The 235,153-nt window shown below is 38.4% G+C and overlaps 5 protein-coding genes and 3 long non-coding RNA genes across 12 annotated transcripts; 7 read left to right on the top strand and 1 right to left on the bottom strand.

Annotated features, from left to right (window-relative positions):
* Window positions 1–19,905: 19,905 nt before the first annotated feature.
* LOC145549782 (uncharacterized) lies at window positions 19,906–31,066 on the top strand. Its single transcript, XR_014085629.1, has 3 exons — window positions 19,906–20,214; window positions 27,246–27,383; window positions 27,668–31,066. It is a non-coding gene; the product is annotated as an uncharacterized LOC145549782 (long non-coding RNA).
* Window positions 31,067–54,617: 23,551 nt separating this feature from the next.
* On the top strand, window positions 54,618–83,531 carry esr2a (estrogen receptor 2a). Of its 2 annotated transcripts, none has more exons than XM_017302316.2 (9): window positions 54,618–54,881; window positions 63,402–63,986; window positions 64,933–65,096; window positions 66,948–67,064; window positions 67,856–68,164; window positions 70,289–70,427; window positions 72,352–72,485; window positions 77,400–77,583; window positions 79,607–83,531. In XM_017302316.2, the coding sequence occupies exons 2-9, from the start codon at window positions 63,616–63,618 to the stop codon at window positions 79,839–79,841; spliced, it is 1,653 nt and encodes a 550-aa protein (XP_017157805.2). In that variant the 5' UTR covers window positions 54,618–54,881; window positions 63,402–63,615; the 3' UTR covers window positions 79,842–83,531. The 2 variants fall into 2 exon arrangements, with proteins under 2 accessions (XP_017157805.2, XP_081458569.1); XM_081602443.1 differs by having other exon boundaries at window positions 54,619–54,881; window positions 64,930–65,096.
* Window positions 83,532–83,583: 52 nt separating this feature from the next.
* On the bottom strand, window positions 83,584–194,232 carry syne2a (spectrin repeat containing, nuclear envelope 2a). The gene is made up of 110 exons (XM_081602442.1): window positions 193,976–194,232; window positions 190,764–190,825; window positions 189,590–189,685; window positions 189,422–189,499; window positions 188,180–188,272; window positions 187,888–188,084; window positions 187,445–187,644; window positions 186,264–186,364; window positions 185,830–185,919; window positions 185,563–185,676; window positions 185,357–185,494; window positions 183,956–184,120; window positions 183,769–183,881; window positions 183,513–183,681; window positions 183,295–183,391; window positions 182,441–182,625; window positions 182,192–182,344; window positions 181,970–182,107; window positions 181,232–181,333; window positions 180,054–180,212; window positions 179,801–179,959; window positions 178,322–178,861; window positions 177,515–177,649; window positions 176,187–176,339; window positions 175,963–176,108; window positions 174,096–174,420; window positions 172,807–172,922; window positions 171,709–171,859; window positions 170,854–171,629; window positions 169,918–170,076; window positions 168,969–169,119; window positions 167,706–167,864; window positions 166,825–166,992; window positions 166,626–166,727; window positions 166,163–166,366; window positions 164,729–164,934; window positions 163,822–163,929; window positions 162,577–162,859; window positions 161,464–161,636; window positions 160,273–160,588; window positions 159,392–159,556; window positions 159,024–159,302; window positions 158,791–158,918; window positions 158,023–158,149; window positions 156,731–156,877; window positions 154,044–155,420; window positions 150,429–150,599; window positions 148,660–148,815; window positions 147,853–148,091; window positions 145,178–147,194; window positions 144,116–144,450; window positions 143,901–144,045; window positions 142,505–142,705; window positions 142,171–142,409; window positions 141,919–142,087; window positions 141,221–141,364; window positions 141,003–141,137; window positions 140,616–140,798; window positions 140,366–140,503; window positions 139,439–139,624; window positions 139,227–139,337; window positions 138,917–139,096; window positions 138,475–138,579; window positions 137,205–137,303; window positions 136,784–136,831; window positions 136,319–136,693; window positions 136,152–136,228; window positions 135,865–136,063; window positions 135,526–135,621; window positions 134,544–134,696; window positions 133,515–133,715; window positions 132,521–132,613; window positions 132,209–132,361; window positions 131,871–132,041; window positions 131,607–131,741; window positions 130,724–130,923; window positions 128,002–128,116; window positions 126,649–126,810; window positions 125,983–126,132; window positions 124,785–124,961; window positions 123,826–123,981; window positions 123,576–123,746; window positions 122,816–122,986; window positions 122,328–122,464; window positions 121,609–121,798; window positions 119,620–119,802; window positions 119,424–119,537; window positions 119,176–119,330; window positions 117,938–118,085; window positions 117,549–117,643; window positions 113,936–114,164; window positions 113,644–113,841; window positions 111,687–111,797; window positions 110,202–110,357; window positions 106,511–106,669; window positions 104,942–105,108; window positions 100,243–100,405; window positions 99,311–99,501; window positions 98,553–98,703; window positions 97,024–97,206; window positions 95,852–95,989; window positions 95,442–95,633; window positions 94,016–94,307; window positions 91,749–91,879; window positions 91,537–91,666; window positions 90,528–90,730; window positions 90,273–90,449; window positions 88,483–88,611; window positions 85,498–85,748; window positions 83,584–85,429 (listed from the first exon to the last, which is right to left on the bottom strand). Exons 1-110 carry the CDS (start codon window positions 194,046–194,048, stop codon window positions 85,222–85,224), a joined length of 21,813 nt encoding a protein of 7,270 aa, XP_081458568.1. The 5' UTR covers window positions 194,049–194,232; the 3' UTR covers window positions 83,584–85,221.
* LOC145549732 (uncharacterized) lies at window positions 166,172–167,767 on the top strand. 2 transcript variants are annotated; one of them, XR_014085577.1, is made up of 4 exons: window positions 166,172–166,262; window positions 166,851–166,968; window positions 167,084–167,133; window positions 167,679–167,767. It is a non-coding gene; the product is annotated as an uncharacterized LOC145549732 (long non-coding RNA). The 2 variants fall into 2 exon arrangements; XR_014085578.1 differs by having other exon boundaries at window positions 166,831–166,968.
* Window positions 180,646–182,510, top strand: LOC145549731 (uncharacterized). The gene is made up of 5 exons (XR_014085576.1): window positions 180,646–180,929; window positions 181,026–181,080; window positions 181,277–181,394; window positions 181,997–182,091; window positions 182,413–182,510. It is a non-coding gene; the product is annotated as an uncharacterized LOC145549731 (long non-coding RNA).
* Window positions 194,233–196,423: 2,191 nt separating the features above from the next.
* On the top strand, window positions 196,424–199,251 carry atp5mj (ATP synthase membrane subunit j). Its single transcript, XM_081602354.1, has 4 exons — window positions 196,424–196,536; window positions 197,145–197,268; window positions 197,847–197,876; window positions 199,132–199,251. Exons 2-4 carry the CDS (start codon window positions 197,145–197,147, stop codon window positions 199,143–199,145), a joined length of 168 nt encoding a protein of 55 aa, XP_081458480.1. The 5' UTR covers window positions 196,424–196,536; the 3' UTR covers window positions 199,146–199,251.
* A 2,884-nt stretch (window positions 199,252–202,135) lies between these two features.
* gareml (GRB2 associated, regulator of MAPK1-like) lies at window positions 202,136–223,767 on the top strand. Of its 3 annotated transcripts, none has more exons than XM_008397322.3 (7): window positions 202,136–202,492; window positions 207,346–207,486; window positions 213,413–213,543; window positions 213,930–214,095; window positions 217,961–218,790; window positions 220,325–220,494; window positions 221,172–223,767. In XM_008397322.3, exons 1-7 carry the CDS (start codon window positions 202,381–202,383, stop codon window positions 221,761–221,763), a joined length of 2,142 nt encoding a protein of 713 aa, XP_008395544.2. In that variant the 5' UTR covers window positions 202,136–202,380; the 3' UTR covers window positions 221,764–223,767. The 3 variants fall into 3 exon arrangements, with proteins under 3 accessions (XP_008395544.2, XP_081458479.1, XP_008395545.1); XM_081602353.1 differs by lacking the exon at window positions 202,136–202,492 and adding an exon at window positions 203,798–204,782; XM_008397323.2 differs by lacking the exon at window positions 202,136–202,492 and adding an exon at window positions 204,792–206,622.
* A 3,498-nt stretch (window positions 223,768–227,265) lies between these two features.
* On the top strand, window positions 227,266–234,296 carry hadhb (hydroxyacyl-CoA dehydrogenase trifunctional multienzyme complex subunit beta). Its single transcript, XM_008397321.3, has 16 exons — window positions 227,266–227,419; window positions 228,579–228,656; window positions 228,843–228,884; window positions 229,201–229,306; window positions 229,405–229,449; window positions 230,031–230,130; window positions 230,233–230,320; window positions 230,980–231,167; window positions 231,248–231,428; window positions 232,100–232,221; window positions 232,394–232,473; window positions 232,556–232,603; window positions 232,699–232,786; window positions 232,862–232,936; window positions 233,647–233,811; window positions 233,892–234,296. Exons 2-16 carry the CDS (start codon window positions 228,590–228,592, stop codon window positions 233,925–233,927), a joined length of 1,431 nt encoding a protein of 476 aa, XP_008395543.1. The 5' UTR covers window positions 227,266–227,419; window positions 228,579–228,589; the 3' UTR covers window positions 233,928–234,296.
* The last annotated feature ends 857 nt before the right edge of the window (window positions 234,297–235,153 follow it).

Below are 235,153 nucleotides of genomic sequence, written 5' to 3'. Positions count from 1 at the left end.
TCCGGTGGCCCTCCATAACCCGAGTCTGTGAGCTGAGGAGGATCTGGATCGATCAATCGATCCCATAACCTCCCAGTCTGCCCACATCCTGCCATCGCTCTCGCTCCCACTGCACCAATGGAAGCAGCTCTCCTTCTCTGGGCTGATCCATCCTCCGCCAATGGGAGGCTGGCGTGATCCTCTCCGACGGGGTGATGGTGTGGTGGGACGCTTTGCCTCCTGGAGGCCCCTGGGGGCCGTGGGCCGGTGCTAATGGGACCTTCCCCTGTCGGAAAGGTCGGATCGAGTTACACAGCTTTGTGGAAGAGGTTGTGTCATCATTCATGGGGGGAAGGGAGCTGATGATGTTTACGGATATGAAGATCAGCACTATCAGATCCTGTAAATGGGGCCTGGTTCATATTTACCTGCCTTATTATTCATGCCTGTTTTTACAGACATCCCTTTCAGATTTGACCCACCATTTCATCTCTCAAAGTTAAATGCGAATAAACTCAGCTAAAGTTTGATAATTAGAGCTAAAGTTAATACTTTTTCATATTTTTTCTTTTTACTTGCATGAACTTAACAACCTAGATTTATAAGTTCAATGATAACAGCAAATAAATCCTCTAGACTGGTATTTAACCTCTGAAACTCTCAAGCCTAGCTAAGAAACGTTGGTGGCAACTAACTCACTCACTCTTTGGTTACCTAGCAACAACTTGCTGAGTAGCTTGTGGTTACCTAGCAACAACCTGCTGAGTAACTGGCGCAGCAGCAGTTTCAGATCAGTACTAGCAGTTCCTATATATGGGGTCTGGTTTATGTATCCCAGTCTGATTTTTCACCTCTTCCTTTTAAAAGGAGATAGCTTCATTAAGAAACAAGATGTCTGTAACCCAGTGTTAAAAACACAAGAAAAAAATTAATAGATGTTGATTTAATATCTTATTCTACGAGATTAAAAAGTAATAAAGTTTAAAAAAAGATGTTTGTAAATATGTTCATAAATATTGATAAAAAAAAGTGCTAAAAATTTTTAAAACCAGTGAAATATCCCTTTAGTGATTGCTTTTAGTGACATTTTAAACAACCAATAACTAGCACAGTCTGATTTCACATCAGCCAATCAGGTTGATTGTCCCGCCCCTTTAACTGCAGCGCTGAGATTTAGCTCATATTGCGTCTAACTCCCGTGAGAGCTGACGGTTGTTCCGTACATTGCCTGTAAGATTGTGTTAAATTCTTTGAAGAATCCTGGAAATTGGTAAGACAATGTTAAAATAGTATCGCAGAATTCATAATTCAAAATAGTGAATCTGGGTTTTTTAAATTAGATCTCAGAAAGCTTATTTTCTAACAACTGACGTCCGGGAAAAAAATCCCCTGTAGTTGTGTAGCATTGAAGCATCGGTGAGTAATCGCACGCGCTCAGCCGCTGGCCAAGTAAATTCGCTAAAAATTGGTTAAAATACCTAATAACTGTTCAAATTTGGTAAAAAATAAAATTGTAAACTTTATATCATTATTATTGGGTATGTTGTATTTTTTCTATGTAAATTTACTTCTTTTTCTATTAGTACATGTTTTAATATTTCGACATTGTTAACGTCGTGGTGCTGTAATGCGCTCTTATTACTTAGGAACTTTCTGTTCTCTGTAGGTCAGAGCTAATGCGGGTTTCTAATCCTCATTTTGAATGTAAAATTTTGTGATATTGATGTACTTTGGCACTTTTAGATTGAAATTTTAATTGTTGCTTAAGCTTTGTTGATATTGGCATCCTGAATTTTAAGATGCTTTTCTGTGACTTTCTTCCAGGTCAGGTGTTTTTTTTCTTATGGTGCACTTTTGAAGCATTGTGCCCAGAGGACATCAAGATCAACCTTACAAGAACTTGGATGGCGAGCCCCAGCCCAGAGGACCGAGTGAACCAGTACATGGTGACCCGACTGGTCACCAGCCGTGAAACATTGAAAAAATATTTCACAAACACATTGGAAAGACTAAACAAACTTTGAAAGAACATTTGACAGACATCAAAAAGACTGGGTTATTTCCTTTATTTAAATTTTTTTTTAAAGCACGCAATTTTTGTTTATTTGTTCAATGTGGATCCACAAATGTTGTTTATATTAAATTCTACTTTTTTTATATACATTGTGTGCTCTCCTCTGTTGTTCACACCTAGGCCCCCCCGAATTTAGAATCTCCTGATCAGGCCCAACTTCCTTTATACTTCTGTAGTGTTGGTATTAGTAAAGTAAATTAACTTAACTTGCCATCTACTATTAAAGGTACTTAAAGTAACCTTTCTTGTCTCTTTCAGATAAGACCCAACGTTTCATGCATTGTTTTCCCCAAAATTAAGTGCTTACAAGACACATACCGAACACACTGGAGTTTACAGTTACAGTTGACAGTAATTAAGTTATCTGAACTGATGTTTATTAACATTCAACATCTGCATCTCAGCTTCCCTTATTGTGTATACAAGGGCTGGACAATAAATCAGTAACAATTTATATCATGATATACACGATCAAATATCAATCGGTAATGCGTCTGATACGCAGTGAATAATTTCAGCATTATGGGGGATTGAGACAGAGGAAAGCCTTTAGCCGCTCAACCTCTGAAAGGCTAGATTAGAAGAATCGGTGGCATTAACTAACTCTCGGTCTTTGGTTACCTAGCAACACCTTGCTGAGTAGCTTGTCGTTACCTAGCAACAACCTGTTGAGTAACTTGCACCAGTTTGCGTTCAGCAGTTAGATCCTGTAAATGGGGCCTGGTTTATATATTCCAACCTTGCAGATTGCAAAATTTGATAATCTGAGCTAGAGTTAATAAGTAATCTCAGTGTAAAAAAATTTCTGAATAAAACAAAATCCACAAAAATTCTCATATTTCTACTATTTAGAAAAATTAAAAAAGGTCACCATACATTATATGAAAGAGGAAGAGTTTAGTCTGATTTAATGTTGTCTTTAAATGTAAATATCTACCAAAACATTTAGTAAAACATTTTAGTGCTTTAGAGCAAATTCATAATTATTATTATTATTCATAATTTTATTATTATTAATTCAGTTATCAGTTTAAATAATTTGATCCTGCTTTGAATTCAGTTAGCAGTAAAACCTATTTACAAAAAAATTATAAAACATTATTTTCCTAAAAAAAAAAAAAAAAGCTGTTTTTCAAGTCAAACAGTTTAAAAAGATAATTTACATTAAAAAAACAATACTATGATTAAGAAAAAGCTGTGCTAAGCTGCTGACCGCTGTTTGTTGACAATCCCGTTTTAATTCTAACCGAACTATAGATCCTGTCTGCAGCGCCATTGCTTGGTAAAAAGCGGTGGAGGTGTGTTGCCAAGCTGTCTTTGTGCCTGTCAACATCAATAACCCCCAGTGAGTCCAGACTGCATTGGTAAACTGACACCAGATTCCAAAAGTGGCTCCGCGTTGCAGCCAAGGACATTTCTGCTCAGTACACTTGTAAACACGTAGTACTACGTTACTACGCTCGTCTCGAAACGGATAAAAGCAGAAGGGAGGGAAAATTAATCTAAACTCCTGCTGGCCTGTTTATTTCTCCTACTGGAGGTGGTCTTTTATATTTACAGTTTTTAACACCTAAAAGAGACATGTTTTAATACCAAATGAACCTCTATTGTTTTTTTACATCCCCTATGCTCTAAAAAATATTTTTTAAATAGCAGCCTTCTGTGATTACACTAAAATCTAATCTCATAACATAAAAAAATAGACAAAGAAATTAAACTGATTGATGGACTGGATGAATTCATACTGAAAGTGAAGATTGTTATTGTTTTTCAAAATTCTGTGTTTTAATTTTGTTTGTTTTAATAACCTTTATTTCACCAGGAAGAGCCCACTGCATCAAAAACCTGCTGGTTTGTCCACCAAATATTGATTTCTGAACTCTTCCTGAGTTAAAACATCAGTATTGTTTCTAAATGAACAAGAACTTGTTTTCTTTGCATCTTTTTTTGTTATTTTGACCATTTCTCATTTTCTGCTAATAAAAACTACATTTTTGCTTGTAATCTCAGAGACATGTTGTCAGTAGTTCATAGAATAAAACAAAGTTCATTTTCAAACATAAACCTATAAAGAGTAAAATCAGAGAAACTGGTCATTTTAATTTTTTCCAGAGCTGTATGTAGTGAGTAAAGGTCTCTGTATTAACATTTTAATGTTAAATGTTAAAATTCCTGAGGCGGATGATTCTGTGTTTTGTTTGTGTTTGCTAAGGTGGATCATTGTGATGTTGGTAGTTTGGACTAATGGGGATCCTTAAATAAAACCTGAACACAGCATGTGGGGATATTTGGTGAGCTCTGCTCCCTGTACATCTGTTGATGTGGGTCTTTGGGACCATCTGACAGCGGAGGCAGCTGGGTGACAGGGTTTTAGGCTAAGCCCTTCACCCCTTTACACAAACACACACTTACTGGAAGTCTACATTTGCCCTAATGGGACATCAGATTGGCGTGTGCTGGTGGAAAGAGGGCTGCAGCTGGCACTACAACTGACTGAAGCCACGGTGCACAGACTGTGTGTGTTTGTATGGGGAGAGCGGCGTGTTTGCACTGCAGGTCTGTCTTGGCACTGCAGTAACCCAAACACACTTTCTGCAGGGATACGCAGAGGACACAGAAGGGGATGGCAGAGCTGGTTGAGCTTCTGGGTCTGTTTGGTGGAACGAGGCAGTTTGGGTTTGATCTCATGCTAACATCAGAACAACGGGAGCAGCAATAGAGAACAGAATCAGGTTCTCCTTTTCCTGAGAAACGTCTGAGTTTGAAAGGAAGGAAGGAAAGAAGGAATGAGTGACGTAAAGAAGTAAGGAATGAACGAAATAAACAGGAAGAAACGAATGAAGGAACTAAGAAATGAAGGAACGAAGGAATGAATGGAGAAAGGGAGGAGGGGAATGAACAAATGAAAGAAGGGAGGAACAAAACTCATGGAAGGAATGAACAGAAAGGAAGGAACGAGCAAACTAAGTAATAAACGAAGGAAGACAAGAAGAGAAAGGGATGAAGTAAGAAATGAACAAAGAGCAGGAGTCAAGAAGTTGAGTTCTGGTCAACGGTCCAGAGTGATTTGGGAATTTACTAATTACTTTCACTTGAATACGTTTTTCGAAAAAATTCACTTTTAGGAGTATTTTTTACTACTTTGTGTTTTTACTTTTATTTGAGTAACTTTACTGTGAAGTATTTACACCCTTCAGTAAAATTTCTGGATTATCTGTCAGTAACAACTATTCAGCAGACATCTACAGTTTTGTTTCATAAGTTTCATATCGAAATTTATTTGCAAAGTTGTGTCTTTCTTTTAATTTGTAATTATGTTTTTTATATGAATTATGTGGAATACCAACATTTCCCCATAACTTTATATTTTGGTCCATCTGATGATTAAATTTTTAAATATTAAATGGGTGATTTTTCAATCAGCTACTCAGTACTTGAGTCGCCTTTTTACAAAAAAAAACAAACATTTTCTACATTTACTTGAGTAATTTATTGAGTAAAAATATGTTGAATGTGGAAAAGAGGTGAGCAAGCCTGGATAGGATCAGGATCAGTACATCAGATGGACAGCTGATGTTAGATGATTTGGAGATAAAGACTGAGACGGTTTGGACATGTTCAGAGGAGAAACAATGATTACATCGGTAGAAGGATGCTGAGCTTGGAGCCACAGGCTGAAGGCAGAAAGGAAAACCATAAAGGAGATTCATGGTGACAGAGAACGTCTCTCTACATGAATAAAGGAAAACCCCTGGTTTCGAGTACACAACCCTGTGGAACTCCATGACTTTACTTCTGTGAGCTGCAACGTCCATTTTTTGTCAGCTAAACGTATTTCTAAAAGTCATAAACACAACTAAAAATCAAAGACAAATGTGCAGATTTCATTTTATGTTATTTATTTTAAAGTTGAGTATACAAAACAACTGATTAAGTCAATATAATTTAAAATAAACCTCAAAAATATGTCGTTCTTGAGAACTGCTTTAAACCCTTTACATGAATGACCTCACATTGAAAGGCCGGGACACCCACAGAAGCCATTCAGAGATTTGAAGGGTCAAAAGGTCAAAGGAGGATAAACAATCTGTGAATTTGCATCTACAGCCAGAAGCTGTTTGCAGACACACACTGGCAGACATCTTCATGTGATGGCGCAACGCGCAAGATATTTCGGTTGAGAATTTGTTCCTACACAACTGGTTGATGGGAGTGAAATCATGACTCGGAGGCAGGTCCAGCCTTGGAGGCCGGTTTTGAGTCGGAGGCCGGTCCAGCCTCGGAGGCAGGTCCAGCCTCGGAGGCCGGTCCCGAGTCGGAGGTTGGTCCCGAGTCGGAGGCCGGTTTTGAGTCAGAGGCAGGTCCAGCCTCAGAGGCTGGTCTTGACTGTGAGGCAGGTCCAGGCTCGGAGGCTGGTCCAGCCTTGGAGGCCGGTTCCCACTCAGAGTCCACTCCCGACTCAGAGTCCGGTTCCGAGTCGGCGTCCATTCCTGAGTCATAGTCCCGTTCTCACTCCGAGTCCTGTTCCAAGTCAGAGTCCGGTACCGACTCCGAGTCCTGTTCCGACTCCGAGTCCTGTTCCAAGTCATAGTCCTGTTCCGACTCCCGACTCCTGTTCCAAGTCATAGTCCGGTTCCGACTCCCGACTCCTGTTCCAAGTCATAGTCCGGTTCCGACTCCTGTTCCAAGTCATAGTCCGGTTCCGACTCCAAGTCATATTGATAGCGTCCTTGAATCTCACGGTCATCTGAACTGTCTCCACAGCAGACGGCATGTTGTATCCACCGCCGGGCCTTTTTAAGATGGTTTCTCTTTAAATGTACCTTTCTGGGACGTGAAAGGGTTCTCCTGAAACTTTCAAAGATCTTATGGATGACTATTTGGTTGTCACTTTTCATCATCTTAATAAGGAATTCTTTAACTGTATTGCCATTTCCACACAACAGTTGAAAGAGGTCCTGGCAGAGTTTCTTTTCCATGTCGTCGAAAAAGCCAAAATCTATGTCCTTTAGTTCTTCCAAAGGTTTAACAGCAAGCTTCTTGTTAACAAGCATGGCGTGCTTCATTTTGTTGGCAGCAAATCTAGATTGAAGACTGGACTTGTACATGAATCGCCAAAGAATCTTTTCTACAATTATGCCAGTTATTTAACAATATTTAAACGTGTCACTTTGAATTAATGTTGTGTTAATGTCAGAAATAAATTAATAAAGAAAAAAACAGAAATATCAAAATGTCCGGTTCCGACATGGCATCTATTTGGGAAGTTTAGTTCTTCCCAAACTAAACTTTGGGAAGAACTTTAGTTCTTTCCAAAGCAAGCTTCTTGTGAACAAGTACAGCGTGCTTCATTTTGTTGGCAGCAAATCTAGAATGAAGACTGGACTTGTAAATGAATCGCCAAAGAATCTTTTCTACAATAATGCCAGTTATTTAACAATATTTAAACGTGTCACTTTGAATTAATGTTGTGTTACTGTCAGAAGTAAATTAATAAAGAAAAAAACAGAAATATCAAAAATGATGAAGAACAGTACATTACTTCTACTCCTTCATAAAAATCACAATTGTTCTCATTTAAACAAATCAAACTGCTAGATGCCGAACAGAACATATCGCTAACGGCCGTTAGGAGCAGAGCTAAGTAGCTAGCCAAACACTCTTTGCTCATCACATTAAAGCAAGATAACTAATACCCGACGCAAAAACAAACTAAATACATACAAACTCGCATATACAGGGCTAGCATTCATCCATATCATTCTCCAAAGAATAATTTAATTTCTTACCTTATAAAAGGGACAATTACAAGAGAAGAAATAAGCAGAGACGAAACCAGCGCGCCTTGCATCGTTTGTAAAGAGCGCATGAGTCCCCCTAGTGGACTCTTTTGATTATGGCGCCTATCAAACTAATTTAGATTATCAAACTAAATTAAGATAATCAAACAATTGGGTCTAATATTAACAAGGTCAAATGAATATCATACTCTGTGGCAGATTTGAGAATTACAATATAAAATGTTCGTTGTGTTTCACAGTGAATGTTTTAGGTCCTTCTTATGAATGGCAATCAATCATCCAGTTTCAGGGCTGTCATGGAGGAAACAAGGCAGTGGCCATTTTGAAGTTGGGCAGTTTAACAGTTTTTATGCTGTTTAACACCTTGGAATACTTGGAGCTTTTGCTTTTTTCGTGCTGCATGTAGCATGTTTTTTGTAGTCTCCATGCTAAAGATGAAAGGTAAACAAATGAAAGGTAAGGTACCATAAACGGTACGGATAACGTACATAGTGCTCATCCTACACGGCTTTCTATAAACCTACCAGTGGAAAGAGTGCGCTTTGCTAAGGCCTCATCATGTACTTTTCCATCCTCCTGGAGATTTGCCTCCACATATTCCATGCATGTCTGCTTGTACATGCTCAAGTAAGAGCGTGCAGTGAAAGTCAATATGCAGAACGGGAATGTGCAAGGTCAATTTGCACCTTTCCCTGTCTTGTTTGGGAGTGTGAAGTGCCCACAGGAGCCTTTCTGAACCAAGCTACAGTAAGCACAGTGAAATCAAATGAAAAGCAAAGGAACAGTAATAACAGGGCAGTGGGGAAATTTTTAGATTAGGATCTGCTTCTGGCTGCACTGCAGGTTTTATTTGAGGTATGTGACTCTAATGGTGCCAAACAACCGAGAAATGATATTATCAGTTTGACGTAGCAGTCGACAAAAAGGGATTCAATTCTCAAAACCCGGATTCAGCTTGCATTATAGCTTCCCATCGTCATGTATAATTAATCAATAACAATATCATGATAGAAACGTGATCGATATCAATAGATAACACAATTGAAACTCACTGAATAATTTCTCCACTTTAGGGGGTTTAGGAAGAAGAAAGGCTGGTGGCATTAACTCACTCACTCATTCTTTGGTTACCTAGCAACTACTTGTTGAGTAACTCTTGGTTACCTAGCAAAAGCCTATGGATCTGCATTTTAACCCCTTCATGCCCAACGTCCGGTGGAAAGGATATGATGTGATTCTGGGTTTAAACCAATAGAAAAATAGGGATTTTGTCATGTGAACGATTTTTGGTACTGACTAGTTTATTACTTAACATTGACAGAAAAGACAAACATTGCTCTGAAACTAGAGAATGGGAGGAGTAAGAATTTATTTCCATCAACATTTCAGTTCAAAGTAGCCTATAAAATGGCTCCCAACATTTTAGATATTCCCAGTGATAGTATTCTAAATTATTTTTGACAATATTTTCCATCATTAAATTGTAGGATATATTTGGGATATATTAGGCAATGCTTAATTATTTAATGTTACCATGCAAAGAAAAAAAAACTATCTGTAAGTATTTAATAGCTTATTTTTGGTTTTATTTTTTACTTACATGGTTTTTTACGACTATACTCTCTCAGACTCTCTTGAACTGCTTGTAAAAAATATGTTTTTTTGTTTTATTTCAATGCTGAAGTGGAGTAAATATTAGTTAGATTTTTTTTTGCTCTGTAGATAAAAATCCAGTCTGAAGGAGTTAAAGTTTCCCCAGTGTGACTCATAACAATATACATGTATACCATTAATGAGAGAAATGCACAAAAACTGCTTTTTCATCATAAGTATTGACTTTAATTATGACGTATTTATTGCTCCAGACCTCTAGCACTTTCTGGAAAACAACAACCTAATTGATGTTATCTTTTAAAATGCATCATTATCTACTTACTTGAATTCCAAGATGTTATTTGACCATGTTTGCGCATACATTTGGTAATATGCTGCTTTTTCTCTTTTATTAATATTAGATTGTAGCTGAGGGCAGTATTTTCATAAATCCATCCATCACATGTGGAATAATCTCTGACAGATGGAGGTATTCTGCTCGTGGGACTTTCGGTGTGCTCTGACAGTTTAACTGAGTAACTTGACACATATTTTTTGTAATATAAGTTAATTATTTTAAAGTCAATCTCCCTAGCAATCATTGTCTTCACCTAAAGTTCAAATGAATTGCAATAAGAGCACTTTGGTGCAGCTGTTTGCATAATTACGTCTTGTCAAGAATGTCCTGGGTTTCAACCTCAACTTGGCTGTTTTTGCATTGAGTTTGCATGTTCTGCCTTTGCATGTTTGTTTTCTTCGGGGAATCTAGTTCCTCCACCACGATCCACAAACATGCATATTAGGTAGTTTGGAGAATATATGGTATGAATGTGTGTAAGTAGCTGTTTGTCTTGTGTACATCCAGGTTTCAGTATTTGTTCTTGAATTCGTGATTAAATATATAACTGGTTTTCCTTTTTTTCTTTAAAATTTAATTTACCGTGCTTCCTGTTTCAAGGTAACTACAGGTTTCTGTTTACCATCAACTCTCCTGTAGTTTATTTTCTATTGACTTCGGTGGATTTGAGGCCATTGTTCAGTTGACTTTGTCAGATTCTTGTTTTTTCTTTAAAGCAGGCTTTTGGTGGATGGTTTAACCTGGATTTTGAAAATCGTTCTTTAAATGTTATATTTTAATCAACTGAATTTGATTAAATCAATGTTTCTGATAAAACGTTATTCGATTTATGTAGACTGAGAACATAAAAGACGCTTTAAGTCAGCTGATTCACTGCACTATTTGTGCTTTTAGGATGTTTCCACACCTGATAGTTTGGTAGCTTCGGTCTGATTTGGGACCGAACTCAGAACATTTGTCACATTTTCATCTCCACTGTGTCAAACAATCCAAACCCTTTGAAAAGCCACTTCATCCTCTCACCTGTTGTGGTGCTGCACCAAGAACCACTAAAGGAAACAACGGCATGAAAACCTCAGAAGAAGACATGAGCATTTGTGAAAAAGACAACTTACTTTTTCATGAAAACCTCAGAAGAAGACATGAGCATTTGTGAAAAAGACAACTTACTTTTTCACAAAAACATGAGCAGAAATGGAGGAGCAGCGTCAGATTTTAACCGTTGTCATATTTCTGTTTTGTCTTTGGTAAAATACCACAAGCCATTTCCTCTTTATAGCATTAGACTCACATGTATGTTTTGGTTGTATTTACCCAATCATAGTGCTATATAGTCCACTTTCTGCTTTTGGAATAGTCTCCGCTCTCCTTGGCGTTCACATGTAAGTTCACTTCACCTGAACCTGGACCGAGGTTTTTAGGTGTACCACAGTTTGCATTTTTGGTCCACATCAGAGTTCGATTACGGATTCACATTCCCAAACGAACCGGACTTTCTAGGCAAACGAACTAGAGCCATAAGTAAAAGATAAAATCCCTGATTTGACTTCTAATGATGCACGCTGCTTAAGTTAGCCTCTGATTCAACAGACTCTAAGGCTCAGTTTTGTTGCCTAGGCAACCGCACGGCGGCGGTATCCCCATGTTAAGACTTTACATTTTTCCGCTTAATTCCAAAATCAACATTTAACCAGTTGAAACTTGGACACAATTTCCAGTTAGACAATAACACAGCTGCCCACACTTGCAATCTAAATTTGACTGTTTTTTTGGTAAGGTTATCTTTGGCTCTTATTAAAATTTGTTTGATTTAAAACATTTAGGCATGAAAAACTAAAAGCAACAAATGTGTAAGTGGTGGAGGAAGCACTTTTCCAAGGCACACATGAAATATTAGTGGGGTGTACATATATATTTCAACCCGTAGGAATGATTTTGACCCTGTTTTGATTACAAAATTTCCACAAAAAGCGAAATCTGTGAGCCAAGCTTTTATTTTTCAGTTATATCTAAAGCTATCAGTGCATTGTGCAAGAAGAAAACTCATTCTTGCCCCCCGATGACTTGAAGTAAACTTCTGACAGGAAGTGCAGTTGGTTAGGAAACGTTTAGGTTTTGCAATGGAAAAAAAATCCCTCATTGTTGAAAAGGTGAACAGTCTTATGCACACCTACGTCTATTAGCTTATCTTTTTATGTTGGCACTCCTGTATGACTCATCCTTGGCTCACTCGGTTTAGCGTGAATAAAGAAATAATGAATGCATGACTTTGAAATATCACACATTCCTGCCTGGCTCGGTTTGGGCACGTCTTAGAAATATGTTGCCTTGAGCTACAGTAAGTATTGATGAGCCGCAGAGAGCGCTGCAGATGTAATGTTCTGAAGAAAAGGAAAAAGCATGTAAAGCATCACCATAATTGCCCTGATCTGCCTCTTAGTTAGGGGGAGAAAAGGAGTTTTACAGCAGCACCCTTCTGCACTGAAGTCATAAAAAGTCCATAATTAATAGCGAAAACCCATCCCAGCTGAAGCATGTAGCAGCTTGGTGGATCCTCATGTATTTCCATATTATCTGACAAAGTTTTCCCTACTTCTTTTGCACCAATTTATGATATATACAGTACGAGGCATGTCAGATTACTATGGGATCATCAAAAACTGCTTAAGGGTAGTGTAAAAACTGTCAAGACAGGAAAGTAAAATTTTATGTTCAAAAAACAACCAGCTTCTCCTCAATAGACTTAATTAGGGACTTTGTGTCCAACCATCCCTTTTCCCTTTTATGCTCCAAAACAGGATCCAACAGAGACTGAAATCACCTGCGAAAAATACTTGCGTAATGTAGGAAAGAGAGATAAAAACACAATTGACCCTAAACTTGATGAATAGTTGTACTAACCCCTGCACCCATTGACTTCCATCAAGCTTTAATAACTGGTTATCTTTTCTAAATGCAGAATTGATGTAATGTATTGGTAAGATTGGTACAATTTTGATTAAAGTCATGTTAGAGGATCTTAATTGGATTCAAGTCAAGAAAAACAAACAAACCAAAAAACGCAAAAGAAAGTGAGATAAAACTTCCATCTTGTGAGATATTTGTCAAAATATCTTTTTCAGTAGTGTTCAAGTTTGTTTGTGATTTCTAATTCTTAAATTCTATTTTTACACTGTAAAAACACTAAATCTCACAAAGTATTTTTGGTCTTGACTTCTACACTTGAAATAGGACAAACATAACTTAAAAGTCACTTTTCAACAGGCTGTAGGTGGTTATTTATAGTTAATAATTTCTTACTAATGATGAAAAAGTTATTGTTCTACTGGCAGATTATTTCACTTATAGCATGGCAAAAATGTATTGTTAAGTGAGAGTATTGTTAAGTGAGATAATCTGAAAATCTAAATAGCACATTTTCATCAATATTAAGGAATTATTGACTTATAACAAACTCATATTTTTTTGAAAAGTTACTTGTAAGTGAGTTCTGTCTTATTTCAAGTGCACTAAAATATTTGCATTAGAAACTAAACCAGAAATACTTGTAAGATTTTCTGTTTTTGCAGCGTAATTTGCATTTTTGAGTTGAACATTGGACACAAACATTGATTTTTGCCTATCTAATTGTACTTTTTCTCATAAAACGGTGTGTAAATCTTAATCTTTAAACATTACACGTTTTTAAAAAATTGGCTGAGTGACTTGTGAAGCCGTTTTTATTTCTGTGTCCTTCCTGAGTTAATGGGAAGCGGTAAGCCAAATGCTCTCCAGAGGACAACAGAAAATCAATTAATCAGAAACCAGTCCAAGTCGTTAATCAATCCTGTCAATTCGACACTTGAGATTTTTGACTTTGAGTCACTGATTAGAGGTCAGCTTCATCTTGGCTCAATCAGTTACGCTCTCTCACGGAAAACATTATAAAAGTTACCACTCACCTCTAACATGTGGACCCCCTGCATGTTAATTGAAATTTCAATCATGCGCTCAACGTTGGAGAGCAAAACGATGATCCTTTTACATGCCATCCATTATAGCTGTTAGAAACATTCCTATAACTAACTGGAACCTGGAGATGTAGGTATTATTTAGTGCAGTGCACCACAGCAAAGGGAAAAATAACATAGAAAAACCTCTAAAGAATAACTCAAAACCATTTTTTCCTCACTGTCTGTGTTGGCTACAACACACAGACTCGTTGTCATAGCAACTGACATTTATGCTGTTATATGTTTCAGGATTCAACACTGAAAAAACACTCAAACATTTCCCACACAAAGAACAGAACATTCAGTCCATTACAGTTTTATGTTTTCAGGCTTGATGTTTATTTTGTGACTATTAATAAGCGATCGCTGTGGTAGATTAGCTACCGCTATGCTAACACAGCGGTAGTTGATCTGCTGAGGATTTGTCAGAGTTAGTGTGTCGGTTTTATTTTTTAAATGAACCAAAACATTAAAAGCAAATCTACTTGTTACATTGTCAAAGTCAAGCTAGCATAACTGAACTACTTCCCATCGCTATTATTTTTCTTAAAACTTTTTACTGACCTTGTTTTCAAGTTGTCATCGTGTAGTAAAGAATTGCGTCCCTTTTCTTTTATATATCAGATATGCATTTCAGATGTAGCGCATTATATTGATAACTTAACAGCTAAAATCAATGTTAGCCATCGTTAGCAAGCAGCTTTTCGCCCTCCAACATGGAGATGGGGATGACGTCACACTGCAAGGGGTTTATAGGCTTGATGCAACTGTACTTTCAAATCTTGATGTAGAAAAGCTGCAAAGTCATCCGTCAATCTGGTTTAACTTAAAGGTTCAGATGCACTATTGCAAAGGAAATCCATAATGAATAAAATGAAGAGGTGCACTGATAGTGGAAGTACAAGAAGGCCAGTAAGAAATCTGTTAATCGAGCTCTTTTTAGGTCATGCAAGGACTCAGAAGCTGGCAGGGAGCGAACGAGGCCACAGCTGGGAATAGCAAGTGGATGGATGTGCTGCCTGGACGGATGCCCAGCGTGGCAGATGACTTAACAAGGCAGATGCTTTATCTTGCAGACGAACATGTGGCTGCAGCTAAAACAGCCTCTGTCCTATTTTTCATTAATTGATGGTGAGGGTGGGAGAAGATAAATTATTTCAACAATAGATTAATATTTGTCCTTTCTCGTCTTAAATATCCATATTTTTACATGGCAAAATCACAAAATCTTGCCAAGTATTTTTGTGTTTTGCACTCGAAGCTTGACTAAAAATACTTTGTAACAATTTCTGTTTTTGCAGTGTAGTTTTTTCTCAAAACAGAAGACCTATACATACTTAGTGTCAAACTTTTTGTTAAAGTATTATCCCTTTAATTTAATAATAAGTCAGCAGATTTACATCTTATTATTATTATTTTATTTTTTTTAAATAATGCTAAACAAACTACAGAGCGATGGTTCCCAATTAGCAGTTGGCAGCAGTGTCATGATCCGTGTTTCTATGTGTTTATTTTTGAGTTTCTGTGTGATCCTGTTCCCTGTTAGTCCTGTCTCTGCGTCTTTCCCCGTTGATTGTCTCCCAGGTGTGTCTCGTTCCCGTGATTGCCCCGTGTGTATTTAGTCTCCCCTGTTGTCTGTGTTCTTCGTCGGGTCCTCGTCTATTGATGTCTCCAGTCTCCGTGCTGCCAGTTTTCCTCGTGCTGTTTCCCTGTTGTTCCTTGTTGTGAGGTCTATGTAATTAAATTCATCATTTTTTCATCATACCTGGGCCTAAGCGTCATCTCCTCACCGCAACCTACCACACCCTCCTGACAGAAGGACCCGACCACTGTATGGTGAGGACGCCAGCGTTATGGCCCATGAGGCGTGGTTCCAGCAGCAGTTGGAGTTGGCGCAAAGGGATCTCTATAAGGATGTGGAGATCCTGCCTTCTCCGCTGCTGCTGGAGGAATTGGGTCTCCCCTCGGACCTAGACTCGCCCAGGAGACGGAGGCCGCGGCGGAGGTCTAAGAGGGAGTCGAGTGGAGCAGTTCCTGCCAGCCCGAACCCGTGGCTGGGATCGCGGCTGGTACTTTGCCCTCCCGGATATGGACCTCGCCGTTACCACCGTCCTGAGCCGCTGGAGGTCCCGGCCCCTGGGCACCGAAGCCGCCACCGCCCTGAGCCGCCGGAGGTCCCGGCCCCTGGGCACCGAAGCCGCCACCGCCCTGAGCTGCCTCCGGTCCCCGCGCCGAGGCGCAGTCAGTCCCCGCTGCCTCCTGTCCCCGCGCCGAGGCGCCGTCAGTCCCCGCTGCCTCCTGTCCCCGCGCCGAGGCGCCGTCAGTCCCCGCTGCCTCCTGTCCCCGCGCCGAGGCGCCGTCAGTCCCCGCTGCCTCCTGTCCCCGCGCCGAGGCGCCGTCAGTCCCCGCTGCCTCCTGTCCCCGCGCCGAGGCGCCGTCAGTCCCCGCTGCCTCCTGTGCCCGCGCCGAGGCGCCGTCAGTCCCCGCTGCCTCCTGTCCCCGCGCCGAGGCGCCGTCAGTCCCCGCTGCCTCCTGTCCCCGCGCCGAGGCGCCGTCAGTCCCCGCTGCCTCCTGTCCCCGCGCCGAGGCGCCGTCAGTCCCCGCTGCCTCCGGTCCCCGCGCCGAGGCGCCGTCAATCGCAGCCACGTCAATCGCCTCCTGCGTCCGCTGCCGGCGAGCAGCTCCCCGAGCTTCCTGCGCCCGCTGCCGGCGTGCAGCTCCCCGAGCTTCCTGCGCCCGCTGCCGGCGTGCAGCTCCCCGAGCTTCCTGCGCCCGCTGCCGGCGTGCAGCTCCCCGAGCTTCCTGCGCCCGCTGCCGGCGTGCAGCTCCCCGAGCTTCCTGCGCCCGCTGCCGGCGTGCAGCTCCCCGAGCTTCCTGCGCCCGCTGCCGGCGTGCAGCTCCCCGAGCTTCCTGCGCCCGCTGCCGGCGTGCAGCTCCCCGAGCTTCCTGCGCCCGCTGCCGGCGTGCAGCTCCCCGAGCTTCCTGCGCCCGCTGCCGGCGTGCAGCTCCCCGAGCGTCCCTCCAGAGTCCCCTAGCGTCCCTCCAGAGTCCCCTAGCGTCCCTCCAGAGTCCCCTAGCGTCCCTCCAGAGTCCCCTAGCGTCCCTCCAGAGTCCCCTAGCGTCCCTCCAGAGTCCCCTAGCGTCCCTCCAGAGTCCCCTAGCGTCCCTCCAGAGTCCCCTAGCGTCCCTCCAGAGTCCCCTAGCGTCCCTCCAGAGTCCCCTAGCGTCCCTCCAGAGTCCCCTAGCGTCCCTCCAGAGTCCCCTAGCGTCCCTCCAGAGTCCCCTAGCGTCCCTCCAGAGTCCCCTAGCGTCCCTCCAGAGCTTCCTAGCGTCCCTCCAGAGTCCCCTAGCGTCCCTCCAGAGTCCCCTAGCGTCCCTCCAGAGTCCCCTAGCGTCCCTCCAGAGTCCCCTAGCGTCCCTCCAGAGCTCCCTAGCGTCCCTCCAGAGTCCCCTAGCGTCCCTCCAGAGTCCCCTAGCGTCCCTCCAGAGTCCCCTAGCGTCCCTCCAGAGTCCCCTAGCGTCCCTCCAGAGTCCCCTAGCGTCCCTCCAGAGTCCCCTAGCGTCCCTCCAGAGTCCCCTAGCGTCCCTCCAGAGTCCCCTAGCGTCCGCAGCAGCCGGCGCTCGTTCCGAGCTCCCAGCGCCCGCAGCAGCCGGCGCTCGTTCCGAGCTCCCAGCGCCCGCAGCAGCCGGCGCTCCGCCAGAGCTCCCCGAGTCCGCTGCCGGTGCGCAGCTCCCCGGTGCTCCTCCCGAGACTCCAGCCGGCCGTCCTGCCGGTTCCCCGGCCTCTGCTCCGCCCGAGCCCCAGTCTCCAGCACCTGCAGCAGCCGGCGCTCCGACCGGCCCGCCGCGGCTCGAGCTCCGCCTCCTGCGTCGCCGCCCACCGCGGCTCAAGCTCCGCCTCCTGCGTCGCCGCCCACCGCGGCTCAAGCTCCGCCTCCTGCGTCGCCGCCCACCGCGGCTCAAGCTCCGCCTCCTGCGTCGCCGCCCGCCGGACCTCCCGCGAGAGGTTCGCCTCCTGCGTCGCCGCCCGCCGGACCTCCCGCGAGAGGTTCGCCTCCTTCGTCGCCGTGGACGGCCCCCGGAAGGGTTTTGTGTTTGGATTCCTGTTTGGATCTGGTTTTTGTTTTCTGGACTCTGGCCCTCCTGCCGTCGCCCCTCCGCCCACCCTGTTGGGTTGTTTTTTGTTTTTTGGACTTTTTCTGTTGGGCGCCTGGTAGTCGCCCCTTGAGGAGGTGGTACTGTCATGATCCGTGTTTCTATGTGTTTATTTTTGAGTTTCTGTGTGATCCTGTTCCCTGTTAGTCCTGTCTCTGCGTCTTTCCCCGTTGATTGTCTCCCAGGTGTGTCTCGTTCCCGTGATTGCCCCGTGTGTATTTAGTCTCCCCTGTTGTCTGTGTTCTTCGTCGGGTCCTCGTCTATTGATGTCTCCAGTCTCCGTGCTGCCAGTTTTCCTCGTGCTGTTTCCCTGTTGTTCCTTGTTGTGAGGTCTATGTCATTAAATTCATTTTTTCATCATACCTGGGCCTAAGCGTCATCTCCTCACCGCAACCTACCACACCCTCCTGACAAGCAGTTAACATTTATAAAATTAAAAATGGCTAAAATGCACAACATTAATAATAATAGCAGTTAAAAATGCATACAAATGTGGCAAGATTATTTATGAAACACTGTATGAGATTAAATGAGTTGAAAAATATATGTTAAAATATAATATTTGTAAAGAAAACACAGAGCTGATCCTACCACAGTTACCAACGGCAACAGGGAAAAAGGGGCGGAGCTGACGGTCACTGGTTGCTATGGTAACCACCAACCGTCAAGAGCGTCGTAACAGAACACTTGGAGAAACAACTTTTTGACGAAACTAAATAAAGTCAAAGAATAAATAAACAAATTTGGACAAACTTCACATCTTATCACATTATTAAAATAAAACCCTGTTACACACATACTTTAAAACTTATTTGGGATTTATTGTCCTCTGTTTTTTTTTTCTTTAAACAACGTTAGTTTAAAAAAACACTTTGTCTTGTACCTACTTAAGATTTAATTTGTCTGTAAAAATTATGAATTAATCATAAATTCACCACAGTGTTGAATTGTGAACAGAGGGACCAAACAAAAGCATCCACACTTTGCAGATCCCCGTCTTACTGTGTGTTGCTCAGTGAGGATAAACAACAATCTTCAACTTAATATCTGGATGATAATGCATCTAGCTAAATGCCAGCTGTCATAGACAACATGAATCAATTACTGTAGTAACAGTTTCTGAGCTAACTAAACAGGACATTTTATCCCATAGTTAGTTCTGATATTGAAAGCAAAACAAACAGGAGTCAAGGGAGTTATCCACTCTCTCCCTGCCTTTCCTCAGTCTGTCTGACTGAGTTCCTGCTCCAATCTACCCAGAAAGCCCAGCCACTGGAGATGCACCGAGGAGAAAAACATACTTTATTTTCTTTTTACAACATTAGAGGCAGCCAGCCGTGTTACAGCGTCACTGTGTGGGCCATCTCATTTGATGGGAAATTGGATCTAGACTTGAGAGGGGTGTGGGTAATACGGTTAAAGGCATCATGAAAAGCCAGCTGTAACAGGATTTCGCCCTCTGTGCCGCTCCGACTGACTGCTGCCGTGAGGCGAGTCATTAGGGAGATTCACTGTGTGAGCGTGTTTGTCTCCACCCCGTTGCTGATTCTCTCTGCAGCACGACGGAGGTTTTACTTCCCTCTGGGTCTGAGAGGCTCAATCTGTCATAAAGATGGAGCATCTTGAAAACCGCTCAGGGTGGTAACAGTGTAAATGTTCGGTCACACAAGATCTATTTGCAATACTCTGAAAAAACACAAAATCTGGTTTTTGCTGCAAATATCTTTGTGCTCTTGAAATAAGACAAAACTAACTTGCAATTAACTTTTCAGCAAGATATAACAGCTTGGTTACCTTTAAGCAAGCTATATCTTGCTGAAAAGTTACTTCAAATATTAGTTTGTATTATTTACAGTGTACTAAGATATTTACACTAGAAACTAGACAAAAATTGCTGGTTTGTGTTTTTGCACAAACTCTTACCAACTCTCACCCTTTGCATGTGACGTGACGCTCTCCAGGACTCAGCCCGCTCCGCCATGACGGACGTCAAAACAACCAAAACGCTCATTTAAAGCTAGTCTAAAAACAGATATCTGGTTGCCTAATATTGCTTCTGTTTAGTTAATTTTGCTTTAAAAATGGTCACAGGGTGCTGCACGGTCTGCTGGTTAAACAGACAAGCATAGAAACCAAACTTGTCATTTTATTTTATAACTTTTAATGAGGAAAGATAACGGCGGCGATGGATAACAACCTTCAATCATAATGACTGTCAGCCCTCGGTGTAACCACGGATTTTCAGCGAACACTTTTTACAAGGTAAGAAGATTAATGGTCATTTACTTATAAGTAAGTATGATTAGAAAGATATCGAATATCACTTTATGGAGAATGTAGTCTAGCCATTGGTAACCATGGAGACAATGCCCCACTGTCATGTAGCCTAGCTTGTACGAAAAAAAAAGGTTAGCATCTCTTCTTTTGTGCGTTTCCCCCGGGTTAAGGGGAAACGCTGTTTATGACATAGTGACATAAATAATGTGGTGTGAATTCAAGCAAAGCCGGTAATTGGATCAATACGGCAGGAGGGAGGAGGTATGGGTCTGTTTCTAAGCTAGCTGTTTCCAACTTTTGTAAATCCCGCCGTCTATGAGCCCCATTCAGGTGTGTTACGTTCACAGACAAATTAGCTCGACGCTAACAAGTAGAAGCCATGAATAAACTGGCAAAAACAACTTTGGAAAACATTTTCAATCGCTCTGTTCAATACTCCAGTCCCTCACTTCCGATGTCCATCATGGCGCCTGGAAGTGACGTAGTTGCAAAGGGTCAATACCATCATGAATACATTTTGCTGGGAATCACTGAACAGTATGATGCAAATGATAATTATCTGCTAACTTCACTGCACAGTGGTATTTCTGTCCCAATTCCTAAGCTCTTTATGATGGTTATTCCTTTCATTGTTGACCTTCCTGTTGACTGACATTGTTAAATTACCAGCAGTAAAAAAGTAAAAGAGATCCTTGTTAATAACAGATAAACACACATTGTTTCCATTTGTTTTCTTCACTGCAGTTTTAACTAAACATGTTTTGCTGCGAACAAGCCCCTGTTCCCCTGTGCCAAGGTGACTGTACGCAAGCATGTTTCAATGGAGAGCAATTTTAATAGCCATTCGCCAAGGTCAGTGCCTTTGCTGTGCTATGTGTGGAATGAGCGAAGGCCTTCGCTCGCAGCGCCTTCGGCAGACTCCAGAGAGTCGCGCTCATTGTGTGGCGGCCGAGGGGGAACAAAGACATTTCCACCGGAGGAACTTTGGGTTCCTGTCGATAAGGAGCCTTGTGTTGTGAGCTCAGGCCGTGTTTATATGCCTGTGTACAGTGGGGATCTACGCAGCAGCACAAGGCTTACACGTCCAAGACAACAAGCGATGGCTGTATAAATAGTTCCCCCTTGACCACGCTTCAAAGGTGGGGAGAATTTTCCTCATGACTTCTGCTTCATGCATGCTGGGGGAAAATATTTGTGTTGTTTCTTGCTCAATCCTTTTTGAATTCGCTGAGCAACTTTCTCTCTGTTCTTAAAGGAAATGACCTGATGCTTATTCACAGATCCATACATGCAAGATTACATTCCATCCGTCTTTCCCAATGAAACATCCTGCATTCGTCTGTGAAAGACCTCTTTCAAAATCTCCTTCCTCAGAGCTTCCTCACTGTTTTTTTCTTTACTGTATGAAAAGAAAAGCAGGAAGGTACATGTTTAAATATGAGGCCATGCGGACTTTGTTGCCCTCCACAGGCAGCTTTTAATGAGAATTTAAACTCTTAATCTACGACAGCAATAACGGGACTGTATTTTGTTTCCATTGTGTTCACTGCAAAAACACAAAATCTTACAAGGTTTTTGTTTAGTTTCTAGTACAAATATCCAACTTACAAGTAATGTTTCAGCAAGATAAAGAAGCTTCTTTATAGTGAATAATTCCTTAATAATGATGAAAAAGTTCTTGTTCAATTAGCAGATTGTAATCTGCCAATGGAGCTAGTATTTTTAAGTTAGTTTTGTCTTATTTCAGATGATCTAGGATATTTGAACTAGAAACTAGATAAAAAGTACTTGGTAAGATTTTCTGTTTTTTCAGTGTAATTTGCATTTTTGAGTTAAACATTGCACGCAAACATGGATTTCTTTGCCTATCTAACTCCACTTTTTCTATAAAACAGTGTGCAAATCTCAATCTTCAACAGTTACACATTTTAAAACAAAATCTGAGTGACTATGAAGCTGATTGTATTTGTGTCCTTTACTGCTAAATCTACTAAATTAAAGAGTAAACATTCAGCTTCTATGCACCATCAATCTGGAACAAACTTTCAGAAAATTGTGAAACAGCCGAAACACTGAGTTCCTTTAAATCTAGACAACATCATAAATGAAACATAAATCTACATTGTGATGAGTAACGACGGCACTTGGCAAAACGTAAAGTTTCAGTTGTAGATTTTTGTGTAAAGCTCTTTGAACTGCCTGGTTGCTGCAGTGTTCTTTATAAATGAACTAAGTACTAAGATATTTGCACAGAAAAACTAGACTTTCAGTTTTTGCAGTGCTTTATTTGATTGATTTATTTCAAACAGGTTTTTAAAAACAAGAAAACAAGCACTCAGTAGGACAGAGAAAACACGTGCACAGATAACCAGGAACAAAAATAATTAACTTACCTCTACTTTTCTGCTTGAAACAGAGTAGGAAGGAGTGAATACTTATCTTTATTACTTGTAATTAAAACTAATTACTAATTAATATCCATGTACCTGTTCATTACTGATCTAAAGAGCCAACAAATAAATTATACTATGTAGACAAAATGGTTACAAACTAATGTTCATAAGCAAAGAGCAAAACAGAATTTTTTAAAGCTGAAATATAAACAAAATACTAATACATGTTGTTATTGTTTGTTATGAGAAAGATAATCTGTGAAAAGATCAGCCTTCTCCACTTCCTCCTTGAACTACTCTTGTCATCCGAAGAAATGCAATGCGCCAGACCATCCATCCATTTTCTTTACACCCTTGTCCCTCAGTGGGGTCAGGAGGGTTGCTGGTGCCCATCTCCAGCTAACGTTCCGGGCGAGAGGCGGGGTCACCCTGGACAGGTCGCCAGTTTGTCGCAGGGCAACACAGAGACACACAGGACAAACAACCATGCACACACACACTCACACCTAGGGGCAATTTAGACAGACCAATTAACCTGACAGTCATGTTTTTGGACTGTGGGAGGAAACCGGAGGACCTGGAGAAAACCCACCATGCACAGGGAGAACATGCAAACTCCATGCAGAAAGACCGGGGCCGGGAATCGAACCCAGAACCTTCTTGCTGCAAGGCAACAGCTCTACCAACTGCGCCACTGTGCAGCCTTGCACCAGACCAAAACCAACCAATCAGAGCCAGGAGGAGGGTCTTAGTGCTGTCAGTCACCTCGTGTACTCACTCTTCATTGTGCTAATAGTGGAGAAACAGCTTATCACAGGAAAACTATTTATCTACCACCATCAATGGGAATGCTAACTAGCTTAGCATTCACAAAAGGCTTAGCTAGCTTGATTGAGATCGCTAAGACCCGCCTCCTGCCTCTGATTGGTTGTTTCTTGTTAGCAGTTGGAGAAGCTCATTTTTTCACAGATTATGTAAAAAAAAAAAAAAGTTACAAGCTGCAGCTTTAGAGACATCCTTCACTTTGATAAAACGTTTATTCTGCGTCGTAATTGTTTTCTGATTCCTCACACGTTTTTAACATCTTTGTGATTCAGTTTAAATGGGATTTACCTGCCAAAGTGTTCAAGCCCACAATTATGTTTTACCAATGGAAGATTTAGGTTTAAAGTAATCTTTTAAGTTTACAAAAATGTTTTTGTCTGCCTGGAAGCAGCGTCAGTGCTTTTGGGTGGCCCAGCAGAGTCCGGACTTGAGCTTTTGCTGAATCTAAGCTAAAGATTAAGGTGATTGCAAAGAATCCTTCCGACCTTAAAGGCTTGAAGCTGAAAGTGAGTCATCAGGAAAACCAGTGGAAACACGCAAATAAAAGCAGCGTTTTGTGCTGTAATGCCAAAAATGCTTCTCAGTTGACTTATTAAGAAGGATGCAAACAGTTCCTGACATGCAAAGAAACACAGGAAAAACGTTTGTTTCCAAAGCATTATACAAATCTTTACGTTGTTTCCTCATGTTTTGGGAGGAGCGTGTCAGAATCTTCTTGGTTGAATGGAAATACCTTTAAATATAAACCTGCCAAGGTTATGATTCATTGTGGATTAACTGTATTTCATCTGGGATTTTGTGTGATAAACCAACACAAATGTTTTGAGTGGTGAATTAAAGCGATCTGGAAAACACACCTTGTTTTCTTTACTTTTTTTTAAAGATAAAAATGTAAAAAGGTGATATTTTCAAGCTCTGTCAGATTGAACAGAAAGCATCTCTGAAGACCGATTTTCAAATCTTCACACAGATTCACCATTTGGATTTAGGTCTAGACTTTGACTGGGACATTGTTGTACATCCTTTAATCCAGGGATGTCCACAGTGTGGCGCATGGGCCATTTGTGGCCCTCTGGATGATTTTGTTTGACCTTAAGAAATAAATGTGGCTCTAAATTTGACACTTTTGGCCCTAATGACAAAAAGTTTGGACACCCCTGCTTTAATTTAAATATTTTAGCTACAGTGCTAGTTTTCCGTCACATGTAGCTTTTAAACTTTTGTCATAAGTGCCAACAGTGTCCAATTTAGAACACTCAAGGGCCACATTTATTTCTTAAGACTTTTGTTGTTTTGTGTCTTCTATAATATACTAAATAGATAATATTATAATCAAGCTAATTTGTCACATTTTTGTAGAAAATGAACCTGTAAAACACTGTCTGGGTTTTGCACAGTTGTTGTTTTAAATGACAGTTGCATATTTTAAAATACTTTTTTGGGATTTATTGTCCTCAGTTTTTCTTTTTTAAAGAGCGTTAAATAAAAAAATACTTTGTCTTGTACCTAAATGAGTAAATATTTTAAGAAGATTTAATTTGTATGTAAAAATTACAAATTAGTTGTAAATTTGCTACATTTGTGAATCATTCATAGGGCCACAAGTGGCCCACGTGCCACACTTTGGACATCCCTGACCTAAATAAACACTTTCTTCCATGTCATGTTTGTTTAGCTTGTGGAAAACCAGAAACAGAATTTCAGAAATCTGAAAAATGTCCTTTTTTTTCAGAAATTATGTGTTAATGACATTTCAGATTTTAACCATCTAAATATAAAACATAACTTCAAAATTGTTTGTTTAGAAACCTGTATGTTTGTGTTAATTATTTGCTGCATTTGCAGGCCGTATTACTTATATTCCGACTTTCGATGCGTCCTGATGTGTGACCTCCGTGACCTTGCCCTGTTCAGCATGCAGTGTCGTATCTCTCTCCGTAAGCCCCGCGGTGACATTCGCACGCTGTCTGCCGCCTTTCCTGCCACTTATCAGCAGCTAATTGCCAATAATGTCAAAGAGACAACGTTACATCTGAACAGTTCATTCACTTATCCCGGTACTGAGCCAGCGGCTTTGATGTAGCGCGTTCCCACGCTTCGGCTGGGGGGCTTTCCGAGCTTCAAGAAGGAGACGGTTTGAGTGGAAACAGCAGAAATAGCTTCAGCGACATCATTTGGAATAAATTTACTTTAAACGGTAATCTCATGAAAACATTATGTGATGTAGGATTTTCAAGCTTAATTGAATTAAAGGCCTATAAACGTCAGTGTTTGTGTCCAGATGTTTTGGGTCAAATTCTGCAAAAGGTTCAATTTCAAATCGGAAACAAATGTGGTTGTGGGTCAGGAAAACATATATTTAAAAAAAATGCTCAACAATAAACTAAGCATTATGTACAAGACTTAAAGTTTAATGGTGATATTTTATAGTACTGGTGTGATAACGATAAAAGTGAGGATAAAAACTATTGCTTTTCCCCCCCCATCTAACCTTAGGAGACTGAACGGCACAACAATCACAGATCCATAGCCATTCTGCTGCATGGTGATGAAAGCATCATGCTGTGGGGTTTGCTTTCATTTAGATGGAATGTGAGTTTTGACCCCAAACCTTCAGATTTGAGTCAAGTATCTCATGTAACTATTTCAGCTTCCAAAGCTGAACTATCTACATTATATTTTTGGGTAAAAAAATTGCAAATACGTGAATTTTTCGTCTTTAATGTGGAGTTGTGTTCCACAGAAAAAAGTCTGTCACAAAACAATAAATTTTTTGAGAATTTAAATGATTTTTGATAATTTTCAGTCAGATGATTAATATTTTTTACAGAGTTGTAAAGTTGTAAATGTTTTTCATTTCCGTTTTTATTTGGTTGTAATGTTTTATTTTCGTTAAATTTAAAAACCACATTTTTTGGGCTATAAGTCGCTACTTTTTTCCCACACTTTGAACCATGGACCTGTAGCCTGGTGCGGCTTTTCTGTGGATCTTTCTTCAACCAACAGGGGGCGCTTTAGCAGGAAGTGAATCATTGGAAGTCAAAATTGGAAATCAAAGAAGAACGTGCTAAATTTCATTTAGAACAAGCACATGCTAGCAGCAGGCACGACGGAGAAATTTCTTCAAACTCAAATCCCCTCATCGTGGAAACAACAGGAAGAAGTTTATATGATGCAGCTTTTAAGTTGAAAGGCTATCGATCTGTTAGGACAGGAGGGAAATGGAGCCGCTGCACGTCAGCTCGGCGTGAACGAATCCATGGTTCGGCATTGGAGACGGAGGGCTGCGTCCTTAATAGCAGATTTACCAAGAGCAGCGGAGACACCAGCGGCTTTATATGCACATTTAAAGTTTTTTTTGTTTAACTTTGTGGGTGAAGCTTATAGTGAGGTGCGCTCTACAGTCCAGAAAATACTGTATATCTTCCAGTTTCAGTTTTAAGTGTTCTTTGCAGAATTAGTTTCCTGGTGTTTGAGAGGGCAAATTTGCATTATCAAAATCTTAGTTTTCAAAATTGTTCTAAAAAAACAACAATTATTGTTTATCACAATAATTACTGGATCAATTTATTTTCTAGCAAATTTGTTGTCATGTCGGGCCGATTCACAATGAAGGACAACAACTTGACATTTAATGTTTTTGAAAAATCCTCAATTCTAGTCTAAAGTCTTATCGACTCTTTTCCTTCTGTATATTTAATCAATTTCCTAATAAGTAGGTGAATAAAAAATGAGGGTACAATGGCTGCTGGATTTACTTTTACTGTTTTTGCTCTGTTGTTTCCGTGTTGTGCTGAGGATTGGAGGGGGAGACAGGACTTCAGAGACACCACAGCCGTATCTGACACCTGATAAGAAGACTGAGTTTAGCGTGAGCAGCGGCAGGCGAGGAGCCAAAGATACTCACATTCACGATGATTGCTGCTAGAGCTGGAGGTGAGAAGCTTCTGTGGAAAGAAGAGGACTGTTGTCTTCACATTACGCTTATCAGACATTTCCTGTCTGTGTGAGAGAGTGATTCTCAGTAAAATTCACGCTAAATCCCCCTCAGTGTTGCCAAAGAGAAGATATCCTCCTCTCAATGTGTAAATAGGTGATTAAAACACTATTTAGTGCTTAAAAAGACCATCGATGAACGCGCAGCAGATCCTGACGGTTTTATAGTGTTACTCCTTCGTTCGGTGGCTGTTTTGACCTGTGATTATCGATTTTCTCCACAGAGAGAGTCGGTGCAGAGATGAGCTGAGCTGCTGCAGCAGAGAGGGTCAGTAAGTTTACCACCAAGGGAGGGAGGAAGAGATTTCCTCTGCACACGCTCTGGAGGAAAGCAAGACAAAGATGGAAGATCTTCATCTCAAGAAGAAGAGATTTATTTAGAAACAAAGACCTGCAGGGTAAGTTTGAAATATTATAAATGTAATGGATTATCAGGTAAAACGTCTCATTTAGGAAGTGATGTCACATATTTTCTGGCTCTTTTTTCAGATTTTATTCAGAAATGTGACAGTAGTTTATTTTTTGGAATCTTGGGCAGGGCCAACCTTTCAGCCTTCAGGCTATTTTTGGTTCATATCACCCTAAATACCCCTCACCCACTCTGAAACATGGTGGTGGCAGTATCATGGAATGGGAACACTGGCTAACATTAAGCGAAAAATGGGGGAAGCTAAATTCAGGGAAGAAAATATGTTAAAAGCTGCTGAAGATGCGCAAATACAATTTAGTAGTTTAGATTAAAGCATTTTCATGTGTTAGGATGGCCTAGTCAAAGCCTTGCGTTTCACTTTACTTTAATTATGCACAACTTTGTGTTGGTTTATCACACAAAATGCATAAAAAGCATTAAAAGACATGGTTAAACGTTAAAAAAGGGGTTAGGGGGTGTGAATAGTTTTGAAATATTTTTTTCTCTGAAGGTTTTCTCTAATTTCCAATTAGAAAAAAAACCCAACAGATCCTTGTCTGTGTATGAAGTGACTTGGCAGTGAACCTGATTCTGGCTGTGATTTATGTAAGTATGTGGGCAGAACAACAATAATTTCACCCTTCGTGAGTGGAAGATTTATTTCTGTGCGGCTGCGTTTGATTGCACTTGTTATGCTCGGTGTGGACGGCAACAGAAAACCAACAGAACTTTTAAATATTTTTAAACAGCTGTTCAGGTTGAGAGCCTCATCTCATCTGTTGCTTTGATCTTTTTGTCCAAACTCTGAAGTATTAGAGGAAAATATCTCAATTGCTGCTCTTGTAGGTAAAATCTCCATCTGCAATGAGGACCAACAGTTAAAACAGGTTTTATTTATAGAATATATCAATGTTCTCTCAGGAAAAGAACATGGTTGTGATGACAGTTGGGAGCAACAAAATGTTGCACATATAACATCTTAACCTCAACTCTTTGTTTATGTTGCTCCTGATGTAAAAGGTGGCGCTGTTTTGTAAACGTGAGGCCATGATAAAACTACGACGACGCAGGACGTTTTGAGTTATTTACAGATTCTGGATTCTAAGCTTCCCAATGAGAGAAAACATGGAAATCAAACAAGTTCTTTACTGCAAGTGTTGTGTGCATTAGTTACACTTTAGGGCTATTTGTAATCTAGAAGCATAACACAAGAAAAATAGACTTGATTTGCTTTGGCAAAAACAAACATTTTCTTTCAGCCATAAATAATTTTACTTTAGGTGTTAAGATGCAGTTAGTCAGCGTGGGGCGCAGCGCTGCTCACCGCCTCATCACCACATAGCATGTGTCACACTCAGTCTGGCTCGCTGTAGCTTTTTATGTGGCCCTCTATATTCTAGGCTAAACACTAAATGAGCTTAAATATGATGCTATCAATCAAATCAATGTAGTTTTTATCTGTTTACTGCCAAATTATATCAGTCAGTCCCTTCAGTTTATTGAGAATTATCACAAATTTCCATCAACAAATCCCTGCACTTTTTTTTGCGCTAATACATAATTGGGATTTTATTGCAGATTTTTCTGAATTATTGTCAAAAACTGTCTTACTTGTACTAAACATCTGCCTCAACTTTAATTGATGTCAGATTAAAGTCCATGATCTATAGAGCGAGGAATAAAAAGTCACATTTACCGTCATTAATAGCGTAAATATTTCCAAATCAGAACCACAAACACTTTGATTTTTATTGCAAAAAATTGCAAAAAGAATCACAAAATCCTGGAGGGACTGAAAAGATGTTCAATAATATTATTTGATTTTAAAGATTCATTGATACTTTAACAGTTAGTGATCAGGTTTTATCAATACATTCTGGCACAACCGGCCCTTTAAGAGCATTCATGATCTTGGTTTGGCCCAAAACGAAAATGAGTTTGACACCCTGCCATGTTGTGTTATTATAAAGTTCAAAAACAAAAGTTTTGAAACTCATCATGAGAAACTTTTCTCCGGTATCCTCCACTTTTCTTTTGTCTGACCCGGTTCTAACTCGGTCCTTTGGTAAGCTAGCTTGTAAACGGTTGTTGCCTGCAGTACGTTACGGACCACTAGGGGGCCTCAGTTAGACAAAGACTGGTTAAGGAACGATCATTTTGATTCGACAATAGTGGATGATTTTCTGAGTTGTATTAATTTTGCAGAATTCTTTTCGCGTTTTGCAATCTGCTCGGGGAAATCCTGCTGGGACGACTACGGGCATGTTAGCAGCTGCTCTGCACGTCGCCCTCTCCTCGGCTACATGCTATTATATCTGATGAAAGTTTTCTTGGATCTCGTTCCAAACCTCTTAAAAGGCTGAGGAAACTGGTGATCTCATGTTCACTTTCACTTCAAATGTCAGAAGATTTAAACAAGGAAAACCTTCAAAATATTGAGTAATAATGTTCTCATTGTGCATTTTAAGGAGAATTTGTTGCTCTACATCAAAACCTTCGTTTGTGACACAAAACAAAGATAATTTTATATAAAGCAAATGCCCCAAAACATTCTGATAAATTGTTTATTCAGTTAAATATCTTGAAGCTAAAGGGATCTGGTTAATTTAAGTTATGTTTACACCTAAAAATAGAAAATTAATTACAAAACTGAGAGCGATAACAGAAGGAAGTATGATTTTAAAAGTAAAGCTGTGCGTACTACTTTAAAACAAATGTATATTTTGATGCTTGAATCCAAAACCATTGAAAAGTCCACTATTATAAATCAGTTCAAAACACTTTATAAGAAAAAATTATAACCAGGAGAATTATATATTACCAGCAACTTCCATCCATTTTCTTACACCCTTGTCCCTCAGTGGGGTCAGGAGGTGCTGGTGCCTCTCCAGCTAACGTACCGGGCGAGAGGCGGGGTCACCCTGGACAGGTCGCCAGTCTGTCGCAGGGCAACACAGAGACACACAACCAAACACACACACACTCACACCTTGGGACAATTTAGAGAGACCAATTAACCTGACAGTCATGTTTTTGGACTGTGGGAAGAAACCGGAGTACCTGGAGAAAACCTACCATGCACAGGGAGAACATGCAAACTCCATGCAGAAAGACCAGGGCCGGGAATTGAACCCAGAACCTTCTTGCTGCAAGGCAACAGCTCTACCAACTGCGCCACTGTGCAGCCCACCTGCAACTTATATTGTTAATTTAATTTAATATACAGTGATTAACATTTATTTTGTAATTATAAAGAGTTATAATTATAAAGATATTTTCTTTTTGATACATTTTTACTCATGTAAATTAAGTGTTGTAAGAAAATGTTTTTGTAAATTAATGATAAAATTTAATTGATTACATTTCTTAAATTCTAGTTGTTATTGTCGATCTTTTATTAAAGTTAAAGTTTTTGTGTTACAGCAATTATATTCCCCCAAAACAAATAAGATTCTTGGAGAAACATTCCCATTTGTAAGGCGCTTTTTAAGGACATGTAAAGAAGTTTGATTTGCATCACTAAACTGCTCCTGATAACTTTATTTTAAAAATTTTTGTATTTATTGAAGGGTTAATTTAAGAAAAATAGAAAAACTATCAAATCAGACAATAAGAAAAGTTCTGAGGGGTTTTAAACACCATTCATTGGAATTGTGAAAATAATAAATCAAAATAATCATTTAATTAAACTACTGGCATCCCTCTGGAAAACAAAACAAACACAAAGCAGGACAAAAACATTCGGGAGAAAAAAATCACATCTTGAAGAACGAAAAGAGGAAACAGAAGCATCTGAGCAGGAACAGATGGATTTATGTGACTGGGTAAAGTGGAAGAAATAATAATGAAACAGTGGAATCGGTAATCTGAACAGGTAGATAAACAACATATGAGAGCACTAAAATAAACATAAAAGCAAAACAAAGCTGACAGAACCTGAGGACCATGACAGCTGCAGCTCTCTGAGGAAGAGGAGCAGGAGGAGGAGGAGGAGCAGGAGGAGGAGCAGGAGGCGGCTGCTGTGTCTCCATAACAGAGACGTGACGACAGAGAAGTCTGTCAACATGCAGATACAGACTGCAGCACATGTAACATGCAAGAAGACTCTTCTGAGATGTATTAATTTACAACTTCAGGGCCACAATTAGTGCTGCCGTTCATCTAGATGAGCGCATCTTTACTGCCCCCTACTGTCCGGTAGAGGCCTGTACAACAAGTTTGGTTCCATTTAGCTTAAAAAGAAACAGTGGGATTTAAGTAAATCAATGAAAAGGTGCAATTAGATTTGTTTTTCCAAAAGTAAGTCATGTGAAATTTTATAAAAAGCTAGAAAGGAAAAATCCCACATGCATGGGGAGAAATTATAAACTCAATGAAAAGAAAAACAAACTTGTAGCTCTGAAGCTACCAACTGTCCCACCGTGCAACTTATTTAACTTCTTTTATGTAATCATGTAATCAAGACTTTTGATTTGATTATAAACGGTACAGATAAATTACAGAAGTTTCTCCTTGCTTCTGGGTAATGTGTAAATACATACAGCTCTGCAAAAACATCCAGAGAAAATGATCAGTTTCTCTGATTTTACTGTGTTTGAGTGAAATGAACGTTGCTCTTTTATGCTGTGAACTACTAACAACATGTCTCTCAAATTACAAGCAAAGATTTAGTATTTATTAGCAGAAAATGAGAAATGGCCACTATAAGAAAAAAGATGCAGAGCTTTCAGAGCTCAAATAAAGCAAAGAAAACAAGTTAATGTTCATTTAGAAACAATGTTTTAACCCAGGAGGAGATCAGGAATCAACATTTAGTGGAATAACCAGGAGGTTTTAATGGGGTTCAGTGCACTGATTAAAATATCTGTTTCTAAATAATAAAAAATAGTAATGAACCATTTTAAGCAGGTGTTAAGCCAACTTTTTATAATCTTTCATTTCTGTTATAACAGTGTTTTTATTAGCTTTATCAATACATCTACTTGTAGTTTTTTCTTGCAGACATGCAACAAATTATTTGTGCAATTTCTTTTACTTTGTCAAATTTTATTCTAATGATTGCAGCAATAAAGATGATTAATTCTAATAAAAATTACACTCTTACAATCAACAAGAAATTGAACTAATTTCTACTCCCAGGTAAAGTTGTGAATGCTGAGCTTTTTTCCCCCCCGGCTGTAAAATTGTAGGGAAAACCTCCTAGGAATAACAGCTAAAGAGAGACAAGCCATTAAACGACGGCACTGCTCTTTAGTCTCTGTTAACGTGACTACAGGGCAGCTTAATCATTACTGCTGCCCCCATGCAACAGCACAACAAAGTGGCTAATTAATGGAGCGTCCAGCATTCCTGGCTTTTATTCCCGGGACACAAAGGAAGCCTTTCTTTTGTTGCTCAGCAATAAATCAGCAGCTGCAGAGAATCAGTCAGGCTTCAGTGTAACAGAGATGTTCCTGCATCACTTCTGCCTGACCTCAGAGGCAGAAATGCTTCTCAGGAGTCGCCGTGAAATCAAGCATGAAAGACGGTTAACTGTTAACCAGAAGCAGGTTTAACGAGTTAGCAGGAGTTTTTCCCCCAAACCTGTTAGATTTATCTGCGGACTTTCCCTCTGGATGCAAATCGATTTCAACTGGAAGAAGCATCTGAATTGTTTTAACTTTAATCCTGTTAACTCAGCAGAAGCGTAATTTAATTAGCTTTGCATCAGATGGTGCACCTGCAGTTTAAGCCTGGCAGCTAATCTGTGATGCTGCAGGTTGATTTATTACGTGTTTTTACTTGAGCAAAATTTTAAAAAAAGTAACAGGAAATGACTCCAGTAAGAGTAAAGAAGTATTTGGTAAAAAGTAACTGATCAAATTATCAATCATTTAATATTTAAAAAAAAAATGCATCACTAGATGGAGTAAAATGTAAAGTTAAGTGGAAATTTTGGTATTTTCTAATCAGTTTCTTATGAAACTTTAACAAAAAACTGCAGGTGAACTTTTGGTTAAAACATGTTTGTTTTTCATTCAGTGGGTATAAAATCCAGAGATTTTACTTAAAAAAGAGCAGAAATTCTCCATACTAAAATTACTCAAGTAAAAATAAAACGTGCTGCGTAGTAAAATCTTTTTTCTTTTTTCAAAAAAGTTACTCAAATAAATACATTTGAGTAAATGTAGGTAGTTGCTACCCAGCTCTGCAGGCAGGAGAATATTGATCACAGAAAATGATTTTTATCCAAAGCAGGTAAATCAGAAACGTTTTTCATGACTGAATATGTTTATTTAAACATACAGAAATAAGAACAAAAACATTTATTTAATGAAAAACTGTCATTTTGCACGGTATATATCTTAAAATAATGTTTTTTAGGGCAAATCTGAAAATTGCTTGATGTGTCAGTTTTAGCGTTACTTTCTGGCTTTAACTGGATTCGTGTGTTTTAAATAAATGCTAATCAGCTTTTTGGCAAAATAAATAAATAAAATGAAAAAAGGATGTAGAAATGCTTCTTTGGTCAAATGTTAAACACGGTGGAGGACTTGTAATGCAGTGGAATTTATTTTACTCTTAGTGTGGTGGGAGAAAAATAATTTCAATATTTATCATGTTTTTTTTTCTTCAAGATCAAAAATGGATCCATGAATCTCAGTTTCAATTGGTGTGTAATAAATGTGGAATAATTGAGCTCTGATTAAATCAATTAGTTCAGATTTAAACCCCCAGATTATAAAGTCCAGATAATTAACAACATGGAAGCAGTTTTTATTTAAATCGAATCTGACGCCAGCTTTAGCGACAATAAGAATAAATAAAGCAATTTGGGCGTCTACCTGCCGCCCTCCTCGCTTGTGCCGCCCGGGGTGGAGAGCCATATAAACTCCTCCTATTGTTATTTAATTCCTCAGATGTAAATTAGATGGAACATTTTTGGGTTGAGCTGAAGAGAAGAGAGGCTAAGATATGGATCAATAATCATAAATACACTAAATCATCACTTGCAGCTGGAAGAAAACATCAGACAGAATTTATTTTGTTAAAAAAATTATTTAAAATTTCTCTCAGTGAACCAATAAAAGTTTTTAAGGCATCAAATTCTCAATTTTCTGCTCTAGTGTGACACCTAGTGGACACACAATGAAAAAAAACTGAGTAGTTTCTATTGTAAAATTAATAATTTACTTCTAATGTAACAAATTACATAAAAAAACACACTTTTAACAAATACTATGGTAATATGAACATTATTTTTTCTCTTTTTTGTTGTTTTCACCCAGATATTTATTCAGTGAAATAATGAATGTCCCGTTAACGTGTGAATAATAATCCAGACTTCTGGCGGTTACTGAATCAGACGAAAGCGAATGAGTCGCCACCACAGCTTCGTGGAGCGATTAATTTATTTGATGGATGAGTGTCGGGCAGAGAGAAGCAGCAGCAGCAGATGTGTGGGAGACAAAATGCATCAACCTCACTGTAAAATTATACTGTCAGGAATCCCATTAGTGTCTCTGCAGTTCGCTGAACTCCTCCATTTGTGGCGGAGTGAGGAGGAGGACGTCAGCTTAACGTAGATATACAGCCGCTTTCTCCCAAATGGCTCAATTATTGAGCTTCTTTAATGTGAAACTGAACTGAAAAAGCTGGATTTTTGCAGCAAGACAAAGAGAAACAAGCAAAAAAACAGCAGAACTTTCAAAACAATAAACACGTCTGCTTACCAGGGGTGTCAATAGGCTTCGAGGGCAAGGGGGGCCGAGCCCCGAGGAGATGCACAGGATGAGCAAACATGGTGGCTAAGAACAAAACGTATAAACACAACAAAAACAGAAAACTTGCTTTTCCACTTTTAAAATAGTGTTAACCTCTTCCTCTACAAAATGTGACTGTAAAGAGTTAATAATCACAAAAAATGACGTCCTACCAATCGTTGCTAAGATAATTATAATTTTAGGTACTTTTGGAAGAGAAATTATAAAAAATGTCCTGCTTGCGTCACCTTTTAGCCATATTTTACACCAATTCCCAGACTATCATGATACAAAGTAAAGGGAAATTCACAGATTTATGATCATATTTGAGTTAAAATCAATACTTTATGATTTAGCTAAACTCATATTCTGGGCTGCATTACATTGAATTTGTTGGAAGTTTTTTTTGTAAAAACGAGAAATGTAATAATAATAATAATAATAATAAAAGAAAAGACAGCTACAGTTATTTGCTGGGGCCTCGGCCTCCCCAAACTGGGCCTAGTGACGCCCCTGCTGCTACAATCCCTTATTTGCTGTTAGATATGCAGACGCACAATAACTTCACACGTATTTATTACTTCAAATAGCTACAAAGCAACAAACTGGTTTTCTTTATAAATGTTTTGAAACTTAGTAACTATGTAAGTATAACATAATTAAGTCAGCATAAACATTAAATAACATTTAGCTTATTTAGTTTTCAGGATTTTAGGTGACAAAATGAAATAATATTGTACAAAAGAGTTTAAGCCTATTAGGAGCATTTGGTAGCCTGGATTCCTCATTTCTGATCAGATCTGTGGTCATAAAAAAGGTTTTTCCATTCTGAGGTGTAAATTGGAAAACAGACACTAGGGGGCACTGTCGTCTAACTTAAAAAAACTGCAGCACATAAACGGATTCCGTCCAGATAATGTCGAGTTTTATAAAACAGAAATCTGATAGTTAATCAAAGTCAAGAAAAAATTACATAAGAAAGCAAAAATATAGACAAGTTAGGAAAGTTTTTTTTTAAAAAAGCTCACAGGTTTGACCTTTTTTTATTTTTTCATATTGGCAATTAAACATCAGCCAACAAAAAGCCGACAAACTGAAACAAGCTTTATTAACATATTTATAATGATTATGGTAAGTAAAATGTTGCTAAATACACAAAGTCAGTTGCACATTTTGAAACGGAAAATTTCAAAATGAGAAAAATTAAAGTATGAGCTGCTTGTCAGCTTCTTGTTTTCATAATAATTTTAAAAAATGCAGATAAGGTGCGTTGGCGTGTTTTTACTTGGGTTTTTATGATCATATTTATAAATTCGGAGTCCAAGCGGCGTTGCTGCTGAAGCAAGAGGCCTGGGTGGTTTTTTCAGGTCCATTTGGTCCACATGCGGCTAATATTCGGACTCTAAATGCTTCTTTGTGTTCACCAGCTGGGTGCCTCCCGGCCATTTCACAGAGCCCAGGCACTGCATTATGTTTTATTTATTTATTTATTTTTAATGGTGTCTTTGTTAAAAGCTTCACCGGTTGCTGCGAGAAACGTCAGTGATGCAATTAGTGAGAAAGTGAGGGACAAAGGGAGAGAGAAAATTTCTGAAAGCAGAAAGGAACATCAGATTTTTGACAATTTAGGAAGGTCTGCAAATTATATTTACTATTTCTGGAATCAAATCAGCAATTCTTACTGCAATAATAGGATTTTAATAAATACTCTGACCATATGCAGTATTGATGCAAACCTTTGATTTTGCTCAGCAACAAACTGCTGGCTTGAACTGATGGTTGGAAAAATAAAAAAAAGAGAGAAAATGAGCATGAAGATGAGAACATGAAATTTGATCCAAATGAAAAACTAAATTATATTAATTTAGCTTTGATGCCCTCAAGTGGACAAAATTATAACTACATAATGACTTTTGCAACTAATTTTAAGGCTGCTGCTACTATTGTTGCTTCTACTACTAATAATAATAATATAATGGAATTAATTAATAGTGATGTAATTTCTTAACAGGGAAAGTAATACAAACCAACCTGGTCCTATGAAAAATGTAATTTCTCTCCTTCTTACGTCATGGAAATAACTTTGTTTTTCACATTTTATGGGAAGTTTAGCACATTTTCACTAGTCTCAACCAGGCCCAACCTTTATGCAAAAACAATATGGTGGAGATTTGGTTAAAAAAATCCCCACTGGTGAGGAGAAAAAAAAAAGGCTTTGTTTAATATTTTACCCAAAAGTGGAACCTGTCTGAAAGCACCATTGGTCAGCTGTACAATGGCTGCTGGAAAAGAATGGTTGAATTCTTGTTGGTTGTACAGGAGGTTCCACTTCTGCTTGTCAAAGATGAACGGTTGCGTAATTGCACATCTGTTTTGCAGTCGTTTCCATGTGTGAACGTTGAGTTTGGCCTACAGCAGCTTATTTGGATTTAAGGTGACAAGAAAACCAGAAGCAGTTCAAAATAATCAGAACTGACCAGATTAAAATGCCATTTTGTTAAAAAATTGTACCGAAGGTTTTGTGTCGCCCACAGACCGATCCGATCCGATCCGATCCGTTCCAGGAAACGTAGTGGGTCACCTTCATGCAGGGGTGTCCAAACTTCTTGTAACATGGGCCATAAAAATCTAATTTGGGGGCCAGAAATGTTATTATTATTATTATTAGTATTGCACAAACTATTTTATTTCTATAAATAACAAACTCAACTCATAATATTTTTATGAAATACGTGGATTTCTGTAGATAATTATTGTAGATTTTAAGCGATAAAAGGATCTTGAAGGTTTGCCAACAAACCATATCCTACATCTTTCAATTGATCGTCTTTTTCCAGATTTGTGTTTGTGTCTTTTCAGCACCAATACCAGGATTTTGTTCAATTTTGTTTTCATATTTGCTAAGCCACTGGATGTTTTTAGTATAAATTATTAATAAATTACATTAAACTGAAAGCAAAAACCTGGAAGAACACTTTGTGTTGCACCTTAAGATTTTAATTGTATCTTTTTTAATAGCCAGTGAAAACTTAAATTTTAGATAACTCTGGAATAGCAATGAAGGGCCGCTCAAAATTGTCCTGAGGGCCACAAGTGGCTCCTGGGCCATACTTTGGACCCCCCTGCCATTAAGGAAGCTGGTCATGCTTGAAAAGATTTGGCACAACTAGTTAGTTTGTTTAAACGCTTGCTGGCTTGAGCAGCTTTCCACGGACGGATGAATGAACGTAAGTGTTACGATCTGCGTCGCGCGTCCATTTTACAGCCTGAACTCTGCTGTATTCCCCAAAGTTCACTTTAAGTTTTGTTGCTTTTTGCAGAGCAATATACTGTTGAACTCCCTCTTTTCTGCCTGCAAAACAACCTTGTTACCCACAAGTCCAACTTGAAGAAAAGCATCAAAGCTTTGGATCCGTTTTGTGCCGTGTAAATCTGCAGCTGTATGAAAATGCTGTGAACCGGTCACACTGCCCCATCTCATGCTTTCTAGGCCTAATTTTCAGTTATAGCTGCTGCTTTTTTGTTTTGGCACTGGAAAGTAATTAGGTAAGAACTGTAAAATTTTGGGTTTGCATTTAAATAATGTGATGAAAAACAAGCCTTTAAGACTTTACGGCCCTCAAATCCTGCCAAGAGTCTAAAACTGTCACTCAGTACAGTGCAAAGTACACCGTAGTAAACTTTGTGACATCTGAGCACGATCAGAATCAAATAAAACATTCAACATCCAGCATAATGTATTTTAATCTCCGCGTTTGAAGCCGCATCTGCCTCTCGCAGAGTCCAAAAACAGTGCGACTTCGGGCCAATAAGCTTTTAATCTGTCGAGAAGCAACAGGTCATGGAACAGAGAAACATCACGTTAAATTATCTCTCGCCTCTCTGTCATCTGGAGCGGCAGAGAAGGACGCCTGGTCCGCCTGCAGACTGAAACTAGAGTAAAGCCATTAAATAGCTTTTAAACGTTGCTCAGACTCAGCATGGCAATAACCGCTTTATTTCCATGTTGGATTCAGCTGAATTAAATCAGATAATCTGCTGCAGAGGCGCATGGCGGATGTGCACAACCTACAGAAAAAAGGAGACAGGAAACGCGATTCTACAAATAAAGGTGAAGGCTGTACGGCTGCTTCCTTTCTCTCTCTCTCTCTCTCTCTCTCTCTCTCTCTCTCTCTCTCTCTCTCTCTCTGTGTGTCTGTGTGCTTTTTTTTCTCTATTTTTAACCCTGGATGGTTTTAATTGCTTTTCGGAAGAACAGCATTACTCCCACATCACAAATTGTACCATAAGAGAATGCGAGGCACGGAGCTCTCCAGCAATAAATAAGCCTCTTCAGCCTGTTACAGGAAACCAGCAGCAGCAGCAAAAAAAAAAAAAAAAGTCTGACACACAGACAAAAACTTTCCTCTCTGCTGTGTTTTGTCAGTCTCACACTGACACACACACTCACACACACACTTCAACCTTTCCTGTCAGACTAAACGCTCTCAATCTTTCATCTGTTATTACCAATAACTTGTCATTTTCTTCTTTTGAACCAGGCCCTCTCTGGTCCATTTGCAGCCGTTTCTGTCAAATCTTGGTTTTAAAAATGCCGCATAAGAACCAGAGATAAAAACGGAGGTATTTGTTTTCAGCAAAATTGCAAACATTCAGAACATTAAAACTAAGCAGAGCATTTTTCGTGTGTCTAATGTATTTAGACGAATGAATAAAAATAAAACCCACTGGCCTTGCATGTATTTTTCTTCTTCTACTCTTATTGTTTCCAGATCTGATTGAGGTGGCTCAACGGACACATATAAGTTTACTGCTTCATACCTGCATTTTTTCCATCAAGGCCAATTTAATCTGGTTTTATGTCCTTATTAGGGGCCTAACAAACAAATAAAATTAAGCAGGTAGTAAACATCAAGAAGATATGACCGTCTAGGTCTAGTTTCACTAATGACCTTAAACGAGTTTTTGCAATCAAGGCCATCTGTTCCAGGTGAAAGATAAGTTTTTCTCACCAGATTATTTAAATGCAATGCTTAAATTTTACTGTTCTTGCCTAATTATTTTTAGTGCCAAAACATAAGAGCAGCAACTATAACCGAAAATAAAAAAAAAGTAAAACTTTAGAAAGCTTCATTTTACACGGGGCAGGGTGACCGGTTCAAAATATTTCCATACAGCTGCAAATTTATACGGCGTAAAACGGATCCAAAGCTTTGATGCTTTTCCACAAGTTGGTGGAAAAACATCACTGTTGTGTTGCTTTGTGGGAGAAAACAGGGAGGGCTGTACAGTAGACTAAAAACAACAAGAGCAAGGGATTTTTTTTAACTGAGATTTTACTTTTACACATTTTCCCCCAAAAAACAATGGCATCAATTAACAATAAAGCAAAATAGAAACAGATAAATTACCCAAAGAGCCAGTAAACCTCTTCTGCACTTTTACAGTCACATTCAGTGAATTAGAATATATTTTTCATTAAGGCTCATTAGTCAGATTAAAAACATTTTCTGAAAATAACAGTTTTTTGCTAACAGCAGGCGTAAAATGATCATAATTAACAGAAATAACGGCGTTCAGCCACGGATCTGTGTAATTAATCTGTGGACGCCTGGCATGTTATCGTCTTTCCACTGACGCCACTGATGTCTTCACATTATGACACATTAACTTTACTTTTTAACCTAAATATTTGGGGCAGTGTTGATTTTATTTAGTTGTATTTTATGGTTGAGGTGCTGAACTGGCTGTGAGGGTTATGAACCAGTTCCTTCACAATCTGTTATTTCTGAATCATGATGCCTGATCCTCCGACTTTTTACTGTACAGTTTTAAACCCAAACCCACAGCGAGCCGCTGATGGATGACCTTATGACCTCACCGCTGGGCTCGGCAGGTTTCCTGGAGGAATCCCTGGAAGTTCTGATCCAGTTCTCCATGTTGACTTGAAGTCTTGGTTGAGGAAGTATGTTTGAGACGAACAGTTCTTTCATGAAGAGGAGGAGGAGGAGGAGGAGGAGGCACCGCTCTCGGCACAGGACAAGAAGTGATGCTGAGCATCCCCAGATGTTTGCCGTCCTCCTGACCGGGTCGATCTGCTCTCCATCAGGAGGTCCGGTGGTCCAGCTCGACCACCTGAAACAGAATCATATGCAAACGCCTCAGCGTAATATTTATACATCTACGTTTGAGCTTAAGTCCGTCCTCTGGACTTGTCCCTGTGTGACCCAGAAGTCACTGGTAACAGTTTTTCAGCAACTTAGGGAAAAGAACATATTTCCATGGGTCAACACAAAATATTAATTTATTTTCCTATATTCAAAATACATAAACACAAAGTTTTAAAGTTTTACAGACAATTGAAAGCAACTGAAAGTGTGATTCAAACAGAGGTGCTTTTATTTTGAAACATACCTGTTGAGTCTCCCGTTTTGGCCAGGAAACTATTTTACCGTCGCGCTCTGATCGTAGTGCTTCCTGTATTAAAGTAATCATGTTGCAATCCAACCTTTCCAACAATCCTGCCTTTCTCTTGAAAGAAAAAATCTCAAGACATTTTAAAGGCTGTAGAGAATCCACAAATCATCAACGTGTGTCAAACTGAAGGTCCGTGGGCCAAATCCGGCCCGCCGCAGCTTTTTATGTGGCCTGTAGATTCTAGACTAGACACTAAGTGTGATTGAATATCATGTTATTGTTCAAATCAATGCAGTTTTTATCTGTTTACTGCCAAATTATATCAATCAGTCCCACCAGTTTCTTGAGAATTATTGTGGAAAATTGTTCTTTCTTGTACTAAACAGCTGCCTCGGCTTTAATTGATGTCAGATTATAGTCCATGATCTATACAGCGAGGAATAAAAAGTCACATTTACCGTCATAAAAAAGCGCAAAAATTTCCAAATTAGAACCACAAACACTTTGATTTTTATTGGAAAAATCACAAAAAGAATCACGAAAACCTGGAGGAACTGGAAAGATGTTCGATAATATTACTTAATTTTAAGGATTCATTGATATTTTAACAGTTTGTGATCAGGTTTTATCAATACATTCTGGCACAACCGGCCCTTTAAGAGCGTTCATAATCTGGATTAGGCCCAAAACGAGTTTGACACCCTGACCAACGTTGTTCTTTAAAGTTCACTGACTAATTATTTGAAATAGTAATAAAACACTCTCATCTGTGTGCTTTTCTTTCGATGACAACAACATCTCCCCATGACATCTGAGCAGCTAAAGAATTGGTTCTTTCAACATTTGTTTTAAACTTTTAGTGGCAGCAGACGAGGAGCGTCTGAGAAATATTTGGAGGAAATGTGGATTTTATTTATTCATTGTCATCAGGAGTCGCTCTCTGGGCCTGTGAAATAAATCCATTCAAATGAAGGACAAAGATAGGTTGCAGGCCAAGAGTTCTCACTCTGATGTTTTTGTCTGCTACTGTGCACCTGTCTGCTCGTGCCACATAAATATTCAGTGGCTCTGAAGTACCTTTATTCTCATGTGCATCTTGTATATTTTCCTCTCTATTTTTTCACTTTGCAGAATAAAGCAGCATCAGACTGAAGCAGTCTGATTGCTGCCATTCTGCTTCTCCTCTTCTGGTTTCAGATTTATTCTGACATTCTGCTGGTGCAGAAGCTTTACCTGAAATCAGTGCTTCACTTCTTACATCTTAAGCTTTGACATTAACATCATGAGTAAAATATGGAAGCCAAGAGTTGATGTTCTCAGAGTATACTTTTCCCAAGACTGAGCTAAATTTCTGTCTGAGAAAACAGGAAATTAGCGAGTTAATTTAGTTTAGATTTCTTGAGGTAACAAGTTAATTTCCTTTTTTCGCTGGAAAATGTGAAATTAGCTCATTATCTCAAGTAAACATCGTTTATTTCCCAATAGTTTTCTGGAGATTTATTTCCAATTTTACTTTTTTTTTTTCAAGATAACGAGTTAATTTACTGATAGTTTTCATGATAAATTAATGTCCACATGGTTCTCTTTAGAAAACACTTTGCTTCTTGAGATTAGAAGATGATTCTGACTTTATTCTGAGAATTCTGACTTTATTCTCAGAATTCTGACTTTAATTCTCAGAATTCTGACTTTATTCTCAGAATTCTGACTTTAATTCTCAGAATTCTGACTTTATTCTCAGAATTCTGACTTTAATTCTCAGAATTCTGACTTTATTCTCAGAATTCTGACTTTAATTCTCAGAATTCTGACTTTATTCTCAGAATTCTGACTTTAATTTTCAGAATTCTGACTTTATTCTCAGAATTCTGACTTTATTCTCAGAATTCTGACTTTATTCTCAGAATTCTGACTTTAATTCTCAGAATTCTGACTTTATTCTCAGAATTCTGACTTTATTCTGAGAATTCTGACTTTATTCTCAGAATTCTGACTTTATTCTCAGAATTCTGACTTTAATTCTCAGAATTCTGACTTTATTCTCAGAATTCTGACTTTAATTTTCAGAATTCTGACTTTATTCTCAGAATTCTGACTTTATTCTCAGAATTCTGACTTTATTCTCAGAATTCTGACTTTAATTCTCAGAATTCTGACTTTATTCTCAGAATTCTGACTTTATTCTCAGAATTCTGACTTTAATTCTCAGAATTCTGACTTTATTCTCAGAATTCTGACTTTATTCTCAGAATTCTGACTTTATTCTCAGAATTCTGACTTTATTCTCAGAATTCTGACTTTATTCTCAGAATTCTGACTTTATTCTCAGAATTCTGACTTTATTCTCAGAATTCTGACTTTATTCTCAGAATTCTGACTTTAATTCTCAGAATTCTGACTTTATTCTCAGAATTCTGACTTTATTCTCAGAATTCTGACTTTATTCTCAGAATTCTGACTTTATTCTCAGAATTCTGACTTTATTCTCAGAATTCTGACTTTATTCTCAGAATTCTGACTTTATTCTCAGAATTCTGACTTTATTCTCAGAATTCTGACTTTATTCTCAGAATTCTGACTTTATTCTCAGAATTCTGACTTTAATTCTCAGAATTCTGACTTTATTCTCAGAATTCTGACTTTATTCTCAGAATTCTGACCCTATTCTCAGAATTCTGACTTTAATCTCAGAATTCTGAAATTAAAGTAAGAATTTTTTCTTCAGTGTCTCTAATCCTCTTCCATGCAAAGGAAAGCCAAAAGAAGCTTGCAGAAGGGTTTCTAAATCCTGATAATTTCTGGTTTAAAGAAAATTAGACGTATTTATGTTGAAGCAAAAATCCATTTATCTGAGATCTTGAAGGTTGATGGATCAGGGAGGGAAACCAGGGAAACTCCAGTTACATTTTTTCCCAGATCGTTTGTCATGAAGTCCCACAGGTGAGTCAGTCCAGGATGAGGCATGACGACAGGTTAATTTGTAGAAAATTTAAAATAAACAAGCAATTTAATAATGGCAGGATCATGAGGATCCGTTTCTTATTTAGTTTTTTTTTTTAAAACATAAACTGAACCTTGCAGATTTTTTAGCTGTTGCTCATCTGGTGAAGTTGCTTTTCATCAATCACTAAATTTATACCCGGTTCTCGGGAAATGCCTGAATTCCCTCATCAGTCTTCAGTCATTCAACTCTGCAGACGTCTGCTAACTAGACACTCATTTGATTTGGCAGATTTACACATTTTCTTTTTCAGATTTACATTCAGCAAGAGAAAAATGTTTTTGTGGAATATTTCAATCCTTTCAATCATTTCCATATTTTACATCTTAACCCGATTTGAGACTCGAAGGCTTTCGTCGAAGTAAAAGAGCTGCGGCTCAATCAGGTACCATAAAGACCATCGGTGGAGGTTATTTTTCACAGATTCTTAATTAGATTTAGGTCTGGATTTTCACTGGATTTAAATCAAACTATTGTGGCTCAGCTGGAAAATGAACCTCTGGCTGAAATCTTGAGTTTCAGCCAGACTTTATCCATCTTCCAATTAACTCTGGTTTGATCAGCTGCAGTTCAAAATCTAAAATACTTGTAAAAACGTAAAACGTCCTGCACTTCTCAATTATTCTGGGTGACCTTTTGACCTCAGATCTGGTTGATGCAAACACGTTTTCATCTTCTAAACCATTTTTTAAATAACATCAAATCCTTGGTGACTGTGTGATGTGAAGCACTTTGAACTGCTGGAATCTGCTGTACAAATAAACATGAATTAAAAATATATCAGGTGCATTCCAATTGATTAAAGTTTTTGCATTTATCTTAATTTTATACCTGCAGAGTTCCTAAACGTAGCACTACTACAACATATTTTTACTTAAGTAAAAGTATTTGGTTTAAAGTTTACACAAGTAGTGAGTAACTGATCAGATTATAAATCATTTTATATTAAAAATTACATCATCAAATGGATGAAATTATAAAGTCAAGTGGAAATTTTGGTATTTTAAGGACAAAAATGACAATAATTTATAAGCAGCAAATAATTTATTTTCCAAATCAGTTTCTTTCGATAAAAAACGTATGAAACTTTAATAAAAACTGCAGGTGTGTGTTTGAATTTGTTTTTCATTCAGTGGGGAGGAAATCCAGACATTTTACTGGAGTAGAAATACTTTATAATAAAATTCCTCAAGTAAAAACAAAAAGTACAGCATCCTAAAAGTACATTAAAAGATGTAACTAGTTACAGCCCAGCTCTGTGGATGTGCCTGTTTACTCTCCATCAGTGCCAAGCGTTGGCTACCCAGAATGCAAAGCGGTGCCCTCAGTGTCACCTCCAGAGCCAGGTTGCCACAATAAGAGCAACAACTTCCCACTCTCACTTCTACAAAGCTGCCAGCATGTGATGCCTGGCCCGTCCCGCAGCCCACAGGTCAGCGTGAGCCTCTGACCCCAGCAGCCTGGAGGCCGAGCGCTTTTGATTTCCTGTTTTGGTTCTCGGCTCTCTTGAAGATTATTGACGCGCGGCGTTTCGACGGGGAGACTTCAACAGCTCAGCTCTCAAAATTCCTTTTTCTTTGGGAGAATTGATCCTGGATCGGAAGAAGTTTTGACGTCGGGCAGAAACTTTAGGTGTTTACATTACAATGTGAGCATAAAGGGAGGTCAGGGGTCAGCTGTGAACTGGAGGTCATCTCTTTGGGGTTACACGCTGTGAAGGCAGCGTAACCTTCTGTGTTCCTCTTACTGATAAATCCATCTCTCCCAGGGCACAAAGGACTTCTTCTTTCTGTGTGCCAGCTGTTTCCGCCCCAAAAAACACATTTTTTAAAAAATATGCCTGTCCATCACATTAATCCAAACATAAAACTGTATTTACGCAAGTCGTTGCTTGGACAGAAATTTAAATATCTCAGGAACTACGTCCATTAAATTTAATTTTTGGAAAAATAAATATGTATATATTTAGACTTTTATTGTTTATGTGGCTTTTATTTATCAGTTGACACAAAATAAAATAAAAATAAAAAGATGTACCAGTCAGATCTGCTGAGTTTTGCTCCTGAAACAGATAAGTTTATCCTTTAGCTTGTTGTTCTTTAAATTAATTCAGATTACCTGAAATAAAGAATATGTTTATTACCAAGACTTACAGCTTTTTTCTTTTCTTTATTATTCTTCATTATGCAGCTGCTTCAGAGACTTAGAAATGAAACAAAACGTTTTTCAGGAAACAGTAATAGTCTCGGAGGTAAAAACTTTTAGTCATAAATGTACTTAAAATATGTATAACTGGAAAGTGGAATAACAGTGAGATTGGATTTTTGTGACTTTTTCCCCCTTTTTTGTTTCTTTACAAATGAAGATCTGAAAAGTGTGGCATGCTTTTCTATTCAGATCCCTTTATAGAACCATCTTTCACCTATTTCTTACTATTCAGTGTCTTCTGGAGTTTGTTTCAGGCTATTTGTGTATTAGAAACATTTTTAACTGTGTATTTTAATACATCTGTTTACAGTTGTATATAATTAAATTTTCATGTCTGCAAATTTCCTGTTTTTGCGTTTTTGTTCAAACATTAATGCTTCATATTATCCAAAATATGAATATCGGACAAATATAACATGAGTAAATGCATGTTGTAATTGTATTAAGGGAAAAAGTTGTTGGTTAAATCACGATCAATTGTGCACAATTGCATTTTTCTTGACAATAATAAACATCAAATCGGTAATCAAACACGGTGATGGTGAGCGATGCAGCAGAAAAATGACCTGAAGTAAGTAAAAGTTTTAGCGAGGCCTTGGAGGAACTTAAATCTGACGGAGATGTTAAACAGTCTGTAAGGGCAACTGGAGCCGCCATACTGCTTGGCCGAATGTGTGGGGAAAAAAAACAGCTTTTCATGCTCGACTTCCTCCAAAGGGGCTGAAATTAGAACCACAAAATTCCTCCACAACGATGGAAAATATTTATTTCCTCTTATTGCAAAGCTTTGATGGCAGCAGCTGCAGCCAAGGCGAAACAAGCAGCTTTAGGTTTAGGTGACCCAAAGGGGTCAGGTCGGCCACAAGGCTTCAAATGGCAAAAATCTAATTTATTTCATGTTATATTTGACATATACAACAACTGAAGGTCACATACATGCTGGGATGTGCTGAAAATACACAATAATTGCATTAAATACGTTTAAAGCAACTTTTTTTTCCTATTTATTTTATTGTGAATATTCAGAAATTCACTAAGTGAAAGAATATTAGTGTTTTTGGAAACAGCTTCTGAGATATCTGAGAAATAAAACATGTAGCTAAACTGTTAAAACGTATTTGCATTAAAATGTTTATTTTTAAGTGTGAAAACTAGTTAAAATACATCAGAACCTGATTTAAAAAGTCTTTAAAACCAATAAAAATTCAAACAAAACATATGGAAGACAGGTCCAGATTCTTTTTTGCATTATTTTTTAAGTTTATTGTTGTTTTATGGGGTGGGGGTATTTTTTTATCTAGTGGATAAATCAACTTTTGAACTGCAGCCCAAAAAAACCAAACAACTTTCTGAATAATTCAGCAAAGTCTGATCGATTAAATGTATTTTTGAAGTGAATGCCTCTAAAGCACTAAAGTAAAAACTAAACTTTGTCATACTTGCATGTTTACAAGACGGTGTTTCTGTCTGGGACCAGGATTTGAAGATGCTCATTAGTTATGTTCTTCCTTGAAAGTTGGTGGATAAAAGCCCAATTTCAGGGGCCAAATTGCCTCTTTGGGCCCCGCGAACAGAATGAAAAACTCAAGAAGGCCCTGCAGCATCTCCTGGCACAATTTGCACCTTTGAACCTGCGGAGCGCTCATCTGGGCTCTGCCAGGCTGTAAAGACGGTAATCCATTACCAGGTAATGTCAAATGAGCTTCTGCAACTGACAGACTTCAAGACCGCCGCATGTAATCACCCAAATTGGATTTTGAGAGGTGGGAAACGTAATTCTTAATGATTATCTCTGCATGTGTGGTGGGACTTCATGACTAGGAAAAGCCTCTTTTTTATCTGAGGAGAAAATTGCAAGTGTTAGTGCTCTTTTACACACACACACACACACACGCACACACACCTACACACACACACACACACTGTCTCCGTCGGTGCTGGGAGAAAAGGTGCTGAGAGAGTCTTAAATCTGAAGAAAAGCTTTTCCAGGCTCAAGAGTGACCGCAGTAAATCAGCTCTGTTACGTCTGCCTGTCAGGCTGGAGGAAGATTTTGTTTTTCACATAAATTTTTTCTCACCACTTCTTTTGCTCATAAGCAGAGCTGATGAATTAGAACATTTGACTCATTTCCATCTGGAGGTATTTGGTAGTAACTTTCAAGATTAATGCTGAATCAGCAACAGCAGCTGAAACATTAATAGTCACCAGATAAAATTCAAACGCCTTCACTTCACTTTTTCCACATTTTATGCTGCAGACCTCATTTAAAGCGTAAGAATGGTATTGTTTGAAAAATTATTTATACAAAATAGAGTTGCTGGATTTCAATTAACCATAAAATTGGAAACGCACCAATTCAGAAAAAAAAAAAATCATGTTTTTTGATTAAAAAGGCAGAGATGGGGAGTAACTAGTTACATCGAGTAAGTTTTTTCTTTCTTTTTTCTTTAGTTTTTTTCTATGCTGAACTTTTTACTTTTACGTGAATAATTTTAAGAATTTATACTCTTACTTGAGTAACATTTCTGGATTTTCTACCCAGTGATTTAACCAAAAATTCACCAGACACAAAGTTTCATACGTTTCTTTTAAATTTTTTTTTATTGAAAGAAACTGATTTTAAAAAAAAGTCTTTTGCCCTGTGTTATTTTTTGTTACTTATATCAATTATTGTAATTTTGGTCCTTAAAATACCAAAACTTCCACTGAACTTTATACTTTGATCCGTCTGATGATGTAATTTTTAAATATTAAATGATAATTTGATCAGTTACTCACTTTTTACCAAATACTTTTTTTTACTCTTAATTATTTTAAACAAATACTTTTTACTTTTACTTGAGTAAAAATATGTTGAAGTATCACTACTCTCACTTCGGTACATGTTTTTGGTACTTTGCCCCCCTCTGATCCAAGGATGAGGTCGTATTTTTGGCCGTATTGAAATAAAAACTGCAATGGAAACACTTTTCTCATCACACGAGTCACGTGATCAAAACCCGGATGTTATTGGAGAAAAACGACGAAGAAGACGACGACAGGAAGTTTTAGGAGAATGATGGTTTTGTTTTGTTTTTTCGGACTCAGCTGGCTTCGCAGTTCTCTCACAGCATCACAGTTCATTTAAGTTCGCAGCTCTTCTGTAAAATGGCCGACGACGTTTCCACCTAAACGCCTCGCATGTGACGTAGCTACGTACGTCAAGTCGCGCCAACGCCTGAATAAGACCCAACGTCTCCTCTGATGGGTGATGATGATGATGAGCGCCATCACGGAATCAGAAATATAATCCCAGGTAAACATTTACATCCGTCACTGACATGTTTTTAATGACTTATCGCGAGAACAAGATTTTTCACGTGGGATTTTAGTTTCATTTCTTACTTAATGGAAACACCGGAGGTGCGAAATTGTGTTTTTTGTCGCATCTCTATAGCGGAATATAGAGGAAGATTTGTAATGGAAACGCAGCTAATGACACAGTGAAAACATATTTTCAGACATTTTTGTAAAAATTTATATATATATATATATATATATATATATATATATATATATATATATATATATATAGAAACATAGAAAGTGTAATATATATATATATATATATATATATATATATATATATATATATATATATATATATATATTACACTTTCTATGTTGCTAGTTTTACCAAATATGACTTTTTTTTTTTTTGCAGAACCTCTGGTGAAGATATGTCGTTGACTCCACTGAGAGATTTGATTTTAATGGGGAAACAATTTTATCAGACAAATAACATGTTCTGCTCTTAGACACTCAGAGTTGTTTTGCGACCTGTCCAGGGTGACCCCGCCTCTCGCCCGAAACGTTGGCTGGAGATGGGCACCAGCACCCCTCCCGACCCCACTGAGGGAAAAAGGGTGCAAGAAAATGGATGGATGGATGGATGGATTCTCGTAAACTGGTTAGTAGGCCTGTCACGATAACACATTTTGCTGGACGATAAACTAACCCAGAACTTATTCTGATAAACGATAACATTATTGTTTTGAGAAGTAAAATAAAAGCAATAATGGCATATAAATGTAAGATTGTTGTTGATAGCTTGGATTTAAAAAATGCTCTGAATTTCATTAAAAATATACAATATTTCCCAATAAAAGTCCATCAGCTGATGATCTCCCTCCGTTTTCTCATATTTTCCCTCTTTTTTGCTGCTCTTGTCACAGTAACAGTTTACAGTTGGCCTCCGTTAGCTCTTCACATCAGCCAAACAACATCTGTGCATCATTGCTCGTCTGATAATGAGACAATGCAGGAGGGTCATTGTTTGTTTTCCTCTTTTCAAACTTGGCTGCAGGTTAACAAGCAGTTTCCTCTCTAAACGTTGCGCTCAGGTTTCCGTCATCGTGAGTGCAGGCATTTAGCGCTAAACTGAAGCATACCTTCATTAGCCAAATGTTTTTCTGAATTTTTGCCAAATGTAAAAATTCCTTCTCTTCGTTAACAGGGTGGTTTTATCTGTATGCAGTTAAACTGCAGAGTTGCAGCTGCTCTGCAGGCTGAGTTTGATTAAAACACGTCCTGCTTTATCTGCCTGTCCTCAGCTGAGGTGAGGAAGGGACCAACCTTGTTTTCAGCTGCAACCACTTCAGGAAACGGTGGTTGCATATAAACTGGAGTTCCAGTTTATATGCTTCCAGTTTTCTATTGCTTTTTGTTACTTGAAGCTGGAAGGGGTGTATGTTGATTTGTGTGATATTAACCTTGCAGTGAAGGTTTTCCTGTCTGCAGTGAATGTGATAAAGCAGGGTGTCAAACTCATTTTGGTTCTGGGCCAAATCCAGACCATGAATGCTCTTAAAGGGCCGGTTGTGTCAGAATTTATTGATAAAACCTGTTCACAAACTGATAAAATATCAATCAATCCTTAAAGTTAATTAAATAATATTATTGAACATCTTTTCAGTCCCTCCAAGATTTCATGATTCTCTTTGTCATTTTTCCGATAAAAATTAAAGTGTTTGTGGTACAAATTTGGAAATATTTGCCATATTTGCACTTATTTATGATGGTAAACGCAACTTTTTATTCCTCGCTATATAGATCATAACCTGACATCAATTAAAACTGATGCAGCTGTTTAGTTCAAGTAAGAAAGTTTTAGACAATTTTTGAGAATACATTGTTGATTTTGCGTGAATTTCCATAATAATTCTCAAGAAACTGGAGGGACTAATTGATATAATTTGGCAGTAAACAGATAAAAACTGCACTGATTTGATTGATAACATCATATTTAATCACACTTAGTGTCTAGAATCTAGAGGGCCATATAAAAAGCTGCGGCGGGCCGTATTTGGCCCACGGGCCTCGAGTTTGACACGCATGATAAAGGTCACCTGATGAAATCTGAGGACAAGTTGTGCAGGGCGGTGATGAGTTGTGGTTTACTCCTATGATTTTTGGGACTTTCTCTGCAGCGTCAAGTTCACAAGAAGTTCTGAACTTTCCTTCATAATAAAAGCTGCACATTTTAAACCCCAGCAGAACCAAACAGAGCAGAACAAAGTTCTCACCGGTTCATGTGGAAGCCCCTTAATTTTATGTTCAGGAAATGTTCCCAGCCTCAACGTGAAAAGAAATGTACAGAAGAAGATTAGAACCACTAAAAAAAGAGAAAAACATCACAAAACAAGATAAATTTAATAAAATCTTATATGCCTGAAGTCCTTCAAATGCAAAATATACGAGCAAAATCATTTAAATGAAGCTCTGGGATGTTTTGCTGAAGTGGGAGAGAGAGCATTTTCCATTAGATTAAAGAGATTTGGCTTTTTTATTTGTTACAGCAGATAAGACAAAGGATTGTATTGGTTTTCGTTAGAAGAGGTGATGCTATAAAAAGCTTTTACGTCTTTTGGTGGATTTTTAAAAAAATCTCTTTTCACTCCTTTTCCTCCCACCATCTCTTCATGTAAAAAGTTTTTAATTCACCTCTGCTGTGAAATTCAGCTGAAACAGATAAAATAAAAATAGAAATGGGACAATAACACAGGCACTCAAGAGTGTACGGCCTTGAAGTAAAACTTTTTAAACCACTTTTCAGTCTTTAATGGGAGGAATCTGTCAGCGTTCTGCATCTTGACTGGGTGATTTGCGCCACTTTTCCTTTTTCTAAAAAACAATTTTATTGTAAGAAAATGACTTGTTCACTCTGTTACATTTCTGTCAGATTCAGTTTGTGGCAAAAGTTATTTCCTTCTCATGACGATTTGGAGGCAATCTTCAAATCATTGTGATGCTGAAATGTGAAATTCCTCATCGTCTAGCAGACATTTAATTGGATTAGGTAAAAAAAACATCTGAATTGTTCATAATTTCAGCCAACATCATAAAAGTAAAAAGAGTTCTATGTAAAATTTGGGATTTCCTGCATGAATTACTAATTTTCTCCTTAGTTTTCAGCAATTTTGTTTGAATGTTTTCCAGTAATTGTTTATTTTTAGAGTATTAGAGTATTAGAGTTGTCTACAACAACGTCATTGTAGATTTTTTCTACCAAAAAACCCACGTTTTCTAAAATAAAAAAGGAATTTCTGAGTTTGAAAAGTTTAACATTTTCTAGAAAAAACTGAGATTAATCTAAAAAATATTTCAGTAAAAACATGCAAAAGTTTCAAAAGTCAAAAGTTTTCAACTCTTCAAAATCAAAAAAATTTCCAGAAGTTGAACATTTTCAATTTTTGAAAATCAGACATTTTCTTTTTTTTTTCCCCAGAAAAACTTGGATATTAATCTCAAAATTTTTAAATTTTCTAGCAAATCTTTAACATTTCAAACTCTGGAAATTTTCTTTGTATATTTTCTAAAAGAAATTCTGAAAATAATATAAATATTTCAGATTTTTCTCTAGCAAATTTTCAACTGTTTAGACTTGGAAATTCCCTTGTTTGTTTTTTCAAGTAAATTTCAGAAATATCAAAATTTCTGAGTTCTTTTCTAGAAAATGCTCAACTTTTCAAACTTGGAAAAGTTTGACTTTTTTCTCTTTTTTTTAGCAATTTTTCAACTTCAAACTCAGAAACATCTTTCCTTTTTCTGATTTTTTTTTAAACTTTGAAATTTTCTTGTTCTTTTGTAGAATTTTTTTTAGATTAATCCCAATATTTGAGTTTTTTCTAGCAACTTTTCAAACTTTAAAATTTTGAAAAGTCTTGTTTTGTTTTTTTCTAGCAAATTTCTGAGATTAATCTCAAAATATGACAGAAAAGTACTTTCCCTTTTCTCTTATCTACAATATCCCTAATACTTAGCTATCTGTCACTTTGTCAATTCATTTGAATTATTTAGATTTTACAAATAGTGCGTATGTGACCTGCTATGCTTTATTTTGAAGGACCCAACCGGAAGCTGCGCGTCAAACCACGTCCAGCTTCTGGTTATTTATTTCCCTGAAGGCAGCTGCTGGTTAGCTTGTGAGCTGGAACTTGCGTGCTTAAATCAGACCAGTCTGGCAGCTTGGAGCGACTCCGCGCTCGGACTTTGTGCGGTTCGGATCGGAACCAAACGGAGCGGAACTCCCGCGTTACTTCCCACTTTGTTGACCCCGCAGCGGGACTTCTGGCGCCCGGGCTGACAAGTTTGTCAACAACAGGAGCTTCTGAGAAAGCAGGTAATTGTATTTTCCGGGTGGCTAAAGTAATAAAACAGCTTCGGCGGGGAGCTGGATTATTGATCAGGCGTCAAACTGGAGGCCTAAAACTGGGACTTATCTGATCAGCCTGGTTAACAGGTGGCGGGGTTAAGTCACGCAACAAGTCCGGCTGCTGGATTCGGTAATCATTACCAGAGCTCAGCTGGATAACCCGCCTTCAAAACCAACCCTTGAGCTGGTTCAGAAATAAACCCGTAAGCATTAAAATACATCAGCTGGTGTGTCTGCAAAGCTGCGATCTGACTCCACTGTGTTTTGACTTTTAATGAACATTTCAGAAACGTTATTATGCAGAAACGAGCTGCTGTCGCTCAGCTGTTTGGACGTGGAAAATCTCAGGATCACTTTCCCGTTTCCCAATACCTGCAGGCTGCCTGATAACATCCGCATCGACCCGTTACGACCCTTTGTTTTTCCTCCCTTAAATGTGTTTTCAGGCAGTTTTAATTGATGACCGACATATTAAAGCGTGAATCTTCTTAACATTTAGTGGTGTAAAACATTATTGGTGTTGGCCTGACCTGCCTTATGATTAAAACCCGTAAAGATACGACACGATAAACTAGAGCACATAAATTTTACGAGTTTATTTTACCACTTTCTTATCTGTCAGAAACAAAGTTTAACTAACAAGCAAAGCTAATAAATATAAATTTTAGATGTAATCATCATTTATTTTTGGCGGCAGTTACCTGTTTATACTCTTGGGATTTCTTTACTGCTGTATTAGTTTTGATAAAAGTCTATTAAAATATTTTTATGCATTTTTTTGAACACTCCAGTTATTTTCTTGGCTTTTTTTTCTGGTTCTTTTTTCTCTTTTTTTCATGCACATTGTTCTGTTATTTCATAATATCAGCAGATATTCTGAACTCTGCTGTCAGAAGTTGGAGTATTTCCTAACTTCTCTGACGCTGGAGACCAAAACTATCCTTCAGACTGTGCAGCGGCTGAAGTTCCTGTGGGAACTCGGCCCTGATCTCGCCTAAAACACATATTTTCACAGAGGATAAAATCCTGCAATATGTGTCTTAAATGTGCGTGGTTTAGTGTTTTCGGCGTGTGGGCTGCCAGACATCTGCTCCGAAACTAAAACACCTGGCCAAATGTAGCCTTTGAGATTTCTGTCTGGGTTTAGATCAATATTTGATGATGAAGAATATCGTAAAAGGTGATAAATTTTAAAAGTTAGAACATGAGTAAGGATACGCTTGTCTCACCTGATTTACCCTCTTACTCTTTTCTGCAGAAAAGCAGAAAAGATAAGTAACAAGCTATTGTCTTTCATGGGTTTAGTTCCAGGATCTGAGTGAAAACAATCACTTTTTTCCTCTGTATTCTTTCTTTTGTTTGTTTTCTTTCCATCTGATGAAATATTGTCTGCCTGTGGAAACTCGGCCAATTGCTTTTGCTCCAGGGAGGTTTTCCCCTCTTCCAACTTCCCTCATTCCTCTTCCAGTCCACTTAAGATGCAAACAAGCAATAGAAAACTCTCTGAGCTCAACTTACATGTGACTAATCTTTATCAAGTGCTTAAAGTTTTAAAATGAATCCCATCATTTCCAAAGGCAGCATACAGAAAAAAGCAAACGCAAACTTAACATTTTGGATAGAAGTATAACTTTTAAAGTTTAAATCCAGTCATTATTGCTGAAGGATGTTGGTAAAGAAAACTTCTCCTTTTGTTGGGCATTTCTACTGTTTGTGTTCAAAAAGAAAATTACAGTTAAAACTGAAAAATACAGTAATGGCTCCAACTTGTTGCAGGCCTTCACAATAAAAGCCTCAAGTTTAAATATTCTACAATTTCACCTTTAAAAATAAAGTTTTAAAGTGAATAAAATTATGATTAGATCATTTAAAAATATATATTTTTAAAGGTAATTTATTTAATTTTTAAAAATATTTAAATTGTAGACTGTAATTTTAGACTATAAGGATATTTGTCTAATTTTCTAATAACACTGCTGGTGGTCTGACTCCTAGTGATTATAATGAGGATTTTAATAATTAATTTTGGTTAACTTAAAACTTTTGCTTATATTTTGGCGAAATACACAGATAAGACACAGATGTTTGTAAGGTGAGATGTAATTAAAATTAAGTCTGACTTTGATCTAAAATATTATGTTGCACAGTTTTGGTTTGTGAACCAGTGAAACTTTTATTCAGATTTAATTTGGAACTTGATCTTTGGACTTTTTTAAAAAATGTTTAACTTAAAACCCAGTCAAGTTTTAGATTTAGTTAAGATGTTTAACGTGTTTTTCATGATTTAAAGTTGCAACTCTTCTCAGGACATCCGAACTGCTGAAGGTTAGATATTGGAAGATAAAGGCTTAAATCATTCATGAATCTAAAAAACAAATCCTGAAGCTTCATTTAATTTTGTTACATTTTCCTAAAAATGACAGAAATGAATAAATCCTGAAGGTTACGTTGAGATCTAGATGCTGGAAATCCATAAACGATGTGTTTTTTTTCCCTGTTGGCTCATTAAATGTGCCTGTTTTATTTTTTAAGCCTCTCTCAGCTCCATATCGGATCATTACTGTATATAGAAACGTTCTGAGCCGTTCCACATCCTCATCCGCCTGGACCGAAAGGAGGCAGGGAAACTTTTAGGATGGGAAAACGACACGACCTTGAGCTTTTGTGGAATCTGGCTAATGGCCGGGAGGACTTCAGATTTAGCTTTTTATGACTTGGATGTTCGCTTTAGTTTGGAGTTGGTGCTAGCCAAAACATGTGGAGCCAGAGCTTTGATTGCGCCACATTTAATGAAGTGGAAAGAAGAAAAAGAAGTGGATTTGAACAAGTGTTTTCCTCTCTGACCTTCAGCAAAGTGTAATATCGAAATGTTTCCTGTCACTTTTCAAATCGTTTCAGTCTGACAGACCCAAAAGTCGTTACGATTGACTTTTAAAGCACATTTGATCCCTTTTTTCCTCCCACTTAATGTCTCTTCTCCTGTGAAAGGTTAGCTGAGGATAAAAAAACTCAATTCTCCCGAGTAACATTTACCAGGTTTTCTAGTTTGAGACGGCTCCATGCGAGCCATTAGTGGCGGCAGGATGAGCCGCGGCGTGGAGGCGAGGGAGTTTTTCTCCCACAGTGAGCTGCCAGCTCCCGGAGACTGTGACAGCGAGGAAGTTCGGAGGCAAGGTCAGAGCTTCAAAAGAAACAAAAAACTCATCCACATCTGCTTTGAGCCTGAAACCGTTGTCAGAAAAAACAAAAAGCTGGCAGAGGATCTTTTCGACTCTTGAGTGACTCATCAGCTTTAGGAGGAAGACGATGGGCTGCAGGCGCGAGGTCATGAGGTCACAGCTGAGCTCCTAAAATGGACTCGGAAAAGTCTTGAGAACATCACCAGTAAATTTTTATTTATTATTATTAACTTTTCCATTTTTACGTTTCATGGTCCAGGCTGCGTTTCGTCATTCCACATTATTCAGTCGAAAGAGATAAGCCAACAAACCGTGTAATTAAACTGGAAGCTGAACATCGCAAACGCTTTGATTTCACGGCTTTAAATCATCGTGTGCTTGAAGAAACGAATGATTAAAATCCGTTGGGAACATCGGGAAGAACGATCGGTACGTCTGACGCAGGCAAAGAGCTGCGCGATTGTTTAGACTTTTTTCTGTGAGGATTTATGATTCAAGCAAATATGAAGCTGCAGCTTCTGATAAACTGTAAGTATGTTTGATATAACACGTTCAGCCGAGTACAAAATGCACGGCAATAGTAAAAGACAGGTTTTAGGGCATTGCAGATGAAAAAACGTTTTTTAAAAAGTTGCATTTTTCTTAAAAATTCAGAAAGAAATTCATCTCAGAAATGTGCTAAAAATAAATTTGGGAGATTTCTGAATTTGAAAAGTAAAAAATTTGCTGGAAAAACAAATAAAAAAAATTAGATTATCAGAAATTCTGTTAAATGTTTCTTTTTTAAAATTTCTACGCTTGAAAAATCTAAAATTTACTCAAAAATCTAAATTTTTGATATTTTCAGAAAATTTTCTACACATGTTGAAAATTTTCAATCTTTGGAAATGTTCTTGGTTTCAAAAGAAAATGATTTGAAACTCAGAAATTAAGTTTGTTTTTCTAGAAAATGTATTAGATTTAAAATACTTCTGATTTTTTTTTTTCTTGCAAATTTTTGAGTTTTGAAACTCAGAATGTCCAATAGTGTGTTTTTTTTATTTTATTTTTTTATTTCTGATCTCAAAATTTTTTCTTAATTGGAATGTTCAGGTTATTTTTTCTGACTATAACTTCTTATTTTTGGATTTGTACGATGTGAAGCACTTTGAACTACCGTGTTCCTGAAACTCACTTGACTGCTGGAGATTAATTACAATTTTTTTTTTCTAGCAAATTTTCCACTTTTGGATCTCAGAATTTTTTTTTCTTTTAAGAAAATTTGAGTTTTGCTGCCAGAAATGTATTCCTTTTTTCTATCTACCTATGTTTTTTATTCGTGTTGGGGATGAAGCTGTTTTGACTCAAAGCTTTTGGGTGTTTCCTTTATGAGCGAACAGTAAAGAAGTTAAAGTCATTTCTCACAAATCTTGTTTCTTTGTGTCGCCTATATGACAACTTGTCCCAACATGAACAACTTTAGGGCTGCAACGATTAAATTAGCAATCGATTAATTGATTATTGTGATGATTAATCAATTTTAAAAATGGCACGTTCTCATTTAACCACATGCCTTTTTTTTATGCAATATTAGAAATATATTAAATAAGCAAATAAATAATCAAATTCATTTTTAAGTAAGAAAATAAATATTGGAGTTTTCTGTAAACGTATCTTCTGTAAAAGATGTTTCTACCTCAAATACAAAATATATCAATTTTCTATAAAGATTTGACTTAATTGCAGCTCTGATTGCTATTTATTTAACCAAATTGCCTCATTTTGAGTCTGTTTGCTTCAGTTAACGATTAATCGGTTACTAAATTAGTTGACGGTTATTTTAATTGAATAATTCGATTAATCGTTTCAGCCTAGATAACTCTGAATTTTCTGACGCCGTGTTTTTTATTTTTATTTTGCTCTTATCCCACTTTTTTCTGTTTGGTTTGGTTTTGATTGGCTCCCTTTGTTAATGTTTAATGGAGGACTTGTTCTGGTTCAGGTGTCGTTTTGCAGAAACTGCAGCGAGACTCCCTTCAAACTGGAGCGGTTCTGATCTGTGGTGGGTCTGAATGAAAGTAATTTTAATGTTTCCTCATGCTGCTTACTTCCTGCTCCATTATGGTCGTCCTATCAGAAACTAATAGACTTCCAATTTGTGGCTCATTGATTGATTCCATCAAGACTGCAGATAAGTAAGACTGTTGGCTTCTGCTGTATTGTTTCTACTCGGTGTATTAATGTGTATTTTGGGTTTTTGATAGTTTCAACTATTTGCAGATTTTAGCTTTTCACTGGTTGCTGTTGTTGCTAAACGGTTTTGGTTTTACAGACATTTTGGAGGTTTTGCTTTGTGCAGAATTTCTGTAGATTTACTGATCCACCATTTGTTTCAGCTCCAACGTAGAAGAGAGCATCCTTCAGTCAAACTATGAAAAAATTTCTTTACAGAGCAAGATTTAATCTGTTATTAAGGAGATTAATCAGATAATCATAATCCCTCTAAATTTAAATCAGACCAAAAAAGCAACTTTGGCCTGGCTAAAAGCCTCGGTCTCGTTCGACTGAAGTGAACTCTGGTGCGGTTCTATTGCATATATGAACGCAAAGCGGACCAGAGCTCCAAAAGCAGGAAGTTGACCACAGTGCAGGGCATTCTGGGTAAATACAGCCAAAACAAACGTGCTAATCTAGTGATAGCAGGATTTTTTTTTTTTACTAAAGATTTAAAGAGGAGTCCCACAACCACTAAAATCTGACGCTACTCCATTTTTGTTTCCATTTTATGAAGAAGGTGTCTTCTAGGTGTCTTCTGAGGTTTTGTGTCGTTTCCTCCAGTAGTTCTTAGTGCAGCGCCCCCACAGGCGAGGAGGGGAACAGGTTCATTAAATAGTTCAGTGCAGTGAGAAAGCTGAAAATCTAGAAAATGTCCTAATTTTGTTCCCAAATCAGACAATTGGGTGTGAAATCACCCTAAAGCTCACTCTGGCCACAACTTGTTCTGAAAAAATTAATTATAATAAATAAAAACATTAATACATTAGACAAAGATCCTCAGAAAGTTGGTTGCAACTTTTGTCTCTGTGTTTTTAACATTGTAACTTATGGAATATAAGAATTTTTGAATCATTTTTTTTCTTAAAATCTCAAATTTGAATATTATTTAGTAAATATTATATATTTATGTAATAATTATTAAATAACTGAACCAAAAAGAAAACCAAACTGGTTGATTAACCAATTTGAAAATAAGTAATTTCAGTTTGATTCTATTCAATGCGAGTGTAAAAATATTTTACACAAAGGAAGTAAATTAAAAGTGAAACCTGATTCTGCTACATTTGCAAGCTTTAGCATAAATCTGCCTACTTTCATGTCAGAGCGTCCCGTTTTAAAATGTGTTCACAGTTTTTCCTGGTCACAAATGTTTTTATATGAAATAAAATAAATCAGCAGCACTTCTGATTTGACAAAAAACAAACTCCCTGAGGAAATGGTAATGAAGCGTGGCGTTTCTACTGTTTCACACAGCTTCCTTCGGACGATATCAATATTCAACGTCTTGGACGGGGAATGAGCTACAATAATATTTGTGTTTCTCACATGGAGCCAATTTTCAGCGAGTTTCTTCACAGCTGGAAGGAGAATGTTTCTAGGTTCGGTTTAATTCACGGCGTAAAACATTTAGAGGAGAAAGGAAAACAAAGGCTTTGACTCGAGACACGACTTCAGATCCATGATTACCTGCAATGTTCTGTTTCTAATTGGTTCCCACATTGTTCCCAAACTAATCCTGTGAAGCTTTGTTAGCTGGAAAGAAAGAAAGAGATTCTCTGGAATTTGATTAATTATTTTTTTTTCTGGATAAGAAATGAAATGTCTTGCAGTGGAGGGCGCAGAGCCAGGAAGTAGAGACACTGTGTACCAAGCCTGACTGAAGACAAACTCCTGCCTTGTAGGAATGATTCACTTTGCTGCGTTTGGTGGTAACGGCTCCTTACACTCCACTGGACTTGGATATTCATGTACCAGCTGTCTGTTGACATAAATCCTGTTCAGCGTTTTCTCAGTTTTTCGCTACCTCTCAGTGACCGAGAAACGGTTGGAGGAAACATGTTTTATACAAATAGTTTACTGTAAACCAGGACATGTTGCACAAGCTTTCACTTTCTTCTGTTAATATTGGTGTTAAATTGCAACAGTACGTGTGATTCACATTATTGAAGACATTTATCTGTAATCCACGCAGTGTAAACCTGTAAAAATAAAAGGGAACAAACAATACGCAGAATCTTACCAGGTATTTTTGGTTTAGTTTGTAGAGCAAATATCTTAGAACGCTTGAAATACGACAAAACAAGTAACTTTTCAGCTAGATATGAGCTTTTTTAAGTCAGTAATTCCTTAATATTAATCAGAACGTTCTAGTTCCACTGGCGCCGTTACCTAGCAATGGCAGGCAAGCCTAGCCCGTTGCCTAGCAACGGCAGCCCAGCCCGTCACCTAGAAACCGAGTTTTTAGTTCCACTGGCAGATTATTTCACTTATAAGGAGACATTTTTCTTGTGTTATAGGTAAAATAATCTGTCAGTCTTTAGCAGGATCTACGGTATATTGGCTCTAATGTTATCGGCTGATATTAGTCATTGTTAAACATATTAGAATCTGACCAAAAAATAAAACCGGTCTCATATTAACAGATTATACTTTTTTTCCATTTTGTTGGTCATGTGACATGACGATTATGAAAATACATTTGCTTAATTTAAACGCGTCAATTTGAAAGGGGGTTGGGAAAAAACTTCTTGCCTTGTATTTTTGGTCTAGTTCTGGTGCAAAAGTCTTGGTACATTTGACATTAAAAAAACTTACAAGTAAGTTTTCTGGAACATATGGGGCTCCTTTAGCATCAATAATTCATTAACACTGATGAAAAAGCACTTGTTCCACTGGCAGATTGTTTCATTTACAATATGGGAAAACATTTTTGTTACAAGTTAAATATCTGCCAGTTTTTTAATGAATATTAAGGAGTTATTAACTTAAAACAAGCTCTTATATGTTGCTTGTGAGTTTAGTCTTGTATCTAGGGTGCTAAAACATTTACACTAGAAACTAGAACAAAATATTTGGTACCATTTTTGTGTTTTTGCAGTGTTTAATGGGAAGATTGAAACAACAAATATTTTTCTTCATATGTTTTCATCCTGCAGTCGACGTATAAAAGTTTTACAAAAACTGATGTTCTCTACATTAAACTCAACCAAACTGTTTGTTCCCTTTTCTTATTCTTACCTCAGTTTGTTGTGTTTTTTTCTCTTTCATTCAGCATCATGTAGCGGCGCTCCACAAGGCAGGCCCTCCGGCTCCCTGGGATTTAACTCCACCTCTCCTCTGATTTAAACTGGAGTCAGTTTGGATGACATTTCCCGACGACGACATGCTGATCTGAGCGAGGCGTCACCCTCTGACTCGGCCGGGATAAATAAATTCTTGCAGACGATGGAATAGCTTGTCGTTTCCTGAGAGCTCCTGTTGTTGCGATGGCCGCTGCCACCTCTCCAGAAAAGCATCAGCCGCTGCTGCAGCTGCAGGAGGTAGACTCCAGCCGAGTCGGCGGTCGCATTTTGTCTCCTGGTCTGACCCACGAAGCCTGCCAGCCCATCTGCATCCCGGCGCCGTACACCGACCTGGGCCACGACTTCACAACCATCCCTTTCTACAGTCCAACAATTTTCAGCTACGCTAGTCAGAGCATTTCAGAGTGTCCGTCTGTCCATCAGTCTCTGAGCGCCTCTTTATTCTGGCCCCGGAGCGGCCATGTTGGAGCGGCTCTGCCGCTGCACCGCTCCGCGGGCCGAGCCCAGCACGGCCAGGCCGTCCAGCACCCCTGGGAGAGCGTCCTGACCAGCAGGTAGGACGGGAAACACCAACATGCGTTGATGCACTTTGAAGAGTTTTTTTGTTTACTGGAATTTTTTGCTTTCAATCAACCAACACAAAGGTTACATTCACACAGCAGGCAAATGGGGCCCAGAACCGGAACTTTCCAATAGTACAACTGAATATTAGGACCATTGTGTATAGAATAAAAAAAGAGTAAATTTCTGCCACAAAAACTCAGAAAATTTTAGTTTAATCTTAGAAATTTTATAGCCAAAAGCTGAAAATTCTCAACTTTTCAAAATCAGAAATGTCCTCGTTTCTTCTGAGATTTTTTTCTTTAAACTTTTCGACTTTTTTGAAATTTCTGAGTTTGAGAAGTTGAAGACTTTCTAGGTTTTTTTTCTAAAGCATTTCCAAGACCAAAATAAAAAATTTCAGTTTTTTTTTTTACTTGCAAAATCTTTGATTTTTGGAGCTCGGAAATTTCCATGTTTTTTCTAGAAAATTGTTGACATCTCTAAATTTCTGACTTTTGTTTTCTTCTAGGAAACTCAAATTTTTTTAGTTTTGGTTTTCTGAAATTTCCACATTGTTTAGAAAATTTTGAAGCTAACTCAAAATTCCTAAGTTTAAAAAAAAAAAAAACATTTTTGGCAGAAATTTACTCTTTTTTTCTACCTACAGTTGCCCTCATATGCCGTCTTAGAATCCATTAGAAAGAAACAAAATTTAATCTTGTATGTATAACCGTAGAGTAGCTACATTTTTAAGGAAAAGTCGAACCTTCACTGATATAGTTTTAGGTTCTAGTTGCAAATTTATTCATGAAGTGAGGTTTTTTTTTGGCAGAAATTAAAATATTTCGATGTATTTTATATATAAATCCTAGTTTGGGTTTCTGTAATTCCTATCAGTTGAAGGTTTTTGAGTGTATTTTTTGGTGAGAAATTATGACGTGAAGTGTCTGTTAGTAGGAGCACGAAGAAGCTGTCGCAGGAGAACGAGGACGCCGTGGTGTCTTCGGGCGGGAAGGGCGACCTTCACTACTGCGCCGTATGTCACGACTACGCTTCGGGGTATCACTACGGCGTGTGGTCATGCGAGGGCTGCAAGGCCTTCTTCAAGAGGAGCATCCAAGGTGAGGCTAAATCAAAAGAAAAACCCACTATCTGCTTTTCTTATGTTCTTGCTAATCTGTGATTTATGTTTGCCTTTTGAGTCTTTCTATGCTGAACTCCAAGAGTTTACAAACCCATAACTCACCGGGTTAAAAATGTCCGCCTGCCAAGTTTTATCTGTTCTTTTCTGGAACAGAACCTTAGTCCTGCTGTGACCTGTTTGGGTTTTCCCCGTTGGTTTCAACTGAATGTTTTCTCAGACTTTGTTCAGAGTATGGATAATATGCAGACTGAAAAAACACAAAATCTTACCAATTGTTTTTAGTGCAAATAAAAAGTAAACCAAGTTTTAATCAGCAAGTTGGTCAAGTTTTATCTAGACCAAAATGTCAGATTATTGGAAATAATCTGAAAATATTTTCTATTATTGCAGATGACTTTAGTTTAGACAAAACTTTACAAAGTCTAGTTGGTTTGACAAAAGTTAGTTTGACAAAACTAACTTAAAAGTAACTTGTCAGCAAGATATAGTAGCTTGTTTTAAGTCGGTAATTTCTTAATAGTTCCACTGGCAAATTATTTAACTTTTAACTTGTGAAAATTTATCGTTTATAGGTGAAATAATCTGCCAGAGTTGTGTGTTGTTTTAAAAAAAAATCAATATAAGATGATTATTTATGTTACACAAGCTCCTATGTTGTGTTGAAAAGTTACTTGTAAGTTAGTTTTGTCTTATTTGAAGCATAATAATATATTTGGATTAAAAACTAGATTAAAATTACAGAGTATCACTCCAACATGTTTTTATTCAAGTAAAAGTAAAAAGAAGTTGTTCGAGAAACTTTTTAGTAAAATGTTTAACCAAATACCAAGTAACTGATCAAATTATCAATTATTTAATATTTAAAAATTACATCATCATATGGACCAAAATGTAAAGTGGAAATTTTGACATTTTGAGCACAAAAATGACAATAATTCAGATAAGAAACAAAAAAAAAAAAACAAAATCAGAGAAAATAAATTTTTCGAAATCAGTTTTTTAAATAAAGATTTTTATGAAACTTTAACACAAACTGTAGGTGTGTCTGTATGGGACTAAATAAAACATGCTTGTTTTTCATTTAGTGGGTAGAAAATTTTGAAATTTTACTCAAGTAAGAGTAGAAATACTTCATAATAAAAATACTCAAAAGTAAAAAGTACAGAGTAGTAAAAGTATTCTTAAAAGTAATTTTTTTTTCAAAAAAGTTCATCAAGTAAACGTAACCCAACTCAATTTATAAGTAACTTTTCTGCAAGAGTGCGAAGATATTCACACTTGAAACTAAACCAAAACCATTCGTTGGTCAGGTTTAGTTTTTTGCAGTGTAGATGTGGCGTCCTGTAACGTTTCCGATGCGACTGATTCAGAACTTCTGGGTCTAATAATGAAGTCTTTAGCAGAACTCTGGAGAACCCGACTGCGTGTCCGGCGTTGAGCTGGTTTTCTGCTTCCTTACCGGTTCTTCCCGTTTCTAAAAAAGCAACAACGAAAACAAGTTGAGTTTCGGCACAAAGTCTTTGCCGGCAGCTGGAACTAGAGGCGGTTTCCAAACGTGAATTAAAGACATCGTCACTCCCGTGTTTTAAATTCATTTCACTTCCAGTCTGCATGATTCAACATAAACAAAAGCAAAGGGATGAAGTTCAGCCAAACAAAAATCACAGCTTCAGTGAATATAACCGATTCTGATCATCAGCATCAAAACTGAACTCCATTAGTCTGGAAAAACCAAAACCAGAGCAAAATATGGAAAATAAAACAATCAATTTCTCTTTATTTTTCATAATGTAACAAATTCACATCTTGTATGTTTTGTTTTTTTCAGGTCATAACGACTACATCTGTCCGGCAACCAATCAGTGCACTATAGACAAGAACCGACGCAAGAGCTGCCAAGCGTGCCGCCTTCGCAAATGCTACGAAGTCGGCATGACCAAATGTGGTTCGTTGTGCTTTTATTTTATTTCTGGAACTAATCATCTAACACATATCCCACAGAAAACAGTTTGTGGTATAATTTGTGTTGCTTGAAAAACATTTTTAATTAGCAAATTATGTAAATAAATGATGTCTGAGCTCGTTTTAAGTCAACAATTACTTAATATTAATTGATAATCTTCTAGTTCCATTGGCAGATTATTTCACTTGCAACAAAATATTTTTCCCTGTAAGTGAAATAGTCTGCATGTGGAAATAGATCTGGGTTGCTAGGTGACGGGCTGGGCGTGGCTGGCGTTGCTAGGTAACGGGCTGGGCTTGACTGGCGTTGCTAGGTAACGGCGCCAGTGGAACTAGAACTTTTGGTAACACTTTATTTGACAGGGTGTGCGTAAAATTAACATAAACATAAAGGAGTCTTTATGAATGTCGGTTGTCATGAAGTGTCATTTGGTAAATAATGAGTCCATTAAATGTTTGCATTAAAAGTGTCATTATTTACTGAAAGTCACTTCATGACAGTCAGACATTCATAAAAACTCCTTCCTGTTCGTGAGTCATGTCAGTCTTATAAACATCCCGTCAAAGTTTTACCAAACTTTTTCATCAATATTAAGGAATTTTTCACTTAAATCAAGCTTCTATATCTTGCTGAAAAGTTACTTGTAACTTAGTTTCGTCTTATTTCAAGTCTAAGATATTTGTACCAGAAATTAGACCAAAATTACTTGGTAAGATTTTGTGTTTTTACAGTGAAAAACCTGGAGTAATTAAGTGTAGGTTCTGGTTTTGAAGGGATTCGAAAGGAGCGTGGAAACTGCAGGAGCACGCTGGTGAGGCGAGTGACCCGTTTGTCCGCCCAGGGGCGAATAAGCAGACCCAAAGTGTTGACCAGGCCGGTGGAGATTCCGTCAAACGAGCCTCTGCAGCCCGGACTGACCCCGGAGCAGCTGATCGAGCGGATCGTCGAGGCGGAGCCGCCGGACATCTACCTCATGAAGGACATGAAGAGGCCGCTGACGGAGGCAGACGTCATGATGTCACTCACCAACCTGGCCGATAAGGAGCTGGTTCACATGATCGGCTGGGCCAAGAAGATTCCAGGTACGGGCCGGGGCCCATTGGGGTTGGCGGTTGGGGCCCGTCGGGGCCGGTGGGCGGGGCCCATCGGGGTTGGTGGTTGGGGCCCATATGGGTTGGTGATTGGGGCCTGTAGGGGCCGGGGCCCATCGGGGTTGGTGATTGGGGCCCGTCGGGGCCGGGGCCCATCGGGGTTGGTGATTGGGGCCCATATGGGTTGGTGATTGGGGCCTGTAGGGGCCGGGGCCCATCGGGGTTGGCGGTTGGGGCCCGTCGGGGCCGGTGGGCGGGGCCCATCGGGGTTGGTGGTTGGGGCCCATATGGGTTGGTGATTGGGGCCTGTAGGGGCCGGGGCCCATCGGGGTTGGCGGTTGGGGCCCATCAGGGTTGGCGGTTGGGGCCCATCGGGGCCAGTGGGCGGGGCCCATCGTTGGGGACACACAGATCCACTTTTCACTTCTGGTTCCGATATCAGAAAACCGTCACTGATTTTCCCTTTTCAGACATAAATGTACTGAATTATACATTTATTTGGTAATTTTGCACCAGTATAGCACATTTTATTAAAATTTGTATTAAATTTCTTAATCTGGGACCCGAGTCTGAATTTTATACCAAAAAAAAAGGTGGAGTGACAGTAAAAATCCTTGAAAATTAAAATCAACTTTAATTTGTTTATTTGGTGAAATTAGGAGTAAAAAATAAGAAACTGACAAAAATAGATTTAGTCATTTTTTGTCTTTTATATGTGATTATATTAAAAACATTTAATTACAAAAAATAGGTTAACTACTTTCATCAAACATGTAAAAAAAAACTACAAAAAAAATTTTTTTTTCCAGTTGGTTCAGAAAGTGCAATTAGTTGCTGTAACTCATATTAATTCAGATTCTTCAGTGCTGCTGCAGATTAGCGCTAATCCAGCAGGAACAAAAACAGACATTTACCAGATGTTCGCATCTCTGGTGTAAATGGAGCAAAATTAACCTGCTACAGCAGCAAAATCTAAATATTTTATCAAATTAAATCTTTTATTTTCATGACTTTTACAACAAGAAGAAAATCCCATGTTAGGAAGTGAATCCTGTAAATGAAATCATGTCTGTGTAAATGCAGAGCCTCTGGTTTGTAATTAGAGTAAATAGTTTTTACCTGATGTTTGTAATAAAACGTCTTCATGATCTCAGATCTGCTGTCGGCGATGAAACCGTCTGGTGATGGCGGGCGGCCGTTTCTGCTTCATGCAGCGTGGAAACGCGTCTGCTGAAGTTAAAACCTGAAGCTGAGCGAACAAACGGCGTTTTATCACGTCAGACTCTTTCAGGCTGAAAGTAAATGACTCGTCACCTTTTTACAGCTGATGTGAGTAAAAATCCAGCAAACGCTTTAAATCCAAAACAAACCAGTTTGTAAAATGAGTCTGGCTTTTTATCTTCTTTTTTTTAAAGCAGCTGTGAAGCAGCCGCAACATTTTCTTGTCAGATTCGGAGGCGTTCGACGTCCTCGGCACGTTTGGACAATCCTTCACAGAATCCGACTCTTCAGCATCGTCACAGGATTAAAAAAACTAATAAATCTGACTTTAATCTCAGGATTATGACTTTTCACCAAATTCTGACTTTGCTCAAAATCAAATAAAATTTTATTTTGCATAGCATCTTTGAGCAACAAGAGCTTTATGTCATAAAAATACAAAGTCATTGAACACAGTCGACAACTGCTCTCAACATTCTGACTTTTCCTCTCAGAATTATTTTCTCAGAATTTAGACTCTTCATTTCAAATTTTTAGAATTTTGACTTTTAATTTCAAATTTTCTCTGAATTTAGACATTTAATCTAAGAATTTTGACTTTTAATTTCAAATTTTCTCAGAATTTTGTCTTTTGATCTCAGATTTCTGAGAGTCTGATTTTTTTTTTCCCAAAATGCCTCAAAGCCAAACTAAAAAAAGATCAAGCAGAAAAAGCTTCGACTCCAACCGGCCACTAATGTCTTGGTTTTAACTGACTGACTTTGGTCTCATCTTATGAAACGGCTCTAATTCGACCTTTAGATTCTGCTCCCGTCTACATCTGCATGCTAAAGGTTCTCCAGGAGGTTCAGGATCGGTTCTGACTCGGACCGTCGTCGTCGTTCTCCTCCTCAGGCTTCGTGGAGCTCTGTCTGCTGGACCAGGTCCATCTGCTGGAGTGCTGCTGGCTGGAGGTGCTGATGATGGGACTGATGTGGAGATCCGTGGACCATCCGGGGAAACTCATCTTCTCCCCCGACCTCTGCCTGAGCCGGTACCGCTTTGATCTTGACGTTTATCGGCTGTTTTTATTGCGTTGATTTGAAGGTTTTCTCAAAGGTCTCCAAACCCATAACCTACATCCTGAAAAACAAAACCTCCTCTCGACAGGGAGTCAGTTAGTCTTTGTAAATGCCATTCCCGAAGCTTTTGTGTGGAGAATGAATGAAAGCAAAGATGGATGCCAGGACACGAAGCGTTCTGCATGAGGAACCAGAACATCTCATTCTGGACGGAACAACATCAGAGCCAGAATTACACAAGAAGCCACCAAAAAGAAAAACAGCTTATTGTTCAGACGCGACGTGTTGGCGGACATTTAACCAAATGTTTCAGGCGGTGCGTTTATATTTAACGATTATTTGAGTAATTGGTTCATCTACTGATTATTCGTACAAGTAACGGGGTAAAAGTTGGACTCAATCTGCAGATTTTTCATTTATACAATATTATAAATGCATTAAATATCCAAATAACTTGATTCATTTTTAAATAAGAAAATAAACATAAAAAAAAAAAATCTAAAATTCAAATTTTGTATATTTTTCATAGTTTTGGATTAATTACTACAAAATATCTTGATTTGAGTCGATTAATTACTAAATTAGTTGAAGATTATTCCAGAAATCAATTTATCACAATTAATCAGATCAGTATGTTTGATCGTGTATTGATTATAGAGAAAAACTGAATTTAAATTGTGCCCACACTACAAAAAAAAACCCAACTAAATCTTACAACGTATTTTTGTTCTGTTTTTTAGTGCAAATATCCTAGAAAAATGAAATAAAACAAAATTAACACACAACTTAAAAGCAAAAAAATAGGAGCTTTTTGAGTCAATTATTGATTTAACATTGGCAAAAAGGTACTAGTTCCACTTATTTTATGTAAGTGGAACATGCATAAAATGTTTATTTTAGGTAAAATAAACATTATTTTCTGTCTTATTTTTATCAATTTGTTTTAATTGTAGAATTTTAGATGGAAATATCTTTTCTTTAAATTTTGTTGTGGCTTGATTTGTTTGTTTTTTTTATTCCTGAGGGTGTGTGTGTGTATGTGTTTTAAATGTCAGTAAAAATACAAATACTGATATTTCTGCAGATTATAACATTGTTTTAATTTATAACGATGCTTTGCTGTAAGATTATTTCACTTAACATTTTTCTCAAATTGTAAGGTAAATAATCTGCGTGTAAAAGCAAAACTTAAGGAATTATTGACTTTTCTGTCTTGCTAAGAAGTTAAATATAAGTTAACTTTGTCTTATTTCAAGTTTCAAGATATTTGCAATAGATGAAAGTAGACGAAAAATAATTTGCTACAAAAACTCAGAAATTTTGGATAAATCTTAGAAAATTTCTTAAATAAATCATGGAAATTTCTGAGTTTGAAAAGTCAAAGTTGCTAGAAAAAAACTCAGATTTTGAAAGATCTAAAATGGACATTTCCATGCACTGCAAAAAGACAATCTTACAAAGCATTTCTTTCGTCTGGTTTTATGTCCTTTTCTCATTAATACTAAGTAATTATTGACTTAAGCTCCTATTTCTTGCTGGAAAGTTACTTCTAACTTAGTTTCATCTCATTTCAAGTGAACTAAGATATTTGCACTAAACCAAACCAAAAATACTTGGTAAGATTTTGTGTTTTTGCAGTGTTGAGTCGACGCAAACTGCACATTAATCTTATTGTCATATTTGTGCAGACATGCAGACACAACACTGCAAACACTTCACTTTCATTGTTGATTATTTAAATTGGCTCTGATCACGTTTTCTCCAGGCCGTCTGGATTTTGTATTCTGGTTCTGACAGATTGTCCTGAACTGTTGTGCATCAGGGTTTGCAGCAGGATGTGTGTGTGTGTGTGTGTGTGTGTGTGTGTGTGTGTGTGTGTGTGTGTGTGTGTGGCAGGGAGGAGGGCAGCTGCGTCCAGGGCTTCGCCGAGATCTTTGACATGCTGATCGCCGCCACGTCCAGAGTGAGAGAGCTCAAGCTGACGAGGGAGGAGTACGTCTGCCTCAAGGCCATGATCCTCCTCAACTCCAGTGAGTGAGCGCGTCTGTGTGGGCCGCTGCTGACGTCACAGATGAAACATGGCCGCCCGGTTTGCTGGAGGCTCGACAGGAACCCAAACAAACAAAAACAAAACCAAAAACAGCGTTTTCTGCTCTGGTGAATGCAATGTTTCATCACAGGTTGATTTAAAGTAATGAGTAAAACATTCAGCCTGGATGTTTTTGTTTAAAGAAATTTAGTTTTAAAACATTTTGGATTTCAGGAGTTTTTTGGTCATGTGAGAGAAATAATCAAAACTGCTCAGGTTTGTGGTTTAACCAGAGGTGGGGACTCGAGTCACATGACTTGGACTCGAGTCACATGACTTGGACTCGAGTCGTTAAAATCAGACTTGAGACTTGACTTGAGAAAATGTTCAAAGACTCGGACTTGACTTTGACTTTCATGCCATTGGCTTGGGACTTGACTCGACTTGAAGCTGTTTACTTGAAAAGACTTGATATTTTTTACTCAAAGTCTTAAAATTTAAAACACATTATTTATAAAGTGGCGTCATTAATTAATTTCACTCATTCCGTATCAACATGCGCAGACCGTCCCTCTGTTTTTCTTCTCATGTCTGTATGTGTGCGTAGCTGCAGCTCAACCAATCAAATTAACAGGATTTGGACATTTAAAAACGCTGCAGCGCTCAGGGAACGAAAGACGAAATAACGGCTCAATATCCTTCCGCGAGTAATTTCTTTTGACTACGTAGGTTATGAATTTTCGAATAAAAAACGAACTGCAGCTTGTAAAACATGCAAGAAGAGAATATCGGATGGATATGCCACGACTTTGTCCAACTTTGTCCGACATTTGAAGCTTCACAAAGATGGTAGGTGGCGCTTTTCTTTTGCTTTAAGATAGCTGACTTTAGCTAACTTCGTGTTAGCATGTGTAGTCCGGGTTAAAACGGTGATTATTTACCATAAATCCGGTCCTTCAAATGCCTCCATAAATAATGTGCACCGTGTTATTGGCTCAGGAAGCCGGTGGATAGTGAGCGGGGCTCCGGAACAGAAAGCAGATTCTGGACCTGAACTCAGGGAACAGAGTCTCTCTGACCCATCATGATGATGAGCCGGTCTGGTGTCATCTAAGGATGGTTGGTGTGTCTGAAGACATCTATGTTGGGAAATTATATTGTTCACTGCAGTCAGTGCATTAAGTCAACTGTTTTTGACTTAATGCACTGACTGACTGTCACATGTCGCACAGAACCCATTTCCAAGTAGTTAAGCTTTGCTGGAAAAACACATTTTAAAAATCGCGTTGTTTTTGTTTTGGGCCATTTTTCAAAAATTTCTGTAAAAATAAAAATTGTACAATCTCACTGACCCAGAATATAACACTAAGTGGGATAGTTAACTGAGTAAGACATGAAATAATGAGCTCATTATTTAGTGTTTAGTGATTCTGACCAGCTTGATTCACACAACATGTTTTTATCAATATTGATGTGAAATTGGCTGTAGATTTAACCCACTTGGCCTGACAGATATTTATTTTACCATCACATCCAAATTCAAAACCACTCCACTTTATTTGCAATGATTTTGATTTTTTCATGTGGTTTATTTGTTAAAACAGACCAAATACAGTGACTGTCCCAAATGAATGTTGTTTAGATTATCTAGTCTATATTTATGGAGGACTGAAACTAACATACTTAGAAATAAAAGCAGAAAAATAAATGCACCCGACCTTCCTGAGTTTATTGTGATAACTTCATATATACTTATTTCATTTTTGAAAACATTTTTTATTGAATATCAAGTTTAACAGAATAAAGAGGTCCAATTTAAAAATGTTTTTTATACTTAGAACATGTGCAGCTGAACACAATCATTTGAGATAAATACAGATTTTGAAAAGAACAAATGGTCCATTATTTGAATTTTATGTAAAATTGCAAATGTATATATATATATAAAAACGACTCAATGACTTGAAATTAAATGTTCCTGACTTGAGACTTGACCGTCTTTACTTGAGACCTGGTCACACCTCTGAGTTTAACTACAGATATCTGAACACAAAATGTTACAAAAGAGGATTAAAACTTCAGAAAAGAAAAGAACAGAAATGGGACTTTAAGAATTCTGACAATTTTAGAATTTTGTCTTTGTTTAATTTTTACTCTTATACTTTGACTTCAATCCCAGAATTTTAGCTTTAATCTAAGAATTTTTTTTTTTTCAGGATTTTGACTTTGATCTCAGAATTTTTAATCAAATTTTTTTTTTCAGAATTTTGACTTTTCTCAGAATTCTGATTTTTTTTTTCCCCCTTCAAATTTTGACTTTTAATCTAAGAAAACAAGTCGTATTTCTTCTTCTTCCAGTGGCCCTAATCCTCTTCCATGAAGTTTGACTTTGCCGTCTCAAATGTCTTCTGGGAGAAATCCTCTCAGGACGTTTCGTACACGTTTGCTCCGCAGCGTGTCGGCTTCGCCTCATTCGCGTGTCTCTTGCTGCGTCGGGTGAGAATGAGATGGAACGCACAAACATCCTCCAAATAGTTCTGAGAAGAGATCTTCGTCTTGTTAAAAAAAAAAAAAGAAAAGAAAAATGTGGCAGAGGCTCTGAATGTTCCTAGAAACGCAGCTTGAGGCGAAGTTGGCAGAATTACCAGTGAAGAAACGGCAGCTTCACCGTTTCACGGCGGCAGGAAGAGGAAACGATCATCAACCGCCAGGAGATTCCTGAGGAAGGCAGGTGGTCAAAATCCCTCCGACTGCAAAAATCCAGCAGCTTTCAGTTGTAATATTTTAACAAAAGAAACATGTTCTGATGGGAAATAAGAGGTTTTCTCAAAGAGTAATAAAACATAAGGGATATTCTGTTAATATTTAATAGGAAATCTTTGCTTGTTACAGCAGTTAAAGCTCTTATAATTGGTAATTTGCTGATAATCCAGGGTTTCCTCTATATGCAATTGATGGACAATACAGAATAAAAGCCACCACTTCTTCAGAAATGTTTTATATGCATCTTAAAACAACAAAAGGAAGTGATCGATGCGCCTGAAATGAAATTATGAAACATTAAAAATGACTTTATTTTGAGAAACCAACACAGCTGGCTGCTGTGCGCTGCGACGCTTTCAGGACTGAAGAACAAGTTGGAAGTAGAGGGAGAGAAAAGGCGACTGATCTGCACCAAAGGAAGGCTGAGTCTAATTTATTCTTAGTTCAATACTTGAAAATGTGAAACTAATGTTAACGTATTAATGTTGCTTTTCAACAATGATAATGTAGTTAATATAGTTTGGCCTTCATGTATAAAACTTTTTTAAAAATCCTAGAGGAAACCCTGTAACTATTATTGTACATAGAAAAAACTCAGAAATGTTCATATCCTCAACATTTTAAAGGGGGGGGAAGGAAATGTATTAGTTTTAAATAATTAAAAACTGATAAAAAAATGTATACATTTGGGAAATTTTATTTAAAAAAAAAGGAAATTTCTGAGTGAAAAGTAAAATTAGCTAGGAATTTTTTTTTCAAAAACCTCGAAATATAGGAACAAAACATGGAAATTTGAGTTTGAAAAATTTAAAATTTGATAGAAAAAAAACGGTCAAATATCTTCTGAGTTTTTTACTAGGAAAAAACTTTGAACTTTCTCAGTTTGGAGATTTTTAAAACTCAGAAGTTTGAAAACCTAAAATTTTAAATGAAATTTTTGGATGAAATTTTCTGCTGTTTTGCTGTCTACAGTGGTGTAGATGTGTGGCATAGATCACTAAGTTTGGGCCTTTGGCTGATGAAATCAGTAAAACTAAATTACTTTAAGCCTAAATCTACTGGTAATAATTTATTGTAATTAAACAGCAGCTCTAATTTGCTCTCATCTCGATGCGTGAGAAAAAGCCGGAGGTCAAACATCTGAAGTCTGAGTGACTTTTGGACATTCCTGGTTTTTTTCCAGAACATTTCCCATCCTAGCTGCCAGACTTGACCTCCATTGAAACCTGTAGTTTATAAAAGCTGCTTCTCTACTAAACATTGTGTTTTCCTCATGAAGCAGTTTGATGATCATCAGACCTGTTTGCATTAAAAGTGACATTTTGTGTCCAGTTTGAGTCGTGTTGAGCTCTTACAGCAGCTGTGTGTATATTTACAGTCGCCGCTCGTCGTGGCCTTAACTGCTTGTTTGATTGGACCAGAAAATGACGCAGCGGCGCGTCCAGTCTGGCAGGTCCAGCGTCGTGAGGCGACCCACGTGTGCAGAGTGGAACAAAAACCATTAAAACCAGCAAAAAGATGGATCCAGCGCTCTGTGGGCGTCTTTATGCCAAATCTGGAGCGAGAAGCGAAGCTTTTCCACTTGTTTTTATGCTCCATAAGTGGCGAACTTGACAGGGAACATTAAGCGGCGGATCAGCAGGACGCGCCGGCTGTAATTTTAGCAGCCCTGCAGCTCCTCTGCAGGATGTGGTCACAAATTAATGCGTATTCTGAGAAGGAAATGTGTTCAAGTGCTTTTAAAGACATTTACTACATAATGAATTTGTTCACATCGGATCCATATCGGATTCTTTGAGTGCTATGTTTTCCGCTCCGATCATTTGATGCCCGAATAGTTTCCATAAACACAAGCTGCGTCTTTCTCCGGCGTTGCACAATCGCGCACTTCTCATTCCTTCTCGCATGTGATTGGTCATGAGAAAAATCATTTATCTGCTTCATTTTCATTTGAATAGAGGCTAAAATTATCTTGGATGCTCATTGCATTTCACCACGAGAATCACATTAAGCTGACAGTTTAAATCGATTGAAGGTCAGTTTTCCACTCTCGTTTTGAGCTTCACACGGCCTCTTGCAGCTGTGGACTTTTCATCTGTCTCTTGGTTTGGTCAGCTTGCACGGCTAGCTGTGATCTTGTCTTTGTGACCAGACATGTGCCTGAGCTCCAACGAAGGCAGCGAGGAGCTGCAGAGTCGCTCCAAGCTGCTGCGCCTGCTGGACTCGGTCACCGACGCTCTGGTGTGGGCCATCGCCAAGAGCGGCCTGACCTTCCGCCAGCAGTACACGCGCCTCGCCCACCTGCTGATGCTGCTCTCACACATCCGCCATGTCAGGTAAGCGGCTCACCAACGCTCCGATGCTGCAGGCTCCTCGCCACAAAGGGTGCGTTCACACTGCAGCCTGAAGTGACCCAATTCCGATTTTTTTTGGCCGGGCCGTTCACACTGTATGTGTTCTGCAGTGTAAACGGGCAAACGACCTGAAAGTGTCCCGCATGCTCACTAGAGGGCGCCATAGCGTCAGCGTTCTCAGTGTTCTGCTAACCGCCATAAAAAGAAGAGCTCAGAGTAAACATGGAGGCTAACGGTGGAGCTTAGCTTATATATTTGAAGTTGTTTCCGGCCAGAGCAGCATATTAACAACTTTATCCTCATATAATCCGTCATGGTTGTTGTTTTTCTTCCCACTTGCGCGTATCAGAACACAGAATAGTGAGATTTGTTGAGAATCAGTGACGTTCGGATTAATGCGACCTGGACATTTGAATCGGATACGTATCGGATATGGGTCACATTCGTAAAAGAATCCGACCTATGCTGTTCACACTGCCATGAAAAGATCGGATACAGGTCGCATTACCTCAAAAAAATCGGAATTGGGTCACTTCAGGCTGCAGTGTGAACGCAGCCTGAAACTCCTCAATGTCTGTCTGACACAAAACTTGTGAAGTGGGAGGAAAGAGGATGCAGATGTACAGCGAATAAGAGTGGAAAATGTGAACGGCGGCATCATGCTGCGGGGCGATCAGAGTTTAGGAGAAGATGGATGGAACTAAATAAAGAGTAATTCTGGTAGAAAACTTCCTGGAGGCTAAAAAAATGATTACATTTAGAGGTAGAACTACAATAGAACAGATTAGAACATGGTGCATATTTAAAGGGGATCTATTATACAAAATTCACATTGTGGGCGTTTTATGCATTTCTACTGCTTCTAAAAACAGACCAAGTGTTGAAGGAAATTCACCCAGCTTCCTCTTTGGTGTTAATTCAAAAACCTTCAGATTGCTACCTAGCCACCCAAGCTGAACTCCAGCATGTTTGGTCAGCTGTACAATGGCTGCTGGAAAAGGCAAGTGATTAGTTGTAGACTTACAATCCAGAAACCACTTAGTGCATTCTTGTTGGTTGTGTACGAGGCGACACTAATGCTTTTCAACGCTGTACGGTTGCATGGTTGTGAATCTGTTTGCAGCCATTTTCACAGTGTAAATGTTGATTTGGGGCCGTGGCCTGCAGCGAATTATTTAGATTTAAATGATATCATCTAAGACTGTCGAGTCCCCAAAATGAAGTAGTGTCGAGCAGCACTACTTCATGTAAAAGTAAAAAAGTATTTGGGTAACTGATCAAAATATTAATATATTTTGGTCCATCTGATGATGTAATTTTAAAATAAGTGGAAATTTTGGTATTTTAAGAACCAAAATGACAATAATTCATATAAGTAACAAAAAAATGTTTCCAAATTAATTTCTTTCATTAAAAAACTTACGAAAATTTAACAAAAACTGCAGCTTTGTGTTTGAATTTTCAGTTAAAACATGTTTTTTCATTCAGTGGGTAGAAAATCCAGAAATTTTCCTCAAGTAAATGTAGCAATACTTCATAATGAAATTACTGAATAGAAGCTAAAATGATTGTTTCAGATGTTTATTACATTTCGCCACAGGAACAATATTAAGCTGACAGTTTTAATCAATTGAAGGTCAGTTTTCTGCTCTCATTTTAAGTTTCACAGCTTCATTGTAGCTGTTTAACTTTTCCTCTTTGCTAGCTGTGATTTGTTACATGTGGCTGAGCTCACATGTCTCTGGCACTTTCTACTTTTTAGGAGTAAAAATACTCCTAAAAGTATATTTTTGTCAAAGTTACTCAAACAAATGCAACTAGTTACTACCCAACTCTGCTGGTATCACTTTGTACTTGTAGTCCAGACGTGTGTTTTTCTCTTGACATATTTTTCGACGTGCACCTATAGTCCAGTAAATATGGTAATCCCAGTAGCAGGGATTACAGTCTGTAGTTTTTTTTTAAAAACCTGCAACTTCTTGGCCTTTCTTCTTCCAATGTGCAGTAACAAAGGCATGGACCACCTGCACTGCATGAAGATGAAGAACATCGTGCCTTTGTACGACCTGCTGCTGGAGATGCTGGACGCTCACATCATGCACAGCTCCCGCCTCCCTCGCCGGCCCGCTCAGCAGGAGTCCACGGATCAGCCGGTGGCGGCGGCGGCGGCCGGCGGCCCCTCCAACACCTGGACTCCCAGCAGCGCTGAAGGCGGGGTCGAAGCCCAGGGTTCAGATTAAAGCTCGGATCCGACGACCCCTCACTGGACCGGCGCTTTTCAGGAGCAAAGACCGAGAGCTGGAGTCTCTGACCACTGGTGAATCTTCAACACACTGTGCACTGCTGCTGGTGAGTTCTCAGAGGACAGACCGGACCTGGAAACGAGCCGTCATTCTGACACGCAGCGTCAGGACTTTCCACTTCTGAACTGTCTGTCACTTCTACCATCTAGGGCATCATATCAGTCGTCGTGGATCACTCAGCCTTCACTGTGACACACAGTGGTACGTTATTTAACTCCTGTAGTTGCTTTGTCACAGCTTTTAACAGCAAAGAAAACTCGATTAGATTCAAGTAGCTTTTTGTTCTGATTTTATTTACTGAGGGAGAAAAGCTTTGCAAACCAACCTGGATCTATGTGGAAAAGTAAATTCCTCCAAATAAATCATGACTAAAAGTTTTTATATAACAATTATCCAAAAAATAGATCTACAGTAGTGCAGGCCTCACTTATCTTAAAGATCAGAGTTCATGATTCAAAAATGGGCAAAAATAAATTTAAAGGCTCTTCTTATAAAATCATTAAGTTTAATATCCAACCATCAGTTCCAAATATTATGCTTAAAATAAAAAGCATAATTTTTTAGTGTGTAAAAACGACTGATTTGCGATAATTAATCGTAAGCTGGAGTATCAAGACTCCAAAAAAAGAACATTTGCTGAAAGAGCAACATATTCAAGTATTAAACTATACTAAAATAAACATTTTGCATAAAAGATAAAATAAAAAAATGTAAACATGTTCAAGTCAAAACTTTAATTAAAAATCTGCAGAGTGGCATGTTTTTTTTTTTTTCCTTTATCTGATTAATCAAAGTAATTACTTGCGGCCCCAATTAAGAGAGTAAAAAAACATTGAAGATTATTGACTCTTTGCACCAAATCATTCAGGCGCCATGATGGACGTCGGAACTGAGGATCGGGAACGTTGAACAGAGCGACTGAAATGGTTTCCCAGTCATTTTATTGATGGTTTATTCTGGTTCGAGTCCAGCTAATTTGTCTATGAACGTAACGCACCTGGTGAGGCTCACAGGCGGCGGGAAGCTGGAAGCAGCTAACTTAGAAACCGACCCAAAACTCCTCCCTCCTGACGTGTTGATCAAATTACCGACTCTGCCTGAATTCACAGCACATGATTTATGTCGCCATGTCATGAACATCGCTTCCCTTCACACCGGAGCGGCATTAAAAACGTACCAAAGACGAGATGCTAACCAGTGTTTCCATACATGCTAGGCTACATGACGGTGCGGCTCCGTCTCCATGGTTACCAACGGTTAGACACGTACCTTCTCCATAATGCGATATTTGATATCTGTAATAATAAATACTTAGTTATTTATCTTTAATTTTCGTACCTTGTAACAAGTGTTCGCTCATTTCACCGAGGGCCGCCGTCCGTCGCCGCTGCATCAAAGTTATAAAATAATATGACACGTTTGGTTTCTGTCCGTGTCTGTTGGTGCAGCCGACCGCGCAGCACCTTCTGACCATTTTCAAAGTGAAATCGACTAAATAGAAGCGATATTAGGCTCCAGGTGTCTGTTTTCATACGGGCTTTAAAGGAGCGCAGTGATCCATCATGGCGGAGTGGGCGGAGTCCGTGACGTCACGTTTAGAGAGTCAACTGTCGCATAAAATCAGGTTGGATGTTTTGGTTACTCTAAATAAATAAAATCTTTTTTTTTTCTATTAAATTTAATTTAATCTGGAACATGAAAGTTTGACAAAATAAATCTGCATGGAGGCACCTACTTTTCCACAGCACTGTACATCAAGGCTTGTCTTGTTAGAAGTAATTACATTTTCTGCATAAATGACATAAAACCACTAGATTTCTACATCACTCCTCACAGCTTCTTCTTTTTCTTACTGCAGTGTAATTTGCAAACAGAAATGCCTTAAGCCTGTTAGAATGTAAAAAAAAAAAAACAGAATTTTTGTCTTTTTTTTCTTTGCTGTTAATCCAATAAAAATGAAAGTATTACGAATCAACGAGGCAAAAACCAGGATCTGGCAGACTGAAACGTGCACTTATGATAAAAAACAAAATGCTATTAGAGATCCAACCAATAAACTACCACTTTGGTGAAATCTTCTTTTAAATGCTGCTTTAAAAAGTTATTTTTGTCACTTTTTGAGGTAATTTTATAATGTTAAACCGTCTTTGGTCCAACCCACGTCTCCTCAGGGCCCTTCAGCTACAAAACAAAAAAAAACTTAATGGTTTTTCCCTTTAGCCTGTTTTCCTGAACTGGAAACTTTTTTTAGAAGTATCATTTTAAGTAGAGTTTATGCAAATAAACAGTTTAAGTGTTTGAAGACAAGCAGACATACGATTTTGAAGTAAAGACGGCGATGATGTCACTGTAACTCCTGACCTGCAGAATAATCTACATCCGGTCACTTTGGGTGGTTTTTACATGGCGGCGTTCATGTTTATCAAATTCACCGTGTTCGATGAGATGGAGATTTTTATTTTTTGTTTCAAGCAGAGGTCTGTTGAAGCCGTAACTGTGAATCTATCCTGCTTTAGATCTATAACAAACCAGGATTTTATGCATTTTTTTAAATGTAACTTTAAGGTTTGGATGATTGTTGGGTTTTAGGAACTACAGCGTATCAAACTACAGATTTATAAATTCAGAAAACTTGCTAAGCTCAGTGGTAAAGGCCAGGAAATGTTACAATATCACTTATAATAACAAACACAGAGTGTAAGGTCTTAAAATAAACAATGCTGAGCCTGGCAGCCCACCAGGCTTATAATACACCAGAAGAAACCCTGGAGATATTAATATATTATTAAATATGCATTTACTTAAACAATCTAATAAAGTTCAAACCTAAAACAGGAAGTTTGTCTTTTATAAGCATCTACAAAGTTTCATCTTTCACTTTCTCCATTTTTATGACTCAATAATTAAACTCTTCAATGTAAAGAGGAAAAGTTTTGCTTTGAATATCAAAGTAACATCAGAGCAGACGACACGTTTTGTAAACAGTAAAAAGCAAAGTAATAGGTCTGATTTTATGATTTAATGGTTGATAAACTCACTTAAAATGTCTGTATTTTGTAATCCGTCCTAACAGAAAATAGTCGCTGAAGTGTCCAAACCTTAAATAAAAATATCTGCTGCTAACTGTTGCAAATGAAGGTTAGGATGTCAACAGATCCCCAGTTTTCTCTGAAATGTGTTTTTTTTATGTCCATTTGTGCCTCGTTAAAAACGTTTTATGGAAACAAAGCACTTACATGTATGGATTGAAGGAATACAACAAAAGGGAATAAATAAAATGCACAATTATAGAAAAAAAATCACTTTTAAAATGACTTTTGTAACTGAAATTGAAGCTTAATTGCAGCTTTTTGAGCTTTATTTGGGTTTATTCGTCTCCACTTTGAGTTTCAGCCGTTTGATCAAAATGTATTCCTTTTTGTTTTGTTCCAAAGTTGGGCGAGATGAAGGTGATTTCTGTGATGTTTTGCAGCTTTGACAATCACTAAGATTTACGGTTGTTTGCCACAAACACGTCTCTGGCCTTTTTCTCACCTTAAAACTGTAATATGACTGTAGAAAAACAAAACTGTCCATCTTTGTTCATTTCTGGTGAAAACCTTTAGTAATAAATGTTCAAACCTGTAATATCTGTCGCCTTGTTATTATTAATATGTTATTAAATCAGGCAAATGGAGAGTGAAGGAAAACAATTAGGATTTACTAACAGAAAATCAGACATAAATATAAAGCCGTACATTTTGTACACAAACATCCCGATACTTTCACTAAAAATGAATAAAATTTATAAAAACACAAAACGAAGGGATTCAAACATGAAACACGATGAAATGTTGAATGTATAGAAACAAACATTATGGAGCTCTGAGTCATTTTAAAGAAAAATCTGATTTATATCCGACCCGAAAAACAATAAATCAGATTTTAAAGAGCTGGAATAAGAAAACGCATGAGAATATAAAATGATCTGCTTATTACTGATGTTTTAAACAAAAATCAAGTCTTATTTTTAAAGTTTCTGCTTTTGATTCAGTTTTTAAGCCTCAGAATGACAATCATAAATAGGTATAAATAAAAATGTAATGTTGGAATAAATTTATTTGATCTCAAAGAACGTCGATATTTGAACCATTTTTCAAAAATGATTGAAAATTGTAACATTTTGTCACATTACAGCTAAAAACGTCAATGTTTTTACTGGAATTTTATCAAATATAAATATATATGCAGACCATTTCAAACAAAATCCAGTGCAGCTAATTATTACTTTTAATTTCCATTTTTGGAAACGTGGGAACAAAGTTGTATTCAACAACTTTGATTTTTATTTGCAGAAAATGTTGAAAACATTCCTGTTTGTTGATCCAATTAAAATACATTAATTTTAGTTGTAAATGTTTAGAAAAGGGTATAAATACATTTGCAAATGTTAATATTTGTGTCAAAGAAATGATTTTTTAAAGAGAACCTATGAAGCCAAATGTACTTTTTGAACTTCCACTTGATTGCTTCTAAAAAAACATTTAAAAAAATCACCCAGCCGTTTTTTTGGCGTCTGGAAAACAAGCCTTTTCAAAAACCTGATTATTGCGTCACTATGCACCGTTACCTAGCAACCCAAGCTAGGCTCCAGCACATTTGTTCAGCTGGTTTTACAGCTCTGGAAAAATCTAAGAGCCCACTGCATTAAAACCTCCTGGTTTTTCCACCAAACATTGATTTCTGAACTCTTCATGAGTTAAAACATGAATATTATTGTTTCTAGATGAACATTAACTTGTTTCCTTAGCATCTTTTCCCTTATTTTGACCATTTCTCATTTTCTGCTAATAGATACTAAATTTTGCTTGTAATTTCAGAGACATGTTGTCAGTAGTTCATAGAATAAAAGAACAAAGTTCATTTTACTCAAATATATACCTATAAAAAGTAAAATCAGAGAAACTGAGCATTTACATTTTTTCCAGAGTTGTATGTGCTGCTGCTGCTGCTGACTTATCATCCAGAAACCACTCGCTGCATTCTTGTTGATTATGCAGGAGGCTCCACTTCTGCTTTTCCAAGGTTGTATAATTGCGCATCTTTTTTGCATACCAGTGCAGATGTTGAGTTGGGGGCGTGGCCAGCAGCAGATGGTTTGGATTTAAAGTGACAGAGATCCTAAAACATTCTGGACAATGGGCAGAACTGGAATCTCTACATGTTTTGTTTATATCTAACCTGTTCAGGGAAGCTCAATAGGTCGTCTTTAAAACATTTTCCTGAAAAGTCACCCACGTTTTGTTGGGAAATGTCTCTCGTTGGACACAAGCGTCCGTCAGGTGGGCGGCGGGCCGTTGGTGTAGTGCAGCATGGGGTAGAAGGACCAGGCAAAGTTGTTGGTCAGGGTGCAGCCCGGCTCGCTGTCCGACAGGGGAATCAGGCAGGGCAGCAGCAGGAGGAGCAGCAGCAGCAGCTGCAGGGGGAAGGCGGCTCTGAGGAGGCGGGAGAAGAAGGATCGGGGCGGAGACGATTCCCTCCTGCACCTGAAGAACAGAAACAGAAGTTAATAGAAGCGGATTCAACTCCTACGTAACCCGTCCTCTGTACGTACCTCCGGGTGGAGGAGGCTGTTTTTGTGTCTGCTTCTGCAGAGCCGGGATCCTGGAGCAGCAGGCGCTGCTGCAGGGCGCGCAGGTCGTCCCCCACCTTCCTCCTGAGCTGCTTCAGCTTGGTGCCCGTCACATGCAGCTTCTCCTGCGCCTCGTCGCAGTCCTCTGCTGCGTCGTCAGGCTGCAGCTGAGACCAGAGGGCCTGCAGAGACGCCTGGTGAGCCTGGCGGCTGCGCAGATCCGCCTGCAGCTCCTGCACAGCGCAAGCAGCACCAGACGACTTAGAGACACGTTACTCTACAGATCAACAGGCTGAAAACATCGACACAGCCTGCCTGTTTTAGACAAGATTAGAAACGCATTGATTCGTGCAAGTAAAATAAAAAGTCGTTTTTTAAATCGGAAAATAAATATTTTTATTGTCTAAAATGCAGTAACATCACTCCTTTAGGAAAGGAAACATCGGCAGCTAAAAGACTTTTATATCTGGACCACTTTATATCTGGACCTCTGAACAAAAATCCTGACTTCTGTCTCATAATTCACTTTATCCTCAGATAATTTAATTCAATTCTGCAATAAAAAGGTCAGAATTGAGATTAAAGTCAGAATTTTGAGGAGGAAAAAGTTGGGATTCTGATTTTAATCTCAGAAGATTAAATGTACTTTTCCAGTGGAAAAGTACATTTACTTAACTTAAAATGTAGAAAACATTTTAAGTTTTTTTTATCTTGAATGTAAAATTCCCATTTGTTTTTTTTAACTGTTTTGGTTTAGCTGCTGCTCTGCGTATGTCGTTTTTTTCCTCAAATGACCTTTTTCTCGGTCTGTAAACTCCAGTTAACGATTCATCAGTTCCTGAATTACTAAGTTATTACAAGAATCGATTAATCAGATGATCCGTTTCGGTCCCGACGCTTCATCTCTCATCCCAATCTGTTCATCTGCCGCTCACCGTCAGCGTGTCTTCCTGCTGTCTCAGCGCTGCGGCGCTCGTCTCTGGATGCTTTACGTCTACGCTGCAGCATCTGCTCTCTTCCAGTGGAAAAGTACATTTTCCACTGGAATGTGGAAAATGTATATTATATATATTTTGAAAATATATATTTTCTTTTTTGAAAAATATACACTGCTCAAAAAAATAAAGGGAACACTCAAATAACACATCCTAGATCTGAATGAATGAAATATTCTCATTGAATACTTTGTTCTGTACAAAGTTGAATGTGCCGACAACAAAATCATCAATGAAAATCAAATTTATTAACCAATGGAGGCCTGGATTTGGAGCCACACACAAAATTAAAGTGAAAAAACACTACAGGCTGATCCAACTTTAATGTCCTTAAAACAAGTAAAGTTAAAACAAAATGAGGCTCAGTATTGTGTGTGGCCTCCACGAGCCTGTATGACCTCCCTACAACGCCTGGGCATGCTCCTGATGAGGTGGCAGATGGTCTCCTGAGGGATCTCCTCCCAGACCTGGACTAAAGCATCTGCCAACAGTCTGTGGTGCAACGTGACGTTGGTGGATGGAGCGAGACATGATGTCCCAGATGTGCTCAATCGGATTCAGGTCTGGGGAACGGGCGGGCCAGTCCATAGCTTCAATGCCTTCATCTTGCAGGAACTGCTGACACTCCAGCCACATGAGGTCTAGCACTGTCCTGCATTAGGAGGAGCCCAGGGCCAACCGCACCAGCATATGGTCTCACAAGGGGTCTGAGGATCTCATCTTGGTACCTAATGGCAGTCAGGATACCTCTGGTGAGCACATGGAGGGCTGTGCGGCCCTCCAAAGAAATGCCACCCCACACCATTACTGACCCACTGCCAAGCCGGTCATGCTGAAGGATGTTGCAGGCAGCAGACCGCTCTCCACGGCGTCTCCAGACTCTGTCACGTCTGTCACATGTGCTCAGTGTGAACCTGCTTTCATCTGTGAAGAGCACAAGGCGCCAGTGGCGAATTTGCCAATCCTGGTGTTCTCTGGCAAATGCCAAGCGTCCTGCACGGTGTTGGGCTGTGAGCACAACCCCCATCTGTGGACGTCGGGCCCTCATACCATCCTCATGGAGTCGGTTTCTAACCATTTGTGCAGACACAGCACATTTGTGGCCTGCTGGAGGTCATTTTGCAGGGCTCTGGCAGTGCTGCTCCTGTTCCTTCTTGCACAAAGGCGGAGGTAGCGTCCTGCTGCTGGGTGGTTGCCCTCCTACGGCCTCCTCCACGTCTCCTGGTAGCGCCTCCAGCGTCTGGACACTACGCTGACAGACACAGCAAACCTTCTTGCCACAGCTCGCATTGATGTGCCATCCTGGATGAGCTGCACTACCTGAGCCACTTGTGTGGGTCGTAGAGTCCGTCTCATGCTACCACGAGTGTGAAAGCACCACCAACATTCAAAACTGACCAAAACATCAGCCAGACAGCAAAGGTACTGAGAAGTGGTCTGTGGTCCCCACCTGTAGAACCACTCCTTTATTGAGTGTCTTGCTAATTGCCAATAATTTCCATCTGTTGTCTATTCCATTTGCACAACAGCAGGTGAAATTGATTGTCAATCAGTGTTGCTTCCTAAGTGGACAGTTTGAAGTTTGATTTACTTGGAGTTATATTGTGTTAAGTGTTCCCTTTATTTTTTTGAGCAGTGTATATTCTTCCACAGGAAAAAAAAAAGATTTTTTTCTTTCACAGAATTTGGACCAGATGAAACTTGAATAGTTCCAGGTAGAAAACATTTTAAGTTGTTTTTTTATCTTGAATGTAAAATTCATATTTATGTTTTTTTTAACTGTTTTGGTTCAGCTGCTGCTCTGCGTATGTCGTTTTTTTTCCTCAAATGACCTTTTTCTAGGTCTGTAAACTCCAGTTAACGATTCATCAGTTCCTGAATTACTAAGTTATTACAAGAATCGATTAATCAGATGAACCGTTTCGGTCCCGACGCTTCATCTCTCATCCCAATCTGTTCATCTGCCGCTCACCGTCAGCGTGTCTTCCTGCTGTCTCAGCGCTGCGGCGCTTGTCTCTGGATGCTTTACGTCTACGCTGCAGCATCTGCTCTCTGCCTGAGCGAGCCACAGCAGCAGAGACTGAAGGGTTTCATGAAACTCCTGCACAGGAAAAATAAAAATATATATCGGAGTTCAACATTTCTCACCATTAAAGTCCTGCATTTACTGGAAAGTTGAGCAAAAACAAGATATCACATGCTTTATTGTTTATGGGCCTTTTGTGGAGTTTGACAACAGCAATATATTTTCAAAAGGTTCTGGCAGGAGCAGGACGTCCATAAAACTTGTGTAATGCTACTCTAAAACCTGATCAAGCGTTTTATACGGTTTGACGAGAAATTGGAGAAATGGGCCTTTTAAAAGTGGGCAAATAATCTAAAGCTAATTTTCCTACGGCTAAAAGCGCGTTTAAAAGATCTGAGGAACAAAAGATCAGAAACTGAAATGTGATTTTAATCCTTTACAGATGTTTTATTTTGTAACTTTCAGGCCGTCAGAATAGGAAAAGAACATTTCAATCAGCGTTTAGCGCTACGATCACAGCAGAAATCGCATCTATTTAAGAGTAAAACTATTTTACCGAATTCCTGACGTCTCGTTTTTATCACAGATCCTTTTAGTTAATGAACATTTTCCAAACTTTAAGACATATAAGGGTGTCAAATGTGAAGATGAAGGTACATGAAGGACTATTTTTATTTAAATTGGATAACTGTTGTCTGTTTTTTACCCTCATTGATAAACGAGCGATAATTGAATAAAAATAAAGTGGATATGAAATAAAAGGGGAAACCAATCCCTGCATTTTTTGGGTTGATTTTAATTTTCTAGTTTTAATTTTTCTGTGCATATTTACAGTAAAAAAAACAGGATTTGACTCACTTTTGCTTTATTTTGCAAAGTTTAATAAAAAAGCTGATTAAAAGGTGAATACTTTTACATGTTAGACAGATTTAAAGTTTTGTCTGGAAATTCCAGCCTCACATTTTGTTTAAATGTTTCTAATCGTCTGGACTTGGAAACCAAATTCAGAAAGTTTTCGACACGTGATTGAGGGCCGCCCAAAATCATTTTGCGGGCCACTCACGGCCCCCGGCGCCACACTTTGAGCACCACCACTTGTGGGTTTACAGTTATGGTGTAGAAGTAAATTATGAACTAATTTCTATAAAATGTGCTTTTATCTAGCTAATTTAAATGCGGGTTTTTGCTTAATCTTCATATTTATTTGTATTTAATACTTTATTAGCAATGTCTGACGAGTTACAATTTTATTTTTAAAATATTCGTGTTTCATGATAGCATTTTAAATTCAGTATTGATAGAAGAAGCAATAAATGATCAAACAATGATCACATTTCAGAATCTGGAGCAAACATCTGGAAAACTGCAAAACTGTGGAAACCCTGAGTTCCTTTAGACTAAAACTCAACTGTTCAGAGTTGCTTTTGAAACATAATCAATGAAACATTAATCAACATTCTGCATCAAAATGTAATGTTTTGACTATTGACTGCTGATTGAGTTTATATTTTTGTGTTTTTATGATGCGAAGCACTTTGAACTGTTGCTGAAATACAAACCTGATGGATTAAAGTCGTGTTCAATCAGCACCAACGTGACATAAATACTAAATATGGAATCTGGTCCAATTCGCTTATAGAAACCAACTAAATAAACCCGTAAAGCTTCAGTCGACCCAGATTGAATGAACCCGACTCGTTAACCCGTGTTGGTTGAGTCAAGCGTTTTCTTGCCACCTGGCAGCGAATCAGCTTCCTCCTCAGGCTGTGGTCCCAGTGCTGCAGACCAGTAGACGCTCGGCTCCAGTCCCGGTTCGCCCTCGCCACCCTCTCCTGCGTTTCTGGAGCCTCCTTCGCCTGCAGGTTCACCGACAGCATGATGGCCTTGTAGTGGCAAAACGCTTTCTCCATTTCCTGTGGAAACAAAGAATAAAAATAAATCACGTGAAACTTAATCTGGATTAAAGTCAATCCCTCGGATTAAGTCGTCACCTTCAGCTCTTTGGCTCTGGCCTCCATGTCCTCTATGCCGCCTGCAGGTTCAGACTGCGAGAGGCGCTCCAGCTCAGGGATCACAGTTTCCAGCCAGGAAGTGAGGTCGTCCAGGTCAAAGGTCACCTGCTGAGGATCCAGAGTGCCAGACTGCTGGCTGCACCTGGACTGAGCCCGGAGCAGCTCCCAGCGCTCGATCACACCTGAAAACACACAAACATCAACCAACTCAGGCGTTTCTACACTTACTGGTGTTTCTATGACGTGGACTTCAAGTTTTTATTTTATATTTTATAGTTCTGATGTTATAAAGTGGCAATAAGAACAACTTACTGCGTCTTTCTCAGGTAAGAAAAAGAAGCACTTCTTTAGTTTAAAATGTTTGCTCTTTGCCAAACCATCAGGTTTTTATAGGATTTAAATCAGAGGACTGAGAATCAAATGATTTTGTATTAAATGAACCATTTTTATGTGAATTTGTGGAAATATTGTGCATCATTATCCCACAGAAACATCCACTTATTGTTTATTTTCAGTTTTCTGGCAGCAAGTTGCAGTTATCCTGTAAAACGCCCAAAGATGTTAAAGTTGTATCAAAGTTCCAGTTAAACAGAAACAGACCAAGAGCCTCACGGTTCCTCCGACAAACCCAACGCTGGGAACGACGTGAGTTTATGTCTCTGTTGTCAAAATGATTCATTTCAGTCTAAATCAAAGTTTCTGCAGATTTAAATTTTTCTGCCCAAATATCTTCTTTTCTGAAGTATGAAGATAAAAAAAAAAAAACTCTTGCAGATTCTCAAGTGAATGAGCTAAAACGACAGTTCATGAGTATTTTTCTAATTTATTTCCTTTTGAACCGATTCCTTGACTGCGTGCATTCATAACTGATGCACCACCTGGTTTCTTTTACTCCGGTTCTGAGATTTTATGGCAGATGTCTGTTTTGAGTCCTCCCTCGCAGTGCAGACAGTCTTTATTAATGATGTTTTCTGCGCGGTAATCTCACCTGACTGCTTGTCTGAGGCATTCAGGCCCGTCAAGCCGAACTCCTCTGGCTGCTCCTCGTCGTCGTCGAGGATCAGAGAGACTCTCTTTATGTTCTCGATGCTCCCGCTGCACTGGGACATGAGCCGCAGCTGGAAAAGCACAACAAGTAGATCATCAGAGCCGACATCTGGCTGGGCGGCGAGGCCTCGCAGAGGGAACCGTGAGACGTACGTAGCCCTGCTTCAGAGGCGTGCTGGTCAGAGCCGGCGTCGGCTCAGCGTGTCCTTCTGGATCCGGCTGAGCTGCTGTGGCTTCTGGTGTTCTCCATGAACAATCGCGAACAGCCAGAGACAGGCTGGAGACTGCAGAACAAAATGTATTGGCAGGTTAAAGGAGACCGACTGTGCAAAATTCAGGGAAATTTGGTTTTCTGAAAACGACCCAATCGCTCGAGAAAAAAAAATGTTCAAGCATTTTTTTGGTGATAAGTTGATGTTTTTGGTGTGTGGAAAATGAGCTGTTTCAAAAGCCTCCTGATATTGGAAAGGTATTGACCCGTAGCCTAGCGTAGCCCTGTTACCTAGCAACACAAGCAGAGATCTAGCACCTTCAGTCAACTGGTTTTACCACTGTACAATGGCTGCTGGAATAGAGAAGTGTTTTGTTGTTGACTTACCATCCAGAAACCACTTGTTGTATTCTTCTTCCTGGTTGTGCAGGAGGCTCCACTTCTACATTTCAAAGATGTACGGTTGTACAATTGCGCATCATTTTCACGTGCGAGTGTAAACATGGATTTGAGGGGTGTGGAAAGCAGCAACGTATTTGGACTTAAAGTGACAAAAGGCCCTAAAACAGCTCATTCTGAAAGGATCTCAAAACTAAAACCTCATTATTTAATAATTATTTTGTGCAAAAAATTTAATGAGCATGTTTTGTATAGACCATAGACTTATCCTAACAAAGTTAAATAAGCAACGTTTACACTCGAAGGTGAAAATGGCTGCAAACAGATGTCTAATTATACAACCGTACATCTTGTACATCTTGGAAAAGCAGAAGTTGAGCCTCCTGAACAACCAACAAGAATGCAGCAAGTTGTTTCTGGATGGTAAGTCAACAACAAAACACTTCTCGTTTCCAGCAGCAATTGTACAGCGGTAAAACCAGCTAGCCAAACATGGGCTCCAACCTCGACGGGAATTTAAATCCTGACATCTTCTTAACTGAAAACTTGAATTTAACCCACAAATCAATCATTACTCTTAAACTTTAAGGAATCTTTGCAACTTAAAGACACATAAAATGAGAATCATGAGTTTGACCTTCCAGTTTTAGCTCCTCTAATAATATTTTAGAATTTTGTTGTGAAAAACCGAAAGGTTTACAATCCACTAACGGTGCGGATGTGTCTAATTTATGTTCTAATGGAAGATATTTCCTGGAAGCATTTCCTGCACCCCGAGGAGCAGCGGTGTTGGTGGATTTACGACGCAGAACATGAAGATGTGTGGCAGGTCTCGTTTGATAGTTTTTGCCTGTTAAAGTTATTTAATACATCCAGTTTTTATAGTCACTCTTACAGCGTCTACGCTCATAACTGGATTAATTCAAATTTAAGGAGCCTGGAATTCATTTTTTTTGACATTTTACTTTATTTTTCTTCCTATAAGCTGAACAAAATCAAAGATTCATTGTCTTGAGGTAAATATTAAGGCCAAGGCAGGTTTTGGAAGTGAGACAAACATACCAATGACTCAAAATAATGTATTATCAGACAGGCAGCTCAGAAATCAGCTCCTACGCCCCCTGGACCCGTCTGAGGTAAGCCGGAAAATAAATCTCACCCTCTGGATCCGACGAGGCGACTGACCTCCTTCTGTCGTCTCGAAGTCGTACCCACAACCTCTCTATAGAAAGTTCAGCCTGTCGCTGCATCTGACCTGATTCGAAGGGGAAACTCATCCGCTGTTTCCCCCCAGGAGCTGATAAACGCTAGAGCAGAAATAAAACTAAAACAGAAACCCCTAAATGAGGGGTGTCCAAACTTTTTAAAGTCCAAAATCCCCAAGATGAAAATATTCCCCGCCCCCAATTAAAAATATTATTGGGAATTCTTTCTTTTACCTGCACAACAATAAATAAAACTAATATTTAAACGTTTACAATCATTTAACTTTTTCAGCTTATTATTTTCCATTTCTTTAAGTCTGTAAAATGTACTTAGTTTATTCTCAGCAAAGAAAATAAGAATTCTTGCTGTATTTATCCAAATATAGTGGACATGTGTGACCAGTTTGTTTTTGTGTAAAAACTCACAAAATGTTTGTGACTCAACATTTTATGAGATAAAAACAAAAGCAAAACTAGAGAACAAGTATTTCTGCTGTGCTCAATGTTTCCATTTAATCTCATCCTAAAAGAAGAACAAAAAGCATCGGAGGGCCGTATCCGTGCCCCTGTTGAACTAATCCACAGGCCTTTTATTTTGAAGATACCTGAGAGTGCGCTGAAGTAAGCCCCTTCGTCCTCCTGCTCCTCCCCTTCCTCCTCATCCTCCTCGTGCGACGACGACCCCCCCACGTCTCCGGTGTGGTCCCACTCCAGAGGCAGGGAGTCGACGCTCACCGGCGTCTCCCGCCCCGATTGGTCCAGAGGAGAGCCCAGCAGGTGAGTGGGCGTGGCCGGCAGGCTCGTCTGGCTCCGCCCCAGCCACGGCCGACCAATCAGCTCCAAGCTCGACTCCAGGGAAACGGTGAGGTCAGAGAGGTCGGGCTCCTCCCTGATCATCTGGATTAAAGAGAGAACAGAAACACCATCGGTTTGGGTCAAACAACATCTTTAGTACTTTTAATTATAATCACAGAAACTTTTATTTTTAAATAACCAACACAATATTTTAATGAGATAAAATAATAAAATTAAAGTTGTGTTGCTTTTACATGAAATGAAATATAAAAAAATCAATGGATATTTTCGTTGTTATGCTAAAAATGTTAAAATATTTTAAACATTATTTTAAAAATAACATTAATATTAACTTTTAACATTCTAAGATTTTAAAAACTTAATATCAATAAAAATATTTGAAAAATAATTTTTAAATTAACATTATTGTTTAAATACAATTATTTTATTAAAAATATTAATTAAAAATAATGTTATTATTGGATATAACAACATTGTCATTTTTTATTAGTCTTTCAAAGATTTTAAAATGTTAGAAACTTAAATTTTAAGATTTTAACCACCAAAGCAAGTTTAGGTTATTCTTGATATGTCAGATTTCTTTGTAGACTTGAAACAAAAAGTTTGCAGGTTTGCTAAAACAAACAAAAAAAAGCAAATCATATCCTAAATTTTTCATCTTTTTCTGGATTTTTTGTCTCTTTTTAGAGGAGTCAGTCATGTCAAACATTTTGATGGGCATGATTAAAAATATACTTTGGTTCTTTCAGCTTAACGTTTCTGGCTCCAATGCCAAAAGGTTTGGACACTCCTGGCATAAAATAAGCATTTTTGGCTGAAACGTGTTCAGGTTTCAGACAAGATATTCTTTAAAATACCTTCAAAAGTTCCTCCTATTTTTTGAAGTTCCAGCCTTTTGCTGCAGGATAATGGAAATAATTTTCTCCATCTAGCTTTTCTTTAACTGCAAACTTGACAGTGAGAATAATCTCGAGTCATTTTCTCTACATGTCCAGCCCGTCCTCAGACAGGTCCAATAGCTACGGCCCTTCAGTTCCCTCACTGTAAAATATAAATAGCAAACTGGCACATTATTTAAATATATCATTGTGTTTTTTTAATGTGAGACAGTGGGTAAAGAACATAAAATGTGTGTGTTTTTTTAGGATTTAGTGGAATTTAAAGGCTTAATGATGTACAGTAAGGAGTGCAGCTCGTGTGTGTGGTCCAGCTCACCGGAGGCTGGCTGAGGCGCTGGTGGAAGCGGACCAGCCTGCTGAAAACCTCCTGGCAGTAGGAGTGAAGCTCCTCCAGCTCGTCCTCTATCAGAGCCGCATCCTGAGCTGAACTTTTCTGGATCAGAGCCTCACCAAACACTATCAACCCGTCAATGCGCTCAGTGTTCAGGCTGATCTCCTTTTGGAAGCTCTGCCGGAAGATGGATGGACGAACGGAGACGGAGTCAGGAAAACCAGAACCAGCAACACATGCCTGTTTGTGAAATTTAAAAGTGTCCTCCTAATGAGGTGTCAGAGAGTCATCCCTCAACCAAAATATGAAACCAGCAGCTTAAAAGCTTGACAAGTTCTCCTTCAGAGGCAGTAAATCGGATATGTGAGATGTGTGTGCAGAGACGAGCGCCTCACGCTGAGCTGCTGGATCTTCTGATGGACGTCGCTCTCGGAGAAATGTTCCACGTTGGTGAGCTGCAGGTCCAACTCCGTCAGCCAAAGTAGCATGCTCTCCCTGGTGCCTTCAAAGTCCTCCCGCTGGCTGGTAAAATACTGGGAGAAGCGAAAACAAGCATGGAGGAGCGAGAACAAAACCAAAATAAACAGAATATTTTCCTTATCATCAATTCAGGCTTCTGGTTGGTGTAAAAACGGCTCATATGATGACGTGGAAACATTTTATTTATAAAACTGATTCAACAAACTAAGTTTTCTCTTTGCTGTAAACCGGGGGTGTTCAAAGTGCGGCCTGGGGGCCATTTGTGGCCCTCAGGAAAATTTTTGGCGGGTCTTGATCACATTTCAAGAATAACCTAAACTTGTTTTGTTGTTTAAAATCTTCAGATTTCAAATGGAAAATGTAATATGCAACAAGAAGTAGTCATCTAGGGGTTTGTTTATTAGAAATAGGGACTAAAAACATGCAGTTGGAAAAATAAAGAGTGAGCCACCAAATGTTCTTGTCGCTAAAAAGTGATAAAAAAAAAAATCCAGAAAAAATTAGGATATGATTTGCTGTTTGCTTTATTTTTTAATTTGTAAATCCTGCTCAATCTTTATTTGTTTTAAATCTACAAAGAACCACAGATATCTGACTGCTTTGCTTAATTCATTAAAGTACTGTGTTTCATTACTTAGCTAACAAAATAAAATAGTTTCTGCGATTATAAATAAATGTACTAAACATTTTGTGGCCCCTTTAGTTGTTGCAATTTGACATTTTTGGCCCTTGTGCCAAACCGTTTGTACTTTTTAGTATCGGCTGACACAGAGACACATCGCTGAATTCACTCAAAACATTTTATTTCTTTTAAATGATCATTTAATTGCTAACTCTGCGCCTGTACGGCTCACTTTGATACACAAGCTTCAGTCCAGATCATCAGGAAAATAAGTAATAAAGAAACTGACAAAAACAACGTGTAGAAAATAAACTGCAACAAACCTTCTTTCAAATGGTTCGGAAAGTATGATGTAAAACAAATAAAGCCTCATAAAGCATAGAACTAGACTGAATAGAACTGGTTCAGGTACCAACATCGGATCGGTGCGTCGCTTTGGAGACGTGCGTTAGGTGTGACTGATACCTTCAGGCGGCGTAAGATGGCGGCCGCTCGGCGGTGCAGGCCGTCCCAGCGCTGGTTTCCCTCCCTCACCATGGCTTGGAGCTGGCTGGCTCGGTCGGTGCGGTTCTCCCGGGCCAGGCGGCGGTACTGGTTGTTGATGAACTCCAGCTGAGTCAGGCGCTCATGAACCTGCCTTTGGAAACCCTGAAGAAAACACATTGTTCAGTCAGTAAATGGGTTTTAGTGTGTTTTCCTATTCAAACACATCTTTACATCCTTCTGTGTTCTCAATGAAATGAACCGTTTCCAATTTAAATCACATTCAATGCAAAACAAAAAACAACTGATAGGAAAAAACTGCACTGAAAACCTCCAGGTTTTTGTTTCTGAACCGAGTTAAATCATCAGTATTGTTGTTTCTAAATGAATATAAACTTATTTTCTTTGCATCTTTAAATTTTTGCTTGTGATTTTAGAGACACGTTGTCAGTAGTTCATAGAATGAAAGTTCATTTTACTCAAACATAAACCTGTAAGGAGTAAAATCAGAGAAACTGATCATTTTAAGAGGCTTCTTCGTTCTTTCCAGAGCCGTTTACTGTATGTAGAACCAAAACGTTTGATGCTTAAAGCCAAAAGTGAAATGATTCTGATTAAATCAATGACGGTATAAATTTAGAGAAAACAACTGATGACCCCAAAACTTGGAAACTGTCCGTTTTTCTTTTAGTATCAGTTTAAAGCTTTTGAAACTGATTTGGATCTTGTAACGTTGATAAAATCAACCTCTGATCACTAAATACTGAACACAGTTTAAGCTTTTCCATCAAAGCAACAGAAACAAGTTAATATTAATATTCATTGGGGCGCAGAGTTTTTATTTAACCGCTTCAGCCACCTGTACACAATATGACAAATGCAATAAAAATATGTAAATAAGATCATTTAATTGCTTTTTTTAATTTAAAAAAAGTTAATTGCATTGCCTAAAATGCAATAAAAGCGTATACTTAGTGAACATTTCGTTACTGGTAGCAAAAAGATGCATCCACATCTAAATAAATACTATAAATTAATCCGTTGATTATTTTTTGGATTGACAGCAAAAGCTGCTTAATAGGAAACTTTCCACAGAAAGTTCTGGGTAGAAAAGATTTACAGAAATTAATCTTAGATATTTATATATGTTGTACATATTTTGCTTAATTTTTGCTCTGAAGGTGTTCATCAGCAAACTGCCATCTTTAGAGTCTGCATGCTGCAGTTAACGATTAATCCATTATTAAATTGGTTGACGATTATTTCAATAATCGATTCAGCACGATTAATTCGATTAATCATTTCAGCTCTAATATTTATTTACTTATTTTCAGTGGTTTAGTAGTTATGTAGCCTCTTGCAAGCTCCAGGAAATTTTACCTTTAACTGAATAGATTGACAAAAGTTGATCAAATCAAACATAAACTTCTAAATCTTAATGGGCGCTAGGACAACGGAGGGAAATGTGTCATTTACTAAAACAACATAAATTAACAGTAAAACCAGTTGACCTCAAACTTCTTCAACTCTTCCTTGGCTGCAGAGTAGAGGACATCTGCAGAGTTTGGGTTGGCAGCAGTTCGCTCCGCCATCTTGAGCCAATCATCGAAGCGGGAGTAGTCGTTGAGGAACTTGCACCACAGAGTCCAAGTTTCCTCGATTCTGCAAGAACACGTCATGTTGAAGTTATAGTGTTTATTGAGGCTGGAAATTTTGGTTCACATGAATTATGCTGACAATATGTAACCTGAAATCCTGAAGATGTTTGCACGGTCGAACAAGCAGCTCGCTTACAGGCAGATATGCTGTTCATGCTTTTTAACAACAGATTAAATAGTTTGTTAAAAACAACAAAAGTCTTTTTCCCCTGAATGAAAGTTATTCAGTTTTGTTTGGGACTGAAATTGCAACATTTGTTACATTTTCAGCTGCTGCGGTTTGTTTTCACACCTGTTCCTCTCCTCACCTGAGGGGGCGCTGCACCAAGAACTACTAAAGTAAACGACACAAAAACCTCAGAAGAAGACACCGAGCACAACTTTCTTTTTCGCAGAATGTAAATAAAAACAGAGTGGTGTCAGATTTTAGTAAAAGACCTCAAGTCATTTCTCCCTCTAGAACTAGACTCACACTCTTTGTTTTGGCTTCATTTACCCAGAATTCCCTGCGTTACAGTCCGCTTCGTGCTTTTGGAGCGGTCTCTGATCGGCTTACATTCACATATTTATTCAAACCGCACCAGAGTTCACGTCCACCAAACGGCACCTACCTGAGTCTCCTGTCCAGAGCCAGAGCACAGATGGTTCTCCAGCGCTGGTCCAGGCTGCGGCTGGTTTCCTGCAGGGAGTCGCTCTCCGCCTCCGAGCCGCCTGCTGCGTCCTCGTCCTGCAGCAGAACGTCGCACAGGCTGAGGACGGACGCGACGCCTTCAGTGTGCTGCTCCAGGTCCCTCTGCAGGTCCTGCACAGACGCCAGACCATCAGTCTGCAGACTCGTGTTATATTTTGGGCCAGATCATCTGAATATGCCAGAATGTATTGATCAAACCAATTAAACTGCTAAAAACATAAAGAAATAGATGTTTGTGCTTCTTGAAATTAAATATTGGACATCTTCTCACACTGATCAGTTCCTCCAGGATTTCCAGATTGTTCTTTTGTTTTGTTTTTTCAATCAAAATCACAGATTTTGTGATGCTAATTTAGAAATATTTGTAGGAAATTTTTACGACATTTGCGCTAATGTGTGTCTTTTTATTACTCGCCTCATCAATCACAGACTTTAACTTGGCATCGAGTAAAGCCGAGGCAGCATGTTTTTGTTCATTTTGAGAAATCAGAATAAATGCGGGGATTTGATGATTCTGTGTGACTTTTACAGATTTGTGAAACTTGGGAGGGACTTATTGATGCAACGTGGAGGGCCACATAAAAATCCACGGCGGGCCAAATTCGGCCCCCGGGCCTCGAGTTTGGCACATGTGGATTAAAGAATAAAGCTGAAGAGCAACAACACCACATCTCCTAACATTAAGCAAACAAAAGGTGAGAATTATTAATGATAAACACAGAAGAAGTGAGCAGCAAAATGTGGGAAAATGTAGAAATATTAATACTAAAGACGAAGCGGGGAAATGAAAGTGAGGAAAATAAGATATTTAGGAAGTGAAACAAAATCCAAACAGTTTTGGATGTAATTTACCTGATGTTCAGCGAGCCTCTTCTGGATCTCGTTCTCATGACAGACGCTGTAGGTGATCGGCCGGGAAAGCTCGGCCTCGATGCGAGAAAGCCAGGAGCGAAGGTTGCTCATGTTCTTATCCAGCTGCTGCAGCGTCACCAGAGTCTCCTTCAGCTTCCTCACCCTTAAAAAGATTAAGAAAGACACAAACACCCAGTCAGAAACTTTAATGTTCAACAAACCTTTTAATGTAATTTGACTGAGTTACCAAAACTCAATTAACTTATGAATGTATTAGAGGGAGAAAGAGACGCAGCTGTTCAGAGAGCATCTGATTATTTGATGCTTTTTCTGGAAATGAAAATATTCTGAAATATTTTTAAGAAAGTAGGAGGCCAGAAAAAAAGAAACAAAAGTAATAAAATGAATAAATCAAACAGAAACGAGAAACAGAAAGAAAAAAGGAAAAATACTGAAAAAAGGCAAGAAAGTAAAGATCAAAGAAAAACGAGCTAACAGTAGAAACTGAAGTAAGGAAAAATGGGAAAAGAAAAAAAGAAAGAAAGAGATGAAGAGGAAGAAAGAAAATACAATAAAAGAAAATGAAATAATGAGAGAAAGAAAGAAAGAAAGAAAGAAAGAAAGAAAGAAAGAAAGAAAGAAAGAAAGAAAGAAAGAAAGAAAGAAAGAAAGCATTAAAAAAGGCTAAATGGAATGTGAAGGAAAACAAAAAACTGAAAAACAGAAAAAGAAACTAAACTAGAAAAAAAAGAATAAAAAACAAAATTATTAGAAATGAAGGGAAAATAAATAATGTACTGGTGAAAAAAGCCTTTTTGCAAACAAAAACTTATCTGGTATCTTTCACTTTAACACGCAACGCGCCACACTAGCCGTTGTCATGGCAACGGGCAGGACAATAAAAGCTCTCTGGAGGCTTAAAAGGCTGAAGTGTGCCCCGTTTTTGGAGTTTGAGTTAATTCCCCCCATTTGATCGCTTTCTCCTGCGGACGTCCAGCCGGGCGGAGAGGCGCTTTCTGCAGAACGTCGGACAGAGGAACAAACGACAGAGTCCCAACTTCCTGTGCGAGTAACGTGAGCGTCAGATCTAAAGACACGAAGACATCACCGTCCTAATGTCTCTTCATGAAGACACTAAGGCTCCTGTAAAGGCCAACATTGAGGAGCTTTGTCTAGTTTTTTTTCCTGTGGGCAAAATGGATCATAATAAAGTAAAATTTGTAAAGTGGTAAAAGAAAGACAGAGAGATTGATTCAGCATTTAAATAGAAACTGGGATTTTCCAAACTAATCCAAACCAAGAAAACGATTTAAAGAGATTAAAAATATTTTCAGGGTTTTCCAGACATTCCTGACCAGTAGATAAAAAATGTTGCTGACATTTTCCGCCAGCTTTGGTGTGAGAGTTCAAAACAAAGTCAGAGTCGCAGAGTTTTAGTAAAGATTCATTAAAGTAAATAATAAGGACCTAAAATAAAGACATGTTAAGGGCTTTTAAACACTTCTAAGCATTTTAACAGCTTCAATAAAAAATGGTTCAAATTAAATTCTGACCCTTGTAATGCTACTTCATTGGGTAACTCTTATTCTACTGCTGGGTTTCAGGTGAGACCCACCGACGTCACGTAGCGCAGATGGAGGCCAGGAAGTAAATGTTCTGTTGATCCGCCATCAAAAAGTCAGAGTCCTGTACGGTTGGCACAACCCTTATAATTTTCGTGTTTCACAGCTAGTTGGTCACAAGGGAGTTAATTTGAAAAAACTCACCTAAAAATGATGAGAAAAGTGTGTCAACAATCTGCAGCTAAAAATAGGAGGTGCAGAAACTAAGAATGCCAGAGTTTCCGCTTTCTAACAGGTAACGATCGCATCGTTTAAATTAAAATGATATTTTATTGGACAGTTACACGCAGTCACATGTAAGGTAAGATGTATTATTTTATTATAATATGTGTTTTAACAGCGTTTCTGTAGAACCGAATGTTTGACCTACAATGTAGAAATGCAGAACGACTCAACATTAACGTACAACTCCAGCACGAATTTGGGTAAATAAATTATTTACAAGTTGATCAAAACACTTGGAAATAACATGGGTTAGCTTGTTGTTAGCGACAGCATCGTTATCATAGACTAATTACTTAAAATAGCACAACTCACTTCTCACCCGGCAGAAACAAGTCGACAGTCATTTAATGCTTCTTTAGATCCTAAATTTGACCCGACCTGAAGCTAAACGACTGTATTCTCCAGGCTTTTTAAAGTTTTCTTCTGGCTCGTCGTATAATCTGAGGTCTGCAGATGGTAAAGTCGATCGCCTCGATGCAGGTAAATCCTCAACATTATATCAGAAGTCTTTTTTTACTGAGACAATGTGGATCGTATCCTAAATATACGTGTATTTTTTCGAGATGCCTCATCAGGTCCAGCCCATTAGCTACTCGCTGTGATCCATTTCGCTCCGTTTTGAACCAGAGAAATCCACTTCCTGACCCCCATCTGAATTTTGATCGTCATCCGGATCACGTGTCTGAAACCCAGCGATTATATGGTTGTTTTATGATGTATGGGACTAATGACTATTAACAGGAAGGATCAGGGGGGTGCAGTGATGCATCTAATCCCCAACACAGTCGGTGTAAGTTATTGGAGTACTGCTGCAGATGCAACCATCCTGCTCAACTAACAAGCCTCTTTCTCCCTCCACCTCCCTCTCCACCTCTGACAGCCTAACAAAAGCCGGCAGCTTCATGCGGAGACCAGACAAAGACAGAAAAAGCCGGGCAGGGGCTCGTTCAGGAAGAGGACATGAACAGAATGGATGGAGAAAATGAAGCAGAAAAGAGCCGAGGATGAGGATATATGGCTTGAGAGCCGAGATAACAAAGTGCAGCTGACCATAGGAGGCCCGAAGTTACAAAGAGATAAAACTCCGGCTGGCATTTATTCCTCTCACTGTATTTATGGAGCTGTTCAGCGAAAATCTGCTTTGTTCAATTTATATCGCTTGCACCGAAATTAAGCCAGCAATACAGCCAGCAAAATTAAAAAGAGTCGTGGAAACAAATCTTGTTTCTTTCTTCTCCCTCAAGTAGGACGTTTGCCAACTTTAGCTGCAAATTTACCACACGATCCCTCAGTACTTCAGAGTTATTACCATAATAAACCAAGCTGATGCGACTGTAAGGACTTCTTTTTCAGCACTAAAACATACAGAGCAATGAAAACACGCTGGTCTGTTCTTGATTTTTTAAATATGCACTTTAAAAAGCAGCTTTTAAATGATGATTTTACTCATTAACCAAGCTGAAAAAGCTGCTGCCCCGCATTTAATTATGAAGCAATTCTCGTTTAACTGGATATCTTGGTTTGATTGAAAGATGAGCTCAATTTAATCTAAAGTTGATTGATCTTAACAAATCATTTACAAGCCGCCATTTTCTTAAAAACCGAAGTTTTCTCTTGTATCAACTGTCTTTCCATAACATGAAGGGCTAAATTTTCACTGCGTGCTTAATTTAAGAAAACATTAGCAGTAGCTCTATGACTGAATGACACACTGCTGTAAACGCCGTCCTGTCTGAGCTCTTCACAGGAAGCATGCAAAAGTAATAAAGTGAAATAACATGGAGACCTTTAGGAACAACTTTGGACCTGAACAGTCAAATCAATGCAGTTTTTATCTTTTTACTGCCAAATTATATCAATCAGTCCCTGAATTATTGTGGAAATTTAAACAAAATCAACAAATAACCGTAGTTTTTTGTGCCAATACATAATTGGGAGTTTATTGTAGATTTTTCTCACAATTTATCAAAAACTTTCTTACTTGTACTAAACAGCTGACTCAGCTTTAACTGATGTCAGATTATAGTCCATGATCTATACAGTGAGTATTAAAAAGTCACATTTACCGCAAATATTTCTTAATAAGAACCACAAACTCTTTGATTTTGATCCTGGAGGGACTGAAAAGATGTTCAATAATGTTTAATTTTAAGGATTCATTGATATTTTAACAGTTTGTGAACAAGTTTTATCAATACATTCGGCTCTGAAAGAGCATTCATGATCTGGATTTGGCCCAAAACGAAGATGAGTTTGACACCGCTGGGCGACAGGAAGTGGGCCCGGTCAGAGCGCACCAGGGGACATCTGGTCCTGTCTGAGCCCTCCGACAGCCCAAACTACCCCCTGCTTCTGGCAGAGGGGGAAGCTTGGGTGTGTGGGGTTTGCATCTCCTGCTCGTCCACAGGATTGCCCATCTGTTTGACGGGGGGCAGCAACAGTTTAACTACACAGGAGCTTAACCTCCGCAGTCCATACACGAGAGGCCATGTTTTCCCGACAGCTGCTAGGCACGGCTTACAACAGCAGGTGGATGGAAACCCTTAGAAGCTATTGTTTACTTCCAAGAATCTAGGCAAAGCTTCACAGAACTTAATTATGCTTTTTGCAGCAGAGTGGCTTTGCCCTGAAAGGTGTTTGTTCCGACTAGATAATGATGTAAATTTTGAGAGCGGTACTTAAGAATCTGAGTCATGTTGCCACACAAACACAATTTGACTTGCAACCCTGCCAACATCTTACTATTTATCTCTGCAAAGTGCTCACAGAACGGCATACAGAGTGTTTTGGGAAGTGCTTAGCTGATATAAACACCCAAACTCCCGCTGAGCAGTCACTGCGCCGGCTCTCACCTGGCTTCGATGTGCTGAAAGAGGTTGTTCCATCGCTGATTGACTTCCTGTAGCGAGCCGCGCACCTGGGTCTGCTTGGCCTGGTCGCTGGCGAACAGCAGCTGCTCTCCCAGCTGCTTCAGGTGGCTCTTGTTCTCACTGAACAGGTTGATTTCCTCCATGCAGTCCTGTGGACACATGACGACCACACAGCTACATGAACACCACGTTGATGCAGGCAGGTTTAAAATAGATACAAATCGTATTTTTCGGACTTTAAACCGCTACTTTTCCCCCCACACTTTGAACCATGTAGCCCGGTGCGGCTTTTCTGTGGATTTTTCTTCAACCACCAGGGGGCGCTTTAGCAGAAAGTGAATCAACAGAAGTCAAAATTGGAAATCAAAGAAGAAAGCGCTAAATTTCATTTAGAACAAGCACATGCTAGCAGCAGGCACCACAGAGAAATGTTTTCAAACTCAAACCCCCTCATCATGGAAACAACAGGAAGAAGTTCATATGATGCCGTTTTTAAGTTGAGGGCTTTCGATCTGTTAGTACAGGAGGGAAATGGAGTCGCTGTACGTAAGCTCAGCATGAACGAGTCCATGGTTTGGCGTTGGAGACGCAGGGCTGCATCTGGACTATTAACTTTAGCTTTTTTTTTAAATATTAACTTTAAAAATAAAACATGTATCAGTAACACAATAAATGCTGTTTCTGAACAGCGCCCGTTAGAAGCCTTCCAGGAAAAGTCATTCATCTTCACTGCTAAAACACTAAACCTTACCAAGTATTTTTGATCTAGTTTCTAGTGCAAAAATCTTAGTACACTTGAAATAAGGTAAACTATCCTAAAAGTAACTTTTCAGTACGATATAGAGGCTTGTTGTAAGTCAATAATTTCTTAATATTAATGAAAAAGTTATAGTACTGCCAGATAAATTAGCTTAAAATGGGAAAAATGTCTTATTAGTAAAATAATCTGCCAGTGGAACTAGAACTGGGTTGCTAGGCGACGGGCCGGGCCTGGCTGGCGTTGCTAGGTAACAGCGCCAGTGGAACTTTCACATCAATATTAAGGAACATTGACTTAAAACAAGCTCCTATATTTTGCTACAAAGTTTCTTAATTTTGTTTTATTTCAAGTTTACTGATATTTTTGCACTAGAAATCAGACCAAGAATACTTGGTAGCATTTTGTGTTTTTGCAGTGCTTTTCTTCAGCAAAAACACTGGTTTTGCTGAAGGCAGGTTATCAGACCTGCAACAAAACTATATTATTATCAACAGTATTTACATTTAGAACTGATTCTGTTTACATTTTACAAAAGCAGGTCAACTTTTCAGGATCACATCAGGAAATTTCACACTGCAAACAGAAAAAAATTACACTTTTAAGGAATAAAAGTTATTAAAGTTCCTTTCATTCAATCTGCTTAATATATTCTACAATTTACCTGCCACTTGGCTTCATGTGTTTTTAATGAAGACACCGTAATCAAATTCAAGGTTTCTGTATCATATCTGAGGTTCTTTTGATGAAAACAGTGCAAACAACAGTGGTATAAAATCGCCATGACTTCATACCTTTTTTAGTTTCTCCACCATTTCCTCGATGCTCAGATCTGCGCTGTGGCAAACCTTGTTCTCCATCTGAGTCAGCCAATCACAGAACTCTCTGTTTTTATCATTGAAAATGGTCCAGGCATTCAGGCGGTCGGCTATTTCCTGTCTGCGTAGCGACACCTGGCGGAAACACGATAACGACATTTAGTGTTTGTTAAATGCCAGCTTTAAATAAGAAATTAGTTTCTTACAAAGAAAGTCAAGAATCTTTTTATTTTTCTACACTAGATAACTTAAACTGTCAACAGTGAATTCAAATATGCATATTTTTCCATATTTTTTGTTTGCATTTTAAAGCTCATAAACACCTAAAAACACTCAAAGGAAATTATTTTCCAAATTTAAAAACTGGATTCAACTCATTAAAGACAACTGGGTGAGTTTTAGAGTGCACCAATAAGGATTAACAATCTTAAAGCTCTGGATAGTAAGACACCACTTAAAATGATCAGTTTCTCTGATTTTACTCTTTATAGGTTTGAGTAAAATGAACATTGTTCTTTTATTCTCTGAACTACTGACAACATGTCTCCGATATCCCAAGCAAAAATGTATTTTGTATTTATTTGCAGAAAATGAGAAACGGTCAAAATGACATAAAAGATTCAGCACTTTCAGACCTCAAATAATGCAAAGACAAGTTTATATTCATTTAGAAACAACAACACTAATGTTTCAACTCTGTAATAGTTCAGAAATCAACATTTGGTGGAATAACCAGGAGGTTTTCAACGGGATTCAGAGCAGTGGGCTGTGTATATTCTCTTTACACGAGGAAAACCACATGTTTAGATCCTAAAATCTAAAGTATTTTACATTTATTTCCCCCAGACCAGTACAGAGGTGTCTGCACTGGTTACAGACACCATGACGTAATGGTGAAAGTAGAGGTGCCAAAGACCTCGATGAGTCTGAGTCTGCAGCGGGACACTTTGTTGTGATACATTGGTATGCATTCAGGAAACAAAGTGACCCAAATATAATGCACAGACAAAGCATTAGAAATCCAAGCATTGAGCTGTGAAAAAATAACCCAGAATCAGAATATTACATGTACTCAGTGATTTTTACTCTGATTTAGTAATCAACTGAATTGACAGAAGCCCTCAGGAGAGTGCAGCTATTCGCTCAAATTAACAAGGTCCATTTTCCTAATGACAGCTTAATACCAGCAGAACAGCCCATTACAAACCCGCGCAGGGGGCAGATGATCTGTTAGATGTTTCAGGGCTTATGATTAGAGCTGCTCTATTTGACTGATCATCAACGTTTTTGCTATTAAGAAGAGCCCTGCTTGGTATTAATGCACAGAGGCAGATGGTCCTGCTGCAGTGTGAAGAATCGGGGATGCATTGAGCGCTGCGGTCACCCTGTGAGGACCGAGTGTCGCCTGGGGAACAATAGAGCAAGTCCCTGCTCCTCCCTCAGGCCGGCCAGGCCATCTGCTCACCAAACCCCCACCTACAAAACCTGCAACCTGTTAACCACAGACTGCATGTCATGAAGAAATACGATAAGTTGTTTGTTTTTAATAAACTGGTGGCTTAATAAGTAGCACAGCTTCACAAACTCAACAGTTTGGAGAGCTAAAATAAAAACATAGAAATATTTGAACGCATCAGCCAACAATTGGCAACTACTTCAACATATTTTCACTCCAGTAAAAGTGAGCGTCAGAGGTGTCTGACTCATTTTTGTTTTGGGCCAAATTAAGATCATGAATTCTCCTAAAGGGCCGGTTGTGCCAGAATGTATTGATGAAACCTGATCACAAACTGTCAAAATATCAATGAATCCTTAAAATGTAATATTATTATTGATCATATGTTCAGTTCCTCCAGGATTTCAAGATTTTTTTTTTTTTTGCAATAAAAATCTAAGTGTTTGTGGTTCTAATCTGGAAACATTTGAGCTTATTTACGACGGTAAATGTGACTTTTTATCATTCGCTGTACAGATCATGTACTTAAAGGGCCATGACATCAATTAAGGCTGAGGCAGCTGTTTAGTACTAGTCAGAAAGTTTTTGACAATTTAAGAAAAATCTGCAATAAGCTCCAAATTATGTATTAGCATAAAAAAAATGTGGAGATTTGTTGATTTTGATTTTGTGTGAATTTCCATTATAATTTTCAATAAACTGGAGGGACTGGTTGATATAATTTGGCAGTAAACAGATAAAAACTGCATTGATCTGATCAATAACATAATATTTAAGCTCATTTAGTGTTTAGTCTTGAATCTAAAGGGCCACATAAAAAACTATGGTGGGCCGGATTTGGCCCACTGGCCTTGAGTTTGACACCTGTGTTCAAGAATAAATAAAGCATTTAGCGAAAAAGCTACTAACTTACTAAATAACTGATCAGATTCAATCATTTAATATTTAAAATTTACATAATCAGATGGACACAAATAAAAATAAGTGGAAATGTTGATATTTTTAGGACTAAATGAAAATAATTTACATAAACAACAAACTATAAAACATTTTACCAATCAAATAATACAATAATGACATAATAATGCAAGTCTGCCGTCTTAATGATGAGTTTCATCAACTTTAATTTATAAATTTAAACTTTCATTTTGTATAAAATGCTCCACACTGGAACTGGGAGACATTTTGAATTTCCAAAATAAAACGAAAAACAATTAATGAAAACAAACTAAACCAAAACCATAAATATAACAGATTATGATTTATCTGTAAACAAAACTACCCTAAATGGAAATTATCAAACTTATTATAACCTATCATATAATTAATTAATTATTGCAGCAGGCTTAAAAATAATGAAACTTTAAAAACTGCAGGTGAGTCTGTTTGGTGGATTTTTGGTTAAAACATGTTTGTTTTTCATTCAGTGGGTAGAAAATCTAGAAATTTTAATACTTCGTAGTAAAATTACTCATGTAAAAGTAACGTACAGCATAGTAAAAATAGTTCCACTACTAAATTATTTCAAAAAAAGTTACTGAGGTGAATGTAACTAGTTACTACCCACTACTTTTGGGTATTTTGACCAAAAATACGCATTTTAGGAATTTATATTCACATTTAAAGCCAAAAAAACTCAAATCAATTCATCATCAGACAGAAGTTAAAACATTTCCTGCTGCTGAATCTGAAAACCTTCAGCCAACAGGAGAGCAGGTGCAAGCAGCTTCGCTAACTGAAAGCCCAATTAGCACTAGCATGAATTACCTTATAGTAAGTAGCCTTATAACCGGCTAACATGCTAACTAACCGTTGGTTTCTAAAGACCAAACATGTGTAGGAATGTGTGGAGTCACCAAAAACAATATTCTAATCACAAGGTTAACGAGCAGGAATGATGGACAGCTTGAATCAGGGAGTAAATATTCTCACATGCTGACACAATGAGGGAGATTTTTATTTATAATTAATATAAACTGGTTCCTTTACAGAAGCTAAACTGTTACAAAGTAAGCTGCTGGTTTCCCTCCAAGAACCAGCACACTTTGTCTTTCATCAAACAAATCAGTGTGACCAATGTGTGTGTGTGTGTGTGTTATCTCCTGTCTTTGTGCAGCCATTAAGAAACCAGAAACTTCTTCCCTCTGTCCCCTCCCAGCTCGTCTTCACCCACCTCGAACTATCTGTAAAAACTTTTAGTTTGGTTCTCACCTTGGTGCACAGCTCTTCCCACTGAGCGTGGAGCATCTCCAGCTGCTGCTCCAGCAGCGCCGAGTCACTGGCCGCCACGTACTGGGACAGGTCTGTCTTCATGGTGGCCAGTTCCCTCAGTCCGCCAGCCAAACGCTGCAGAGAGAGCTCAGCCTCCTGCATAACACAAACAGAAACATGCAGCAAGGTCAGCAGGCGGCCATGCAAGCTGCTGCTGCTGCTGCTTTACCTCTCGCTTGGGTTTGTCCTGACTGTCCAGATTAAAGGGCTGTGGACGGGACAGGGGGAGGGTAGAAGGGGTGGTAAAGGGGGAGGGGAGTGAAAGCATCAGTGCATTAAATAAGAGGAAGGGGGGCTAACTGGAAGGCTCTGTAGTGGGGAACTTATCATAAATTAAAAGTGACCTACTACGCTTCCTTTAGCATAGACCTACATGTTCACTGAAATGATTCTTTGATGATGATTTTAGTCTCAGTTCTGCCTATTTTGATCTGTTTTAGGGCGTCTTGTCACTTTAAATCCATAGAAGCGGCTGCTGGCCACGCCCCCAACTTAATGTTTACACTTACATGTGAAAAAGACCGAAAACAGATGTGCAATTATGTAACCGTACGTCTTTGAAAAGCAGAAGTGGAGCCTCCTGCACAACCAACAAGAAGGCAGCAAGTGGTTTCTGGATGTTAAGTCAACAACCAAACACTTCTCTTTTCCAGCAGCCATTGTACAACGCATTCAGAGGTAAAACCAGCTGATCAAACATGCTGGAGGTTCACGTGGGTTGCTGGGCTTTGCTTGGGTTGCTAGGTAACAGGGCAGTGCCTGCTGATTTGTGATGCTACATTTGGAAGGTTTTTCAATCGGCTCATTTTCCAGACACTAAAAAACATATTTTTTTTGCTAATAAGCAGCTGGGTGGTTTTTCTAAGCGCTTGGCCCGTTTTTAGTAGCAAATGAAAGTACAAAAATGTGCAAATTGTGAAGTTTGTGTAATAGATCTCCTTTAAAATTTTTATTTGGAAATCCTGAAAATGTAGATACAACAAATGGATTCAAGAAAATGAGACACAAATGTTGACATTTGGCAATATGTCATCACCCGGAAATCCACACGTTAATTCTGAGAAGATTTTATTTTTTATTAATTTGTTTTCTGCAGAAAAACCTCCTGGTAAAATTCCCCCATTGTACATAACAGACTCTCCTAGTTTCCCTCCAATGATTTGTTTATTACTTTCTGTAAAATTTACAGAGGTTACTTTGTTGCGTCACGTTATTATATTGAATTTAAAAAGACAAATGAGGCAAATATCAATTTCATACCTACCGCAAATTCTAAAATATCCCTACTTTCAAATCAAAACAGTGTTTTATTGGAATTTTATGTGATAAATTATGAAGCAGCACAAAATGTGAAGTAGGAGGGAAAAGATATAATGCTTTCAATTAGTTTTCCATTAAAAGAGTCAAGTGGAGCCAGTTGTTCACCTGGATGTGCGTCTCCTCCTCTGAGTCCGCTGGTCTTTCTGCAAGCAGATTTTCAACTTTCTCCAGTCCAGAGGAGATGCTGCTTGCTGCTTCCTGACTCTGAGACCACATCTGTGAAGCAAAACATTGAAAAAATCCTCGTCAACTCTTTGATTTTACAATGTTTATACCTCACAAGTTTAAATAAATGTGTCCAATAGGTAGAAAACAAAACAGTGGGCAAAAACGATTCCTTTTTCAAATGCAAACAGAACACCGAGCAGGAAGTCACGGCCTCTTTATCTACAGGGGATTATATCAGCAGAACAGAGCCAGAGTCTGTAGTAAGACAGGATAAGTCGGCCTTGTTTCCTAGATTGTGATTATTTCTTAAACACGTTGCCGTTTCTTGCGTCTGGCCATCTTAAAGTGGCAAAAGCACATCTTTTTCTGACCACTGCCACTAAAAATCAGCAGATATTCGGGTTAAATTAATCACTAATTATAAAGATCTAACTAGATATCAGCAAAAGTAAGCTATGCTTGCATTAAAGTTATCAAAACAGGATCATGCAGCGTCGTCTCGTAGAAAGAAAGAGGAACATTCTAGAACATTGGTGTCCAAATTTTATGTCATGTGGGCCAAATCGTCACCTCAAAAGTACAAATAAAATATACCAACACGTACTTTAGAGCATAAGTCAATGAGTAGATGTGGTCCTAGTTACCATAACAACAACAGAAAACCAGAAGGCTTGGAAAAGATGACCACTTTGTGTTGCAGCTAACATTTCTGCAAGTAGATTGTAATTTAAAAGTCATGGTTTTGTCCCTAATCTATTTTTGAGTTGTGGTCATGAGGGCCGCACAAGATCAGTGCAGCGGCCACAAATGGCCCCTGCGCAACACTTTGAACACCCTTTTTCTAGATTTATGCTGATGAGGGTCTCCCAGCACAAAGCTGCGTCGCTGTGATGGAATGACACTGGCAACCAGCTGTTTCAGGATGTGGATCAGAAAGAGATTGGATCTCCGTTGGCAGGAGATCAGGGCTGTGCAGCCTCTGTGTGTGTGTGTGTGTGTGTGTGTGTGTGTGTGTGTGTGTGTGTGTGTGTGTGTGTGTGTGTGTGTGTGTGCGTGTGTGTGTGTGTGTGTGTGTGAGATCATGTCCTGGATTAAGGTCACACAATCCCCTCTACAGCACATTTTCCTTTTTACATTTTGTTGTTCTAAAACCTGCAACCTTTGCATTAAATCTGTTATAGAACTTGTACTGAATCGAATCGCGATTAATCGATTATTGAAATAATCATCCACTAATTTAGTAATCAATTAATCACTAAATGAGACATACAGATTTTTTAAAAAGGCCATTTGCTGAAAGCCACTATGTTAAAGCAGTAATTGAGACAATATTTAGCATTTAAGGTAAAAATAAACTGCTTGTCTGTAAATGTTTTACCCCAAACTCCTGAAATAAAATTAATCTCACCCGATTTAAATCACCATTTCTCAAAATAAGCAATTCAACAGATTTTATTGCTGTTTTATTCTTTTCCAGCTTTCAATCTACCACTAAAAATATTTTCCAGCTTTTTAAAATCTCAGTCTCAGCTAACCATGAAAATGTAACATTTTAAAACTGTTTACTCTCAAATACACGTAGTCTCTTTTTTAATACATGAAAGATGTAAATAAATGATTCCTCATGGCAGAAAGATTTTGATTCTTAAAGATAGAATCTCCTATTATTGGTACTTTGTATTTGTATTTAGTTGTTAATGTTGCAAACTAAGCATGCATGTGGCAACAGTGGAAAGTAAAACTCCTTTTTAACGAGAAGAAAAATAAATCAGTGTACAAAAACAAATATTAAAAGTGAAACTTTGAAATTATTTTCCATGTTTTGCTTTGAGTGTATCCCATTTTCTAAACATCAGATGTGAAAATGTTGCAGATAAAAAGCACAGGATGTTACCTGGACGGTGCTATAAAGCAGATCTTTATTCTGTCTTTGCAGTAAGGTGGTTCGCTCCCAGACTTTCTGTAAATCCTGAAGCTCTGACTGCAGTTGGGTCCGACTCTCCGACTCTGTAACAATTTCACACAAATGTTTCCCAGCTTCAACAGTCCGGGCGTAGACAGAGGAGTGCAGAGCTAGAGCTTCTTCAATAAGCTTTACAAAAACAGGAAAATGAAAAAAATGTAATTAGCATATGAAATAATTAAAATAATACATTTGATATTGATCTGCAACCAAGCGCACTGACCTTGTAGACGTTTAAGTTCTGCAGCTGCTGCACCGTGTGAAGATCCGGTCCACTAGGGGGCAGGAGAGAGTCCACCGATCTAAACAGCTTCTTCAGGGATTTCAAACCGCGTTGGTAAATTCTCCACTGCTGCAGATGCTCCTTTGCTGAGGTCCAGTCGTGTGCAACGAGAGCCACAGAATCAGACCAGCTCCGCTTCAGACACGCCACTCGAACCGTGAGCTCAGATCTGAGCACAAAATAAGAAAAAAAAAAAAAACGTTTAGGTTTGTCAGCTTTATCTGGAGAAAAACCTGAAATGGACACAAATTGATACAACTCGGTATTGAACAAAATTAAAATCATAAAAGCAGAAATAAAGTAAACATGCTCCTATTGGAAAGAGAACAAAAAAGGCTACTGAGAAAGAAACAGATCCTAAATGAATTATCATAAAATAAAACAACAAACTAATAAGAGCAGAAAAAACTATTTATACAGGATTTCTACACTTTTGCCACAGTAAAATTCAAGCACTTTTCAAGGTAAGTTATCAAACCTTTCCAGCCCCACTTTGGAGATAAAAACAGACAGTTTCAATTCATTATTATACGATATTATTTATTACTGTTATTAATAATGTCTTCAGATAGTATTCAACATTCTACAGCAGGGATGACGTAAGCTGAAATATAACAAACTCATGTTTGGAAATATCAAAATTCAAATGTAACACACCCAAAAAATCCCCCCAATTTCACTGACTTTGATGTATAAAATATAAGCCAACCTTTATTTCAATTACACTCTTCAATAATCAGTTGAGCAATAAGGAATAATCAATATTCAAAAAGAAAATAGAAAATGTTCTCGCCAAGTTTTCTGACATTTAGCAATAGTAATAATTTTGGTCTAAACCAAGAAAAGTTTAGTCGGATTTAACTTTAGTGAGAGAAAAATAAATTTGTGCACCTCTGAAAAAAATTCAACTTTATTACAAAACTTTGCAGTTTTAAATATCAAGCTTTTGTACAGAAATCAAGCTTTTTCTGAACTTTGAAGACACCAAATCGAAAGTCAAGTATTTGCAATGATTTACAACAGATTCATTAACCTTTTACAGAAACTCAAAAATATCGATGAATCCAAAAGTAAACACACAAAACCATGACATTAAATAATATCTGCTTGTCATTGAGTGTAATGAGAATTTGATTTCAGACCAACAAGCAGAAATTCTGACTCCAATAATCAGTTTCTGTGCCCATGTGGCAAGAAGAACAAATAATCAATCAACCGGTTGCAAATACTTCTGACCTCAAGTGATTCTGTATATTTTAAAGCCCTTCTGTACGCAGAGTACTTTCTTCTTTTTAGTCAAAACCAAAAAGCTGTCAGAGCACGTCAAGGACAAGGCAGTACATCTGGACAAGACTGGACTGGCTTATAAGAGCGTCAGTCCTCTCTCTGGAGCTCAAAGCAAGATCCTTACTCACTGGATGACCATGAGAAAATTCCAGATCTGTCCAAAAATATCTGCTAGTAAAACCATCTTCACCAAGAAAACGATTGGAAACACTCGGATGCTGACGCGTTGCAACTACGTCACTTAATCATTCGAGGCGCCATGATGGACGTCGGAAGTGAGGGACGGGAGTGTTGAACAGAGCGACTGAAATGGTTTTCCAAAGTTGTTTTCGCAACTTTATTCATGGCTTCTACTTGTTGGAGTCGAGCTAATTTGTCTGTGAACGTACCTGGTTGGGGCTCATAGACGGTGACATTTACAAAAGTTGGACATAGCTAGCTTAGAAACCGACCCATACCTCCTCCCTCCTGGTGTGTTGATCAAATTACCGACTCTGCCTGAAGTCGCACCACATGATTTACGTCACTATGTCATAAACAGCGCTTCCTTTTACACTGGAGCAGCATTAAAAACGTACAAAAGACGAGATGCTAACCAGTTTTTTCGTACATGCTAGGCTACATGACGGCGCGGATTTGTTTCCGTGGTTACTGAGACGCCATAATGCGAAATTTGATATCTGTCATAAATACTTCTAAAGTTAATGAACGTTAATCTTCTTACCTTGTAAAAAGTGTAAAAGTGTTCGCTGCAAATCCGCGGTTACACCGAGGGCTAACAGTCATTATGATTAACGGCTGCTGTCCATCACAGCCGTATCTTTCCACGCTGTGATGGGAACTTTATTTTGTTAAAAGTTACAAAATAAAAATGACAAGTTCGGTTTTCAAATTTGTCTGCTTGTGCAGCCGACCGCGCAGCACCCTGTGAGCATTTTTAACTGCGAAATCAACTCGTTAGAAACGATATCGGGTTACCAGATGGGCGGCTTTTTTTGACAGGCTTTATAGGAGCGTATTGGTAGCTTTGACGTCCATCATGGCGGAGCGGGCCGAGTTTCAAACAGAGTGACGTCACGTGTAAAGGGTCCATATTTGACCAAGCTGATGTAATTACTTTCGGACGGTTTTCCAGTAAAACGTCGTTATTAACTGGTTAGAAAAAAGTGTATATATCCTGTGTGTATATATAGACATTTACAGATTTTGAACCAGGTGAAGCTAAAACTACACTACTTGAGGAGTTCGGTAGAACATATTTACATATGAAGGTTTTTTTTTTTTTTTATCTTAAATGCAAATTGAACAGATTTTTGTACAATTTTCCCTAGATTACTGCTTTAAGGAGGTTGTTGGACTTTTTTGAGTCTCCAATTAACGATTAATCGATTACTAAATAAGTTGGTGATTATTTCAATAAATTGATTAATCGATGTGAAATTATGGTTCTAATCCTTAAATGGTAGAATAAACAATTGAAACACTGTAAAACATTTAGTTGTGTCTACTAGTTGAGTTTGAGATTTTCAATCTGAATGTGTGAGTTTGTGAAAGAAACTTACAACAGTAAGTTGTGTCAACTTTTTATTAACTTTGTCAAAACTTCAAGAGTTGAATAAACTAGAGTTTTTAGGTTAGCAATTCAAAAGCTGAAAGAAGAAAAAGACGGGAGTGTGAATTATTTCCCAGAATGCTTAGCGGCATGTTTTTGTATCCTGAGATGGAAGTGCATTACATTGATTTGACTCGTGTTTTATTGAGGAAAATGTTTATTTTAATGCAAAACTTGAAGATAATGTTCTGTCACACTAAATGTTATTGAGCAGAATTTAATAAAATTTATAATCAGGTCAGAAATTTTGTTCATGCAATTTGAAACAAGAAATTAAATCATTCTAAAGTAAAATAAGTAGTTATTTTAACTTGATATTGTGAGTAAAATAATAGAGAAATGAGGCTCTAACTAGCTGAGAGCCGTTTTTTCTTGCATTTTGTGTTTGTGAAATAATTATCTGGTTTAAATTGCAGCATTAAGTTAAAACTCACAATTCAAGATTAATAAACTTAAAAAACAATGTTTGTTTGCTTGTTGTTAAATGAACTTCATGAACTTTAATGTCTGAGTTAAAACCAAAACAATGTTGACTTAAATTGCATTTTCAATGCAGCATAAACCACCTTCAAATGTTTTACAGCGCACTAAGTCCTAATTCCTAAGTCAGTTAAAATCCATAAATCTGTTAAGAACTTCCTGATCATTACTCACCTTTTGTCCTCGGTTTGTTTTTCCATAAAGCTGAGGGCAGCACAGAGGAGGCTCTGGAGGAGTTGATGCCCCTTCATGACCTCAACCTGGAGTTTCTGTGGGGGAGATTTGTTAGATCAAAGAACAGAAGGACATTCATTCTTCTCTGTCGTTTTAACAAATTAGCTCATGATTACACAGTGAAAAGTTATGGTTCAGAAGTTTGGCATAAATAATAGTTATTTGTTCTGAGGCTGAACTTGCAGTTTCCTGAGATAACAACATATTAGCATTTCAATTATTCTGTGCTCTTTCTGTAATGATTAAAAACTTGTTGAATGTGCTGGAACAGCCTCTGATTGTTGGTAGAAAAACTCAAGAAATGCATGAATTTGTAAGATCTGCCAAACCTGATGGACAGCCAGCATCTCTTTAAGGTTTGAGCGACTCGGATCTTTTCTGCAAAGTGATTCTCGCTGCAGGTGTTCCTGGATCGTTTTCACTTTTTCACATTTTTCTTCAAAATCGTAGCTGCTCTGAAGCTCATCTTGCAAAACTCTATAAAATAAAATAAAGAGAACATAGACTTTAGAGACAAACTGTCAATCACTGTCGGTAGGACTGCATTTAAATCCAGACAGGGAAAAAAGTTCAATTGTAAAAAACAGGAAATTTATTGTACAGCTCTGGAAAAAATTAAGACTCAATTGAAAACCAAAAATATAACCAAAATAGCCAAAAATATTCGTTTATTCCACCAAATATTGATTTCTGAACTCTTCCTGAGTAAAAACATTAGTGTTGTTGTTTCTAAACAATTAAGAACAATGTTCATTTTACTCAAACATATACCTATATAATGCTAAAGTAGTGGCACATCTTTGTTTTTCATGCTTTTTACAACTTTATCCATCAAGATGTGGCATTATTACCCATCCTTTCGGGTTGTGCACAGTTTCATCTGCGGTACATTTTGTTTAGACTCTGAAGACACAACACAACCTTTCTTCTATCTGATAAATGTAAATCCAGGAATTATTACATTTGTGACAAGTTGAAGCTCTAATCACAGTAAATACACTACAAAGACACAAAACCTTACCACCTGTTTTTGGTCTAATTTGTAGTGAAAATATCTTGATACCAACTTAAAAGTAGCTTTTTAGCAAGATATAGGAGCTTGATTTAAGTAAATAATTAAGTAAAACATTCCAGTTCCACTGGCGCCGTTACCTAGCAACGCCAGCCAAGCCCGGGCCAGTCACCTAGCAACCAAGATCTAGTTCAACTGCCAGATTATTTCATTTGTTAATATCTCGGTACACTTGAAATGAGACAAACCAATTTAAAAGTAATTTTTTTAAATTCCTTAATATTTATGAAAAAGTTCTAGTTCTATCTGCAGATAAATTAACTTATAACATTGAAATTCTTGGTAAGATTTTGTGTTTTTGCAGATTTATACTTTTTAAATTTTCACACCATAATATTTCTTTGCTATTAAATTTTTTTGTGAGTTTATATTATTTTGTGTTTTCTGGTAATTTGTCCATTCTTCAAAAATGGTGCATTATCTCAAACTTTGATCTCCATTACAGTTTGGATTCTAGATAGCAATAATTACATGTTGTAGATCAAACCGTCTCACTTGTTTTCATCTGTTGCCTTGGTAACGGTTTCTGCCCACAGCCTGCTGAGGGACTGAACTCTCTCCATCTCCTCGTTGCTGAGGGTTATGTCGCCACTCGTCTCTTTAACGTCCACCAGTGATGGAGTCATGTCACTGAGATCCAAAAGAACCTGCTGGGAGTTTAAGACACAGTACAAAATTATAAAAATGACCTTTGTTTGTTGTTGTTTTTTTAGTTAAAGGTATGCAGAAGGGGAGTTTAAAACCTCCAGAGTGTCTGCATCACATGCGCCCCCACGCAGTTTAAAAAGCGAGCTCTGCATCTGTTCCTCAAGTGCTTCCAGCTGAGCTTTAAATCGTCTCTCTCGCTCCAAATCCTCCTGAACATTTAGACAATACGTCATATTTAACAACCTCCATAGTAAACAACATGCTTTATGTGTCAAATGTAAAATATCTCACCTCCAGATTTCTCCTTTTTCCCGATATTGCTTGGTTCAGCAGCAGGACATCGCGACTCAACAACCTGGCTTCTGATTTGATTAACTTTGCAGATAAAGGTTCGAGTCGTCCAAGAAGAGCTTTGGATGCTGCCAGCACATCTTCTGCATCACTTTGCAGCTCATCAGCAGCATCCTGCAACCTCTACATTGTGAAAAGAGGAGATAAGCTGAGGAACAGGAGCAGGTTTTTATATGCAGTGTATTGCCACTTTCCACTTATTTCATTCAAGTAAATTGATGTTTCAGTCCTGTGGGAAAACGCAATTTATGCAGTAAACGTTTCAACAAAATGTTTCTTTCGCTGTATTTTGGAAGAGAAAGGAACTAAGGAGGTATTATAAATGGAAACCAAAACATAAAAACATTTTCCTTTGGTCAAATGAGCAAAACAACACGTCATCTGGATGTTGCGCAACAGGTTAGAGGGGAGGCCAGGTGCACCGACTGGAAGCAGATCTTCAGTCATATCTCAACAGAAGTACATGCAACGTCGTTCCGTTCCAAGAATAGGAGAGCAGGTATTGAGAAAAACATTTAATTAAATCGGGAACGTAAAGCATGGACTCCCCGAACCTGCACCTGGAACAGATGAGTCAAGCAGGGAATCTAATGATTACAAAAAAAAAAGGAAAGGAGGAAAAAAAAATGCATTTGGACGCTGAAAAACAGGGTTTGTGAATCTGGTTAAACTCCAGCACTTAAGCTCAGGCTTTCAGTGCTTTATTGTGCATTTTCTTGCCAGTTTTGAGCAGAAAAGCATAAAGACGGATAGAAATGCACTTTGGGTTAACGTCCCAGAGGATAATTAGTATCAGAACCAAGTTCTGTTCTGTGTGAACTTACGACAATAATAAATCAAATATATCTTTTAGGAGACTGCCGGTGTGTAATTTTCTTTTTAAAGGAGACTTTTTGCACTTTTTGCGCGTTTTCTTTCTTCCATTGGGTTTCAACTGCCTCTATAAACAGCTCAAGCACTTAAAAAAAAAAAAAACCTGTTGAGTTTTGTTGGTTAATGTTGGTTGGTGTCTGAAAAATGAGCTGCGTGCCCCGTTACCTAGCAACTCCAACTGAGCGCCAGCTGGTCTCACCGCTGTATGAGCTGTACAATGGCTGCTGGAAAAGACAACTGACTTCACTTGTTGTTGACTCACCATACAGAAACCACTTGCTGTTGTGCAGGAGGCTCTACGAATGCTTTTCGAAGATGTACTTTTGTGCATCTGCAGTAATTTTCACGTGCGAGTGTAAACGTTAAGCTGGGGGCCAGAAGTAGTTTATTTTTATCTAACCCTTTCATGCAGTTAACAGCTATTTTCTTGTAGATTTTTATGTTATAAATGCACACAGACCACTGAAGTGGACAACAGCGCATCATACGATACACTGTTAACTACTGGCCATCTACTGCAACTGCAAGAATTTTTTTTGTTAACACCAATATGGCAGACAGACCAAAAAAAGCAACGAATATCCAGTCCCTGCTTCTACTTTTGCAGATAAAAAAAAATATTGATACCAAGTAATCAATAAAGACTAATACCACTGATATATTTTCCAAATAAATTTTGTATTTGGAGAAAATTACAACTGATCCCCTAGAAAAAAAATACTTTTTCCCAACCTTTTTTCTTATGTCTTGAAAAATCAAAAACATTCTGGGAAAAAAATCCTGACATAAAACCTCATAATTCATGCATAAAAGGGAGACAGAGCCCAAAAACAGCCCATTCTGACAGGAGCTCAAAACCAAAATCTCATTATCCAAGAACGATTTTACGCAAAACATCTGACGAACATGTTTGTGTAACAGGTCACCCATCCTCAACTGTCCAACAAAGCATCATCTTTCAGTCTGAATTTCCTAAATTAATTGCTTCTCCTCTTTCTTGAAAATGACTTTGTTTCGGTTCTGGTCGGTGATAAAGTTGATGAGACTCTGACTCACCTTGACGCAGCAGACTGTGGCTTCTGCATCGTTTCCAGATGAAGGACCTGATAACTCCTCCCACTCATTCCTCAGGTGTTGCAAACGAAGAGAAAAGCGTTCAGACAGATTCGCGTATTCAAGCCAGAGGGAGAAAATCTCTCTGGTGTTTTTATGCTCCTCTTTTATCTCTTGCAGGATTTTCTTCCACCTGGTGAGACAAACATAAAGGGACTCAGTGTGTAATAATTATATGAAGCAGCAAGTTTACAAATGAGAAAAACAGATAAATCTTAATTTAAAGGCAAATCCTTTGAACAGAATACGAACTGACTCTATTCTCCAAACAAAATCACTTCATTCTCATATTAATTTAACTTTATTCTTTTAACAGTTTATTCTCAAAATATTGTAATTTTATACTCATTATTGCAACTGTACTCTCGTATTATTGAGACTATTTTTATATGACTCTATTCTCAAAATAAAACGACTTTATTCTTGTAATTTTATTATTTTTTTGTTTTTCTTAGTATAACCTACATATTCTGTTGTAATATCTGACATTTTTATGAGAAGATTTTAATTTGTGTCCTAATTGGGGAAGAAAATGTCTCCATCTGCATCAGACGGTGGGACAAATTTATATCACTTAGGGACGCAAAGGGCCCCCGAGCCACACTTTGGACACCCCTACATTATTTGGTAAGATGTTAATCTAAATATTTCCCTCCTCTGACCCATGTCGCTGCTCCTCCACTTCGTCCCTAACGAGCTGCGCCGACGCATCATGCAGCGTCTCCATCAGCGTCCTGCAGGATTTGTCCAGGTCCGTCCAGAGCCGCTCTCCGTCTTCCTCCGCCTTCACCTGCAGCTCCTGAGCAAAATGAAAAAGACTTTTTCCTTTTAACTCTCGCTCTCTGGAAGTGCATTTACTTCCCTAAAAAGTAATAAAAGAGTTGACAGCTTGAAGTCTGTGAATGCCCACACTCTGACTGAACCTTTCACATCCGGACTCGGAGGCTTTTAACCGCAGCTACAGCTTGCTGTTCCACACAAACACTAAAGTTTTATGACGCCTTCTTTAATTGTAGCCACGCCGTGTTCTAGACTCTACAGCCACTTGTTTTAAAACTAATAAACTACCATGAATGATTCTGATGATAATATACATTTATGTTTGCTTTTGTAGCTTTAATGCGTTTATGGAGACCAGTTCATTTCTCACCTGCAGGCGGTCTGAGTTTCCTTCAGCCTGCTGCAGAGAGAAGAGAGGCGCTCGCTGCTGCTGCAGGGCACAGCGCACCCTAGTGGTCAACAATGCAACTTCCCCCAGAGCTCCACGGAAACAACTCCACTTCTCCACTGACTGTTCGAGATCCGCTCTGAGATCTTCCATCTGAAAACGGAGCAGAAGCAACAAAAACAGAAACAAATTAGACAGTTTGGTTAATTTCCTGTTCCATTCTTTACAGATGTTCCTGTAAGTTTAAAATGTAAAAACACTGGGGGGGTGGAAAAAAGATGGCAACATTATAGTTTTTATGTTTTGATGTTTGAATGAAATAAAAGTAAATAAAATTGTTTTTTTTATCTTTAATTGTTTCAGACATGAGGAGATTGCATGAATGGATGGATGAATGAATGAATGAATGAATGGATGGACGGAAAGACGGACAGATGGACGAACTTAATGATTAATGATGGATGGATGGCCGGACGGATGGACGAACGGACGGACGGACTTAATGATTAAAGATGGATGGATGGATGGATGGAAGGATGGATGGATGGATGGATGGATGGACGGACGGACGGACGGACGGACGGACGGACGGACGGACGGACGGACGGACGGACGGACGGACGGACGGAGTATTTATGGACTCCAGTCCACCAAACTCGTCCAAACCTGCAGAATCTTTAAATCCATCATGGCTCCTTCTCAGTGAGTAAATCTGTGACCTTTGACCTTGAGGTTGTTTTACCTGCTGATGAAGATCAACACAGGTCCGCCTCACACTCTCCACTCGGCCGGAGAAGATCTCTTCCCACAGGAGCTTCCCTTCCTTCCCATAACACACTCTTCCTCTTCCTCCTCTTCCTTCTCCCAGATCCTGCAGATCTGCAGAAACCTGCTGGATTCTGGCAACTTCAGCCTGGAAGACACAAAGTCACTCTGACAGAAAACCGTCCACAGCGTCCAGATGTCCCTCTGTGTGATTCCCACCATCGTACCTCCCACTCCAGCAGAGCGCAGCCAGCCAGGGTTTGACTGCAGGGCCGTTTCCACTGACTCATCCTCTTCTTCTGCTGCTCTGACCAGTCCTGCCGTTTCTGCAGATGTCTCTCTCGTTCTGCACAAGTGTGATGGATGTGTTTGACTTCATGAATCTGAGGAAAAGGAATGGACCCAATTCAAACACAGTCATTGGCTTCATGTTACTAAAGATGGACACGTGCATTTTGGACACATTATTTAACAAGATGTTGAATCTATAAACTGATCAATTGTAGCACACAAGCTGTCTTTAAATATCTTCATTTCTAAAACTTGAATAAAACTAGTTTGAACAGCAACACTTAAAGGTGACCCATGATATGTTCTTTAACAGGTTGGCATAGAAATATGTTCTATAAAAACATTTTTATTACATTATTTAGACAAAATCATTCTTATATAATGAGACTTTTGGTCTGCTCCTTTCAGAGCAGGGCCTCTTATCACTTTAAATCACTTTAAATCCAAAAACCAGCTGCTGTAAACTCGACTTTTACACTCACACATGAAAATGGACCAAAACAGATGCACAATTATATAAACATGCATCTTTGAAAAGCAAAAGTGGAGGCCCCTGCACAACCAACAAGAATGGAGCAAGTGGTATCTGGATGTCACGTCAACAACAAAATGCTTGTCTTTTCCAGAAGCCATTATGCGGCGGTAAAACCAGCTGACCAAATGTGCTGGAGCTCTGTTTTGGTTGCTAGGTAACAGCGCACTGCCACTTAACAATCGGGATTTTTTTTAAATGGGAAATTTTCCAAACACACACACACAAAAAAAAAGAAACATGAAGGTATTGTCGACAAATGGTTTTTAGAAGCAGGTGAGACCCAAATGGAAGAACAAAGATGTAAAAAATGTGAGTTTTGCGTAGTGGGTCCCGTTTGACGGATTGCACCGAGGCGCTGACCTGGCCATCCAGCTCCCTCTGCAGGAGCTGGCACTGTTGTCTGACCCCGCCCAGGTTTTCTGCAAAGGTCGTGCGCTCCAAGCGGCGAGCCGGGACGTCTGCTCCCGCCATTTTGGACCCAGGCTCGGACATGAAGTCAAGGAGTTGCTGACAGTTGTCGACAGCCGTCCTTAACGCCTGGAAAATAGGAGATATGAGGAATTCATTTGTAATAAGGGTTAATTTTATTATTAAAAACTCTTAATTTTACTCTTATTTTCTTCTTTTGAGATTTTGTACAGAGGAATAAATTCAAATCATAATTTTACCGTACTTTATCCCACTGCAGACGTTAATGTTTTTATGTAATAAACCGAGACAAAGCTGCATTTAATTGTAAAGTAGAAGGAAAATAATTTTTTTTTATAGATTTATTAAACCACCACAAAATCTTAGTACACTTGAAATACGACAAAACTTAAAAGCACATTTTCTGCAAGAGATAAGAGCTTGTTATAAGTAAATAATTCCTTAATATTGATGAAAAAACTATTTTCTCCAATGGCAGATTATTCTAATAATCTAATAATCTTATTTCAAGTGTACTAAGACATTTGCAGATCAAAATATGTGGTAATATTTTGTGGTTTTGCAGTAAAAACCATGTAGGGAAATTAAACCTGTGAAGGGTTTGGTGAGATGAGAGCAAAAATCTTTTTTTGACCTTCATTTTAATCACTACGTCTGCAAAACAAAGGCTGCACAACATTTAGAAAACACCACCCCCATTTTGAAACATGGTGGTGTCAGCATCATGCTGGGGGAATCTTTTTCTTCGCTAGAGAGAAAACAAACGATCTCCATTCAATCTGACTAAAAATAAGAAATTCTGCAAAGAAAAACGTCAGTTTTTAGAGACAAAATCCAAAAGACTTTGTTCAGGGATGTTGAGTAAAAATGTACATCACATCTTTAATTTGTAAAACTTGCGTTGTTTTCTTTTGATTTTACAGTCGGACTTACTTTATGTTAACTTGTCACATAAAATATCAGTAAAGTTATAATTGTGGTTTGGAGCATGGAGAAATGTAAATACGGTAAGTTAGAATATGAACTATGTATTTCAGGTTAGAAATCAACTTAAAACAGGAATCCTGACAAAAAAGCACCTTTAATTTAATCATTATTTAAATAAATGCATAAAACACACATGAAGTACCTGACATTGCTGCAGAATTTCAACCATCTCAGCTGCAGTTCTGGCCGTCAGGACTCTTTTCTTCTCCCGGCAGAGCCGAGTTTCTGTTTCCTTCAGCCAGTTCTCCACTTCAGACAGCAGCTTTACTGGCGGCTGTTCGTTCACCAGGCGCTAACAAACATAAGTCAACATAACAATAACTGATTTTCATTTCACATAACCATCTGCGACATGATCTGCTGGTGGGTTTTATTGCTCTTAATCAAAGTAATTCTGCATGAAACATCTGGTGTTTATAAGAAGAACATCGCCAGTATTATTAAATCTCTCTTCAGAAGATAAGATCTGCTGAAGGGGTTTCCAGACTGTAAGGCTTCAAACTCAACCAACTGGGAGAAAAAATCTGGCAAAATGTGACTAATTATAGCGAAGCCAGATATCTGGTTGCAGTCACCGGTGATGAATGGAGAGAAAAAATTAAGAGTGACCTTCCTGCTGATTCCTCCCGTCTCTGATCGTTTAAGTTTATCCTCCCAGCAGCAGAGGGGGGGGGGGTTCTAATTATTTCTGAAAACTAGCAGAACTAACATGAAATCTGACACATTCTCAAACACTATCATCTGCTTCATATCTGTTTGTCTTTGTTAATTTAAAACGTTATTTTCTCTGAATACTGAATCACTGAACCTGCAGCAGATGCTCCAGCATCTTGGAAAGGTCAGAGGTCAGCTGGCTGCAGCTGGCCTCCAGCTGTGAGACCTGGCTTCTCAGTTTGGGACACTCGGCGTCCCTCAAGTGGACAAGCCGACTGGTTTCCTTGGAAACGGCTGCCAGCTCCACGGAGACGTCCTGGGGAAAGGTTGACAATGTTGGAATAATTATAATTAATATGTTTGGAACATTATTTGGGTTTTATTAAACTAAGGACACCTGATAAAATCTTATTGTGGTTTTAGTGGTTTAATGAGGTCAGTTTGATTAAACAGATTAGAAATATTTATCATTTTTATCATTTGAAGGATTTTTGTTGACAGTAAATTGTATTTAACATCGAACTGTGGCTTAAGCAGATCTCCCTTAAAAATAAGACCATGTGTCTCATTTTTAAGAGACAAGAGACCGCAACATACATGAATGAATGAATGAATGAATGAATGAATGAATGAATGAATGAATGAATGAATGCCATGTTTCCTTACATGGGGATCTGCACATTTTTTATTCAAATTACAAACTTTATGAGAGTGAAATTTTCTGAGTTCTCAGTCATTCTGGATGGATGGATGGATGGATGAATGGATGGAAGGATGAATGAATGAATGAATGAATGAATGAATGAATGGATGGATGGATGGATGGATGGATGGATGGAGGGATGATGGATGGATGAAGGGATGGATGGATGAAGGGATGATTGATGGATGAATGGATGGAGGGATGGATGAAGGGATGGATGAAGGGATGGATGGATGGATGGATGGATGGATGGATGGATGGATGGATGGATGGAGGGAGGGATGGATGAAGGGATGGATGATGGATGGTGGGCGGATGGATGGATGGATGATGGATGGTGGGCGGATGGATGGATGGATGGATGGATGGATGGTGGGCAGATGGATGGATGGATGGATGGATGGATGGATGAACAGATGGAGGGATGAATGGATGGAGGGATGGATGATGGATGGTGGGCGGATGGGTGAATGCTCATGATACAAACTTTATTTTTTCATGAATTTAAAGAAAACTGTTGGAAAAATTCGGACTTAAATATGTCTTAAATAATAAACCAATAATAGACCCACTATAAACCAATAACAATCCAATAATAAACCAATAATTGACCCATATTAAACTAATAATTGACCCATAATAAACCAATAATTGACCCATAATAAACCAATAATTGACCCATAATAAACCAATAATTGGCCCATAATAAGCCTCTGCTCTTGGTATCACCCCTGAAAGCAGCAGCCTGGCGTCCTGCAGCTCGCTCCTAATGAACCCAGGTGGAGCAGCAGCTAAGCGCCTCACCAGCAGCTCCAGCAGTCGCCTTTGAACGGATTCCTGACTCAGGTCTGAGGAAGTCTTCAGGTGTTCGCCGGCGGCCAGCAGACGCTCACCGACCGCAGCAACGCCAGCCAGGAATCTGTGGGGAGGACAGCCAGGACTGATAGATCAACCAGCGGGGCAGAACATGAAGGCCGCCTCACACACACCAAAGGCCAGTTGGTGGATGTCCAAAGGCAAAAATGAAAATAAAAGATAAGCTCTCTTTTTATTTTTTCTTATATGTACCTGTCTTCTCTTTTAACTCTTTCTCCGTCTGTTGTCCTGAATCCAGAAATAAGACGAACTGTATATTCATGAATTCCTCCCACTCAGATGAGCAAACTAACAACCAGGGACGTTATTTGGCTCGACGTCTCTAAGCTGCTTCAAAGAGTCTTTTTTTGTCAGAGACTGAACTGTTCCCAGTTCACTCCACCGTCTTGATTTATGGGCAATCAAAACTCTTTAAACTGTTAGTGTTTCAATGATTAAATCAATCAATCAATCAATCAATCAAAACTTTTAAACAGCTGACTGAAAAGGTACACAAATATTAGATTTATGGCATCAAACTGAACTAACTACTTCTCCTTATCTTTAAAATATGCATAAAATAAGACAAAAATATAACTTTCTTATAGAAATTATAAGCAGAAACATAAAAAACAACAATCTGAAACATTACATTTAAAGTTATATACATTTGTACTCTTTAAAAAAAATTTCATAAGGTTGGGCTTGGAAACAAAAAAAAACACTTTTTATCTCTTTTTTTTGGCTTGTTTATAAATTTAGCAACAAATTATATTTGGATTCATATAAAGTAAAGTAAACATGCTGCAAAATTTTTTGAAAATATTTTTCCTGGATTCTCATGTAAAGTGCAGATAAAAATATTAATAAAATAAAACTAAAGCTTCAGATTATTTATTCCTGAAAAATTAATCTCAAGTTTTACACTTGAGGTGTTCAAAGTGCGGCCCGAGGGCCATTTATGGCTCTTGTAATGAGTATGTGTGGCCGCTTTTGCAGATCAAGAAGTGCAAAAATTAGCCATCAAATGGAGCTGAAGTATTTTAGATTTTCAGATGTGTAACTTATTAAATGATAAATGTTCTTTTATTAGCAATGCTTTGTTTTTGCTTTGCTCAAAAACAGCAATAAAAAACAGTTCAATAAAATTATCCTAATACAGCAAGGCTTTCGGAGCAAAGTTCTCATATATGATGGAAGCAAAATAATGAAAACATATTCTTGAACAAAATAAAAAAAGTTAGGAAACTATACAACTGCAACCTTGATCCTTTTATGCAGTCAATATCTTGTTAATTTAAATTTTTTCGGGATATTTTGACGCTCAGTGACATTTGGTGCAACACGTTGTGATTTTTGGTTTCTACATCGCCCTGTCTCCAGAGGAGCAGGTTCAAACTCCGTGTTCTGCGGTTCTGTGTGTGGCGAGTTGCTGTTTGGATGAAAGAGGAAAGTTAAAAGAAGAACTGCAGCCCACCTGAGACGGGAGAAGCTACCAAGCAACAAATAAGGTTACACAACTTTATTTTTTAAGGGAGAGAACCCGATTCACACATATGGTATTTTTTTTCTCTTTTCTACTTTGTTTTGAAGAAGGTGACGTGTTGTGCTTCCTTGAACAGGGGAGGATTGGTCTGTGTGCTTTACAAAACAAATTCAAATGCGAAAATACTTTACTGATCTCAAAAGGAAGATAAATTTAACTCATTCATTTAGATTCTTAGTTCTTGGAGATGGAGAAGGCTGTTTAAAACATGTTCAAAATATGTTCATTTACATTTTTTTTGCACAAAATTGTTCTTAGATAATGAGATTTCAGTTTGTTTTGAGCTTTCAAAACGGGCTGTTTTAGGGCCTTTTGTCACTTTAAATCCAAATGAGGTGCTGCTGGCATCGTCCCCTAGTTCAATGTTTAATTATACAACTGTATATCTTTGATAAGCAGAAGTGAAGCCTCCTGTACAACCAGCAAGAATGCAGCAAGTGGTTTCTGGATGGTAAGTCAACAACAAGACACTTGTCTTGTAGAGTAAAACCAGCTGACCAAATGTGCATGGAATTCTGCCTGGGTTGCTAGGTAACGAGCTGAACTCTGCTGGGGTTGCTAGGTAACGGATTCCATCGAAACCAAAAAGAATTGTAAAAAAAAAAACAGCTGGGTATTTTTCTCCTTTTTGTTTTTTTTGAAGACATTTTTCCACTACTATAACTTATAATATAAGGAAAATGTCCTTATTTCACTTATAGCAAATACTTTTTCATTAATATCAAGAAATCTTTTACTTAAAAATATTTGTGGGTTCGATTCCCGGCCTGGCGACCTTTGCCGCATGTATTCCCTTTCTCTCACTGCCCTCTTTCCTGTCAATTAACTGTTAGATAAAGGCCACCAGAGCCAATAAAACCTTTTTAAAAAGTTCCTATATGTTGCTGAAAAGCTACTTGTCAGTTAGTTTTGTCTCATGTTCACCAAGATATCTGCGCTACAAACTAGACAAAAATACTTGGTAACTTTGTGTTTTTGCAGTGTGATTCTAAATAAAACTGCTCATCTGGTTATTTCAATTCGTCAAGAGCTCCAGCCATAATAATTCTGCTCTTCTGCTTCTTGTAAAAAACATGTTTTCTCCTGATTAGATGCTTTAAATTGGTAATTCTGCATCTGGCCCACCTGGCTCTGCTTTCCTGGATGTTTCTTAGGCGGAGGATCTCCTGCTCCGAACGCCTGTAGGCGCCTTTCCATCGCAGCTCCAGAGCGCCCCCTTCCTGCGCAACCGAGGCACCGAACCACGGCTCTGCCTGCAGCACCAGCCTGTGATCCAAAAACGACCCCAACACGGAGCGGTTCTCCTCCAGCCGGATCAGAGTCCGCTGCGAAACGAGTAGAACGAGGTTTATGTCCAGTTTGAACAACGGCAAAACTTCTGATTACTTTCTTCAAAACTCAAAAGAAATACCTTTATTTTGATTAAAATATGGCGTATTAATAAAAATAATCAACAATTTATGTTTAAATTTCAGCAGGAAAATACATAATTTATACATTACAGTAAATAAAATGTACAACAATGACAAAATGTATGTTGACGAGCTCTTTCCCAAAGAAATCTGATTCATTGAACTAATTTCGACGTCTAGAGTTGCAGATACATGATTTCTGTATTTATTTTGTTTGTTTATAAAAACATGTCCACTTTGGTAAATATTCATAGTTTTGAGAATTGTTTTACTATTGTCTATGTATTTTTTCCCCATTTCTTTGAAAACAGTGTTTGTGTGGTTTTCTTTCTTAAACTTAAAATCCCTCTGTCCTTTTTAAATTTTTATTATTTTGCATCTCAAATGTTGCATTATTTGTTAATGCAACATGTTTTTTTGCGCCCTTTTCTCCTTTAATAGTTTTCTTAAAATCTCAACGGCATTTTTCTTTTCCCCCCTCCACAGATCTGTATTTCCTGTTTATTTGTGGTTCTGTTTAGTTGGGGAAAAGGAGTAACTAGGCAACCAGAGAGAAGAAATGAGGATAAACTGTGTGAAGTTTCCACTGGACTTACCTCGCAGGCATGTAGCCTCCGCTGCACCGTCTCCTCCTCATCCTCTCCCTCTGGTTCTCCAGCGCTAAAAAAAGCTTCAGACTCATCCAACACGCTGCCAAGTTGACCACAAAGTTGCTCCCAGTGGGTCCAACCCTATAGCAAAGGCAAACATAAAATCCATACATTTCAGTAAAGCCCCAGAACAGATTTTTAGACACAACAAAGACGCGTATTTATGTGAGCAGAAGCTCAAATGGCCTTCAGCAAACAAACATTACAAACCCGAAACGTCTTCTGAGAAGCCACTTGTTGTTCCAGAAGTTGCTGCTGCAGAGTTTTGGCCCTGACTTCCAGATGTACCCATTCATCCTGTTTGCTGCTGAGTGCATCAGGTTCATGCTGGAGCAGATACTGAAGAAAAGACAGCTGGGATCCGAGGACCTGGAGGAGTTTCTGCATAATGAATCCAGATATGTGACAAAAGTGAGTTAAACTGTAAATAATTCAACAAACAAGACGTTTGGAGGTCCTGAATCATAAACTCTTGGACGCTGGACTTGCTTTGTGGAAAAAGTGGAGTTTCTGACTTAAATCTGGGCTTTGCCTGCATAATCAGATACCTCGCGTCTGCAGAGATCAGCTTGAAGTTTGCTGCGGCTGGGAATAAGGCTCGTCCGTTTTTCTGTTAAACTCTCCTCACAGCGTTTCAAGAGGCGTGAAATCCCCTGAAGCAAGGATTGGGAGGCGTGTTCCTCTGTTCCGCCCGGCTCGCACTGGGACGATACACAGAACCAGAGTTAGGTGAGAATAATTCTGGGTTCAACTTTCAGAAAAACGGGGGGGAAAAAATTAAGACGTCACGAAAATATTTGCAATTTTGTTGCAAAATTTTGTAAAACTTTTTCAGAAAGCTAAATTGCAGCGGCTGTTACCTCCAAGCTGAGCGGACCCTTCAGGTTTGGGAAGATCTCACAACATCCTGCGTCAAACGGATCCAGGAGACGAGGCCGACTGGAGGGAAGAGTCTGCAGTACGGAGAGAAAGACGATGGTTTTTATCAGGTTTTTCACAGAAAACTCTGAATTTAATCGTTAATTTCATCATTAAACATTTACTAACGGGTTATTTGGCCACATTTTCAAACAACGTTTTACTATTTCAGCTTAAACTACAGAGATGCTCTGCATATGTGTCAAACTCGAGGCGAGGGGCCAAATTAATAACTTTGGTCAAAAATGCTAAAGAATTATTGTTTTAAAATGTAAACGTAAAAATATATGTAAAGCATTTTTATAAAGAACACTAATAGTGCAAGGAATCAACTTTATTTTTTAAATTGTAACTTTTAAGTCTTTTGCTGGCTATTTTTGTAAATAACTTTCTACTACAAACGATATATTCTATTGAAAAATCATGTTTCATTCTTTTTGTGCAAAAAAATCATTTTAAAGAATAAAAGCGCTTTTCTTTCTTTAAAAAAAAATTATAAGCTAATTTGTTTCATGTCGCTTTTTGCTCTAAATAAATGCTGAACCAAAGGAAAAAAGTGTCTCTAGCAACATTTCTACTCAAGAAATGAGCTCGGCAGATACAAAGTCTGGCCAGATGTCTGCTAATTGCTGCTGGCTAGTCTGAAGGAGCTGAGTGGGGTGGAAGCTTAGAAACTTAGAAACTGAAGCTGTGAGGAGCTTTGTTGAAAAAAAAACCGCCCCTTAGTGAAAGCAGGCATTTTCCACAGCTGAACGGTTGCCACGGAGATTGAAAAATTTCCCAAACATGCATGAAAGAATCAAGGCAAAAATAACATTATAGCATAATTTTACTAAATACTACCCCTTTAAATGATGGTCTGTGTTTTTTGCATTTAAAGAGAGAAATTTTCTATGCCTCTTTAAAAGCCTGGCATTGATTTGCAACACATCAAACCTGATGCTGGCTCTGCAGTCCTGAGCGCTCAAGCAGCCGACTGTGGGAGGAGGTGAGGAGAAGCTGCACCGTCTGGACAAAATCGTCCAGCGGCGCCAAACCGCTGTGAGCGTCTGATTCTCCCATCAGGAGAGCAGGTTTGATCTGCGCTTCCACTTCAGCCACCAGCTCAGCCAGAGGCTCCAACTGAGCCCATAAACTCTGAAACAAACACAAAGGAAAACACAACAAAACTGAAATGTAGCTGGGAACCAGGAACCAGGAACCAGGAACCAGTTACATTTACTCAGTTACATTTACATGTTTTTTGAAACAAATTGTTTTTATGAGTACTTTCTACTTTTACTTGAGTAAAATTTCGGGAATTTCTATAAAAAATAAAAAATCACCACAAACTTGAAGTTTTTGATAGTTTCATAAGTTTTTTTTAAGAAACTGATTTAGATTTTTTTTTGTCTAATTTTGTTATTTTTTGTCATTTTGGTCCTTAAAATCTCCACTTAACTTTAGATTTTGTAGCTTTTTAAATTTAAACGATTGATAATTTGATCAAGTTCTCAGTAGTTGAGTAAACGTTTTATCAAATACTTTTCTACCTAGTAAAATTTCGGGATTTTCTACCTACTGAATGAAAAACAAACATGTTCTAACCAAAAATTCACCAAAAACCTGCAGTTTTAGTTTAAGTTCAAAAGTTTTTTTTATTGAAGGAAACTGAATTGGAATTTTTTTATTTTGTCTGATTTTGTTATTTTTTGTTACGTATATGAAATGTTTTCATTTTGGTCCATCTGATTATTTTAAATATGATAATTTGATCAGTTACTCACTTTTTACCAAATACTTTTTTACTTTTACTTGAGAAATTTCTTTTCTTTAGAATTTTACTTTTACTGGTTTAAAAGTATTAAAAGTAGTGCTACTCTTACTTGAGTGCAGTTTTTCAGTACTTCACTCCTCTGTTTTGCACTAAGCTGTATTTTCAGGTTTGCTGATAATATTCTATCTTAAGCAGATTTGGTCAGCCACCTCCAGCTGCAGCAGCCTCAGCTGAGGATCCGCTGCTGCAGGTCCATCAGGGGTCAGCAGGTCGGCTGATGAGTCCAGACACGTCACGACACTCTGCACGGCCTCGCTGAACTTCTTCTTCACTACTGGATGAGAAGAACCTGAGGCCTTCGCCTGGGGATTACCGAAGTTACAGTCATCCTTTTTCCACATTACAAACATAAACTTCAGTTTTTTACTGAGATTTTATGTGGTAGACAAACATAAAATAGAGCAAAACCACTAAGAGAAAAGAAAAGCATCACAACTTCTTGAATATTTTACAAATCAAACTGTTCTGGTTCTAGTTTTTTAAATTCTCTTTTTATCACTTAAAATGCTGCAAAAACACAAAATCTTACCAAGTATTTTTGGTCTAGTTTGTAGTAAAAATATATTGGTTCACTTGAAATAAGACAAAACTAACTTACAAGTAGCTTTTCAGCAAGATATAGGAGCTTGAATTAAGTAAAGAGTTAAGTAAGTTCCACTGGCGTCGTTACCTAGCAACGCCAGCCAAGCCCAGCCCGTCTCCTAGCAACCAAGTTCTAGTTCCACTGGCAGATTATTTCACTTATAGCAAGACATTTTTCACATAAGTGTAATAACTATTGCATTTTTATCAATGTTCAAGAATTATTGACCTAAAACAAGCTTCTATAATATAACATGTAATATATAATGTATAACTTGCCACATGTGACTCATAGCGTTCAATACACACCTGTAATTCATATAAACTAATAGAAAACCCGACAGGTCACTTTTTGTCAGCCTTGTAAAAGTAACCAAAATTAGATTGAAAAAGTGAAGTAATTATTAAAAAAAATCATTTACATATCATCTTAGCTGCTTTGTTATCTCGTTAGACTTCATTAAATCTTACTTACTGGACATAATCAACACAATCTGTCAAAATTACCAGGTTGAGAATTGAACTGTTTTCAGATTAAACTCTTTGTACCTCATGTAACGTTTGTCTCAGCTTAGCGTTTGTGTCTTTTATTTGCTGTAGAACCGATGAAACAGATGCTGCAGACACGGGATCTTTTCCTGGAACCTGAACAAAAAAACCAAAGATAAAGAAGAGGCGCCATTTTAGATCAATTTATGTATTTAAATCTTTTTATTCTTTTTGCTTAGTCTTCTTCTTAAAGTAAAAAAAAATATTTACTCCTCTTTCTCTTTTAACCCTGCTTTATTTAAAATTAACAACTTAAATTTGTAGCTAAGTTGAAATGGAAAACTTGTATTCAGTTCGGTATTTTGTCACTCCGCATTTATTTTTCACGTATTTTCTAACCTTTATCTTTTTTCTTCCGTCTTGAGAACCGATCGTATTTTGCTGCTCCTCCAAAACTTTCCTCAAAGCGCTCATTTTTCTCCCAACATGGGAGCGAATACGAGTCCAATGCTGATTTTCCACATCATCATCATCATCATCATCATCATCATCATCATCATCATCATCATCATCATCATCATCATCATCATCAGGAGAGCTGAGAGACAGAATGAGGACGGGTTTGCTGTGGGTTTGAACAAACTAAAATATGAAAACATTTTCTCTTCTCGTTTGCAGTTTGTTACCCAAATGATGCTTCAGGTTTCTGAGGTTCTGAGCTTGGACTGACTGCTTTTTGCTCCTTCAGTTTGTTTAACACTCCCTGAAGATTAAAAGAGAAAAACAGCCACATTTGATGGATTACGGTTTAAAAATGAGCATTTTTTAATTTCCATTATTCTTGGACACTCACCGGGTGTGAAAGGTCAGCCGAGGACGAAGACAGACGTTCGTCTTCCTCCTCTCTCAGCTCATCCGAGGCTTTTTTGGAGCAAAAAGGAGTTATGGGCCTCGAAGGAATCAGCCTGGTGTCTCCCACCGCAGCTTCCATCAAACACGGGTTTATTTGTGGGTTGACGTCGGCCATTTTCTGCTCTGACGATCCTGCGACGTCTTCGTCTTTTACGTCATTCTCTACTTTTTCAAAATGAAAGTTCTGGCAAGCGATCAAGTCCAGTTTTGTAGATGCGGGTCCAAAACTGTCGTCAAGTCCAGATTTCCCACGTAAAACACTGATTCCAGGTTCGTCTGAACCGTTTTCAGCCTGATAAGCTGCACTCTGCTCCTCCTGAAACACAAATGAATCACTTTAATCCAACATGTTATTCTTTTTGTTAGGAATAAATCTTCACATCCTTATGTTTCTAATATTTTTTACCAAGTCCTCCCTTCGTTCATCTGGAAGATTGAGCGTCTCCTCCAGGTCCTGGTGAGTTTGTGAAAATAGAAATGCAAATAAAATCCACGCCCACACATTTATTCAAACATGACCTTCTGGTTTTGAGTGTACGGATGAAAGGAAGCGTTTCAAGCAGCTGCTCTCGACAGCGGAGGAGAGGGTTTCTAAGGAGAGACCAAAACCCGTCCGGTGCAGCTTCACTTCATGCAAAAATAGGTTAATTTAATTAGTAACAAAGGATACATGCATGAATTTTATTTGAAAATCATTAAAAGGAAGCTTGAAAAATATAACAAGCATTTTTATTCCTTTTCAGAATAAAAGACAGTATGTTTTGTAAATAATAGGAGATGTAAAGATTTTCAGTTACGCTCAGGTTTGGATGGTTTCAAAGGTTTACCTCTGGTATACTGCATGTTAGTGTGTCAGAGGAGGAAGAGTGACGACTCTCATCCCCTTCATCCTCCTCTTCCTCTGTAACATGCATCTCAAAAGCCTCCTGATTGCAGGGATGAGAATTAATAAATCACCAAACGTGAGTCGAATTAAAACGCAGCAATAATCACTCAGTCACTGAACGTCGGCGCTACTTTCATGGATGAATGAATGATTTTACTCAAATCTAGAGCATAATATGAAACATTACATCAGTTTAGTAAGTATTTATGTATATATTTATAAAATAAATAATAAATAAAAATATTTTTTATCTAATATTTCAATATTTTAAATCTAATTTTCTCAGCACTCATTTATAGATTATTTATAGATTAACCTATTTCTATCGGTTTATTTATTTAGTTATTTATATTCAGTCATATTGAATTATTTACATCAATCTTAAGCATATATAAATATTTATAAACTTTATCTCTTAAGGTTATATTTCTGTTGCTAACATATTGGATGGAGAAGCTAGTCAGCTAACTAGCAATTTCTCCTTCGGATCAATAAAGTATATTCTTTTCTTTTCTATACTATTTTCCACACAGTGATGAAGTAAGTAACTTTCATTTAATAACAAATTTTTAGAGAAGGAGAAAAAAATATGAGAAGCACAACGTTGGCAAGATTTAGGTAGTCTGAAAATTAAAAGTTTTTTTTAAGTAAAAAAAAATAAAATAAAGAATTATTTTTTATCCACTAAAAAAAAATATATATATATATATATAAAAGCTGCATAAAAAGTTCCAGTTCCACTGGCGCCGTTACCTAGCAACGTCAGCCAAGTCCAGCCCATTACCTAGCAACCCAGTTCTAGTTCCACTGGCAGATTATTTCACTTGTAACAAAACATTTTTCACATGTTATAAGTGAAATAATCTTCCAGTGGAAGTATTGCTTTTTTAGTCAATATTCAAGAATTATTGACCTGAAAGCTTCTTTAATAAAGCGTATTAAATAATTTGGCACATGTGACTCGCAGCATTCAATACACACCTGCCCAAACTAAAATTCAGTGAGTTGATTAACTTCCCTTTTAACTTTATATTTTTAGTATAACTTTATTATGAGAACGTTCATAAGCAGATTCAGATAAATCCAGAAAACAGACGTAACAAAGCGTGAAGAGCTCAAACATCTAACTTAGAAATCCTGCAAGCTTTTCAGTGTATGACAATCAAAATTGTTAGAAGCTTCTCTTTATCTAATATTGTTATTATTGTTACCTGGAAAAAGCGTCTGTGTGCCGGGTTCTCCAGCAGCGGCATCTCTTCAGATGAATCAGAGACGATATTAAGATTCTCAGTCGTTTCTTCTTCTTCCTTTTTGTTCTGTTTGTCAAGAACAGTAAAAATAAATGATCACGCCTGTTTCAATGATATTTGTTGTGTTATTTGGTTATTTGAAAAAAATGGACATATAAAAACACAGATTTCTGCTTTACTTCACTCTTGTTATCAAAAAAACCAAACAAGCTGCCAACTTGTAATCAAAGATTAGGTATGTTTCAAATATTTCACATATGGAACAATCAGAGTTACTCAAAACACACAAAGCCGTTTTATTTAATAGTCCTCCACACTTTTGGATGTTTTAACTTTTGTACTCCTTATAAAAGGTTTTCCTGACGGCATTTTGGCATAATCCCTGTCCTAAAACGTGCCGTACCTCCAGCAAACGCCTTTTCTCTCCGGTGATTTGTTCCAGCCCATCCAGCTGTTCCAGCAGCGTTCTGGCTTTGGAGAAGATCACCAGGTTTTCTGCTCCTTCAGGGAGATGGACCTCCTCCTTCCAGCTCTCCATGTCTTCCAAACTCTTCTGCATCGACTGGATCTGGGTCAGGATCTCCTTTAGGTGCAAAACACAGTTTAAACCAGAGTTAAAACGTCCATATTAGTCACAAAATGCATCAGTTCTAACCGAGCTGAAGCCTTTAGCTGTCAAACAAACGATCAAATCTTCGTCAGCAGAGTTTTACCTCACGTTCTGCCTGCGTTACGTCTGCATCATCCATGCAGTTTAAAACGCTTCTGAATTTTGAGACGTTTTTCTCCATGGCCTTAATGTCAGCTTCAACCACTTCCACTATCTGCAAAAGAAGCTGGCTTCAGTTTGGACGTATTTCAGTTGGGTGGGAGCTTTCAGTGCTAGCGTTAGCATGAAAAGGTGCTTTTATTTGTGGGTTTTTACCTCAGCGGCCTGCTGGAGCTGGTCGAGCGGCTCGACGATGGTCTGCTGCATCTCCTGGACCTGTTGGTCTCTCTGGTCCAGCCTCTCCTCCTGAGCGCTGACGTCACACACGGCAGAGATCTCTGCCAGGCCCGACTTAAACACCTGCAGGGTGTGTCTGATCCTGTCAGAGTCTTCCAGCATCAACTATTCCAGAAATTTCAATAAAATAAAAAAAACAAAAAGCAAAAATATCACAGCCAGTTAATAAACAGTTGGGGTAAAATGTACAAAGTGCAATATCTGATTTAAAGCTTCTGATTTACTGATAAATCAATGAGTAATTCTGTCTTTTTGGAATAGCTTTATGGCCTGTGAATGAAATTCTTATGAGATTTTAATCTGCTCAGTTCTGCCTGTTTTGAGCTGTTTTTGGTCTCCATCACTTTAAATCCTAATAAGTTGCTGCAGGCCACGCCCCCAACTCGGCGTTTACACTCACACGTGAAAACAGCTGCAAACAGATGTGCAATTATGCAACCGTACATCTTTGAAAAGCAAAAGTGGAGCCTCCTGCACAACCAAACAGAATGCAGCAAGTGGTTTCTGAATGGTAAGGCAACAACAAACACTTGTCTGTTCCAGCAGCCATTATACAGCGGTAAAAACAAACTGATCAAACGTGCTGGAGCTCGGTCTGTGGTTGCTAGGTAACGGCGCAGTGCCTGTCGAATGTTACTTAACAGTTTTTGCTAATTTTCCAGACACCAAAAAAACCATCTTGGTCTTTTTTTTAAACACTTCAGTTGTTTTTAGAAGCAGAGAGAGCCAAGTGGAAGTATAAAAACACAGAAAATGTGAATTTTGTATAACAGATAAAACATTTATTGTATGGATCAAAAAAGGCTAACATTTGTAAACCAGAGAGAGATTTTGTGGACCTCTAACCTGTAGATACTTGACATAATTGCTGAGACTTTTGGCTGTTGTAAAGTTGCACTGAGTGCCAAGCCATAACTGGGCTTCATCCAACCAGCAGGAGGCTCGGTGGGAAATGTCTTCAAACTCCTGCAGGCAGGCGGGAATCTGACGTCAGGGAGGAAAACAGAAACATTAGACGTTTTTATGTAGTTGTTGATGTTTTTCAGTGCTGGTTGAGCTGAGTGTAGAAGTCTGAGTGACGAGAGGAGGAGGAGACCTTGTTGAGGAAGGCGGTTCGGTTCTCAGCCAGGCGGGACGCGTTCTGATAGAGCTGCAGCGGTTCTGTGAGCTGGTCCATGAGGAGCTGGGCTTCATCCGGCTGGTCCTCCGCAACGTCCTGCACTTCGCTCTCCAGGAGCATCAAGCTGCTGTGCCAGGCGTCCAGCTCGTCCCACACACACTGGAGGACAATCACAACAAGCTGAAGCACAAATCTTTGCTTCTTGTGCAATAAAAGCAGTTCCCGGCACCAAAAGGGTTAAATCCATTGATTGAAAGCAGGGAAAGTTATTTGAATATGTGGGGGAAAAAAATCACATTTTATGAAGTTATCAAAAAGATGTTCAAGCAAACAGAGAAAAAGACAAAATGGAGACATAAAGACCTTCAGGACACGTTGAGCTTCTCTGATTGTTGGGCTTTTCTGCTCCAGTAAAGATTTCACTCTCTCCAGACCAGAACCCAGCTCCCTGACTCTGTGCGAAAGCTTCCTGATTGGGTTGTCCGTCTCCGAAAGCTGCTGGATAAAAAACAAACGTTCTGGAAAAAACGGTTTTGGTGGAAGACGACTGATGTGTCGGGAAAGATGGAAGTTAATGTCACCATTTCTTCTGCTTTCTGGACGGATTGCTCCACATTTCGGATCTTTGTTCGGATATCTGGCGGGATTTCTGCATGTCGGCTCCCCAAGGTGTCCAGGATGTGTTTAAGTTGGGTTTTTAGAGAGATAACGTTTTCCTGGAGCTCCTTTTAGGGCAGAAAACATAAAAACAAGATGAGACACAATGTGCCACAAACAAAGGCGAAAACTGGATTCAAGGAAAAGTTTTAAAAAAAATAATTTACTCGAGTGAAACAGTAAAAACTTTATTGATCACGTCATTTAATATTTAAAAAAATTATGTAATCAGATGGACCAAAATAGAAAAATGTGTGTAAATTATGGTATTTTATAGACCAAAATATATAAATAACATAATTACAAAAATACATGTTTTTATTGAATTTGTTTCAATAAAAAACCTATGAAGCTTTAACCAAAACCTACAGGTGTGTGTCTGGTGATTTCTAATTAAAAGAATCAGATTACAGAAAATTTACTCAAGTAAGAGTAACAACATTTCAAAATAAAGTTACTCAAGTAAATGTAACTGTTCTGGTTTCTAGATACTTTCAGAAAATGCATTGAATTGTTTAAAATGTCCACTTATGTTCCAGAAAAACACGAACTCCGTCTGTTATAAGCTCTGTTTTAGTATTTATGTTTATATGCATTAAAGAAGCATAAGAAATGAGCCGACCTGCTTGGTTCTGGTTGAATTTGAACTCGTTTCCAGTTCTGGTAAAATCTCAAACACTTTTTTCTCAATGTCTCGTATTTCCTCTTCGGCTCGCCATCTCTCTTCATCCTCTTCCTCCTCCTCCTCCTCCTCCGTTGCAGCCGTCAGAAGCAGGTTTCTCTCTTTCAAGCTGTGGGGATCAATGATGTTTTAAAAACATTTACCTTCCAGCTGGTTCCATCATTCTACAAAGTCAGAATTAAGAAATCCCACCTCCAGATGCTCTCTTGGATTTTCTCCAGGGATTCCCCAGCGGATCCAGGCAGGACGCCGTCTTGGGAAGAGGATGAGCCCAACGCGTGCTCCAGTCGGCGCTTCAGTGACGATAAGGCCAGCTGCTGCTGCTCCATTTGGGCCAGAAGCTGCTGAGGTTCCTCCTGAGAGAAACTCACAGTGGAAGAGTCTGGAAGTTCAGCCTGAAGACCGGACAAGCAGCTGCAACTCTCCTCCATCTAAGGAAAGCAGAATTAAACCGTCAATAATTACCATCAAAGCCTAAATTACGATTACTTTCTGCATGAAGGTATTTGCTGATGATGACACCCACACTTGTGGAGATGTCCTTCCATTCCTCTTCCTTCTGTTCTGTCTGCACCAACAGGAGGCCCAAACGCCGCCGTAATGACGTCCAGCGCCTCCAGAGGGCGCCATGCTCGCCGTCCTTCCCGACGCCACAACCCTGCGTCGGACATGCAGCTCTCAGGTCCACCATCTTCCCAGCGAGGTTACGAAGATCTTCCTTTAAAACCTTCACAAAGACACCAGCCTGAATTTAACTTTCTCATCAAACAATAATATCTCTTAAGAATAATAATAACAAAACATTTTATTTTTAGGCGTCTTTCCACACTTGAGGTCACCTTACACGATTTAACGTAAAAAAACAGACACAAAATTTAAATACATAGTAAAATTAAGTACAGAATAAGAATTAAAAAGAAAGTGCAATTAAAGGACGTAGGTAACTTGAAACAGGGCGGTAAATATTTAAGCATCACACCAGCCCTGCTTAGTTCGCTTTAACTGAACTTTTGCCTAGAAAGTTTTGTTTATTTGGGGGGTTGTGAATATACGATGGTGTATCAGGGCTGTTGCAAGTAGAAAAAAAGGAAGTAAATTTACACCCAAAAAAATCTGAAATTTTGACAATAATCTCAGAAATTTTCTAGAAAAAAACTTGGACATTTCTGAAATGTTTCAAAAGTCAAACATTTTCTACTTGTAAAACTCAGAAATTTTCAAGGCTTTTTGGTAGAAAAATTATGAGATAAATCTCAAAATTTTGTTTGTTTCTTCTAGCAATTTTTCAACTTTTCAAGCTCAGAAATGTCCAAGTTTTTCTAGAAATTTTCTAAGATTATTTTCAAAGTTTCTAAGACTTTTGGTGGAAATTTACTCCTCCATTTTCTTTCAGTGGTCTGAATAAATCGCTGTAGTTAACTTAAATCTAATGGTGACCAAAAAAAACTACCCATGGTCTGGGTTTGGTTGAAGTGAACTCTGGCTCGGATGCATATATAACATGTGAACCTGAGACTACTCCAAAATCAGGAAGCAAACTACACCATAGGGCATTCTGGGTAAAAACAACAAAAAGAAACCTGCAATTTTAGCGCTAGCAGAAGAAACGGCTTGTAGTTTTTCACCAAAGATAAAACAGAAATCCTATAACCGCTAAAATCTAACACTACTCCATTTTTGTTCACATTTTCCTTCAGTTGTTCTTGGTGCAGCGCCCCCGCAGGTGAGGAGGGGAACAGGTTTTTTCGAAAGCTTTGGTTGGTTTGACACAGTGCAGTGTGAAAGCGAACCACAGTAACTGAAAATGTAGCAAATGTTTCCATTTTGGTTCCCAGTTGAACCGAGTCTACCGGAGTATCAGGCGTGAAAACTCCCTAAATCTTTATTTGATGGCTCTAGCAGATTTTCCACATCTGACCCACCTTCACTCTCTTCTGCTGATCGATACACTCATCATATGATGTGACTTTCTCTGATGCACATCCTGAAAGCTTCGTTTCAAACTGCAACACTTCCTGTTTAACGTCTTCATGCCACTTTCTATGGGTTCTCTGTCTTACTTCACACCTGTAAGAACAGGAAATGTAAACAAAACAAGCATATAAATTCATCTTAGACACGTAGTGAGACGTGGTACCTCTGCAGACGCTCCACTCTGAGTTTTGCCTGAGCCTCCAGTAAAGCCCTTCCAACCAACAACTGGCTGAGGACGTTGATGTGAAGGAGCTCAGTCTCCGGTCGTGAGAGGCAGCGTTCCTGTGGCACTCGCTCCATCAGATGGCTTATGTGAGCTTGAAAGCCGTCTTCAAGAGCTTCCAAAGCCTGTTGGGTTTGTCTTTGCTCCTGGGTGCAAACCAAAAAGCCTCCGGGAGCTGACAGGAAGGTCGCCTCGGCATTGTGGAGGAAGTTTATGGCTCCCTGAGCAGCCCACTGGTAATCTTTAAGGGATTCCCTGGCCTGAGACAGACTGACCTGTTGGACACATTCAAAATGTTAAAGAAATCTTCCAAAATATTTAAAGCTGCAGTGTGTAACTTACTACATATCACTATGTTGTGACAGTTTCTGTGAAAAGATTGAGTTCCTGTATTTTCCTGGTGCTAACTGGAAACACCCAATCAGCTCCAGGAGGCGGGGCTTAATGCTGTCAATCACTTTGGTAACTAATATAGCTTCTGTAGTTAATGTTTTCCGTTAACAGTAAGTAGTTTCGCCTTCATTAGCACCTTTAACAGTGAGTACTGTTGAGAATAAATAATTCTGTGTTTTCCTTCTATCTCTTTTAGCTAGCTGCAAAGCTAAAGCTAAAGGAAATGGCATATTAGGAAACGCCCTCAAAGCCAAAGTTAGAGGAGATGACACACTACTTACAGCTTACATAGGGGCTAACAAAGAGAATGGAAAACTTTAGTTTGATGCCATTTTGTCCTGAATTCAACTCATTGACTCTTCTTCAACCTCACACATCAAAAACTTAGCATGGAGAACAGATATTTTCCACAGTACATGATATTGATTGACAGTGCTAAGACCCGCCTCCTGGCTCTGATTGGTTGTTTTTGGTGCATTTTGTTAGATGGCAATAATAGCTCAGGAAAGATTGATATTTTCACAGATTATCTGTCATGACATGGTGACAGTTTTATAAGTAAAAAGCACATTGGTTTTGTCTGCAGCTTTACGGTATTGACCGCCTTACCATCCATGAGCGGGACTGTTGCATTACTGCGTCTCTGAGGGAATTCAGCTCATTGCAGTCTTCCAGGTTAATGTTGTCTCTCTGCGCCAGACCTGCCAACACTCTCATCCCAGACTCTACATTTCTCCTGATGACCCAACACTGAATCACTGCATCATCGGTTGCTTTCTCATCGGGTTTGACTTGTTTGGTTTCCTCCAGCTGCCTGTTGGCTCTCTGCAACAGATCCATCAACGCCGGAAGCTCAAACTCAAACTGGAGACCTGGTAAAAGCTCGGCCTCCAGATTTTTGATTTGATCCGTGGCAGATTGCTCCCAGCAGATCAGCGTTTCCACCATGTCATGGAGCTTCTTCTTCTCTGCGTTAAGCTCGGACGGCTCTAACTCACGGGCGATCGCCTCCAGATGATCCGCCGTCTCTTGGCATTGGGTGTTGACCATCGCGAGTTCGACCAGCAGCGTTTGGCTCAATCTGAACCTCTCCGCTGTGCTCACCGATTGGTTTTTAGCCTCCTGGAGTTGAGTTTGGGCGATTTCCATGGATTCCTCCATTTGTCCTCTGTGGTGAACATATCTCTGTTGCTCCACGGCGTTTATTCTGAGAGCTTTGCACTGGTCTTGCAGTTCACCAATAGAGCAGAGCACAGAGTTTCTCTGGTCCTCCTGGCAATGCTGCAGCTCTTGAACTTCCCACTGATGCTCCATTAGCTTGTGCTCCAACTGGGTGATAACTAACAGCGTCTCTTTGGTCAAAGGGAACTTCTGCTTCTCCAGATCAGCAGATGTTTGCTCCAAGTTAGCCTGAATGGCAGCTAACTCCTCATTGGAAGACATTCTCTCATGAATTAGCTCCTCTAATTCCCAGCAGGTGGCTTTCTCATGAGCTAGCAGTCCGTCTAATTCTGCCCAAAGGCCTGAAAGCCTGTTGCCGAGGTAGCGGCTCTCAGCCAGACTCAGCTCAACAGCTAATTTTGTGCAACTCTCTGAAAGTGCGTCCACTAATTTGAGTTGGGTCTCCAGCTCCACTGCTGCTGATCGATGACTTTTTAGCTCCATTTCCAATTCACTGAGTTCAGCTTTTGAAACGTTCTCAACGTTGGTGCAGGTCTCTCTTTTCATATATGTTTCTGCTACCCAGACATCCAACCTACCAAACTCACACATTACCTTCTCTCTTTCATCAAGACCCTTTTTCATGGCTTCAAGAACACGACCCAACCTGTCAGCAACTGTTTCATACAGCTCTACAGTCTTTATTAACTCCTGATTTTCCGTTTCGGTAGCTTTACTCTTTAGCTCTCCAACCTGCATTTGCATTTTGCTTCGTCTTGATAAAGTTTCCATGTGAAATTTCCTCATTTCTTCAAACTGAAGACGAGCCTGCTCAGGAAAAACAGACAACTTTTTCCCAGAAAAGACTTGATTTTCTGCTTGTTTTGTCAAATTGACCAAGCCCTGTAGTTGCTTGTTGATTTTACTTGTAGAGCCGCTTCCACAGATTTCTGGCAAAGAGTTGAGCTTCTCTTTAGTGACATGGAGCAAAGACTTCAGGTCGTGAATCTTTTCTTCAATCGCAGCCTTTTCTTTCTGACCCAGAGAAAAGCAGATGAGGGAACCAGCCTGGGACTGTAAATGCAGGAGAAGCTGGTTGCAAACTTTCACCTCTGCGGTCAGACAAGCTAAGTCTAAACAACTTATGTTGTCAGTTTCAGATTTTAAAAGAGCTTCAAGTTTGGCTTTAAGCTCCGCGGCCTCTTTTAAAACAAGTTTTGACTGAGATGCAGAATTTGACGCCTGTTGATGAGCTCTTCTGATGCTTCCTTTAAGGAGCCTCCATTCCTCCTGGATGTCACCAAGCTGAGCAACGAGAACACCTGAACTCTCCGCATCACTCAGGTGGACCGACAACTGACTGCTTAGGCAGAGCAAACCTTCCAGCGTTGACTTCTTCTGCTCCATGGTCAGCAGCAATGCATTCAGTTTTTCCTCTTGAAGGGAACTGCTTCCCAAAACACTTCTAAAAAAGTAGAGACCAACATGAAATTATATTAGATTAAAACATCAATTATAAAAGACACGATAAAATAATTTAAAGGTGACCTATTATGCTTCCTTGAACAGATTTATAAAAAACATAAAAACATTTTTTTGCATAAATTGAGATTTTATTCTGCTCAGACTCTGCCAATTTGAGTTATTTTCAGAATGAGCTGTTTTAGGGATCTGTCACTTTAAATCCAAATAAGCTGCTGCTGGCCACGCCCCCCAATCAACGTTTACACTCACATGTGAAAATGGCTGCAAACAGATGTGCAATTAAACAACCGTACATCTTTGAAAAGCAGAAGTGGAGCCTCCTGCACAACCAACAAAAATGCAGCAAGTGGTAAGTCAACAACAAAAGACTTGTTTATTCCAGCAGCCATTGTACAGCCCATACAGCATTAAAACCAGCTGAACAAATGTACTGAAACTCCGCTTAGGTTGCTAGGTAACGTCGCAGTGTGACTAAAGATTTTGAAATGGTTCCTTTTCCAGACGATAACATCAACTTAATGCCGAAATCCATCTGTTTTTAAGTGTTTTTTCTGGTTTTAAAAGCAGCAGAAATGCAAATTAAAGTGTAAAAAAAAAAAAACATCCAAAAAGTGAATTTTGCATAATTGGTCGCTTACAAGCTCATCTTTTCCTTCTCCGCCGCTACGACCTCAAGGAAAGCTCTGGCGTTCTTCTTCTGCAGGTGATACTGCTTGACCAGATCCAGCTGAGCTGCTTTGACCTGAACGGTGGCAGAGGCATCCAGCAGGGCTGAGCTCCATTCTGCCTCCGCTCTTTCTGAAGCCTTCGGGTCTGAAACGGTTGACAGGCTGCTTTTAATGGAAGCCACTTGCTCCTGCACGGACCGCCTGTACTCCTACAGGAAGCACAATGGAACGGAAAGAAAAGCTCAAGATTAGTTTGGCAAAAGCTAAATCAAAAGTGCTCCAGTAAGCAAAAACGTCAGCTTTTCAACATCAGATGTTGAAGTCATAAAACTTAAATGAATTCAAGCTCATTTTGGGCCAAATCAAAAATCAGAATGATCTTAAAGGGCTGGCTGTGCCAGAATGTACTGATAAAACCCATTAAACTGTTAACAGCTGTTTGTTTCAGCATTCAGTAAGTGTTTCTTAAAATGAAATAATATTAAACATCTTTTCACACTGGTCAGTCCATCCAGGGTTTTGTGATTGTTTTTGTGTTTTTTTTGCAATCAAAATCACAGATTTTGTGGCGCTAATTTAGAGATATTTGTAAGGAATTTTTCATGTGACTTTTTGTTAATCACTTGACATCAAGAAAGGCTGAAGAGGAAGTCACTTAAACCCAACGTCTTTGATAAATTTTGAGAAAAATCAGTTCTTAAACACTTTTTTTTTTACAGGAAAATAAAGTTTTGACAAGGGAGAGTAAAGTAAAATGTGATGGAATAATTCACATACCTGCGCTTCCTGCAGCTGTTTGTCCATAGCTGCAGCACTGAGGCGTGCAGGCTGATATCGGCAAGCAAGAACACGCTGAACCGTCCGTGCTAATCGGACGTCTGCATCGCCAGGTGAGGACGTCAGGTACCAACTCAGATCCATATGAGGCATTTTCTAAGAAAAAAAGAAAAATGAACCTCAAGGTGCACATAAAATCCATTTCTTCTGATAACCTTATAGCAGCAAAGTCAACAGAGAAAGTAAAGTGATATTAATATGATCTCATGACAACAGCAGATGATGGTAATTTTCCATATTGCAGCTATAAATTTTAAAGTGTTATATTTGGATTTTTTGTTAAAGTCCCAAACAAAGTAGCATAAAAACTGGAAAAAATGTGCCTACTTTTCACATTTTTTACGAATTAAAGTAAAAAACTGAAAGCCTGCATTTGGATTCAACCTGCAGCACTATGACCCTCCTAAGGAAAACTCAGAGAAGCAATTTGCCTTTGGAAGCCACATAATTACAGGGTGCATGTTGTAATACTGTGTGTAATTTATTCCCACTTGTCGTGTAAATGCCTGAGGTTTGTTAGACAGCAGTAGTGAATAGATGAAGACCAAGAAACAGCAGACAGGTCGAATATAAAATTATGGCAAAGTTTATGAAGCAACTCCCGAACATCTCATGGAATAAAGTTTAATAAATCATCTGGAAAAACTGCAAAGAACAACTGAAAGCCTACTAAGGCATGGTTGAGTCACAATTTACACCATAAATCACTTAAAAATCTGTTACAAAGCTTAAAAAAGTGATTTTTACAAACGCTCTCAATTTAATCTGATTAAACCCAAAACCTGCAGCTCTACACTGCAAAAATACAAAATCTTACCAAGTATATTTGGTCGAGTTTCTAGTGCAAATATCTTAAAGTAAACTTGAAATGAGACAAAACTAACTTACAAGTAACTTTTTAGCCAATATAGGAGCTTGTTTTAAGTAAATAATTCCTTATCATTGTTGAGAAAGTTAATTTTTCATAGGCAGATTATTTAACTTATAAAAATAAACTTTCACAGGTTGTAAGTTAATTTATCTGCCAACTAGAACTAGAACTTTTTCAACAATATTAAGGAATTATTTACTTAAAACAATGTTGAAACATTACTTTTATGTTAGTCTGTCTCATTTAAAGTGTACAAAAATATTTAGTTATCTTTAACCAAAAATACTTTGTAGGATTTTGTGTTTTTGCAGTGTAAGTGCAGATGAATGAAAATTCACACCACACTTTTGTGATTTTTATTTATAAAATGTTTTCCACTTCAGCTATGAACTAATGTGTGCTGATCTTTTTCACAAAAGGAGCACAAAGTTTAAATTGTTCACTTTTACACATAAATAAGTCAAGAATCATTATGAATATTTATATCAAATATCAACGTTCTCGAAAAATCTCACAAAATTTTATTATTCTAACATAACTGCTGTTTTATCTTGATCTGTGTGAAGTGTAATTAGACTAAAGACTCCACAGGAAACGACTCTCATAAATCCTTCCTGTTAGGCAGCATCATGGGAAAACACAAACATCAGTCAACTCTCTTCTTCTCAGGGTTGAAGCATTCAGAAATGATTCAACCCTTCATTTGGAAACAGAGACTTCAACTTGTTTCAAAAAGTGTTGCATTAAATGTGCACAAAAATATAAGAGATAATATTTGTGACTTAGTTTAGAACAGAAGCTGTGGTCAGGTTTTGCATTAAAACCAGTTAAAACTCACCTGTAAAATGTCACTTTGCTCCAGCGACGCCTGAATCGCTGATAAACTGTCCTGCAAGGCGGAGCTGTAGCTGTGGCTTCCCGGTGATCCACCTGTCGACTCTTCAGCGCCGGGGCCACATGCCGACCCCGACGGGACCCGCGCCGACTCCATGACTCTTTGGCTTTGAAGCTACGCAGAAAGAAGCCAGGAGTGGCGTCACATTTTAGCCTTTCCCCATGTTTGTCCACAGATAACAACAGTGCTTCCTGTTCTCTTTTTTCCCGCCTCCGCCGCTGCAAATATCAGGTTGTCAGTGGCTCAGCCAGTCAGTGCAGTTAACACAAGAATGCGCCTGGGTGAGTGAAGAAGAGTGGGAAGCCCTGGGGGTGAAGGATTCCCCATCTGCTCACATGAAACAACGCTGACTCTGTTTTTTTTACAGTGTGGCCAAACTGGACTGAAACCAAAAACGTTAGCAGATTACAAAAGAAGGGAGCCGCCTTGATAAACGTCAGGGGAAAGACAAAGGTGTGTGTTGTGGCTGGTTTCTATGCGGTGAAAGAATGGAAACATGCTAAAGGATTTGCAACAAGGAAATGGAAAAATAGTCATCTAATGATCAAAATTCAACTGTGAGCTTAATTTAGAGTACAGGTGTCAAACTCAAGGTCCGGGGGCCAAATCCAGCCCACTGTAGCTTTTTATGTGGCCCTATAGAAACGTCTACACCCCAAATTACAACTACCAGCCTCTGGTTTTTTATGATTCCACAATTGCTGAAATTCATGGAAAATAACCAGATTGTCACACTTTTTTTTTTGCGCTAATGTATAATTATGAATTCATTGCAAATTTTCTGCAAAAATGTTCAAAAGCTAACATGGTAGTAGTTTTTACTTCTACTCCACCGCTTCCTTATTTAATGTCAACTTTAGTCTGCGATCCACATGACAAGTAAAAAGTCAGTTACCATCTTACACAATATGGCACAAAATTTCTTTCAAATGTTTCTAAATTTTCTGATTCTGAACTGCAAAATATCAGAAAAACAACAAAAAATTGTTAATGTGTCTCATCTGTACAATCTGATACGGCCCAAAATGAAAGTCTGACACAAAACAAAATCTGTTTTGTCTTGTGCAGGAGCAGAAGTTTACTTATTTTATTGTTGTTTAGATTTCCTAAAGTAGTACCACATTTCTGCTCCTGTCACTTTAAGAGCTCCGTCCTAAAAACCTGGCCTGCTCTGATTGGTCAGCTGGTCAATTCAAAATGCAAAATGCCCATGGTGTCATGCTCTTCTGCACCTGTGCATGTTGGCTATCTGTAGAAAGTACACAAAAGCCTAACTTTCCTTGCTGAACAGATAAAACTGTAAACAGATACTAACCCAGATAACGAACGATGCTGTAATTCTTACTGACAAATTCCTAAAGAAATATTTCAGGCATCCAGAAACAAGCATAAGAAGTGAAATGAAGTGAAAGCTGCTTTGGCACCAACCTCAAATTGTTCAGGATTTTGCTCAAATTTAGCTGCTTTTCAGCGGATGGCCAATGCTTTAAAATGAACTTTGGCAGATGGGAGGCGTTCAAACGATAAATGATCAGGTAAGAAAAAAAAAAAAAAAAACGCAAATCTGTTCTTGCAAAAAAGCAGTTTAGCATAAAATTACAGCTTTAAAATGTCATTTTTATTTCCTGGTGTCTCTCACACTTGACTGCAAGACATGTTTGTAAATGTCAACCTTACCTGATAAAAAAATCTAAAGAGCTGAGAACAAGTTGTTGTCTTAATCTGCATGAAGTTAAGGAAAAACTAAATTCATCTGTCAGAAGAGAGCTTAACCTGATGACCTTTATATTCAGGGTTCTGAGCCCTGAAGATAAAGATGGAAACAGATGGAAATCTGTAGGTGGCGCTATAACTTCAGCTTATAACTCCAAACTTAGAAATCACATCAACAAAACTGATGTGGCAAAGTTTCTTAGACAGATTCTCCAACAGATCCATCCATTTGTGCCAAAGTTGTTGGTCTGGAATATTTTCCACCAGAGCCATGAAATCTGGATTAACCAAAACCAATCCCACCCACTAGAATCAAAAATAAAACCTGGCACCATATGCAGGTTAGGAAGAAGCAAAAAAGTTATGGCGGTGGATTTTTTTTTTTTTTGCCCATTACAACTTAATAAAATATTGCTACACACTACAATTTAAATTATCCATAATTTTAAAACCGTAAAAAAAAAAAACACAATTTCCTTCAAACTGCCAATTAGAAAAACAATATTGACAATATCTAGCTAGTTTTTGTCCACCTTTAGGTGGAGCTGCAAAATTGCGAAATTTGTTACGCAAAAATTGCAGCTTGGATTTTCGCCAAACTTTGCACATACCAACACCGCATACATCCAACCTCATATGGTGCCTGATATGGTCATGGTTGGTTGAAGTGTGGGGGCTTTATTTACAAAAATATTAAAAATGTTTCACCTGGCCTCCGAAGAAAACATAAAAAAAAATCCAAATGGCTCAAATTTTCAGGATTCTTTCTTTGAATTGTTCTCAACATTTCATACTCTCTGTTTGGCCATAAGTTTATACTCCTCACTCTGTGTTTATATATGTATCTTCCAGAATCCTTGACAATCAAAACTAAATTTCTAACACTCAACATATCATGGGAAAACATTTTTCAATTGACTCCGCCCACACCGCACCACGTTTTTATTTGACTTCGCCAATGCTGCGACTCATGACATGTTTTCATTTGACTCCGCCTACGACGCGTCACGTAATGTCTTCATTTGACTCCGCCCACAACGCGTCATGTAAGGTCTTCATTTGACTCCGCCCAAGACGCGTCATGTAACGTCTTCATTTGACTCCGCCCACGCCGCGTCACGCTTCATTTGACTCCGCCCACGATGTGTCAAACAACTTTATCATTTGACTCCGCCCACGATGTGTCACGATGTTTTCATTTGACTCCGCCCACGACGTGTCACGTAAGTCTTCATTTGACTCCGCCCACGACGCGTCACATAACGTTTTCATTTAACTCCGCCCACCCCGCGTCACGTCGTCATTTGACTCCACCCACTACTCGTCACGTAACGTTTTCATTAGACTCCGTCCATGACGCGTCACGTAACGTCTTTTAACTCCGCCCACCCCGCGTCACGTCGTCATTTGACTCCGCCCACTACTCGTCACGTAACGTTTTCAATAGACTCCACCCATGACACGTCACGTAACGTCTTCATTTGACTCCGCCCACGCTGCGTCACGTCTTCATTTGACCCCGCCCACGACGCGTCACGTAACGTTTTCATCTGACTCCACCCACAACAACGTTTTTTGTTCCATCTATTATTTGTGCAGGAAAAGAAGGTTTACATTTATGGAAGTAACACTGGATGGAGCTGTGTATGGAATAATTTTAACGTTTATTCTGAAATGGGAGCTAAAAGGATCGTCTATATCTGATGTCTAATGTAGCGAATAGAAAGTCTTCATCATTGCTCATCCAGGTATTCATGTTATTTTTGTTCCATTTATTCTTACTTTAAAAGCAAAGGAAGTGAAAAAACTTTTAAAATGTGCTAACAAATAAACCAAACAGCTCACCTTTCCCAGTGGCCACAGCATTTCTTTCAGCGCTCCATCTTGTTTCCATTTCTTTCCTTCAGGTAGCAGTGAAGTGCCGTCTTGTCCTGTGGGACAGAGCTTCCCGTCTGAACATTCAGAGTCGTTAGCTCCTCCTCGCGCCGCCCCCTCACCTGCTCCACCTGGGCTCATTGCACTGTCGGCAGCTGTCAGTTGTTTGTCAGTTGCATCAATTTGATTTTCGGTTTCAGTTTCATCTCGATTTGGCACCGAATCCTCCGCAGAGCTCAGGGCGGGAGCCGCAGTTTCCCCCAAAGAGTGACAGGCAGTCGCCCCCGATTTGCTGACTGGGGATGTTTGAGCCGTTTCAAACTCACATTTGGAGTCGGATTCAGACAGAGTCAGAGCTTCATCATTCTTTACTGCATGCGCCGGCTGAGTCTCTTTGTTTTCTGATTGCCTGCTTGAACCTTTTTGCTCTGCAGGTTTTCCCTCTAACTCAGGGTTGGGTCTTGGTTTCTTCTCAGGAAGTCGTCCTGCGTTTGAACTTGTTTTACAGTGTTGATCTCCTACATATCCACTTGGCTGTATGTCAAACGACTCCAGCTCCAAAACTACAGTGAACACTTTATCTTTGCTTCCACTGACTTGCCCTTTTTGCTCATCCTGTTCTCTTGCACCTGCACCGACAGCCTCTGATTTTGCAGCTTTTATGCAGGTTTCTAAGGATGTTTGGTCCGACTCTGACTGGGCTGAATCTGTGGAAAATCTAGTTGCTTTTTCTGTGATTTCAATCAGCTCTTTTTCCGTTTTTTCTTTCTTCATTTCTGGTTCAGCTAAACATACTTTTGTTGAGACATCAGAATGGTCTTCTAAGGCATCAAGCCTCTCTGAATGCATCGGCGGAGCGTCGGACACGTAGTTGATCCCAGGAACGGTTGCGTCAGTCGATTCCTTAGGGGACGAGACGACCGGTAATTTGATTTTGTCTGAATAAGACGGTTCTAAAACTAAGGCTTCTTCAGTGTTTAGTGAGGCGGATATGATTGTTCCTGCAATATTTCCAGAAACTGTCACATCCGTTGACTCAACAGCAATCTGAAGGTTAATTTCTCCTGACGCAGACAGCGGCTCCTTTGACCCAAAAACATCTGGACTTTCTGAACAAACGGCTGGAATATTGTCTAAAGCAGCTGTTGTACAAATAACAGGGATGTTTTCTGGATTCGGTTTATTGGCCTCAGTTTCATTCTTCAATACTCCTGGTTGAGAAGTGAGCAGTTTGGTTGGGACGTGTAACGTTTCCCGGCCATCTTGGTGTCTGTCTGAGTCGGGTTCACAAACATCTCCGGCTTTTTCTTCACCTCCGTTTGGCATTTCTGTTTGCATTTGATTAACCTGTTAAACCCCCACAAAAAACAAAAATATTAATAAGTAGCTATGGGTGGAGTTGAGATGTACGTCTTTAAATTAAATAACATTTTAATTGTTTTCACATTAGTTACTCCCTCCAGGATTTCATGATTGATTCTGTGAAGTTGTTTGTAATCAAAATCACTAATATATAAATATTTGTGAAAAATTTTGTGTTATACAAATATAGAAAAATTAGGAGCCCACTGCACTGAACCACATTGAAAACCTCCTGGATTTTCCTCCAAATATTGATTCCTGAACTTTTCCTGAGTTAAAACATTAGTAATGCTGTTGCTTTCTTTGCATTATTTGAGCTCTGAAAGCTCTGCTTCTTTTCTTATAGTGACCATTTCTCATTTTCTGCAAATAAATACAACATTTTTGCTTGTAATTTCAGAGACATGTTGTCAGTAGTTCATAGAATAAAATAACAATTTTCATTTTATTAAAACATAAGCTTATAAAAAGTAAAATCAGAAAAACTGATCATTTTAAGTGGTCGGTTACATTTTTCTGAGAGCTGTATAAATATACATTTAGAAAGAAAAATTGTGGGGTTTTTTAAGTACAAAATTGGCCAAATTTTATTTGTTCTTATGGAGTCTCTTATATGTATATTTGCAAATTGATTAAAGATTTTAAAAAATTTATTTATTTTATTTAACTATAAAAAGTAAAATCAGAGAAACTGAGCATTGTAAGTGGCCTCTTAATTTTTTCCAGAGCTGTTTAAATATTTGTAAGAAATTTTGCGATATTTCTTACAAATATCACAAAATATTTGTAAAAAATATTGCGATATTTAAAGTAATTTATTTTTTAATTCTAAAAATAAATTTATTTTTAAAATTACTTTAAAAATAAAGTAATTTATTTTTTAAATTACTTTAAAAATAAAGTAATTTATTAACATTAATTAAAATAAATTACTTTTCACTCGCTGTATCGATCGCAGACATCAAATAAAGCAGTGCAGTAGAAGTGGGAAATACTGCCACCTGCAGGTGGGAGTTAGTCGTATTTTTGAACATTTTTGCAGAAATTTTGCAATAAACACAATTATACATTAGCGTGACACAATTTGTTGATTTTTCATGGATTTGGTGGAATAGTGACCAAGTGGAGGGACTGATGATGTAATCTGGCAGCAAGCTGAGACAAAATGCTTTGATTTGATTGATAACATAACATTTAAGCACACAACTGTTATTCTGAAGGTCCATAAAAAGCTACAGTGAGCCATTTCTGGCCCCCGGGCCATAAGTTAGACACTTTAATAAGAATATTCTCACCAGGCCTCGACTTTCCATCAAAACCTCTGACGCGCTTTTCACCAGAGTTTTCGTCATTTCTTCACCCAGACAGTTTACCAGAATGTTCTGCTGGGAAAGAACGTCGTAAAGTTTGTTTTGAAGCTTTAGACCTTCATCCAGAACCGCCTATGAGAGAGCAAAAAATAGCTTTAATTACATTTAGATTTGTTTTTTTATTACTATGAAAACATCACTATCGCTAAGAAGCTGATTGAAAAACGGCCAGTTGATCCTCCTGCATCCTGTCTTTTATTTTTAACAAGAACAGCGAAGGGGGGAAAGATTTAACGCTATAATTTAGAGGATGGGTGCATCTGTGGCATTTTAAAGCTCAATGAATAAAAGAATAAAACTCATGAGAAAAATCTGTTCTGCTTGGTCTGAGAGGCACAAAGGGAAAGGTAATTTTCATGTTATTAAGATAAAGTGCAGCCGAAAAAAGCTTTGGAGCCTGAAGCCTCTCTGACTTACAAAAGCACAGAGTTGAGTCACAACTTTAATTCACATGTGCAGAAAAAGTTTAAATTTAAACATTTTTGGCAAAAAAAGGGACTTTGAAACAACCCTTAATCATTAAAGATTTATTTAGATGTGTAAATTAGCATCTAAAATTATAAATAACATTGATTTTTAATTAAAATTAAGAATTTTAAATGACATGTTTGCAGAAAAAGTTTAAATTTGAACATTTTTGACAAAAAAGGGACTTTGAAAAAACCCTTAATCATTAAGATTTATTCAGACGTGTAAATTAGAATCTAAAATTACAAATAACATTGATTTTTAATTAAAATTAAGAATTTTAATTGACATGTTTTGCAGAAAAAGTTAAAATTTGAACATTTTTGGCAAAAAAAAAAAGGACTTTGCAAACTGAAGTTTGCATGAAACGATGAATTAATAAAAAAAATTTAATTTTTGGGTTTTTCTAACATAACAGATTCATGTTATATTATAAGATTTAATATCAAAACACATAGAAGTTTTGTAAGTGAAATAATCTCTCTGGAGTGTTGAAAATAATTCACTCAAAATATAAACAAACAAGTAAATCAATATATTTTTAAAATGATGTAACATTTATTGCTCGTTTCATTGGTTCCTATATTATGTCATAAAGTTGACTTAAATTTCAGCCTCTGTATAAAAAAAAAAACTGTAAATAAATGTTTGTTATAACACAGCAGTGATATATTACGTTAGGAGCATTTTTTTGGGTTGAATCTAAACCTCAACCTGGTCCATGTTTAATGGAAACGTTTGTTTATTACCTGACCAGGTGACGTCTGAACTTTCGCTGCTTGGATCCACAGCTGCAGATCTCTGATGACGCCTCTCACCGCCTCGCCCGTCACTTCCACACATTCTTCCTTTTTCTGGTTAAAAACTGACCTCAGGCTGGATTTAGGGCACAAAAGAGGAGAGAATTAATTTTTTTTTAGACAAAATGTTTTTAGAAATGAATGGAAAGTGAATTTTTATGAAAATGAAAACGACTTTTCACTTCTTTCTGTAACAGAAACTTCTATATTCATGAACTCTGTGACTCTACTAGTGAAAAATAAAACATTTAAATTAAGATAAGCATAACGTAATGAGAATTAAGTTGTATGAGAATAAAGTCACAAGAAAAACTTGTCATAATATTTCAGAATAAAGTTGAAATAATATGAGAATAAAGTCATATTTTGAAAATAGTCGATATTAAAGTAATGATTTTATTCTCATGCAAATTTATTCTAGTAATATTACGACTTTATTCTCATAATTTTATGATTTTAATCTCATAATTTTATATTCTCGGTGTGACCCTAATACTTCTCTGCCAAAGCTGACATTTTCAGATCAGTCTGTTTTATATACCATTTCATTGAATTTGCACAACAGAATTTGCTTCCATAAAAATAAATAAAAACAAGAAGAACGTTGTTTTCTCCATTCTTTCTGCTGAATCAGCCATCCTCTGCTGTCTGTCACTGTTGCAGAGCTGCTTGCAGCTCACATCTGCCTTTATTTGCTGTCATAAACAGACGAAGTACCTGAGGAGTTCTTTCCAAACAGCACTGACAGTAAAAATGGCTTCTGCAGGAAGCACTTCCTGTGTTCCCCTGGTCCTCTGCAGGCCATTAGCTCTGATATCCAGCTGTGTCAATCTGTTATCCCACTCCTGAGAAGCACAAATGTTTATGTTATTGAAAGCATGCGTGCCGCCGTTTTTGACATGTGTTTATTTGGGGATGTAGTGACACTTTGCAGTATCCTTTAATGTTACCTGTACTGAACGCCACTGCTGTGTCAGCTGGAAGACATCTGGCAACACAGACAGCTCCTCCACATTTTTGGCGAGATCTCTTAGATCTGCCTGTAAAAGGGAGGCTTCTCCCTGCAGAGAGATTGCACGCTCTATCGCCCTCTTGTGGTTTTGGAGGTTACCGGTTTCCTCTGAAAGGCTGGCTTGGGCTTCTGCTGTGCAGCTGGCAGCGAGGGAATCCCTGAGCGTTACAAGCACTAAAAGCTCCTTTTCAATTTCTGCTGCTTGTTTCAGCAAAGCCTGGGAAGCGGACGGAGAAAAAGAGAAACGTGAAACATGATACAGGTGGAGAGAGAACATGCAGAGTCAGCTTTCTTAAAGGGTTTTACCTCCAGAGCTGCTGCATCAGAGGTCAGCCCGCCGGAGCTTTCTGCTCGGGGCTGGCAGGCCGTCATCCTCTGTTGAAGGGCTGTCAGGTGGCGGTGGCAGGCCTGCAGCAGCTGGCACAACTCTTCCTCATTACTCAAACCGTTCTGCAGGTGGGCGCACAAACCCTGCGGACATTTCAGGGAGACCAAGCAACTCAAACTCAGAGGTCCCTGTGCTCAAGTAAGAGCAGCACTGCTTCAGCGTATTTTAAAAACTGGCCTTCCAGGGAATTACTACTAATTAGGATACGCAATCAATCATTTGTTATTTAAAAAATACATCATCAGACAGAGTAAAATGTAAAAATTAAAACAATTCACCCAGGGCCGGACGACATGAAAAACATAAATGCTTCATATCAGTCAATATTGTTAATTTATGTTAGTTTTAAATATATAACATTTAAAACGGGAAACATGAGATTTCCTGTTTTATCCAGTTTTCTCTCCACGTTGTTTTTTATTTTTAATATGGTGGTGGAACTTTAAACTGCAGTCACTCAACAGGTTGTTGCTTGGTAACCAAAGAGTGAGGGAGTGAGTTGCTAGGCAACCAAGAGTGAGCAAGTTACTGTTCTACTCAAAACAGGCCAAAAATACTCAATAAGAGTTTGTGTTTTTGGAGTGTAGGGTTCACAATCCCCAAGTTACAGACAACTGATTTAATTGATTTTATTCCATTATTTAATGTATAGTACATTGTTACTTGTTTGATTTTGGATATGCGGTTTTTTATCTTTGCATTCTTAAAATATCTGTGAGGTTGTACAAAAATAAAGACGTTATTTATCAATCTCTAATGCATTTCAGCATGAACTCAACTGGCAGTAAAATCCTTTCACCTTCACTTCTGCCATAAGTGCTGCCCAACGGGTCTCCAACTCATCCCAGGAGGAATCTTTCCAGATGGCGTTCCTGGTTTTCTCAGCCAGCTCCATCCTCTTCTCATCCAGACTGGTTAAGGTTAATTTCAGCGATTCAGATTCAGCCTGCAGCTGCCGGGCGAGAAGGCAGGCCTTCGCTCGCTCGGCCGAGCCTGGCCAGGGGAATAAAGATGGAAGCTGCTCCGCTTGGTGCTTCAGCTCTTCCACTCTGCAGGAAGCCTCCTGCCTGCTGGTCAGGTAGGCGGAGGAGAGCTCCAACTCATCTTCCAGTGCCCTAAAACAACATCGCAAAAGCTTCTTAATAAACAGACCAACAAAGAAGATCAGAATCAGCCCAACGCGAGTTCAGCAGCTGCTTAGGACCACCACACCACCAGGGGGCCCCCAAGAGCCCCAAGCTGTCGTAATAAAATAAATGTATATCTATTTAAAGTGACAGGAGCTGCGCTTCCATTACAAATGTGCACAACACTTTGTCAATAAACTGAAAACTTATCAGTTTTGCAAACTGCTGTGTTTCCATTTTTAAAAAATAAACACAATTAAAATCTCATGTGAATAAATTTGTTCACATGCTAAAATACGCTAATTTCCTTACTCAACCTAGAACAAAATTTTTATATCAAACGTTTTTTTAAATTGCAGTGTTTCCCATTAAGCAAATTTATTTTTATAATTCCAAATTGGATATGCAGTAACACACAAACTACATGAGTAAAAATAATTTATATATTATTTTTATTACAGCTGTTAAAACAATAATAGATTAATCTCTTCCTGCTGTTTCAAGCTTGTTAACATGTTTGCTGTAAATTTAGTGCTCATCAGCTGATGTTACTTTCAAATAATTAAAATATTATGTAACACCTAAATATTACTCTACAGTTAAAAATCTACATTTTTTTTTAGATTGCTATTAAAAAGTTCAAATAAACAGCCATAATTATGCAACCTAATTGCAAATGATGCTAATATGATAGCAGGTATGTTAAACACAGGAATAAAAAACAATCCGTTGTTGACATGTTGGTATGGGTACCCCAAATGAAAATCTGCCCAGGGCCCCAAAAAGCCCTGGGCCGGCCCTGGAGAAGGTTTTAAAACTGTGACAATCTGAGTTTTTGAAGAGATATTTCTGGCTCTAGTCACCTGGAATAAGGCTGAACGGATTCCAAAAGGTTCTTCCAGTGTTGTTGTGTTTTCTGGATCTTCACCTGAACGTCTTGTTTCAGGTCTGGAGACGATCTTTGGCTCAGACTCTCTCCAGCAGCTCTGAGCTGCTCCAGACGCGTTTCCGCTCCAGTTGTAGCCTTTAACACAGCCTGAAACAAAAACTAAATGTTTCACTGAATCAGAGACTCAGACATGAGCAGAGGGAGACGTAATCTGTTTATTTAGATTACTGTGTCTGCTCTGTTAAATACATTAACCGGTGATTCCAGTTTGTTCGGTTTATGAGTCGCAGCAACATGATTTCTGCACAACATGCTTAGAACGAGCTGGACAAACTTTAGACAAATGGAGAAAATGTGTCAATGATTTGCTAAATTATTCATACTTCCTTAATTTTTTTCATATTCACATGACAGACCAACTCAAAATAGATGCAATTATGAAATGGAAAAGATACAATTCATATTTTAACATTTTTAAGAGTAAATATCTGAAAAGAGTGGTGTGAATTTGCATCTAGCACCACTTTTTACTGCTATTAGAAATGTCTTTTAGGGCATATGACTACCAGCATATCTAGAGAAATAGCTCAGAGTTTCATTTACATTTAGGGCTAGACTTTGACTAGACCATTCTATCCAGAATGTGTTGTAATCTAGAAGCTCTGGTGAACCCTTAATCCAATCTCCAGTCTTTTGCAGCTTTCCTGTTGCTGACAAAAAGCATCGTTCCCACAGCATGATGCTGCCACCACCATATTTACAGGAGTGGGGGGGAAGGGCTTTTGCATCGCTCTGTTCAAGCTGTATAACAGACATTTTTAAAAACACAGTTTAAATGTTTATTTGGCATCAAAAGGTGGAATTTTAATTTGAGATTCACAAATTGACAAATATTTTATCATCAGTTATAATTACTTTTATATAATTAAAGGCTAAATTGTGGAATAAAATGGTTTGGAAGTTAATTTTGTGCTGTTTTAGGTTGTTTAAAAATCTTTAAATTACACAGAAATATGTAATTTTGTTAATTTTTGCTAAATATTTCAGAAATATTTGCATTTGTTTAGAATATGGATTGTGTTCCTACCTGAGCTTGACGATGTCTTTGCTCTGCTGAAGTTTTAATTTCTCCACCTCCGTCACTCTGCCTCAGATCATCAAACCAGGACTGAATGGATTCAACCAAACCCTGAAATGCTTCTGAATCGTTACTCAGCCGGGGCGTCACCCCCTCCGAAACGCCTCCAAGGTTTGTGCAGAAGTTTTGACATCGCTGCAGCAGATCGCAGCTCTGCTGCAGCAGCAAGCACTGCTGCAGGTTACTGCTTCTTAAAGACGATACGAGCTCAGCAATACGCTCTGATCTTCCTCTGCAACACACAGAACAAACTAATTATTAACTACAAACAAGTCAGTTAGACTCTTTATATCACAGGTGTCAAACTGGAGGCCCGTGGGCCAAATCTGGCCCTCCAGAGCTTATTATGTGGCCCTCTAAGTTCTAAGCTAAACACTAAATGTGCTTAAATATTATGTTATCAGTCAAATCAATGCCATTTTTATCTGTTTACTTCAAAATATATCAATAAGTTCCTCCAGTTTCTTGAGAATTATGGTGGGAATTCACACAAAATCAAAAAATCCCCGCCCCTTTTTCTGCTACAACATAATTGGGAGTTTACTGCAGATTGAGAAGCTGGATGTTCTTTACAGTGAAAAAAAAACATGAGACAAACAAATCATAAATGAATAATCTTTTAGAAACAAAACATAGCTTAATGTTTAATGGAAGTCCAGGTTTTCCAAACACTGAACATATCTGGTCGTCTAAAACAAATATTTTATCAAAATCCAGAGAAACCCATACTAGTTTATAAATTATGGATTATTTATTTGTATTTTTTTTAAACATGAGGAAAAAAATGTAGTTTTATACTTTAACCTTTTTGTCTCTTATGGTTTGTTGTTTTTTTATATTTCCTTCTGATTCATGTAAAGCACTTTGTAAAGCTGCCTTGTTGCTGAAAATGTGCTACATAAATAAAATTACCTCACCTAGATATTTACTATAAAGAGTAAAATAAAATAAAAAACTAGGATATGTAATAAAGTAAACATATAAATATGTATTTAAGGTTGCACAAATTTGATCCAAAGGCCATGTTTGTTGAAATAAAACATGTTAAATAAATAATGCTTTTGTCGTTTTTATAAAAGTTCTGCAGTATGCTGCAGTTATATGGTGCATTAAAAAAAAACACAATGTCTAACCAATAATATTGATTAAGTACAACTAACTCTGTTGTAATAACTCATAATTTCATTTAATTACCTTTGCTGAAGTGCCTCTTCTTGGAGAAAACTCAGATTCTTCGTCTTCAGTGCCTCTTCCTCAGCTGCACGAAGCCACTTCTCCAGTTGCTCTTTCTCCGTTTGCAGCCTGCAAAGGCCACAGGCTTTAATGCACAGACTGCACAGAATACAATAGTGATTACAATGAGGGAAAACGTTCCCACATAGAGCAGGACCTGCTGCTAAATGAAAACAAGCTAAACTCGCTGCAGCTCTGGTTTTGTCTCCAGTTTAGCCTGTTTTCCTGCCTGACTTTTATTCCCACAGCCTGTGAGTAAAAGGTTTGAATCTGAACTTCAACAATAACAATTATGCAATTATTGAAATAATCATCAGCTGATTTAGTAATTGTTTAATCAGTAATTGGAGCAGACAGACTCAATTAATGATTAATGAACATACATTTTACATTTAATATGAAAAAAACGCTTGTCTCTAAATATGTTCTACCCCTAATTTAGCTTCACCTGATTCTAATTAAGCATATTTTGCTATCAAGTTTTTAATCTGTTAATCCAAAAAATAATTAACAGGCCATCCAACACTATTAATGCTGAGTCAAGCAGAAAAGTCAAAGTTTTTCATATGTTAGAAGTTTTTTTTGCAGATGCATTCTTTGCTACAAATGATCAAGCATTCACTGAATGGATTCTATGTAGTTGCACTTTAGGCGATAAAATGATATTCTCATTTTAAAAAAAGAATTGATTTGTTTATTTCTATCTCTTAATGCATTTCTAAGGCTTGAATAAAAAATATGCTAAATTAACTGAACGTCAGACAAAATCAACAGAATTTCATCGTTACAGCTTTGTTAGAAGAACTAAACAAAACCATTAAAATGACTACTTTCCCAGAATGTGATACGAATGAAAACGTGAGGTTACCTGTCCAGGTGTTGGACATTCCTCTCGGTCTGCTCTTCCACCTCGGCGAAAAGCTGATGTGTGTTTCTGAGCTTCTCCTCCAGCTGAATCCCTCTGACAGACAGACTCTGGAGGCCGTCCGGGCCGGCGATGGAGGCCAGAACCTGCACATCCTCCAGTAAACTCTGCGCTTGTTCATCTTCAGTGTGGAGCCGCCGACATAATTCCTGTAGAGCAGCGATGTCAGACTCATTTTGGGCCAAATCAGGATCATGAACTCTCTTAAAGGGCCGGTTGTGTCAGAATGTATTCATAAAACCTGATCACTAACTGTTAATATATCAATGAATCCTTAAAATTAAAATATAGTATTGAACATCTTTTCAGTCCCTCCAGGATTTTGTGATTCTTTTTGTGATTTTCCCCTCAAAAATCAAAGTGCTTGTGGTTCTAATTTGGACATTTTTGCGCTTATTTATGCCGGTAAATGTGACTTTTTATAACTCGCTGTATAGATCATGGACTATAACCTGACATCAACTAAAACTGAGGCAGCTGTTCAGTACATGTAAGAAAGTTTTTGACAATTCTTGAGAAAAATCTGCAATAAACTCCTAATTATGTATTAGTGCAAAAAAGTGTGGAGATTTGTTGATTTTGCGTGAATTTCCACGATAATCCTCAAGAAACTGGACGGACTGATTGATATAATTTGGCAGTAAACAGATAAAAACTGCATTGATTTGATTAATAACATCATATTTAAGCTCACTTAGTGTTTAGTCTAGAATCTAGAGGGCCACATAAAAAGCTGTGGTGGACCGGATTTGGCCCACGGGCCTTGAGTTTGACACATGTGACATAGAGGAAGATATTACTGTTATAAATGAGCCTTTTAAAAACAGTGAAATAGCAAGTTTGGGCAAAGCTTAACATGAAACTCCCGTTAAAACTTCTTTGAGAAAGAAAATAAGAAATTAAAAGTGATCTCATATTTTTGAACACAAATTCCACCATAAATAAGCAACTTTTGACCAAATGAAGGACGTTGGATCACGAAAAGGAACAAATTTGTGAAGGAGTTTTTGTTTAACAAGTTAAAACATAATTATAAACTTAAACCCTTTGTACAGCGCACACAGCGGTAAAACCAGTTGACCAGACATGCCAGGGCTCAGTTTGGGTTGCTAGGTGACGGGCTGGGCTTCTTGGGTTGCTAGGTAACGGGTTGGGCTTCACTGGGGTCACTAGGTCAGGGGAATGTGTTACATTTCAAATGTTTTTAAACCAGCTAATTTCCCAAACACTAAAAAAAAAAACATTCACTTATTGCCGAAAAAACAGGTTGGTGTTTTTTAGAAGCAGCTGAAACCCAACTAAAAGGAAAAAAATTTGCAAAGTAATGTGAATTTTAATTAATAGCACTACAAAAAAAAGCGTCATTTAAGCTGTTACCTTAAGTTTCGCCAGGACCGTTGCAACGTCTGGAGCAGAAAAACTGCGGAGGGAGTCCTGAATCTTCTGCAGGGAGCTGAGAGACTCTGCCATCCTTTCGGTAATTTGTCCCATTGTGGCCACCGTCTGCTTGTGCACCTCCTCGCTTTCCAAAAGGAGCTCCTTCAGTTGCTCTATTTTCTTCCTCATCTGGGTCTCTACAACCTTAAAAACAGAAACAAACTTTCATAAGATTCTACATAGCAACTTTGTTTCTGATTAAAGAGTTTAATTTAAAGAGGAATATGTTCTAGTGTTTAAAATTTTACAAAATATAGTCATATTTGTTAATAAGTGTCAACCAGAAACTCTGAAGGAAGTTTCTGGTTTCAGGTTTGCTACAGAACAAGATTTTCATATTTATACATCCTGAAATTTACACCTTAAACCAAAACTAAGTGAAAGCAAAGCATCGTTGGTGAACCTGCAGCTCCAGAGGGGGCTCTGCACTTTGAAGCAGCGACTGAATCTCTGCAGCCTTCCTGTGGAAACGCCGTATACTCTCCTCCTGGGTCATAATCTCATTCTGCAGCCAGAGTGAAAGAAGTTAATATCCTTCAAAAAGCCAGCTGGGGAATCATAACCAGTTCATGTTCCGAAACACAGCAGAGACTCGGTTTTACCTGCAGAGCCTTAATGTCGTCCTCAGTCTGGAAAGACGGACCCTGAGAAAGCGCCGCGGTTCTGCTGTTGGTCCAGCTCTCCACCTCCTGCCCCAGCTGCAGGACTCCGTCCCACAACGTCAAGCAAAGATGGAGGTTTTCCAGGTGGGAATCGGTTCTTTCAGACAGCTGCAGAGAGCAAAGAGATTTTATTACAGCAAAGCACAAAACTTTACTGTCAACCATCAAACTTTTAACTCGAATTTATCTGCATGTACAGGAAGTACGAAGCAAAACAGGGAGAGGAAGTGAAGATGCATTCATAATAAGGTAGAATAACCTAAAATAGCTGGAATTTTATACACTGTAAAACATTTGAGTCACATTTTGTTGTATTTTCTACTCTTTAAGTCAAATAAATTTAGTTAGTTTTAGATTTTGAATGTGAGTTTGTGAAAGATAAACTTACAACTGTAAGCTGTTTTTACTTTTTACTAATTTAGTCAAGTTTTTAGTTTAGCACTTAAAAAACTAAAAGAAGAAAAAGACAGAAGTGGGAGCTATTTCCCAGAATGCTTAGCAGCATGTTTTTGTATCCTGAGATGGAAGTGCGTTGCGTTGATCTGACCCTGGTTTATTTTTATGTCCTGTTCGCACTAAATGTTTTTGAGCTGAATTTAATAAAATTTGTTATCAGATCAGAAATTTTATTCATGCAATTTGGAACAAGAATTTAAATTATTCTAAAGTAAAATAAGCCGTTATTTTAATTTGATATTATGAGTGAAATAATAGAGAAATGCGGCTCTTTAACCAGGTGGGGAGTTTTTTCTTTTCATGCATATTGTGAAATAATTATTTGTTTAAAATTGCAGCATTAAGATGCGATAAGCTGAACTTACATCCAGCCAGCGGTCCATCAGCGCGTCGGCTTCGTTCTCAAATGGAGAGCCGCTGCAGCCCGGGACCTGACGCAGCAGAGACTGCAGCTGTCTGCAGACGCTGCGGACCTCCTCTATGTCGTCTCCCAGGCCGTTCAGCTCTGCTTTCGTCTCTCCAACCTTCAAAACGCACATAGAAAACAATTACTAATCTCTCACACTTTACAGTTTAAAGTAACCTAATGTGATAAGCGGAAATATTCTTTCACCTTGAGCATTTCCATGCTGTTTCCCTGTTACAACAGAATTCGAGGACTTTTAGTTTTAACATTTTCAGAAGAGAGATTAACTAATACATTTCATCTTTGACCCGTCTGCTGTGTTCCTTGGAGTCCATGTTGCTTTCGGTTCACAATGTTCTCTAACAATCCTCTGAGCTATCCACAGAACAGCTGTCCTATGTATAATGACATTAGATAACACACAAAGTTCATAACTTCTGAACGTAATTGGTTATTTAGAAACTAGAGGAAGCTTAAATTGCGTTTTCTAGACTCTCGTTTGTATTTATTGGTTTATTTGTTGGTCTGAAACCTTAATAAACTGCATATTAACAGTGGAGGCCACAATTCTGCTAACCTGCTAATAGAGAAGCTAATTTTGCATTTAGCATTTTGCTAACTTTGAAAACATTTAGTGCACTTAGTTTCCCCAAAGTTAATTTTTCCAAAAAGTAATTTAGGACAAATTCCAAAGCACTCCTAATTTACTTGGTGGTTTTGTAAACCTTCAGATGAATAAAGTTCAACATCTGTGTTGAAGTTTGGATTATTGATTGTTAAGAATTCAACGTTTAAATTCATGCTCTTATTTTGAAGTGGGTGGAGAATGGAGCAGCTCCACTTCCTCTCTTCACATTCTCCCCCATTTCCATCAAGAAACATGCAGGAACAGAAAACCACAGTAACAGTAGATTACATGATGTGAACATAAATAAAATATTTAATGTCTAAGAACATCAAAAATGTGTCAAAATTAAATTGGTCCTAGAGGATTGTAGTTTTTCGAGATCTAATTTGATTTAAAGTTAGCGCTTTAGCATTAGCTTCTGCTAAATACAGTGTGGTAATGCTTTGGGAGTAGCAGAACTAATGTTTACAATTAGTGCTATAGCACTAATTGTTAGTACAATTAGCCGTAGCTAGCGCTACCCATCACTGCATTTAAATTTCTGGTTTTAACAAGACAAGGTGATGTCAGCATGAATTTAACAGCCTGCTGTACCTTAGCGTAAAGCCTCTGCAGGTAATCTTTTCCGACGTAGGAGGCTTGTTCACCTATGGTTGCCTCGGCCGTCTGCAGCGTGCCGCTTAGCTCACCGCGCATGATCTGGAACCTCCTCAGCAGTTCTGTCAGGGCCTGAGCCTGCTCCAGCCTGGCGGTGAACACAAACTCTTCACTAACACACATCAATACTGTCAGGGCAGCTGAAGACAGAAAATAATAAAAAGGAGGAGCAAGTTTCCACCAAAGAGTAAAACAAAAAAATTATAGAGAAAAAAAAAGCAGCTCCTTCAGAAATTTTTTAATTAATCTCTCAAATCCTGTAGAAAAAAAACATGAACATTTCTGAGTTTCAGAAGTCAAAAATTTGCTAGAAAAAAAACAAAAAACTTTGCAACAAATATAAGAGATTTTCTAGAAAAAGAATGATATTTCTGGGCTCTAAAACTTTCTAAAAATTAAAAAAAATCAGAAATTTTGAGCTTAATCTCGGGAATGTTCTAGAGGAAAACATTATATGCTAGAATAACCTTGAGAACATTTCAGATTAATTTCAAATTTTCTAGAAAAATTAAACATGGAAATGTCTAAAATTTTCTGAAAAAAACTAACAATTTTTGTAATAAAACAGAGATATTTCCTAGAAAAACAATTGTATTTCTGGGCTCCAAACGTCCAAAATTTGTTAGAAAAATACTCAGAAATTTTGAAATTAATCTCAAAAATTCTCTAGAAAAAACTTAGAAATTCTGAGTTTCAAAGTTTTAAAATGTTTAACTTTTGAAACTCTGAAATTTCCATGATTTTCCTAGAAAATTTTAGTATTTTTCTAACAAATTAATCTCAAAATTTGGGGGGTTTTCTTTTTACCTTTATGTCTGTCTACATTTACCCTGACACGCTGTCGTACATTACAGACACACAGCAGCTACACTTAACGTGACTTTACCGTTCTGATGTGGCTTTCCTTGTCTCCTCCCAGAGATCCTCCACCTCTCTGCTCTGATTCTCTTTGGGAAAATCTGATTCTGAAGACGCATCATGAACGTACTGAACCTCAGAGTCAAGACTGGCAAGAAAACTCTCCAGCTCCGTCAAAGCCCGCGTCCTGCAGAGGAAGTTCAAGAAACTTCTCACCTAATGTGTTCACTGCAGCTGATATGAGTTACTTGAATTGTCCAGACGCTTGACTGGATAAGTATTATACCATAAAACTGCACAAATTGGAATTTCAAAAGTAATTTTTATTTTAAAGAATCTGTTTTTCATATAATTTGTTAAAGCTGTCACTTTGTTGTGACAGTTTGGGATGAGAGATAATCTGTGGAAAAAATAATAAAACTCAAGCTCTTCCCTGTTCTGCTATCTGAAGAAATGCGACGCTCCTGGTCAAAACCAACCAATCAGAGCCAGGAGGCGGGTCTTAGCGCTGTGAGTCATCCTCGTGTACATGATGCTAAATGTGCTAATGGCAGAGAAACAACAGAAAACCATTTATCTACCACCATGGGTAGCTATGCTAACTAGCATTAGCATTCGTGGGAGGCTATGTTGTGTGTAGCAGAGAGTGGCAGATACGTGAGGGTGATTGACAGCGCTAAGACCCTCCTCCTTGCTCTGTTTGGTTGTTTCTGAGTGATGGATTTCTGCAGCTTCTACTGGGAGAAGGCAGAGGACCTGGATTTCTCACTGGTTATTGTCACGACACAATGATAATTCTAACATAAACGTAAACAACATATTTTCTAATAAAAGTTATAAACTGTGGGTTTTTTGACATGGAAAAAGTTTTGCTAACATTTGTAGTGGGAACGCAGCTACTTGTACATGTTTAGCTGCTGTGTGGTTTAAGCTGAATCTCCTCAGAACCAGGTGAGCGTCGTACCTCTGCTGCAGAGCCGGCAGCGTCGGCTCCAGCAGCTCCAACCTCTCAGCTGCTGCTTTGGTCTCTCTCAGCACTGCCAACAGGGCAAACCTCCTCTGAACCAAACCCTTACGCTCGTCTCCAGCTTTCCCAGCATGGCTGCTCGGGCTTCTTTGCAAGAAATCCTCTTCAGATGCCGATATTTGAGTTTTTGGTTCCTGCTTCCTCCTCTTAACCTCTGATGTCGACTCTTCTTCTGTCACAACTGGAGCAAATCTCGGTTCCTCCACGTCCTCGCTGTTTTGGATGCCATTCTTTTCCAGAATATCTAGCTCTTTCTCTCCCCCTCGCCACTTGGCTCTCATTTGATCGGACAGAACGGCCGCCACATCCCGACATGTCACAGAAGCTCCATCCATGGTCAGAGTCATCCCCGCTGCCTTTAAGCTGCAGTCAACAACATGGGACTGCGCCATAGCAGGCTTCAACCTCTCCACTGCTGCCTGCCAAGAGTGTCTCTCCTTCAGCAGCTCCGTTTCAGTTTTACGCTCGTTTGGGTCTCGGTTTGCCAGCAGCGCTGGACTCTCAGCCTTGATGTCTCTCAGGGTGGCCAGGAAGTGATCCAGAGTCTCCACGGCGGATTGAACGTCGTCCAGCTGCCGTCTGAGCTGCTCCAGATGACGAACGTTACCGAGGAGGAGCGGCTGGCGCAGGAACGGCTGCGATGTGGCTGCCGGCCCTCGCCGTTCCTCCTCTGAGAGCCTTCTCATCTCATCCTTCAGCGTTTCATCTACCTCCTGGGAAACACATCAAGGGTTAACGCTCATGTTTGCATATCTCAGTCCAGACGCAGACCGGTGGGAAACCGTCGATTACCTTCAGGTCAGAAAACAGTGAGGATTCATCCAGCGCCAGAGAGGAGACGTCCAAAGGTTGCCTGATGATCTGGTTTAGTTTTTCCGTGATTATTGTCGTCTGATCGTCTGCAGACTCCATCGGGTCCGAGGGACTTTTCAGGGGAACCATTCTGCTGTGCCAAGAATCACAGAAAATAACTATTCCTTTAGTAAACTGTGTTAATACTCCACTAAACTTAGTTAAGCGTAGCCACTAGGTCTGTCTCAATAAACAATAAATCAATTAACTGTATGATAAATTACAATAAGCTCAATAATTTCTATTTGAATTTCTATTTGAATAATTTATTGTTATTCTCTTTCTACCAAAAACTGGAAGACAAAAGTCTTCAATCTGATGCTTTTTCTTTTTTTAAAGCACAATTTTTGTTTATAGAAACTTCATAATTCATTCTATTTAACATTTCTGTTGTTTTGTTTATTTATTTATTTAAATGTCTTCCATTTGCAGAGTCAAATGTTCATAAGAACTTAAAGTTGTTGATCTTTGCATTACAATGCTATTACCACTTTATTACTTTAAAATGATCTCAAAACAACAATATTATCGTTTATCACGATAACTTCTGGGGCAATTTATCGTCCAGCAAAATTTGAAGACATTTTATATAATTTTCTACCTGCAGCTGTTTGATACTTCTTTGATCACTATCATGAGAATTAAACTCTTTCATAAGAAAATTTAAAAAGTTCTTACATTATGTGTAATGTAAAGTAAAAGCTTCTTTTTAGTAAATAATTCATTAATATTGATCAACCATTTCATTCATAATATGAAGTTGTTTCCATAGCATAAGTGAAATAATCTGCCAGTGGAACTAGAACTCGGTTGCTAGGTGACGGGCTGGGTGTGGCCGGCGTTGCTAGGTAACAGCGCCAGTGGAACTAGAACTTTCCAACAATACTAAGGAATTATTGACTTAAAATAAGCTCCTATATCTGAAATTTTACATGTAAGCTAGTTTTGTCTTATTTTAAGTTCTAAGACAGCTGGACTAGAAGCTAGACCAAAAATACTTGGTAAGGTTTTGTGTTTTCCAGTGAATTTAATCTGTACCTTCCTGCTGCGTCCCGTTTAGTGGCGCCCTCCAGCAGCGGTGGCACATCTGGTTCTGGGATGACGGTCCATTCTGCCTCCTGTTTGCTCTCCACAGTGTTGCTCCTAACAACAGCCTGGAAAATGAGAGAGCTGCGTAGTAACAGATCATCAGAGCAGAGAGGAAAAGGTGGAGCGGAGAGCCTATCCGATTAAAAACAGATTAGTGTCCTGTTCGGGTCAAGCATGGCCGGTGAAACTGCTGAGTGTGTTTCTGACCGGGCAGGTTGGTGTAAATATACACATATCATCTATCATTGTTGTATTTTAACAATGAGGACATAAAACCACACTAACAGATATGAGAATAATCTGAAAGTAAAGCAAAGAAGTCAGAGGTTTGACTTGAACCCGGAAGAGAAAACTAAAAACTGCCATGAAACTGTGATTGGTATTCAAGCTGAGCTGGAATATTCCTTAGCAGAAAGAAGGAAAACATTTACAAAGGAAATATGTATTACTTTGTGATTATTTGAAAGGCTTATGGCAGAAATTGGTAAAGAAAAAAATAAAAGAAGCAACAAAACATAAACTAATCAATCAAGTTTATTTATAGCATTAGGTAGATTCTTACCAAGCAGCAAACTTTACACAATAAATATAATAAGATGTGGCCAGGTGCTCAATACTTTAAAATGTTAAAAACATAAAAACAATAAAATAAAAATATCAACTTAAATACGGTATCCTCGTTAGGACAAGATAAAAAAAATATATTAAATCTATGTTAAATTGAATTTTGGAGCAAAACTGGATTTATACCGCTTACTTTTACATTTACTGATTAAATATCTTTAATCCCTAAAGATATTTAGGGATTAAAAATAATGATTGGTTATTAAAAAATTTGAAAAAATAACTTGTATTTTAATGTAAGTTAGCATGTGAAAAACTTAAAACGTTCCATTTATTTCTTTATTTTTTTACACGTGTAAATTTAAAACAAGAAAAAAAAAATCTCAAACATACAATAGGTCTGTTTTTAACAGACAATGTTAAAATAAACATCAGTCTAACCCTATAGCTTTATAGGACAATGCTAACTGCTGAATGCAATAAAGTTAAAACTTAAAGACTGAAGGCAAGGTGTCTGTAGTTTATGGCGATAATCTACTTAAAGTCTTTCTACAGAAAAAACTTCAAATCATCTTTTAAAATGTAGGTTTTTATTTCATCAGGTATCTTAACCATGTGAATAAATGAAGCTCCGGCGCTAAATTACATGAAGAAAACAATTTATTTCATCATACCTGCACATGACTCTGAGCCTGCTGACCGCTCCCTGTGATGTGCAGCATGTGAGCTCGCAGCAGCTGCTCTTGAGCCCGAAGTGAAGGCTTCTGCTTCTTCTCCAGCCCGTCTCCCTGGCTCTGCCTCAGGTGGTCCTTGTTCCCTGGCGGGACGTCCCAGACTCGCAGCCGCAGGGCGTCGTCGGCTCTTTGAGCGCGCACTGCCTTTCCTGAGGGCGAGGCGTCTTGTTGCGCCGCGTCCAGGCGGCGCTCCGGAGCGAGACTGCAGCCTGGCTGCGTGTCGGCCGGACTCGGCGGGGGGTTTACAGCAGGCTGCTGTCCCCTGCTGAGATAAGAGACTCTGATGAGGGGGATGCCGGGGGCAGCCGCAGCTACTCACCCCAACAGACGTTTCATTAAATTTAGAGACTGCAGGGATTAGAGAGATAAAAGTTGGAAATCAAATCTTTTGCATCAGTTAAATCATCAAGCTTAACGATTTTTTTTTTTACACAGGTAAACATTCAAGTGGTTAAGCAACACTTTTCTAAAGAAAATCTGTTAGAATTTGGCAAAGAGAGATAATTTCAATGTAATGCAGCAAGAAGGTTCTGGGTTCGATTCCCGGCCCCGGTCTTTCTGCATGGAGTTTGCATGTTCTCCCTGTGCATGTGTGGGTTTTCTCCTGGTACTCCAGTTTCCTCCCACAGTCCAAAAAACATGACTGTCAGGTTAATTGGTCTGTCTAAATTGCCCCTAGGTGTGAGTGAGTGTGTGTGTGCATGGTTGTGTGTCCTGTGTGTCTCTGTGTTGCCCTGCGACAGACTGGCGACCTGTCCAGGGTGACCCCGCCTCTCGCCCGGAACGTTAGCTGGAGATGGGCACCAGCAACCCTCCCGACCCCATTGAGGGACAAGGGTGTTAGAAAATGGATGGATGGATAAAAATAAAACACACTTAATAACAGAACCGCTAACAAAAACAACAAGCTGATAATGAAAATAAACAAATTTGCACAAAAGGCTGAAATCAACTGAATTCAGGGATGAACAAGATGCCTGAACAACGTTTCTCAGCATAAGAATTTCATTATCAGTTGAAATGGATAATTATTGATTAAGTTTTTGTTTTAAATATCTGAAATACTGCCAAACTGGTGGTATTCCTGTTTTACCCACAGATTTCACTCCATGTCGTTTTTTAATTTTAGCAGTTATGAGGCACAGTAGCAGAACCTTAAACTGTTGCTGCGCCAGTGACTCAACAGGTTGTTGCTAGGTAACCAAAGAATGAGTGAGTTGCTAGGTAACCAAAGAGTTGAGTGAGTTAGTTGATTCCACCGACCTAGCTTAGCTGGCTGTGAGACACTGAACAGATAAACAGATATTCACATCATCAGACGTACCAAAAATATAGTTTTGTGGAAAATCTGGTATTTTAACGATCAACATGAAAATAATTCATACAACATAATTACGAAATAACAAAATCAGAAAAAGAAAAATTGTTCTAAATCAGTTTCTTTCAATATGAAACTTTAACAAAGGATACAAGTGTGTGTGGGCATGTGTAGGTGTGCGTGTGTAGGTGTGTGAGTGTGTGTGTTTGCGTGTGTGTGTGCATGCGTGTGTAGGTGTGTGTGTGTGTATGTGTTTGCGCGTGTGTGTCTGGTGAATTTTTGGTTAAAACTATAATCAATTAAGTTTCAATCAAGTTTATTTGTACAACACATTTCAATAACAAGACAGCTCAAAGTGCTTTACGACGTGAAAACATAGAAAAGGTACTCTCAGTGGGTGGAGTATCCAGAAATTACTGTTCTATTTTTGCACTAAATGTAGGGTAAACTACACATGCCGTTTCATTATATAGAGGTGCATTATTTTACCTCTTAATTTGAGTTTTCTGCACTTTTCCAGGCTCTGTGTGCTGGTCTGTTGCCGAGCCAAAGGATTTCTCCACTGTCAAAGTCTCACACAGTTCTCTGAGAGATTCAAAGTGTTCCTCGACAGATGCAGCCTCCTGGGTGAGCGCCTGGGAGACAAACTTGTCTTAATAAATATCTTTTAAATATCATCAGGTGTTGTGGTAATATTAAACTCCTGTAAGTACCTTACGGTGCTGTTGCAAGTAACTGTGGTCAGTCTGGTCAGCAGCGTCATGCAGAGCATTAGTAAAAATGTCACAAGCAGTGAATGGCTGCTTTACTTCTCTGATTTTAGACGCCTGGGTGGAAATAAAGTCGGCCATTTCTCTGCGCACATCCTGGACGTGACACAAAAAAGGAAACTGGTGTCTGTTAGGGGTGTCCTTATTATGTTAATTAGTTCAATTCACATCAGTTCAAGTATATGTAAACAGTAAGGGCATTAAATTGGAATCATAATAGTTTTACTTATTAAAATAAACATACAATGTACATCCAAACAGATGCCATATCTGTTTTTACAGCTTTTAGGCCAAACTTTTAACTTTCGGTTATATTTAGCATTGGTTTTAGGGATGCAAGTTATCGATTAATGAGTTAATTTACAGTTGATTGATCTTATCGATTGACTAACGATTAATTCATAAAACGGCCATTTTTTTTTTTTTTTGAAAACCTGAGTTTTCTCTTGTATCAAGAGGACCGCTGTTCTGGGCAATTTTTTTCATAATATGTTGAAAAACCTTAAATTTAAACATTATTTTTTTTGTCAACTGTATTAATACGAACTTCTCACAGAGTTACATTTAGACATAATTCTAAAATATAAACAGGAACTTCTTTGCTGAATAGAAAAATGAAATTGAAATATATGAAACACATAAGCTCCTCAGTAAATGAAACTTAGAAGTGCTGTCATGGTTGCTCAAGATAGAAATGTTAAAACTTCGCTCCATGAAGTGCATTAACTCACCACAGCCCTCAAAAATCACCTTTACTTATTGGCATTATGTTTTATGTCATAATGTTACGATTTTCCTATGTTATCCCCTCTGCTTTTCCGTTGTCAGATCGTCGCTTTCGTAGCAAATAATTCACTTTTGAACGAGAAGTTGACTGCGGCGCGGTTGAATTAGCCTTATTAAGGTGATAACTTAAAGAACTTGTCGAGTGTCTATATTTAAAAAAATAACCGCATAAAGTTAATTTTACATCCCACACCGGACTCTGTTTGGATCGTTCATCTTCGCCGTTCCAAAACAGCTCCGCCATCTTTGTTTCTATGTCAACGGCTGCGCTTGAGGATGACCAGTGGCGCCCTCTGTTGGATGGAGGCCGAACTACATTACTAAAATAAGGTCTGGACATTACTAAAATAAACTAATTCAAGTTAAAATAAAAACTAATTTTAATCTAGTAACTCATTAATGAACAAATTAATCGTAAGTCAATTATTGTTTGCATCCGTAGTTAGAATCAGTCTTGCATGGACTCTGTCCAGTTCCTGCCGTACCTCCCACTGATTTCGGACTGACTCAGAGAGAAGCATCAGGTCCTGGAGCTGAGGCCCAGAACAGAAGGCCCCAAAAGCTTCAGCTGCACCCAGGAACTCATCGAGCATGGCGGGCTGCAGAGTGTTTAGAGCTTTCTGCACAGAAAAACACACAGCTGGACACGCGCACAAACAAAACTGACAGTCGGACAAACCAAAACATCAGACATTTAAAGAATACACTGCAAAAACACAAAATATTACCAAGTATTTTTGGTCTAGATCCAAGTGAAAATATCTCAGTACTTTTCAGAGAGATATAGGAGTTCCTTGTAAATATTGATGAAAAAGTACTTGTTTCACTGGCAGATTATTTCACTTATAAGTACTTTTTCATCAATATTAAGGACTTATTGACTTAAAACAAGCTCCTACATCTTGCTGAGAAGTTACTTGTAAGTTTGTTTTGACTAGACCAAAATACTTGGTAAGATTTTGTATTTTTGCAGTGTATGTCCTCATAGTGTTATTCTAATTTTAAATACAATTTCAGCACTGCATGTGGCAACACAAATAAGCTTTTTCCAGCATTTACAGCAATAAGCAACAAATTGAAGTAGGCAGAAGTAGTGAGCTGTCAAAAAGTGCAAAGTTCTTGCTGAATTTGGCGGAATTCTGCAGAAATTCAATGTATTTAAATTTGGCTGAACTCTACATTATTTATTTCAAAAATATTTCAAAAAGTATGATAGCACAAATTACCAAAAGTCATAGGGCACAATAAAATCTGAAATGTACTAAACAAGCTGCATTTGATTGATCATGAACCTGTTTTTTCTTGATTTGTGACTCGGTCATCTCTCTGCCACTGAACAGCTTCATGGCTTGCAGGATGCGTCCCTGCAGACGAAGCCTGGCCTTCTCCAGTCGGCTCCTGGCCATCGACTGGGCTTTGCAGTGAACCTCACTGTGGATCATGAGCGGCGGCTGTGTGTGTGTTGGTGCCTGTTGGGTGTTTGCTTGTGATACTGTCCTGGACTTGATCTCTGTCGATCCTGCTGCAGGACTCTCGGTTTGACTCTGCAGGACCGGAACCACCACAGGTTGAGGGACTGTTTTCATTTTTACGTGGGACGCAGAGCCCTTCCCATCTTCTGTGCTTTGCTTTGAATCCTGGCGACGTCTCGCCCCCTGATCAGGAAGCTGAATCAGTTCTGGAGTTTGCAGTTTAACATCTACAACCTGTTTGGTTCTGGCCAGAACGAATGATCCAGTGTCTGGATGGAGGGTTTCAACTGGTTGCATCCGTTTGCAGAAATCTCCAACTTGCTGCTTGAAACCACAGGAACTAAACTTTTCAAGAATCTCCTACACAAATAAAAAATATATATATGTTATTTCAAACTACTGACATTCAGTAACTAATTAAGTTTTATTCATTCAATAGGACTGAAAGAATTAATTGTCAACTAATTTAGTGATCAAGTATACAGATTTAAAAAATAGCCTAACTGCTGAAAGAACAGGTCATTTAAAACAATAATTAAAACAAACTATACAAGAAACACTTGAAGATTTCCGCGTAGAACAGATTTTTTTTATCCTAAATGTAATGTTTTAGCTTCAACTGGTTCAAATTCTGTAAAATAAATCTCCTATTAAACACCTTTTGTTATCCAATTACTAATCGTTTAATCCAAAAATTAATCAGCACATGATGCCAACATTGTATTGACCTTAAGTCATGCAGAAAAGCTGATGTATTTCTTCAATAAAAAATGGCTGGAATTGAATTATTTGTTTATTTGCATCTTTAAATGTACACTGCTCAAAAAAATAAAGGGAACATTAAGTGAACACTTAAGTGTTCCCTTTATTTTTTTGAGCAGTATATTTCTGATGTTGCAAAAGAAAAATCTGGAGAATGTGACTTTTTTTAATCCGATAGTCAGAATAATCCATAGATTAATCCATAATTAAAATGATTTGTTGTGATCTCTTTAGGTAGATGAGGTGAAACATGGCTGAAGCAACAGGGTGAGGTAGCAAAAAATGTTTTAATGCTGTCAGAAATCTGTTACGAGTCCAAGACATGAAGGGAGACACAGGATGTAGCAGGTAAGTGACACAAAATGACTGAAGGATCCAGCAGGGAAAAACCACACAGGTGAGATTAGGAAAGAGACAGGTGGAAACAATTAAAGGTGGACAACATGACACAAGAAGACCAAAATAATCAAAATACATGCACGATAAACCATAATGATTACATAACAGTTAGTTGCAGCCCTATTCAGCTGAACTTGCCTGGCTTTGGGAGATTGCAGCTGCAGTCTTGTCCTGCATGCCAGCAGTACTGAAAATCTGCAAAGGAGAAGTTTTCTGCCGCTCTGCAACAAAAGCTTCCAGATGCTGCGACTCTGCAGCCACCTGCTGCGCTAGCTGCAACCCTCGAGAGATCAACACCTAGAAGATGCATCAAAGTAGATGGTTTCAAACAAATCCAGAGCATATATATCTGTCCAAAACGGTTCAAGAAGATGTTTTTGTGGTTGCTAACTTTGGCAGCAGACTGTCCTTCTCTGTGTTTCCTTTCCATCAGCTGATTATAACAGTCCAGGGATTCGCTGCTCCAGTGATCGAGTTCAGCCACACGCCCCTCGAGTTGGGACGCTGCTCTCTGCAGATCCCCACAGCACCGTTCTGCCTCAGCAAGCTGCTGCGAAGACGTAAGAGATTAAAAGTCCAGCTCCTTATAAAGCAGAATGCTGCATTAGTGATCACACCAATAAACCAATAAAATCTGTTCACCTTTTGTCAACCTGCAACCGCTTCTTTGCTTCTTTGGGAGCAAAAAAAAAATCTAAAGCGTGGCGTGAAATTCTAATCGGCCTTCTTTTAAGTAAAAAAAAATAAAATAATTTAGACTTTCTCTGACAATTTTTTTTTTCACAGAATCAGATTGTTTATGCTGTTTATGCAGCACCAGGCATTATTTTCATATACTAGCATCATAATTCACACGTATAGTGTTCTATTTTAACAGTATTATAGATGTGAAGTTTGTCAAAATTTGTTTATTCGTTGAATTTATTTTGTTTAAGCTGTTCCTCCTGACATTTATCGGTGTATTAAGTTCCGGTAAGTTCTGGGCAGTTGGCGGTTACCATGGAAACCAGTAACCGGCAGCTCCTCCCCCCTTTTTTCTGTTGCTGTTTATAACTGTGCTACATATTAGGATCAGCTCTGTGTTTTCATTACAAATATATTTTAACTTAACTATATGACATACAACTAAAGCCATATAGTGTTTAATGAGGAATTTTACAATGTGTTGTATTTGTTTTAGCTGTTATCATTATTATTGTCCATTTTAGCTACGTTTAATTCTACAACTGCTAACTGCTGCTAACTGCTCATTGGGAGCCATTGCTCTGTAGGTTTTGGGTTTTTTATTATATTTTATTTAATGTTTAGAGGTAGAAGCTGTTGGGCTGATGTTAACCACCAACTTGATTTCCTTTTTTGCTAGAATAAATCTGGTCCGTAATGAAGTCAGCCTACTGGACCTGAGAAAAACGTAGAAGGTTTGTCATTGATTGACACAGAATTGGAGTTCTGACTTTAAAGTGGTTGCAAGGTGACAACATGTGCAATAAATCATAGCAGAAGTACAAGATATTTCATCATATTAGGTTTCTATGAAGCTATATGGAAGGATTGAGTTCTGCACAATACCTTTAGGAGAGTTTGCTGAAGGTTTTCTCTTTGGCCCATTTGAAGGTCTGCAGAAGGGACGTTGGCTGATGCATCCACCACTCCAATCTTTGTTCTAATGGACTGACAAGGAGAGAAAAGAGAGAAATAATACAGCAGACCTGAAATAAATATTTAAACACTGGTAAGTCATTCTTAGATAATAAGATTTTAGCTTGGTCAGTTCTGCATATTTTGAGCTCTTTACAGATTGAGCTGTTTTAGAGTATTTTGTTTAAATCCAAATTGGTCACACCCACCAACTCATCGTTTACACTTGCACATGAAAATGGCTGCAAACAGATGTGCAATTATAGAACTGTACGTCTTTGAAAAGCATTAACAGAGCCTCCTGCACAACCAGCAAGGATGCACCAAGTGGTTTCTGGATGGTAAATCAACAAAAAAACACTTGTCTTTTCCAGCAGCCATTGTACAGTGAATACAGCGGTAAAACCAGCTGACCAAACATACTGGAGTTCCTCTGGGTTGCTAGGTAACAGGCAGTGCCTGCTAATTTGTGATGTTACATCTGGAAGGTTTTGAAACTGTTCATTTCGCAGATATCAAAAAACACCTGGGTGATTTTTCTTAAGAGCTTGGTTTGTTTTTAAAAGCAGCTGAGACCCAAAATGAAAGTAAAAACAAACAAAATGTGAATTTAGCGTTACACATCCTTTCTGAAAAATCAGCCTTTTATTTGTCTAACATTTAGCTCACCTGTAGTTTTCGTCTGACTTCCTTTAGAGGGACTGAAGCGACGTCCAGAGGCTGCCTCAGGAGCAAACCTGCCTCCTGTGTTAGTGAATCCAACATCAGAGCAGAAGAGGAGCCAACTTTAGGTTCTGATTGTATTTCCTATACAAAGAAAAAACATTTATATCATCCCTCATTTGTACTGTTTAATAATTTGTAGTACACCTTGTGCCAAAGCTCTCTTACAAACACAGTCTTCTTCACGCGTTCGGCCCACTGCAGGTTGACTTTGCTGAGCTGCTTCACCAAACTGGAGCTGATTGAAGCTTCTGTCATTTCAATTAGGAAGTTTCCCGCCTCATTCAACCGAGCATGACATGAACTCCATTCGCTCATGTCCTACAACGCCCAACGTTTAGAAAAAGTGAACCAAAAGCCAATTTGATGGATTTTTATTCCAATTACAGGTTTCCAGGATGGTGTAGCTGAGCTCACCTGTGTCTCTGCAGCTGAAGTTTGCATCAGCCATGTCTCAAGAGCAGCGAGGTTCTTGTTGCACACGTCCCATGCAGACGCCACTCTCTCCATCATTTCTTTAGCAGCCGCTGTCATCTGTTTGACCAGCTCTGATTCGCTTTCTGCTTCCTTCACCTGACGAGTGACACGCTGCGAATCTCCACCTGGGAAATGAAGCGTGTGAAAATAAATCATTACGTCTTAAAGATGAATATAACACTCTGCAATGAATTCTCGATAATGGGTTTAAATACACATACAGCCATATTAAATAAAATAGAACATGCTGATGAGGCTTGTTTGTGAGATTAAAAGTACCATTTGCAAAAAGATGCACAATTATATAGTCACATAGCTTTGAAAAGCAGACGTGGAGCCTCCTGCACAACCAACATGAATGCAGCAAGTTGTTTCTGAATAGTAAGCCAACAACAAAACACTTGTCTTTTCCAGCAGCCATTGTACAGCACATACAGCAGTAAAACCAGCTGACCAAACATGCTGGAGCTCCACCTGGGTTGCTAAGTAACGGCATAGGAAGTTTTTGAAACCGTTTGTTTTCCAAACACCAAAAAAATAAATAATAAACTTATTACCAAAAGAACAACTGTTTTTTTTTTTAAGCACTCGAGTTGCCTTAGAAGCAGGAGGAATTAAGAAAACGTGCAAAAATAAGAATCGTGAATAATAGGTCCCCTTTAAATGTCATGTTTTTGTCAACAGTAAATGTAAAATCATCATAAACAAAAAGAAAAGCTTGGAAACTCTGGTCTGTAACTAATTTACACACTTTTGTAACTGTTGGCACCTGTGAGTAAACGTCTAGTTCATACCCAGAGAAGCTTTGCTGGTGTAAACATCCATCTTGTCCTTCAGGCTTTGCAGAGCATCAGTCAGAATCAGGAGCAACCCTCGGTGCTCCACGGTTTCCTGGAAACACATCAAACAGGGCAATAAAGCCGTCTTGTTTCCAGAAACAGAGATTTGCTGCAGTAATAATAATAAATATTAGATGAAATGTTACTTGTTGCTTTTTCAGAAGTGAACTCACATGCCAGTCAAGCAGAAGAACCTGAACGGACTGCTGGGATCCGTACGGAGTTCTCCAGGACTGGACCTTTGTCTTGACGTCTCCCAGGAGATCCAGGACCGTGTGATGAGATTCCTCAAATTCCAGCTTTATTATTTCGTATTTTGCGGTGACTCGGACGCCAGTCAAACTGTTTTTTAAAATTAGGAAAATGTACCAAATTAATGATGAATTCTGCTACGTCGTCCGGTGAAAGTTTAAAAGTTATTTCACACACCGGGTCTTTATGTCGTCCAGCTTTTCTGAAGGCACCGCTGTGCTCCCTGAATCATCAACACTGTGGAACGAGTCGGTCAGAGTCACGTAATGATTCATCTCCTTGATCAACGTCTGAAAAACAGAATCAGCTAATTTAGTACATTTCCCAGAACGTATCAGTTTCTGCTGCTTTAAAGTAAAGCTACCTTTAGCTGGTCTTGTTTTGCTCTTGCATGTTTGGCGACCTCTGCATGACCTTCTGTCGTCTCTCCCTCGTCTTTCAGCGCCGCCTCTCCTCTCTGCAGCCACGACACGACCGAGTCCAGAGGAGGAGGAAGACTCCGCTCCAGGTCGGCTTCACACCGCCGCAGCTGAACAACGACAGACTCAGTACCAACTTTTCTCAACACATACACTCTGTTATCAGCGTTAAGTATTAAGACAGGAATAAATTAGGGCCACTAAAAAAATTTTTTTTACTTAATCTCAAAATTCAGATCCCCCCGCCCCCAGAATTCTGACTTTTTTCTAACAATTGTGACTTTAAATTCAGGATTCTAATATATTTTCCTCTGATTTTTTTTTTCACAATTTTTATAAATTAGAAAAAATTGTGATTTTCTTTTACAAATTTCTATTTTTTTTTTTTCAGAATTCTGACTTATTCCTCAGAATTCTCTATTTTGTCATCTGAATTGTAACTACAGTCTCAGAATTCTGATTCTTTTTCTCAAAATTCTGCTTTTTTTCTCAATTCTGGCAGAATTTCTAACAATTTCTAACAACTGTGACCTTATAATCAGAATTCAGATTTTTTTTCACCTCAGGATTCAGATTTTTAAAAATTGTGGCAGAATTCTGACTTTTTTCTCAGAATTCAGATTATTTTCTCAGAATTCAGACATTTTTTTTGCAGTATCAGAATTGTTGCATGATCTAGTCTTAAAACTTTTGACAGGCTTTCACTGTGGATAAATGCAGGTTTACAAATCCTATAAGAAGAAAGAAACAGTGATGTGATTATTTTCCTCTAGTAACAACGACAACATACACCGAAGAATGTTTGGTTATTTATTTAGATTTTGACACAGAATTTGAATTTTGACTTTAATCTCAGAATTCTGAGGAAATCGTCAGAATGGGAAAAGGACAACAGTACACAACAGTAACTGAATAACTATAAAACTCTGATAAAATATATGCTTGTAGCTTGTTTTTCCCAACGACAAACTGAAACACTCAAATCAAAGTTTAGTTTTTTTTCTAAATTTTTCAGTTTGGAATAATATTCCCAGTCACTTCCAGTAGCGATTTTTTTGGATGAACATTGTTGAGATGACTTCCTGAAGTGTCAGAATGAGCAGGAGCTCCTTAAAGAGACAGACGCTCAATTTCAAGGCTTTACATTTCTTTTGAGTCATGTTTAACATGTAGCATTTTTATAACAGCTGATGCTAACATAGTTTCTTAATTGTGATAAAAAATTTATGAAAAACACATGATACTCCCCCTTTCTAAGAAAATCCTAAGACTTTAAAGCAAAAAAACTTAATTTAATTAGCAAAGTGAAGCTGTAGTGGCGCTGCAGGAGCTTTTGATCATCCTACCTCGTCCTCCAGCTGATCCCACGCCGTCCTCAGAGCTTCCTGTTCTTGGTTTAGTTCTGAGCGGCGTCTTGCTGCTGCAAGGAGCTTCATAACGGATCGTCTCTGCTCAGCAAAGGAAGCAGCGAGGCTCTCGTACACCTGAAAGAAAAACAGTTACTATCTATAAAATATAAAATTAAAACATTCTAGACGTTTTGGTGCCTTACCTGATATTTGTCTGCATAATTTGATCCCTCTGCAGCTGTCCATGTTTCTGAAAGCTCCTGACAGGCCTGCTGCAGCCAACGAGTCGCGTCCTGCGCTCGCTCACTGGGTGACACCTGCAATTTATACTGAGAATTACAGAGTTTCTGCTGCGCAATCACAAATACAGCTGAATAACAAAGATTTTCTGACAAAATAAACCCAACATCGCCTGTGTTTTCTCTGAGAATACATCCAAACAACAGACAAATGCAGAGGAAAAGATGTACCGAGTGTAAAGGTGAGACAGCAGCTGCTGGAGCAAAGTGAGGATGCAAATCCTGAGGGGAGAAACCTGAAGGCTGCTCCAAAGGAAACAGCTGCACCACCACCAGGTCAGAGAGAGAGAGGGAAGAGAAGATGAGCTGAAAGGTGGGAGGTTCAAAACGGAGAGAAAGAACTGACAACTTCCCTAAAATTGATCAACTAATCATGCAGGACAGCCATTATTTAACTAACTTAATCTGTTCTGATTGGCTACAAAAAGAAAATCATCAAAATTCTCTCCGAGCGCCAACCAGATTACTGGACATTTCTTAACATCTCAAGATATTTAATGAGCAAAATGACAAAACAGGGCAAAAATACAAACTCCAAATCTAAAATGATTTTCTTTGAATCCAATAAGGCGGACAAGCTGAATGAGAGAGGCTCTAATGTCAACCTGCAGGTGATCATCAGGCGCTGGCAGATCGTTGGAGTACTGCAGAAACTGGGCCACATACGTCATGATGGACTTCTCATCCGGATCTCGGACGTCAACATCTGGAAAGATCCATCGCCATGAATGTAACTTTGCTGCTTTAATACATTGTTTTTGAAATGTGGAGAAATTAGGGACATGATTTGCAAATAAAAACATATAAAATTAAAAACATTTAAATCACAGAAATAAACCATGGAATGACTGACCTTTGACCAACTCACTGCAATTTAGTGGCTAATTATAAACCACAATAAATTACTGTTTGTTGTTACAAAGCACTTATTTATGACACCATGTCACAGCCATTGGGCAGAAGAAAAGGAGTAAATATCCACCAAGAAACTGAGATTCATCTCAAAGTTTTGAGAAACTTTGAAAAGTCAAAAATTTGCTGGAAAACAAAACAAAGCTGACATTTTTAGCTTGATATCAGAATTTAAAACAACAAAAAACACCTTATCTGAAATATCTGAGTTTGCAAAGTCAAAAATATACGAGAAAAAAAAAATTTATTTTGAGATTAAGCTAAAATATTTTTAGAAAGCTTGGAAATAAAGTGAATTTTTTTCTAGAAAAAATCAGAAAATTTGAGATTAATTTCAGAAAATAATTTTTTTTTTGTTGCTATTTTAGAGTTTTTTTTCTAGAATATTTCTGAGAAATTAACTCCATTTATTCCCCATTTATGGCCCTAATGCCAAATACTATAGTATTTATAAACTGTAGTCATATGAATTAACCAGTTTTATTCAGGAAACACTCCATTTAAGCTTTGGCTTATTATTATTATTATTATTATTATTATTATTATTATTATTATTATTATTATTATTATTATTATTATTATTATTATTATTTTCTTGTGAGGAACTTTAACCAACTTTGGTGTTTTTAAAATGCTATATTGATGAAATTGACATAGAATTAATAAGGTATTTTAATTCTAGTAGTTCCACTGGTATTAAAACAAGCTTCTATTTATGTTGCTGAAAAGTTAGTTTTAAGTTAGTTTTGTCTTATTTCAAGTGAAGTAATATATTTTCAGTAGAAGCTACATAAAAATACTTGGTAAGTTTTGTGTTTTTGCAGTGTAGTTAGTTTTTTAAAGTGTTATTAAAGCATGGCTGATGCAGCCGTACCTTGGGGCTCCAGGAGGCGAGGAATGTGGAGTTCCCTCTCCGCCAGGTGAAAAGCTTCCTCCAGGTTCTCCTGGTTGCTTCGGGTCTGGACCCGGGACAGATCCACCAGTTCTGGTCGGAGCGAGCCCAGGATGGCCAGGAAGGCCTCCCCACTTCTCCAGCTGGACTTAAAGTCTTTCACGTTGACAGTGCAGTGAACCCTGTGCAGAATCACAGCCGTAAATCAGTTTTTCACAATTTTGCGATTGTGGAAATTCACCCAAAATCAACAGGCACAATTTTGAGTTTATTGCATATTTGTTTTGCAAAAGTAAATCCATTTGGTTTAAGCGACTTTTAACTCCATCCTGAAGGTGGCAGCATATCTTACTTCTTCTACAGCACAAGCCTTTTTGGGACCCTAAGCAACATAAAATAAAAGTGTGTGTTTGTGTTAGACCTACTTTTTGCATTGGTCTCTGACCCACATGAGCAGGGCCTTTTTGGCAGAAAGACGGAAGCGCCTGTGCAGAGGTGATACCCGCCCAGCAGGGCCCGGGCTGACCGGGATCGGGCTGCCGGACCAGGAGTCCAGGCTCGACACAGAGTCCAGGGAGGAATGACGGGAGCTGAAGGACAACGCACTGGCCAACTCCTCAATCTGAAACACGTAAAGTTGGAAAAAAGCCATGAAACCAATGAATAAATGGAATAAAATAATAAAATCTATTTAAAAGAGTCTGGCGTTTTGCTCACGTGGCAGCGGAGGATGATGGTCCAAACAAGGCCAAGGATGATGGATGGACGTCCGTCTGTGATGTCTGGGATGTTTATGTTCACCAGCTTGATCTAAACGCAAAACGATTCTACTTAGCATGACGGTTATCCTTAACTTTTATTTGTTTTATCTTAAAGTGAAGTTTATGCGGTTGAAATCTGTTTGGCTCACTTTGTTCATATCGTGCATAAATTTGCATTTTCATGTTAGCAGATACCAGAAATGCTCTTTTTGTTGTCATTAGCATTTTTTAAAATTATTTTAAATACATGACGTTTTAGCAAAGTGGCTAACTTCAACCTCTATTCCCATTGGCAGGTCAATGTTTATAATATTTAATAATAATAATTTTAAAAAGCAGCTCCAGTTTACTCCACAAAAAAATTCTTAATAAAGAAGGAAAGTGAGTAATTAAACAGTTGTTTACAATTTATAGTGTATGATGGTTGAATAATTTTGACTTTTAGATTATTAGTTGAATATAGTTAGCATAAAGATGCTAAAAATGGAGTTGTATACAGCAAGGTTTCCCCAGTGTATTATAAGCCTGGCGGGCCACCAGGCTTTTTTTATGCCCCCACCATTGCTTATTTATTTTGCTAATTTATTTTAGTCTTCTTAAAATGCTTTATAGTTGGTGTTCAGGTATTAATTTTCCAATCTTTCAATAACACATCATTATCAAGTGATATTTTCAAATTTCCTGTCAACTTTAAACATTTTTAACTCAAAAACATGACCTAGCAACCAACCACCGGGCTTAGCAAGTTTTCTGGGGGAAACCTTGTACTGCTATGCTATGCTAAGCTAAGATTAGCGCTAAACCTAAGCCATAATAATGAACAAATCTATTTCGCATGCTAAAAAAGATCCACGTCTCATTCTTTTACAATTTAAAATTAACATATTACATGTTGACATAAACAAATGTTTTGAATTAAAAGGAGCAGTGTGAAGAAAATAAATCTTATATACCCCTGCTTTTGTTTGGGTAAATAATTATTCAAATTTTGGCCCACTGTTTATTGCATTTTAAAACTGCATTGCATTTAAAAGAAATTACAATTTTACTTTACCACCTTTCTACAGTTCACCCCCTGCTGGGCCCCCTGAAAGAAAAAAATCTAGACACGCCCCTGCACATCTGTTCTGCTAACGCCATCAATCACTTCTCTGAATTGTTGTGTTCCAATGTTTTTGTGAAATTTAAATAAACTTACAGATTTTTTCTTGAGAAAGTCCAGAGCCGTCTCAACGTTGGCCCTCTGCTGGAAAACTCCTCGACCTCTTTGTCTTTTCTGGAAAAACAAATGAGCAGCTTCAGCTTCTTGTAGCATTAGCTCTGAACTCATGTTGTATTTTGGAGGCGTTTGGAGTCCATTCCTCACCATCGACTGACCGCTCATCACTTCCAGCAGGTCCAGAAGCCGTGATCCATCTCTGAGGTCCGAAAATAAGTCTGACACGTAGGAGGGTGAACGTCTCTGAAAGGGTTAAATGAAGACATACTGGACCAGTAAGGGCAGTGAACTCTTAGCTTACACTGTAAAACATTTGAAGGTGGTTTACGTTGAAAATGAAAGTTCACCTGCTGCCTTGAAAATGCAATTTAAGTCAACAAGAAAATAGATTACCATTTTGGCTCACTTGGTTTAAGTTGTTCCAAACTAAAAAACTAAAATATCTAAAATTACATTGTCACTCACATTGTTCTTAAAATACAACTAAAATTAAAATTATTTTAAATGTATGTTTTGACATGTTATTTTAGCTTTTTAAAGATTCTGAAAAATGAATATAGCAGAACCAACTGAATTGAATTGCTTCAATTGGAAAGTTTATCCAACTTATTTAGTTGAACAAAAGGAATATATTGAGTTGGTTCAACTTAATAAATTTGGTTGGTTAAACTTTATTGAATTACTTGTTGAAGCAATTCAGTTAAGTTGGTTCAACTAATTTACTTTTAGAGTGTTGGAGAACAGAAACTGATTTGTTTCCACACGGAAGGAGAGAAAGTGAAAGCATAACTTTCAACCTGAAGGGCACCAAAACCCTGAAACATAAATATTTCCTGGTTCTTTTGTCTGACCTGTGCAGACTGAAACAGCTTCCAGGTTCTGGACCTCTGCAGGTCAGGGGCTCAGTCAGTGTTGCGTGTAGTTATGAAGGGTCTGGGCTCACATTACGTCCCGTTCTGCTCCACAGGAGCTCTATTAATACTCCGGTTCCATGTCAGCAGCTCGGCGTCTCCGTCCAAAGGGAGTCGGCACGAGTTGCTTCACTGATCTCTGACCGGTGAGTCAGCGAGCCGAGCTCCAAACGCTGCTTTGTTCAGCTTAGCAACGGATCAGGAACAGCGAGGAGACATGCACTGGTTTGTTCTGACACGGGACGTCATGCTCCACATGGTTTTTTTAAATCCAAACACAGAAAAGAGCAACGGATTGCAGAGAGAAAATGTATTTTAGGATTCAAGTGTGACACACACTCTGCAGATTTCTCTTGGAAACGTTTTTTGTGATCTTGACACAGAAAAATAATCACGATTTTCCAACAAACCTTGGCAAGCTGAGCGTTTATCCAGTTGGTAAATGTCCTTTTCTGGATCTGTTCATGCTCCACTGTTAAAAAAAGAGAAAATTATTCATATGTTTTATGATTTCTGGTATTAATATGATGTGATCGATACGCTCATGTGCTGAGATTTCCAGTTTTGCAAAACCAACAATATCTACTAAAGATCCTGAACCAAACATTATACTTTATGCCTCATTGCAAATTTGTGAGTTTCTTCAACACTTGTGGCACAAAAACCCTCAAACCTGAGTAAAATCAAGAGTTTAAAGTGATAAACTGGACTGTTGATGTGGATTAAATCGGTACAAAGCACACCAGTCACTCACCTACGTCAGAGAAATGCACCTTTCTAAACTCCATGGTTTTAATCTTTAGCTAATTTTGCCCATGAATGATGACTAAAAAATAAAACATAATCCATTTAAAACTGTTTAAATTGTTTCTTCTTCTTCTTTCCCTCTGGTGCGGCTGGACAGCGTTTGGCTTCCTCATTAGACTAAAGTAAATGTAAGAAGCAGGATCTGCCTGCAGGACGGGATCGCCTCCAAGACGAAGACACACACACACACACACACGCACGCAGACACACACACACACACACACACACACACACAACACACACACACAACACACAAACACACACACACACACACACACACACACACACACGCACACACACACACACACACACACACACGCAAACACACACACACACTGTCACTAAGCACACACTGCAGACTGAAACACACTGCAGCTCAAATTAAACATTAGATGTTTCTGGACTCCTACGTCGCTCTAATTTCATCTTTCTCAGAAAAACTTGATCTTTCTGTCCACAAACTTGCTTGTTGTTCATAAAAATGCGCCTGAATCTGATCGCATGTGAAGTTTTTCCATTTGTTTTGGAGCCTGCCACGGCAGATACCGCTAATTGCTGGACTCCGCCCTGTTCACATAGCATTTGAAGAGCAAACAATAGGAGAGGCAGAACTTTTCTAATAAGTTCCTCTGCGTAAAAACGAAAGCTGTAAATGAGCGACTAGACATGCTCAGACACGTTCACTTTAAACTCTTTGCATCTGATTTATTTTAATTTTTATGATATTATAGTTTGTTTGTACTGAGTTTAAAACATGGAACATTATTTTGTGAAATCCTCTAGAAAGAGAGTGACTGTTTTTATAAGCCTGAGCCCACATCATCACTCCTCCACCGCCGTGATTTATTTAGCTGTGAGGTTATTTCCACATCATAAAATTTAAATATCAGACATCCATCCATCCATTTTCTTTACACCCTTGTCCCTTAATGGGGTCAGAAGGGGTGCTGGTGCCCATCTACAGCTAACGTTCTGGGTGAGAGGCAGGGTCACCTGGACAGGTCGCCAGTCTGTCACAGGGCAACACAGAGACACACAACCATGCACACACACACTCACACCTAGGGGCAATTTGGAGAGGCCAATTAACCTGACAGTCATGTTTTTGGACTGTGGGAGGAAACTGGAGTACCTGGAGAAAACCCACCATGCACAGGGAGAACATGGAGACTCCATGCACAAAGACTGGGGCTGGGAATTGAACCCAGAACCTTCTTGCTGCAAGGCAACAGCTCTACCAACTGCGCCACTGTGCAGCCTTTAAATATCAGACAAATTAGAGTAAATATAAAAATACGTTTTCAAATGATTATTTCATTTATGAACCTTTTCATGCATGAATTATGATCCTTTTTGTTAATATGATGTTTTTTTTCCATTTTTTTATTTACTTAAGGCATACAAAAAGGTAGGAATTTTTTTTTTGTTTTTTTTGTTTTAGGTGATCAATTGTAATTTTCTCCAAATACAAAGTTGTTATTTAAAAACACATCAGTAGTGTTGTTCTTTAGAGGTTATCTGATGTCACAATATTATTTTTTACCTGCGAGAGTCGCCTACAGTAGAAGGAGGGCCCGGGCTTTTTTGTCTGTCGGCCATATTGGATTTAACAAAAATAATTTCTTGCATTTGCAGCTGATGGCCAGTAGTTGATAGTGTATTTTATAATGCCTTAGTGTCCACTTCAGTGGTCTGTGTGCATTTATAACATAAAATAATGGCTTTTAGATAACTGTCCACTGTAATGACCACTATGCATGAAAGGGTTAAGGGAAAAAGTCATAAAAACAATTTTGATCTTAAGAGAAGTTTGACCCACTCTTATTTGTACAATTATGTTTACTTAAAACAATCTTATATTTCTTGCTGAAAACTTACTTTTAAGTTAGTTTTTGTCTTATTTCATGTGCACTAAGTTATTTGCATTAGAAACTAGATAAAACTACTTTTGTGTTTTTGCAGTGTAATTTCTGATCTGGTTCCTCTTGACATGGAGAATCAAATAAATGAACAGTTATTTCATAAATCATATTTTCACACAGGGCCAGGTTGGTTTGGATGTTGTTTTTCATTTATGGTATTAGAAAAACTGCGTTTTATTTATCCTCTGGTGAAATTTGACTAATTTTAAAATGTTTTTGATCTGAAGCATCGAGGTGAAACAAAAAAGCAAAAAAAATAAAAATATTTGTCAAGACACTGTGTTTAACAGTATAGATGTGTTTATTGTATTAGATTTTAGTCAAGTTAAGTTTATTGTGTAGCAGTATTTTAAATAGACTATTGGTTAAATAATGAAAATAAAAAGGAAAATTATTCTGTCCCCGCACTGCAAAAAATACCATTCTCAAAATAAGCTGAAAAATGTAGAAAACAAAACATTTTCCTGTTTTGAAGGTGAAAAAAATGTGGCAGTGGAACTAAATCAAAATTCAGTAATTATTTATGTAAAATAAGCTCCTACATCCTGCTGAAAAGTTTTGTGTAAGTTAGTTTTGTTTTATTTCAAGTGCACTGAGACATCTGCACTGGCAAAAACACTTGGTAAGATTTTGTGTTTTTGCAGTGCAATATGCAGGTTTAGTTTTTTTTCACTTCTGGAATTACAGTGTATTTTCCTGAATTACCAAATATATGTTAATCTTATCACATGACAAACAGAAAGCAAAAGACTAAAGAGAAATTAAAACTAAACTCTTGGCACAAACCAGAAAATCTAACAAGACTTTTTATCTTACGTTGTAATTTTTATCACTTATTTCCACTATGGCCCAACATCACGTCAACATCCACAGCAGAGCAGAAATAGCCTGACCTTGGAGGAGCATGTGGACATCGTCGATGTCCAGGGAAATGCCTCCATCGTCTCCCTCCGACCCCGAAGCCATGCTGCCGGAACTTCAGCAAACTTCTGGAAACAGAAGAAACACAGCAGCAAAGTCAGATCTGAACATTTCCAGAGAGTCGACTGCTTGATTGGTCATGTCAGGAACGCATCTGAAGCTCGAGCACACACCCTGGTTTTACCGCAGACACACTCATACAAGCACACACATGCAAACTCTCCACCAAAGAGCTCAACAGTTTCTCAAACCCAGCTTCAGTCGGTGTGAGCGTACAGAAATAGATGACCTGCTCTTCAACATACCTGGAGCGCGGCAGCAGAATATTACAGCATCTGAGAGAGGAGACGGTTCGCTCAGCTGTTCTCCTCCTCAGCTGACACATTCACGAATGCCTGCGAACGCGGCGTGGCCTTCAGGCGCTCATGGCTGAGCGCGGCGCCTGCTGCCCATTGGAGCTGCAGAGGAAAGTCCCACCTTTCCTGCTGCAGGTCCAAATCACTGCACTGCACTGCACAGCTCTCAGATCAGATTCATAACCCGGGAAAAAAAAACACTGCAAAAACACAAAATCTGATCAAGTAACTTATCGCACTTGAATTAAGACAAAATTAACTTACAAGTAACTTTTCAGCAAGATATAGGAGGTTGTTTAAGTCAAGAAATTCCTTAATATTGATTAACAAAAAGTATTTTTTTCAAAATATGGCAGTGGGACTAGTATTTTCTAAATCAATATTAAATAATTATTGCCTTAAACAAGCTACTATTTCATACTGAAAAGTTACTTGTGAGTCAGTTTTGTCTTAATTCAAGTGTAATAAGATATTTGACCTGGTAGGATTTTCTGTTTTTGCAGTGCAGTCTTTGAAAAAAACAGAAGTGTCACTTCATTTTCTGTGAATTTCTTCTTTAGAAAGGCAGAAATGATGAACAAGTTGAAAATAGGGAAACTGGTAAAGTCATTGGCTTTGAAGCATTTATGAGAAATCACTTCAGATTCCTTTAAAATTGAAAGAATAAAATCCAATGTGAATTATTTCTAAGCTTCTGTTCGATTCAGCTCAGTTCATGTATCTACTGCCAATTCACAACAAATGTTTCTAAGAAAATCCAGTAGTTTGAATTGTAAAATTATATATTAATGTTTTGTACGTCTTTTTTATTTAAATTCCCTTCCACCTGAAAACACAAGGCTGCTTTAAGCATCTGTGTTGTTACATAGTGTCACATTTACCCTTGAGCGCTGTGCCAGAGTTTTATTTACTCCTTCGCTATGGTGAGCAGGCAGAGCCAGCAGAGAGTCTGCATGTCGGGCAGCAGCTGTAAACTGGGAGCTTCGGCTAACGGGAAAAACTGAATAAAAGAAGAAGTGATTTAATGAAGTTAAACTGTGAGTTAATGAGCTCGAAAAAAAGGACAGTTACTGTGGGGCAGATTGGCTGCGATTAGCGCAAAGTCATGTCAATAAATTAGATTCTCACTGAAAAACGTAATTATTTCTGTAATTTGATGCATAGGAATATATTTCTGGTGTTTTTAGGCTTTATTTGATTGGTTATGACTTACAGTTAATGGAAATGCAATTGTCTGTTCTCATAAAATCACATTGCTGCCTGTGGCTAATGAAAAGGGATTTTGAATGCAGAGATTTTATGCTATGACTGCAAAAACACAAAATCTCACCAAGTAATTTTGGTCTAGTTTCTAGTGCAAATATCTTAGTACACTTGAAATGAGACAAAACTAATTTACAAGTAACATTCAGCAAAAAATATGAGCTTTTATTTAAGTTAATAAGTCCTTAATATCTTAATATTGAATAAAAAACAAAATAAAGGTATTAGTTATAAGTGAAATAATCTGCCAGTGGAAAAAAACATTTTTTTGTGAATCTTACACAATTATTTACTTTAAATAAGATCATATATCTTGCATAAAAAATACTTATAAGACAGTTTTCTCTTATTTCAAAGATATTTAATATGTTAATGTTAAAATTCTGTCCCACAAATACTTTTTAAATCTGTGATATTATTATTTTTTCTTTAGACACTAAATTTCGTATCTTCACAAGCTGTAGTCCATAATAATCAGTTAAGTAAATAAATGTTTCACACATTTCACTCTGTGTGAAATGAGTCTGAGTGACTTTCACTCTGAAATAAAGTAATTTGGCATATTGTACCTCACTGGAATGTTCTTATTTTGTGTTCATCTTTTATATTACTCGAAAACTATGCAACATTTTAATGATATTTATACTATTTAAATTAGGCAAAGTCACAATGTTTTTGGAAATCAAAGATAAGTGACCAAATACTAGCTCTAAACCCCTTGTTTTAATAATTATCCACAAGGTGGAGCCAACAGCTCACGACACAGTAATCAGTTCTATTTAACCATTAGGGGGCGCTACTAACCAAAATGGAACTGCAGCACCTCACAGCTTGAAAGGAGAAGAAGTTTCTCGACTTTGACGTCTAGCTAACGCGGCCGTTTGACCTTCTACTGCAGCGCGACAAACTGAAATGTGAGTATTTATTTGCATATTACATTTCTGATATATTATGGTGATGTCCGTGTAACACATGCCGACTTAATTTATTCATCTTAAACGAATAAGTCGCTATATTTCATGTTTGAAAGGACTGTTCTTGCAGCTATACGTAGCTAGCAGGTTAGCTTAATGCTAAAGCTGGGGTTAGCCTGTGATGGCAGAGCAGTTTATTCATTAGCGAATCGATATTTTCAAATGAAATTGAGATTAAATAGTCTCATCTTTGCTTATCAATCACTAAGTCTTTCTCGGACGGTTAATGTTGCATTTAAAATGACTTGGTAGAAGATGGGAGTTGGTAGCATTTTGTAGCTTCACAGTTGGCACAGAAACAGTGGTCCTTTCTAAACGTTGTCTTCCTCCATCGTTTCTAAGCGACATGGCAGCTCTCTTGAGTTTATCAGCTGGCTCTATGTTAAATGTAACAATAGTTATAAATACTTTCTTCAAGAAAACGAAGTAATAAAATATCTCAGCATAACTTAGGAGGCACGCAAGCCAATTTTTTGTATTTTTTGTTGTTTAGATTTATTACAAATGTGAGTCAAGTTTAGTGAGTTGTATTGTTTTTTCCCCCACAGATGCCTGTGCGTGCCGTTAGGAGATGGTGGTCCGAAGTGGGCCCTTACTTCATGGGGCCGTACAGGGACGTAGTTATTGGATTTGGCGTAATGACCCTCCTTTATTACAGAATTTCCTACGGGGGTAAGTTGAAGGGCAAGACATATTATGAACTAGAGATATGCTGTGTGAAGTAGGATACAGTTGATTTGTAAACATTTATCATCGTGCTTTTCAGATATGTAGCTTAAATGTTTCGCAGTCTGTGGATAATATCTTAGATATGTGTATCAGTGTGATTAATATCCATCCATCCATTTTCTTTACACCCTTGTCCCTCAGTGGGGTCGGGAGGGTTACTGGTGCCCATCTCCAGCTAACGTTTCGGGCGAGAGGCGGGGTCACCCTGGACAGGTCACCAGTCTGTCGCAGGGCAACACAGAGACACACAGGACAAACAACCATGCACACACACACACTCACACCTAGGGACAATTTGGAGAGGCCAGTTAACCTGACAGTCATATTTTTGGACTGTGGGAGGAAACCGGAGTACCCGGAGAAAACCCACACATGCACAGGGAGAACATGCAAACTCCATGCAGAAAGACCCCAGGCCGGGAATCGAACCCAGAACCTTCTTGCTGCAAGGCAACAGCTCTACCAACTGCGCCACTGTGCAGCCATGTGATTAATATGTCTTTGATTTTTCTCTATTTTAGGGAAGAAGAAGGACGCGGCAGTGAAGGACAGTAAGTTCATTCATATATTTTAACTTATGATGTATATAGTTAGTTTAAAGCAATATGATGATATGTGAGTGCAGGTTTTCACTACTTCTGTGCAGATGAATTCTAAACTAAAAAGATTTTCTTGTTCTAAATTACAAAATGAGATTTCATCAGAGCACTAAATCCCTAAAATCATCTCTATTTGGACATAATGAGTTCCTAGTTTGCCTCCCAGTTCTCTCTGGTTTTCTCTATGTCTCTAAAGAAGACTTTAAAAAAATAATAAGGCCAACAGTTCGGTGAACAAACTATAATTTTGGTGGAAGTTGCACTAGTGATGGGGCTTGAGATAAATAAATAATAACCTGTTGCTGTCATTCAGTTTTGGCTTCATAGCAAATATAGACCAAACGTAGCAAGTAGTTTATCCAGCTATTCTTTAAAAAAAGTTACTTTTATTATTTTCATCCCAACAATGATTTAATATCTGCTTGATATTGAGACACTGAAACAGCTTGTTAGTAGTTTTTTTAATAACTTTAACACTGCAGCACCTCTTTACCTTCTAAACTTTCTCATGCTACATCAGGCTGGTGTCACCAAATACATTACAGGCACAGAAAACATAAAACTATAGAAATGATCTGGCATCAATTACAGTAATATTTCAGTAATGATACATTTACAATAAAATCTGGATAAAATCTAAAAACATCTGTTTATTGATCATTACTCAATAAACATAGTTACTCAACTATGTTTTGAATAAGAATTTAATATTTAAAATTAGTGTATTTTCTGTTTTTGGACATGTAATTTTGATATTCTTAAATATTGTGATCAAGCTATTAGATGCAATTGACCCACATTTTCCTCAACAGTTTGTTTTTCCATCATCAGAATCAAGTTTAATATTTTAGAGGTTCTTTGAAATGGGTTTATTTGTCAGTAATGATAAAAAACTATCAGCCTGTTGTAACAATGTTGTTTTATTTCCCTTTAAACTTGTCTGTCTACTTCAGACTAATTCACATTTTTCATAAATATTTTTGCAAGTTTTTAACAAGCGATTGAATTTTGTGGAAAAGTACTAAAAATAATTTCTATAAAGTATTTCAATTAGTATTTTATTCATGTTACTGGGCCATGTTACAGGTCACCATTGACACATCTGTAGTTGTTTGGTTTATTTCTAGATTAACTTATTGGTTCTATGCACATTTCTCATTCCTGGCTAATGAATAAAATTGACCCTGATGGTTTTTCCCTTTTTCAGAGCCTTCTCACTGACCTTCCTGTTCTCCTGTGATATTCCTGTCTCATCAATCCTGAAGTCCAACTTTATGTTTGAATTTTCATTAATATGGATCAAATAAAATTATTGTCCTTAACTTTAGTCATTTTGTTGTGAAAGTTTGTTTTAATTGGTGAGGTCGTCTAACTCTGGATTTCACACATAATAAAACGGGTAAAGTGGAAAATGTGTCAGTTTTATACATACAAGTATTAAAAACTCACTTTATTTAAATTGACTTTGGTCCTTTTAAACAGTTCTGTACTCGTGTGTTTTAGCGTTTGCTCCATTTGGAGAATTGGTGAGCTATTTATAGCCAATGAATCACAGTTTGGGTTTGCATTTTAACTAATTGAACCGGGAATAAACCTCCGTATTGCCTGTTTGGTGCTGAGTGGATGTTTTATGCGGTTAGTGATTACAGGAAACAGTTTTTTTAGGTTAGATGCTGCTTGAGGATGATCCTCTAAAATCACATATGACCTTTCGAATCAGTTTCCCTGCTTTAGCGATGGATAAAACGTTTAACTTGGTTACATAATTCTGCTGAAGTCCTTACTCTGCATTACAGCACAATGGATTTAGCTTCACAACTGCCTCATTGACAAAAATCGATAACCAATGCACAGCTGTCTGTACACTTTGCTTCTGAGAACGGAGAGCTTTCGCTGCGCTCGGGGCCACAAATTCAGAGCCGGGGAACCAGATGGACGGCCTGCACAAGCTGATGAAAACATTAATGCCACCATGTGGAAACAATGGGTGAACACTTAAGTAATGCATACATGCTTCTGCTAATACGGCAAAGTAAAAAGCTCCTGAACTGATCTAGATGCTGACTTGAGTCACTCGGAATATAGAATTTCATCTTATTTTTTGAAAAGTAATTATGAGGATATAATGTCCAGATATGATGTTTAAGGCATACAGCATAAGCCATTATGCATCCTTCCCCAGGACATTAAATATATAAACGTCAGTGTGACGGGGAATTATTGATGCATGCAAACAGGAAATCTGAAAAGTGTGGAGAAAGTAGTGACTAGTTACATTTACTTGATAAGATTTACTTTTAGGAGGTTTTTTTTTTACTACTCTGTTTTTTACTTGAGTAATTTTATTATCTCAGTTGAGTAAAATCCCACTGAATGACAAACAAACAAAGTTTTAACTAAAAACACACTTGCAGTTCTTAAAGTTTCATGAGTTTTTATTGAAAGAAACTAATTTGGAAAAATGTCTGTTGCTTGTTTTTGTTGTTTTGTCATTTTCGTCCAAAATTTCTACTTTATATTTTGGTCTGTCTGATTTTGTAATTTTTAAATATTAAATGGTTGATAATTGGATCAGTTACTCTGTACTTGAGTAGACTTTTTACCAAATACCTTTTTTACTCTTATTTGATTAACTTCTTGGATGGCTACTTTTTACTTGAGTAAAAATATGTTGAAGTAGTGCTGACCTTACTTCAGGACAGGTTTTGGGTACTCTGCCCACCTCTGACCGTTTGTGTCTACAGCTGCAAGTTTCTGAATCTGTGGACGTATCACACAACTTTTTGTCTGATTTTGCTCCCGATTGCAAGTCGGGGAAAGTCTGAAACTCTTGTGTTAAATGGGGTGAAGACTGGAAGTGGAAAAGTGGAACTGACCTGACATGTTTGAATTTTTAGAGGCGGATCTGGACCCAGTTGAACATTTACTGATCCAACAGCAAAAGTGTTGTTTATAGCCAATGAAAAACAGGGGCTAAGACACTTAAAGCTACAATATGAAACTTTTATTTAAAAATTTTTTTCTCCCTTTTTACTAAAGCTGTCACTATGTTGTGAAAGTGAAATATGAGACAAATAATCTGAATCAATCTCCTTCACCTCCTCCCTGAGCTACTACTGCCATGAAGAAATGCATCACTTCCTAACAAAAACAACCAATCAGAGCCAAGAGGCGGGTCTTAGCGCTGCCAGTCAACACTGTTAAATGTGCTAGTAGCAATAAACAACTTATTGTTACAGTAATACTCTTCACCTGCTGTCATTGTTAGCTATACTTACTAGCCAAGCATTCACAACATGCTATGCTAGCTGTAGATTGTGATAGACAGCACTAAGTCCCGCCCCCTGGCTCTGATTGGTTGTTTCCAGTTAGCACTGTAAGAAGGCAGAGAACCTCAAATTTTTTCATGGATTATCTGTTAGTGTTTAACACCAAACTGTCGCAACATAATGACAGTTTCAACAAATATATATAAAAAATTTTTTTTTAAAATTACAATTAACATAGCTACTGCAACATTAATAAGAAGTTGTGTTAATGCAGAATTTCAACCAGGTGCCACTTGAGTTCTGGTAGAAGATCTTCACTAAGATAATGTGTGGTATGGATTTTTGGAAGTGTTAAGTAGATTGTGTTATTGTTGTGTTTATGTTATTTGTTGTGATGTATGTAACAGGTCTCCTGTAAATGAAAGGAATCTCAACAGATTATCTTGATTAAACAAAGGAATAATAAAGTGAAGGTTTTTAATCCTAAATGCAAAATGTATTCTACATTTTTGTTTTAATTACTGCTCTGCAAGTTGTTCCTTCAGCAAAAATTGCCTTGTTTTGGGATTGTTTGCTCCAGTTACCAGTTGGTTCATCACGATTAATCCGATTAATCGTTTCAGTCCTTGTTTGGATACTTTCTAATAGTCCACTCCAGACTGAAAGGCAGCAATAATTATTACTTTAAGGTTATTGCTGTTACCTTTCCAGCCTAGTGTTAAAACGCCTCCCTGTATTTTGTAGAGCAGAAAACTGCTGGTCATACATTTTGGTAATCGGTTACTCAAGTGTGTTTAATTAGCAACACCTAAAAAAATAATTTCCTCCATGACTTTATCCAAGAAGACCTTTCAAATGTATGTAAATGGGCTCAGTTAGTGTTACAAAACCCTGTTTGGCCACATTAAATGTTTGACTTGATTTTTTTACGCTCACTTGCATGCGTGGGGGCGGCAGCAGGCAGAAACCGGTTGACGGAGAGGGGAAGCGAAGCGCTGCCTCCCACCCTCCCTCCCTCCCTCCTATCTGTGCGCACCGAGCTCCTCTCCTCTCTCCTACATTATTCAAACATGGCGAAACTCTTTGCCATTATCCCACCTCAGTCACCGTCCTCCGCTTCAGCGCTACCGTCACCATCTTTACCGTCTCCGCTGCCGTTATCTCCGGCCCCGTGATGACCCGGGAGGATGGAGAAGTTGTCGGCGAGCCTGTCGGAGATCACTTGGAGCCCCTTGGCGCTGCCGCTGGACGCGGTGGTCAGCAAGTACCGCCTGCCCACTCTGGTCCGCTTGGCCCACGGTAAGAGACAACCGGCGCCCCTGGGTGCCTAAAAAGTTTTCGCCATTTGCCAACTTTAAATGTACAGTGACGTCTCGCCGCATGTTTGTAGCGCTGGCGATTATAAATAATCACAAATGTGATTTTGCTGCTAGCAAGCGAGGAAAAAGTTATTAAATCGGTATATTAAAAAATTATTTGTATGAGTTTTTATAAGTACAACTTTGAAGTGTTATGAAACAATTGTAAAAATAAATAAATAAATAACTGAAAAAATGTAGAAATTAATTAAATGTCAAGTCGGTCGATAGAAAATGGCATCTTCCGGTTTAAATTTTTCAAAATAAATGCACTGACTTGTTTTAGAAAGTTTAGAAACATTTTTAAAATCAATCAAGTTTATGTGTATAGCATATTTCAGCAACAAGGCAGATCAAAGTTATTTACAAAAATAAAAGTAATAAAAACAACAAACAGTCACCAATTGAGAAACAACATTTTGTTGTCAAGTCACTTGAAATGTTGGTTCAAAAGAAACTAATCAGGTGAATGTTGATCCTCAATTTAAAGGAACTCAGTCTTTCAAAAAAAATGTAGGTATTTAAAAGATACAGTAGAAATTACAAATTAGTTTGTTGTCCTTCTAAGATGTCAAATATAAGAATAAAATTTGTTTACATTGACTAACATGAAGCATTAAATCATATGTTGAGTTTCAGCTGAGAAAATAGAATAAACAAATAACTTCACTTCTTTATGGTGGGTTAGGTTGCCATGCAGTGTCATTGGTAGATTTGCTCCACAAAAAGCTTGTTGCACAATTTATTTTATGAAATAATTGGAAAACCAAGGAAGTAATAACCATGACTTCCTAATAAAAATAACAATAATAATTAATAATAATGAACAAAAGCACGTTTTTGATGAGTAGAAAAGTTTTTCATTTGAAAAACATGCTTGCTAAAATAAGGGTTTAAATAAATGATCTTTTCAATCTAATAAAAGAGAAGATAAAGAGATAAGAGTCTTTCACCTAAATACATTTAAAATAATAAATATTTATTAGTACAATAATATTCCCAGCAACTCAGGCCAAATCCCTGCTGTTGTCTCTACTGAAAAAAAATTAGACAAATAATTTTAAAAAATCAGTGGAAGAAATTCCAAGAACAAAAAAAGTAAGGAGATTAATTATATAATATAAACAATACTCTCCATAGCTTAGACCAAACTCCTACAAACCTGTACTAATAAAGATATGCTATTATTATTTTTAATAAACATATTTACATTTATTGAAAGAGATTATCCTTTCTGTCTAAAAGAAATAATTGAGATTCAAGACAATAAAATAATCACATTTTAATCAATTTCTTGTTTCAGAAAGTGCAAAATGCTGGAATCTTTCCATATAATTACATGTATTGTTTTAAATTTTTTTAGTGCAACCCATCTCAAAGATGGGTTAGGCTTCCCAAAGTATGCACATACTTTAACTCTTACATTTTTATCATTCTTAAAATTTAGATTGTTTTCTAAAGTTTGACATGAACTAATTCATTTATGATTTGAACAATATGAAAGTGGTTATTCATATCCATTCTTCTTAATAAATGCAAAGAGTTAATTAATAATTAACCACCTACTTTACCAACTCAAATTTAGATTCGCCAATTCTTTCCACTCTTATTTTGAAATCAGCTGAGGTGCATTTCCGTTGCGTTTTGGGACGATCTGTCCACTTTGTGGCTCTGGATTCATCTCTAACAGGGCAGTGACTCCAAGGGCTTTCATATCAATCCACTCACTCGCCCACGGAGGTGTTAAACTAAACATTTTGATCGCGCACACTGTTTATTCGTCACATGCTTTACTGCCAGAAGATTTTCCACTCCGACCGCAGAATTGCTGTCTTCACTATGGGAACGGGCGATGGGTGTCGCGGCCAAGTTGTTCCAGTCCAGGAGGCCCGGAAAGCCACAAAGTGTCTGTTGTGCTGCTGAAGTGCTGCTCAATCCCATTCATATGCAAATGCTGTAATCTGTCGACGAACGTGGAGAATACTAACGAGGAGCGACGGCGAGGCAAAGCTCCAACTTTTCACCGTGGACAGAAGCGCGCATGTCGGGCTCCTGGAAAAATGCGCACCTCGCCTCCTGGAGACGCGCGTTTTGTTTTGGCCGCAGCACCGGTTGGTGTTTATTAACTGCGCCGCAGTTGCACCCCCCCCACAGATCCCTCCTTGTCTGCACTGCCAGATGGCATTTATGTGCAACAAGATGACAACTTTCTCAAGTCAACAAACAACAGGGTGATTATCTGCATGCAGAAACTGCAGTGCGGCTGCGTGAGTGCGTAAGGAGCGAATGTGACGGGGAATTTCCTGCAACGTTATGAATGATCCAGATTGCACGATATTAAATTATCCAGAAGCCCAACTGATTGCGTGCTAGCAAATGCATTTGGTTCTACAAAGGAAATCCTCAGACATCTATAATCCCACAAAAGGGAAGTTAGATAAACTTTGGTTGCTCCAAAGTTTATCTAACTTCCCGAGTAAGAAGGAGATAAATAATGATGCCATTTTTTTTAAAACGTGGTTACAGATTTGATTGTAAAGATAAGCGACTTCTCTTGTTTTGGCAGCATAACTTGATGAAGATCAACAGTTCATTATATACATATTAATTCAATTACATATGTTAGGTTAAAAACTTAAATGTATAAATTAAATTTGTTATTTTAAAACGGGTTAAAATGAAAGTGAAATGAATGGATAATAAGTATTTTCATCCTCCTACGTCCTGTGGTCTTATTTGTCATTTCCGCCAGTAGTAACATCCGGTTGTTGATCATGTGACTTCCATGATGCAAACAAAAGCGTTTTTCATTTCAGCAGCTTGGCAAAATACTCTAATGTCGATGCAAACCACTTTATCCAAGTAAAAAAAACTTATCAAAAAACGCAAGATTATTCTTTACGTGTTTCCATTAAGCAAATTTAATTCCAATTTGCGCAATGAAAACCCAACTTCTAATTTCTTTAGTAGTTGAGGGCAAGTTTTAACAAAAAGTTTTTTAACCTTTAGATTTAAGATTTACCAAATTAACACAAGTTTTTATTTCCTGTTTTTATCCAGATTTCAGTCCAACCTTTTTTACTTTTGAGATTTTTGTTTACGGGATATGAAAAATAGAAACAGTCTTTTTAAAAGCTCACATCTGACTGTAATGGAAATATTTCAATAGTTTATTATCAGGTCTGAAATGAAGAAATATATTTTTTCTGTTTCTGTATCAACAGTCTGTGGTTTCATGTTTCATCCTTCTACTTCATAATATCAGGATATTTTTTGTACATAAAGAGTTTTAATCTAAAGCTGCAGTACATTTAAATGAAATTACAATTTTATTGAGCCACATTTCTACAGTTTGTACCCAAAAAATGTAGTGTTTGTGTGATTGAACTATACCACTTCACTGTCAGCTGAGATCAGTCCAGTTGTGCCGTTAGAGAGGAGGAGGAGGAGAAGGAGGAGGAGGAGGAGGAGGAAGGTGGGTTATTTAATAATAGGATGTCAGCTGAATAACGGGGTCCTGATAAGTAGCAGCTAGAGAGTTGGTGAGGCGTCACTGATGGTGGTAATTATGAACACTGAACCCCGAGTGTGTGTGGACGTTACACTGTAAAACATTTGAGCCACATTTAGTTGTGTCTACGACCTGCTGCTCTGTACGTCACATAAATTTAGTCAGTTTTAGATTTTGAACCTAAATGTGTGAGTTCCATCCATCTTCTTTACACCCTTGTCCCTCAGTGGGGTCAGGAGGGTTGCTGGTGCCTCTCCAGCTAATGTTCCAGGTGAGAGGTGGGGTCACCCTGGACAGGTCGCCAGGCAACACAGAAACACACAGGACACACAACCAGGCACACACTCTCACACCTAGGGCAATTTGGAGAGGCCAATTAACCTGACAGTCATGTTTTTTGGACTGTGGGAGGAAACCGGAGTACCTGGAGAAAACCCACCATGCACAGGGAGAACATGCAAACTCCATGCAGAAAGACCGGGGCAGGGAATCGAACCCAGAACCTTCTTGCTGCAAGGCAACAGCTCTACCAACTGCGCCACTGTGCAGCCCTTAAATGTGTGAGTTTGTGAAAGATAAACTTACAGCAGTAAGTTGTGTTAACTTTTTATTAATTGTTGAATAAACTAGAGTTTTTAGGTTAGCACTTAAAAAAACAGAAGAAAAAGACCGTCGTGGGAATGATTTCCCAGAATGCTTAGCGGCATGTTTTTGTATCCTGATGGAAGTGCGTTACGTTGATCTGACTCTTGTGTGTTAATAAGGAAAATGTTTATTTGAATGAAGTTCAGTGCAAAGCTTGAAGATAATGTCCTTATATTGAAATGTTTTCCAGCAGAATTCATTGTGATGTTTAATAAAATTCAGAAATTTTGTTCATGCAATTTGAAACAATAATTTAAATTATTCTAAACTAAAATAAGTTTTTATTTTAACTTGATATTGTGAGTAAATGTGGCTCTTCAACCAGATGAGGACAGTTTTTTTATTATTTTGAAATAATTATTTGGCTTAAATTGCAGCATTAAGTTCAAACTCACAGTTCAAGATTAATGAACTTAAAAAACAATATTTAGACAACTTGTCTCTGTTGCTAAATCAACTTCATGAGCTTTAATTTCTGAGTTAAAACCAAAACAATTTTCTTGTCGACTTTAATTGCATTTTCAAAGCAGCAGGTGGATTTTCATTTCCAAGTTAAACCAACTTCAAATGTTTTCAAGCATTTTCCACCACAGATCTTTTAATAAATCTGTTTATCGATGTTTGTTTGTGCGTTCCAGGTGAATGCGTGGAGGGTTTGTCGGAGGACGACGTGGTGCTGCTGCACTCCTGCCGTCAGTGGACCACTGTGACGGCCCACAGCTTGGAGGAGGGACACTACGTCATCGGGCCCAAGATCGACATCCCACTGCAGTACCAGGGTCAGCATGGACTCTTAAACACACACAGTTCACAGCTGCAGTTTGGTCACTCATAACCATGGAGCCCATAGACAAAGGAATCACCAAGAAGTCGCTCAAACGTTTATCCACGATCTAAAAAAAATACCCATTGTTTATAAAATGTCCCATTCTCCCTGGGGGTAAAAATAAATACTCATTTTATTTTCCGTAAAGGTCAACATATTCCACTTGTTCTATTTCTAGAGGGTCCTGTTTGTTCCTTTTAAAGCAGGCTGGATAATGTCAAAGGAAAGGAAGCTAAAACTGTGTTTTTGTGTTGAAATCTGGTTTTAATTCATTGCTTATTTAATACAAGAAAAAAAAATCACATCTTGAAAAGCGGGACTGCTCACTGTCACTGAAGTGATGAACTCTGAGAGTTAAAACATCCTAAAGTTCAGGGTTTATTGTCTGTATTAAGTGTGGTTAAATTTATGCTGATGTTATTTTAAATCAACTTGAGCTAATTTAAGTTCATTTTTAAAAAGAAACTTAAATGTTAAGATCAATGTAAGTTAGGTTAACCTCAAGTTTATTTAAAAGTTAAGAGAAACTAAACAGATAATACTTCAGTTACATTAAAGTTAAGTTAAAACAATGTTAAATTACGCTAGGCTAAATTACTTAATTTAGGGTTAAAAGGTAGGTTAAGATAGACTGAGTTAGCTTTGAGGTAAGTTGCATCAATTTAAAGTCTAGTTTCCATTAAATAATAAATGCTTTTTAAAATCACACATGAATAAGTTTGTTGACGTGACGTGTCATTAAAAAACATCATCCTCCTACCACTTCCTGTCGTCTTCTTCGTCTTTTCGTCCAGTAGTAACATCATGTGACTCATGTGACGAGAAGAAAAAGTGTTTTCATTGCATTTTTGGTGAAATTCAGCCGATAAACTACAACACATTTTGTTGAACAATGGGAGTTTTTTTTTTAATTGCTGTGTTTCTGTTAAGGAAATTCAATTCCAATTTGCACAACTGTATGGTTAATGGAAACACAACTTCTCAGTTTTCTTGCAGCTTGTTGTTGACTAGGGTTGTTGTAAAAGAATTGAGTACTCTATCGATTATTTTTTACAATTAATCAAGTAATCAGAACCATCTCTCTCTCTCTTTCTTTCTCTATTACTTTCTGAAAATGACGCCGGCAGCGTCTTTACCACCGTTTACTCAGAAACAGTAACCAAGCTGCTCCAGGAGGAAAGAAGCTATCGTTCTCCAAGCATCGCGTCAGTCAACTTGAAATGCTTATTAGTTCACCCCCCCAAAAAAACAAAAAACCCAGACAGTTTGCCGTTATGCTACTAGCAACAACTCATAGGTTGAAGTGAGCGCGCTGCCCAACACAAATAACGACCCGCCTGTAACACGGTGCCCTAAATAATAAAACATCATTTAACGAAGCTTCGAGGCAGATACATTTTCCTCGAGGAATTTTAATAATCGAATCATTTGAGGAATCGTTGCAGCCCTGTTATTGTCTGCAAGTTTTACCAAAAAGTTTTTAACCTTTAGATTTAAAATCTAAGTTTTTATCTAGATTTCAGTCTAATCTTTTTTTTTCATATTTACATTTTTGTTTACAGGATAGGAAAAATTGAAATCAGCGACATTTAAGCTGTTGTTTAAAACGTCACTTTTGGCTGTAAAGCAGCTTTACTGCAGATATTCTCGCTGCTCCCGTTTCATTCATGCCTCCAACCTGCCACCATGTGATCTCCTGCTCATTGACTTGCGGTCTTCCCGCTGAATGAGTCTAGTCAGGATGACCTCACCGGAGCCCATTCTTCCCTCTCAGTGCAGCCTCATTATTTGCTGTGTAACCGGATCTTAATGCCTCATCTCCATTGCTTCCTCCTCTGATGCATGCAGCGCTGATGTCACCTCACGCTGCTGCCGCCTCCCAGGCTCCGCTTCGGAAGAAAGAAGGAATATTTGTTTGGGAGGAGGGGATGCTGAGATCATCGTCACTTCAGACCATCCACTATTTCACAGAAACCCTGTAAAAAGACGATTTTTACAATTAAAAAATTGAATTCTTCAATAAATAGGACTTGAAGATACAGAGTAGAAGTTGATTTGCCATAAGGTTTACCTTAAAATCACTGGAATAAGAGCTCAGAATCAGTTCATCATTTCATTGTCTGTGATTGATGTTTAGCAGGTAATTTTTTTTCTATTTTAAATGCATCAAAACTACCAAATTAAATGCTTGCAATTGAATTGTTTACATTTTGACAGTCAGTTTATCACTTTATCTACACAGAACAAAAAGTGGTAAGCAGGTCAGAACACAGTATAAAACAAAATACTCCAAATATTAAGGACTTTTAAGACCCTGAATCCCCAGAAATGAAGTTAAATAACTTTCAGCTAACTATACAAATAGAATAAAATAGAATAATAAAGGAAAGAAACAAAAGATTCAGGTGCAACAGCATTATCAGGAATAAAAAAGTTCTTAAAGTGTTAAAACAATATAACAAACAATTTTAACAGTAACAATGGTAATAGTAATAATGTGTGATGATAAATGGTAATAGTATTGGAAATGTATATTTTCCTGTTATTATGCAGTCCTTATAAAAGATCTCCCACTATTTCTGATCTTTAAGTGCATCTACCAACTTAGATGCATTTGTTTGAGTTTATTAAAGATCAGACAATTTTTAAGAAACTGTGTTTTCATTCATAAATGAAAATCTTTTAATTTCTCATTGACAAGGGTTCAAAAGTAATACTTAAATAAAAAAACCTGTAACAGTTTTTCCCTCTAATGTGCAAAAGTTAATCGGTGCATCTTTCCTGATACTTGTAAGAAAAGACAGAAGAAACATTGATTAGATAAGAAAAAACAATTACTCAGAGGTTTATGCTAGCAGAAACCGCTACATTTATTAGCACCGCTGGTAAAGATGTTGAAACTTATTAAAATAAATTAATCTTTCAGAAATTTCCTATTACCTTAAGATCCTTCTTGCTGTGTGCACTAGACGAGATATGCTAACCAGTTTGTCTCCATACATGCTAGGATCTACGACGATACGGTACTGTCTCCATGGTTACTAAAGAACACAAGGTACGTGTCTAACCGTCAGTAACCATGGAGACAATGCCGTACCGTCATGTAGCCTAGCATGTATGGAAAAAAAACTGGTTAGCGTCTTGTCTTTTGTACGTTTTTAATGTTGCTCCGGTGTGAGGGGAAACGCTGTTTATGACATAGTGACATAAATCATGTGTGAATTCAGGCAGAGTCGGTAATTTGATCAATACGTCAGGAGGGAGGAGGTATGGGTCGGTTTCTAAGCTAGCCGCTTCCAACTTCTGTAAATACCGCCGACATTTATGAGCCCCAATCAGGTGTGTTACATTCACAGGCAAATTAGCTCGACTCGACATGAACAAAGTGGCAAAAACAACTTTGGAAAACAATTTTAGTTGTTCCCTCACTTCCGACGTCCGTCATGGCGTCTCGAATTATTAAGTGACGTAGTTGTAAAGGGTCAATAAGAAGAGGTTACGTAAACCTACGTTTAAGGATCACTTATGAGCTTTTTAATTACAGCAGGTGTTTTGGCATCAGAGGCCAACCGACAGCGATGAGCTAACGTCTGAGGGATGACTTCATACAGGAAGTCTAAATAAGCCTCGGATGAGAGCAATATAGGTTTCCCCCGGGGGATTAGACAGCAGGATGTCTCCCTCCTCATCCCGCTGACTGCATCCTCCTCCTGACGAGGAAGGTGACATAAGGGCAGATTGGAAGAGTTGAACGATCCTTCGATTTTAAGCAGGTTTTTAACACAGTCATAACACAGTCACAGTCAATATTCATAATATTACGACTTTATTCTCATAAAATTATGACTTTATTCTTGTATAACTTTATTCTTGTACTGTGACTTTATTCTCATATTATTTCAAATGTATTCTCATTAAATTTTATTCTTGTAATACTTTGACTTTATTCTTGTAAAATTATGACTTTATTCTAAAAAATATTATGACTGTATTCTCATATTATTACGACTTTGTTCGATTTTATTATTGTACAATTTTATTCTCGTAATATGACTTTATTCTCATATTATTTCAACTTTATTGTCATACAAGATTATTCTCATAATATTATAACTTTATTCTCATACTTTTATTTTGTACATTTTCTTAGTACGGCCCCAATACTTCGTCGTAATTTTAAGCCTATGATTAAAATTATGATTTTTATCAAGAGTAGCAGTAGCAATTTTAGCCATTTTTATGGGTGCGTGAACATTTTCGTGTTATTGAAATAGTTGAATGCCCCAATACATTAAAGAAAATACAATTATGAACAATTAATAACCCAAATCAAACTGCAGGGAAATGGTTCCCAATGAACGATTGACCGCAGTTAACAGTTGTAAAATTAAACACAGCTAAAATTCACAATATTACTTATGGTAACATTTAGAGATATATAAAAAACACCCTTACATTTTTCTAAAATATATGTTAAAACATAATACACACTGACAGCAATGGGACACTGGTTGCTAGGGTAACCACCAACTGTCAGGAGCAATAAATGTTAGAAAACCCCTCAGAAAAAAAAAAACAAACTTTCTGACTAAACAAAATGAATCTGAAGAACAAATTAAGCAATGTTGACAAACTTCACAACTACAAGTCAATTAACTGACAGTAACTTTCATTCACTGGTTGCTATGGTAACCACCTACTGTCAATGTCAGGAGAAAATAAGTTTAATTGATTTGAATGACAAGTAAATCGACGTTGAAAAACATTCACATGGTTAAAACAAAATCCCGTTACACGTAAACCTGAGATTCAGCAGTTAATATTTTTCTATTTATAACAGATAATCCTATAGACGTGTTGAAAGTGCTCAATAAATGCTAGAATTTCAACATTTCAGAGCTGAAAGGTCCCTGAAGGTGGGTTAGTATTAGTGTTGTATTGTTTGACGGAGAGAAGATACTTTTCCTTGGGGTTCGGCTTGAATTAGGAGGAGGAAGGCAGTGCTGGTAGAGGATGGTACAGTTTGGTATGTCGCTCCGCCTCCCAGATAGAAAAGAAAAACTCTTTGGTCTTATCTTCACACATGCATCACTTTGTGGGGAAAAAAAGGAGACCCCTCCAAGGCATTTAGTTGTTTAAACGCAACCCAGAGAAGTGATAAATAAGGATACTGTTAGAGCCCTTTGAAACCAAACTGATATGGGGAAACGTGTTGCGTTCCATGAATCCGTCAAAGAAAGTTAGCTAAACGGCCAGAAATATCAGCCGCGAAAACGCGAATCCATAAAGGTTACAGTCAGACGAGAGGATGAGAAAAGAAAAGCGACGGTGGAAGAGAAAGAGTTGTATGTGTGACTGTCTCCATGGTGATGTGCCTCTGCTCTGCGTGAAAATGGGGGCCTCTTTATTGGTTGCCATGCCGACACTGTTGGCTTTCAGCTGGGTAAAGTCTGGTGCCAGGTCAAAGGTCATTGAGGTGTTTTTGCATTCTCCCTGTATGCAATAGATGTACACATTTCCACAAAACAAACTTTTTCTCTTCCTCTCTCTGCCTTTTACTTCATTTTTATCCTTCATTGAGCTTCCTGTTTTCTTCCTGATTTATTCCCGACTTCTTCCTGTTTCTTTCCTAACTTCTTCCTGTTTTCTTCCTGCTCTCTTCCTGTTTCCTTCCTGACTTCTTCCTGTTCTCTCTCTGTTTCCTTCCTGACTTCTTCCTGTTTCCTTCCTGACTTCCTGTTTCCTTCCTGACTTCTTCCTGTTTCCTTCCTTCCTGTTCTTTCTCTGTTTTCTTCCTGAATTCGTCCTGTTTTCTTAATGTTTTCTTCCTGTTTTCTTCCCGACTCGTTTGGATTTTGTTGTTTCGTGATGCTCTGCAGGGAAGTTCAAGTTGCTGGATGAGGACCGCGACGTCCGGGATCCGGTCCAGTATTTCTCCAGTGTGGAGGAAGTTGCTGGAGTCTTCCCTGACCGGGTCTTCGTCATGGAGACAATCACTTTCAGCGTCAAGGTGAACACCGCTCACTTCCTGTTGGGCTCACCTGTAGCACACTTCCTGTTTTGCTGCGATTCACAGAGTTTAGAGCTGGATTCCAACGCAAGCTGGGAATGACCGGAAAACGTTTTGGAATTTGACTTGTGTGATTTTCAGGTTTAATGTAGAAACAGTAGGAAAGAATATCAATACTGTTTTTATCGTCTATCCATGGATGGATGTGTTCAGTTCAATTCAGTAAACTTATGTTTTTTTTACTTTAAATGGGTCAAAAATAAACAAATAATTTGACTGAAAACGTGTAGAACTCTGTAGTGAACTCTGGATTGTCTGCAGCAGGTCATTTAATGTTAAGTTACTCACTTTTCAACACTGTGATCATGCGTGTTGCTCTGTTCCAGGTGGTTTCCGGCGAGTTCAGTGAGGACAGCGAGTCCTACAGCTTCACTCTGCAGGCTGGAGACGAGCTGTCACTGATGGGGAAGGCCGAGCTTCTGTGTGCCACACCCCCGAAGGAAAAGACGGGACTGAGCGCGCTCCTGAGACGCCTGGGAAAAACTCCAAGAAGTAAGTACGGGAGGCTGTTGAGCTCAAAGTTTTAGGATATTTGACAAAATTGTTTTAGTAACGTACAAGCAGCTGGAGGAATTAGACTGTAATCTCAGAATTCCAACTTTTTTCTCAAACTTTTATGTCAGAGTTCAGATTTTTTTTTTTGAATTCTGACTTTTTATCTCAGAATTCTGATGTTTGTTCCTCAGAATTCAGACTTTTCTTAGAATTTAGACTTTTTTTCTCAGAATTCTGAGAGAAAAGTGAGAATTCTTTTTTTTGTTGAGTGACTTTTTGGAATTGTATGACTCATAGCAATGTACATAAATATATTCAAAAAAGGTACAAAAATATTTCAAGATATCTGTCTGGATGAAGAAGTATACATACATAAACAGTAAAATAATACAAGATATTTGTTGAATGATTCCAGTATATATATATAGGTCCTTCTCAAAAAATTAGCATATTGTGATAAAATTTATTATTTTCCATAATGTAATGATAAAAATAAAACTGTCATATATTTTAGATTCATTGCACACCAACTGAAATATTTCAGGTCTTTTATTGTTTTAATACTGATTATTTTGGCAGACAGCTCATGAAAACCCAAAATCCCCGTCTCAAACAATTAGCATATTTCATCCGACCAATAAAAGAAATGTGTTTTAATACCAAAAAAGTCAACCTTCAAATAATTATGTTCAGTTATGCACTCAGCCTTTTGCAGCCTTCAATGCAGCATGGAGGCAATCAGCCTATGGCTCTGCTGTGGTGTTATGGAGGCCAGGATGCTTCAATGGCCTTAAGCTCATCCAGAGTTTTGGGTCTTGGTCTCTCAACTTTCTCTTCACAATATCCCACAGATTCTCTATGGGGTTCAGGTCAGGAGAGTTGGCAGGCCATTTGAGCACAGTAACACCATGGTCAGTGGTTTTGGCTCTGTGAGCAGGTTCCAGGTTGTGCTGAAAAATAAAATCTTCATCTCCATAAAGCTTTTCAGCAGATGGAGTATGAAGTGCTTCAAAACCTCCTGATAGCTGCTGCATTGACCTGCCCTTGATAAAACACAGTGGACCAACACCAGCAGCTGACATGGCTCCCCAGACCATCACTGACTGTGGGTACTTGACACTGGACTTCTGGCCTTTTGGCATTTCCTTCTCCCCAGTCTTCCTCCAGACTCTGGCACCTTGGTTTCCGAATGACATGCAAAATTTGCTTTCATCCAAAAAAAAGTACTTTGGACCACTGAGCAACAGTCCAGTGCTGCTTCTCTGTAGCCCAGGTCAGGCGCTTCTGCCGCTGTTTCAGGTTCAACAGTGGCTTGACCTTTGACCTGGGGAATGCAGCACCTGTAGCCCATTTCCTGCACACGCCTGTGCACAGTGGCTCTGGATGTTTCTACTCCAGACTCAGTCCACTGCTTCCCCCAAGGTCTGGAATCGGCTCTTCTCCACAATCTTCCTCAGGGTCCGGTCACCTCTTCTCGTTGTGCAGCGTTTTCTGCCACACTTTTCCCTTCCCACTGAGGTGCCTTGATACTCTGGGAACAACCTATTGGTTCAGAAATGTCTTTCTGTGTCTCACCCTTACTGAGGGCGTCATTGATGACCTTCTGGACAGCAGTCAGGTCAGCAGTCTGACCCATGATTGCGGTTTTGAGTAATGAACCAGGCTGGGAGTTTTTAAAAGCCTCAGGAATCTTTTGCAGGTGTTTAGAGTTACTTTGTTGATTCAGATGATGAGGTTAACTGCTGGTTCAGAAAACCTTTTAAAATATGCTATTTTTTTGAGACAGGGATTTTGGGTTTTCATGAGCTATATGCGAAAATCATCAGAATTAAAACAATAAAAGACCTGAAATATTTCAGTTGGTGTGCAATGAATCTAAAATATATGACAATATATATATATATATATATATATATATATATATATATATATATATATATATATATATATATATATATATTACAGCAGCTAAAATGACTGATTTTTATGTTGTAAATCACTGTTTTTTGTGAATGTATTTAAATGTACCATATATATGTGTTTACATTTATTGATTCTTTTTATTTTTATTGATTTGTTTGAAATAAAGAAAGCATATAATTATTTTATGGATTTAATGCTTGTGACATTAAATCACTAGCATTAAATCTAACTTCAGAAGTTTAAAAACTGAATTTGAAGAGTCAGAAACCTGATAGATGCGGCTTTAAAAGGCTTCTTTTTTATAAGAAAGATTAACTACTTGGTAAGAAAAAAAAAACAAAACTTCATGAGCAAACAGTTCTGCAATTTAAGAAAAAAGGTTGTCAATAGAAATTGCAAAGAATTTGAGGATTTCATCATCTGCAGCACATAATATTATTAAAGGATTCAGAGAAACCAGGAGGATCTTTGTACACAAGGGACACGGCTAAGAATCAATTTCTAATGGTAGTGATTTTTAGGCCCTCCGGCTGCGCTGCATTAATAAAAAATGTTTAAACTCTGGCATGTGAGGAAAAAACACATCTGTAAACACGATCCAGAAAGGCCTCTGCCTCAACTTGCCCCTAGTTCGTCTACGACGGATTGAGGTGAAGCGGAAACTGTCTCGTAACCTGATGAATCTGTAATTCTTTTTGGAAATCATGAACATTGCGAGCTGCAGGCTAAACCGCCTGAGAAAGAAAACATCTCACTTTAAAAGCTGCACCAACAGCTCTCCAGGGCTCCCAAATTCTTAGAATGTTGTATAAAAACGCGCTGATGCAACGCACTGGTAAACTTGTACGCGTGTTACTGATATTGAATTCAATTGATTTTTTTTTTTCACTCTAAATGTTTAATTTGTTTTATTTGTACTATTTTGAACGATTTGCAAATTATCAGTCTTTGGTTTTCTTGCAGCAACTTCATCTACGGTTTGCGTCAATGTTTGCAACACTGCAGAGCTGAATCTTTATAATTTAGATATCAAGAAACTACACTTTCAATATTTCAAGGGTTTGACATCCGTTATTGCAGTTTGTAGCAATTTAAAGTTTGTGTACAAAAAACTTTAGATTCAGATGCTGTGCACACGTATTGACATCCCCTTGTACATTTTGTCATATAACAATCACAAACTTATGTGATAGAACAAAATGGAACAGTATCGAATTGCAAATCAGACAGAAAACAACAGATAGATTTCAAAGTTTTTAATGAATGAAAATCTGAAAAGTGTGGCATGAACCCTGTGGATTCATATTTTGTAGAATCACCTTTCAGAAACGACAGCAAACTGGTGACAAAATGTGAGAAAGTTCAAGGGGTACGAATACTTTTTTAGGGGTTTTGATTAGGTTTTAGAAGTTATTAAAACGTTTTAGAAGTTATTAAAACGTCCAAAATATGTCAAGATTTTGCCATGTAGTTTATATTTGCTTTGCATCTTCTATATATCTTTATTTTTTTCTGTAATCACCATTTCCTATTTTCTTGTTTTGGTGATGAAATTGCAATCAAAATATTTCGGTTATTGAATTAAAAAAAGGAGCCGTTTCAAAAACCTCCCACTTGTTTAGTCACTTTGCATCGTTACCTAGCAACCCAAGCTGAGCTCCAACATGTTTGGTCAGCTACTGGAAAAGTCAAGTGTTTTGTTGTTGACTTACCATTCAGAAAACACTTCCTGCATTGTTTATTGTGCAGGAGGTTCTACTTCTGCTTGTCAAAGATGTGCGGTGGTATAAACGCACATCTGTTTGCAGCCATTATTATGTGTGAAGAATGATTTTGTGCAAAAAATTGATTTGTTTAGGCCATAAATATATCCTAACCTAAGCATAATAAGTCACGTTGAAGCGTTATCAGGTTTTCACACCTCACTCTGATTCTTCAGGTAAGACGCCCTGTCTGGTCTGTATGAACCACCGCACCAACCAGAGTGTCAGCCTGCCCTTCGGCTGCCGCGGACGCTTCTGCACACGTTCCCCGCTGGAGCAAGGCATGCTGGGAGGGGAGCACACAGTCCGCAGCATCATCGAGAGAGTCCGCCTCCCTGTGAACGTCTCGGTGCCTTCCCGCCCACCGCGGAACCCCTACGACCGCCACGGCGTGCGCGAGGGCCACCGTTACAAGCTGCTGAACATCGTCAGCAAGACGGTGGTGCTCTGCTTGGTCCTCCGGAGGCAGGAAGTGTCTCCCTCGCACTTCCTGCTGCTGCGCTGCATGCCTCGCTTTAACGTGGCCGAGGCCTCCGTCCACACGGCGGCGCTGGAGAGCCTGCTGCTGAGACACGCCTTCGACCCGGACGCCTACTCTCGGGCGGTTAGAGAGTCGCGTCCGGAGCTGGAGTGCATGACGGAGGAGTGCGTGAGCCCCCGGCGGTCCCGGCTTTGCGTGTCGGGTCAGGACTCGCTGGCGCCTGCGCTGCAGCGGCTCTCCATGTGCGGCTACGTGGGCGGGCTTTCTGAAAACTCTGTAGGGGCGAGGCTGGGCGAAGGGCCCGGTGACGAAAGGGAGTATGTGACTCCCGATTGGACTGAGGACGAGTTGAGAACCAATGAGGAAATCCCTTATGAAGAACTCTGGACCAATCAGAACGCAGAGAGTTTGGGGAAAGAACCAAACCTCATTTCCTTCCACACATCTTCCTCGTTGGACGGGTCTCTTGGTACCGTGGTGACCAGAGTGTCTACTCCACCACCTATACCTCCAAAATCTGATGCTGTGAGTGTTTTCTGGGTTTCATCTGTCCACAGCTGCATCCGGCTTTTAGAAGCTTGAATTATTCATATATAAGAGCTTCTGAAGCTCCTCAAACACTTACAGACACAAACCGTTTCCAGGAAACGTTTCTCTAAGAATCTTAGAAAACTCAATTCATACAGAGGTAACAATTAAAAGGAAAACAGCTGCTGGTTAGGATGGCTGGTTTAATCACTGGTTTGGTTTTCTGACTGATTCTCAGGTTTACTGAATGTTTTATGAAAGTTCAGTTCAGTTCTAAAATCCTAAAAATGAATTAATGTGATTTTTTTTTATTATCAATGTGAGTTCAAGTAAGAGAAGGTTAATAAAGACAGAGAAATGATTAAAGGATCAGAGAGAAAATATTCACATTGATTCCAACTTGGAATCAAGGGAGGGAGGAGAGAAGGAAGGAAATTAGGAGAGAAGGAAGAGAAGAAAGGAAAGAAGGAAGGAACAGAGAACAGAAGGAAGATAGGAAGGAAAAATATTGGATGGAAGGAAGGGAATAGAAAATAAGGAAAGATGGAAGAAAATGGTTGAAGTAGTGAAGGAAGGGATTATGAGAGAGAAGGTGATAATTAAGCACAGGGAAAGGAAGGAGAAGAAAACAGACGGTAATAGAGCAAAAGCAAACATTAAAAGACAGCAAAGGAAGTGGGGAAGGATGGACAGATGTAAGGAAAGGAGAGAAGGAAAGGATTAATGAGCTCTGAAGACTTCATTCAAACTAATTCTGCTGTTTTTATTCACTAACAACTCAGTCAGGTAGTTTTCAGTATCTAGTTTCATAAACCAAACCAAACTTACTTTTCTTCCAGTGGACGAAAATTAAAGTAAATTTATTGGAAATGAAAAATATACAATCTATACACAGTTTATCCTGTAGGTCAAATCTGTCCCTCTACATTCATGTAGAAAACTAGATGATCATTTACTAAACTTTTCTCTTTCTCTGTGTGGGTGAAGACATCTGCTTAGCAACTAAATTACAGCCTCTCCAACAGTCTTCTTCATTCCCTGATATTTAGCCTGCCAGAACAATGGGCTTGGGCTTGTGTGTGTGTGTGTGTGTGTGTGTGTGTGTGTGTGTGTGTGTGTGTGTGTGTGTGTGTGTGTGTGTGTGTGTGTGTGAGTGTGTGAGTGTGAGAACCAGGGGTTTTTATATCTTCATGGGGACCTATTTCTGTCTGGGGGTTTGTGGGGACCACTGCTTTTGTGGGGACATTTCTTGGGGGAATGCTATTTTTGGGTATGTGAGGATTAGAGTTCGGGGTAGGGTAAGATATGTGATGCTAAAGGGGTGGGTTAGGGGTAGGCTGTAGAAAATGAATGGAAGTCAATGTGAAGTCCCCACAAGACACAAAAACACGACTGTGTGTGAGTGTAGTAGAGTTTGTTTGAGGTGTAAAGGTCACCAAGTTTGACATTTACCAAGCCAAACACACACTGTGAGAAGTGTTGGGCGTTCACTTTGTTCCCCTGATGCATGTGTGTTATACTGTGTGTGTAGGTGAGGGAGGAGTGCCGCTACTTGCTCGCCCCTCCGGTGCCGCCTCGCTGCTCTAAAGGAGGCTCCGTCTCCAGTCCGGCCCCCAGCCCGCCGGTTCCGCCTCGCTTCCCCAAAACCTCCACCTCAACGAGGCCAAACCTCTCCTTCTACTCCTCCGGACTGCAGGACAGGTGCAGTAAAACCTGCATTCAACAAGTGCTGGAAGTCCTTGAAAATGCTGGAATTTATAATCAGCATTTTCAAGGTTTAAGTATGTGATTTCTGTGTTAAGTCCTTGAAAGTGCTTGATTCCAAACTACACAGTTTTGTAATAAAGTGCAAAATAAATGTATCAGCTCTTTGGTTACCTAGCAACTCACTCACTCTCTGGTTACCTAGCAACGACCTGTTGAGTAACTGGCGCAGCAGCAGTTTAAGGTTTGCCGCTGTGCCTCAAAACTGCTCAAAAATAAAAGAAGCAATAATGTGAAGTGAACACTGTGAATAAAAGAGGAAATATAACGCAGTAGTATTATAACGCAGTAGTATTTTAGATTTTAAAACACAAAATATCAACTGATATGAAACACTTATAACGGATCGATTTTAACGAAGAAGAATGCGTAAGTAAGAACACATTAATCTCTGATGGAAAAGATTTTAGAAACCACCACAGAATTAAAATATACTGAAGTCATGATATTTGTTGGTTTTGTTCTTCCTTTTTGAGAAATTAGCCTTTTTATTACTAAATCACATTTTATAAAAGCAGATTTTTTTGTTATTTAATAAAAACGTAACTTTTTTGTTTCCAATTTGCTCCAAACATAAGGCTTAAGATTTGTTGGTATATGCGTTTGTTTCCCAGCTGCTCCCCCTCTCCGGACGCCACCCTCTACTGCTACCCGTGTTCCTGGGCCGACTGTCCCGCTCCTAACCCGGCCAGTCCGGACCAGACCTGCGCCGCCCCTGCAGAAAACACATCCAGCTCTCAGCCTGCGCAGGCCACCTGGGCGGAGCCCTGGGTGGAGTCCTTCACATCCCCCACACCCCGAATGCGACCGCCGCCCCCACAGAGCCGATTCGCACCGTTTGGCGCGTTGAACCCCTTCAACCGCCAGTCGCCTTGCCCCTCGCCCGAACCCACAGCGAACGATTCCTCCAGAGGTGCGGAAGGCGGCGGGACGTCATCGAGTGGCGCTGATGGGTCCCCCTCTCCTCCTGACCCTACCTGGAGGCCGCCCAGCGACCTTTCCGCTCTGTCACTGGAGGAGGTGTCGGCGTGCCTGCGGTTCATTGGCCTGCCGGAGGCGGCGGTGGCTGTCTTCCAGAGGGAGCGGATCGACGGCAGCCTTTTGGTGCAGCTGACTGAAGACATTCTGTCACACGACTTCCACCTGAGCCGCCTCCATGTGACCAAAATCACACAGTTCATCCAGGGCTGGAGGCCCAAAATCTAACCCTGCCACCCTGGTAATGTGCCTGATGGCGACGCAACCATCCTTAATGTGCCTTCCACTGTGACCCACTGGCTGCTGAGCCCCACTGCTTGAAGCCTAAGGAAACCACGCCCCCCTGTGGCTAAACTGCAGAACTGACTCTTCACTCTAACTGCAGATTTTAATTTTGTTTGTCTCTGAATTTCAGACTGGAAGTAGTTTTACTAACATTGGCTCCAGGTGAGAATTGAATAGTCAAAACTTTCCACTTTAGTTTTTATTTTAATTTTCGACAGAACGGCCTTTAGACAGCATGCAGAGTTCTGTGGCCATGAAACGGAAAAAAACAAACAAACAAAATTTTTATTTGAATGGGGTTTACATAAGACTGACATGATGCAGTCATAAACATGAAGGAGGCGTCACGAATGTACATGACTGTTGTCCTGAAGTGTCACTCTGTAAATAATGACATTTTTAATGAAAAGTCACATAAAAAATGTCACTTTTATTGTAAAGTTGCATTAAAAGTTGTAAATAGTGACACTTTCATTGTGACTTTGCATTAAAGGTGTCACTATTTACAACTTTTAATGAAACTTTGCATTAAAATTGTCTCTTTAAATGCCATTTTGCAGTAATAGTGACTCTTTTCAACGGACTTTGCATTAATAAATGTCATTATTCACTGAATGACACTTGCTGACAACAACCCTTCAAATACAGTGTTCCCCAAAAAAACATTTAAAATTCAAATTCAAAAATATTTTTTTGACCCCAAAGGAAAATTAAATGTTTTAACTCATGTTAATTCAAAATTATTCAAAGTTCTTGTAAATGTGGGCAGGAAGGATCACCTGTAGCAGTCTGTGTCACGGTGACTGAAGATGCTCTGTTTTTCCATGACAGTATCATAAAGAAGATGAAAATTATTTTGACCTTTTTTTGTAATTTTTTCTAGTTATTATTATTATAGGTACTGAATGAGTTTTGGTCGATTAAACCTAAACTTTTGACCAGTAGGACGAGTAAAACTGAACATGTCCTTCAAACTGGTTTCCCTTGAGCTTCTGTGGGATATAACTGGAATGAATGGAGGAGCTTAGGAGCTAAAAATAACAGCAACAACTAGTTAAACTAAATTAATAAAATAAAAACAAATACAGTGTGTTGTTAACTCTATAAGTACAAAATTGGGGTTAAACGTTCAGCCATGAATGTCTGGGCTTTTCTGTGCTTCACTGCATTGACACTGTGGGGAATCACAGCATAACTTTATCGATAATTTTAGTTACATTAATTTGCTTCAATGACACATAAATTTTTTTTTAGTTTCCCCAAACCTGAGAAATGAGTTTTTATGATATACCTCAAATTTCTTGTTCTGTTATGCTTTATTTACCCAAATAAATGTAACGACAATTAAATCTCTCTTTGTTATTATTTCACAACATTTAAGAATTAAATTAGAACAATTTAAAGTCCCAGTAAAAGTAGACAGACTGCAGATTTCTGGCCGATCACCGATCTTTAAAAAGCCTAACCTGCTGAGTGTGATCCACCCTTATTAGATGGTTTAAAGTTTAAAGACCTAAATTCAATTCTGTGAAGATCTTTTTACCATAATTATTGATTCAATTCACTAAATAATTGACCTACTAATCCAGATGTATTAAAATTGTAGATATATGTAAAAACAAAGACTTATTTTCTATTTATAGAATAATAAAATGGCCAGATGTGTCCAGATAACTATGGAGATGCAATTTCTGTTTTTCTATACTTGATTGTCTATGATTGTATTGTTGCAGCATTATGTCAGTTATATTTCACTTTAAAAACATTTATGTTCCCAAAACTCAGTGGTGTGTAGATGAATGAAAAAGCTGCTTAGTGATGTTTTTGAAATCTGCTCCTTGTGTTATTTTACAGACTGAAGTAAATGAAATATTGACCCTGTAACAGAATGACCGCCGTCAGACGAACAATGCAGAAATAAATGAACGATATGCGAAATAAAACAAAGCTAAATGAGTTTTGACATTTTTTAGCTGAGCTGAACTCATCAACATGCTGATTGTAAACGAAGAAAACTCAGTGGTTCAGTCACTATGCTGCTAATTACAATTTTGACGAAGTGAAACTATTTAGTGAAGCTTTTGACACTAAATAGTGATGGGCAGTTTTTATTATTGTTTATCAATATTTGACTTATTGTGACACCAGTTAATTCAAAGCATTGTTAGGATTGTTACGTCTACTATCAATAAATCCAGTAATGCAGTGAAATGCAATTACTATGTGAAGCTTAGCGGTAAGAATCACACTTCTGCTGGTAAGATTAAATTAAAATACAGTGTATTTGTGTTTACACTGGAACAAATGAAAATATGGTCACTGTTATCACAAATCAAGTTTTACATCAATCTAAATGCAAAGAAAACTGATTTTCTGTGGACAGGTACATCTGATGTTGTACCCACAATCAATTTGTTGACGTCGCATCACCGCAAAAACACAAAATCTTACCAAGTATTTTTGGTCTAGTGCAAATATCTCAGTAAACTTAAAATCTGACAAAGCTAATTTACAAGTTGGCTCTTTAGTAAGATATAGAAGCTTGTTTAAGTCAATAATTCCTTAATGTTGATGAAAAATAATTTGCTCCATTCGCAGATAAATTAACTTGTAACAAGACATTTTCCCCATGTAATAAGTGAAATAATCTGCCAGAGGAACTAGAACTTTTTATAAATATTAAGGAATTATTTACTTAAAACAAGCTCTTATCTTACTAAAAAGTTACTTTTAAGTTGGTTGGTCTCATTTCAAGTGTGGTAAAATATTTGTACCAGAAATGAGGCCAAAAATTCTTGTTTTTGCAGGAACACCTAAAAAGTCAAAAAGTACATTGTGTGTCTTTGCAAGGTATTGAAAAGAAAAAGAACAGATGGACCTACAAAAAGAAACTTTATACAAAATAATTCTGACATTTAACTATATGCCTTTGCACAGAGTCTAAGTAACTAATAGTTTTCGTTATAATTCTCCTTAAAAATCTTGCAAAACATAAAGTGTTTAGATTAGAGCACTGGATGAAAGTTCAAAGTTGGACCAAAATGGAGAAATAATCAGTACAAAATTACTACCCCTTATTTTAATTAAATAATCCCAATAGATCTGCAAACTGAGGTTTAAAGTGATGAAGATCTCAAAAATGCAAATGGAAATGCTGAAAATGTCAACACTTTTAATCTGTTATAAATAAAAGTGGCTGCTTTGTAAAATCCTCTCTGTACTTATTACCTTGTAACATATCCTGCTCATTTCACCCTAAGATACTTTACTCCAAAACGGATCTATAAAACCTTAACAGCTTTCAGTGTTCCAGTTCAACAGGCTCTTTCAAGATTATTTAACTCTGGATCATTACAATTGTTCGGTCTTGGATTTTGTGCAATCAGGAAAAGTCCACTCCGACATTTGTGACATTAAACTATCCTTCTTCTCTGCAGGCGTCACCCAGAGGAACTTTGAACAAATGAACACAACAAGTCCAGAAAAACAAATAAAATAGCATCATGAGAGTTGCTTTCTTGTGCCCAGAAGAAGACAGCAGAAAGGCAGCACTGTTTTTCTTAAAGCTATAAAGAAATGCCACTGATACAGTAGAACATACCCAGAGGGCGGTCCAGCTGGCACATTTCTCCCTTCTCCAATATTTTAATCTGATACCAGCCAAAATGATTGTCTTGACCTTAATATACTCAAGTGTAACCCAGTAGCCACTAGCACAAGACTGTGGAGCTTTTTGAGCCTTTATGTGCGTCACTAATTAATATGGATGTGTGTCTGTATACCATTTAAAGCGGTCTCTGTGTGCCACCTGCTCCAGGCAGCAGCGCAACCAAGACTTCTGTGCTCCCCACGACTCATTTATGTTTATTTATTTATTTGCTGCCTTTTCTGCTAACAAGTTGTTGTAAAATCAGAACTTAAGGCCAAATATTTAGCCACACAAGCAGATTTGATTATATTGTACCTTGAGGTCTGTTCCCAAGAAAGAGCCATGAGTTGTACAGATAAAAAGGGATGAGACATTTCCCCTCATTCTCTGACCTTCCAGTCAGATGTGCAACATCCTCATTGCTCTTTTAGGACTAAATAAGGAAATAACGCTTTATTCTCTAGTTCAAAACGTGGCTAAACCAAATCTGAATTATTTAATCATTATTCAGATTTATTCATTCGCACTTTCCATTTCAACATGAATAATGTCTAATTTTCCTCATATAGAGGCAAAAGCAGTTCAGGAAATTGTTAAATGAAGGAAAAACAGTATAATAGGATAATAATACATATACTGGTGTAGTGGTACAAAGAATAAAATACAAGAAAAAATACTGAAAAAATAAAGAAAAGTGGACATTAAAACTTGAAAATGCAACTGAAAGGATGTGTGTTGAATTATTCATCCATCCATTTTCTTGCACCCTTTTTCCCTCAGTGGGGTCGGGAGGGGTGCTGGTGCCCATCTCCAGCTAACATTCCAGGCGAGAGGCGGGGTCACCCTGGACAGGTCGCCAGTCTGTCGCAGGGCAACACAGAGACACACAAGACACACAACCATGCACACACACATACTCATACCTAGGGGCAATTTGGAGAGGCCAATTAACCTGACAGTCATGTTTTTGGACTGTGGGAGGAAACCGGAGTACCCGGAGAGAACCCACGCATGCACAGGGAGAACATGCAAACTCCATGCAGAAAGACCCCAGGCCGGGAATCGAACCCAGAACCTTCTTGCTGCAAGGCAACAGCTCTACCAACTGCGCCACTGTGCAGCCCGTGTTGAATTATTCAAATAACTTATTTTACTTAAGATTGTTTTGCTTAGAACAATCACACAACTTTCAACTATACACAAAAAGACATATGCAAATTATATTTAAAAAAATATTATTTTTATAACCATAATAGTTCATGAATCGATAAAGGCCATTAGAATTAACATTTTTAGATCATAATTTGTGGATGATTTCTTCTGTGAGGAGATTGTAATATATTTTTAAAATATTTAAAACACTGACCTCAAGTATTCTCCGTTTGATGACTTTGATTTAAATAAAACTCTCAATTACTAATATACTTGGCACGATCGATTGTAACTTTAAAAGGCAAAAGTAAACATACATTTTTTAAACTTGCTATATTATCCACTTTACTTAATGATGTTGATTTAATTAAAATGATAAAATTGTATTTGTTCAGTGACAGAAGGCAATAAAAAAACTGCTATGATAAAGTGTACGCGTAAAATAGTACTTTGGCCATTGGGGGTGCAAGAGCGTAATTTGTTCAGGTAGCAGATTGAAGAAGGACCTTGAGTCAACTTGACAATTACCTGAACTAAAACATTAACTTTTCAACTTTAGTTTTAATAGAATGCTGACAATAGTCCACAAATATATGTTAAATATTTGACATATAAGTGTTTAATGTAGGTCTTTAACGTATGCCTTACGTTTTATTGATTTTTTTTCATTTATTCATTATCGGCATTTATTACAGGCGCCATAGTTATTTTTGGGTCCTTTACAGCGGTTGTTGTAGTCCTGTGCAGTCTGTCATTCAACAGGGAAGCATTGGTGGCAAAGAAGCAGCGCACGTAAAGGTAAGATGAAACGTCGTCGAGGCTGTTAATGAAAACATTAAAACAGAAAATGTGTTTTATTTACGCGGAAAAGATGTCTAAAGTCTTAACTAGCGTTACCATTTTTAAGCTAGCAGTAACAGTCAGCTAGCTTCGCTCTTACGTTAGCTTGCATAGCTTCATCTATTTTTGCCATAAACGGCGTCTCTGATGACGTCTTATCTGCATTTAAATGCTGTTAAAGTATTGACGCGTCTCTTTGGAGTTTTTTTGAGAAATGACACCGTTTGAGGCAATGATAGTTTTATTGTTTTTTGTCTGTCATTCCGTAGGAGAGGAAAGTAGGTGAAAGGTCGCTGCAGCAGGGGGTTGGGCAGGGGTGACCCAGGAATATGTCAAACTGACGCACATAATAATTCATATTAAGTCAATTCTAGGAGTACTTAGAAAATAACACTTAATATTAAAGATTAGTTTGTTGGAAATTATCGTACAATAAAGGTGTACTTTTAGACATTTTTCAGCGCTTCTAGCTGTCTACCTAACTTTCTTAGGCTATTTATATGGCAGTAGTAATTGTCAAATATTTATTACCGCGAAGGAAAAACTAAAATTTGAGACCAAGAACAGTACTATTTAGAAATTTAGGGCATTGTATCATATCAAGTACAGTGAAATTGACCGTGTGCCTTCAAAAATATCTCAATGTTACTTGAATGTGTCGATCCGTCATTCAGAAAAAAGGCATCTTTAGTTATGTGACATTTCAGGAAGAAACCGGTTTAAACGATGAAAAAGCATGAAATGTGGTTTAAGTGTTTTTTTCAGACCTGAATTATTGTGGAAAAAGGAAAAACATTATTTTTTCCCCCTTGTTTAAAGTTTCATGTGTTCTTCCACCATTCTTTGTCCATCCTTTCTTTCTTTCTTTCTTCCTTATTGTGAATTTTGTAGATTTCACATTGAAAGCATGATTACAATAGAGAAATATTCTATAATTCATAATAGACTTTGTATTTTTGTCCTAAAAATGTATATTTTTTACCAGAAAATTGCAACTTACTAAATTAACATGGCTTACAGTTTTATTATTATTTTTAATTAAAGGCTTCTATGTTTATGTTTTATTTTTGTTTTAAAATTTCAGACTAAAATTCAAAGTAAATAATTTTTTCTCCAGTCTGTAGCATAATGGCCTCCATGTTGCTGAACACGATGCGGACCGGCGCCGTCGGCCAGTCGTGGGCCGTGCGATCTGGTAACTTCTTCTTTTATTTTTTAACAGTTTGAATTACTGAAAATGACTCCCAGCAATCAGAAAAACAGCAAAACGTCTTACCATGTTATTTCTGTGTAACTGTTACTTTTTTCCCTGCAGCTGCAATAATAATAATAATAGTAATAATCATAATTTTACGTTGATTTTTTTTTATTTTTCTCACAGTTGCACGCTCCCTCAGTACCACAACACAACTCCAGGCTCAAGGTAACAAATGCTAATATGAATACTATGCATTTAATTCTACATAAAAAGTATTTTATATTATATAAACCTGCGAATTTTATTAAATAATTTAAATTCCCTATTTTGATTACAAATGAAGGAGATTGAGTTCTTCCCCACTGTTAAGCAGAGTTCATATTTATGCTAATTATCATCATGTAAATTAACTTTTTAAGCATTTAAGTTGCACTGCGTTTGTAAAACACTATCAAATGTATCTACTGTAACAAAACCTGACAGTTTCCCATTGAGATAATGAAGATACGACTGTTTGCATTGATAAAACTGTGTTTTTTAGTTTTGTCAGTTAAAACTGAAAGCAAGAAGACGCTGGCTCGACCCGGGGTGAAGAACATCGTTCTGGTTGAAGGAGTTCGAACCCCTTTCCTCTTGTCTGGAACCACGTGCGTTTGTTTTGTTTTTAAAAACTGAGTTTATGTTCCCATAGTTTGTTAAACAGCTTGAATTTGCTATAAAACGTCTCCTTCATCGTTGGTGACAGGTACGCTGATTTAATGCCCCATGATCTGGCCAGAGCAGCTCTTCAGTAAGTTTGTGCTTCTGTTTTCAAATTGACTGTAAGCCAAAAAACGTAACCGAGGAAAAAAAACAACAAAAAGTTGTTCAGAATCATACTTTGAAAAGTGAAAATAAGGACCAGATGTAAGCTAAACTAATCATAGTTTGTGTAGAAAATAAAAATCTGGGTGAAATACAGATTTGAAACTTATGAATAATTTTAAGAAATGTTTAATTACATCATGATTTTAGATGAGTTCACATGAACTCCTTTTATTCTCACATTAATGTAAGGACCTTTAAGCATGCATCCACATTTCATTTAATGCACAAGGAAAACGTTCAAATCCCTTAAATCCAGTTTAACAGCAGCATCAGGTGTTGCGTCTAAAAAAAAAAAGCTCTTGAAGTGCTAAAAACAATATATGTAAAATTAACAATAACTACTCACACTGCAAATATTTTAAATAAAAATATTGGACTCAAAATTAGATGAAAAACTTGGTGTTAGGGACCTCAGGTGTTGGAAATCTGTAAAATCATTTTTTAAAGTGTTGACTTCCAGTCGTCCTCGTATTTCTCTTTAATTCCCTGCTTGTGTTTTTCTAGGGGTTTGCTGAACAGGACAGGAATACCGAAGGATGCTGTGGATTACCTCATATACGGGACGGTCATCCAGGAGGTTAAGACCAGCAACGTGGCCCGGGAGGTATAAACACACACACACACACACGCGCGCTCTTACGCTCTTACTGAATCCGTGTAATCTGGATCTGAAGTTTTTCAGGATGACCTTCTCGTTGTTTTCCAGGCGGCGCTGGGGGCCGGCTTCTCTGACAAGATTCCCGCTCACACCGTCACCATGGCCTGCATCTCCTCCAACCAGGCGATGACCTCAGGTAACCTCAGCTCTCTGTCAGAGCTGCCTGCTCTCTAGACATTTTGGCTGGATTGATGGGGAAATTCACATTTTGCACGTTTTTGTGCTACATTTGGATTCCTACTGCTTCTATAAACCACCCAGGAGTTTTTTTTGGAAATAATTTAATGTTTCTTGGTGTTTGGGAAATGAGCCGTTTCAAAAACCTTCAGAATGTTACAAATCCACCAGGCACTGCACTGTCACCTAGCAACCCCAGAGAAGACAAGCCCGTCACCTAGCAACCCAAGCGGAGCTCCAGCACTTTTGGTCAGCTGGTTTTACCACTTTATGCGCTGTACAATGGCTACAGGAAAAGACAGATGCTTAGTTGACTTACCATTCAGAAACCACTTGCTGCATTCTTGTTGTTTGTGCAGGAGACTCCACTTCTGCTTTTCAAAGTTGAACGGTTTGCAGCCATTTCCACGTGCGATTGTGAACGTTGAGTTGGGGGTTTGTGGCCAGCAGCAGATAATTTGGCTCTAAAACAGCTCAAATCTAAAATCTCACCATCTAAGAATAATTTTGGTCCAAACAACACAATGAACATGTTTTGTATGGACCGTAGGCCAACTCTGATCTATTCGAGGAAGCACAGAGGTTCACCGTCATTGTTCTCTCTCTCTGCCTCTTCAGCCGTTGGGATGATTGCAGCAGGCCAGTGTGACGTCATCGTGGCCGGCGGCGTGGAGTTCATGTCCGACGTTCCGATCCGTCACAGCCGAAAGATGAGGAAGACCATGCTGTCCCTCAACAAGGCCAAAAGCGTCGGCCAGAGGCTGGGCCTGCTGGCCAGCATCCGGCTGGCACATCTGGCCCCAGAGGTCGGCATCGTTGTGTTTCTCTTCTCTTCTTTTCTTTTGTGTGTGACATGATATAAACTTTGCTGAATGTGTGTGACCAGCTCCCTGCCGTTGCCGAGTTCTCCACGGCGGAGACGATGGGCCACAGCGCCGACCGTCTGGCCGCCGCGTTCGGGGTCACCAGACTGGAGCAGGACGAGTTTGCGCTGCGGTCGCACACGCTGGCCAAGAAGGCTCAGGACCAAGGGCTGCTGGAGGACGTGATTTCCTTTAAGGTTCCCGGTAAATCCTCATCCTGTCATTAACTAACGGCATTCAAACTTTAAACTTATTTCACTTTTCTATGATTATTTCTAGATATGTCGTTTAATGGATATCTTTGGAGTTACTAAATCTGTAGATATTCTTCATGGATTTAATATAAAATAAATATTTCTTGAAAAATCTGTGACTAAGAAAATGTGTCCAGAATGTTATAAAAACAACCAGGAAATATTTAGATTATAATCCTGAAAAGTGTGGACGTTTCACCCTCTTAGTTTTAAGTTTCAAATCTCTGCCTGGATATTTTACACAGTTCTTTAAATGTCCTGTGAGTAAATATATTTGCCCATTTATTCATATCAACTGGAACTTTCAATATCTAGCAGTTATTTTTGCAATTTACCATCTTTTAAAGGAGTGTTTCATCAGATTAAACAGAAGTAAAACATGTTAAATTACCGTAATAACCCGATATTGGCTGGAAAGTGCAACGTCTCCTCTTTCAGAAACCGTTTGAATTTTTCAGATAGCGCAAAGTATCTCTGAGTTGCGGTTCTGGAAATTTGGTCGTGTCGTCTGTTTACTTTAGCCACAAAATCTGAGATGGATTTAAGCTAAAATTTAAAAATGGGACATATAATAAATCCTAACAGCTTAAATAAACTGATCCAACATGTTTGTGGTTTCAGGTCGGGAAATCGTCTCAAAGGACAACGGCATCCGTCCGTCATCCATGGAGCAAATGGCCAAACTAAAACCCGCCTTCGTCAAGCCGCACGGCACCGTCACTGCTGCCAACTCGTCTTTCCTGGTGAACTTCAGCTTTTACTGTTCTGTCTGGATAAACAAACTAACTCTAAATTCATTTGACTGCAACATTTTCTTAAAAAACAAACATGTTTTATTTTAGTTGAAGTCATTTTGATGGACATCTTCAGCTTGAATTTTGTGGATAAACTCATGGTTTTTGTGTGTTTTCTCAGACTGACGGCGCCTCCGCTGTTCTCATCATGTCTGAGGAGAAAGCTTTGTCCATGGGGTTCAAGCCCAAAGCCTACCTCAGGTATCTGGACTTTCTCTGTTCTATGTCCGCCTCTGACTCGACCTCAGGTGACCTCATCTATCTGATGTTTTCACCTTGACAGAGACTTTGTCTATGTGTCCCAGGACCCCAAAGATCAGCTGCTTTTGGGGTAAATTTATTCCAGAAACATCCTAAAAATCTTGTCTTAGTTGAGAAAATGTTGTATTTTTTGTTTCCTCTGATCCGTTTCCTTTTCTTTTGCAGGCCGACTTACGCTACACCTAAAGTGCTGGAGCGGGCCGGCCTGTCGTTGTCCGACATCGACGTGTTTGAGTTTCACGAAGCTTTCGCTGTAAGTTCTCACAGTCGGCTGTCTTAGAAATAAACGACTTGTTTCTGTCGTGATGTTGTGTTTTTGTGGTTTTAGGGTCAGATTATGGCAAATCTGAAGGCGATGGATTCTGATTGGTTCGCTCAGACGTACATGGGCAGGAAAGCAAAGGTAAAGATTATTAGTAATCAGTTCAAATCTATGCAGATCAGCTGAAGTAATTTTGTCAGGAAAAGTTTGAAGTTTAGGTTGGTAGTTCTGTAATCACCCGTAGGGACTGTGGTTTCATAAATATGAACTTTAAAGCTGCGGTTTGTAACTTTAATAAAAAAAAAGAAAAGATGTACATATTTGTGTGGTATGAGACGGATAATCTGTGAAAAGATCGATCACTTCCCTGAGCCGCCTGTAGAAATGCTGACCAAAAACAACCAATCAGAGCCAAGAGGCGGGTCTTACCGCTGTCAATCACTCTCATGTACTTGATTCTAAATATGCTAATGGAGGAGAAATGACTTACGGTTACAGGAAATTATCCGTCGTCAACTGTGGCTATGCTAACTAGCACTAGTGTTCAAGACAAGCTATGCTAACTGTAGCATAGCAGAGAGCAAAGGGGGAAGTGATAGTTTGATTGACAGCACTGAAGCCCGCCTCCTGTCTGATTGGTTTAAAAAGTTATATGCTTTTTGTAAAAAGTTACATACTGCAGCTTATCTTTGTATGTTTCTGCCTTTTGCAACAATCAACGAATGTTCTTTCTGTTGGCTTATCACATAAAATCCCACTAAATTGCTTTTTATTTCTATGATGTGATAAATTGTGGAAACGTTTCCCTGGTGGTTTGCCACCCCTGACCTCTGACCCTGTTATCTGTGCAGGTTGGGACTCCATCGTTGAATAAGTTCAACCTGTGGGGCGGCTCTCTGTCTCTGGGCCACCCGTTCGGAGCCACAGGCTGCAGGCTGGTGACCACCGTGGCTCATCGGCTGAAGAAGGAGGGCGGGCAGTACGGCCTGGTGGCCGCCTGCGCCGCAGGAGGACAGGTAACTTCCTCCTCTTAACCTTAAAAAACAGCAGAAATAAAAACAAATATTTCATCATTTGTCATTTTCCCATCCTCCAGGGTCATGCCATGGTGATTGAGGCCTACCCCCAGTAACCCATGGTCCTTAATTAGATCTAAATACTCATCATGTCTGCTGCCAACACACTTGCTAACATATGATCAACTGAGTGAACGTCCAAGCACCACTTTGCCTCGATCGGACAGGTTGAATAAGCGACGCGAATGTGTTTGAGGGCTCGTTTGTACATTAATTTGAGCTTGGAGCCTGTTAAATTATAGCAGAATGCTGATGAGGAGTGTTTGCTCTGTTTCCTGGTGGCTTCTCAGCATTTCCTCTGAGTTCAATGTAACATAGCGAAGTTTAACCCGCTCAGAGGAAGCAAGGCGATCCTAATGTTTATATATGCTGTACTATTTTTTTCATACAAACTGTTGGAATTAAATGGTGTGACGAAACTTAAACGATTCTGTTTCTTCATATTTTGCGGTTTAACACAACTGAGGTGTTAACAATGCAAATTAGTCCCAGAAATTCATTTTTTGGCCCGTTCACTTTCACATTTTTACATTTTGACACAAGCTGCATACTGATAAAATAACGTTTTTGACATTTTTGTGTCAAATATCTCTAAAAAAATAAGTTTTTGTTAGAGCTTATTTTTAAAAAACTAATATTAAAATTAGACCAGTAGACCAGTTTCTCAAATTTAGATAGAAATATTTTTATTATAATGGAAAGCAAACTTTCTCCCCATCAAGAGACAACAGGTTTGCAAAGTAGTTTTACTTTGGAACATGAACAAAAGTATTTTTTAACCATATAAATAAAACTATAGTTCAGCACAAATCAACCACATGCAGAAACTTTAACAAAATGTGAAAAATAAAAAAGATTTCTAAGATTTTTGGCATCCAAAAGCTAATCTTTTCATAAGCGTTTTTGGATCCCTTCAATTTCTTGCAATTTTAAATATTATTTCATGTAATGTACTTTAAATGTTCAACTTATTTTGTTTTAAATTAGAGGTAAAAATAAATGTGAAGTTTTATTACCAACTTTTTCAGAATCATTAATGCAAAGTGTTGATATATGTCAACAAAAAGGCATTTCTGTAACATTTGAAGCTAATTTATGACAAGCTTCCAGAAAATAATTGTCATTAAAAAACTGAAGATTTGTTTAATAGATTATATTGTAAAATAATTAATAAAATCTTTAGAAATACCTGCGTCTATGACCAAATTACAGCTAAATCCAGAAATTATAACTTGAATATCTATTAGCAAATATTGATCAGCTCAAATTTCGAGATGATATC

The sequence above is a fragment of the Poecilia reticulata genome, chromosome 21, assembly GCF_904066995.2.
Source record: "Poecilia reticulata chromosome 21, P_reticulata-male-v2, whole genome shotgun sequence".
Taxonomy (NCBI): domain Eukaryota; kingdom Metazoa; phylum Chordata; class Actinopteri; order Cyprinodontiformes; family Poeciliidae; genus Poecilia; species Poecilia reticulata.
The sequence above is the reverse complement of the archived record's forward strand: the minus strand, read 5'-3'. Positions and strand labels throughout refer to the sequence as shown.

Coding starts and splice junctions, on each gene's coding strand:
- esr2a (XM_081602443.1), top strand. CDS start 63,616: ATGGCCGCTGCCACCTCTCCAGAAAAGCATCAGCCGCTGCTGCAGCTG. Junction 68,165..70,288: donor CTGGGCCAAGAAGATTCCAG/GTACGGGCCGGG, acceptor TCTCCTCCTCAG/GCTTCGTGGAGCTCTGTCTG. Junction 77,584..79,606: donor TCACACATCCGCCATGTCAG/GTAAGCGGCTCA, acceptor TCCAATGTGCAG/TAACAAAGGCATGGACCACC.
- hadhb (XM_008397321.3), top strand. CDS start 228,590: ATGGCCTCCATGTTGCTGAACACGATGCGGACCGGCGCCGTCGGCCAG. Junction 231,429..232,099: donor GATTTCCTTTAAGGTTCCCG/GTAAATCCTCAT, acceptor TTGTGGTTTCAG/GTCGGGAAATCGTCTCAAAG. Junction 233,812..233,891: donor CCTGCGCCGCAGGAGGACAG/GTAACTTCCTCC, acceptor CCCATCCTCCAG/GGTCATGCCATGGTGATTGA.
- gareml (XM_008397322.3), top strand. CDS start 202,381: ATGGAGAAGTTGTCGGCGAGCCTGTCGGAGATCACTTGGAGCCCCTTG. Junction 213,544..213,929: donor CAATCACTTTCAGCGTCAAG/GTGAACACCGCT, acceptor GCTCTGTTCCAG/GTGGTTTCCGGCGAGTTCAG. Junction 218,791..220,324: donor TACCTCCAAAATCTGATGCT/GTGAGTGTTTTC, acceptor CTGTGTGTGTAG/GTGAGGGAGGAGTGCCGCTA.
- atp5mj (XM_081602354.1), top strand. CDS start 197,145: ATGCCTGTGCGTGCCGTTAGGAGATGGTGGTCCGAAGTGGGCCCTTAC. Junction 197,269..197,846: donor TTACAGAATTTCCTACGGGG/GTAAGTTGAAGG, acceptor TCTCTATTTTAG/GGAAGAAGAAGGACGCGGCA.
- syne2a (XM_081602442.1), bottom strand. CDS start 194,048: ATGGCTTCGGGGTCGGAGGGAGACGATGGAGGCATTTCCCTGGACATC. Junction 159,303..159,391: donor CTGATGCAGCAGCTCTGGAG/GTAAAACCCTTT, acceptor TCCGCTTCCCAG/GCTTTGCTGAAACAAGCAGC. Junction 144,046..144,115: donor AGAGTGGAGCGTCTGCAGAG/GTACCACGTCTC, acceptor CTGTTCTTACAG/GTGTGAAGTAAGACAGAGAA.